The sequence below is a fragment of the Scleropages formosus genome, chromosome 25, assembly GCF_900964775.1.
Source record: "Scleropages formosus chromosome 25, fSclFor1.1, whole genome shotgun sequence".
NCBI classification, from domain to species: Eukaryota; Metazoa; Chordata; class Actinopteri; order Osteoglossiformes; family Osteoglossidae; genus Scleropages; species Scleropages formosus.
Window position 1 is genome coordinate 9,818,543 of NC_041830.1, and position 271,822 is coordinate 10,090,364.

Below are 271,822 nucleotides of genomic sequence, written 5' to 3' on the forward strand. Positions count from 1 at the left end.
GAACAATTTAGGGTAAATACTTTACTCAAGGGTACTACAGCTGGAAGTGAGATTCTAAACCTGTACATCTGCCTGACGCCTTTCTTCCAAGCGACTTACATGATACTTTACAATTATTTACCCATAGCTGAGTCATTTTTACTGGAACAATTTAGGGTAAATACTTTACTCAAGGGTACTACAGCTGGAAGTGAGATTCTAAACCTGCAACCTTTACCTAAACACTACCGGCTGTACCAAGGTTGCACATTTTCACATGTTCCAAACATGACCATGTGATTATGGCCAAAAGACAGTATTAAGAGACAGATTAAGTCTGAAAGTATCTAGAAGCAATAATTTGGTTTTGACCAGATTTATAATATTGGAGACACTTTTTGACTTACCCTTGTAAAACATGTTTAAGGCAGCCACTTGTTTTATTGATTATTGCAGTTATATAACGTTTGCTATGTTGCCAACGTTTCTGTTGTTGCTGTTTTCTCTTTAATAAAAGAATATTTCCCCAGGGACTATGGCACTTCTTGGCCTCAGTAGGAGACAACTGATAGCAGGACAGGATGTTTCGGTTGAGTATTTCAGGAGAGGAAGGCCACAGAGCTGTGGAAACTGTCTAAAGCAGTCTGGGACTGTGGTTACCATGGTGATAGGACTGCACCTCTAAAACTCTTAAGGCCACGAGATCCTAATATTTTACCTCATCCTGGACTAGTGGTGTCACGGTTGCATACGCTGGCTTCTAGCATCACGAATGGTCCAGTTTACATATTTTTTTCAGTCATTATGAAACCATTGATAAGCTTAATGTTGTTTGAAGTGTATAAAATATTATAATAAGCCTTAAAGAGTATTATTTAATGTTAATTACAGCTATATCCATCTAAATTGCACATGATCATTTTCTGTCTCTCTAAAGGGCTTTGTGTGTTGATTCACTTTTTACTGTTCACAAAAATATGACAGACACATACTGTAAATGTAAAACTGAGATTTATACAGACCCTATGCTGCAAATAAATGGACATCTGTATTATTAAAATTTATTGGCTGATTTAAATCACTTTACAGTTGTGAACAAAATGGTATGTGAACAGACCTCCAGTCCACTTGTATTTGTAACGTGAGCAGTGATTGATTACTGTGTATAGAGACAAGCCAGAATGCACAGGCTCAGGTGTACAGTCATCACCAAGGGTGAAAAGCAACGCCTCTCTCCGATAACTGCTGGGGACTGACTCAGACTCTATGATCCGTGATGTCATCAGCTGACACTTATCTCACGTACAAAGATGTTCCAACAGCAGCTCAGGAAACAGGGTGGATACAATGCTTAATCTTTGAAAAAAGGAAGTCATTAATGTGGTATCAGAAAGTGAGTATTACGTGCTTTCATAAAACCGATTTTGTCAAACAAAATATCCTATTAAAATGAGTGTCACTGTGATTTCTGAAACAAAAAAAAATCTGCCTATGCTGCCACAATTTTTTACAGATGTTTAGGCCACAAACAGAACTAATTTTACAAGGAGTGTCTTTCGGAATTCCTCAGTGACGTTAGGCATTTACACTTTCTTTATGGAGACAGTAAGTACCTTATGTTAACAACTTGCAACTAATGATTTGTCATAATCACTAATTTATTGACAGCCATTCACTGGCTCTGCCCCCTCCCTTTAAAAAAAATTAGCAGACAGTTAACCAATCACATGTAAGAAACAGCATTTAACTTTTATTTAATTTTTTCCCAACTTTGGAGGCGTTTCTAATCCAGTGTTTGTATGCATTTTTTTTAAAACATTTTCAGTGTAAAAAGACTATACTGCTTTAGAAAAAAAATTAACAAAACCCAAAATAATTATAATCTTTTTTTAAGACAAGAAAAAAAAAAATCAGCAAAATATTTTGCACTGTAATTTCACCAGCAATTTCAATTAAAATAGAAACTGCATTTTCTTCATTGTCCTAAAAGAAAAAAAAAAAAAAAAAAAAAAAACTCAGTCATTCTTCAAGGCAGTCAGCAGGCTGCTCCTGCAGTCTCCTCCTCTTCTTCATATTTTAATGTGTACAGCATCTATGAAACAGGCCGCAGATGGAAGAAAGAATGAAAGAAGCACAGCTGAGAAGCTCTGATTTGACTCCAGCAGGGCATGAGCAAACCAGTGATAACGGAGTCATTCGCAAAGGAGACGTTCGACATCATGGAATGACACACGTGTTGAAGGTTACACGTCATGGCAGGTGCAGCACAGTCACGCCAAGTGCACGAGTTCCCCGCCACCTCCCAACCCCAGGTTCTTCAACCCTCTGTTGTACAGTCTCGATTTTACTTTATTGCTCACATTTCCTTTTCTCTATTCTTCTCCAGCAGGGGTGCGGTGGTGAGCACCAGGAGGCAGTTGGGAGGCACGGGACATTCCTTGTGGAGAAGCGAAGCGGGGCCTGTGATTGGGAGCAGTCAGTGAGACTGCCCTGATGCTCATCCCTGAGGTTAAAACTATTGGCTGAGAGTTGATTCACCAGGAAGGTCCCTCAAGTAATTATTCATCCTGCCCACCACCCAAGGCCATCCAATCACCTTTCCCCTTCATCCAGGGGCAGTAACAAAATCACGCCTGTTTAGCTGCCACCCACACCCTATTTGGTTCAACTCCATGGTACGTGAAGTCCATTTTGTCTTAAGATGGGCAGTGGGTTGGAAGGAAGGCCCCCTGGGGCTACACATGTGAACCAGATCACCGTCATAGTTATGACATAAACTGTGATATTCCCTGACTGTTGACAGGCTTACTGAAGTAAGGAGGAATGAGACCCGGTACAGACCCGCTAAAGACAACAGAGAAGTCAGAGCTGGGGTAGGGGAGATAGGGGGTAAGGCAACAGTAGAAGGAGGTGAGGGAGGAGGGTCGGGAGCGGCATGTTGGGGACACGGCTATGGTCCTCAGTCTGGGCATGTAAGACAGCAAAGTGAAGCCAGAAGGACAGCTGGAGGAGTGGTCCCTCCTATGTGTGTGTGTATATATATGTGTATATGTGTATACACATATGTGTGTTTGTGTGTTGCAGTGCAGTAAGGGAGGGGGATGAGAAGCAGACAAGGGGAAGGGTGTCCCAGAACTATTCCTAAGAGAGGGTTATAACCCCTTTGGAAGCACCCAGTAATCCCCTGGCCTGCAGTACTTCGGTGGTCTCCATAAAACAGGACTACGAGGAGCCTCTCTTCTGCAGCTCCTGGATGAGGGCTGTAGGAGAAAAAGAAGTCAAGATGTCAACAAACTTAAATTGATGAAAGAGTGTGAATATTTACATTTGAGACCGGCGCTGGGTGTACGTTGGCGCCATAATCTATAAGCACAACTAGGACCAGAAGTCTATTTGTTTCTTGTTTTGTTTATATCTCCAAAGTCTCTTTGCCAGCTAAGTCACAAGAAATAAAATGTTAATAAGGTCCCTCCGTTTATCTCCTGTGTAAACAAATTCATATAAAAACTTTGTGAATGAAAAATACTTTTGACTTTTTTTTTTTTTTTTTAAATTTTGTATCTTGTTTTACATTAAGCTACTTTATCGGTAATTTACAATGAAAGTAAACAGAAATACGTTGTCTATGTGAACAACACATCTACATTCAGTGTTGGTTGTTGACTGATTCATCCCGTAAATATGTGCAACACTCCTCATATTGTTATTGATCACCAGAACTCAAGAACACCAGACACATACTGTAAACCCTGTAGAAGTGGGTTCAATTATGATGATTCCACACTCCAGTTCTGTCTGGAGGTTGTTTACTTCCATCCAGTAGCTCAGCATATAAAAAATAGGTGGCATTTGGGGTACTGAAGCAGAAATTTTAGAAAATAGATGCACGAACAAAACGCAACCAAACGTAAATTGGGAAAAATGTTCATATGTTCAAAAATTCACAATTTGACGTTTTGTAGGATGAGGAGCCAGTGTACCTAAGAAGGTCGGTCGGTGGTATAGTCGTAAGGGAACCGTTATGGGAATACTTTGAAAGCCGTGAACGGAGGCTTCAGTGTCGACAACAGGATTGGAAAATCTCTAGAGTGTGTGGGCTGGTGGGCCATCAGAGACCAGGGCTCACCTCCAATGATTTCTTCTTTGACCTTCTGAAGTTCTTTACGGACTTCCTCCAGGAGCTCCTGCGCAAACGCGAGCGCGCACGCACACACACACACAGACAGGTTTACAGGATGGCTCATTTTCTCCTCGTATGTTCTTTAAAAGCCTTACATGCTCTCCACCAGCTTACACACAAGTCCAGGAAAATAATAACACAAGTATTTAACCTTGACCAGTCTGTCTCCATACCTGTTTGATTCTCTCCATTTCAGACTCCTGGCTGCTGGATGCGTCATTGCTGCTGGATGCCTGCTTCACCCTGAGAGACAAGTCACAGAGACCAGAGCAAGAACGGAGGGAAGGTTAACATCTCCGAATCCAGTTAAGCTGGCAACATCCTGCTGCCGTGCTGCTGAGGCAACAGATTGCCATTGCCATGACGACCAAGCATCTGCCAGTAGAGAGGATGGGGCAAAGCTCCAAGAAGCACCCGTTCCCCCTGCTGCTGCTGGCTGTCCCTCAGCTGCCAAGGGTGGGGAAAACAAAGACATAAAGCTCAGCTTTTGCGTTTGACAATATTAATATGGATCAGATTAACGACGCATTAGTCGAACGCAACGGGACCATGCTGTCACGAGGCAGGTCGTATATCAGATCAGGCTCTGACCTCCTGTGCAGTCAGCTGGGCTTCAGCTGGCGGCTGCTGAAACATGGAGTAGCCATGAGCCGGCAGTACGCTACACGCCACACGCCACTCACAGCATCAGCTTGAATCCGGACAGGACACAGACGAGCGACAATGTGAGCTGCACAGCAGAACAGAGCCCTCTAAGGAGGAAAACGGCCCCGATTTCTCCAGCAAGGGTCACGCTTGATAGCAGCACATGGCCCTCTGTGGAGACTATGGGATAACAAAGCAACAGTGACACACTCAGGACAGGGGCAGTACTGCAGCTGCCCGGACAGAGCGTAGGCAGAGCGCTCTGGAGGGGGGCAGGTGGTGTGGAATACCTGGAACCTGAGCTGAAGGGAGGAGGGGCAGGAGTGGAGGGGGAGGCATCGGGATCCTTGGGGGTGGAGTTAGCCCTGTTTGAGACACACACACCTATCTTTAACCTCAGACAATACCGGTGGGAATTCCATTTAAGCATGATACACTACATTTACATTTATTCATTCGGCGGATGCTTTTCTCCAAAAGTGCCATATAACCCAGAGTAAACGAAAGTGTATCAAAAATACATGAAGAGCTTTAGCTACAGACACAGGATTGTCAAAGCACTACTTGTGTATCTGATACCACCATGTTGATGGATCATATCCCTTGGGGGATCTGCCTCTTGAAGTGACAATCAAATACCAAATACATAGATAATCATAGCAGATGTGCTGGACTATCTCTGTAGCTGTCATGAGATCAGGAGAGAAATGGGTCTGAAAGAGATGGATTTGAATTACTTCTTAAATACTGGGAGGGATTCAGCAGCTCTGAGGTACAGAGGGAGTTCACTCCAGCAGATCAGGGCCAAATTGAGAGCTAACAGGGTGACCACCAAACGGCCATAGGCATGAGGACTGATTAGGTCCAGTAGATACTGGGGTCTTGAGGGAAATGGGGACAAGAGAGAAAAGGAGGGAAGAAAACAAGTGGAAAAAGAAACAGTGAAGCAGCTGAGAGCCTCACACCTTGGCATGGTGGCGGCTTTTTCCCATGGTCTTCTGGTGGATTCTGGAGGAGCAGAAAAGGAGACACTCCATTAGAGGACAGAGCGTATATAGAAACCGTATAGGACAACTAAACACCACCTCTGAACTCACCGCTTTGGCTGACTGGCTTTGGGGTTGGGGGCTCCGCATCATCCTGTAAGCGTAAAGACAGACCCTCACATGAGCGGTGGATGTTATAATAAAACAATATATAAGTGTAAGGTGTTATTGAACGTGTCAACAAAAAAGTCAGTAAAATTCAGCACAATCAGGGCTCCTCAGACTGAGGACCACGATGCTCTGCGTTAAGGCGTACGTCACTAGAGGACGCGTTTCGGAGCCGCGCGTGTTGTAAACAGCAGGGCTGTTCTTTGCTTCAGTTCATCGGCGGGAATCGCACACGGGCTCACTAATAACCTCTCGATGTCCAGACTTTTCAGTTCGCTAAACTTGTGCGAGTTGCAGTGACGGTGATGATGGCTGGAGACTTACAGTACTGGACTCATCCTTCTTTGCAGCTGCTGGTGTATCTGCCGCCTTCCTTCTGCAGAGAGAACAGAGAAACAGCAGACATCTGGGTTACACACTGGGCCTTAACTCTATTATGCTCTCAAGTCTAAATTCATCATAAGGGGTTTGTAACAGATACAGATACGTTTTCACCTCAAGTGTAACATCTGGCCTATTTATTGATAATAGCCCTTTCTCCACTATTTGACAAAATTTCCTCTGTCGAAGAGTGAACGTGATCAGCGTTCACCTGCCATGCCAGTAAGTGGCAGTAAAGACAAGCCAAGAGTGGCTTTATCGTCATTTCAACCATATACAGCTGGTACAGTACACAGCGAAACGAAACGCCGTTCCTCCAGGACCGTGGTGCTACATAAATCAACGCAGCGTTACCGACACAGACTACACTTTATGTAGATATTTAGACATTTCAACCATTACTAAACATTTCAACGATACTAAACATTCTAAAAACGGATAATAAGAGCAGCAAAACGCAATGGGAGCAAAGAGGATCCAAACACAAGAGGGGTGTGGGACCACTCGGTTCAACTCACTTCCGTGGTGTGATGTTCCTGAAAGTCAGCGGTCAGTAACAGGAAGACGAGCACTGCTCATGCTTATGGGATGAATTGGTCAGCAACTAACTGATATTAGGAATAGGACTTTGTGGGGATGACATATTTTCTGTCATTTTAAATTTGTTTCAGTTTTAACTGTGGGACGCCAGGCATTCTCTGCCACTTGGCTGACCACTTGACTGTACGCTGGACCACAGTGGACATGAGTAGGACAAAGGGTCCAGCGTGATCCCACTGACCTTCGTGCGAGAATGGCACTCATCTCCCCCATCAGGCCACCACCGCCACCACCACCTCCTCCTCCTCCTCCTCCTCCTCCTCCTCCTCCTCCTCCTCCTCCCCCCGATGGTGCAGGAGCGCTGCCACGGTCTGCCTTGGCTGCTGGGGGTCCTGAACCACCCTCGTCCGGCTGGGAAGGTAACAATGGCCAAAAAAGTGCAATTACCGGCAGCTCCTTGTTCTACACTTAATTACGTTTCTTCAGTGATGGTCATTTCTAACAAGTTGTTTAAGAACAGCATTTTTTCAACCACTTTTTGAAGGCTTTTTCTACATAAACGGAGTTTGCATGTTCTCCCCGTGTCTAGGGGGTTTCCTCCAGGTGCTCTGGTTTCCTCCCACAGTCCAAAGACATGCTGTTCAGGTTCCACCATAGTGTGTGAGTGACAGAGAGTGTGTGTGTTCCACTGATGTATGGATGAGTGACCCAGTGTCAGTAGTGTATCTAGCAGTGTAAGTCACCGCGGTGAATAAGGTCTGTGGGCTCATAACACTACATTTTGGAGAAAATCATCTGCTAAATAAATCAATGTAAATGGATGTAATTGTAATCGAAAATCAAAAATCCTTAAAGTGCTAGTTGTTTTTATGAGTGCAACTTTACCTTGGCCACTTTGCGCAGTTTGGCTCCAGCGAGCGCCGCAGCCAGGCCTCCACCATCCCCACTTCCTCCACCTCCTCCTCCACCTCCAGATGACGGCGGGGGTGGGGCCGGAGGCGGGCCACCGCCAGGTGGCGGAGGGGGCCCCGGAGGAGGCGGAGGCCCAGAGGGAGGCGGGGGCCCTGGAGGTGGTGGGGGCCCCCCTGGGGCCGCGGGTGGCGCGGGTGGAGGTGGTGGTGCAGGTGGCGCCGGGGGTGCCGCCGCTGCCTGTCTCTCCTTCTCCAAGCGCTCCCTCTCCTGCTGCTCCTGTCTCTGCTGTTCGAGCCTGGAAAAACACACACACACACACACACACACACACACACACACACACACACACACACACACACACACACACACACACACACACACACACACACACACCATGTTAGTCGAGGTCCTCGAAAATCAGTGTGGATTTTATGTGCATATGAATGTGCCAATGAGTCACTGTTTGTGTGTGTGTTTTCTAGCAACAAGATTAGACTGTAGATAAACATCTCAAGCCAATTATACACTAATTCCACACACTTCAGGAAGCTTCCAGAAAGAGCAGAGGTCCCGAAGATGACGGCAACTGACCTGCTTAGCTTTTCTGAGGACTGATGCATCAAACTGCAATGTTCACATAGACTGGTACAAGAAACGATGACAGCGCAGCTCCTGCACCTCTGTGTATTTAGCACTTGCTGATTTTGAAACATGGTGAAAAGTAGGTGTGTGCAAATAATAAACTACACAAAGACACAGAGCTTCACTGAAACCCAGATCAGTACTGGATCAGTATTCATACTCAGTCAACGGGTAGCGATGCATCAATGGACAGTTCATTCTTAACACTGCTCACACACACGATCCCTGCCCCACACTGCCAAGTGTCCCACTACCTGGGCGCAGCAAGCAAGTGCCCTGGACTTACAGTACAATACCAGGATGCTGGGGAGGCTGAGGCAGCACCACCCTGAACAGAACGACCCCACACATCCTCTCTTCGTCCCCAGTCAATGGAGAGGAGCCCTTCCACTTCCAGTACAGGGTCCCCAGTTCAGGAAAAATGCATCTTCGGCAAATCAGATTACAGACTAAGGCCAATGAGTTCAGGAGAGCGAGGGGCCTAGCAGGGGTCAGCGGGTGGGGGAGGAGTCGCCAAGATGAGGAGGCTTTTAAAAGTCAAAGGTCATGATCTCCATGTTTTTCTTCCCACAGAAGCTGAGGCCGGTGATAAAACCTATGGATTGTAGTATCTCCTGTGCGCTCTCTGTGTGTGTGTGTGTGTGTGTGTGTGTGTGTGTGTGTGTGTGTGTGTGTGTGTGTGTGTGTCCGTCCATCCTCAGTACCTCCTCTGCTGCTCCAGTTCCTCCGGGGATGGCCCGTTTTGCACTGGACGGGATAAACCTGCAGATGAGGAGGCAGACAGGAGAATCAGAACAGCAAAACAGAGCGGGGAGGAGGAGAAGAAAAAAAAAAAAAAAAAAAAATCTTACTGTGCAGCTCCACATTGCTTATGTGTTCAATAAATGAAGGAATTATGGAGAGCAAAACATAATTTATGAATGCAAAAAAAATGAGCTGAAATTATTCTTTGAGTCACAGCTCAAAGTGTTCACTTTACTCAAAGGATATGATTTTAGATTTAGATATTTCTCTCTCTTTGCAGTGCCACCCTAAGCTTTCAGCTCATCTTGTTCATAACTCAAGAGTCACTTTGTACTGCAGTCAATTTCAAATAACTGAAAATATGTTGCCTTCACAAAGTCCTGTCCTAACAGTTGTCGTCCGATTCCTCCCATAAACATGCGTAACGCTCCTCATCAGCGTTCAGGAACATCAGACCCGAACTGCAAACACTGTGGAAGTGAGTTCAATGAAGATGTAATTGCTTGACTTGGCAAGTAAATACAAGTCACCCTGGGTCTCCTACAGATATACACACACACACACACACACACACACACACACACACACACACACACACACACACACACACACACACACACACACAGAGCCAGAAACCGCTTGTCCCAAGGCGGGTCGCGACGAACTGGAGCCTAACCCGGCAACACAGGGCACAAGACTGGAGGGCGAGGGGACACACCCAGGAGGGGACTCGGGTCCGTCGCAAAGCACGCCGAGCGGGACTCGAACCCCAGACCCACCAGAGAGCAGGCCCCGGCCAAACCCGCTGCGCCACCATGCCCCCCCCGCTTTGTAAAATTAAAAAAAAAAAATAAACTGTAAAGTGTCTGTAACTGAAAATTTGTAACACAGGAATCCAGCATATACTATATACTTACATCTAAAAGGTAACTGAAAGGTAGAGAAATTCCTCACATATCTGGTAGTAACTTTTTGCTTATAAGTGCCATCATTTCAGTTTGGTATCTTTCACACTCCTGCTCAGGGACATGTACGGAGAAGTGTAATTTCTGGCATGGGATGCAGAGTAACACCTAAGGGCGCGAAGGTACTGCGATTGCTTTGCATTCAGCCCGGGTTGCACCATTGTACCTGCATCTCCAATGGAGTTCAGCACTTCCAGGGCGTGTGCGATACCGTTGGCAAAGAGCGTAGCATCCTCTTTGCTACCAAAGTTCAGGCCCCACACCTGCCTGGAATCCCTCCACTGGTGGAAGCTGGGAGTAGCCTGGTTGTACTTGAGCCCCTTTATGATTGGACAGTTGATGACCACCTGTGGGAGAGATTTACGAACATTCAAGTTACTAATTTTCACAGCACAGTACAGGAGAGGTTTACAAAAATTTTCCAGTTTGTTTAATTTTCATTGACTTCACTTTTTTCTGAAATTTCCAACTGTCGTGGATCGAAACGGACAACGTCGTAACATGAAAACTCAACGATTATTTACGGGCACAAACAGCTGTTGCACGAAGAGCTGTTGCCTCTGGACCCAAAGGTCACGGGTTCAAATCCTTTCTTCAGCAGTAGAAGCCTTAAGCAAGGCGTTTATCCTGAAATTGCTCCAGTAAAAATTACCCAGCTGTATAAATGGGTAAATAATTTTAGGTACTTACAATATTGTAAATTGATTTGGAGAAAAGCGTTAGATAAATGAGCAACGAGTAAACGTTAACTTCACAAACTCTTAAGAACAACTCCCATGGGTCTAGCAGAATTGATGCAATGGCGATTTATGTCCACATGGAGGCGACAAATCTGTACTTCGAATAACAATTCATTTGTCCAACAAACTGCGTTAACCGCCACATCATGTTTTCTGCCTAACTCAGATTGCACAGACTGTCAGTCATGTCAACAGGCAAAAATAAAAATTTTATGTCATAACAACATAAAATAAGAGGGAAGGAATAGTGAAGCAAAATTGAGAAGCGAACGTGCGGGAGTGCAAAACGAAAGCATCCAACTGACTGATTCTCCACCTGCGTATGTGGGAGAGAGAAGAGGAGTCAGAGCGAAAGAAAGTGAACTTGTGACTGAGTGGGTGTGCGAGCGAATGGGGTCATGAGAGAAAAGGACTGAAAACGAAGAGAGAGAGAGAGAGAACATACCACTCATACTATTATGGGAACATGTTGAGTGCTCTCACTGTCTTACAGGCAACATAAGTCAGCGAGAGGGACTCTCTGAAGAGGTTTTCCCTTTAAAACATTGTTAATGAATCCAGTCTGCTTCATCCCAATCGATATTAACAGGAAAAAGAGCCACACAGGCTCCTTCATAGAACTCCCAGGGCCCTAATGAAATATCCCATTGCTGACTCGTATGGGTCTCGCAAAACGGATGCAATGTTGCTCTATGTCCACTGGGCGGCGACAAAGTTGCGCTTTTAATAACACGATTCAAATGTCAAACAAATGTGATGAATGACCGATGACCGAGCCCTGCGCTGCCCTGTAGTACACCAGCCATGCCAGGCGAGGGCGCCAAAGAAGCCCAATTCTGTGGCGGATGATGGCGAGACGGAGTGACCGCAATCTTGAGGAAGTAAGCATTTGGTGAGCGGATGCAGGCTCTCTCGGGTAGACCCCGCATGTGACTCAGAACCGCCTGCACCTCCCCCACACTCAGCAGAAGCTCAGGAGCTCAACAGAAACTGTGGAGGAGTCCGAGGAAAACGGGCGTCAAAATCTCTTTTCCCATTAGGCCATATGGACGAAACTTCCTCTCCCACATTCTCATTCACAACCAAACTTTTTTTTTTTTTTTTTTTTAAATACTAAAATAAATCTGAAAACAGCAGCAGTACTAGGCCTGCGCTTACAGTAAATCATTATCACATGGTAAGGTTTTGAAGGAAGGAAGTAGATCAAAATACTGCAGATAAAAACTAAGATAGACTAATTCATCTACAGAAGTGGGCTGGGATAAACGCTAGATGACACAAGGAAAGAATTGGTCCAGTCTAAACGTAATAAGACTCCATCACTTTCTTTTTCCTCCCATCCAGCCCATGACAACCTTTATTCTCTGCAAGTGATGTATCATCATGCATAACCACCTGCACCAAATCAGCCCTCCCTTTCCCCTTCCCCTCCACCCCTCCCCATCATTACCTGCTGGTCCGCCTGCATCTTGCGCCCCACTATTCGGAAGGTGTTGTTGCTGGGGTTGTGGAACACCTGCACTCGGCTGAAGGCCTGGCCGCCTGTGCCGGCTGCGACCCACTTCTTGTTGGCATCGTCGTAGATCATCACCGTGGCTCGAGCCTGGCAGATACTGGACTCACTGGGGAGGAGGTGGAAAAGGAGAAGGAAAAAACAAGTGAGACTCTAATGGGGGGTTGGGGGAGGAGGACATTATGCCTCATACCTGCCAGGTGGCACAACACGTGAAGAACTGGAGGTGTTACACGTGCACATTTCACAGGAAACTGCTGCTGTACCTCTGACTGCGCTGAGTCACCTCAGTAAACATTTCAGTTGTGTAAGTATACAAAAGGTTACCTATTTAGGTCACACCTGGCGAGTGTTTGGAAAAGGGGACTATTTTGATTGTCCAGCGATAGTGTCAGCTTCACCAGGCTCACACAGGTCTGGGGGGCACCAAAACTCTACACTCTCACCCAACATGGGTTGAAACCAAAATCTAGTCCCCTTCCTGCTGAAGTTATTTCGGTGTTTGTTGAATGCTTATGATACCCAGCCCTTCCTCTCCTTTCCACCAGGTGCGTCAGACATCTCCACACGCATCGCTGCCTGCCTGTCGGACATCTCTTCATGGGTGTCTGATCACCACCTTCAACTCAACCTCTCCAAAACAGAGATTCTTTACCTCCCAGCTGGCCCGTCCTCCTGTCACGATCTATCGATCAAACTGGACAACTCACTAATTTTTCCTACCTCTTCGGCTAAGAGTCTGGGAGTAACGATTGACTCAAGTTTCCTTCTCTCAGCACATCGAAGCCACAACCAGGTCCTGCAGATACAACCTGCATAATATTTGTAGGATCCGTCCCTACCTCACAACTGACTCTGCCCAACTACTTGTCTAGACCATGGTGACATCCCGTCTGGATACTGCAGCTCTCTCCCGTGTGGCCTTCCTGCTACTGCCATCAAACCTCTGCAGCTTCTGCAAAATGCTGCTGCACGAGTTGCGTTTGACTTGCCAAAGCGTTCCCACGTAGCTCCTCTTCTCATTTCTCTGCACTGGCTTCCTATAGCTGCCCGAATCAAATTCAAAACCCTGGCTACTGTGTACAAATGCATCAATAGAACTGCTCCTCGCTATTTACAGGTCTTGATTAACCGCTACACCCAAGCCAGACCCCTTCGCTCGTCTACTTCTGCTCGCTTGGCGGTCCCGCGCACAAAAGGTAAAGCGTGGAGATTCTCGGTTCTGGGTCCGTTGTGGTGGAATGACCTTCCCCTGTCACTCAGAACTGCGGAAAGTGTCTATATTCAAGAAGGGTCTGAAAACTCACCTTTTTCCAGACCCATTTCGCCCAGGATCTCTCCAGCTCATGTACAGTGTAAACGTTCATGCACCGTAACTTCATGAACATCACCAGATAAAGCCTTTTTTCAGCCACTACTCCGGCATTGTATTTGCTTGCGTATCTTAATACTATTTTTAAAAAAAAAAAAAAAAAAAAAAAAAACACCGTAGGAGGGTATCAGGATTTGTCCATCCTGTGTTTTATGCACCTACTTGATCGATGAACCTCGGTGCAGCAAGTGGTAGATAAACTAGGTTTACTTGAGTCACATGTCTGCAGCTATGTCTCTTTCTCGTAATGTAATGCATCAATTGTACTTTTGTTGAGATGCACGTCACTTTGGACAAAAGCGTTTGCTAAATGAATAAATGTAAATGTAAAACCAGTACTACTGTCCCATTTAGCAGAATGCGGATATCAGCTTTCTCGCAGTTCCTATAAGACTTTGCCACAACAGCACCGGCACAATGATGGGGCATAGCCACAACAGGAAGTTGCACATTCTTTCCGTGGTAATAGGATGGAGCGAGGGCTGTGCGGCAGCTTCACCGAGCACACTGCTGCATTGTGAGTCTATGGGTCACACCTACCTGGTGGACATGGCCTCTATAGGTGACTTCCACCTCCAAACCTGAAATCAGTTTGAGCACCACGTAGCAGGGGTAGAACATGCACCGGCCACACAACTGCTACTGTGACAGTCATGCAACCAGGGAGATATGTAGGACATGAAACAGATGCAGTCAACACAAAGGAAGAGGGTATGGAAGGCTGAGGCACCACTTGCCACTACTGGTGCATGTGTATGAGAATGTATCACTTCCTAGTTCACCTCGACTGGTTCAGCACAACGATATAATCTCAACAGAACTGTGAAGGAACGTCTCACCCGCAGCCACTTCCTGTTTGCTATGTGACCCGAACAGTAACTGAACTCCTTAGATGGGAGAAACAATGAATATGTGCAGAGGAGGAGGGACCATAAGGAGACGAGACATCAGTCAAGAGAGGTGAACTCATACTGTTGTACTTACAGAAAAATAAAGTGAAATGTGTACTTTCACCAAGAACACATTACATGTGGTGTCCCTCAGGGTCCCATTCTAGGTCCCATAAATTTCTCTTTTACCTGCTGGGCAAATAAAACTCTCTCAAAACCGCCTAATTTTTTCTTTATCCCTTTAAAAATATTGCAAAAACTGTCTTCTAAGTCCCAGCATCTATGAGTCTATGTGCCATACCTAATAACAGATAAAAAGCTTAATCTCTGCAACATGATGGCGTGTTGAGTTTTGCTGTCAGAAAAGTTATTTGCACTGCCTTTTCATTGCCCTCCCACTCCTCCTTTACATGGTCAGTGTTCTTCTCCTTTTCCAGACAACCCCTTAAAAAATCTGATGCGGTGCTTCATTATTTTTCTGCCTAATTTCCAACAGCAAGTTGCATAAAAGCAATATTCAGCAAGCAGCAGTCCAGTCAGACGGCAAAAAACAACAGACAGCTGACTGGTCAGCACTGAGAATGCTTGCTTGCGTGTGTGCGTGTGTCTCGATGTAATGCATTCGAATTTTCTCCGAGATGTACATTGCTTTGGAGAAAAGCATCTGCTAAATGAATAAATGTAAATTGGTGTGCGTGTGCGCGCAACACAGCCGACTTCAGTGGTTTCCACAACAACATTTCTGTTAATGATGCATTAGCATATTTATATTTGTGTTCATGTCCAAAAATGACACAGCAAGAGGCACTGAAAAGTGACAGACCACAGAGACCGTATATCTAATTTTGCGCGTATGTGCAACCGAAGCAGGCGAGCGGGTCAGCCAGCGAGGTGGGCGGCATGGGTGACGGGTCTATGCTTTTCAGTGTGTGCGACGCAGCTGGGGCCAATTCTGCAGCGTTACAGGGTCAAACACACTGCATTGTTAAGCGTCTTGCTTACACAACGCACAGACAGCATGGAAGATGCACACACCCACCGACTTTTCAAAGCACGGGGGGCAAGAACTCACGTGCATGCGGACGCCTCGTCTGTCACGGGTAGAAGGTTAAGAAACGATCGCTTATCTGCTGTAACTCTCCGGCCGCAGAGGGAGCGAATTGCCGAGCGCTTTGTGCCTGGGCCTCCTGCCGCACCTGTGAGCGCAGGTCCGAGGTGCGAAAAACACAATAGCTGGGATTACGGTCCAAAACTGGGTCGATGCAGCTTTTTGGGAACGGATTAGAGCTCATGTGTAAAAACCGTTTTAACTGCATATGGTTGGTTATGTCACCGCGCTGCAGTTCACCGTTTCCAGCCTGACCCCCCGTCCCCTGCTTAGACCTGCTGCAGCTGCAGTCAGACGCTGCGTCGCTGTTCAGCCATTACGACTCGTGAAAAAGAGGTAAAATCCATCCAGACATGACTGGACCTTCATCTGGATGTTTTAATGACCGAACGGAATTTAAATTTTTTAATTTTCCAGAATTTAAAAAAAAAAAAAAAAAAAAAAAAAAATCACTTTTTCTCAGTATTTGACGTGATCTCCAAGCAAACATGCACAACATAACATTTTATCAGTTTATCACAAGGTTACAGGTCTGTCAAAATCAATAACAACTTAAAAATGACACGTATGAACCATTGCAATGAGCGGTCAATCACATGACCAGAAAGACTCATCTCCACTCCTATCAGTCCAGTCTTGCAAGGATTAACTGTAACTGATAACTAAGTTGCTTAAGTGTACAAACAAGAAGTTGAGAAACGCATCAGCTAAATAGCTAAAAACGAGTTCAAAATGATAGTTTAAAGAAATCATAAGCCAAACCATGCTTTCCTGGCGCACTTGCGATAAACGCGTTAACGCTGATCTTGTGTCATACTTGTGTTGAGTCTCCAGGCACCATGGGGGATGAAAAGCTAACAGGGAGTGGCCAATGAGCTGGCCTGGTCACACAGCTGCTCCCCAAACACACACACAGGTGGAGAACATGAGTACCAACCGCCCCCACCCACCATCTGATCACTCATATCTCAAGGCCTCTCACTTGAGTGGTTCTGTTTCTGCCCATGTTTTCAGTCTAAAACCCCCCTTACCACACACACACACACACACACACACACACACACACACACAAGCATTTCTTTCAGTCCGTATGCATCAAACTGCCCCCTCTACTCCCCGCAGCACTGCTGCTCCTGTCCGCATTCCCTGTCCGCCCACTTCTTATCATTTCAAGGCGTGTCCTCTGCGTGGGTTTCCCTTCTCCCATGAGATCGCCCCGTGCCAAGCCTGCAGGACACACACACACACACGCGCATGATTGTGCCCAGTTTGAGCCTCGCACCTGGCACACGTGCCCGCACACAACCTCACACACCCACACACAAGCACCAGCCAACGCTGCTCAGCATCTGATGTATCCCTTCCACAGCTGCCCCCATTCAGGCCACTTTAATCCCTGGCAATGTCCGTGCAGCAGAGGGAGTTTACCAGCTTTACCGCAGCATCGGTCCCACAGGGCCCCTCAACTGCAGCACTCCATTTCTTGCTGGACAATGGAGGACAGGTGGTTGGGGCTTTTAACCCAGCTGTCTGCATTCCCGATGCCTGCGGATGGTCCCCCTTGGCCTGCTAACAGCCAGCGGGTGGTGCTCTGGTTAAGGGACCGAACTCATCGTGGTATGACACACTCGAGATACACACTACAACGGCACCCCCGATGTGTGAAAATCTGTTACCCAGGCAGACGATGGCAGTTTGTTTCGGGGTTCGGACACCTAGGCTGCAAGTGGCTAGACTGGGGTACACAGAACGCACTTCTGCGTAAAAGATAAATGCTGGTCTTGCCAGTGGCACCAATACACACAAACACCCGCACCAGTGCACCTCTGCGGATCAGCCAATCGTGCCACGTGACGGTCAGTGTGTGAAACTTCCGCTCCCAGGAGAGATGCTTCTGCATTTCCACACACGATGTATCTGACGACGGACTGGGCCGTACATCTGCACTTCCTCAAAGGCACCGGGGCTAAATGTAGACCCTTGCAAACCCGCGGGGGGCTTGGGTGTAGCTTCGTTTTTGCCTCCTCTTTCCTTCTGCTTGCAATCAAGACTGATGACCCCCTACCCTAAACTGCCCATTTCAAGAACACCTCAGACTTGAAGCCAAGACTTTCGTCTGACTTACACAATAACAGTATTAGTTTACTGATCTTTTCAACGGTGCTCTGGTGCCTTACCACTTCTGGGCAGCGGGTACGGAAATGGGTTCAAATCCTACTCAGTCTGCACGGAGTTTGCATGTCCTCTACGTGCTCAGGTAGGTTTCCTCCCTCAGTCCAAAGACAGTTGTTTTAGGTCGATTGTTGACTCTATGGTTACTGGACGTCCATGGTGCACCCTGCCTTCAGCCCCATGACTTCTATATGGACTCTGGACCCCTGTGGCCCTGTACTGGAAATGATCAGTTACTAGGATGGATGGATACATTTTTTTTCTATCAAACCTTTTTAAATTGCACCTGTCATTCATGCAAATGCTCAAGTGAAGCAGCTGAGATCAATATTTTAATAATGCGTAGAGGAGCAAAGGGGACCTGGACCCCCCCCCCCGCTATTTATCACCTCGCTTTGAGAGAGAACAGCAGGAGCAGCATCACTGGATATTAAGAGCAGATTCATAAAACAGGGCCTAGGTTGTGTTACTAGACAGTAACGCGGAACAGAAGGGTTACTTTTGGGTGCCAGTAAGGGTCATGAACAGACACACACACCCTAACACACAATACCCCCATCAGCTCAAGTTCAGCATACAGCCCGGCAGAGATCTCTCAGGAATGCTAAACATAGATGCTGTGTGTATCGCTGGCACCCTGGGCGCCCCTTCACACATACAGGTCCTGCGCGCTGCGGATTCCGTCACGCTTGTGAAAAGTACAGCAGAACCTGGTGGGTCAGAAAAAAAAAAAAAAGGCTGTGAAAAAAGAACCGACGAAGTGAGCACCAAAAAACTTGCTCGGCACCGACATAAATAGACGTCACATTTCGACCTCGCGCTCAAGCACCCGTGACATATTAGTAAGAGATTTGGAGAATAAGCTGGTGCTCTACTGATTTTTTTAAGGTGATTCTTTATTTCTCTTAAATCATGTTTCTCTGTTACTTTCACAGGCACCACGTGACCTCTGGTGGGTTGGAAACCACACTGAGCGATGGTGAGACTGGACCCCTCGAGTCCAGTGACCACTGCCCACTTCCGCCATGATGGTCACCATAGACGTTTCTGCAAATTATGCAGCCCCCTCATCTCTCACCATCGATGCTGCTCTCATGCATCTCCTGCTCTCCGTTTCCTGGAACACACCGGAAAGAACGGCCGGGTGTCACGTGAACTTTCTGTCAAGCTACACGCGTGGAGGTTACTAGGGCGGCGAGGGCCAGGACCGCTGACCTCGGATCTCAAACGAAGCGCAAACTGACCATTTCTCCAAGAGGCCATACAAAGCAGCTCTACATGCACATATGAACACAAGGGCGGGACCCTCAGTTACCATGACTACCTGTACACAACTCATTAAGTTTAATGGCTTGTTTGGAGGTTTGGACCCTGCAGCCTTTCGGAAATCAGATTTCCGGAATCAGGTGGCTAAATCATGGCCCTCGATGACATATATAAAGCTCCAATTTGCTGGAGTCAGAGAGTTTGCGAAATACGAATAAATGCAATTGGATGATTCCCCCAAACCGGAACGTTTCACGGAGAATCATTCGCGGCAGTGGCACCCTAAGCAGGTTTCCCCATGAAGGACAGCATCTCTACCACCAGCTCTGTGGATTCGCACTTCTCACCACAGCAGAGATGTTCTCAGAGCTTCAGGGTTTATTTACCATCTGCTTGCCGATCTGGGTCTTTCTCGCTGATGTTTATTTATTTACACGTGTAAATTATGTAAATCTGATGTGGGGTCTGGAACGCGGCCCTGGACACGCCGTGCCCAGTAATCTCCGGTCCGTTTCGTAGGGGCGGGAGGCGATACCTCTCGCTTCCAGCTCTCTGACAGTCCACTCCGTTCTGTTATTTTTAGACGTCGTTCATAGCAACGGGAGCCTTTTGCTATCATTATGATGGAAGTGTATGATTTTTTTTTTTTTTTTTTTTTAAAAGAAAAAAGTTAGAGAAGTCATCTAAATTTGATTTTGCGGTTCCTAGGCAGCGCTGTCATGGTGACTGGTGCGATTCCAGAGTGACTAAGAGAAATAAAACACAGGTAGGCCGTTGAGACTACCCTAGACTGCCGTCTCTTTGTCTCTGACTCACTTTCCTTGATTAAAAGAAACTCCATTAGTGGTGTTTTGCTTTACCATGGTTTAAATTGCACAGCTAGAAAGTACAGCGGAGAGAGCTGACCTTGAGACTAATGTACTGGTGGGCCTCCATATTCCCAACTTGGGATTCAGTCTTTACATCATGATTTTTTTTACAGGGGCCTATGCGTTCGGCACATTCCATTATGCTTTAATGGTGTGCTCTCAGGCGCCCGCACCCCAGCCTCGGGGACCACTAACTCACACGCTTTCTGAAACCAGAGCTGGGTGCGGATCGATCCAGCCTGCACGCTGCTCTGCCCGCAAGCTCCGACACACTGGTCCGCAGGCTACATTGTGGCAAGTCCCGGGGGCAGACCAGTTTGGGCATAATTCCCCGTGAGGGTTCCTTGGGGTCACTTTTACCAAAAACAGCACCCCCTGCAGGCCTGGAGGTCTGCAAATGACTCACTGATTTGCTGTGGCAGCGAAAGGGACCATTTTGTTCGGTACGGAGGAATGAGGACAGTTCTTTGGACAAAGTGCATTACCATGGTTGTGGTGGGGCCCCACAGAGGTCTGGAGACTCACGGTGTGGGCAGGCGCTAGTCGTCTCAGTGTCTAAGAGGGTGACCTCAGCCGCATCGATGACTCAGCACTCAGTCAGCTCCCGAGGATCGGTGCCTACCTTTCTGAACCTCATTCAGAAGCTTTTAATGAACATTATTTCAATAATTTACAGTTCTGTGATGCATCTGTCTCAACTTTAAACCAGAGCAGTTCAGGACACTTTGCTCAAGGGTACAGCTGTAGGTGGCAAGGTATTTACTGTAATTGATGCTGTAAAAATTACCGAGTTGTGTAAACCGTAAATCATTATAAAGTACCATAACACTGTATGTCAGTTTGGAGAAAAGCAAAAGTGAAATGAATAAAGACAAATGTTAATGTACAGCAGCAACCCAAACCTGCAGCCTGTCAGGCCCCGGTCATGGAGTTTGGCCGTTACGGCACTTTCTGCACTGATGGACCCAAGCGTCAAGTTAAGGTAAAAAGACTACAATACATGACACAAGGTGATAGGGTAGCACATGGTTTAGAGATCCAAGCTGCCATATCTTGAGAAACATAGCCACAATAAAATAATAATCTCCCAAAGTGCTCAGAATCCAAATCTGTACATTATTCTGGATAACAGCTTCTACCGAGTAAAGACATTATGAAATGTAGGATTGCGCTGGGTATTTCTAACACGCAGTTTGTGAAATTTGTTTCTTTTGCAATATGCTTCACTCCAGGATGAGCGTATAACAAAAAAATAAATCAAAAAACAAAAGTTCCCCTTTATCAGTTTTTTTTTAAACGCAAAACGGTGCAAGAGAAGTGACAGGAACACACACGCGCACACACCTCTAACAGGGCGTGCTGCCGCAGTCTCTCGGTACCCAGCTACACAGCACAGTAACGCTAAATGACAGCCACAGAGATCCTGAGTTCTCTACAGCCCACGGGGAATCCTGAAGATTTGTAGAATGTATAAAGGCAACACAACTGGTGTGTCTCAGTAGTAGCAGAGATGAGAAATTAAAACTTTGTTAATGCAGAAGGGAGCTGCGCAGACTCACAACAACTTTGCGACGGACAATAATATTTGAGTAAATCACATTTCGGACTGGAATAACACTGGAGTAAATAAATATTTATAGATAGGCTACACGAATAAACAAGAGAGGGAAGAACTAAATAAAAAGAAACAGAACAGAAAGAAAGGTAACGCAGACAAGAAGGGGATAACGGGCCCATTGCCCAGGAGTAAATAATAAAGTGAAAAAGTGGAGCCTCACAGGAACTGCAGAGCATGTTCAGATGTGTTTTGGTTTTAGTTATACTTCTCTGGTCTAAGCCCTGATGCTTAGACTATTTTCAGTAATTTTAAATCTGTGACTTTTTTTTTTTTTAAAAAAAAGCCCAAGACAAGTGTCTCTGCCAGAACCGAGTCCTGTGTCCACTGAGAACAACCTGATTTGGGTATCCAGGTGTCCACCAGGTGAGCCGTCGACCAGCTTGCAGCCTGGAGGAGCGCCGTGTGTCCCAGATGAGGTCTAGTCTCGGACCCGAGCGTGGGGGAGTAAAGCCAAGCAACTAGGGATAAATCACTTTTCCTCCCATCATCCCACCGTATAACTTAAATACAGTTTTCTTGTTCAGCTGAATAAACATGCTTTGTGCAGGCAAACCTGGGTAGGGTAATACTACAGTAAGTACTTCCCTAAATAATAAGGTAATACTGCATTAAATACTTCTATAAATAAGGTAATACTGCACTTCCAGAAGAGCTATAAAAAAGCAAAACTACATCAAGTACTTACACGTGCATTTTTTTCCATTTTGGACACTTCATTTACATAATATGTCCAAAGTGAGGTACAATTAATCAAGATGATCATACCGTTACCTTTTTTCTTTTTTTCTTTTTTTTTTTTTTGCAAGTAATAGGGGGAAAGTACATCTAGAAAGTCTGTTCATAAATTCCACTGATTTTCGGAAATGTAACACTAACAGGACAGACCACTACAAATTACGTGCCCCCAATCATAATATATTTTTTTAAGAAAAACAACAAGATAGCGTGAGAAAGCGACTTGTCACTTAACCTGTGGTTCGTCTTGGTTTCGATTTCGGAAAATCCGCAAATCAGCGGAAATCATAAGAAACAGGTAGGAAGCGGTGGGGAGAAACGGAGAACAAGCGGAGCACAGAGAACATTGTTTTAAACAGCTGCAAAGTAAAAAAACGGAGCTCTAATACAAGAGCAATAATAATAATAATAATAATAAGAAGAAGAATAATAGCAGCAACAGCGGCTCTGACCTACAGTCCGAAACGTGGTGTGTGTGTGTGTGTGTGTGTGTGTCAGGAGCTCGGCACACACACGGTTAACCGTTAAGTGGCGCTCCGGCTCCTCGAGTCGAGCCACCTCTCCGATAAACACACAAAGGGGACAAACAGGGATATGACGGGAGCGCGCAGGGGGAGCGCGCAGGGGAACGATAAATCCTTCAGCTTCTTTTACACTCTTGAGTTTTTTTTGTGGTTTTGTGTGTGTGTGTTCCACATCTGTCTCAGAAGTGCATTCCTGCTGATAAAATATATACAAGAATAAATATACAGTGTCACATTAGTGTGACCCCCCCCCCGGCCCGGGTTAAGAAGAAGTGCCTTTTTCTGGTCCACGCGCACACGGACTCGGGGATCGGGGTTCGAAGCTCGATACTCCATCTATCGATGATATGTATCCGAAATTATGTCAAAATGGCGAGATGGATACAAAGTAAGACGGAGCGCGTGAGCAGGCGCGCGGAATCACACAACGCACTCAGTCGGTGAAAACGGCGCAAACAAATACGCGGCGGTCCGACACACACCGGTGAGGGCAGAGAGCCCAGTGACACCCCCGGACACACGGGATCGACGACCGATCACAGCGGAGGAGGGAAGTTGAACCCGAGTCGAGTGTCAGTGTGACACTGACAGCTCTGGACGGACGCACGCACGCAAACCCGCGCGCCCCCGTAGCAGGGGTCAGACAGACAATCACAATGAATGTGATCCAGACTGGGACCCCCCGGGGCAGATCGGATCCCCCGGGGTAGGTTGGACCCCCCCCCCAACCAGATGCTTACCCCATTGTGAGATGGAGCTCGAGGTCCTCTTGATGATCTCTTCTTTAACTGCTCTGCGTGCAGCGAGAGCCGCGGGGACGAAGTGACGATGACCGTCGATGACTGATGATGATCGCTGATGACTGATGATGAATGGCGGTGAGGGCTCGATGCGCACATGTGTGTCACCGCCCCGGGTTATGGGTTCAAGAGCGGCAGGGAGAAGCTGAACCCGGTGGTTTCCTGGACCGGGTGGGAGGAGACGGAGGAGGAGATGATGGGAGGAGCCGCCACCGTTAACAGTTTACTCTCATTTACCTTCAGTCACGCGTATGGTGCTGGAGCGCCCTGTACACTCCAACCAGTGTAAATCAGTGTACACCAGCCTGTTTACTCCCAGAGGTCCTGCGTGAAAGAGTTCAGGGCTGGTCACACCTGGGCTCCCAAAGACGGGTTTATTTCTTTTCATTCTTCTTCCCAAAATAAACCGCACTCTGTCCCACGACCGCGATTTAAAGGGGCAACGCAGTGGGTGGGACCGCTTTTAAAAGGGCAACGCCGCAAGTTAGACTCCGAAGGGGCGAAGTTTGCTCTTTTACGCTTCTGGGTGCACAGTAATTAGGTATCGTTTCCTACACTGAACTTGTCTTCGCTCAAACAAAATAAAAACGTTCATTTAACTGACTGTTCTGTTCAGGGACGCAGTGTGTAAAGTGCGGAAGAGGCGAGAAGTCAGAGCTGAAGCGTGAAGTAAAACCGCGTCTTTTCCTGTCTCTCACCCCCTCACGTCACACACGCACGCGACTCCGGAGATGCTACTTTTAAGAACCACTGGGTTTTAGGTCAGCTTTTGATTCTCTTTGGTGAACAAGGTGCCTCGTCGTGGACCCTCAGCAGCAGCTACACTTCATTACGTCGACCAGTCCAGTGAGTGATAAGTCACTCACGGACGGTCTCGTATACGACCTTCTGACTAGTTATGAGCACGTATGCTACAGTTTAACTCTAAACACACGTCACAAGATGATACAGAGGCATACATTTTAAGCCAAAATTAACGTTCAAACAATATAATGTGGGTCACAGTACACGAACTAACACACTTGATTCCCACCCACCAAGTGAGAACGCGCTCCTTAAAGGGACAGTACGTCATCAAGGTCAAATAAGGGGAAAACAAGAACCCCCTCAGAATATCCAACACCCACTTTACAAAAATGGAGGGACTTAGTGAGATGGTTACAGATGCATACATTGTACAGTGCAACACTATTTGTTTTCTACAGCAATTAGAAGACTTTAGATGAGAGGAGTGATCGCTGGAATTGCTGAGACTTATCACTAATCACTCAGCTTGGTATTTGTGGCGCAGATGTTTCAGTACCAAACAATGCATATATATATATATAGTTTGTTGGTGCTTTCTGTTACCACTGTGTTTCATTTATTTACTGCTGTAATGTACAGACAGCAAACATGCTCAAGATGTTTCTGTTGCAGCCTCTCCTTATGAGATGCTGAAACATCCTAATTAAAAAAATAAAAGTTTTTAAAGAAATTATAAAACCCTAATTGGCAATTCTGAATTCTTTCAGGGAAAATCAGGCATGAGATTCATTTTTGGAGACCAAATATGAAGTCGATTTCATCAAGTACCATCCACAAGACGGCAGACCATATTAATGCCATTCTTAACGGTCCTTAATACAATAGTACTCACGGCCCCAATAAATGTTTAAATTAACAGCAATGCCTTAAATATTTAATAGAGCATAGATTACCTGTTAATTTAACCTTTAATATTAAGGTTAAATGATAATTCTCTTTTTGTTTTACAGGAGATATTGCATTACTGCTGGGAAAAAAAACTTTATGCCATTACTTTCACACAAAGATGGGAACTCAAACATTTAACAATCCAAATGTTGACAATAGGAAGACTACGTACAATGATATTTACACATTTTATTACAAAAACAAAGCAAATACAAATTACATCAACTAGTGAAGACATTCCAAGAGTGAATATTGAAAGGATAACTTCCATTCAATAAAAAAAGCAATCTGCTATATTTGCATGGCAAACTCCTGCAAATGTTTCACTGTTGCTTTTTACATCCTTTTCATTCATAAACTTGACAAAAATAAAATATGCAGAGACTTTAAAGAAAAAAAAAAGCCAGTAGTAAAGAACAGCCTAAAGAGGCAATTCCAGCCCTCTAGGGCTTTGAAAGTCCCTATCAGGAACTGACTGATACCTGAGATACCAGGTAAAATTCTATTAAAGTTCAAACTACTTAAATGAAAAAAAGGGAACAGGAGCTACCAATTTGGAAAGAAAAGCAGGAGAGAAGCATAGAGGCCAAAAGTTATTTCCCTGTGATGAGAGGGTTCCTCAGAACCACAATAACAGAGTCACCACGCAGGAACATCTTGGAGATGTATCGATCCTTGTTGACTGGCTTGGACTTCTTCTTGCCCTTACCACTTTTTGGGACCTCCGTCCACATCTCCTTCACATTCTCCAGCACCATGTTGCAGTGCCTGCACTCATTACAAGACAAAAGCAGCAACAACTCATTTTACACATAGAACCATTGCACTCAAAGTTGTGTAGAATTGAGCCCAAGTATGCAAAACAGGGCAGAGGCTTCATAACTTAAAATATTGGATCACCACTCCAAGACCAATAGTGTCTATTTTTTAGGTTGTCACTGTTATTTTTTCCCCCACCTGTCAAAGGCCTTGACCCGGCCCAACAGTTTCTTATTGTTCCTGCAGTTGATGAGGACCTGCGTGTTGTTCTTCACGGACTGGGTGAGCACCGACAGCGGCCCCGTGTTGAACTCCTCCTCCTCCCGCTTTTGCAGCTCCTCTGGGGTCATCTCCGACTTGGGCTTGTTCAGCAAACTCCTGTAAAAGACAATAGTGACATGTTAGACATGTCCTGGCAGGTGGTGTCGTTAAGTCATTATATACTTATCTAGGATTCAAATACCCTGCCTCAATATTTGCCCTCGATCAATGTTACCCAGTTATATAAATGCTTAATACCACTATTTGCTAAGGTTACAACCATAATATCGTAACATCTCAAGCTAAAATAACGAATGAGTAAACTGAATGTTCGACTCGGTGAAGCGACACCACCACGCACGGCCCGGCACGCTGGTGAGACTTCTCTGATGCTGAGTGAGACAAACAAAGCACCCACACGCCACGAACAGTACAAAAAGTGATATTTACATCAAGTTCACTTACATGTTTGTTCGGAAACGGTGCAAACAAGAAGACCACAAAAAAAAAAAAAAACTCAAGAGTGTAAAAGAAGCTGAAGGATTTCTCAAAGCAACGTTTTCCGTGCACAGGAAGCTATATAATATGTTCCGGGTTATCTGTAAGAGCCTAACGTACAATAACTTCCGGGTTATAACTCCCTTTGGTTTCATTTTTTTGTAACAGCGTCATCTAGCGGTTAATAATAAGGTTAAGATCGATTTAGGATTTGTGTTTTAGTGCCGTTAACGTAATTTTAATCGGTACATTTTTCTTCTTTATCATTTTTACACCAAACCTAACTTAGCGACTTCATTCCCTCACAGTGAACAAGTTCCCTAAGTTCTGGAAAACGAAGAATCTCGCCGCAATGACTCTTTAGCGAATCATGATTGGTCCCAAATTTTACCTTCAACTTGGCAACTTCCTGCAAATATTTAACTGTTGCTTTTTACATACGTTTTCATTAGAAACTCCACAAAAATAAATATGCGGAGACTTTAAAAAAAGAAAGCCAGTGGTGGTAATGATTACCGTAGCAAAAAAAGCTTGAAAATCAAGTGTAAAAAACCACATATGATATTCGTCTCGACAGGATCATGGTGCTGCATGTACCTGCAGTAACACAGAATATTTGTTTTACTTATTAAGTGGTCGCTTAGCTGGTGCTTTAACCAAAACACGACTGTTTTTCATCCGTTTATACAACTGGCTATATTTACTGCTCGCTGTGATGAACTTTCCAAGGATCCTGTAGCAGTAACAGAGTGGGACTTGAACCAGCGACCTTCAGGCTGCATCCACGACCCTAATTACAGGGACAGCTGTTAGCGTAGGGGTTAGAGGTACTGCCGTTGGACCCAAAGGTTGCAGGTTTTCTCTCTGGCTGTAGTACCCTTGAGTAAGGTACTTACCCTAAAATTGCTCCAGTAAAATTACCCATGGGTCAATAATTGTAAATACCTTAACACTGTATGTCGCTTTTGTGAAAAGTGTCAGAAAAATGAATGAATGTAACTTGCACACACATTGGATTTTGAAACATCTTTTAAATAAATCAACAGACATAAAACTGTGGAGCCAACTCAATTATAGGAGACCTACAGAGATACCTAGAGAGAGGAGTTATATTCATTAGAATGTCAAGGACTGGCATGTTTCCGTTGTAAAGAACACCTGACAGGTAGTGCTTTTTAAAACAGGTAAGTTTGTGAAAGAGACCAAGGGTATTTGATAGGACAAAAAGGAAAAACTGTGGCGCAGCAAGGACAGCAGCTGGAAACTGAAGCTCACAAGCAGTGACAGATGGAGGAGCTCCAAGGAAAAAGGCTGCAAAACTGAACGCGACTGAGTCTTTACGAACACGGTACACCGAGGGCGACTGAAATCCGGTGTTTATGGTAAAACCGCCGTTCTTAAGCTGTATCTGGGGCCAGCGGGCAAGAACACACAACTTGGAGTAATGAGTTCAAAACCTGGAGTTCTGAGCTGCAACGGAAATGATATAGTCTGACGAGTCGGATTTATTCATTCTGGCGTCATAATGAATTCACGCTACCATGATTACTGTATTCACTGTGCCTAACGATCACTCCGTGTGATCATACAACAGTCAACGATTATAAAGCCATTTTAAGTGTGCAGGTGAAACAAACACTATATTCATGAAATGTTCCCATATTCCAAGACAATAACACCCCATGCACACTTCTGAAAGGATTCAGGAGTGGAGCAATGAACCCCAAGATAAAATCAAAAGCCTTCCATGTCTTCCCTGGTCACCAGATCTAAAAGTACACACCTAATCAAAGCAAGTCTAGTTTTTTATTGACATTATTGTGTTTTTAAGGTGGTTTACCTTACCACTCAGCATCCCTCTCCCTCTAACGTGTGCCTGTCGGTACCAAAGAGGAGTTATTTAACAGTCAAAGGTGCACCCAGGCCGGTCAGTACACATCTAACTATGCAAATGGGCTTTGCGCAGTGTTTGCATTCAGGCCAGTCGTCTTCCTGCTCGCATGCAGCCCAGTGCGCTGGAAACCGCTCTTTCTCCCAGTCGCACTGCCCACAGGCAGATCCTAGGCTCCTCCTGGAGAAGGAAAAGAATACAGGCATTATTCTGCTCTAATATTCATACATCTTAACGCACACAAATGGCAGGATGAGAAAGTTGTGTTTTCTCCCTTTGTAATACACTTACACATATCTCAACTGAAACATTTACAGCATTATTGTATCTTGTATCATGTATGTTTCTATATAAATATATATTTATTGTCCTATTGTGTAGGAAGCTCTGAGTTGTTTCTATGTAGCACCATGGTCCTGGAGGAACATCGTTTCCATTCACTGCGTACTTTACCAGCTGTATATGGTTGAAATGACAATAAAGCCACTGACTTTATTGTACATGCAGGCTTCCCTCATGAGCTAAGAGCATATTCAAAGGAACAAATTATGCTTAAGGAAAATTCTTGGGAAAAAAGCACCCATTTTTCCACTAAAAACGCACAATTCCCGTATTTTTGTTTTTTTTTTTTAAAAATATGAAGAAAATCGAATCAAAACCAAGACGAATATCAGAACTGCTGAGGACACCTTCACATGCAGTTTGAAGACCCACACGTTCAAAATCACATACACCTACTCACACGTTCATGGTCTTTCCCCCCTTTCATCACTTGTCTTACTATTATCTGCTCTTCATTTTGTTGTTTCAGTCTATTGTTCTTTAATTTTAGTAATTTTTTAAATGCTAATGTTCATTGTAAACTGCTTGGCATCAAGGTTATAATTAATACATCTTTTTGAAGCACTTTGAGAAGCTCCTTCTATAAATAAAATTTGGGTCATTATTCGAACACTGCCTAACGAGTCAATTTTCATATCATTTGTGACAACTAACGAGTATATGAAATTATAAAGTCATTCATGACATTGCCTTTCAGAAAATTCTATGCATTTTATCACTTCAAATTTTGAACAGATATGCCTTTTCTTTACATTTTCAACCTCTTTATACACTTTATAACTTTAACTCATATTATTGATGATGGTTACAATTACATGCACAGGTCCAAATTGTCATGAGTGTTTATTTTGTATGGGAAGCCTGTATATACACATACTGTATATAAAAAAATGTGTGCGTGTACTGATGCTCTGATGTGCTTCATCAAGTGTGTAAGAAAAAACTACCCATTTGCTACAGCCGTGTCCTCAATGCTTCTCAGTGTTCTTGAGGCTCCATTGGAGCGTTATGGGATGCTGAGTGGATTTGACTGCTGAATGCACCAGGGTCTTTCCGGGCCTTCCCAGACTGCTGTTGTCCAACCATCCCCCACCCCCATGGGGCTGTGTGCCGCCGTGGGAGTTGACCAGGCAGGCAGATGCGCGTTTGCATACAGTTAGAGCCACGCCCAACGTCTGCAGCGGGACTATACTGTTCAACAGCCACCTGTCAACCCGAGGACTGGCCATTCTGCTCTCTCTCTAGACAACACCTCACCACTACGCCATACAGGGGAAAACACTCCAATAAACAACAATTTTTACTTAATATTCTGCATAGACACCAATTACTTAGCACTCGAGCACTTACTGGGACATTGCATCTCCTCCTTGCAGGTCTCGGAGGTTGTAAACAGAGATGGAGGAATGCAGGTGCATGCGCACTAATGCACGCATACAAACACACACACGCAGGTCTCAGCGCTGTCTGGCTTGTTCCGCACTTGACCTCTATATCATTTGCCTAATGTTGTCTTGGAGAGAAAGCGCTTGTCATGCAAGGAGCAGCACAGTTCAACAGGGCCATTGGTCATCGGTGATGCTGACAAGCCTGCACAGTGAGACAGAGAAAATCCTGTTATTATTATTATTATTATTATGTACCAGACTCTGGTTTCAGACCAGTGGTTCAGCACAGGAAAAACTGCTCAGGACGGACTACAGAAATCAAAAACCCAAGGTTTATTCTAATTAGAAGAGTATTTGACGATATTAATCAATGCATCTGCAACTGGGCCCATAGCCCTCCAGAATCCCCTGTACCAAGAGAACATTTTGGAAGAGTATGTCCCTTGTGCAGGTGCATTGTCTTGTGCCGCCCCAATCGAAACAGCTGCACAGGAAGTAAACTCACACCCTCTGTACTTAAAGACAGATTATTAAACAAATACGACAGGTGTACACCATATTTTTAATGAGGTTTATACTGCAAAAAACACGAAATAATGACTTGGCTACATTTATTCTTTATCTGGAAGTAACCTTTGTCCAGGGACGGCGTTCTCCCTCAGCAGTGTCCGAAGGCTGAACCTCGGAAAGAATTTTGTGAGCTGTGCGTAACAACACTGCTGGAGAGTCAGTGAGCAAGAGAAAGTAACGAGTTTTTAAATAATAGTCATGAACGCTTGTCTGAATGTCGAAAGCACCAGTACAAGTCTGAACTCATCACCTCGGGCCAACTGTTGTCTCTATGCTTCAACAAAGCAGCACAGCTCAATACTCACCATTTGCTTTAGGGTAAACCCAGAGTACAAAGCAGGAGTAAGGTGGAAAGTTTGTTCTCGCGTTGGGAGGATCTGTATATGCGAGCAACACAGGTGACTCACCATCAAAATGAATGAACATAAACACAAATTAACATTCAGTGTATGAAAATTTGCATAAAGATTTTTTCTTTTCAATCTATCCAAAACATTTCTCCAAGGTGTCTTACAATCTGAAGACTGTACACTAGAGATTTATCATTTTATACAGCAGGATAAGGTTTTTACTGTATCAATTCACTCCAAGTACCTTCCTTTAGCAACAGTACTAAAGCAGAAGTGGCGACTCGAACACTTCAATTACTTTACCCTGTGGCCTCGAAACATATACTGTAGAATTTAGAACTACAAATATATTCATATGTTGAAACACACAGACCCTTGACTATTGTATATGTATGACCATGCTTCCTTTCTACGTTGTGTAACTGTTGCCAGACGGCTGGTGACGGGGCACCTGCGTGTTTACAGATGACATGCCAGTGGTCTTGTGGCCTCAAAAGCAACAAGTGAAAGAAAACAGCTGCACAGGGGAGGCACACAAAGGAGCTCCAAGGTCGACGGAGGTTGCAGGTCGCCGTAGACGGTAGACCGTGTAAGATCACGGACCCCCGTCCCCATTTGAATAACCTTTATGTGTATCTGGGAGTGACCGAGGGCCCCCACACAATGGAGTGGGATGATTTTACTAGCAGTTCAGGTTGTGGGCTCTCCTGCAAGCTGCTGTTACTCGAACCGTGCCCTGCGCAATAGGAGCCGGCTGGGGGGTCCATTTGCATGCGAGGGCTGCCTGAATGAGGGGGCCAGATTCTCACTGCCTGGCATGCAAACCAGTGGGGGGGGAGCAGTTAAAGCAGCACACAGGTGCGCCCCAGAAGCCCCTCCCCCCGCAGCCTGGTGAGGGAAGAGAAGTGCTAGGGAAATGAGTGCAGTGATTTTTCTTTACCTGTATGGGTTCAGGGCTGGGCCGTGGGGCTGGGGGTGCACAGGTGATCCAGGTAAGATGACACCCCCTTCATGAGCCGCACACGCAGGAATAAACGGAGAGGCAACTGAATGCGAGGACAGTTCTGCGGGGGCAGCGGACACGTAAACACTTAAGAGAGCCGAACCGAAGGCCAGCAATGCCACGCTCCTTCCTGGTGAAGAAGAAGCAGGGCGTCTGCGGGGGATGGAGGTGGAGGGATCCTGAGGAGAGGGGCCCTGTTGCAGATCACCACACAGGTGAGGAGAGGCGGCATCATCCACTGCCTTCCCTGCTGAGGCCAAACTCATTTACAGACACAACTGCTTATTATCATCACTAATTCATGTAGCCAATGTTTTCCTCCAAAGAAACCTGCAATGCTAAGCTCACTTACAGCAATTTACCTATTAATACAGCTGGCTAATTTTTACTGTAACACTTCAGGACAAGCACCTTGATGAAAGGTGCTACTGCAGAAGCACTGATTGAAACCAGGAACCTTACAATTACAAATCGATGGTCCCTAACCACTAGGCCACCTGCTGCCCCACTTTGACAATCTTACTCTAAGTTAAGACAAACTGCACAGATTTATTGTTGTCTGTTCTCTAAAATGCATTTTTTGTCCTTGAACCCAAACTGTGGTACTCTAACAAGAAAATTACTTTTTTAAAGTTACTACTTGGTCTATGTACACTTCCACAATATACTGCATTTTTGTTATTTGATAACTTGATATACTATGACAGTAATGTATTATTGATGCAACAACCATATAGAGCCTCAGCACCAGTCCCTAGGATACTGACAGTTAAAACAAAGTAAATGCCTCACAAGTTAAATGCCTTAGAACACAACCACTTGTTTCTGTAGACGACCAATGACTAAATAATCACCCTCCTCTTGATGCCTGTATTTGAGTTATATTGTGCAGTTGTGGTGAAACATAGCTGCTGGACTATAAATTTTGAGACAAAGTCTTGGCTTTTCTTTTTCAGAGAATACTTCTGCCCCTCTGTCCTGTCCCACATCACCTACCCCCACCTCCCGCCTAGAGACCAGCGCGCTACCACAGCCAAGTGCCCGCACCCAAACAAAAGAGGCTGCCCAGGGCTGGTATCCCCATTTGCCACAACACCCCCTGCTGACCGCTCAGGGGCACTATTACCCACAGACAGCACTGACCATGGCCCCCCGTGCAAAGGCAAGTTTGACCTGCTGTTCTGCTTTTCTCATTCACACACCTATACTGACACTTAAGACAGTGAAATGAGACTGTGCTGCTGACAGACCACTGACTCCACCTCCTCTCACCGGCTCCTCCCCTTTTCTCAGCCACGCACTGCCCCCAGCTCGGGGGACTTCCTGTGTGCTGTGTGCCACAAGGTGTTCCCCCTGCAGCGCATGCTCACCCGCCACCTCAAGTGCCACAGCCTCGTGAAGAGACACCTGTGCAGGTACTGCGGCAAGGGCTTCAACGACACCTTCGATCTCAAGAGGCACATGCGCACACACACAGGTGAGAACTGCTCTGCCTCTTCACAAATGCATACACGCGCACAGCTGGTGACCATCCTCCTGCCTCCCCAGGCATCCGGCCGTACCGGTGCGACCTGTGCGAGAAAGCCTTCACGCAGCGCTGCTCGCTGGAGTCGCACCTGCGCAAGATCCATGGTGTGACGCAGCAGTATGCGTACCGCCAGCGTCGCTCCAAGATCTTCGTGTGTGAGGACTGCGGGTTCACCTCGGCGCGGCCCGACGACTACTTCCAGCATGTGCGCCAGCAGCATCCGGGCAGCCCTGCCCTGAGACGCTACTATCGCAAGCAGGCCCACGAGCAGGCATCCGCAGTGGTGACGGCAACCACAACCGCAGCCTCAACTGCAGCAGTACCCTCCACTATGGAGCACAAACTGAGTCCTCTGATGCTGTACCCCCAAGTGAGGTATTTTGTCTGACATCCAACTATCTGACAACGCCTCTGAACAGCACACAGAAATAAAACCCAAACAAAGAAAGGCCAAAGAAACTGCCTTGGTTCTCTCTTTTTTATTTCCAGCATGTCACTAAAAATAATAATGTGTACAATACAAAATATTAACAATTACCTTAAAATCCAAATTAAAAAAATATAGCAGGTGACAAGGCATATGCGTCTTTATTCCAGTCAGACGCAGGCCATCACAGGTTTTCCCCCACAACATCAACATAACGTTAGCAGGAGGTCGAAAGTCATAGTCTGTATATCAATGCAGCCCTTTGAACACTCGGGTCCAAATACGCACAAGACCGGAGGCGGCTGGATGACTGCAGTGCCGTATGGGTACATGCGTGGTGCCCCTTGTGCCGATCACTCTGTCCAGCGGTGGCCGCAGTGGGGAGCCGTGCACACGTAATACAGCCGCATGGCATCCTGTGCCACAAACACATGCTTTTCTTAAATACCTGACACAAGAATCACAGACATCTCAAAGTCCAGCCATAATCTAGAGTAAACTCAGGAAATTGTTCACTTAGAATACACAGAATATTCAATTTACAGCGACGATGTGAAACACGGAGAATACCACACCTCAGCTTTTATGCTGTGAGACTGGAAAAACACTGCTTCCTTGTGGCCACACCTGGGAACACAGAGGAACAGAGACCACATATGAATACCTAAGAAAGAACAACAAGAAAGGTGTATCCTGGTACCGGTGAGAGAAAGAGAGCTCAGCTCCTCAGCGGGACTTACTTTGGACACGGGTGGTCTTCTGTTCGAGGCAGTGTGGGATCCTGAGAGACGTCAGCTATGATCTGAGTCAGTTCACTAAGAGGAAGGAGGAAAAATTACAACACGGGTGAACACACGGACAGATGTAGTGCTCGAACCGGTGTGAAAGCAGCATCGGGGCAGGACCCCACTCACTCGACCTCGTGTGTGATCTTATTCACGTAGATGCAGCTGTTGTCCGCTTCCTGCTGATAGTCACAGTTTCTGCACTGAGGATAAGAAGAAAAGAGAACGTAAGCATTTTTCCTGAAGGCTGTTGGTCCAGGCTGGGGTCCCACTCCCTGTTAATGCTGCAGTTCCCTTAATCAAGGTGCTTACCATGAATTGGTACAGTAAAAACTACCGAGATGTACATTTACATTTATTCACTTAGCAGACGCTTTTGTCCAAAAGTGACTTACAACGGATACTATGTAGTGTTACTAGCCCACACACCTATTCACCAAGGCGACTTACTACACTGCTAGATACACTACTTACAAGGAGCTACTCATCCATGCATCAGTGAAACACACACACTCTGACACACACACTAGGGGAACCTGAACAGCATGTCTTTGGACTGTGGGAGGAAACCAGAGCACCCAAAGACTTACACCGCTAGATACACTACTTACAAGGAGCTACTCATCCGTACATCAGTGGAACACACTCTCCCTGTCACTCACACACTATGGGGGAACCTGAACAGCATGTCTTTAGAGTGTGGGAGGAAACCAGAGCACCTAGAGGAAACCCACGCAGACAAGGACATGCAAACTCCACACAGACTGAGCGGGGATCGAACCCACATTCTCTCGCACTACAGCAGCGCTACTCGCTGTGCCACCGTGCCGCGCCAGATCATAAATACAGTGATTTACCTATAAATTTACCAACAATGATTTACATGATCATGTAAATCACTGTTGTAAACTGCTAGTTAGTTAGTGTAAACACGAAATTAAATTGCCATGGAGGAAAGTACTAGTACTACCGGATAAAAATAAAATTAATAGTTCTAAACATTAAATTTTCTGAGATTCTATGGTATAATAAATAAAGTATAAATTGCTCGCGTTTGAGGAGCCGCACGAGTCCCCCGCTCACTCACCGCGTAAAGCAGGATGCGGTTCTCCTTGTCCTCCTTCGGGTACAACATGTTGTTGCTACAAAAAGAACACAGTCACTGTTTTACGGCACGATATTGTTGTTAGACTGGACTGGTAACGGATTTCAAATCAAATGCTAAGCGAGTTCTTCTTCCTCACCATTCCTGACAGAAGCGGATTCCCACAAAGCCGGGTTCGTAAGTGCCGCCCTCCAGGTCCATCGTTGCTGCACGAAATCGCAAAGAAGTCCGGGACAAAAATCTCAATCAATAATAAAATAAAACAAACTTAGTACGAGACGGAAAAGCAGCTGCTCGCTTTACTGCAGTACTAACTTCGCCAAAAGCGCAACTCGGACGTCTTCCGGTTAGCTCGAGCGAGACACTGCGTGGTGCTGCCCCCAGGCGGCCGGGAGGAACAAAGCACAGCAGATGATTTTTATTATTAAATTCTCAATAATAAAAATAAAACACACAAGGTTAGGGAAATCTCTTTCAGGATTGTACACAAATTCTATCCTGTCAAGCATTTTCTTAGCAGATTCAAGGATGGGATTGATGTAAATTGTCCTTTTTGTAGCCTTCGCGCAGAGACGGTGTGTTGGAGATTCTATTCAGTGTGCTCTCATGTTGGTGAAGTATCGATCACATGACCTTTGTTGTGCGTGATGTGTTCTGATGAAGCACGTACGTAAATAAATGTTCTCCCCTTCCGGTTTAAGCAAACCGATGGTGTGAACGTGTACTTTGCTACCTCCGTTAAGTATAATCTATTTACCACTTCTCAAACGCAGAGATGGCTGCGCCAACAGGTTATGGGCCCAGCGAGAAGTAGGTAATAGACTGAGTAGACTGTGTTTCGACGGAGACGAAAAGAATTACGAACTTTGGGAGACAAAGTTTTTGGGGCACCTGCGTTTGCTGGGACTAAAAGAGACCATATATATTATTGAAAGTCCCCACACCGAGCGATAGAGACAGCGCGGACGAAGATGAGATTGACGACACTGATAAAAATGAAGAAGCTTACGCGGAATTGATCCAGTTTTTGGATGATAAAAGTCTTTCCCTTATAATGAGAGAAGCCGCAGATGACGGAAGAAAGGCGCTGCAAATACTGAGGGGCTACTATGCAGGAAAAGGGAAGCCGCGAATTATTAACCTGTACACAGAATTAACATCCCTTCAGAAAACTGCAAAGGAAAGTATTACGGATTACATTATTCGGGCAGAAACAGCCATTACCGCTCTGAGGAATGCTGAGGAGACGCTCAGTGACGGACTGTTGATTGCAATGATTCTTAAAGGTTTGCCAGAATCGTTTAAACCATTCGCAGTTCATGTAACACAGAGTGATGAAACTATGACTTTTGCAGAATTTAAGACAAAGCTCAGAAGTTTTGAAAACACTGAAAAGTATGCTAGGTCAAATGACGACAACGTTATGAAAGCGAGTGGTGCAGCTCCTGTGAGAAGAGGAGAGAGAGAGAAAAACGCAGACCCTTATAATATTACATGTTATAATTGCGGTCAAAAAGGACATAAAGCCTGGAGATGTCCAAATGAACGTCGTAAAAGTCAAAAACAGTGGTGTAGCTATTGCAAAAGCTCAACACACAAAGACGCATCTTGCAGACGCAAAAGAAGAGACGACGCAAAACAAGCGACGCATGAAGAGGACGCAGATAAACATGCTGCATTTGTCTTCAAAACGTGTGATTATCAACTAGACGGGCTGAAACATAAAGGGCTAATGGTTGATACGGGAGCAACATCACACATAATTACCGACATCGGAAAGTTTAAGAAATTTGACGAGACTTTCCAAACGGGCAAACATTTCATTGAGCTTGCGGACGGGACAAGAGCGAGTGGCGTTGCGCTGAAGAGAGGTGACGCGGAGATATGCTTGATTGACAGTGAAGGAAAGCAAGTGAGTACAACGCTAAAGAAAGCACTGTACATTCCTTCATATCCACAAGACATATTCTCTGTTAAAGCAGCGACTGGCAACGGGGCTTCTGTTCGTTTTCGACAAGGACATAACGAGCTCATCCACAAGGATGGCACGAGATTTGAAATAAAAGAGTATAATAGACTGTACTATCTAAACACTATAGACATTCAAACTTGGCACGAAATCCTCGGCCACTGCAACTATGATGATGTTTCCAAGTTGCCAGATATTGTGGAAGGAATGGAAATCAAAGGAAAGATTGACAAGTCCAAACTGCACTGTGAAATCTGCACACAAGGCAAATTTGTGCAAAGCAGGAACAGAGAACCCGATGCACGTGCCAAAGTCCCACTTGAACTTGTGCACACAGACTTGGCTGGTCCTATTCAACCAGAGGCTAAAGATGGTCACAGGTATGCACTTGTATTTGTTGATGATTTCTCAGGCACAATATTTGTTTACTTCCTGAAAGCGAAAAGTGACACTGTAAAGGCTACGGAAAAATTCCTAGCAGACACTGCTCCTTATGGTACTGTAAAGTGCATTAGGTCAGATAATGGCACTGAATTCACAGCAACAAATTTTCGGTCATTGCTAAGCAAAAATCGCATTAAACATGAGACCTCTGCACCGTATTCACCCCACCAAAACGGTACTGCTGAAAGAAGTTGGCGAACATTGTTTGAAATGGCCAGATGCATGCTCATTGAGAGTAAATTACCAAAAGAGTTATGGACTTACGCTGTGATGACTGCTGCAGTAATTCGCAACAGATGCATTAATAACAGAGTAAAGCAGACTCCATACTACATGTTGACAGGAAGAAAACCAGATCTTTCAAAGATGAGAATTTTTGGATCCATGTGCTATGCATACAAACACGACAGAAAGAAGCTAGATTCACGTTGTGAGAAGGGAATATTTGTTGGGTATGACAAGAATAGCCCTTCATACCTAGTGTATTACACAGACACTGGAAGAGTCCTTAAACACAGGCTTGTCAAATTCTTCAAGAAATGTGCTGTCGAGCAGCAAACTCAAACTGACCCACAAATACCAGATGAGGATGTTTATGGGGGAAGTTATTTGCCATCTAAGATAACAATGAAACATATAAGGCTAGATATGTTGCTAAGGGTTATAGTCAAGTAATGGGAAGAGACTATAAGGAAACCTTTTCTCCAACAGCAAATATCACATCAGTTCGTGTCTTGATGCAAATGGCAGCACAGTATGACCTTGTTCTACATCAGATGGATGTGAAAACGGCTTACTTACATGCTCCAATTGATTGTGAGATCTATGTGGAACAGCCAGAAGGTTTTGAGGTAAAATCGAATACTGGTGAAAAACTTGTCTGTAAACTGAACAAGTCATTGTATGGTCTGAAACAGTCAGGTAGAAACTGGAATAAGTTACTGCATGATTACCTGAGTGAAAATGACTTTATGCAAAATCCTGCAGACTCTTGTGTCTACAGCAGACAAACTGGAAAAGAGAGAGTGATGCTAATAATCTGGGTTGATGATCTGATTATTGCTTCTAGTACCAACGAGTTACTAAATGATGTGAAAAGGATGCTGACAGCTAAATTCAAGATGAAAGACCTTGGTAAATTGAAACATTTCCTAGGCATTGATTTTGAGCAAATGGATGGAGTTGTGACAATGAATCAAAAGGGGTACATCTTAAAAATACTGGAAAGGTTCAACATGTCGAATAGTAAGTCCAGATCGACCCCATGTGAACAAAAGCTAGAGTATAACGGTGATGGAAACTCTGTAAACCACACAAAGTATCGTGAAGCAGTAGGTAGTTTGATCTATCTAATGACATGTACTAGACCAGATCTTAGTTGGGCTGTGAGTAAATTGTCTCAATCTATGTCAAAACCAAATGAGCAACACTGGTGTACAGTGAAACATGTGATGAGGTATCTGAAAGGTACAGTAAACCAAGAACTGACGTACAAGAAGAGTAACGAGAAGCTGAAACTTACGGCATACAGCGATGCTGACTGGGCATCAGATCCAAATGACAGACGAAGTACGACTGGATACTGTTTTAGTCTAACCAAAAATGGTCCCCTCATTTCCTGGAAGTCAAAGAAGCAGCCTACAGTTGCTTTGTCAACATGCGAAGCGGAATATATGGCACTGGCTGCGACCACACAAGAAAGTCTGTACCTTGTACAATTGATGAATGGACTGGAAAATGGATGTCAGTATGCACCGGTAAAAATCTTTGAGGATAACCAAGGTGCAATTGCTCTTTCCAAAAACCCTGTTTGTCGACAAAGATGTAAACACGTTGACGTTAGGTACCACTTCATTCGATCAGCAATTAGTGATGGTAAAATAACAATTGAGTACTGTCCAACAACAGAAATGGTTGCTGATGTGATGACTAAACCAATGACGAAGTATAAGAAAGAAAAGTTTGAAAGCTTTATGTTTGGGGCATAAATGTTGCTGATACATGAATGTAACTGTGTTGTATTGTAAATGGACCTGTAGAGAATGAGAGCAAGTGGGGGTGTTGGAGATTCTATTCAGTGTGCTCTCATGTTGGTGAAGTATCGATCACATGCCCTTTGTTGTGCGTGATGTGTTCTGATGAAGCACGTACGTAAATAAATGTTCTCCCCTTCCGGTTTAAGCAAACCGATGGTGTGAACGTGTACTTTGCTACCTCCGTTAAGTATAATCTATTTACCACTTCTCAAACGCAGAGATGGCTGCGCCAACACGGTGCCTCACCTCTTTTGGCACTGCCGTTATACCAAACAGCTATGGAGAGATGTCTCAAAATTTATTATTGATAAATTGTGTAAGGATTTTGCTTTGTATTATAAATGTGTACTCTTTGGGTTCTTCCGTTTTGATAAGCACACAGAGAAACAGATTAATTTATTAATCGTTTTGGCTAAATATCATACACACAGGTCAAAATTTGCTAATAAAAAGCCTGTATTTTCTGTTTTTCTTAAAGAAGTTAAGCAGTACATTGACACTATCAAGGAGTGTGATAATAAGAAGGATATTAAGACTGTTTCTTATTGTGATATTTTTAAGGTCTTGATGTAATGTTTGGTTATTGGAGTGTTTTATAATTTACGTTTTTTTTTTTTTTTTTTTTTTTTTTTTAATTACCCCTGGCTAGGTTGATTGTTCTGAATTAATGTTCTGGTATTGTGTGTGATTTTTTCAATAAAAAAAATATATATAAATACTTCCTGAATTATTTAAAAAAAAAATTAAAAAATAAATAAAAATAAAACACGGAAGGAAGCAGTAAACAAACTAAACAAGTAGAACAAACAAAACAAATTCCACTGTGGCAAAAAACAGACTGCACGAAAAGCTTGACGTAGCTCCCTTTTAGTCTTCGTACGGTAAACGAAGACTTGGTCCCTTGGAGTGAAGCGGGACAGAGGCGAGTGCTGCCCCCAGGCGGCCGGAGGAACGAAACTACATGCAGTCAATGGGGATGGGATGGGTGGCAGGAAGATGATGATGTATGTGGGTTATATTGTATGTTATTGTAAAATTCATCACCAGTATTACTCCGCAGTCATAATTAATCTATATTAATAAACACTAATGGGGCCAATATCAATTGTCACCTGAAAATATACAGAATGCCACAGTAAAATTCCTTGATATTTCATAAGCAAATGGTATGACCCTTACTGACTTGCTAATACAAGTAATGGGAAATAATGAGTTCATTCATTCTTGTAGCTCATGCTCTTCTTCATATATACATTACATTTATTCATTTATCTTATGTTTTTCCGAGCGAATCATAATGTTAAGCTGCCTACAGTTACTTACCCATTTATACAGCTGGGTCATTTTACTGGAGTAATTTAGGCTAAGTACCCTGCTCAAGGGTACTGCAGCTTGGGTGGGATTCACACCTGCCACTTTTGGGTACAAACGCAGTAGGTATAACCAATACACTACCAGCTGCCACTTGTTCAAAGGGACTTATGTTAAGCACCTTACCATAATTTATCAAACTCTAAAGCTGGGTAATTTTTACTATACCACTTTAGGGTAAAAACCTTCATCAACAGCACTATAGCAGGAGCAGGGACTCAAACCCAAGCCCTGTAAGTGAATGGTAGCTGCTCTAACCGTTATTCTCCCAGCTCTTTATAATCTATTACCTTTACCATGACTAATTAAAAATTTAATGCATTATAAAGTGTGGGGCGTGGTGGCGCAGTGGGTTGGAGTGGGTGCTGCTCTCTGGTGGGTCTAGGGTTTGAGTCCCGCTTGGGGTGCCTTGCGATGGACTGGCGTCCCGTCCTGGGTGTGTCCCCTCCTCCTCCAGCCTTATACCCTGTGTTGCTGGGTTAAGCTCCAGCTCCCTGCAACCCTATATGGGACAAGTGGTTTCAGATGGTGTGTGTGCATTATAATGTAACCCGTGTGTTCAATATGTGCAGTAAATCATCCCTAGTGTTGGATAAATTTTCTCTTTACAAATTATGTGGTGCACACTATTAACAATCAAAGTTACTGTGTTTTGTGGAATAAAAACTCTCACACACACACATCTGTTTGTCCCATACGGGGTCATGGTGAGCCAGAGCCTAACCTGGCAACACAGGGCATAAGGCTGGGGTGGAGGGGACACACCCAGGACAGGACACCAGTCTGTCGCAAGGTACCCCCAAGCGGGACTCGAACCCGAGACCCACTGGAGAGCAGGACCCAGTCAGACCCACTGCGCCACTGCGCCACCGCACCCCCCCTAAAAACTCCCCCAATTAGCAAATTTTCCATTATTACTGTCGCTCAGGCAAGACCAACTGTCACATTTTGGGAAAACAGTTTTGCTCATACCGCCCAGACAAAGTAGTCTTTAATACAACACAATGAACTCAAAGTACACGAGTGATTCACAAACTGGTTTATTTGTGTTAAAAGAATCGATTTCAAAAGTTTGGTGATCATGAGTGAGCAATAATAGAATCTTAAATATTTCTCTGTATTAAAATAAAATGCCTAGAAAATTTTTTTTTAAAAAAAGACAAACATTCTCAATATATTACTGACACCTGTAATTACCTGGTGAAGGTCATGCACTAACTGAAATATTGCACGCTTTTGTCAAACTCACTCACAAACATTACATACCACCCTCTGCCACATGCTCCTCTCGAACCCTGGCTCCGTGCCTGTGCATTGCTCGGTGAACGTCACGTGCACTCGTGAACTTGTGTTAATAGGAGACCGGGTTCGTCCCTTCGACCCCAGACTGGGGGTCCCATCTCCGAAGCGCCGCCCTCCAGCAGGGCCCGTTTCGCCTTTGCTGCCTGTCTCTGACCTCTGACCTCTGACACAGCAACGCCACTGGCTGTCCCCCTGAGCAACCAGCTCTATAAAGAGGTTATTATTACATATCACAGTGCCACTATTAACACACAGAGAGGAGAAAACAGAGCTCTGCATGTGAAGACATCAGAGTGGAAGTTTCAAACAGTGTAAACACTAATACTGCTTCATAAAAACACAAGGGATGAAGAAAGATGGTCGTGGGATGTGACCGACTGTCATACCGCAGCCCTCGCCCCTCGTTGGCCGCTTCTCCTCCTCGTCTTTCGCTTCCGATTTACAGTACAGCGCTAACCGAGAACCAGACAATTGGTCCTATAATTAAGACTTCATGAGAATCATTCACGATGTACACTGGCTCCTCGTGTCCCAGAAGGCTGAGTTCTGAATTTTTCAAGACTTGCTTTCCAGTTTATCTATTTTATTGCATTTCTTCACCTCTCTTTTTTGTAACACTTCTGTCCGGAGCGAACGTGGCCTGTGTTTGCCCTCTGAGCCGAAGGATCGGGGTAAATGGCACTCAGAGTAGGAGCGCGGGACCATCTGAATCCAACTCACTCCCCCAGTGTTTACAGGCCACGTCTGGTGTTCCTGGGTGTCGGTGATCAGTAGCAAGATGAGGATCGCTGCGCATTTATGGGATGAATCGGTCAAAATCAGCACGGAATAGAGGTTTATGGAGACGATGCATTTTCAATTAGTTTGCGGTTTCAGTTTCAAACGTGGCACAAAGTGAATAAAAATATTTTTAATGTATTTTTATGAGCTGTAGCAACATTTGAGGTTTTCATAGAACCTCACCAGCGAAATGATGGCACGGCATCTGTTTTATTACCTTTTTATTCATTGTAACCTAGTGGCTTTGGAGAAAATGAGCTGCGAAGAGACTTCTGGTCCAAACTGTGTTCAGAAATTGAGGAGCCAGTGTACACACACACACACACACACACACACACACACACACACACACACACACACACACACGTCTGGCTCTCTGTTCCAGGTGCCTTGCAGACTGTGTGTCAGTGCTCCAGTGTGCGGCACAGCAGACACTTCATCCTATGGTTCCTCAACAATTCGTAATATCAAAGAAATGAATGTAGTATAGGAATGTGTATTTGCTGCACAGCCGTCCCTTGTCAAGAGCTGGAGGGAGGCTGCGAGTCGTGCCGTTCTCCCTCCTTCAAGGACGCAGCCCCGCTGACCTGTCGGTGGATGTCGGGGGACGAAATGGGGCCCCCCAGTGGCTTCCACCTGTACTCGGAGTGACCCCATCCCTTTGAAGCCGGTTCCCCTGGAGGGGGCCCTTTTCCAGAAGAGAGCAACGCTCACAGGGCACGACGATTGGGACGTGTGTTGGACTGGCAGGGAAGGGTCAGTCTCTCCCCCGTCCCCTTTGTCACCGCATGTACGAGGGGGCTGGAGTTCCAGAGCAAAGCGAGTCCAGCTTCGTCCCTTACGGTGACCGCGCAGAACCTCGTATCCCAGCGGCCCCCGTGCGATGCGGCTCCTGCTCCGCGGCACCCTGTGGCATCCGCTGCGGTTTTGATCCCATCACCCCGGCGACACAGGTAGGAGGCAGCACTGTCTCAATACTGGATGTGGGGAAGGGGCAACAGGTCTCACCTGGAGGGGGGGGCACACCAGCAGGTAGCGCTCACAAGTCCCCCAGGGCCGGCGCACCTGTGACGGTCGAACATATGGTTAGAATCACAGTCTCACTGGAATCTTTGAATAATATTTTTAAATACTCAGAACCACACCTCTGATTTTCCTACGGCGTCTCAGAATCAGAGGTGAATAATATCAAATTACTTTTACTCTGTTACTTGTCTTCTAGTCTGTTACTTGTCTTTTGGAAGAAATTGTATTTCGTAACATTAAAAAAGCTTCATTTGAACCGAAATAACTTGAATAGGATTTTGGCCTGATACTTTTTTTTTTACTTTTATTCTCCTAAATTTTCGGATGAGTCCTTTCACTTTTACTTGAGTAACCATTTTTTAAAAGTAACAGTACTTTTTCCTGAGTGCTGTGGCTACTCGACCCACCTCTGCTAAGGACGGTAGGTGATATGACTGCAACTGTAATTTGGGATTTGGTCTTAGTATAATCTTTGGTTTGACATGAAACTCCAGTCGCCTGATATATTCATTTACTTTTGAAGCAAATTTTTTTTTTTTTTAAAATGTGTGAATGCACTAGTCTTTTAATTTTTAAAGTACAAATTATTATTTCTACCCTCTGGAACATCAGCTGGTGTTGACTTAGAGGAGTCACTAGCCAGTAATGTCAGACAGGGGGCGCCGCTCTCTTCTGTGGACAGAGAATGGACATGGACATCAGGAAAAAACTTAACTCAACAACCTCAGACACAACTCATCTGGCACAAAACATCCACTCAGTGAACATCAGTTTAATTTAATTCAGTTAATTAATTTCCTTTAACTTAAATGGGGAAAAATTACAATGCATTCCAAAATGCACACAAATTTAGCCCAAACTGAGTACAGTGACATTTATACACACGAGTCATTGCGTAATGACAGTGATTCCTAAGAAATATGTTTTTGTTTCTTGATAATTATAAAGAAAATGAAAATGATAAAGAACTGATAAGGATAAAATGATAAAGAACTGGAAAACCTGAACGAGTGACTTGCTGCTGGAAGACAAAGGCAGACGAGAGTTTAATACTTATTGAGGTGAGGAGCTCCTGCTCGGTATGAGTGTTATGGCACTGCTGACACAAAACTTTCATAAGACGTGTGACAGCAAGAGGCAGCTTGTGACAGGGAGTCCTGCTCACATTGGAGGAGCTCTGGTAGTTTGCCTACAGCAATAGAAAGCAAGCAGAGAGGGTGTCCATGTGGGGCCTTAGAACTATGGAATATGTGTGTGTGTGTGTGTGTGTGTATACGCGTGTGTGGTGTGACAGCAGCATGGATGTGAAGGTGCTGTGGATTACTGAGGGTGTGTGTTTCCTGATGTCTGAGGAACCTGAGTAGCCCTGTTGAAACTAAAGAATCTGTGGAGCCATGAGAAATCCTCAGCAGTGTGAGCCCTAGAGAAGCAGAGAAGCGTTGGGGAAGCTGGGGAACCATGAGGAAGCAAAGAAACCCGAAGGTATGTGAGGAGTCGTGAAGAATTGTGAGCAAGCTGAAGATCTCTGAGGAAGCTGAGGATCTCTGAGGATGCAGAGATATCCTGCGGAAGCTAAGAAACCCTCAGGAATCTGATAGAACCATGAGGAATTCTCAGCAAGCTGAGGATGATTCAGGATGCTCAGGAGTGCTGGGCAAGCTGAGAAACCATGAAGAAAGTTAGGAATAATGCAAAAGTTGAAGAATCACGAGGAACCCCGAGAAATGCTACGCAGCTCTGATGAAGCTGACGAGCCCTGGGGAAGTTGATGACTCATGAGCAAGCCGATGAACCGTGAGGAAGACAAGAAACCCAAAGGAGTCTGAAGAGCTATGAAAAATCCAACACAAGTGGAGGATCCCTGGAAGCTCAGAATCTCTGAGGATGCTGAAAATTCCTGGAGAAACCATGAGAATTACAAGGAACTCTGATGAAACTGAGGAACCATGAGGAAGGTGAGGAGCCATGAGGAAACTGAGGAAGCTGGAAAATTTAGAGGAGGCTTAGGAACCCTAGAATACTTTAATACAATGTCTGTCATGATTAAAAAACATTTAAGCGCAGTATGGAACCTTAACCACTTTAGTAACAAGTCAGGATGGCAGGTGAATCACTTGCAGACACTTACCCATCTCCTCTTCAGAGATGCAGAGGCTTTCTATCTCCCCACGAAGCCGCGCCATCTCCCTCTCCAGCTCTCCGTTTCTCCTCTCCGCCTCCTGGAGCCGCCTGTTGGAGGGTTGGGGATGGGCAAGAGCAAGGAGGCACCATTAAATTGAGAGCCAATTACCCCCTGGGCTGTAGACAACCAGCCATAAGGGAACCAAATATGAAAATTAATACAACACTCCTTTATATACAGAGAATTATTTACTCAAATACACCTGTGTCAACAATCTGAATCTGTAAACTTTATATACACTGGCTCCTCCACTTACAAACACCACGCTGACTCAGACTCACACTCGTACTCTGTGTGCTCTGTACTGTCATGCACAGCAACAAAGAGAGAAGAAAATGAAAATAAGCAGAAGAATGTTCACATCTTGGGAAATTCATAACCTGAGTGTTTGTAACATGGGGAGCCAGCGGAGATGATTCAAAGTGCAGTTACAAATTGTTTGGAAGATGTGATCTACATAGGAATGGTGTGTCAGAAACTGAGAAGTTTAGCTGTGACTTGAGACAGCTGTGGTGTGACAATCAATCCTGATGAGAGAGAATCCCTTCATTTACATTTATTTACTTAGCAGATGCTTTTTTCGAAAGCAACTTCCAATGAACTCCATGTAGTGGTATCAGCCCACACACCTTATTCACCAAGGTGACTTACACTGCTAGATACACTAATTACACTGGGTCACTCATCCATACATCAGTGGAACTCACTCTCTCTGTCACTCACACACTTTGGGGGAACCTGAAGAGCATGTCTTTGGACTGTGGGAGGAAACCAGAGCACCCAGAGGAAACCCACACAGACACAGGGAGAACATGCAAACTCCACAAAGGCTAAACAGGGATCGAACCCACGTCCTCTCGCACCACCCAGGTATTGCGAGACAGCAGCGCTACTCCCTGTGCCACCGTGCCTTCCAGAATGTTCTGTCCCTGCTGTCGGCCTCCCGCAGGCACCTGTGCAGGTCTTCGTTGCGTGTTGTGCTCGGCTCGGCCTTGGACGATGGCAGCTCTGCAGTTGCCTGCTTGGTCAGCTGGGGGGGCTGCGGTAGCGGCGAAACCTCAGCGGACGAGTCGTCCGTCGGCTCCCATGCTGGATTCTGAAACACACACACAGTTATTTGTAAAATAAGCAAATAATGCATGTATTCACGGTCATTCTTCCCCTACCACCCGCCTACCAGCTTCTCCTGAAACCTGAGGCTCTCGTAGTCTCTCACGGGCTGTCTGTCGATCTCCATCATGATGTCCTGACTTCTGTCTTGTGCCCCCGTCTCTCTGCAGCGCAGGACATTAAAAGAGCACCTTCATGAATTTAACTCCCCCGTAGACTGCATTTCTGCAATAAGGACAGGAGATGGGAACACAGCTCACCTGGTGGTTGTGTATGAGTAACCCACAAAGGCCAGGTGCACCCCCACCGGGGCCCTGTCCATTACGTCAGACAGCGTCTCCTGCCAGTCACAAAAATACCCGGGTTTAATGAACGCAAATGATGTCCTTTCCGGTTTAAAAGGTTATTAGCATACTGTTGGTTTGGTCAAGTTTCAGAAAATTGAGTATGCTTGCATAAATACACAATTTATGATTCGAAAAACGTGCAAGCACAGATCTCTACACAAACTAGAAACATAACATGTAGAGATCTAAGCAAAAAGATTTTTTTCTTTGCTCGAAACTGTGGTGAGCTGTATGTATATACATATTTATAGTCTTTGAACTACACTGGATCCACAGCTTACGAACACTACTGGGAACGGAAGTGTGTTCATAACTCATATTGTTTGTAACTCCGAAGTCATTTTGCCCCACCTAAAAATAAAAACTTAATACATATATCACTTTACTTGTTTGCTGGTTAGGTTATGTGAAACCGTCCTGGATATAGCTATAATAATTAAAAAAATATTTTTTATGACATTTTAATATTTCATGAACTTTGAGCTTCAGTAAAATTAAAATTGAAACTAATTTAAAATGACTGAAGAATATGTCTCCTCAAACTCCTGCTCAATGCTGATTACTGACTGATTCATCCCATGAACACATGTAATGTTCATCATCTTATTATTGATCGCTGACACTCAAGAACACCAGAGCTGTAAACACTGTGGAAAGGAGATGAATTAAGGCGGCTCCACATTCCTATTCTGCTTGTTTGCTCTTTACTGCCGTCTATTAGCTTACTGCAAAAACACAGGTCGTGTTGTTTCCTCATTCTGTATAGAATACACTGTTAAGAAAAAGCTATTGAGAATCTTTATATCTCTGAAACTTTGTAATTTGACTTCTTAACTGGAGAAGCCCGTAAGAAAACTGAAAAGACAAAGTGTAAAAATTGCCAGTTATTCACCATTTCGCTGAGGCAGTCGTCCAGAACGTCGAAGTTGGACGTGTCAGTGGCGTTGGAGACCTCGGGTCGAAAAGGCGCCGGGTGGAGGTGTAAGGAGTGCCAGTCCAGGTTGGAGAAAAAGGGGTGCTTCCGGAAGTCTCCGGAGCCATTGGACCCCAGTCGCACCTCCCTCTCGCATATGAGGCCCTCGATAAGCCCTCGCGCCTCTTCTGAAATCTCAGGTCCCGAGAGCGGGAACTCAAAGTACTCCTGCAGTGCATGGGGTCACGCCCCCAGAAGTCTTTTACAAGATTCAGCAGACCTGAGCTTTTATAACAAGGCCAAGAAATCCAAATCATCTAAATTGCACTGAAGCCGCTTTTGTCACATACACAAGCACACATGCAGTGTTTTCATAATCCATTTTGTATGTGTCTCTCAAAGGGCAGAGCCCACCTTAAAGTGGATGATCTTGGCGTAGGTCTCCGAGATGGACTCGGCATAGAAAGGCGTGGTTCCGAACAGCATCTCGTAGGCGCAGATTCCCACCGCCCACCAGTCGCACTCCAGTCCGTAGCCACCGCCCCCCTCCACTGCCCGCAGGATCTCTGGAGACAAGTAGTCCGGTGTGCCCACCGCCAGGGACGAGTGAACCTGGAAGCATCCGTGGAAAGCGAAGCATGTCAAGCTATTAGACATCAATCATTCAATCGATGTATCGATTGTGCAGCTACGAGGAATCAGTACTCGCCATGCCGTCGTCCTGCAGGCGCAGGCAGGAGCCGAAATCGCCGAGCCTCACGTGGCCCTCGGCGGTCAGCAGGATGTTGTCTGGCTTGATGTCCCTGTCCATAAGGGGCGCAATATGTAGGTACGTGGCATGTAGTGGTGGGCGGGGCTTCGCCAGCTCAATCTAGCTTACCTGTGCACGTAGCCCAGTCTGTGGACAGAGTCGATAGCCATCACCATCTCCGCCAGGTAGAACTGCGCCATGTCCTCGGGGAAGCGGTCCCCAAATTTGCTGAGCAGAGTCAGTAGGTCACCCCCTACGTAATAGTCCATCACCAGGTACTGCAGAGGGAGTGGGTAAAAATGCGGTGATGTGATAATGGGGGGGGGGGGGGGGGTCAAGCAGAAGAGCCAAGAGCAGAAGAAAAGACAACAGTTTATTCAAGTTGAGCCTGGAACCACTTGGTAAAAATAGCTTTAACCTTTTGAATTACAACTGCGTGCTACTCTGTCTGCTCGTATGTTGATATAAACGCCACAAATATGGCAAAAGACTTGCATCACCCAGCCGCCCGAGTCCACGGCAAAGGATACGGGCGGGAGGTAAAATAAAGTGGGGTGTATTGAAGCATGTCTCAGAGCTGGCGCTGAAATAAATTCTTGGTCACAATATTACCCTCTCTTGGAAAGAGGAATTAATTATAATGAAAACAATTAATACCAAGTAGTTGTCATCCTGGAAGGCGTAGTAAAGCTCAGTGATCCAGCGCCTGTCTCCTTTCACCAGCACCTCTCTCTCCTCCTGGTAGCATGCCGTCTGACCCGGGGGTGGGGGGGGATGGAAGGGGCCCACAAATAGCATTTATTTAAAAAAATGCAGACAATGCAAACATCAAACCGCATCAAAGAGCTCATTAAAGGCCTCTGGGAAGATAAGAAAACATAACCCAGTGTATTTAGATTTATCTGCACTTTCCTCACTTATCCATTTCCTAAAATTTCCGTCGGTATGGCAACAAGCATGACCTGCGTTTTCTCCCAGCTAATATTTGACAGTAAAGAGGACCCCAACAAAAGAGGAGTGCATGACCGCCTTAATTCAACTCACTTCCACAGTGTTTACAGTTTGTTCCTGGTGTTCCTGAATGCTGGTGAACAATATCAAGAGGAGGAAAGTTCCACCCGCTTATGGGATTTACCAGTGAACAACTAGAACTGAACAGGAGTTTATGGAGACAACACATTTTTATTTTCAGTTCGTTTCAATTTTATTTTTAATGTAGCTTTAAGTTAACGAAAAAGCAAGAAGAAAAAGCATTACATAATAATAATAAGTTTATAGTCACAGGGATATGTGAGATTTTTACAGAACCTTACCTGTAAATAATTTGAGAGCTGTAAATTATTTAATCTGTATGATTAACCTTTCATTAATTGCGATAAAAGCGACATCAGAATTCAAAATGAAATGAATCACAAACTTCTTGTCGAGGCTATGTTTGTAAGACGAGGGAATGATGCTATGAGTAGGCACCTTGGATGTCCAGTGAGAAGTTCTGTCTCACCTCTCCATGCTTTAACATGTCCCACTTGTTCATGATCTTCAAGGCGTATACCTGCTGCGTTCCACGCATACGTGCCAAGGCGACCTGCGGGGGGAGCACTCTGTTTTCTCTAATAAATAGAAAGACCCACCCCTTCGGTCAAAACTCTGCGGTAACTAAACTCAGCCTCCTCACCTCGCTGAACGTTCCTCGGCCGATGACTTTGAGGATGTCGAAGTCATCCCTCTGAATTCGAGTCTTCTTCACCTGCCTCACCAGGGGCTCAGCTGTGATTGGAGGAGAAGGGAGAGGGAGCGTTGTGATTGGCTATTCACACTTAAGAATAACAGCAGGCAAAATCTCAATGGGTTGGTTCTTTTCTCACAGGCTCATTGATATCGATTTGATCAGCAACTCTAACGCTGTTAATATGGATTTGTTTATACGGGACGTAGTTACTCCTTCCTTCGTGCACGGTGTTTACAATAAATTTCCTTGCTTTGTTGAGATGGCCCCCTTCATTTCCATCTACCTGTCAAACAAGCACTTGAGAGGATCGGCAAGGTCAAACCGCTCCTGGGAGACAGAGACAACAAATAAAGCTGAATGGTGGACGGTGCGAGGCGGCCCCCTGAGGAGTGTCCGTTTCTCCTTTAAGAAATCTCCAGTCAGAAATAGAACGCGGGGGCCTAAGAATAGCTGTCCCTGTTTAAGACTTTTTTAAGGCAAGTATTCCAGGCGTGTGGAGTTCCTTCCCTCGCTTGTTCGCTCTCTCGCTCGCTTTCTCTCCCGTGCACCCAGGAATGCAGGCGAGACCAAGGCAACAGTGTAAACTGTTTTAATGGAAAAGAGCGAGGAAGCTTCCAGAAACAGCCGGTCTTGGCCCATCCTTCAGCAACAGACATGCATGTATAGTTTTTCTGGGGGCAGCAGGTGGCGCAGTTGTTAGAGCCCATACAGACTACCAGCTCTGAATCCAATCCCACACTGTAGTACCCCTGATCTGTGTATTTTACTGTCCAGAAAAGCTTGAATAGTTAAATAAAAAAAAATAAACTAGCAACCTTGATCTTCAATGGAAAGATTAGACTAGGCGCTGACACCTTGGTCTCTTCCTCACGGTGGGACAACCCTCCGTCCACTAATGCTTCCTTAAGACTATCCAGCGAGAGGACACTTTCCATCACATCCGTCATACTGTGCCTTTACAGCGCCTCCTAGAGGATGCTGGAAGAGAGCGCCACACGCTAAACTTTACCAAATACAGCACACCAGTGCATTGTGGGAGATCAGTGCTCACAAACCATGCTTTGTTCAGCTCCAACTGTGGGGCCACACGGTTCACCGAGGAATACGTGGGTGGTAGCCAACGTCCCCTCCCAGAAGCCTGACAGGGGAGTGACGGAGAGCAGGGCCCCTGCGGCGTGGGTGTTACCGCGCTGTTTACCCTGTCCAGTGCGCCTGCCAGCCTCATAAATGGAAATCTCTTTGGTGGGGGACCTATGTAGAGACATAGAGGTATACTGCTCCATCTCCATTTTGTTCATGCCTCCAAGAGCCATCAGCCCCCACACAAATCCCCTCACCTGCCCCCTTGCACCCCCCCAGTGGGTGGGGGGCTAAGCACTCCACCAGCAGCTCCATAGTTTGGTCCCCGATGCCAAGACTAGCACAACCTCGACTCGCACCCTCACTCCCAGCTATCTGACCTCTGACCCCTCCAGGACAAACCTCGGACAGTCCTACATTAAGGAATCTAGGCCGAGACACAGGCCTTGGCTCCAGGTTCAAGCAGCCCAGCCATCCCAGACAATTTCTTTCTGTGCGCTTGGGCTGCTCGATGAGTTTTTATTTTTGAGAATGGAAAACAGACAGAAGGTCAGTTTGTTCCCGTGTGTGTTGACTCTGGCCGTGTCCCTGACTGCCCTCCATCATCTGGCCTTGAACGCCCATGTAGGGAGCAGTTAGCCTGGAACTGCTAGTATAGCCGCAGGGGAGAGGGAGAGGGGGAGAGAGAGAGAGAGAGAGAGAGAGAGAGAGAGAGAGAGAACGGCAGGACTGAAGGAGAAACAGAATATTCCTTGGTATGGAATGTTATTTTGAAATTATGTGGAAACCATGTTTATATTTTGAGACAGATGTTTAAAAATGACTATAAATGCTGCTTTGGTAAAATTATTAAGTCATATTAATAAATTACTTTGAAATTGGAATTTCATAACTGAGAGACAGAGTGGGCAGGCTGGAGAGAGAGCATGGCGGGGGGACAAAAGGGAGAAGGGTATGAGAGGGGTGAGAGGAGAGGCAGTGATTGGTTGAATGATTTTAGGGTGACAGTATAAGAGGGAATAAGGAATGAGAGCAGCAGGATAGGGAGCGGAGACACCTGATGACAGGAAGGACACCAGAATATTTGGTGATTAATCACCAAATATTAATTGTCAGGGTGCCAATTATTGAGACTCCTGTGTTTTGTAGAGAAAAAGTGCACTTCTCAGGAAAATTAGGTTTGATAAAATATTGTGTTAAAATAAAAGTATATGGCTTTCCAATATGTTTAAGCCCAAAAAAATGTATATATTGTTCATTTTATGTGCTAATTTTTGCTCATTTTCCTAAAGGGTGCCAGTACTTCTGGAATTTACTGTCTCCAAACCCAGAGCCCAGGAGCAGTTATCTGTGGACTGTACTGACCTCAGAATGGCAGACAAGAAAATACAGGTAATAGGTGAATATGCTAATGTGAAAAGTAAAAAAGATTCTTTATGAACTGCAAAGAGAAAAAGTGTCATCAAATAGACTGTTGACTACACAGATAGTCCCTCCAGGATGTGTGTCCACACCACTTGTGTCCATAGTGTTGAAAGAAGTGTGACCATTGTTACTGTAATTGAGTCCATCCATCTGATTGGTGCTCGTCTTCTTCTTCTTTTTCCTCCAGCTTCTCCCATCATCGCCGCTGTGTCGAGAGAATCCAACCTTCTCAGGAGTTACCCAAAGTATGATAACCTCAGCTTCCATCATTTGTGTTTCCAGTAAGACTCCCTGTTTCATCCAACATCCATCTGTTTTTGTTGCTGGCCACCCATGGTGTTCTTAAACGTCTCCTCCGGCACCACAGTTCACAAAAAGTCCATACTTCTCCTTTCCTGCTTCTTCAACCTCCAGCTTTCATGCTTTTTTACTGTGTTATTGAAAATATCACTGAATAATTCCTGTCTTTGTTCTTGTGGCTATATCAGCACGTTTGTGGACCTTTTCCGGATCTTTCTTTGCAGGTGTGCTGAGAGCTGGTCTTTTCTTGACTGCTGGATTCCTTGTTGTTGATCGCTGATCACTTTGTCTAAGTCTCCACCAACAGCACTGAGCTTTTCTGCTGTTCCAGAGACCACCGAACACACCGTGTGCAAACCAACACGTGTGTATGAGACCCTGGCGTAACGGAGACATGTAAAAGTAGCTGCGTACGAGAACAGCAGCTGGGAAAGGGCAGATGTGCTCTCTGTGAAACCAGACTGATTAACAACCCAGCAACTCTTTTAGAAACAATATTTATTCTTCTGCCTTCGGTCTCCTGGACCCGAAATGAAAAAATAAAGAAATGTACACATACTAACACACCCACGCTGTGAGACACACGTGCTAAAAGTTTGTTCTCGGACGTCCCGGCGCTGATGCTTTCCATGGCAAAACTCCGTCATCGGTCGTGTTCGGCGGTCAATGGCTTTGCTCAGTCGCTTCCATTATGGTCCTGTTGACATGCAACTGGATTCTGTATCAGAATACACAATCTGTCACTCACTACCCTTAACCGCTGGCTTGAGTCAGGGTCCTGGAGGTCCAGAGCCTATCCTGGAAGCTCAGGGAACAAGGATAAGTAGGGAAGACCCTGGATGGAATGCCAGTCCATTGCAGGATATCATAATACCACATTATAATACTGTAATAACGATGTACAATAGTATTCTGACTGGTGTGTACAGCGTAGCGCCATCTGCTGACTGCTCTGAGGTCGTCCCGAAGTGAGAATTGTGATGAAACGAGGAAAAGTAAAAGCTAAAAAGCTCTGAAGAAGGGATGGCTGTGTAGCGCGGGCGCGGCGAGGTTCGCAGGTGACACTCACCCCACTGCAGGAAGCCCGAGACGTACTTCTCCCGAGCGAAGGGCGAGGCGCGGAACTCCTGGAACACGCCTACCAGCAGGTCCAGCAGGGTCTGCAGGCCCACCGGACCGGGTGCGGTTGCTTCGCCTGCCACACTCACCTCCCGTGGCGTGGAGCCAGTCGACATGGTGCCAGAGGGGGGATTAGGGGCTCCGCCAGGCCATTGCTCCTCAAGAGGAGCCCCTCGCCAGGTTGCTCCCACCACCTCTGCTTCACCCTGGACCAGCTCCTCTCTGTCACTCTGAGGCCTTGCTTTCCCTCTGATTGGTCCTTGGTGGTCTTCCTTGCTCCCTTCCTCTTCGCCCTCCGTTTCGGTCCGTGGGTAATAACTGTCCGGCTTTCACCTCTCCCCCCTCTAAATGTCCTTCACCCCGTTGCTCACGACCAAGTCTCTGCCACCACTGAGAAACCCTTGGCAGTTCTAGCTCTGGCTTCAGCCCTTTTTTGGTGTGTCTCGCTCTCTCTCTCTCTCCCTCTCTCTCTCTCCTGCTCTCTCCTTTCCTTGAGTTCCGTCTCTTTTACCATGAAGTGACTTTTATGACCGACTTGGCTCCGCACTCTCACCTTGGCCTTCTCCCCACCTTGTTCCCCCTTCCGAGCCTCCCCGCACGTCCCTCGGATCCCTTCTCATCAAGCGGGATGTGAACGTCAGGACTTGCAGATCTCCTCCTGCTGATGCCCTCTCTCCAGGCCCTTCATAAACCTTCATCTAGAGGCCCACTCTTCCAATCCCCTCCGTTTTGTCCTCCTCTTGATGAAGCCCACGGTCCACCATCTCCCCTCTGTCTCCTCTCCTTTATCTCTCAGTGATTGTCCCCCTTTCCCTTCATCTCAGCGGACCTTAAACTGTTGAACTTCCTCTGTTTCCCTGGCGGCTTTTTCAGACCCAGCCTCCCCACTCGCCCCAATCCTGCCTCTCATTGTTTATCACTGACCCGCTCCCTCCCTCCTTCTCTTTCCACTTCTTTCTGTCCTCCAAAAGTCGCTCCGTTTTTTCCTTTTCCAGCCCCTCCACCCCTCTCCTTCTACTCGTCTTGTTTATAAATACTCTGCGGCTGCAGCCTTCTTCCACCCCTCCAAGCCTCATGTTCCTATGTTGCAAAGCGACTCGCGTAACCGATGGAGATCGGACAGCATGTGACAAGGACAGACCAGTCGTCTCTTGTCTTAGTCCCTTTACCCACCTTTATTTGTGGAGGACCACACCTGTATTACTTTGATTTATTGTGTCGCTATCCCTCCATATTGCATTCCAGTGCTCGGGTTTTCCGTGACAATATTTGGCAAGCAGGTCTTTACACAAAAAACACTTACATAGTTTAGTGCTGTTAGCCTTACCCAAGAAGGGTCTCGAACCCATCTCTTTGAGAACCATTTCTCCCAACAGCTACATAAATGAGTCCAACACCATTGGCCATGATTATCTATGTATTTTCTATTTAAATGTCACCTCTACAGACAGCTGCTTGAGGGATGTGAACCAGCAACATGGTGGTATCAGACAAGCTGGACTTTGATAATCCTGTGTCTGAAGCTCTTCATCTGTTCTTGATGCTCTTTTGTTTACTGAGCTGTATTTTGATTTCTAGAAAAAGATCTGATCAGTGCATAAGGGTACATGTAGGGGGGCACTTCCGCTGTCATGTGATGTCACTCTGGTTCAAGCATTGAGGAGCAGGTGTGGAGGAACCACCTGCGACCTGCGCTCTGCCACACACCTGTCTGCTACAGCGTGTTAATGGATCTAAGCATGGATCTACATTGCTGTGCAGTCTCGACACACCCATTCCCTCCTCTTTATCACATGTTTCTGACACACGGAGCTGACGTTCCAGCCAGAACACGTGATCTAAGAGTTCTTGGTGTGTTTGACCACACCGGAGCATCTGCAAGGATCTAAAAAGTCATAAGCAGCACAATGAGCAATTGCCTCAAATACCTCTGTGCCTAAGTAATCATGACAAAGGTGAAACAACTTCATAGACTCATGGACAGTTCATCCTCTGCCCACTGGCGCCCTCAAGTGGTTAGGAGAATAAAGGCGTTCCTATAAATCTGTCCTCACCTGTTTTATTACATTACATTATTTGGTGGTTTAGCTCATGTTATTTTTACAACCTCACTCTGGTAAGGTATACAACTGAATAAGGAGAAATGTTATATGTTAAAGCTATCAGAATGCATGCCTATTCTTAAGAAAAGAACCATTCTTGGATTAGAACCTAGAGCCTCCTGGTTGCTGAGCCGTTGTAGATTACTTCAGCTCCGTGCTGCTTATTACAGTTGTAGAGTTCTGCAGAAAAGCAGGAAAGTTATGAATTTTTGACATTGAGAATATTTTGCTATTTTATTTTAAAAGCATTTTCTGCCATGAATGAAATTTTTGATGGTGGTGGCATGAGTGTGACCTGTGTTTACCTGCACAGCTGATGATGGCTGTAAAGCACACCAAAAGAGAATAGAAGTGTGGGACCGCCTTACTCCAACTCACTTCCACAGCGTTCACAACTGTGTCTGGTATTCCAGTGTGTCAGTGCTAAACAACATGGTGATGATCGTTGTGCACTTATGGGATGAATCTTTCAAACAGAAATGTCTCTTATCTACATTTACATTTATTTATTTAGATGCTTTTCTCCAAAGCGACTTCCAATGAACTCCATGTAGTGGTATCAGCCCACACACCTTATTCACCAAGGTGACTTACACTGCTAGATACACTAATTACACTGGGTCACTCATCCATACATCAGCAGAACACACTCTCACTGTCAATCACACACCATGGGGGAACCTCAACAGCATGTCTTTGGACTGTGGGAGGAAACCAGAGCACCCGGTGGAAACCCACAGAGACATGGGCAGAACATGCAAACTCCACACAGACCGAGCAGGGATGGAACCCTTGTCCTCTCGCACCACCCAGACGCTGTGAGACAGCAGCGCTACTCGCTGTGCTACTGTGCTGCCATTTACTATTATTCTAAGACTATTTTAAGACACTGGTACATTTGTATACAAAGCTACTTACACTGATTTACCCATTGAAACAGCAGGGTAACATTTACTATATCAGTTCAGGCTCAGCGGGGAGGTGGTGGCGCAGCGGGTTTGGCCGGGTCCCGCTCTCTGGGCTCAGCTCTCTGGTGGGTCTGGAGTTTGAGTCCTGCTTGGGGTGCCTTGTGGCAGACTAGCGTGCCGTCCTGGGTGTGTCCCCTCCCCCTCCAGCCGTACGCCCTGCGTTGCCAGGTTAGGCTCCGGTTTGCCGCGACCCCGGTTGGGACAAGCAGCTTCAGACTGTGTGTGTGAGTTCAGGGTCAGTACCTTGATGAAGGGAAGTACAGCTGGAGTGGGATTCAAACCAGGAGCCTTAAACTTAATATACCTCACTTAGTAAATGCTACCATCCTCTGGTCCTCATTTACCTCCCCACACTGGTGAGAAATATGGTCTGAGGAGGACGGGGGCCCTTCTTGAAGCAGGAAAAGCCCCTAATGGTCTGCTGGGTTACAGTCAGGGTTAGTTACTGTCTTCAATTTTTGCCCCTGGGGAGCACGTTCACTCGAGACTGACTCCCCCCCAGCACTGTGACCCCATAGTGGACACAGGGACCCCAGCCTGCTTTGGCAGGGGGGTGCACCAGGACTGAGCCCTCAAAAGCATAGAGTCTTGGGGTACCCTGGAGTGCTGTTTTGGAGCCTCACACCACTACCGTGTGGACACCTCAAACAACACACACACACACACACACACACACACACACACACACACACACACACACACTTCCTGTCCACATCAACACTATGCAAACAGAGTGCAGACACAACTGCTTTGAAATACTATCTTTAAAAGAAATGACTGCATGAGGTTCTGTTTTCATTTTGAGGTGTGCTCTTATGGAACTGCTTTGTGGGGTTAAGACTTGAATACACGTACGACCGCTGTGATTTCTAGCTTTTAAATTAAAAAAAAAAAAAAATCTAGAAAAATCACACTGCCCATTAATTACACCGCTCTGTGTCTACAGCGACACTCATGTGATGTGATTTATTTAAAGGTGACTGAATCCTCAGTAGATCATCTCCTGGGTTTAATATCCCAGATTACACCCACATGTTTAATTTCCATTACAGTTTTAACATTTAACATTTTTTTATCCATTTGCCCTTTAAAAATGTTAACTGGGAAATGAACTGCCATCAGCAAACTATTAATTTTTTTTGAAAGAGGAAATCACTGTAAGCAGGTTAGCGTACAAGCATAACATTGTAAGTTGCTTTCGAAAATAGCAGTAATTAAAAAGAAATAAAAAAAATAATCCAACCATCCACCCATCAACAACCGCTTGTCCCAAGCGGGGTCACGGCGAGCCAGAGCATTACCTATCAACACAGGATGCAAGGCTGAAAAGGGAGAGGACACATCTTGCATGGTATGCCAGACCGTCGCAAGGCACCCCAAGCAGGGCTCGAACCCCAGACCTGCCATACAATGGGCAAGAATAATAATAATAATAACGTGGCACATCTTAGACCTATGTTCTACACTTTCGGTAGATGCATCTCGTTACTCTCCTGATGCCTTAAGAGGAAATTGTATAGGAGCAGGGGTGGGAGGGGGTGCAGTGGTTAGAGGCACCACAATTTGACTCAAAGGATCTATATTTGTACCCTGTGCAGTACTATTTAGTAAAGTATTTACTCTGAACTGATACAGTAAAAATCACTCAGCTGGATAAATAGGTAAATCATTGTAAGCAACTTAACTCTGTAACTCATTTTAATAAGAGGAAGTATCAGATAAATCAATGTAAATTTATTCAATATAAATTTAATGAAATAAAAATGATTCTTTTTCCAGCTGAAAAGGCTCTTCGATGTTAATGTTACAGAAACAGCAAAAAAAAAAGGTCAGCCTCCAAAAACATCACAAGGCATCTTTTCTTCTCCACGGAAACAAGAATTCGTTCACGTCTGTGGAATGCGCAGATGCTCTCGTCTTCCTCTAGTGTGGGATTTTTCTTGTGACGCATCGACTCTGTCTGAGCCCCTCTGCAAGTCATACGCAAAGTCGAGTCCCTCGCGTCGCACGCGCCATCCGGAGTCGCTGATATACAGACCTTTTGGATCAGCAGCCATACCCCACACACAGCTTGTTTTGACTGTTGTCGTGGAAGTGACATCATAAGTCCTCACATGGACCAAAAGTAATCATTCTGCTGAGAGACTGTATAAATAGTCCCCCCGAAGATCAACACAAGAAAAATTATATTTCAACTTCCGTCAGTTGTGGTTCTGCTCTGCTCATGTAAAAGAAATTTCTTTATTGCCACTTATTGTCTCAGTGGTTACAGTCTACAAGAGGGTCAAAAAATGTGCACCCTGATGACTAAAAGTGCTGTGCTCCTCCATCTCTGGCTGCTGTGGTGGTCCAAAATCAAATGTCCTGATGTGGTAGAATGAGCTCCCTCTGTCCCTCAGAGCTGCTGAATCCCTCCCATAATTCAAAAAGGGTCTCAAACCCATCTCTTTCAGAGCCTTTTCCCTCCTGATCTCCAGACAGCTGCATACAGTGCTGCTTGAAAGTACGGGAATCCTGTAGAGGTGATCTTTATTCTTGTGCAAAATAAACTTATAAAATCTGTTAAGTCTTAAACTTATAAAATTAATAAATAACTATAATTCACACATCCAGTGCTACTTGCCTACTTGGTCTAACCAGTGCAACCCTGGCTTCACTGATTTTTGCACCTGCACTACTTGCGTGTTTCTACTACACACAATTTCCTCTAAAGCAACATATGGAATTGGTCATTAGACACCTATTACATCACATGAGAAACACTGATTCTCATTAAATGACCATTTCGTGGTAAAAGCAAGGGACACAAATTCACATACTTTCAAGCAGCCCTGTATACGAGTCCAACACCATCTGCTTTGATTATCTATGTATTTACTATTTGAATGTCACTTGAGGGATGTGAACCAGCAACACGGCGGTATCAGACAAACAAGCTGTGCTTCCGCAATCCTGTTTAAAGCTTGTCATCGTTTGCCGAACGCACTTTCTTTGCTCCAAGTTGTACGTGCTTTTGGAATAAAAGTCAGCGAAATGAATGCACACATAAAGGTAAAATGCACTAAGAGAGTAAAGTAGCAGTAATCAGTGTGATAAACCTTCAGAACATATTCCATATTCCTAATGGTCCCATATGAACAATTCTGTTGGGTGTATCGCAGTATCTAAAAATCAACACTATCTGTACTCCAGAGTTCAGGAGTATCACCGACGTGTGAAAGTTGTGTTGCCTGCATTGCATCATATTCCCAGGGGCGAGTGGCACACGTCGCACATGAATATTCACGAGGCTATCGAGACTCTTCCGCAGCTATTGTCTTTAGGTCACGTCAAAGGGGGATATAAGGCGTGAAAATATATTCAAATTAAATTCTGCTTACAATGACACGACATTATTTTATTCATTGGTATTCCAGTTAGGCCCCCGGTGAGCATCTCCGAGGAAGCGAGAATGTCAGAGAAGAAAGGAGAAGTTTAATATGCCGAAGCAGTCGGCAGCCTGGAGAAAGCGCTCCATCTGCTCCAGTGTGCTACCGTCTCTACACATTTCCATAAACATCACAAAACCATACCCCTGTGCATAATGTAATTAATGGGAATTAAGGATTAAACTCGCTGTCCTGTCCTGCCAGCCTCAACACACTGTCAGTACTTCGTGAGCCGCAACTTTGACACCAGCAGCTGCAGAAAATGTCCATAAGGGGGCAGTCAAACCAGTCACTGCAGGCACAATGTTGATCTTGTTATGGAGTAATTATATTTTCAAGTCATTCAACTGTCTTAGCCATGAACAGATGTGTTATTATAGCACAAGGTCTTCTGCAGGGGTTTGCTTAAAGACCTCTGGAATTTGCATGACTTTCGTATCAGTACGATTAAAAAGCCCGCACCTGCAGTACAACACGGAGAAGAACTTTCTGGAATCCAGTAATCCGTGTGATTGAAGGGTCCCGATTAATTCTTGGCAACTTCTTTAAACGAATGAAGAACATGCGGACTGCGGATTGCGAGTTTTCCCACGGGGTCGGGGATGAGCCTTCGCCGTGTACCGTGTGTCACCATGGACCAGTTATGGCGAACACCACTGCTATGGGTCTTCCTTCCCACCCGACTCAGTTCGGAAGAACACTTTTCTTATGGATCGTCTTCACTATCTACCGGGATAACTAGGATTCTGAATCCAGTTTCAGGGCATCCCAGTCCTAGCCTTAATAGCAGCTCACGTTGAAACATACACAGAGAATAACTAAATAATTTGAATATATGGTACCTCTCTGTGCATATGGAGAATAGGGTACCATAGCGGTTAGAGCTGCTATCTTTGAATCCAAAAGTTGCAGGTTCGAATCCCACCTCCAGCTGTAGTACCCTTGAGCGAAGTATTTACCCTAAATTGCTCCAGTAAAATTATCCAGCTGTATAAATGGGCAAATTGTTGGTAGCTTACATTATAAGGTGCTTTGGAGAAAAACGTCAAATAAATGAAAGATGGTTTAATTATAGTGGAATATCTAAAGCAGTAAAATGAAACGGACCAGAACAATCCTTGACTACAGAAGTTTGCGCTGTTGTCTCGTAGGCCTGGTGCACATGAAAGATTTAAATTTTACATGAAAACTTATTTACCTTAAAGGACAAGGCATATTAATCAACTTTATAATGGATTTACCTATTTATACCACTAGGTATTTTTTTTACTGTATCAGTCCTGGAAAAGTACTTTGACCAAGGTACTGTAGCAGGAGGTGGGATTCAAACTGTGGACCTTCAGACAGCAGAGCAATACCCCTAATTCGCAACATCCTTTCCAAGACAAGAACTTAGGAAATATTTCCATGACTGATGTAATTTAGCGTTTCCTCTTAGTGATCGGGTCTGAAAATGGAAGAGACGCACACGGCGCGGCTTTCCAAGAACAGAACAGGGCGAAGAGTTCTGCACCGTCCCGTCCCGCAGCTCAGACGACCTGGCAGGGAAACGGGGGGGGGAAGAGCCGCTGAAGAATCTCTTCCGAGTACCTCGGCAGCTCCAGAGATCCTGATGTGCCGGAGAAAAAGACTAAATATACAAGCACGCCATGGCAACTGAGCCGAGAGGGAGGGCCATCATGTCGAGGCAGACAGCACGGTGCTGGAGCTGGGGCTGGGCGCTATTCTGCCTCATTCAGCTCCTCCCCTGCAAGTGTGTCTACAGAGATCATCTGGAAGATAATGCAGATATATTTGCACTGCTCCTCCATGGAAACCAAATTAAAACATAATGTGCTGAATCACGAAATTATCTTACAATTTGAGGGGATGCGCCACTGCTGCATCGTCATGGTGACCACCTGGCAACACCACGGTCTCCCAAGGTGAGTCCACTTGGGTGGCCTGTTACTTGAGCGTCAAGTCGACGCCCCGCTTTGGACCAGGCCTTGAGGACAGAGCCAGGGGCCACGTGCTGGTGGTTCTGAGAGCAGCTGCCCTTGGAATATGCGAGCGAGACCCTGCCCCCTCTCTGCTTACGCGGCTGGCCTGGCTCCCAGACTCAGGAATGTAGACTGAGACTCGGGTAGCGGCAGGCCGGAAACACAGCTCCAGTGTGCGAGAGGCTCCATGTGTCAGCGCTCCAGTGTGTGTGTGTGTGTGTGTGTGTGTGTGTGTGTGTGTGTGTGTGTGTGTGTGTGTGTGTGTGTGTGAGTGAGAGACTGAATATTAGAGCTAAGGGTCTGAAAAAGTGGGGGAGGGCAGGGAGAAAATGGAAATGCAAAAGTCATTTGAGAGACTGGAAGATGAAAGGTAATAGATGCTCTCCGGAGGTCTCGCCCGGCGCAGAGCCCTGACAGCTACAAGATAAAGAAAGTCATAAAGAAGAAAAAGAGGTCAGTCGACGCGTAGGAAAGCAAAACCGTGCCGGAGCGCTAAACCACATTCCACCCCCATCCCTGTGTCCTCATCCTCTCACCGCTCCCTCTCCCCTCTCCCCCCTCCCCCTAATGAAAGCCAGATGTGGCGAAGGCCTTGGCCGAGCTTCCCCTCCATTTCTTCTTACCCCGGGTGTCTCGAGTTCGCTGTGCCTCCTTAGCCTCGCCCCAGTCTGCCACCCCGTTCCCCACCCCCTGCCCCCTCCTTGCTGCCTTCCCTCCTGCTCCTTCACAGGAAGTGCTCCAGGTTGCTGGCCTGAAGACTGCATGCCTCTCTAACAACATCCAGATGGAGGGATGGAGAGAGGAAGCAGGAGAGGGAGATGGTGAGAGGAAAAGTGCAAGGAAGAGTTGGATTGTGAGAGCTTCAGAACGTCTTTGAAAGCCTGGTTTCCAGATGTGTCAGGAGCTCACTAAGCCTATCCTGTCAGCCCTTACCAGCAAAGCCCCGCAGCCCAGCACCGGAGCTCTCGCTGGGTGCCTCTCCTGCTGTTTCAGCACAGCTCTCCTCCTACCTGTACTTCTCCCTTGTCTTCTTCTCCAAACCCAACCAAAAATGCAAACGAGCCATCTGGGTTCTTCTCTCTGCCAACCCAGCCCACCTACTGGTATTTAGCGCAGGCCGAGTGCATCGATGGGTGTGTTTGACGGTACCCTGTGGTGTAGGTGCGTGCTCCGCCAGACACCCCATTGCCCTCGTCTCTCAGGCTGCGTGTGGGGAAAAGTGGCTGCACCTTGTGCCGAGCCAGATGTGGCTCATTATCCGGCTGGTTTCCCTCAAAGAGGGGCGCAATCTGATCAAGCGTTTACTCGAAAAGAGGATTCCTTGTGCTCCGAGACACACTGGTGGCACACCGGACGGGAAAGTTTGAAGGACGTGACCAACCACCCCACTTTTCATATCCAGCCTGGCCTGGGTGTCCATCACAGCACCGAATCTTACCCTATCAGATCACAGAGCTGGGCCAGGGCCACCAACCCTCCAACATCACCTAGACTGTACTCAAACAGGCCATCATAGCTGCTAGCATGCCAAACCGCTGGTTGCCAAATCCCGTGGGACCCCGGCGCAATGCCCTTGAGCAGAGCACTTAACTCAAATTCCTTCCTGTCTAAATCCACTTGTACAAACTGGAGACTCAGTCTGGTAAATGGACTCATAACTGTACTGCTCACACTTGATAAAGGTGGACATAGCAGGGAAAGATAAGACCACTGGCTTCCACTTATTTGTGAATGGGAAGGATCCATCTGTCCCTGACCTCCTGTGTGCCTTGATTTGTCTTAGCAATCTTCATGTACTGTAACCAGGGACAACTTACCAGCATGGATGTTTGCAGAATAAAGATGTTCTGCAGACATCTACAGTCTGAATCACGGTTAGGGAAGGGAAGATATGCGTCTAGAGTAAAATCGGAGGCAACTTCCTACCTTTCAAAGATAGCATCTTGCTCATTTCCTTCTGCAATTCTGTGAAATAAACAATAAAACTGATTCTCACGTGGTGCAAAGACCAAACCGCAATCAGATCAAGGAAAACCAATTGGTGACCAGCCCCAACTATGCCCATCGCTGGATTCCTACAATGGTGCACCAGCTGAGACTATGAAAGTGTCTTACTTGGATGTTTTTAAGAGCTGCGACTTATCGGTCTGTGACCAAGGTGCTCAAAGCGGTCCTCGGTCTGCGTCCACTTGGATGCTTCCTTCCTACCTGAAATGAAGACTGGTTCGGTCCACTCTGAGTCATAAGTCATAGCTTTTTATTTATACACTATGTTCATAAATACAAGGCCACACTTTGGTATGTACAGACGTTTACAGGTGCTCATTTGCAGGGCAGCCAAGTTTTGTTCACTGGTGAATTCCACCTGTCTTTGACTGAGCTGTCTGGTAATACTGATAGGGTATTGGTGAGATCGGTGCATTTAAACTGTGCATTTACTTGCTTCGTTTCCTCCAACCAAGAAGTTTTGGCCAGGGGCTCAAAGGCTGTGCAGGATTGCTCGATGCTGAGGGAAACAGTTGGTACATGGTAGTGTGCGCTGTCCCCTGAAAACAAACACCACGAACATGTGAGAAAGCCCACATAATGCTTGACTGGATCAGGGATTCCCTCGTCATTATCTTTCCCAGAGATAGAACTGTGGCACAAGGAAATGTCAGCGAAGGTTGATGCATTGAAGCGTTTGGAGTGAGAGGAAGACAATGAAACACGGGGTGCCCAGTGCACTTAGCAGCTGTACAGATTGCGAGGGGAAGCAGACGGTCTCACACAGTGGTCATAACCTTGAGGGAACCTGTGCGAAAACGCAGGATCTTCTTCTTGAGCGCGTGGGAAGCTTTAATCTTGACGAAGGCTTTTGGCTGAGCTGGCGCCCCGGGTGGCGCGGGAGGTGAGGCAGGAGCAAGCTGGGGTGGGAGCTGCTGGGGCCACACGAGACCACCGCTCTCATCAGAATCACTCGACAGGGATGTGGAACCTGGGGAGTCTGCCTCGCTCAGGCTCGACTCCGACTCTCCTGGGATGGGCTGTGCGTAGCCCTCATCTGGCCGGCACAGAAGGGTGTGATCCAGGTATTCCGCTGGGTGATGGACGTGGGACGGGCCCAGGGAATAAGGGTAGGGCAAAGCCGGAGGCCGGGCCTTTCGCGATCGTCGGGGTGCCTGGTCCCCCGGGTGCTCCCCTTCGTCTTGGCTGAGCTCTAAGGTGGAGCGCCAACGCCGGTAACCGGTGCTCCCTGGCTGTGGCCGTTTGGCTTTGGCCTGGCTCCCCCGACCACTGTCCCTTTCCACAGTGTTGTACTTGCGCTCAGGGACGCCTCTCTGGCCCAGAAGGCTGTTTTCTGACTGTGAGCGGCAGGCCCTTCGGCCAGGCTTCCTGGAGGCTGGACGGTCCTCGCTGAAGCGGCACTTCTTTGGTGTGGCTCGAGCCCTGGGCGGGGGTCGTTCTGGCGAGTAACCACTCCTGCTAGCCTTCGGGGCAGCTGAGGTCCTTTGCGTGGGAGCCCGAGTCGGGGTGCGGCAAGGCTGGGCGGGGATATACTGAGCGCTCACTAACTGGTCATATGAAGGCGGAGAGTCTGGAGCTGGATAGCTGGGGAAATGCTGAGGCGACTCGGGTTCGCTACTACTGGGATCCGGGGCCCCGCAGGGGTAGTCCAAAGAAGCTGATCGTGCACCAGAAAGGGTCATTGGTCTTTGGCGAGCATACAGAACAGGACGGTGGTTCTCTGGGGGCAAAGTCGTGCTGCCGTAGTGCTGCTCGTCAACGGTGTGGCAAGTCCAAGGTTGACCCTCCAGGCAAGGGGAAACATTGCGGACATCTGGAATAAAAGGCGTTTCCTTTCGACACAGGCTGCTCTGCCGGACAACGCCTCGAGAGTCAGGGCAGAGGCTGGTACGCGGTTTGCAGGGCCGCTGGGATAGAGCACGGCGCTGGATGAGCCCTAGGATGTAGGTCTCAATGCGACGTGCCTGCTTATAGTCCTCAGCTGTGGGTTCGCCCTCAGAATAGCTTGGGTCCCAGGGCCAGGACTCCTCCTCCCCAGGGCCTTCTGTGATGCCCTCCAGAGATGGGTAGGGAGCAGAGAAGGAGCGTGGCACCATGCTCCTGGGCCCTGAGTCCAGCAGTGCCTCCCGATTTGACACAAAAGCATCTCCTGCAAAGAGAGAACGCAGGCAGAAGTTGAGAACAGCATGAGCACACCTCCACACACCCTGCAGCCGGTGCCACACGCAAGGCTGCAAACAGTCCTTTGTTGTGCCAGCTGTTCATACCACTTATTTCTATTCTGTTTTATTTATCTCACATCCTTTACTAAATGTGAAATGTAGTATTTTAGACAGCTGGGTAATTTCTGGTGGAGCAATTCAGGGTAAGTTCCTGGATCAAGAGTACTACAGCAAGGAGTGGCATTCAATCCTCAGTTTTCTGACTCCAAAGGTGGCAACTCTAACCACTATGCCACCCGCAATCCCATCCTAGGGACCTCACACTACTTAGTATGGCCAGCTCTATGGAAGGTACCATTCATCATCCCTGTATTTGCATTTTGTATCAGTAATACATGCCTGTATTTATGTGTGCAAAATATTTTTTTTTTGTATATTGTGGACCAGGATTTATGTTACAGCTGAACTTGCACAAACCGCATTTCATCGTTCCTGTACACCAAATAAGTGCATAGCGAAATGACGACAAACAAAACCTGCAACTTGACCTTGTATGAATACTTTGTGCAATTTCCTTTGGGATCAATAATCTGATGGCGGTCAACTGACAGCAGCTGAAATAACGGATATAGGAGCACAGAACATACAATGAGATGGGAGTCAGGCTCAGCTGCAAAAACACACTCCGGCGGAGTGAAAGAAGCACTCTGTCTCAGATGAAAACATAAAACGCAACACACTTAACTCAGCTTAGGACGCGGCTGCAAAAACCACGCGTTTCAAAGAGCCACGACGGTTCAAAGAGCCAAAGCGAGGAGAACAGGGATCCTGCCAGTCCAAGCGAAACACGGTGGTGCAGGAACATCTGCAGATGTCTCTCCACGGTGACAAGAACTCAATATGTGCTCAGAGGTGCTGAGATTGGGATGAAACTGGGGCCCAAGAGAGGCTGATCCAACTCTACACTGCCATCAGAGTCCATCTTCACATGTCTGTCTGGTTCAGGAATCGCCACACAGAGGAAGGCCAGACTACTTTATACTACTTCACTATTTACACATTCCTCTGAGCATAGAGGATCATTAGCTACGAGATGCTAGACATCCAAGACCTCCAAAATTTCAGGATGAAAAAGTGTGAGGGAGAGATCATTGCCGACCCTTCTCACATGGGCCATCACGTGTCCTGGGGCCATCCTCCCGAGAACCTGATTCCTTGTACGTGCAGAAGTACTTGGCCCTTAAAAACGTATTATGAAGTAGTGATGAACAGGGTGTGGGGCTCACCTACGGACTTGGGCCTCTCGCAGGGGTAGGTAGCTTGCGCCCGGCTGCAGCCGTGGGAAGGGAGTTCCGCAAACGCCTGGGAATCGGAAAGGCCCGCCGAAGACTGGCCCTCACTCAGCTCGTAAAACCCTGGAGGACGGAGGAACAGCGCGAGTGAGCCTTGTTGTCCACCGGCTCCATTTCCGTTGTCAAGCAGCTGCGGCGTCAATCGGACCATTACGGTTTCGCTTTTGGATCAACCTTCAAATGCGAATCCAAGTACAATAAGGCCTGAAGTGTTTATTATAGATCATGTGTGGAAAATTATTACGTTGAACTCTTTCCTCTTGTTGGCATGTAAAACGTTTATAAAACTGATAAAATATTTTCCTTAAAGAAGCCATGACTGCTTTCACAGCTGATGGGTTCCAAGAGGTGGTTCTCCAAAGTTCGACCTGATGCCTCCTCAAGAATGATATGTGAATTAGGGATCCAGGATCCTTCACACTGGGCCAGTGGTGGGATCGGGAGGACCGGTGGTACCTGAACTCGGTCGGCTGTCCCCCACCTCCCCGGGGGAGTCCACGCTGGCGGCCTCTGCATCCACCCTCAGCTCTCCAACTTGCTGCTCCAGCGCTGCCATTAAACCCCATGGGTTGGACTGCAGACTGTTCTGTAACAAACACACACTTTTAGTTCAAAGCCGACGGGTTGGATTCCAAGGCGGTTCTGTAACAAACACTCAATTACACACATGAATACAAACACAAAAGGGGTCCAAAACTGAAAGTCTGTTCTTTCTCAGTTTCGTCCCTGGTGAAGTACAATGAGACCTCTGTCCTTCAGAGCTGCTGAGTCCTTCCCAGCATTCAAGAAGGGTCTCAAAACCAGTCTCTTTGAGACCCATTTCCTTCCGGATCTCCCGACAGCTACATAAATGAGTCCAACACCATCTGCTTTCATTATCTATGTATTTGCTATGTGAGTGTCACTTCGATAGGCAGTTACTTGAGAGATATGAACCAGCAATACGGTGAAATCAGACAAACAAGCTGCTCTTTAACATTCCTGGATCTGTATCTAACGCTCTCCGTCTGTCGTTGGTCCACTTTTGTTGTCTTCTGCAAAGACTGACTTTAGCCAGTCATTAGTTTGTACATGCCTTTGGAGGAAAGTGTCTGGTGAATAAATAAAAATCAATTCAGGGTGAGTACCTCGATCAAGGGTACTGCAGCTAAGGGCTGGATTCAAATCCAACGTGGCATACTACAAAAATGAGCGCGACCCAGCTGATCTAAAAGCAATCCGGCATCAACACAGTCCTTCCTTGGGAAGGCATACAACCTCAAGCACCCTACAGAGACGCCAACGCCGTCTGCTCGGGGAAGTCCACCAACGACAGAACGTAAATCCACATTAAGGACGCTATAAATACTCGACCCTCAACAGCAGGCCGCTTCATTTGTCGCATACCAGAACGTCAGCTGCTCGGCGAGCTTGTTGCGTAATGTGAAAGACCATTTGTGAGCATCTGTAAGTGCGAAAGCACTCTCACGCTGCGGAGAATGTTCACTCCATTTTCGCTCCGAATTCTTGGGCCTGTTGTCACACGTGGACCCCTGAGCCAGCAGAGCGATGAGTCTTTCAGCACCAAACCGACCCTTAACCACAGTAAAGTGAAGGTTTTTGCAGGCAGCACAGTGGTTAGGGCCACCGTCTCTGGACTCCAAGGATCTCGGTTTGAATTCTGGCTTTTGCTGTAGTACCCTTAAGAGCAAGGTACTTACCCTGAATGGATACGGTAAAAATTAGCCGGCGGTATAAATGGGTAAATCGGTGTAAGTAGCTTAGTGTACAAACCTAACAGTGTAAGACAATTTAGTGTCAGGGTAAAATAGCAAGTTATGGTACATAAACACGATTGGAACTGAGCTTCATCACAACGTTCACCGTTGTCCCGATGGAGACGCGACTCCTTCCACGACTTACGAAGGGACTCTAAGGACCCTTTTCTTCAGCCCCTGGGTGTCAGTCATGCTGATGAAGTGCCGTGCCGTGGAAGCGAGACACACCCCTCTGGGGGCCTGTGATGGACGGCCTGTCAGCCAAGGGGCGTTGTGCCTTTCTGAGTCTAGACAGGGGTCACCCCCCATGCTCTGTTGGGTGGGGGTTGGGAGGCTGTTTCTGCCATCCTGCCAACACTGGGCCTCTCGGCTGTCACCGTTACACCCCTCAGCCAAAGGCGGGATGGACTCGGTACCGCTGCCCCCCCCCCAACACCGGCAGGCTCTGAGGACGGGATCCTTATGTTGGATCACCAAGCAGAACAGTTAAGCCACTGCGCAAATGCAGGAAAGGCACAGCCGAGCAGCCGGAGAGCCTCACAAAGCCCCGACTGGGCTCCCGCCGACATCCAAGTGTGTTTCAAGTGACACAACAAGCCAACTGTTTACATTCCTCGCACAGTGAGACGTCCAGAACCTTCTAGAAAAACCACCCCGGGATGCAAGCAGTCAGCGCGGTCTGCGTGCCGAGCTCCACCAGCTCTCTGGAACCACATCAAATTATTTGGATGCCCTGCACATGTTGTTGGTTTCCCTCTCCTTTCTTAAGGTGCTAGATGGCTGAACACATTCAAATGGCAATTCAAATACCTGTCCTTACCATGATGTGCACTGATTTACCCATTTATACAGCAGGGTGATCATTACTGTGTCGCTTCAGGGGAAGTACCTTGATCAAGGGCACAAGAGCAAGAGGAGAAGATGGGTTTGAACCCAAGTCCTTCAGTTTCAAAGCAATCTGCTGCCCCCCCCCCACCCCCAGTTTGTGGCGACACCAACCCTTAGCCACTCAGGCAGCTCCTTAACCACTACGCCACCCACTGACAAGGACAGCACGATCTATCACCAGGAACAGCTGCTTACCGCAGAACTGTTATCGCTAAAGCTCCGGCCGACATGACTGCATGAAAGACAGGGGCCGTATCCATCGAGATCCTTCAGAGACCAATCAAACCGGAACAAATCCGCCGGCAGATGCAAACCGACCCTCAGATACTCAGCGTCACAGTGTGTTACCCTAGCTACGCAAAATTACCACGCTGAACAAATTAGAAGGCAGGCTCCACGCAGAGCCCGAGGAAGCTTGCATTGGAAGCAGTTACCCTCCGCGGTACTGTGCTTACCATGCTGGGATTACAGGCTGGATTTCCATCTGACATGTGTGATATTAAAATTATATAATACGCTGAAATTAATGTGTATGTGTAATATTGCACAGACGACAGAATCCCAGATGATTAAATAAGAAACGCAAGCATAATATTCCGTGGAAGCTGCGTGCGGTGCCTGCTCTCCAACATTTTACCTGTTCTGAATGGGCCACTGATTTGTCATTTATGCTATTTTTGCATCTTTCTGACTCTGTCCAACATCAATGACAGTGTTAGATGTGAACATTAACCTACACACAATGATTTACCAGTTAAAAGTAAGTACCGTGATCAAGTATACTGCAGCGGTAATAGAGATTCCAACCGAGGATCTTCTGACCGCAAGGCAGCGGTTCTAACCACCGCACCACCTGCTGGCCACTGCTTTCACCTCACTTCTGCTTGTAATTTTAGCCACCGGTGACCAACCCTGGTCATCACGAACACTCCTTGTACCTGAGAAGCGACTCCTCGGCACAGTCGCAGGGCGGAGAGTGAACTGCAGTGGCTATTGCTGTTACGCCGGCCATCCATGTGACTGTTGACATGGCAGTCGCCCATGGCAACCGCTGGGGTAACACGCAGTGATGAAGGCCGCTTGTCTCACTTTGGAAAGTCTACCTGCCCCATCAAGGACAGCGATGAGGGACACCTGCTGTGCACGAGTCAGCTGTGTTTTGTGGGTGGGGCTTGAGTATACAGGCCAACCAAAGGTTGTGACAGGTGGGCAGGGTTAGCAAGGGACCAACTACACAATGATAGAAAGGTAGGGCTTGGGAGGGGCTTATATGTGAGAGACAGCAGGCCAATCCATGCGATGGTGGACTAGGGGTGGACTCCCTACAGCCCTTCCCACAGCATCCTAGGGCACAACAATGGGAATAATGTTTCTTGCCCTTCAGTATCAATATTTATTATACTGCACATCCTGTCCATGATTTAATTTGTCAAGAACTTCAATCAACCAATCACAAGAGTAAGAACTTAACATGTTGGTAGGAGGTGAGGGCTGGTGTGTGAGCAGGCCTCACATCTACTGCGTATCGGTGGGTACAGAGGCTGGAGGTGACAGAGCAGCATGTTACACGCACACAGAGAAAAAAACGGCAGCGGATCAATGTTTCCTGATAACTGAGGCCCAGAACCTCAGCATGGCCGCGGAACAGAACCGGCGCAAATGCTTATCGCCACAGGCCGACGCAGTGGCCCATCGTCACTATGGCAACGCAGAGGTTTGGCTGCTGGTAAAGGGAGGTGGGGGGGGGGGGGGGGGTGTGTGTGTGTGTGTGTGCGCGCGATGGAGCACGAGTCGGACAGGACGCAGAGGACCACAGCGTCGCTCACAGTGTCGATTAGTGAGTCAGCTCGTTGTCCTGGCGCGTGGGCTTGCTCTCACACACACACACACACACACACACACAAACACACACACGGTGTTAAGTGCCGCGTGTGTTTCCAGGCAGAATTCCTGTGCAATTAAAGCTTTTGTTCTCATAAATCATTAACACGCGTGTCCCGGCTCCCCGCTTCTCCGAGCGGTGTAATTATCGGTGCCGCCACTTGCAGGCCTCGTTCTCTCCCTTGCTAGCCATCGCCAGGCTCGTGTGCCAAGAAGTTGTGGGTAATTACAGCACTCTACCGCCTGCTCTTTGACAGCCCTGTCATTTCTGACCCACCGGCAAAATGGGGGGGGGGGGGGGGGGGGCACGCCCCTCCCCCACCCGCTCCGCACACACCTCCTTCCGCTGGCAGCATGTGCCCGATGCTCTGGTGTGTTTATACAACACTGGGAGGGTGCACGCCCACACACACACACACACACACACACACACACCTCATTTCTTTACTTTCTGGGGAAACCACATTTATTGTAATTTCAGTGAAAATAGAGAATTTCTACCTCCAATCATACAACATGGAAACACTTGAAAGTTGTTTATATTTTGCTCTTTTCTTTAAAAATCCGACTTTTCAGAGGCCTTTTTTTCATGGACACATCCCTACAAGGTGTTTTCTTTTTTTTTTTTACAATGCGCTCTATCACACAAGCAGGCCTAGTGTTTAGAAAAAGAAAAAAAAAAAAAAAAAAAACCACACACACAGTTTGCTGGTGGTGGGTATGGAGGACGGGGGCACAGACTCGCAGCAAGCGGCTTCGGTGGTGCGGGGCACTGACACCTGGATTGACACAGTTGCTCATACAGACCGCAGGTCCAGGCGATGACTGGACCCGCCGCCCACACCACCACCCACAGGCTGCCTGGGGACACGCGGACAGCCGCCAATCAGTCGCCGTTACATAACTGATGTTGGATATGGGCATTTTGTGCAGGGAGCACGCATACTGGTGTTTGATACCTGGGAAGGAGAAACACAGACACGCACGCACACACACACACGCACGCACGCACGCTCAGTTACAGGGGTCCACGGGAGCGCTTTCCCAGCTGCCGTCTGCTGTCGGATGCCTGTCAACACCGCTGTGCTGGGAATAACCCGCCAGGACCCTGGTATTTACCAACACCCCTGGGCTCATGACATCCCCCCAGTGAGAATCTGCTGGCGCGGTGCTCTACCACAAACACACACCTCCGTGTTGAGTGTGACGCTCGAGAAACGTGCGCTGCAGGGATGTGCTAAAGCGTCACTGCTTGCGAGGAGCAGCACGACTAAGAGGGTACTGACGCCTCCCCCGCCGGCTGGTCCCGCCGACCTGAATGGGACCCCTGTCTGGGGTAAAAGTGGTTAACGTTGCGGTCGAAACACCGGTCAACCCCTCCCCCAAGAAGCACATGCCTCCTTAAATGATTTGCCAGGCATTACTAAGGTTGTACACATGCATCGACACAGAAAACGTGCTGCGTTCCTCATCGTATCCCAGACTGTTCTGGAAACATGGAGGTCCGCTGGGGACCACCCCTAAAAAGTCCGTCCTGAAATCACAGGGCTTGAGGTTGTCTCCATGTTACGGCCCCCCGCGGCAATTCGGGCCCACCCCTACCTGTCAGATTCTGTGTATTTACATGTTTGTATGTCCTCCAGTGGGTGATCTGCCATCCAGAACATCTCCTGATGGACACATAGGACCCTCTGTTTAGCTGGACGTGCCACTTGGTCTCTCCGATACCAGGTTCCGATCCGTTATGGGAATCCGGGTTCTGATCCATTGGCAGGGGAGCTCGCAGGGAGACGGTTTAATTTTTCATTTCTCCCCAAGGTTAAGGTGCCCCAACCCCCCCAAGTGGACGTAATTCAGGACTCTCTGGCCAAGGGATCCCAATTTAGGGTGACAGGAGCTCAACCCAAATGGGCTCTTCCCCCCTCCCCATCTACCACTGGGGCACCAGATAAGTGAACATTTAATGTTATTAAAAAGCAATTTTCTGGATCTTCTTAGAAAGGACTGTATATATAACACCCTACTGAGCAGTATAACCCTTTGCCTTTCAGTTTCATTATCTCCTTGTATACATTTCTATTTACTGAGAATATTGATTATGTCTCTATACTGATGTGGCCCAGTTCTGTTGCCAAAAAAAGTGACTATTAAGCCATGATTAAAACTGTGTGTGGTTCAGTTAATCACCCCAATGAGTCATAAGGACAAAAAAAATAAATAAATCACTGTAGTTAATTCTACCTCTTATAAAGGATTTTAAAGGTTTTATGCAAAACCTACAACACTAGCATCGATCAGTGTGGGGCAAAGACAGTGCATGAACCTGTTCTCGGTTCTCTCTCCAAGAGACAGACACACACACACACACACACACACACACACACACACACAGGGGATCGATGTGAGACGATGCATGAGAGACTCGGTTCAGCTGATACCGGCCTCCACAAAACACCTTTTCATCCACATCACCCAAAGGATTTATATACAAATACTGAGTGTTGGGCTTTAGGGTTGGCTTTCTACTGGGGGCGGTCAGTACTACCATGAGTATTACCCAAAATTAATCACACTGAAAAATTGGGGGCGGGGACTGATTATTGGGGGGACACGCCCCCCCCAACCTGTGATTCACAACCAGACTGGGTTTAAAGACAATTAAAAGTTAGTTTTTCCTTTTTAATGAAGGCGTGAAGATCAGCCTCCTGGGGTCCCGTATGAAATATGTTATTTTTTTATTGGACTGTCTAACTGCAGAAACGGAGCAGGCAGTGAAGGCGAGAGCTCAATAAATAAGCAACCGAAAGCGCACAATAAGAAAGACACTAACTAATAACACTGAAAGTGTATTAGGACATAAGGACCCTCGCCGCGACACTTTCCGCCGTGCGTGAAATGGGCACGAGCCGCCGCGCGTGCTCAGCTCACTGTCACCGGATTCGAACCGGCGGCCGGAGACGTCCGTTGGACACAAACAAAACGCACCAAGATCGATGTGCGCCGGCCGTTCAAAAAAAAAAGTTCCACCACCTCTTTAAACACGACATTCTTACCAGCTGTCGCCGGAGGGAGAGAGCGTCGGGCGCGCGCGGCGCGGGCTGGAGTGCGCAGCGCGCCGCCTGGGGGTCGGCCCGTGCCGCGTGCCCCGGAGTGCAGGGGGGGTCCCCGAGAGCGAGCGCGCCCAGGACCAGACTCTCCTGGCGCTGGCGCAGCAGCTCGAGCTCGCAGAGCCCCGCAAGACTGGCCTCGAGGCGCTCCTTGTGTCGGCTGCGCTCCGGCGCGCCCGGGAACGAGAACGCGCGGTGCATCGCCTCCCCTCCCGCCGCCCTCGATTTAAACGGGAGAAAACGCGCAAAACCCCAGCGAGGGCGCTTAAACTCCAGCCCGCACGCGCTGCGGGGCCGCGCTCTCACTCCACTCTACTTCGGGCAGAAGTGCGCGCGGAGATCCTGGTGCGCTGCTAGGCGCGTGCCCGGGCGCGCGGTGGGGACACGGCGCGACGGCGGCGCAAGAGCAGCATCTTGTCCTCTGGAGCGGAGCCCCTTCCGCGAGCTGCTGTCCTGTCCTTCTCTCGCGCTCTCGCTCTATCGCTCTATCAGCCGCTTATTACTGCACTCCCCTTCCATTGGCTCACTCATCCTGACACGTCATGAATATGTATAAGGTGTAATGAATATGTATCACACACGGTGAACGTGCATCAAAGACGATTAACGTACGAAACATTAATGTATATCAGTCGTCGTTAACACTTATCAGATTCAGTTAATATGTATTGTAGATTGTAAATATATATCCGACACAGTTCAGACGTGTGAGGCATGATTAATGCATCGCACATGGTAAATGTACATCAAATACAATTAACGTCTACATAAATAAAACATGGTTCGTGTATATTTAATATTAGTTGTGGCTATGTGAGATGACGTTTAATATGTATCATACATGGCTAATGTGTGTCATATGACTAATTTAAAACGTGGTGACAGAATTTCAGTCATGGTAAATGTGCATCATCATGATAAAATACATTGTAGTTAGTATGTATCATGCATGATTAAAGGGCATCACACATGGTAAATATACATCCAAAAAATGGATATCTATAAATCATGGTTAAAGTAAATCTGTTGTGGTTATATCAGATATGTTTAATATGGATCACAGATGTGGTACAGCTGGAAGTGCAGTGGTTAGAGCTCCTGCCTTTGGACCCGAACGTTAGAGATTCGATTCCCACCTCCAGCTGTAGTACCCTTGAGCAAGGTACTTACCCTAAACTGCTGCAGTAAAATTAAGGAGCAGTATAAATTGGTAAAAAAACTGTAAGTACCTTACCATTTTAAGTGACTTTTCAGAAAAGTATCAAGTAAATGAATAAATGTAAATGTGTATCAGATGGAGTTAATGCAGTACGTATTAGGCGTGATTAACATGCATCACAAACAACATGCATCAAACATGACTAAGATGTCATTTACGGTAAATACAGTATGTACCAAGTGTTATTAATACATAAATACCTGACATGTTGAATACATGAGTTTTTCTGCCACCTGAAACACATCCCTGTGTGTGTTTAGAAGGCTGGCTAGTGTTTGTATAGCACATCCTACTGAGGCCTGATGTGCCTTGACACACACTTCACGCTCCACTTTCCATATTCCTTGATGGAAAAAAGGGCTTCAGGGTGTCCTCGGTGCAGTCAGGTGGTGAAACCGGTGAAGAAGGTCCGACGTGTACAGGATCCGTTGGGTACAGTTCGGTTTAGTGCCAGCAGAACTGATGCAACAATTCAGAGTTGAGCCATCAGCCGGAATCATCCAGCTGAACATCAGGTGGAGATTACTTTTCCGTGTAACATAAATCTATTATGAACGAAAGGGAATCAAGGGGCCCCGATATGATGCAACGGTGAGTTTACTTCTGACATCTCGGTGCATCACCTACAGTCTAACGGAAAGAACCTGCAGAACCTGCTGCCCATACCTGCAAACTCTGGCAAACTCAATAAATTGTCCTCTGGTATGTGAACTTTGTTAGCAGGATCTCGGGATAAACAGTCATACTAAACATACTAAAATGAACACGTTTTGACCTGATTCTAGAACATTCTACATCACTTTCATCAGATCATCTCAGCAACCATCCATCACCACAAGGACACGTCCTTTTCCCCGCCTGTAGGCCCAAAGCCATAAACCTGATGAATACGTCCACGATGGCTCTTTGACAAGACGTCATCTGGTGTCTTGTTCCGAAAAAGCGACATAGGGATCGTCATACCACGGATTCCCACCCGGACCACCTCCTGCCTCGGTAACCACCAGCTCCACAGTGTCCACCTCCTCTGCTCCATGGTTAGGTGATCCAGCTGCGCTTTGCGGGACCTGCAACCAGAACCCTGCCATGATGTGCGGCTGTCGGAGCCTAACAGGTGCGTTAAGTAGGCTGGGGGCAGGGTTCAAGCACCATGGCAACACAGGGAGGACAGTTTGAGTTATTCCCAACACCTCTGCTGGTGGAGAAGAGCTCGTACTGCCAACGGAATTTATTAAGTTGGGGGGGTATCAGCGGAGATGATCTGTCACTCGTATTGATTAACAGCCCTGCCAGGACGCACAGAGGACTCCACTATCGATCAAGTGGCCTTCGCCGCTTCCTGCACTCTGGCCCTGTGCTCTGCACGGAAACTAGAGGAAAACACTGGAAACGGACGACTTATACTGAAACGCCGTACTCATTTTTTCTGTTTTTGTTTTTTTTTTGAAGGGGGGTGCTGCATTATTTTAAGGCCCCATATAAATCTCCCTGTAAAGTAAATCACATCAGAGCTGTATGTCTGGGGAATCAGATTATTAAAAGCACAATTGGGGAGTTTTCGGTACATCTCTGGGATAAAGGTTAAGCACTTAGGAAATTGAGTCAGCTGGAGCTCTGGGTGTGTGTAGGGAGGAGACCTTAAGTCATGGTTTGTCCATATCCACTGTGTTCACACACTCTTCCTCCCACTCACATGTCTCACTGACCTAAGAGGATGAGAACAGCTGGATCACTATACAGAGACAGAATAGCAACTCCTACATGAACACAGGTGGTCCTAGTTCTCCTGGTCAGGTCGGGTTAAGTGGTAGAGCACCAGTATGCCTACCCACTGACCAGCTGGTTTCGGACTGGTTAAAAGCCCAGCAACCTTAGATCTGCCGCTTGATGCGCTGAAGAGACTCGCTAATGAACTCCGACATCAATCTGTTCAGTAAACACACATGAATAATCAATAATCAATAAATCATATCCCCGTGATGCTGCGATGGGAACACACATCCTCCTTGTGGCCTTCTGGGAACCAGTCTGAACGTTTCAGCGACGTTTCGGTGATGCCAGCGTCTCCCTCGGGTCATAAATGAAACATTTTGCTCGGCACAATGGGGTGGGAATTTTTTAAAAAAAAATAACGCTCGGCTACTGCATTCGGAACAGATCAGATTCACACATTTTTTAATTGTGGCTGGAATACATTTACAAGCAACATGAGCAATCTCATAAAAGTGATTTAAAGCGCTTGTAGTTACTTTTCAGAAATAGCAGTGGCAAGAAACTCTGCACTGCCACCTTGAGAGAAGAAGCAGGCACTGCACACAGGAGGCCTTCTCTCTCTCTCACACACACACACACACACACACACACACTTTCTGAACCGCTTGTCCCATACAGGGTTGCGGGGAGCTGGAGCCTAACCCGGCGACACAGGGTGCAAGGCTGGAGGGGGAGGGGACACACCCAGGACGAGATGCCAGTCCATCACAAGGCACCCCAAGCAGAACTTGAACCCCAGACCCACCAGAGAGTAGGACCTGCTCCAACCCACTGCGCCACCGCGCCCCCCACAGGAGGCCTTCAATCACATCGAAATGATCAGCGCTGACATTTAGAAACCCATTTACAAAAAGTTAAAAAAATAAGAGCTCTGGATGCACCTGTGGAATTACTGCTTTTTGGCACAAAGTGCTACATTATGGGAAAGTCGGACCTTTATCTATCAGGGGAACACAGTAAACCACCAGCACTGGGAAAGCAGCATGGTGAGTCAAGCTGTCGCCTTCCACTTGAAGGACCTGGGTTCAAATCCCACCTCCTGCTGCAGGACCCCTGATCAATTACCTGCCTTGAATTGATGGAGTACAAATTACCTGGCTGTATAGACAAGTAAGTCAGTGTAAGTAGATTAAAATGGTAAATTGTTGTGGAGTAAAGCACTGGATTGATAATTAATAAGGTATCAGTCAGCACTGAAATATATAATCTGAAAATATAACAAAATTACACACACACTATCTGAACTGCTTGTCCCATATAGGGTCGTGGGGAGCTGGAGCCTAACCTGGCAACGCAAGGCTGGAGGGGGAGGGGACACACCCAGGATGGGATGCCAGTCTGTCACAAGGCACCCCAAGTGGGACTTGAACCCCAGACCCACCGGAGAGCAGGACCTGGTCCAACCCACTGTACCCCCCTTTATAACAAAATCCTCCTTGTGAAATGATGACACCAGACAAGTGTCTATTCAACACCTTTATTCGTCCTTCAGTCTCCGCCGCCCTGAAGTCACATAGCCACAGTCTCCATGAGCCCCATGGAAAGGAACCCGCGCACAGCGCAGATTGGAATTTTTTTTAATCTGTCCTAATATGTACAGCATATACATACAGTATATAATATAAATATATTATGTTTACAGATTGAAATGAAAACAGTCCTAAAAAACACCCCTCCCCCCCCCACACACACATAAGTTAATGCCACAACACTCGTGCGGAACTTCTCACATTTAATAATCATTTTCTGGTGAGATCATTTCATTCCATTGATGAATATCAATCTGTTGTTGTACTTTATATAAATATGTAAGGGAAATAAATTCAGCGTGTTGTCTGCTTGCTAGTGCACGTGTCTCTCTGCCTCGTTACGTTCAGCTCTGTGTTCGAAAGATGCAGCCGGAGTGAGACGATGGTTCTGGAAGGTGATGTCTGGACCCTGCAGTTACCATGGAAACAGGTCCAAAGAGGAAAGGCCTCGTGTGCAAACGCACCGACCGGGCCGAGGGGTTTCACGTCTTCCAGAAGGTACAGTACTTGAACCGTCTTGCTCCCCACGACCTCTGCGGACAAACGCTCCGGGATACTGGGTGGTTTTTTTCGGCCTTAAGTTTACAAACGTGTCGGATCAACTGCTCACCTTACGGGACACAGACCCTCCTGGTTGCGAGGGTTCGACTTCCATGACTTGGTCCAGCCATCCAGTATTGACGAGCAAGGAACCTAAATAGAAGGTGTGAAACCTGTTGGTTTTGGTACAAAGTGGCGCACGTCTGATCTTTGATCCTTTCGCAATGTTCATCATTTAAATAAAAATAAATATTACACACAAACACAGACAGACTGTTGAGGCGATGAGGGTTTTGACTGTGGACGCCTCACAGAGCTACATCCGCCGTCACGCCCCTCGGCCTGAAGCGGCACCATCGTCACGCAAAAGGTAGGAGATACAATCACAGTTTGGAGGAATAAATAATGAGGTTTCAGTCTTTTCTGGGATACTGGGATGCGGAACAGGATGAACGAGGGAGGCTGTGGGAATGGATTGGTGGAATTCAGACATACGAAACGCATCCTTTTGCACCGGTACGTCTCCGTCTCTGTCTCTCACAGATATTGGTGCACGGGCAGCCCGATCCCTGGCAGACCCCTGGGCACAGCATGGTCCCGTGAGGTCCTTTAACGCGGTACACCGCTGAGCAGCAACGACCCCTTCCCGGCCCGTGAGACTCTGGCTTTTTCTACGACTGAAGTATTTAAAAAAAAATTAATCGATTAACTATGGCAAAGTCCCCAAGGGTGACACCGGCAACACAAACCTGTTCCCCGCTCCGTGAGGGAAACGCTCATCTCATTGGCCGATCCACACTCAAGCCCCGCCCCCTCACTTCAAATTGATAATCATACCACGCATGGTGACCGTGTGCACGCAAACACGGGCTTGGGCTTTGGTTTTGGGTAACACAGTGCAATACGTTCACACGTGTCCCACACACAAGGGCTGCTGCTGGTGGACACATGCAACAGACAAAACACGCAGCACAAGGGATTGTGTCTCTACAACAGATGCTCACGATCATCAGAACTGCTCCATCATCACACGCGTCCGCAATCATCCGCAAAGCCTGCAGTCGGGCTGGACTCGGGGGGCACACATGGCACGTGTGGCGGTTGGCATGTCATTTCCATAACCCCGCAAGCCATCTTCTTCTTTTATGAATTACGGTAAGATGAAAGGTTTGACGTCCTATGCAAATCCACGCGCACGCTCAGAGTGGCATCGGCCCCACACCTGTCTAGGAGAACGTGTCAGGGGACGCACTCGCTGTCATTAGTCATCAGTTACACCGACACTGAGACACACTCCCGTCTCCATCCCACACGTGAAGGAGGTTCTCAGTCTCTCACGCCCGCCTGTGAGATGCTGCACCTTTACCTGCGGGGACACGCTCCTCCTTTCCAGCTGCACCAAGGCACCGGGACACACATTTACACAGAATACACGTGTGGCGGATTTGGATCTTCTAAAACTGTCCCAAAGATAGACCCCCTTCGCTGCAACACTTCTGCTTGCTCAGCAATAAACACAGGTTAGGGTAGTTCGGGTGTAAAACACCTTATTGCTACGGAAACACTGCGGTGATAACACACTCAATGCTGATTGTGTGTACGAATGACTGTTTGCATGTTAAAGCTCCTGCTGCCTGGAGAACTGTTCTCGGGGAGCGACACGCACGAAGGGCCCCGGGTTAGAGGGCGTGCAAGGTCACAGACTGGAGCCGACAGGAAGATGCACTTTAGGAACCTCTCTCTTTCGGGTCCGTGTGCATCTCTGCTAAGGGCCACGTACAAATTCCTGTCCATCACTTTCTGGGAGACCGGAGCTCTCAACGATTCATCTGATCCGGTGTCCAGATGAACGCAGACTCCCTAGAAAGAGGCTGTCATTCTTGTGTTTGTAAATCACAGGTGATTCAGTGCTCAACAAACATGATATGTGACAAAAAATCTCAAATTTAGTTCCCAGAAGGAGAAGCTGCTATACCCTCGAGTACGGGTTGACTGACATGAGAAAATGATGCGCTCATGCGATGACTGGATAAAAGCGTAACGTTAGAAATCCGAAACGTAACGTTTATCCAAAGGTTCACCTTGGCAGCTAAATTTAATACGAACGGTTCCAGTGTTGACTTTAAGGGTAATGAGGTCAGGCGGATGGATCCCACGATACTGACAAGAGGAGCTCTGATCCCCCGGGGTGCTGTGATGTGACCCACCGTGTCCTGATGTGCAAAAAAAGAGCATCTTTACAATGATTATGGGGGGGGAACACAAAAACCTAACAAAGAAATAAACCTGGGACAGTGGACACACCTCACACATATGCATGACACGAACACAGCATGTTGGAATGTCCATGTGACATGTGAAACAAACACCCCCCCCCCCCGTTTCACTTCTCCCACATGCCCTGAGCTCAGGGTGCTCTTGAAATAAAGTATAAATACTTAATAAATATCCTCCTCCTAATTATTAATATATCTATCCCAATTCCTCTCTTCCATCTTCAAGCATGTTTACTCACTCTTCACAGTTTTGTTTTTTTCTTATTAAATAAATTAAAGGCTCAGAGAAACGGTCACCATGCTCGGCCCGGCGGCGGCATCGCTTCCGTCTCCGAGACCGAGTCTGAAGTAACCACGGTTACCGTCCCCCCTGTTGAAACGTCATCAAGAAACTTCTGGATTTCGAGGACACCGTCAACCTGACGGGGATCCTGAAAGAGCGACTGGTTAAAAAAGCTCTTTCCGCGAGGCCAGTCGAAGCCGCTCCAGCCACCGTGGACCGTCATAGCTGGGTAAACCTAAAAAGAACCTTGTGTCCAAAGATGGAACAACAAAACTGGCGCCGCTTGTTCGTTCCCTATACATTTATATATTCGTTTCACAGCTGGAACGTGCTTGCGAGCGCATCGCGACCTCACGGCGGACCCGCGGTCCGATCCTCGCGCGACACCGGCGATCAGCCCTTTGCAGCAAAAACATTATTGCGTGCTCGTTAATATTAGCACAAAAACAAGTGAAAAATGAGAGCGAAGCTTCCGGAAACGCGGCCACGTAAACAAGGGCCGAAGCTAACTTTTTGCGTCAGCCGCGGATGACCCGTGACCGACGCCAACGCAACTTGGCCCAAAAAAAAAAAAAAAAAAAAAAGTGAAAGCAGACGCAACACTTTACGAATGAACCGCCCCTGTGAACGTTTCGTACGACGTCCTCGTGCGGAGCTGCATCTGGGACGACGGTCGCGGGTACGTTCGGCTCATCGCGGCTCGGGCGAGAGGGGGCGGTACGCTTCCGAACACGGAGGCGCGTTTCTGAACCTACGGGCCCCTGCACGTACCGAGGCCTTCTTTGCACCCCTCGCCTCCGATTACCCACGATTCACTGCTGCCGTAGACCAGACCGACTCGGAGGTTTCCGACTACTAGGGCGAAGCCGTTCGGATCAACTTTGACACTTCTGACAAGGACATTTTTTGCTACAAACGTGTAAATAGAACATGGCACGGGCTACAGTATCAGGGAAACCAGCCCTGATTTCTCCTGCCAGCAAAGACGCTTTCGATAGAAAACCTATATCTGTACGCTGATTTTTGTATCATATATACATAGATGCACTTTTGTTTTCTCCAGTCTGAGAAATGACGGACGACTGCGTCTGCGTACTGCTTTGATATTCTGTCGGTGGTCCCATGATCCGGAAACGCTAAAAATGTGGTACTGCGACTGTGACCAGCTGGGGGGGGCTGGGGGGTATGTGCTCTACCTAGAACAGTCAAAGAGCTCCTGGATGCCACAGAAACTAAAAAAATGTCCTCGTCCTATTCGCCCTTATTTGGGTTAAGCATTCTTTAAGAGGTGTTCTATGAATCTTCCTTGAGAAGAATCCTCGTGAAGGTAAAACTGCATGCTGTCTTTTGTTTTTTGTCGGCCGTTTCTTTCTCCGTAAGTGGTAAAAGCTAACAGCATAATACTCTTAAACGTGGGGGGGGGTAATTTAGGTCGAGGTTAGCAGCGTTGCTATTGGAGGAAGGGCCATTGTTCACAGCACTTCCACTCCTTGTCACTAGAGGGAGCACTTCCTCTCCAGGGGTCAGAGGTCAAACCGTTGTCGGTTAGGGGTAGCAGCAGCAACAGCAGACGGGTCCCCTTCGTTGCGATGGTCGCGTATCGGCCGTTCTTGCGTGTCCCACGGCTGAGTGCCACTTTCTAGCGGCGAGGGGGCACCGCTCAGTGATATCGACTTCTTTTCTCCTCTGTGTCGGAGCTGTAGTCCCGCAGGCCGATGCCCTTCTGCAGGTTTAGCAGGGAGTCCTTCATCTGTAAATACGAGAGAGGTGCGATCAGGCGAGCTGAAAGCAATCTGTGAACTCTAAGTCCTCCAGGCTAAATGGACTTTCTAAGCGCTGAATATTACTAATAATAGGATGTACATGCAAAACGCCACCTGCGACGTTGCTCCAGCTACAGCTATCGAGGTGTAAGTTCAACTCCACCCCTATAGGGGGCGCCGTGCGTACCTGATCCAGCAGCAGGACCGAGGACTTGATGATCTCCCTCCACTTTTGCAGCTCGTCGTCATGGTAGCGCTGCTGCGATTCCAGAAGCTGAGCCCACTCCACCTGCGACTCCGGCAACCTGGCGGGCCAGTCGGAACCGGTGAGCGCCACTTGGGACCGCCGGAATCCCCGTGCGAAAAACCGCTTCTCTGTGTGATGCCTTTCCATGGAACTTAATGCTCTCCAGGGTGGCAGCGTTACAGTGTGATGCGAAGTGTCTGCTGCCGTGATGCAAATGCGATATAATGCCTTTACTACAGCGATGTAGTGCGATATTACATTTTCACAGCTGCGACGCAGCGTGACATGACGTTCTCAATACTACGGCGCAGCGTGCGGTAATGTATTTGCTGCCTGATGCAGTCTGACATAACGTGTTCGCCGCTGCGAGTGTGATGCAACGTGTTTAATACTACGGCGCAGTGCGACAACGCGTTTGTCGCCATGACGCAGCGTGATGCAATTACGCACAGTACCTCTCCTGAGGCTGTAGGCCCGGCCAGGTAGCCAGGCTCTGGGTGGTGTGTTCCAGCATCCACAGTTTGTAGAACAGCATCATGTTAAGGAAGACCAGCAGCACCAGGCTGTGAAGGAGGGCAAACACACACTGAGCACCCAGATACATGCACTAGGGCTGGGAGGCTCACACATCGCTTGTGACCCTTGACCCCTAGAGCTCCACAATCCACAATCCCTAATCTATTGTCTCGGGTCCATGCTAACTGCAGTAGTTGTCGAGAGAGGCGTGTACCTTACACAGATCCTACAGGCAGCAGCGGGAACAAGGAGAAGAGGATTTAAACTCAGAATCAATGCAAAACATCAACCGCTAACATGTCTGCGTTTTATACGTTAATCATTAGGCCTCTTCTCCATTAACGCTCTTCTCCAACGCAATTTACCACGTTAAGCTACTGACAGCGATTTACCCATTTACGCAGCAAGTAATTTTTATTGCATCAATTCACCGTAAGTACCTTAATCAAGGAAGCTACAGCAGGAGGTGGGATTCGAACCTACAACCTCTGTGTCCGAAGGTACCAGTTTTGTGTCAGAGGGACAATGAGAAAGCAGCTTGTGGCTCTCAGTTCCAGAGCCCTGTTCATGGCTTTCCTGGGTGTTGAGGTGGGGGTCAGCAAAAATACCCCCCTCCCATGGGGACACTCACACGAAACTGACAATGACCAGGAGTCTGGAGACGCTATACAGAGCCAGGCCTCCAGAAATCTGCTCTGGGTTGTGTCTCGTCTGAGTGGAACCTGGGGAGAAAAGCGTCAGGGTGGAGACCTCAGCAACACAGACTTATGTTAAAACACACTCACACAACCCATATACACGCGCACACAAACTGCAGACACACATGTCTGAGAGAACGGGATGCAAGATTCTTGGTCGCAGCACTGAATATTCCAGTAGCTTTGGGTTTGGAATAGGAGAGGACCCAGGTGGAAGGATAGCTGGAGACACACACACACACACACACACACACACACACACACACACACACTGTGGGACCTGCTTTAGGCACCCTGAGCCACAGGCCAAAGGGTGGAGCGCAAATACTGATTTGTGTCAACAGTTTGTTGGGTGGAAATAAAGCACTTCTCAAAGTCCATCTCTGGTATTGCTACTATAAATGACAAGGGGGAAAAAAAAAAAAAAAAAAAAAACTTTTGCATTATCAGAATTTATTCACTTAGTTATTCTCCAAAGCTAGTTACAATGTTAGGTTTGTACGCTAAGCTACTCGCAGTTAATCATCCATGTATACAGATGGGTAATCCTACGTACCCTTCAGCAAGGGAAAGTACGCTTCATAAAGACTGAAAATAAATATACACATCCCCACAAACTTATACCGAATGCGATTCTTCCCCTAAACGTGTGAAAAGATGACCGTCTTCTTACTTCCCATCAAGCACAAGCCGTAAACACTGTGGAAGTGAGTTGAATTAAAGCGGACCCACGTCATACTCAGTTCGGGTGCTTTTAACTGCCATCTGTTGGCCCAGAGGGTAAAAACAGGCCACGTTTGGAAGAATACATGTGGAAACTTGAGAAAATAGGGCGAAGATGCAGCAATAAAAAATAAATTAATAAACAATTAAATCCCTGCAGAAATGTGTACAAAACTGTACAACCACCCCAGGTAAACGAGGCTCACCTGAGCGGGCTTCACATCTGACGACACAAGACGTGCGTCACAGCCCTCTCACCTGCCACATGTCTGACACGATGGAGGACCTCCTCGTCCTCAGGTGTGGTCACGGGGCTGAGGGCTTCGTCCAGGTGCTGGGTGCGGAGATGGGCCAGGGTGCGCTTCCGCCGGCGTCCTGCGGAAACCCGCACTGCCTTGGGCTTCGGTGACAGCTGAAGCGACTCTGTTAGAGAGGCCTCCATCCTGCTGAGCTCCAGCTCTGTGTGGAGACACGAAAGACAGCCTGGTTAAGCTCCGCGGTCAGCGATCAGAAACCAAACCGCCGCGGAGTACACAGGCGGAGCTGGACTGCCCACGTCTCACCTAAGTGCCTGAAGTACTCGTCCAGGCCGCTCCAGAAGTTCCTCTCAATGAATCCCTTCACAAGCCCCCAAGGCTGCTTCTTGTACCGGAGTTCCGTAGACACCCTGCAGCACAGGCTTGTGGTCACGCAAGCGTCACCTTACCTTACACCTTAGAGTGCCCCCTACTGGCCAGTGATGGGAACGCCCATTAGGACCTCACCTGAGACGACACCTGTTCTTGGCCACACGTGTCAGCATGTAGCGGTTGAGGGTGTAGAAGTAGTCGTGGTACGGGACGTCGTGCGCGATCACCTCCGCGTCGATCACGTAGCACTCTCCCTCCTGACTCGCCTTGTACAGCGTCTGTGAGCGGAGAGCAGAAAGACCACACGTTCACCTCCGCACCTGACCAGGACCCCACCCCTGTAGGTAATTTGATTCGTTTATACCTCTCGAGTCACAATAAACAAAATCTTAATAAAACAGACATCCCTCCAATTACGTGCCGGTTAGGTTCTTTAAAAATCTGAAATATAGCAAATATAAATACTGTGTAAGACTTTTTATATTATTATTTTAGCTAACCGAGTTACGCTAAAACTAATTTTAAATTGAAAATACACTCCACGCACTCCTGGTAAACGCAAGATGATTAATCCCATGAACATGTGCAGCATCCTTCATTTTATTATTGATCACCAGTATTGAGGAACACCAGACACAAGCTGTAAACACACTGGAAGTGAGTTGAACTAAGGCGGTCACACGCTCGTACTCCGTTTAGGTTCTTTACTAGAATTGGCTTGGAGGGTAAACGCAGGTGATGTTTGTTTTACAAACAGAAATTACAGTAGCTAAGTGGAAAAAATACAACTGAAAATAAATTTGTAATATGGAAAAATGTTTGGATCGTCAACAACGCATAACATGCATTAGCCATCAGTAAACATCAGTTCTGGCTGGTTCTCTGCTCTCACCTGTGTCTCGGTGACAGTTGCTGTCTTGGGCGCCAGGGGATTGGTCAGGGAGATGGTGTACCGGATCTCACGCATCTGGTTTCCCGCCTCCTCCTCCTTCTTCTTCCAGGGACTGTACATCACATCTGCGCAGGTATCACACACCAAACTGCGACTCACTGTTTTTACATCTTTGTACGTTGACTCTTTTGGATATTTTACTGGCGGTCAAAGGTACAACTCTGGCCCAAGTGACACACCATGGGGGAGTAACAGAGTGGGTGGAGCTTCTGTGAGGGGTGTGGTTTGCTATGGAGTAGGCGGGGCAAACCTGAAAAGCGTCGCTGCTCCAGGAAATCCTTCATGAACTGCGACTCGGTGAAGAGAATACCAAACATCTTGTCCACGCTGACCTTGTACACCTCGTTGATGTACTGCTTTCCGCTCAGGTCCTCATAGAAGGCCTGCACCTCACCTGTTAACAGGCCGCCAAACAAGGGGGGCGGGGAAATGAGTGCTCAGTGCTGCCCCCTGCTGGACTTGACCAGCTGGCAAAATTGACAGTCAGATGAACAAAGTTTTAAATTCGTCATATTCATCATGACTCCCCATTTTCGCCAATGATCTTAATGAGATGGAGGAGACTGGTGCAAAGAATGACCATTTCTTCCAATTTTGAATTCCAAAAAATATTTCTGTTTTGTATTCAAAGCCGTGGGGATTCAAATCACTTTAAATATTTCAGTTAAGGGATTTTTTTTTTTCTTATAATTTGGGTTTCATTTCTCTGTCTTACAATGTTGGAAGATGCTGCAATGGGTATGACAATTCCTAACCAAATCTCCATTGAAATGAAGTGATTTTATCAACAATTTTTGTTTTTCTCTGCTTATTTTTTCCTAAATAATTTTTTTTAATTCTGGAAAACTATATACACTTTAATGTTTTGACATGTTTTAACAGAGAAACCAGTGTCATATTAATTCTAAATCCACTAAATTGAGCCCTTTTAATGAAAAGTTCAACCGCTGTGGGGGCAGAGCTTTCATACCTTCGTCATGCGTCTCTGATGAGTCGCTGAGCTCCGTGGGGATGTCCTCATTGTCGTTCAAATCAAGTGACGGGGAAAGGACAGGGACGCTGTGTTCCTCTGTCTTACTGAGGGACAGTGGGACAGCCTGGATGTCCACATCTGGGACACAGCCTGAGTAATCGTCTGGCGGCTGGAGGTCAAACTGCGGGGGGTGGGATTGGGAGTGAGCTTTGTTAGATCAGGCTAATATGTGTCTACTAGCTGGTCACCTTGCACATGGTGTCCCACGTTTCACGGCGATACTCACAGAGACGGACAGCTCGTTGTTGCTGTGGGGGGGCTTGCGGGGCAGCTGCGGGCTAGGATCGGGCCGGGCCTCGGTGCTGTTCTTGGACGTGCTTTCGTTGACCTCGTTCTCCTCGGCTGGGATCTCTTCGCAGTACCTGCACCAGGGGGACGGACAGCAGCTGTAGGTCAAGATTACCAGCTCGGGGTTCGGTGCCGGCATGGCGAGGTACACGATGGTGGGGCATGATGGGACTGGGGGGGGGGGGGGGCAGGAGGAGAAGAAGAAAACCCACAACAATAGAAATCACACATTTCCACAGACAAGCTACCACCAACAAAGCATCTTGGGAATGCCGAAGGCAGCAAGTGAAAGGATTGACAGGGGATCCGTCCAGATCAGACAAGCTCAAGCATCCAATGAGGAAAGAGGAATCGGGACTCGGGACCAGAGGTGGGGAGGACAGAGGCTGCAGGGATGCGGCAACACTCACCCCATGGTGTTGAAGTCTTCGTCCGGTGGAACATAGTCCTCGTCATCGCTGGTCAGGCCCAGCTCGTTGCCGTAACACTGATGGACAAAGTGCCACAGCTCCTTGGGACACAGGGGCTGGGGGTGTTCAGTAAGCACAGGAGAAGTCACACACTGTCCATTTACCACAGTAACAGCCAGGTATACCTCTGCGTTTCATCAACGGTAGGATGGGAGGATGGGTTGGGGGGGGGGGGGGTTTGCCCACCTTATCGAGCAGGGCATTCTGCCACAACCTGAACATCATCATGTAGGTCCTGTCCCTGGCTCCGAATGAGGTGAAGAAGTGCTGTGGCAAGAGGGTCAACATTGCAACAACAACAACAACGCCTTCTTCACAACATACGTTCGGCACAGCAGACACCAATATCAGCAGATGCTTGGAAGACGTTACATAAGAGCACTTATAAGTGTTGCTCCTAGGGTCTTAATATTCCATTTGATTCTAACGTCTCAAGACGGTTCCAAACATAAAACTTGATCGGAAAATTATGGACTACGGATGTACAGGACACATATATATCCCACTTTATTTTATTATTTATTCTTTCCTGTTTTCATCATTATATATTTCTCGTATGCCTCCATCAGACCTTCACTCACCTTTTCGGAGTCAGTACACAGCTGGATAGCATTTGGGATGAGACGGGCGGTCTTCTCCTTCGTCATTGAGCAGACATCCTTGAGTCTCACCGTTAGCTAGGAGAACGAATCACAGAAATTGTACTAGAGTGTGCTGTTAAATACAGAGCATTTAAATACTGAACAGAAAAATTAAAATGGTCAAAACATTTATTAATGTAGCTTTTTTTGAACAGCAGCGAACCCCCCTCAGTACACTTCCCAGGGTGGGAATGTAAAACCTTTCTATGTGTGGTTGCCATCCATTTGCAGTGGACTCTCATGAATTATACTGCCTCCATCTACCAGGGGACGCTATTGTTTGACAGATCCACTGACTCCTCAAGTTAAGAATATTCCCGGAACTGGAAATGTTACTTGTTCCTTACCTGACCGTCACTTTTACCACTAAGCCACAATAATCGAAACATTAGTAATACAGATGTTGTAAAACGAAAACAAATCTAAAATAAAAATGTTTAATCTTCACGTGCTTCTCTTCAATGCAGACCCATCCTAAAAACATGTGCAAAGTTCCTAACCATCACGTGGGTTCCACACTCCCATTCTGCATGGGTGCTCTTTACCGGCATCTATTAGCTAGTAGGATAAACCCAGGTCGCATGTGAACCGTTAGATAGAAATTTTTGAAAATAGATGCAGTGAAAATGTGAAAGTGCAATGAAAAATAACCTGGACATGTCTGTATTTTTGAAAATTTCTGATTGTTCGCAACATGAAGCGCCAGCGTTCATGAGCACAGGGCTGTAGTGAGGCATGAGGGATGTGCAGCAGAGACTGGGGTAAAGGGAAGTGGGATCCAATGTGTGATCGTACCAGCGTTTCCCAGCGGAAGATGTTGCTGTAGAAACAGATCCAGTTTTCCGAGAGGTAGAGTCGGCCTTGCAGCAGTATGTCCCTCTGCAGGGCGCACGAGTAATCTGGCAGCAGAGGTCGAAGGTCAGTGGCTGGTACCCTCAAGTGAAATTAAGTACACCCCAGAGGTCACATCAGAGAGAAAACACAGGCACGGGTACAAGTGTCCTCACCCACGATGAGCCGCTCTGTGTCTGGGAGCTGCTTGAAAAGCTTCCGAAAGTCCTCATTGCGCTGCTTGTAGGTGGGACTCAAGACCTGCGGAGAGGGCAGACAGGTGGGTGTTGCGCAGCAGGGTGTGACAAACAGGTATGGAGGAGTGTACATACATGCACAGTCATACACACATCAGTGCCACACACTGACACATGCAGACATACACTGCAGTATGAAGTAATAAACTCCGCCGTGATAAAAGCACGATGACCACTGACCCTAACTGGGCTGGTTATTGCTCCTCCTCTTAGCAGATTTACGACAAGTCCAGCTGTCCATCAGACATCCTCGTCCACCAGACCACAAAAAGTTTACAGAAGAGTCCTGTACCACACTGACCTCTGGCACTAAACACATTACACACACACACTATGGTCCATTAGCAACTGTTACTAAAACATGTTTAAGCACTTTGTCAATAACCACCAGAACATGTGGAAGTCTCAACTAGGAAATTTTTACCGTATCAACGCAGGACTGGGTTAGGAAGGCGTCAAATGTTGGAATTGAGTGTCTGCTGGCTCAGCCTCTCTCTTTCTCCATGTGATGGTTCGGGACACAGCAGCTGTGAGGACCCTTTTTTATTTAATGCACTTTAATAACTTCAGCAGTACTTACAATATTGCTGCTATATCCCTACCGCATCCAGAATGTTATTACTATTATTAGTCATTAACAATGGGATGTTTGTACATGAACCTATTTACATTGATTTACACATTTATACAGAAAGTAAATTTTACTGCATCAATTCAGGTTAAGCACTCTGATCAAGGGGATGGAAATTCAGTCTTTGAGAGCAAGGTGACAACTTTAACTGCTGCACCCCCTGTTGCCCCCAAGTTACTCTTCAGTGTGGAATCAGCTCCTGAAGTCCACAACACTACGACGCATCGTGTTGAGACTCCTCTGATGATTTTTTTTTTGTGTGCTGCTCATACATACACGATAACTTTTTGTACACACTTCAGCCCCCCGAGCTCACCGCTGCCTCACCTGAGCCCAGGTAGACTCCAGACAAGCGCTTGCTATAAATAACAGCTGTTGCTCAGCCACAGATTGAGACCGCGATAAAAACCATGTTACACGGTCACCAAAGTTTGGTACATCTAAAGGACCTGTCAGTTCGAAACAGGAACATTTGGAGATCTCAAATAAAATCGCAAAGAGATATCTAGAACAGAATAGAAATAAAGGATCAAAATGATCATGTAAGGTAAGTCATGCTCACTTTCGTACTTAGAATAACAGAGAAAACAGAACAAATCGAGAACACTGAGTGGAGACTAAAAATAAGCAGAACGTGAGCCGAAAGCACAAAAACATGATCTCACACTTAACCAACCACCCCCCCCCCCCCCCCCCCCCCACACACACACACACAATACAACCGCGGTATTGATACAGCTTTTGAAAACGTACATGCGTCACAGAGTCCATCGTAATCCTCATCAAACACTCACTAACAACATCTTCCCTTCAATGAGCTGTACTGGTCAGAATACAGTTACAATAAATCATGCAGAATTACTAATTGTACCTATTTATCGTTTGTCGTACTACAGTATGGCTCCATAGAATGCTCTGCAAGGACATACGGTTGAACATAGAGGTAACCCAGAGAACCTGCACAGTACATTGTACATGAGTTTCCACATAACGGACTACAGAAATCATTACATTTGCAATTCTACTGAATGGACAGATTCATATTTTAACCTGAAAGAAAACTAGAAGTGTTTTAAAACCGGGGCTTCTCCTCTTGCCCATTTTACGAAGTCCAGAAGTAAAAATTCTCCACTACTGTGAAGGATATCACAGAACCACTGGATCTCAGACAGTGAATTCAGTTCAGGCTGAGGCTTCAGTTTAGACCTTAACCTGTGACTGAGGTCAGGATGTTAGACCTTTACTGCCTCATTTGACTAGTCCAATTCCAATCACAAAAAAAGCTCCAGTCATAATAAAATCCGATCAAAGTAGATGGGGATCAACAGTAATGACAGTCATCTCCGGTCATAGTCAACAGCAAGCAACAGTAATGACAACCATCTCCAGTAACAATCAACTCCAGCTGACAGCAATTCACAGTAATGACAGTCAACTCGTCACAGTTGACAGCAATTCACAGTAAAGAGTCAACCCCAGCCACAATCAACTTGTCACAGTCAACAGCAATCAACACTAACAGTTCAATCCAGTCACAGTCAACACCGATCAACTCCAATGACAGTCAACAGGAATGAAACTCAACAGCAATCACGATCAACAGCGATCCCAACGAAGACCAACGAAAAGTAACACCATTACAGACAACGCTGACAACAATCAACGATCAACGTCAACTCCGATTGTGATCAACACCGATGACGGTCAACAACCATCGCACCAACCACACACACACACACACACACACACAACACAGAGGTGAACGGCGGCTACTTACGTTGTACCAGCTCTGGCTTTTCTGCGATCCCCAGTGCAGCACAGAAGGGAGAACAGAGAGAAGAATAAAAGGTAAGTTTCAGACCCGAAGACTCACTTGACCAGACACTGAACACAGAGGTCATAAAGAAGCCATCTGAAACACTGAAGGGGAGGTTAAAGCAGAAGGGGGAGTGTGGTATTTGCTGAGCTCTTGCTCAGGACACACACAAGGAAGGAAAGGCAGAAATGCATTCTGGGTATCACAATGGCAAGCAGAATAAGCAGGCTTTTTCAGAACTTGATTATATGTATAAATCCGTAGACGAAACCTTTAATTACGACTATGCTAAGGCAGCAAAAGAAGCATACAGAACACAGCTGACAAAATTAACTCACCAACAGTAAAGAACAAAGAGAAGATATTTATAGAAGTTGCTGAAGAAAGTTGGAATTTCAGTTCCGACACAGTCCCCCAACACCGCTACTGTACTTGTTCACGGTCTATTTGTTTCTTTTCTACCTTCTCCACACTTCTGAGAAACGCAAGGCGGTGCTCCCTATTCGCGATCGCCATCTGACTGCGCTTTGGTGACGGGTCCATGCGCCTTTTCATTTGCTATTATAGCTCCCTTTTTATGAAGAAATAAAAACCAAACGCTTCCCAAAAAAGCTTGTAACGTACTGTAAATGACAGAAAACCTGATTTAACTAAAGTATCACAGTGATGTGGGAGGACAAACGCTGCAAAAATTCAAGACACATCCCCATCATACTTTATTAAAATCATTCTCATCACGGAAATGATAAAGATTATTCACTCATCCGCACAGACTTGTCTTTCTAAATTCACACAGTGAAAGACATCAGAGGTTAAAAGCTATTATAGATAACCACATTAAGAATAAAAACTTGGGACTTTAAAAGTGTTTGAAGAAAAACAGTAAAAACTTGTAACTGACCCATAAGTACTCAAGCATTATCTTAAAAATTAACAATCCAACATTAATATCTTCAATATTGTCAGACAATTACCTCTTTATGATAGCTTGCTATATTAAATGTATTTTTATTGACTGAATTATTGAGGCTCTGAAGTACAGTGAAAGGGTTCCTTAGTTGCACAATTTCCTTTCCCTTTTAAATCTCAAAAACCGTAGTCAATTTTTCAACCACGAGGGAGAAGCATGACTATCGCGCCCTTAATGTGACACATAGGAAAGTATGTCTTTTAGGTATGTTGCATTATCCTTTCGACATTTGTTAAAATATTCAGGATACCTTTCTCAACGGTAAAGATTCACGAATCAAAGCAGCAACCTCTTCTAACTTTAACTCCTTGGTCCACTTAAATTTCATCACTTATTTTTAACCTTTTCCAGTGCAGGGTCACAGTGGTCCAGAGCCTATCCCAGAAACACAGGACATGAGGTAGGGTAAACTCTAGATGGGACTCATCACAGGGCAACCACACGCACGCATGCACGCACAGCGATTCAACTGAAACACTGTGGGTTGAGGGAGGAAACCCACGCAAGCAAGGGAGAACCTCCCCATAGAGCTGGACTCAAACCCATGTCCTATCCCACAGACGAGGAGCTGCGAGGCACCAGTACTACGTAGTGTGCCATTTCTCCCTTTGACGTACGAACCGTCGAGATGCTCCCGGTCGCGTGCAGGCTGCAGGACAATCCGATCTGGAGGCGTGCAGAGAGTGGGGTGTGGCCAGGCAGGGAGCCCTTTAAGTGCCCAGTTAGAGTACCTGGATTACCTGGCTATTTAACACAGGCAGGCGGACCACAAGTCCTGTTGCGCTCTTGAATATAAAACTACTCCAGTAAATGTCCCACTTCAGAGATGTGTCAAAGTATAATGATGAGGACTGTTATACTGTAATCTGAAGGTTGCTGGATTGAATTCCACTTGTGCTGTAGTGCTCTTGATCAAGATACTTAGCCTAAATTGACACAGTAAGAATACCCTGCTATATAAACGTATAAATCATTGTAAAAAATTTGCATAAAGGCATCATCTTAAAGATATATAATAAATAACACTGCAGCAGGTGTCTTGAAGAAATGAGCTTTACAGCTCTCAGTGACAATTTGTGTGCAAAAATGCAATACACTACATATATTTGCATATTTGATCGACAGATTAATCTCTGGAGAAGGGTGCCCACTAAAATAAATAAATAAATAAAGCACCAGTTAAGCGATGCTGCAGACATAGATTGGCGTGGTTCTGCATCACAGCAGTGTACATAACAAGTTGCTGTGGTTTTTATAAAACAACTTAAGAGTTAAGCATATTAAAAAAAGAATATATATAAATAGCTCATCTATACAAATAAAAAATCTGAGTCATCTTTCGGCTCAAGCTCACAAAAGTGGCAGAATTAAAAAATAAGCAAATAAAAAATGTTTTGTTCATGTGCTACATTGCAAGGGCTGTACATGATTTTTTTTTTTGCACAGAACTATAAAGATAAGTTGCCCGTGTCACTGGGAGAGCAGAGAGGGACAAATAAAATAACTGCTTACTTTAACTGGGTTTTGCCTGTCATAATGAAAAGAAAATGAGAAACTGAAAAGAAAAAAAGTTAAAAACGCTGCAAAATAGGGAATGTAAGGTGCTTTGGATGAATGATAATGTTTAAAAAATACAAATAATTTGTAAAAGATCTGTAAAGATTTTCATGTGAAAATGGTACAGACACAGGATCAGCAGTCAGCTTTTTTGGTCTTACAGGAGATGAACAAATGTCTTAGATTTATCCGTCTATCCATCCTTTCTAGAATCAGAGTTATTGCAATTTTCATCCCAAGACACTTGCACTGTTTTTAAAGTACATAGCTTGAAATTCAGCAGCAGTTCAGGTTGAACCACATTCTCCAGGATCAATGGCACCAAGTGTGTGTCCACAAGGCCTGGTCCTTAACCACTAGGCTGGCCAACATTCCAGGCGTAGCTAATGCTCAGGACAGGGATGCAGCGGGATTTACTGTGCAGGGGGATACAAACAGAACTATATGTGTTGCCAGTCATATGAGGTGATTGGATAGCTGGTAACAGTCTTATCACTGCAGTTAGACCTAAAATTGTATAGTCAGACAGATCTGTTCAAAACGGCCCACAGGTTTGTGGCAAACAATAAAATACAATGTTTAAAAAAATAAAAAAAATAAACTAGAACATATTTTATAAATTTAGGCAATACTCCTTAATAAAATAAACAAGGAGCATAAAATAACAGACCTAAATGCGCGTTATTAAAAAATATGATTTAATTTCCATGAGACTATGAGCAAGCTCTAAACTGTTAGTAGCTGCAGGGTTTATTTGTCATAATTTGTATTTATGGGTCTGCACAGGAAAATCTCAGCAAACCAGAACCATTGTGTATCTTAACTGGACGTCCTGGGTGGGTGAGGGGGTGAAGTAAAAAGAAAAGGCCACTCTAGTGGGGATGGAGAAACACACTGCAAAGCAGCCAACAAAGGATGAGGTCAGTGGGTTACAGGAGGGAGAAGGATGCGGGCACGACGATGCACAGACACGTGGGAGGGGAAGCAGGGGTTTGGGAGCGGCGGGCTACGGAGGAGACATATGGCAACGTACTGAGCAGATGACGCATTATGAATAAAATAAAAATTTATGCTTACTTTGGACAGTCGCTTGTGAGACTAGCATGCATAAGAAGAAGAACAAAGTGATCAGAAAACAAAACCAGATACCGTGGAAACAGCTGAAGGAAGACATCTTAGTGATGGCACCAAAGCAAAAGGGGTTAAACAATCCATGTCAACGGTGACAAATGACACACGGAGCAAGAACGGTAGAGAAATGACAGGCGGCACCAGCCTCAAGAGGCACCTCTGAGGAAACATTGATGAACATATGAATGAAAGCACGCAAACATTCCGCCGAAGACCATGAATTTGAATATCGTGAGAAGCGGCACAATCGTGTGCACGCGAGCGATGACAAAGCAGACCTTCTTCACGTCTCCGACCACTGATACAAAAAATGAGGCATAGGCAAAACTGGGGATGACATAGCAAGTCTCAATTGCAAGGGCCGACATCTCCTTCCACCCAAATAGGAGGACTAATCTGAGCAGAATAGCAGCACAAAGAGTGCTAATGGGGCAGGTTTGTGGCCCAGGGGACTGCGATCTTACGATACAGCCTCAAATTTGCCATGAATTTAGTTTGGCTGGCTCGGCATGGAAGCTGCACGTGCACGCTACTTCAAGCACATCTGAAAGAGCTGCACAAGAACAGGAGAGTCACGATAAAGAGTTGCACAAGGTGTTCAAGAGCAGAAATGGTTGGAGATGCTGTGGAACTGAAAGATGCTCGTCAACAATAACAAAAGGTCACTGTAAGTTTCAGGACTCTTGTTATGCTCTACAAGGATCTTAACCCCAATACCTACAGGGTCTTATGAGGTACTGTACATCTCAGCAAAAGCACCGTGCTTCTCCACCTCTGGCCACTTGATGGTCCTACTCATAAAATCAAAAGTCCATAGGCTCTCAACTTTCACCCCAATGTTGCAGAATGAGCTCCCTTTGCACCTCAGAGCTGCTGAATCTCTTTCAATATTCAAGAAATATCTCAAAACGCATCTCTTTCAGACCTATTTTACTCCTGATGTTTTGATCTATAAACTTGTATTACATCATTTGTCATCACCTTTATAATTTCTTTCAACTTCTGTAAGCAGCTCCTTGTGTCAATGTGTGCTGTAAAAAAGATAGGGGTATCAGGAAAAAAAAAAAAAAAAAAAAGCTGTGTTTTGATAATTCTATGTCTGAATCTAAAGCTCTTCATCTTTTGTGAAATGCTCTTTGGTCCAAGTTGTAGATCACTTTGCCGAAAAGCGTCAGCTAAACAGATAAATGTAAATGTAATTATACCACTCTTTAAAGGTACAAGGTCAGATCTCAGTCTACTCGATGTATCTGTTACCTGATATGTCCTGGAATGTACTGGAGCAATTCCTTCCTGACCTGAACATTTAGTCCCTGCAGAGCTCCCTGCTTGTACTGCGCTTTTTAAACTGGAACTGAAACAATTGCGGAAAAAAGCAGGGTGATGACACTACACGTCTTCACCATGTTTCTCGGGCCTGACTGTTACGGTATCGATATGGACGAAGCTCTTGTTGTTCAGTCATTGTTGTATAGCATCGGTATTCCCTGTGCCACATGTGTGTCAGTTGTAACCCCTAACCAAACTTAAAATGGTTAGAAATGTTAAACGGTTAGAAATTTCCTACGTGCGGCACCGCTGTTGTTCAATTAGTATTGCTGGTGTTCATAATAGCTTCCAAAACATGCTTTCTGTGTTTTTGGAATTTGTATGCACTCATTAATTTCCATTTATTCATTTAGCTGAGCATTTTCTCCAAGTGACTGGCAATGTAAAGTTACAATTATTTACCCATTTATACAGCCGAGTAATTTTACTAGAGCAATTTAGGGTAAGTACCTTGCTCAAGTGTACTACAACTGGAGGTGGGATTCAAACCTGCAACCTTTGGGTCCAAAGGCAGCAGTTCTACCCACTACACCACCAGCTGATCTATTCAAAAATAAAAACCAAGTCAATCAGGAATAAGGAATTTCCACCATGCTGTATCATACCCGCAGAATAAGGAGGAATTTATTAAGCTCAAATTAAAGATGCAAGTACATAATCCACTACTGCAGTTCATTTTTAACTCTACAAAAAGTACAGTAATTTTATGGTAAACTGACAGAGCAGACCCTCAAGCCAAGACTCAATATTTCATTACACCTCATCTTGAGTGGCTCATTCAGTTTAGTTAATGGGAAATAATTTTATCTCACTGAGTCGGTATTAATAAAAATCTCTATATATAGCAGTTCTTAGATGCAGTTATTGGTTTATGACTCCCAGTGGAGTTGGGAAGTCTTGTCCAAGGTGACGTCAGAAGTGACTGACCGTGGCTTCACGGTGAGCACATGGAAGGTGTGTGTGGATGTGTATGTACGTGTGAGAGAAAGAGAGTTGAAGTATTTAATACTATGTTTTAACATGAAAACCCAAAGACGAGGTAGTGATATTATGAATGTGGCTTTAGGAAGCAGAGCTTATCCAAAATAACGGTATTTCTGACTCCCCTGGGTACCAAGAAAGGAGGCCCCCCCGGTGGCTGCGGGTGGAGCTCACCTTGGAGTTCTTGCCTCCGCTGCCGCTGCCAGTGCCTCCGGTGCGAGTGGTGTGGGGCAGCTGGCCGCAGGGTCGCTGGGAAGCCTGCTCCGGGGTGGAGGCAGAGCGGTCAGAGGAGTGGTCGGAACCCTTCTCCACCATGGTCTCGCCCTCCGGGCTCTGCGGTGTTGGTGAGCGGGAGCGCTTGCGGAGGATTGGCGAGCAGGCTGGGGTGCTCCGGTTTGAGTTACTGCCAGTGCTGGTGGGGAGAGCAAGGGAAACACACGCTGCCATTAATAAGACTTAAAATTAATGGCAAACTGTGGTTCACCAGTTAAGAGACAAAGTCAAAAACCATGGCGAACAGCCCCCGCAGTCCAACCACACTATCACACTGGCAGTCTGGTGGGCGGGGCCAAGGTGGGCGGGACGACCCAATTTACACATAGCCACGTTCATCACCTTTTTGTGAGAGATCTGGAAACACGAAAGGCTGATTTTTGAAGATACAAACTGAGAAGTAGTGGGACTTGGCAAAGTACCCTGCGGACCATGCATGGCCAGCTGTTAGTGAGTGTGTCGACATGGGCTCTGATTTTTATTTCCTGCATCTTCTGCTCCATAGAGACTGAAGGGGTGCAGCACCTGTGCATCATCTCCAGGGAACCCATCCTTCATGCAGTCTCTATTTTCTCTCTCTCAAAAATCTTAGTCCACTGCTCATCCTCTTTACTCTTTCTTTTCATGCTCACTTATTCCCTCTCCCCTCGCTAATACTTTTGGATGCAGGTTGCTGCCTTAATTAAATGATTTAATTTGTGCATGTGGGCGACAGAGGGAGATGAACTGAAACAACAGGGAGTTTAAAAAAAAAAAAAAAATTAAGAAAAAAAAGGCTTTTACAGCCATAAAAGTAGAACAAGCAGCACAAAGGCTCCCTTCCAAAGCCAACACTTCATAACACATATTTTAATATTAACTCAACTATTATTTATCTGAAAATTTGTGCGAATATGACTTACAATATGAGGCCTGTACTCTAAGCTACTTACACTGATTTACCTATTTATGGAGCTGGCAGTTTTTTACTGGAGTAATTCAGCGCAAGTACCTTGATCAAGAGCACTAGAATAGGAGTGGTGGTTTTAATCCATGTCCACTGAGTGCAATGAGATGGCTCTATCCATTATATCATCGGCTACCCACATGAATAGCATGTCATTGTCTTATAAACTCTCATTTGGTCAACCTCCCTGTGCATCCTAACATACTTACAGGCTGGAGGTCATAGCTCCATTTGGAAAACTTGCCCTTTCACCTTTGCAGCATCCACAGCAGACACTGATTGTCCAACATGGGCATGATCATGCTTAATGATATATAGAGGTACACGACACCTGGCTTGGAATCAAACAGCATTATGGGAGGTAGAGCAGCCTTGAGGAGGCCTGGTCAGTCTGACAAGTTATGCACCAAATAGCTGTAGACTAATAGCAGCTCCACCTGGTTGCCATTTACCACGTGAACTCATACTTGCTGTTGGGAAAGTAAACATCTCTGGATTTGAGGTTTGACATATCCCTACAATGGAGGATGATGACGATTCTGAGACACCACCATCTGCAGAGCAGACATCAAAAGCTGCACTTCTTTCAGACGGGCTGTTTTTCTGACCCTGCCGCATACACCAGTGACAGGCGATGGGAAGAAGAAAAAAAAAAAAAAAAAAAAAAAACATTGATTTACCTCAGACAGCTCAGAGACCACCATCCAACTCCCACTTCTGGCTCTCACTTGCTGTCTTGCTCTCCCTGTAGTTTCACTGCCGTTCACACTGACTGTATCAAAGCATCTGCCTTCCTCGCTTACTCACAGTCTATCCATCTTGCCTCATTGGCCCCTTTCATACTCGCTGCCCGTCCAGAGGAGCGTGAGACAGAGAGAGAGACATGAAGAAGGAAAGAGAGGAAGAAATGCCAAGGAAGAGCACATTCCTCCTTTGCCAAACCAAGTGATTCATGATCTAGCATATCACTATACGGCTAATATTGAAGGCTTCCATACTCCATTCCAAGTCACAAGCTTGTTTTCCACTGAACGCTGGCCACTTACAGAGGAACACCAGGTTGGGCTACTGTCATATGAAATTAATTGTAGATGAACATGATGTTAGAGTATTAACTAATAAGGAGAGGCAAGGACAAGAATGATGCTGGACCATCAACTAATGAGAAGAACCAAAGACAAAAAAGATGCTGGTCCATCAACTAATGAGAAGAACCAAAGACAAGAAAGATGCTGGTCCATCAACTAATGAGGAGAACCAAAGACAAGAAAGATGCTTGACCACTGACTAATCAAGACATTCAATTAGGAGAATAATGCTAGAACATCATCTCAGTGTCTTTAATCTGAATCTTCAGACTGCCCATTAGACAGAATTTTAAAACAAATTAAGTTTTTCCACATCCGCATTTAGATCATCTCAACTGGAAGGGAAAACATCTTTGTCTTTCTGTAGTATTTTGACCATCTTTCTCTGAATTTAAAAAAAACCTTATGCAGACAACACTAACAGACTATTAATCTGACCTATTACTTTGGCGTTCTGGTAGTGTTCAGAGGGAAGTACTTATTAGAGGCCTGGCAGTGAAAGACTTCATTACAAGGAGGAGGCTCCTCACTGAGGCTAAAAATAAGCGTAGAGGAAACTCAGAGAAGCGTGGAGCCCCAATTAAAAGGATTTCTGCAGTATGGGTTCAACAGCTCAAAGACTCAACAGAACCTCAACAGTTTATAAAAATCTCAACTGTCATTCTTCTATGTTAAAAAAAAATCTGCTGATCGCAGTTCCCGTAAACACATGCATTAAGCAATAAAGGCTAGAAAAATAAATCAATAAATATGAAATCAGTAAAGAATGCTGAGCAGGAAAGAGGTGGGCAATTTAATGCTGAAGATGGTGATGACTTCAGCAGATGGGTTTCCTTGTTGCACCACAATCCCACAAACAGTTGACACAGAGGATACTTCCATCAGAGACCAGCAATCGCATGGCCATTCACAAGATACCTTAATCTTGGACATTTATTGTGGACCACCGATCCAATGGCATTTCACAGAACTCCACCTTTGATCAGCCACTGCTTTTCACAAGATGTCCAGATTCTGACCCTCTGATTGGTGCCACCTGGCCAAGAAGTCTAGTTGTCTCATTTTGGACCCTCAGCTCAAGTTTTTTTTTTTTTTTCTTTCAGAAATAATACACTCAAGACAGTCTTTGTATTGAGTTTGCTAATTGCTTAAACAGACCCGGAAATGGCCCTCCAGGACAAAGAGTAAAGACCTGTGCTGTAAGAATTGGATCAAAAAGTAGTATTTTGAGTTGTGATTGTAGATGAATTTTGTATTTGGCCAGATAAACAATGTCCTGGTTTTTGAGCGTCAAGTCTGAGTCCTGTTACGACAACGCTACCTTGGCTGTCCATGTTATCCATCCCCCAGGGCACTGACCTCTGCCCCTGCACGTGAACTCAGCAGGCGCCTCCTATTAAGCCCTTAGAGGTTTAATCATCCGGCTTAACCCAGTTAGCCTCTGTGCAGCTCCTTCCTTCCTGTATCTGCTCCTCAGCCTTCATCTTTCTCTGAAGGTTTCAACTCCTCATCCTTCTTGGTACTGGTGGAAAATACCCATCCGTTCACTCAGTTCCATTTCCACACCCTAGTCCAGTTTCAGTCGGTCCTATATCATCACACAAAAGCGAATGTGTTTAAAAATAAATTTTAAAAAAAGTCCACTAGAACCTAAGTTTTAATTGAGATGCAGCGTCTGCCATGGGCAGTGAGAGCATCTCCTGTCTCAATCATGCTGTATCAGCTATACTAGTACTAACAACATGGACAATAAGGGCTGGATTCTGTGAGATAATGCTCCTTCCAAGGACAAAAACCTGGTCTTCTGCCCACGGGACCAGAGGGATGGTTGAGCTTCCATCTTCTGCCAGCACTTTATCTGAAGGTCTACAGACAGTGACACGCAGAAGAATCGCAAAAATGGCTCAAGCAAAGAACAGACAACACCAGTAGAGAGGGAGAACCGTTAGGGTCATGGTCAGATGAACCAGGCTCAGAGGACAGCACTGTAAATCCAATCACTGGGCGGAACAGGCAGCAGCACTGGGTTGGAAGAGATCTGTGAAAATATGAAGAGGTCTCATACTACGGAAGCTGCAAAGCAGAGGGAGCTCAGGAATGCTGAAGGCAGGGGATCTTACAGACTGACCCAAGACCAATTCTCTGTCCCTCAGACCTTCTGAATCCTTCCCAGCATTCAAGAAGGATTTTAAAAAAAACCCATCTCGTGGGACCCACTTTGCACTGATCTCCTGGAGCCTATGTTAAGTTATCTCTTCACCACCTGCTACTTCTTACCGACATGTTGTAGACACCAAATTATCTGTGTTCTTTAGGGCTGAGTTGTCACTGATCTGGAGCTACAAATGTCCCCACATCCCTCCATCAGTAAGATTGGGTTTCTTAGCCACTACTACACCTTTGTCACGTGACTACTGAACCCCCAGCTCATGGTCTTTGCTATGTGGCTGAATTTGCAGCAGTCCAAATTAGCACAGTGGGTGCGGGGTGGCTGTCAAAACGTGTCAATGGAGAATAAATAATACACAATGGGAATGATGAGTAATTCCAGGGAAATCCACAAAGTGTTGTTGTTCATAGGGCTCTGCGAAGCCTGCTTATTGGCTTAGAGGGAACGGGCTTTCTGCAGATATAAACACCCGACCTCGTGAAAACATCCTCTAGAAAGTTTTAACATTTCAATTTTATCATTTGCCACTTGACCCATAATGCTGCACATATGCTCCAAGTGACTTCAGTTTTTCCACTGGCACTGAGAACATGAGCTGAGTCGGCAGAGTCGAGTCTCCATCGTTTTCCAGAGTATTGTTATGACATCGATATTAACTAGCACGAATCATGTACTATGTTGCATATGTATAGGTACCAAGAGAATCAGGCAAAATTAAAATTTCATAAAAAGTTGATTATGGACCAGTTAATTCTACACTAAGTTCACAAGGCTGTTAACATGAGCACATTTCCCACGTACAGTTCCCATTATCAGCACTGTTCAAAAGGCCTTGAATGCAGAGGGACGGGTCTACGTGTGTAGAGATCAGCACCATCACTTTGCAGTTGAAAGGTCCTAGGTTTGAATCCCACCTCCTGCTCTAGTACCCTTGATCAAGGTACTGAGCCTGAACTGATATAATACAAATTACACAGCTGTACAGAACCACTCCAAAACCTCCAGAAGATCCTTCACGTCTCAGCTGGGCCATCTTCTTGTCGTAATCTATCAAATTGGACAACTCGCTCATTTTGCCTGCCTCCTTGGCTAAAAGTCTAGGAGTAACGATTGACTCAAATCTGTCCTTCTCTCAGCATATCGAAGGCAGAACCCGGACCCGAGGGTACTTCCTGCGTAACATCCGCAGGATCCATCTCTACCTCACAACAGATTCTACGCAACTCCTGGCCCAGAGCATGGTGATATCCCACCTGGACTACTGCAACTCTCTCCTGTCTGGCTTTCCAGACTCTGCCATCAGACCTCTACAGGTGATACAGAATGCTGCTGCACAAACTGAGTGTGACCTGCCGTAGTGCTCCCATGTATCCCTTCTCCTCACCTCTCTGCACTAAGACTTTGGTTATGGCCTACAAAACCATTAATGGATCTGCTCCCCAATATCTACAAACCCTGATCACTTGTTATAGCCCAGACTATTATGTTACACCTCTGTCTGCTTGGTAGACCCATGCATGGAAGGTCCAAAAATCAAAAGTGGAAAGGTTTTTATTTCTGGCTCCCCCTCTCACTCAGAACTGCTGAATCTCTCTCTGCATTTAAGAAGGGTCTCAAAACTCACCTTGTTCAGACTCACGTCTCTGCTGATCTCTTAAGTGCACGAAAAACGTGGAAAAGTTCATGCTTAATAATTTTGTGATTAAAAATTGTTGAATAATGTATAAACCTTGGACACAAAAAATAATTAAAAAAAAAAAAAAACAAACTGCACAGCCCTTAAATTCAAAAGGAAAGGTCGGATGCTCCATGGACACACATGCGCACAGAGACACACTTAAATGTCAATGGCAGACAACTTGTTGACTCTTACGCTTCTAATGTGATAAGTCATTTCAAACCAAAATTCAAAAAAATATTAAAGTTGATACAATTTGCACTTTTAATTCTTAAAAAGTGGTTTACATTAGGAGGATGCCCCCCTAGGTTTAGTATTCTTGTGGGGATTTAGGACTAGGGCTATGTTAACCCTTCTTTCCAAGGGTCCTCACAATGAAACAAGTACCCATTTTCAACATACAGTCGAAACTGGACATTTTGGAAATGGGGGGGGGGGGTGCAGTGGCACAGCAGGTTTGGCCTGCACTTGCTCTCCGGTGGGTCTGGGGTTCGAGTTCCGCTTGGGGTGCCTTGTGACGGACTGGCATCTCGTACTGGGTGCGTCCCCTCCCCCTCCAGCCTTGTGCCCTGTGTTGCTGAGTTAGGCTCCGGCTCCACACGCGGGATATTCCGTTTCAGTCAGCGTGTGCGTGTGTGCATTTTTGAAATTAATTTTGTGATTTTGTATTCATTGTGAAAGGCAAATCAAGAACCATTTCACTGCAGAGGCAGAAAAAAAACAGGAGTAAATAAATGTTGAGAGAGCTGTAATAATTTTACTAAATCCTAGGCACAACCATAAAGTACTATGTAACCTTAATTTGTATTTTAGATTTGAGTTTCTGAGCATCTAGGTACACGCACATATCAGTTGCAGTTTTAAAGTACACCAATGGCTTTTCATATTAGCATATGGTAAATTCCTTACAAATCTAACTGTTGGTTCAAATGACAAAAAATTTCTTTAAAAAAAAAAAAAAAAAAAAAATTCTGACCAATTTCTGTATGGCATTTACCAGCATTCCCAGAATTCCTGCCAGAATTTGGCATTTACACCACATTTACATGTTCATGTGTTTGGAAAAGCAGTGGTGGGAATGGAATGAAGAGGCACACAATCGCTACGGGGATCAAAATGAAAATATAAAAGACTAATTGCTTAATTTACTGAATCGCCAAATAATAGTAAAATTTTAACTTTCAGTCAAATTGATTGACGAACTGATCTCGAGTCCCTATCATATTCAGCTGAGGACTTCCTCATTTAAACGAACATTGTATTGGAGCCATTGAGGTCCAATAAGGGTATGAAGCAGAGGCCCTCCTTGGTACCGAGTTCTTTCACCACCAGCTTCATTTAAACTGCCAGTCTGGATCCTTAACCGCTACACCACATCCTTTATTTTGTCAGTTCAAATGCCCCCGTCTTCCACATGTATCAATGGAACTGGACTTGATCTGGGCCCTCAGTGGGTCACGAGCTCATGGCTGCTATAGGAACCCGATTCCCGCTGCTGTGTGGCAGGCTGCCATTCTAACTAGGACACGGGCACAGATTAAGAGTAACCGTGGTGTGATGTACCCAGGGCACTGTGAGAGTTCAGCCGTTAAACGAACATGAGACTGCAGCGAAAAGTCTATATTTACCTTTAAGCTGACAGTTTTCTCCAAAGTGACTTACCATTGTTTACTGATTTATACGGTTGGGTAATTTTTACTGGAGTAATTTAGGATAAGTACCTCGCTCAAGGGTACTACTGCTGGAGGTGGGATTTGAACCTGCGACTTCTGTGTCCGAAGGGAGCAGCTGTAACCACATCACCAGCTGCTCCCATTGTTAAGACCTCACAACAATCAGGTGTGAAACAGCAGTCGCATCCTCGCTGTTCAGAACCCATCTCCTTATTGATAAAAAGAAGGATCTATTTACACAGTTCTGGGAATATCTGGATCTGTATTTACTCTACTTTTAGCTATACATACATACATCGTCTGAACTGCATGTCCCATACGGGGTCGCGGGGAGCCGGAGCCTAACCTGGCAACACAGGGCGTAAGGCTGTAGGGGGAGGGGGACACACCCAGGGCGGGACGCCAGTCCACCACAAGGCACCCCAAGCGGGACTCGAACCCCAGACCCCAGAGCAAGATGAGGGCCAACCCACAGCACCACCGCACCCCCCTACTTTTAACTAGGCTTTGTTAATAAAGTATACAGTGCACAGCTCTACAAATAATTCATCAGTCATAACATTAATACCCATATATAAACTGCAAGTACAGCACAAAGCAAAAGTGTGGAAAGAACACGACTTTTATATGTATGATTTGGGGATAAAAGCAAAAACAATTGGAGGAAATTTCTATAAGAACAACGGTAGGGGCTGCAGGTGGTGTAGTAATGTAGAACTGTTGTATTATATTCCGAAGCCCTGGGTTCCAGTCCACCTCCTGCTGTTGCACCCTAGAGGAAGGTATGTAAGCTGAACTAATAGAGTAAACCCTGTTATTATCAATGCTGCATAAATGTGTAGATCTGCAGCTTTGGAGAAAAAACACTTCAGCTAAATTATTATTATTATTATTACTACTACAGCACTAACTACTTAACCACCCCTACTCACTAAAGAATGTGACAAATCTAAGGCCTCAATATTGCGCAATGTTGTTGGCGTAATGCCTCTTTCGATGCTGCCCCGATACCAGCTAGATGTCTTAAGAAGAAATACCGGAGTATAACAACTGGTCCAGCAGATGACATAGTTGAAAGACCCAGGTTTGAATCCCACCTCCTGTTACAGTATCATTGATCAATGCATTTACCCTGAATTATGCAGAAAAGGATCAGTAAATGAATGAATGTAATAAATGCAATTTTACGATCTACTAAAACTAGTGGGCAGAGTTAGACTACTTGAAACACTAGGGTAAAACAGGGTGAAAGTGCTTTTATGATCATCCCCCTTTGGCAGCTGGCTCCACCGAGTAGGGCTTTAGCTGTCCTGCCACCTGTTTTCACCAACCCAGGACAGACTTCTTGGTCTTTTAACTGCTGCATCTGTCTGCCAGGGTGGTCAGGAGTAGACACCGTCACGCTTCCTCCGTCTCACCAGATGGAAAAGAGGTCAGGCACTGGAATGACCCCAGCTTCTGCGTAGATCTAAACGTACCGGCTCAACTAATGGAGCTTTGTGCGCGTTTGTCTCGTTCCCTCCAGTTCGACTCTTCTCCGCATCCCCGACCCTTTGACCTTCTACCGAGGCCCACGAAGCTGACACACGATGACACCGAGGGCGGCTATACGACGACACGGCACATCGTTGCCAATGTCATAACGACGACAATTTCTGCTTGTGTGTGTGTGTGTGAGATTGAGAGATCACGACTGTCAAGACCAGATGTTCTACAAACACTCAGCTGTGGGTTTATCTGCAAACTTCACCACGTTGTCCAGGGTATCCCTTCTCTGCAGACTCCAAAATGTATGTGTGTGTGTGTGTGTGTGTGTGTTTACACCAATGTGGCTAAAACAAGCTTGATCATGGAGTAATTCATACTTCACTTCAGGTGCACACGGACCATCTCTACCTTCTACATTTACATCGTTACATTTATTCATCAACTTATTGCTTTTCTCCACAGTGACTTCCAGCGATTTACCCATTTATACACCCGGACAATTTTTACAGCATCGATACAATGCAAGTACCTTGATCAACGGGAGCTGGGATTCAAACCCGGATCCTTTGACTGGAAGGCAAAACCTCTCGTAACTACACCACCTGCTGCCACTTAGTAACTACAGACTGAAGAGTCGGAAGCGTTAACCAAGGGGCCATCTTGTGGTAAAAAAAAAAAAAGCCAGTTCACAGAAGCAACATCACCCTTCAATCATCCAAAACTGCTAAATGGTTATATAATAAATGGCGGAATAACACCCCGCTGTGCGATTACTCTGAGCCCCCTTGACGCCACCCTCTTTGGTGGCGTGACCCAGGTCCGGAGTGGGTAGCAGAGAGAGATGATGTGCGCGCACGCATGCACACACACACGCATGCACACACACACGCATGCACACACACACGCATGCACACACACACCTTGGGTGAGACAAAGCCCACTTTGCTGCATCGTCACAGCATTTTAAAGTCAAGAGTCAGTAGGGGGGGGGGGGGGGGGGGTCCTCTCGCAGTGCACTAATTTGCCCCTAAAAATATTGGCTGGAGATGCGGGAGCGTAAACAAACAAGGCCGGTCCCGCTCTGGCTCCCAGTTCTGCAGTCAGGGCGGGCAACCCCCCCACCATCTCCACCTCCCTGGCCAGGGCTGCACAATACCAAACATCAGGGAGCTGTACCACTAGATGGGAGGTGGAAGCATCTTGGGGAGGGGGGGTCTGTGATGACACAGGGTGGACTGTCCCACTGTTCCCCAACACATGCTTCCCTGCAATCCAAAAATGACACACACACACACACACACACACACACACACCTCTCCTCCATGGCAACCTTACCAGGCAAGCTTGAACCCTTTCATCGGTGCAACAAGCCGTGCGCGATTGCCATGCCTTCTTCTCCTTTCCCGGCCGCCTGCTCATCCCACGGCACGGCGGGGGCCAGCTGTCCCAGGTGGGTGGTAGGCGGCAGATCCTAGCCAGACCCCCTCCCCCCACCTCTTCGGTGACACGCGGCGGCACTCCGCTAAAACCTGGAGGCTTGTCCGTCTCCGCCAGGGTGCTAGCTGTAGCGTGCTGGGCTCTCACCGGCAGCCGCTCGGCCAGTCTCGCATCACACCGGGCTCACGAGTGCAGCCGTGTGAGCGCGTTCAAGCGCCTGTATGTGTGTGTCTCTGCGCAGTGGCGGGAGCTCGTCATGCACACACTCCCAGATGCTGCAGCCTCCCTCCCTCCCTCTCTCTCTCTCTCTCTCTCTCTCGGCCCTGCTGCAGATGACAGCACGAGCGGCACCCCCCCTACTGAGCATGCTCATCTCTACACGCGACAGCCTGATCTCTCTCTCTCCCCCCCCTCCCCCGGTGAGCCACGTTCTACTTAGAACACAGTGCCGCTGCCGCCGTTGGGATGGGAACTCACGGCTCCACCCCCCATGGCTTTGGCTGCTCTGGGCCCTGGAGGGGAAGGGGATTAGTAGGACCTGTTTGAGTCAAGTCCCCCGCCATGTCAGGCTCAATTGATGTCAGCAGCTGGGCTTCTAATCTCTTAATGCAGGGCAGACAATGTGGGCCGAGCGCGTGCGCGCCAGCGTGAGTGTGGGGAAACGCCCCCGTGAGGACAGCAAGATCTTAGAAATGGAACAAAACCCGTTCTTCCAGAATCGAGCAGCTTTCAAAAATGCAAAAATCTTACTGTTTTTTTAATCAGCTTTATATAGGTATATTTTAAGGTGGGGTTATAAATCAATTACAGCAGTGTTACATTTAGTGTAAAGGCACAATAAGAAAAAATTGTACCGGTGTTTTACTATGCAGTATGCCTGTTTTGATGAGAGTGTGTGAGTGTTTTTGTTTCGCAGCAGAATGTTGTTCTGCATCTGCGACACAATCAGCCTTGAATAAAGCCCAGTGTCCCGATTTTCCACTCCGCCCACTACAGGAGCATCCTGGGTAGCGAGGAAGCCCTCAAGATGTTGCACATGATGTTTTGGGGTAGATGTGCAAGTAAAGCCTTCTCCTTACACTGCAATACCTCCCTGGGTCCTGGACACCACCCTCAGGTCAAAGGTCAGCGTTGCTGTGCGTCTCCTCCGTCGCAATCCCATAATCCACATGGAAATGCTAACGTACATGCACTGCAGCTTTCGTGTACAAATTAAATGCTTAAGAATTAGATATGGAAATAAAATGAGTTTTCAAAATGTTTTTCAGTGAGGAGGATGTTTAATCCTTTGCTTAAGCTGGTTCAACCGCGACTGCGACCACCGTTGCCGCCCTCTCCGGCAGACGCAATTGGGCTGCGGTCACCGCCTTCTCGCTGCAGAAGCGGTGGAGCCCCTTTGCAGACAGCTCGCTCTCGCACGCCCGGCGGAGACTGCTGAGTCATGAATGCTGTGAAGCCGCGGGGACGGCGAGTCACGGGAGCGAGCGAGGAGGGGGTGGCGAGCGATCCGCTGCCAGCAAGGTCGCCTCATAATGGACCAAAGGGGTTTAGAAGGTGGAAAGGGAGGAGGGTATAAAAGCTGTAGTGTACTACATTACCCACAATCCTCAAAGGTTTTTAAAGAACCTGGACAGGACAAGCAACCTTGCTCTAGCCATTTGGTCCAAGTTATTAATATTATTTTTATTAATCAATAGATTATAAAATGTCTTTTCTGTCCAAAGCTAACTGGATATTTTGATGCAACATCTCTCTCACTTCTCCAGGTAGGTGCTGGACTGTGGCGGTTCAGGTCGAGTAGGTTCCCCAAGGTAACAGCAGGTACGAAGCTCCTGGATCAGAACCGCTAAGCTGCAGGATCAAAAGTCCACTTTTCTCTGGTGGGTCCAAGTTTAACACCTTTTTTTTATACCACTTCTTTTCCTTAAATGGCAACTCCTTAGCTCACATTTCATACACAAATTTACATAACATTTATATCAATTTATTTGACACTTTTCTCCAAAGTGACTTACAATGTTGATCCACTTAGTGACCCATTTATAAAGTTGAATAATTTTTACTGTATCGCTTCAGGGTGACTGGGGGGCGCAGTGGGTTTGACCGGGTCCTGCTCTCCGGTGGGTCTCGGGTTCGAGTCCCGCTTGGGGCGCCTTGCGATGGACTGGCGTCCCATCCCGGGTGTGTCCCCTCCCCCTCCAGCCTTGCGCCCTGTGTTGCCAGGTTAGGCTCTGGCTCCCCGCGACCCTGCATGGGAGAAGCGGTTTCAAACTGCGTGCGTGTGTGTGTGTGTGTGTGTCTCTTCGGGGTAAGATGGCCTCTACATATTGAACCTCAGTCACACCGAATGCCCTTACACTGAGTCACACTGGTCCTACTGTTCCAGAGAGGACAGTGGGCTGAGCGACGGTCCTCTGCTGTGCGGAGTATGCAGGGAATGTGGAAGGTACACACCTCAAGACCCCAGGAGATGGTGACACACTGAGACTGTGTTCCCTCAGATAGGTACATGGGCAGCAGTTCATCACCGGGGAGATGGAAACTTGTGGTGTCACCCCCTCTGACTTACTGCGTGACCCCATCTTTTCCCCACATTGCCAGAACTGCGGGAAGATCCCAGTGTTTTTCCAGGATCCATAATATGGGCAACAGAATCTGTGGCAGAATCTGTGGCTCTGACAAGGCAACAGTACTTCAGATATTGTGATTATTAACATAATACTATAGTCAGTACAATAATATAAAACTTGTTTCAGTTCCTCTCTTGCTGTAACACCCTTGATCAAGATACTTACTCTTATACAGCTAAGCATTACCTCCGTAAATGGGTGGCACGGTGGTGCAGTGGGAGTCCGTGTCCAGTTCGCACGTTCTCCCCGTGTGCGTGTTTCCTCCCTCACTCCAACGACATGCAGTTCAGGTGAAGTGATGATGTTAAATAACCCGTACTGTGCGAACGGATGAGTGACTGTGTATGTGTGTGTGTGGCTAGCCTGCGATGGACTGGCATTCCATCCATGTGCCCCCCCTCCAAGCCGTACTCCTAGTGCTTCCAGGATAGGCTCTGCTGCCACAACCCTGAGCAGGACAAGCACTTGTTAAACATATATGAATGAATAAATATATTATTATAATGATGAATGAATAAATATATTATTATAATTGTAAGCTGCTTTGGAGAAAAGTATCAGACAAATGAAGAAATGAAGCAAGACATGTAGTGTTACTTCAGCTTGGAGACTTTGAAAGTATCCTGCCCATAATAAGCAGCAGGTTCTGTATTGGTTACAGTGATTTCCTTGCCGTCACAAAGAGAGAGATGGATAGAAGGTTAATTATAATGTACTTACTCTAAATTGCTCCAGTAAAATCACCCAGCTGTATAAAAGGGTATATAATTCTAAGCAGCTGAACACTAAATCGGTTTGGGCAAAAGCATCAGCTAAATGAATAAATATAAATTTAAGTGTAATTACCATATAATTTAAGTTTCACCAGTTTAAAGGGACCCTTTCTGTCTTACTTGCATTTTAGTGGGTTTACCTTACAGCAGTAGAAATCACAATGACCGCAACTGAAAGGGAAGAAAGAAGAGAGGCTCCGTGGAAAATCTTAGCTACGATATGTATCAACGGTTCAGTTTGAGCCCTGTGACCTCTGAACCCGAAGGCTGCCCTACAGAACATCTCAGTCCATGTAACTGGAGCACACGTACATGCACGCATGCGTACACACACACACACACACACACACACACACACACACACACAGTTTGAACCGCTCGTCCCATAGGGGGTTGCGGGGAGCCGGAGCCTAACCCGGCAACACAGGGCGTAAGGCTGGGGGGGGCACACACACACCCAGGACGAGACACCAGTCGGCTGCAAGGCGTCCCACGCGCGACTTGAACCCGAGACCCACCGAAGAGCAGGACCCGGTCAAACCCACTGCGCCACTGCACCCCCTCCTCATGTCCATGCACTGCATGCTAAAAGATCCGTTTCCTGTGATCAATAAGGGCCGGATCTGCCGGGTCTCTGACATTCATTTTCGGTAAAACAACTCTGTGAAATACAAACCTCCAGCGAGACCCCACTGGCGTGCGCAAGAGGGTGCGTAACTGTGGCCGAGAGCAGAAATAGAGCGGCATCGACTGTCCTTGTCAATGTCGCCGAGTGTGGTGCGATAAAGCAAACGGCTAAATAGGATGTGACCCAATAATGTGCTGGCAACGCATTGCCCCACATGGCTAACAGCACAGCGATCTTCTCATCCTCTAGCTTTCCAAGGGCTTGCAAAACGCACGTTAACGTTGCTTCCTCTTTCATGTGGCACCTGTAATCCCACTTGTACCCCCTGCTGAGATTTTACCACGCAGGGTCTCCTATGAACGCGGGTCCTCATGACTGGTTGCACAGTAAACAGTAACGGCCCCCTGCTTCAAATCTCCAGACGGACACTTTAACGGGATCTTTACTGTGCTGGGAAGTTTCATTTTCGCTGAGCTGAGCGCATCTCCCATCTCCCACGTTCACTTCGCTCACATGCTGTCCATTTCCCTACAGGATGAATCGCAATTCAGTGAAATCGGTCGAGTTCAAAAAGTCAAAGCGGTTGAAAAATCGACCGTTTGTGCTGCACTTTAGAAGAAATACAGCTGCGATTAAGAGACATTACACAACAATTGCTGTTTAAAAATATACACATGTAAAAGTGTAATACACACACACACACACACACACACACACACACACTTTCTGAACCGCTTGTCCCATACGGGGTCACGGGGAGCCGGAGTCTAACCTGGCAACACAGGGCGTAAGGCCGGAGGGGGAGGGGACACACCCAGGACGGGACGCCAGTCCATCACAAGGCACCCCAAGCGGGACTTGAACCCCAGACCCACCGGAGAGGAGGAGGACCTGGTCCAACCCACTGCGCCACTGCACCACCGCGCCCCCTCGTCCAAGTGTAATACGCAACAGCTCATTTAAATACCCTATTTTAATGTGATCATAACTGCTGCTACATCTAACAGATCACTTGCAATGCTACAAACCTCTGTGACCTCTGAACTTCAAGGCTTCCCAGTGGAATATATGTCTGACAAACACTTCTACTCTTCGCATCACTGTTCCCTCCCCGTGACATCACACGCTAACCTCAGGGTAACCGTCACATCCTTGGGACATCGCCAGAAATGAGCCACAGTGAAGTTGTGCACACGAAGCAGGTACCATAAAACCAAAGCAACACTGGCACTGCTGACGGTACGAGCCCAGCGGGACCGGTGTGGAACGAAAACCTCTAACCATTAAAAACTGAAATGGTTCTGGTTTCTGGGGCTGAAACCCAGACAGAGAAAGGTTGACCAAATGCTGAGAGATGGTGCAGCATGGAATCGGGCACTTTGGTCATGATTTGGTGTCCAAATCTTTGTGGAAGGCACAGTTCACCTAGCCTTACAGCCTTTAACGCACAGAAACACTGCAAAGAACCTTCTCAACCTTCAGCACCTTCTAAACTTTCACCTACAACATTATTTTCCATCATTAACCGCTGCAGTACAGCCACACAGAACATAGCTATGGGGCCATAAGGAAGCACAACATGAAGAACAAACAGATGGATGCTACATGAAAATCAAATGAAAACATGGTTCTCACTGGAAGCGGAAATGATGAGTCTGAGGTCATCGTACTTTGGGCACATCATGATTAGCCTGGATTTCCCTCTAAAATTAGTAGCAAAGTTGAAGGAAGAAGAGGACGATCAGCAACCAGATGGATGAACTCAACCAATTTGACAACGGACACACCCGTTTTAGTACTAAAGACACAAATGGTGGACAGAACATTCTAGAGACTCCATTTATGTGGTCAACAAGAGGGATGATGACACTTCGTGACAACTGTAGGACACAACTGACCAATAAACCAACCTCCTGGAAAATCGACCATTATTGTATAACTATGTTATTAACCATGACAACTCCTACTGTCCAACTGGGTCAACCTATATTATATATAGGTCAACCATGGAAGTCTGAGAACCTCAACTGACTGTCCAAAGAGAAAAGGAGAAGCATAAAATTCAGAGGTTTTTTCTGGTGACACAAGAGCAGCCCATAACCAAAGTGTTTGAAGTGTTTAAAAAAAAAAAAAAAATAAATAAATAAAAATAAACCCCAACATCCTTCCAGCAAGAACATTCCAGCAAATTCAGCCATCATTCTGGGTGGACATCATGTCCTGCATGTCCACTAAACAACCTGGTCCTCTTCACTTAGTGCATTTCAGCATGGAACAATAAACTGAAAACAGGTTTACCTCAACTTGTCCCCTCCGCCGTCAGACCTGGAAAAAGAAACGGGGCGATTAGATGATCGGACACCGTTGTTAACGAACATCGTGCGAACGGTTAAAACATCCGGATGCTCAACAGAGCCAATCAAGTTCAGCTCCGTTACAAGTCCTTGCCATGGGACTCGAACCTGCAGCCTTCGTGGTTTTCTGTGCCTTTGATCTTATGGCACCTGCCTCCACATCATGACTCAAAGAATGGGTTTCAGGAAGTTCAGCCTGAAGCTCTGCCCACCTTCAGCATCCCCCCCCCCCGGCTGAGCGCAGGGTCCATCTACTCACTTAGCCCAGCGGGAAATGAGCTTCCTGCGCAGCGTGGACACTCCCAGGCGGCAGCCCTGCTTGACAGCCGAGGGGCGAGAGGCCGGCCCCACAGCGCCGCTCTGGACCATGTCCCCGCGTCCCGCCGATGCCGAGCCGACACCCTGCCGCCTCCCGTTCCACCCCGTCCCCGCTGCTCTATCCTCAATGTCACAACGCCCCGGATACCTAGCAGATCTAGCCGTGCGACTCAGCCTGGTGGGCAAGTTCCCCCCCCCGAGCGCACGGCGCTCCGCACCTGGCCGGCTGCAGTCGTCGCTCCCAGGGGACGAGGCGCGGAGGCTTCCCGCCACCCGATTGGCTCACGCCACAGGGAGTTAGCAAATGAATAAAAATGCCAAAGCACCCCCCGGAACGAGGTCCCTTGGGGCTCAAAGAAACACACACTTGAGATTCCCGGTCCAACCGTGACTCGAACCTGCACAACCACGTGTCAGAAGAATCACCCGAGTCCCTGGCTGAAGAGCCAATCGAACCCCTACGTCACCGGAGGGGTGTGGTCATCATCGCCGACGTGGCCTCTCATTGGCCTGCTGAGCGTTGCTGCATCAGCACCTTCCCCGCAGGGCGTAATAAAGCAACGGGCGCAGCGTCTAACGCGCTTCATCGGGACCGGCGCCCTACCCGCGCCCGACACGACGGCAGCTCACGTGAAACGCAGGTGCTGCGAGTTCAGCACATTCGTACACCAGTACAGCGCTACTTTTATGTTCTGACATATAAAACGCAGAGACTCAAAGATGCACCTTTTCAAAGCATTGCAGCATAAACCCTGCCAATCCTCAAATCTTTCAGCTGAAGCCTTGTGTCATTATTAAATATTCACAAACGCAGGCATTGTAAAGATGTTATGAAAGGAGTAACAGTAGAGAACTAGATAAAGTTAAAGCTGACATGAATGTCTGGTACTATTACTAATGTTACTGTTAACCATTATTTAGATGCCCCCTTTGTCCAATACTAGATTAAAAAATTAAAGTGTGAGACTTTTCTATTTATGCAGCAGGGCAATTTTTACCGTATGGGTTCAGTTTCTTGATTACGAGTATTAGAGCTGGAGTGGGATTCAGACGCAGCCCCTTAAGTTTGATTTTTTTTTAATACCCCTCTAATTCCTAGTTTTACATCTTCTGTTACCTTATTTTGGACACTTTTTCCCTTTTGGCACCTTTTACTACTTTACCAGTTCCACATAGTGCTGTTCTGTGTAATGCAACACAGCACTGTAGAAAACTCCGGAAAGTGCAGAACAATTCTTATTACTTGTCGTCATTTTCCATCAGTCAACTGTGACTACAATTAGAATGTCACCCGCTGCCCCCAGCAGAACCGTGCCACGCTGATCTTTCGCGCGACGCTGCTGCAGCTCGTCACTATCCGACATGTCACGGTGTGAAGAAATTGGCCCCAGGTGGATTCCAAGTGCAAACGCAAATGAGGCAGATGAGGCGTTGGGAGTGATGGTCCAGCACACCTGCACAGTCATCGTTTTGGGAGAAATATGCTGAAATGGGACAAGCAGCAGGACACTGGTACAGACCTTCCCATCGTAGCGATGATAATTAATCTTTCTCGTGTGGTCCCAGATTCCCCATCGTAAGCGTTATTCCAGCATCATGGGGGGGGGGGGTGCCATGGACTGACATAAGGTAAACTAGTTAGGAGGGGGTTTACAAGTGTCTGAATTAAATACTAAAGCCTTAACTACCTGCCCCCCCCGAGGAAGTGCGACGTTCTGCACCCCCAGGTACGAAACATTATAGCTGCTGTTCTATGAAAACGCGGACAGTAAAATGAACTACAAGTGAGACAAAGTGTCTACCTGAGCCTGACACCTGCCCCATAATGACCCCACCAAGCCCCACACTCCACCGCAGGGCGATATCCTTAAAGTAATATGCAATTGAGGAAACGGCAATTTATTGAACTTTAAAATGTGTACATCTCTAATATAATTGTGTATCGTACAGTAGCGCTGCAGGGGGCGTAGTGGTTACAGACAGAAACTTGCAATGTGAGGCCCTTGCTTCACATCCCCCTCCTGCTGTAACACCCTAGATTAAGGTACTTACCCTAAAGTGACACAGTAAGAACTACCCCGCTGTATGAAGCTGGTTTTATAAAGAGGAAAGAGAATCAGGGCAAAAAACTACTCATCTATCAACTTTGTTTCCAGTAGGCTTTTTAATGTTATAAACCGTTAGGAACTTAAATTGTTGTGAAAACAATATTAAATACAGATGCCATTTAGGTGAGATAACCCACTAAATACACTGCCGGTTCCAAGGGAATGCAGTGGTATGTCAAATGGAAGAAGAGGACTAAAGGGGAAATAAAACTAACCAGTCCAATTTATAATAATAATAATAATAAAAAAAAAAAAAAAAAAGTAACTTCAATGACTTAATACTTGAACATTTATTATAACCCTAACCCTGAGTGCAGATGGGAACAGACAATTCACCAAACTGGTGAATTATAAAGTTACGCTGCCACTTGCTGACCACCAAATTCTCTCCATCATGAGGTATATTCAAATTCCATACTGATCACTATCAACTGGCATTATATTTTTTTTTTTTTTTTTTTATTTCAAAACCTTATAGAACTCGGTTGTACAATCAGATGTTCACATGCGACTCTCCAGGACCAGCAAACTAAAGTACTTTGAATAAACAGTAATTGATTTAACATTTATACATTTTACAGCTACTTTTAAAATAAAAAAAATAAAAAAAAAACCCCAACTTCACCCAAAATTAACAACAGTAACATCAGAATTTTTATTTTCAATTCTTTACTGCAAAAACATATCTATGTAACTCTTTAAAAAAGAAAGAAAAAAAATTTAGGTTTGAACATATGGAGGGGGGGGGCGGAAATCAAAACACCTAAAAAGCCAGGTTTTTCTCTCCTGGGTTCACTTCTTTGCCTGTGAATGAACTAGACTGTCGGTCAAGGCAGGAAGAAGCTCAACACTAAACTCTGAACGGTCTTTTTGCACACTGAAATTTTTAACCCTTTTCAGCGTTAACACACTGGTATTAACAAGGGTTATTGATATGCTATGATCTAGTGACACATCATTGCTAAAGGTTCACGGTACAAGTGACTCACCGTCATCCGACAATAAGAAAAAAATTCATAACAGTGGTGTCAATAATATTTCACAGCGATACTGACTTAACAAAGTTATTTAAAAAATTCAAAAGTAATAGAAGAGGGTGATAAACATGTAAAAAAAGAAAGCATTAATGCCAAAAACAAACATACAAGTGACAAATGTAACTAGTACTACCCATCTTTCACTAAGTTGTCAGTGTGTAAAAGGTACACGGCACTTTAATTATAGTAATTACAATAATACATAAAAGGACATTTGGTCACACACCAGTAATTCTGCTCTTGATGCCCTGTTCAAATCAGAGCGTTTGATATTTCAGTGCCACTCTGAACGAGCGCGAGCGTGCGTGTGACCTGAGCACATCTCTACTGGCCCCTCATCCTTCTCATCTGCTTATAAAACACACTGCATCCTCAGCATCCAGGTGGACACCTGAGCCCGGAGCATCTGAGATCAGCATTTTTTTAAAAAAATTATTTATTTATTTTTTTTTTGCCATAGGCTGTGGCTGAAACTCACACTGCATTTCTGACTGAGCAGCGCCACCTACTGCCAATATTTGCGACCGTTTCCTCATGGCTTGATTTCTTTGCAAGTCACGGCTTGCGCTCTGCATAAAACGCAGCTGAAGATGCAAAAAGGGCAGATTAAGAGCTTGCAAACGGCTCCAATCGTTCTAGGAAAGCCATCCAACAGAATCGTAAACCTTGAGAAGTGAGACGCTGGAACGGTCTCCATGCCTACAGCTCTTCGTGGGGTGAAAGTGGAACTCTACTCTGCAATCCAAGCTTCAGAACTTCCCATAAAGAGTTACTGATGTTTACATCTCATGACTGTTGAGGCCATGGAAAGTATCTAACTTCATTCTGGTGCGTTCTGGTCAGAGCACTAACTGACCCCAGGGATGACCGTGACTTGACTCCCATTTCACTCCAGATCTACCCAGACACTGGGGGCTCATGGATCCTTTGGGTTCTTCCTGACGTGATGTTGGAACGGCTGTACGGTCCACTCATTAGGCTGCACCACTGTTTTGTTCACCCACTGACACATCGTACGGACCAGCCGTCTGGAGCTCACACTGTACCGCAGAGGTTGGATCGCAGAGGTTTCCATTCAACTCTGAGGGCACTTCTGAGACCGTTGAGGTTAAATGTCCCTCCATCCCTGTGGGAGAGCTCTTACTTGTGACCAGACACACACAAACACACACAATCATATAGCACAAACCTGTCGTCGCGGATGAAGGGACTCAGGAAGTGGGTTGTTTTCGGTGACGGGTGGGCGGAGTCGTCCTCATAGCTGCTCTGCACATTGTTCTGTTGGCTGCAGAAACACACAAAGCACATGCCTCTCAGTCGCTGGTATTAACACATTACGGAGGAAACGCAGCATCGGTCAGCGGACGGAATTCGAACCTGCGACCTTTGGTAATTGATGTAACATTTCCCCAAAAATTACCCATCAACCCAACACCCTTTACCCAAATATTTAACTTTAATCACTTTCAGAAAGACGTCTCCCTACTATGGTACCTAACAACCGGGGATTTTAAGCAGTTAACGTTAAGTGTGTGTCTCAGCCTGGTCGTCTTCCGCTTGCAAGCTCTGACTCATAACTACCGCGCCACCTGCTGTTCATCCCTTAGATATAGAGACTAGATGAAAAGACGCGTAGAGCAGGAGCACAGGAGGAGCCAGCAGGAAACTGGAAAACCAGCAGATGTATCGATATCGCCCATACTGACGCCATACGACATCTTAATTTAACAATGAACGTAAACGTTAGTACGCGTGTCTCTTTGTGCAACTGATACACGGCGCGGCTTCTGGAACGCAACAGCTCTTTTCCAAAGCAGACTCTGCATTCAATAATTTCCGACGCACACTTCTTCCTGCCTTGCGTCAATACGGCGTTTCATTTATTTATTGACTTTACTTGCTTGCATTTTTTTCCCCACTTGACCCTAAGAAGAGCAGCGGTCACAGAGGAGTTGAATAGACTTCTTGATGAACGAGTACTACATTTACATTTATTCATTCAGCTGATGCATTTCTCCAAAGCAACTTATAATGTTAAGCTACTTAATCATTTACCCATTAATACAGTTGGGGAATTTTTACTGGAGAAATTTAGGGTATGTGTACCGCAGCTGGGATTCGAACCTGCGACCTTTTGGTCCAAAGGCAACAGCTCCGAGCACTCCGGTACGAGCCGCCCCCGGGAGAAACACCACAATGTTATTACCCTCCTGAAGGCAGTTTGATGAAAGTACAGTACAGCTAAATTCCACTAGAGGGCACTTCCTCTAAAGACCCTAAACACAGCCCCCCCCCCCCGCAGTGAAGTCTCTGCTGTTCAAGGGCTGAAGTGGGCTCTACGCACTTGAAGACACATGCGCTTAACAGGTTTAATCAACGTTCCATTATTACAGTGAGCAATTGGTTTTTTTTGGTGCCATTGTTTCATCTTTTGCATAAATTATCCAGTACTTAAACCAGCGCAAAAATCGTGCGCCATACTGAGGAGGTCTATTCAATAGCCTCTGTTCCCTCTGCTTAAAATCCTTGTTTACAGCATGCATTTTGTTTTGGATTAAGAGTCCCAGAAGTAATAGTTTCCATATTGCCACAACTCTACTTGTCAATAATGATACGGAAGAGGGGATACCAACACATGCCGACACCTGCACCTGGTTACCATGGCAACTTACATTCACCCAGTTACAGTAAATAAACATCTAGTTGTCATGGCCACCCAATTTTCAAATATGAACCTTCACTCCACAGTAATAAGATGCTGTTTCTTTCCATTACTCACTTCGCACACATGGCTGGAAGTGTCTTCTTGGTCTTGACGTCACCTCAAACCCCTTCCTATCATCCCGCTCACAACACATGCTTTCAGGTGTAGCGATCAAGGCTTTTAGCGGGGCTGGCGATTGAGAATTTTCCACCTGGATCACAACAGCCCAGAAGTCCACCTTCACCTCTCCTATGTTTGCTCATCCAGGGGATCCCAGTGGGTGCGGGACAGGAAATAGGAATCGGTCACTGTGGAGCTGAAGGAAACGAGACAGGAACCAATGGAGGGAGGAGCTCTTCTGCACTCTGCCCTTCACACTCTGCTTTTTCTACTACTCTAGTTCCCCTGTGTGTGCGTGTGTGAGAGTGAAAAAATGAAGTGAATCTTGAGCTTTTGGGAGGAGCTCTGCTCACATGCATGATGAAAGACGCCACTTTTGTTTCCGAAAGGCTGAGCGGGAATGCTATGGTCCTCAGGGACCCCTCTCGACAGGAGGGTGCCGTGTGAGCGAGGCCGCCGAAAAGCTGCTAACCCAGAATGTACCTACCGTACCATCGATGGATGCAACACAAAATGACCACAGCAGAACATCCACACTGTAAACACACAGCACCCTATCAATAGCAACAGAGTAACCGCTGTCATGCGGTGAGAACTTCCTGCTTTGTTGCGTCTGCAAACCTCGGGACCTGGCTCACGTCCCTTTAACACTTGAAGAGAAGCACCACCTGGACTCACATTTACGTTTATTCATGTAGCAGATTCTTTTCTCCAAAGCGACATACATCTCAGAGAAAAAATACGAGCGCATTACATCAACCGAAGGAGCGATCTGGATGCGGACACACGACAGTACAGTTAATTTCTCACATTCCACCATACGAACCAGTATACATCACACGAGGAGCAGCAATAAGGTTTATCCGTTATTCAACAATTTCTAATCCTAAGATTATTAAATTATGATGCCTTAAATTGCCTGGGACCGAAGACTTTGGACACACATTCATACCGAGGTTCATCCTCCACGTCTATGAAACACAAGGACCTGGCAGAAATCCCGAAGAGGGCTGAACACGAAGGGTTAACAAACTGGAACATAAACACTGCCCCGAACATCCTGCACGCATGCGTTTGACACAAAACTCAAACTTCCCAAATCCCACCGCAACGAATCCAGATAAGTTGACAGGTACATCACCCAGCCAGTTGATATGGCGTTTTGTACTCAACCGTACAACGGCGATTCCCCTATGGAGCCGTCTTTTGGAGAGCTGGACAGAGGATACCTCGCTGGTTCAGAAGAAGCTGTACAGGTACTCACTGCGTTCGACAAAGATGCAATGGAGCTGCGCTCTTTCTCCATCTCGGCCACCTCCCGGGACGGTTCCACACACGTCCGACAGACCCCATCCAACTACCGTAACCCCGTTCGGGTTCGCATATTAACCTCTGGGAAGTGCAGCGACAGCAGTCCGACAATGAGGCACGAGGAAACTGAGAACGAAAACAGCAAATCGACAGCGACACAAGGAACCCAACCAACCGGTGGGGAAAACCTAAAAACTCCCAGAATGGAAGCTTATGAAAGCCAAACAACTGCAACAGGCAAATTATTAAAAATAAATAAATAGTAATAAAAAAAAAGGTCCAACTCCCTGACATTTTACATGCAGTCCAAAACCCTGAACCAGGAGTTCAACGCAGGTGAACCCTGCTACCAAGCAACAGTAGGTAGCGCAGTGGTTAGAGCTGTTGCCTTGCCATTGGAAGGTCCCAGCTTCAGTTGCCTCCCTCCCACTCTAATACCGGTAATCAAGGGACTTACCCTGAACTGAGACGGTAAACAACACCCTGATGTTTAAATGGTTACATATCACTAAACGTAGCTTAGCGTACAACCCTCACCGCTTCGCCCATATCCAACTACTTCTACAGACATCCGTGACAAGTGTTCAGGTGCCCAGAATGCTCTGCAGAACACAAGCGTACAGTTTTCTTGAATCCTGGTCATTTCCAGAAAGGAAGTCAGAAAAGTCCTGTACCGGTGAGAACCAGCGGGGTGGTGCCGCCGCGTTGGCTTCACAAACCGCACGGATATGAAGGTTAACACTAAGGGATCGCGTGAGGGGTACGGACGTGCCGGCACCGGGCTCGGGCACGCTTTGTAGGAGCTAGTCAACGGCTCAGTGCCACAAAGCTGGAGGTCAAGGGAACCGAAGCCCCGGGAAACCAGGGAGAGCTGCCGGTGGCGTAGAAGTTACGGTTGCCGCCTTTGGACCCAAAAGGTCGCAGGTTGGAGTCTCACCTCCAGCTGTAATACTCTTGAACAAGGTACTTACCCTAAAATTGCTCCAGTAAAAAAGTTACCCAGCTGTATAAAAAGAAATTGTAACTAACTAACTGAAGTAATGTAATGTAAAACTGGAGAACAGGAACCGTCAGCCTCAGAATGAGTTTTATCGTCACAACCGTGCGGGAATGAAAATGCGTAACCTGTGCGTTTGCACGAAACGGGACCATGAGCAGATTAAAAGGTGTGATGGTTAATATTGCGCAAACAGCAGTAGAGAAATAACACAACGGCTTTTATTTCAAAGTCATCGAGTCGTGTTGCGCACCCATTCAGATTTTTCGCACAGCTGCCATTTCCAGTGGATTCCTATCAAAACGCTGCATTTTACAACCCTTTCCTTCTCGGGATTTTAATGGAACATAAATATTCATATTCAAATTCATAACGGAACAGCTTGCAGGATTTTCATTTGGGTTCAACCGCTATGGTCGTGCGCTTCAAATATTACGGTCTTGTGCTTAATCTTGATGGAACATCCAGATGGTTTGCAGTTTTTATACTGAATGTTCTGGAATGAGGGTCGCTAACTTTGCACTTATTTTCTACGTATACTGGATATCTGATGTTAACGGACTGCCCAAATGGTGTGCAAAACCTTCAATGTTCAATACTGTAAATGTTTGGTTTCATTTTGTATATATTCTCTGTGCTAATAAATACTTGGGGAGGAAAAAAAAAAAAAAAAAAAAACAGATATGGAAGAACTTCTAATGGAATAAATGGTCAAGAACATTTTTTCCAGCACCACAAAAACCTGAGAACACACTGACTTTGACGGGCAGCATGTTGGTTTCATGCGGTCGTGGCAATAAGAGGCTGAATCAAGGCCAACTCCATCCGTCACCGCGTGCCAAACCTCCACCCCTCCTCCACCTAATTTATAGCCACCATCAAGCAGAGCTGACAGTAAAATTAATATGGAGCATCTTAACCGAATCTCATCGGCATTCAGTTCTTGATACTGAAACTTTCCCTACGTGAGCAAATTTTATAAGATGTTAATGTTTGCAAAATTCAGCAGGGCTGCACGCTCCTCTTATACTCTCAGGACTGTCTCGGTACCGCAAGTTACCAGGAATTACTGCCTCTTCCATTATACTTCATTATTTCCCCATCATTTAATGATTTTCACAGAATCTCCTCAAAGTCAGGATCTAGAAATCACAAGGACTGAGGTCAACAAAAACCTGAACCATTTCAAGCTGAATGTTTCACTCAACAGCAGGACCCCTTCTGAAGCTTAAACCAGGACCGAACCAAGCACCACCTGGTAAAAGCTTCCTGTCTGATGGCCACTATGTTCTCTAAGAAGGTGAGCAGGCCTTAGTCCTTTAGGCAGCGAGACGCCAACACAGTATCATAGACTGAAGGCGGAACATCTGAGCGTTAAAGCAAATAAAGCAGGAGGAGCGTGTAGAGGTGCAAGTCCAAGAATGATGCCGCACCGACCTGCTTTCACAATCACGGTTTTTCTTCTCGCGCACCTTCAGCCAGCGCCTGAGCAGGGAGCGCTTTCGAAGCGGTGAGGCGCTGGGCGTGGAGCAATTTGACCACGGTCCATCCTCGTCGCTCGAAGGCGTGATCTCGATGGAGGGAAGCTGCAGGTACTCCTTGAAAGTGGATCCCGAACGTTGCAGCCTGGTTTCCACTGCTGCAGGCTCCCACTCGCCCGGTGTATCCCTGGAACGACGCATTCGGAAACGCCTTTGCCGTGGCGTGCGGCTGGACGTGGGGAGAGGGGTGCGATTCGACGTACCAGGTGCTGCCGCCTTTGCCCCAGCCCGAAGCCCTGATCTTGCTTCCGCACCATGATCCCCTGGGACCTGAATCTGAACAACGGGGAGTTGGATCAGGGTGTCCGCCATGGTTCCGGTACCTTTGCAATGGTACTGAGCCTCAGAGAGGGAAGACGGGAGGAACCCAGCTGTCTGGATGGGCTGCAGCGATAGCAAATGCTCTCTTCGTGGCGGAAACAGATGGCTGAGCCGAAAAAACGGTTTGAGGAGAAAAGCTTAGTTTCACAGCTCGATTCCCCTGTTCTGCTTATCTAGCTTCTTCCAGGTGTTTCTGCTGCTCCTGAACCCGTGAGTTGGAGTTCACAGGAAAAGTAGAAGCCGTTTTGTCATGGGCTGCGGAATCTTGTGCTGCTGTTCTCAGGATCCTCCATTATCGGGCATTCCCACGGTCCTCTGAGCAGGAAAAGGGTCTGGATGATGAGGAAAATGGGACCATCCTGACTCTGGGGTTCCTTTCTCATGAAGACTAGATGAAAGCAGATGCCGTTAAGCATGCAGCATGGACGTCCGGTATCCCCTTGAGAACGGAATGCAGCTCCTCCTCGCACCCACAACGCCGTGCTCAGGATGACGATGCTTCTGGGGAAGCCTAAAGATCAGAGCACGATCACAAGAATCTGGCACGGGATCAAGGCAAGCGAGTGCATATTCAGAGAAAAATATACAGAGGCACAGACACATACGCAACACTCGCACACCACCACACTCTTCCCCTTGTTAAGGACCCAGTCTCGACAGCATGGTCTTAGGCGCCTAACAGCTAGCAGTTATATCCAGCCTACTCCAACCGGACTGAAGCACCTCGCTGTCGGCAACGAAGGGGAGTTTCCGTGTCACACAACAGTTCTGCTTTCTGTGCTTCCTAGTGACGACACATCTTCAGTGGAAAACCAGCATTTACTACTGGTGATCAGTCAACTTCGGCAGCACTGGTGAGAAACACTCCTGCGACTCACTTCTACGAACAAGCTGCGGTTGAACCTATCTCAAAAAAATATGTCCGGAGCCTGCACAGCACGAGTATGACCGGGTTGTCCAACTGCTGCTGCTCCCCACCTCGCTGTGTTGTGGGCACAACCATGGTGAGAATGCGACCTTTGCGCAAACCTTGGGGATTCGACGAGCCATGACCTACTTGGCACTACCTCTGGAAACTAACTCCACGCACTTCTGCAAACCACCCGGTTCTGGACACGCATGCTTGCTCGCTTTTGAGAGAAAACCTGCAATCTGCTGACCGGTGCAGATCGGTGAGGTTGGCGAGCGCATCACCAGTGAAACAATCTACAGATAGACGAGAGATTCTTCACTACTTCTAGTCAACCCAACTGGCGACAAACTCGCATTGTGACCAACACCTCTCAACTACTTCTATAAACATAACAGTCATGGTTGTGGTTTCCCCCAGCTCTGAAGTGAAATGAAATGCTTATTTAAATTCTTTCAGGACAGCATTGAAATGTTGACAAACATCAAGCGCTGTGAAAGTACTTCTTCACGCTTTCATTTTCAACGTGTACCTGACATCCAGGACACGAGAAGCTTTCTAGTTGGGTAAATCTGTCTCAGAAGTTCTCTCTATGAGGGAATGCACTTGGAGTGAGACCCACACTATCCAATTTCTGCAAATTATGTTCGTTTACATAAAAGCATAACAAGCACATTACCTTACTATACTTAATTGCTCACTATAGCTGACATTTTTCTTTAAAGCACCTTCCGACAACTTTAAGCTACTTACAATGCTTTACCCATTTATATAGCAGGGTAATATTTACTGCATCAGTTTCATGTAGGTACCTCTACCAAGTACACAACAGAAGAAGGTGGGATTTGACCCCAGTACTTCAACTCCAAAGGCAGTAGCTCTAACCATTACACCACCTGCTACCCCACAAAAAAAGTTGATGAAAACTAACTGCTGCAGAGCTCTTGTGAGTCACCAGGATAGTTATCTGAACCGGTGATGAAAATGCTGCCGTCACCCTTGAAAAGATAACTAGCAGAAAATCTTGCAGAGATTGGGAGTGTGCTAAGCAAGGAAAATAAATGTACATCTCTGGATCTAAGAGCCCACTAAACTTCCTTTCAAAGGTTCCGAAGTCCACCAAACCTGTGGAAGTTTAACGGTTTAAACTGGGGTAAAGATGAGGCTTTCAGACCTCCATATGGAGATGCTACTGGGTGCTTGATGAGCTTCCAATAAAGGCCACAAAAAAAAAAAAAAAAAAGCTTGGGAGTGCTGCACTCATATTTCAGATAGACATGGTCCCGTATGGCCACACTGACCAGCCTGGCATTCCATCAGGAAGGGAACACAGATGATCCATTGAGCCCCACCATTCACTTGGAGGCCCTGCTTCTCACAGCAATTCCTTTCCTTTCTTGAAGTACTTCCAAATCCAGCATGCTTTGGTTTGGACTTCAAGCAGACTGCACTGACTATACTTGGGTGCAGGTGCCCAGCTGTGGTCCACTCAAGTATGAGCATGCTCTATAGATGCTCATGGGAAAAGGAAGTGGCTTTTAAAAAAAAAAAATGAAAAGGGCATAACCACACAGCTGAAGTACTGCCCTTTACAGCAATTCTCATCTAACAGGTCTACGTCTTCCTCTTCCACAAGCACATCAATTTCAGTTGACAGAAGAGCGGGGTAAATATTAAAAAAAGTAGGTGTTGTAGTAATCTCAACATCAGTCTAAATCACCTTGGCCTGCCATAAACCCCAGTCAACATCAGCTACATCATCTGCACCTCGACCCCCGTGGACAAGACAAAGAAAGCGTGATGGAGAATTCCCCAAACGGAGAAGTGGAACCAGTCCCCGTTGTTTCAATTGCATTTCCGTATGGTTGTGCTCTTATCTAATCTTCCCAAGTCTTCTGGTCTTCTGTTTGTCATGTTCTTCTCTTCAGTGGCATCCCTCACTTCCTCCTGAGCTGAAACCCACTTGCCCAGGTGAACAGGTTTCAAAAGATGGAACTGTTTAGATTGTTAAGCCCTTTAGCTGTGCAGTGATTCTTTCTGCCCATAAAACAGCAGTGTTTCATAGGTTGGAGTTCAGCTGACATGACAAACAACACTCATGTCTGCAGCCAATCGCAGTACTGCTGTTGCAAAGGGTTGTCTATGCTATATCCAGCACAAAAGAAACCAAAACTAGATCACCTGGCTATTTTACTGCTCTGCTTCAGATTTCAGTACCTGAGACAGTGAAACATTGAAAATGAAAACGTCATCCCTTCAGTACATGCATTTGACGGACAAGACGGTCAAAGGATGTACGCCTCGATACCTGCAGGAGCCGATTACTCCCTACACTGAAGCAAGAGTGCTGCGCTCCTCTACCTCTGGAGGCTTTGTGGCCCCACTGACAAGGGGTCCTAAATCAACAGTTCCCAGTTCAGCACCCACGTAACAGAACAAACTCCCTCTGTTCCTCAAAGTTGCTGAATCCCACTTGACATTCAAAGGGGTCTCAAAGCAATGCCTTTGACACCCATTTCTCTCCTAATCTCCAGACATCTACATAAATGAGTCCAACACCATCTGCTATGACAATCTATTTGCTTTTTAATATCACTTCCCTGCTGCCACCACGACCCTACTAGGACAAGCAGGATGGAAGATGGATGGATGGATATCATTTCTATATGCACCTACTTGAGTAATGTGAACCACCAACAATCCTACAGAGATTTCAAGTGTCACACTTCAGGATTACACACTGCGTTAACAATGGAAGCTCAGGAGTTTAATAATGACTTGGAATGAATCTCTCAAAGTCTGCCGATTGGGAACTGAACCTGTTGTTACTCAGAGCGGAACAAGGAACTCAACTTGCCTTAAATAGCAAATCTTACAAACGGATAGAATTGTGAGTCTGCATATGATGACATGGCAAATGGGGGCTTGAGTAGGAACTAGAACAGCAATAACACTGCAGCATTATTATTATAGCTCAAGAAGAATGCTGTAAGTTTACCCTCCAAATGAAAGGCTCTAAAAGGCATCCAGGATGTCCTAACAAGTCTAATGGGTACAAACAAGGGCATGGAACACAAAATGAACTTGGTACCCTCCTTGGAAACCTCTAGGTGTCACAGTCCTTAAGGGCCTGGAGTTTTTTTATGCATTTTAGATTACCTTAATTTAAATTGGTAAATTCTGTACAAACCTATGTAACGGGATCATTTTTACCGCATCAGTTCACAGTAAGCAATCTTCAATGATAATCCCTGTCTGAAACCCAAAGGGGCTGAAGACCTTGAGAAAGATGGAAGAGCAAAATCTGTTTTGCAGCTTTGGACACTTTGATAGGAATCTATAGGGCATTAGTATGGGAAATTGATGTTTTTAAGCAGCACAGCATTGCCAAGCTTTCATGGCCAGGCAGGCAGTCAGTCAGGATGCAACATTGTGAGTAAGGAGAAATACCGCACTTTTAGAAGAATGTTGGGGGCTGATGGTAATGCACCCATTTCAATCGTACCCTTCGGGGCTCGAGATCGTGACTTCCCGCCGACTTCCTGTGCGGTACTCGCAGCTCGATGTTAAAAGGCACAACCATTTGAGATTTGCAGTAGAAGCGCAAACAACACGAGGTGGTAATGAGGTGAGAAGAGCGAGCGCAGCGTGAAAGGATCAGGCCTTACGGAGGACACATGGCGCGGCACATTGCGGATACAGAGCGGGGAAGCATTCCTCCTTCGTCTGTGTCATTTTACCAAAACACACCATTGGAAACAGGAGAGCGCTTTAAAAAAAAAATCTGGCCAAACTGGAGAAGAAACTGCAGATCTGATGAATCCAGGAAAGGAAGGTCAGTGGCGATAAGGAGGAAGTCATGCGGTTTCCACGGCTGGGGGAGCAGGGCGCTCTTCAGCGGAGATGTTACGGCCTGCTCACCTCTAGCTCGTCCAACTGGAAAAAAGTCAGAACTGAAAACGGACCCCTTCCCCCCTTTCCCACTGAAAACAGCACCAGTCCATTTACACCAGGGACGTCATCCTTCGCTACCGTTTCTCCTTTATTACAACTCATTCCGAGGTCTCCAGTCGTATCCATCCCTAGCATCCCACATCCTTAAGCTGAACCACAAAGTTCCACTGAAAACGTCCAAAGAATAAAAATACAGCAAAAAATCAGTGTTTCAACAGTGAAGACGCGCGCGCACGCGCACACACACACACACACACACACACACACACACACACACACACACGGGATATTTCATTGAGGCCTGGAGTAAAAACCTTAAGACTTAAGTATTTTTTTAAGTTAATTAAAGAAGATGTTGAGCAACAGGCTGCCTGGGAGCACAGAAATACAATCAAAACAAAAACAAAACAAAAAAAAAAAAAAAAAAAAAAAAAAATACCTGACTGGATTAAATAACAATGCTGGGGGGGAAATAAATAAATCAATCAATGCCGATGCAGAAATAAAGTGAAGTCAAGGCAGCCCTAGCTAAAACACACAAAAAAAAAGCATCGCATACTGCAAGAGAAACGGATCTCGGATCAGATTCTTTTTTTAAATGCAACAATATAAGGCACATTATGAAACCCACATCGTGCAGATGTTGCATAATCATTCGATGGGTGAACCGCGAGATCGTGAGAGAAGCGATACACTGTAGCCGGGCGGGAGGATGGATGAGCCCATCACGAACACCGGCCCGGTGGGACGGAGACCAAAACGAAACACACAGCCTACCTCCGCGGACCTCTTCTCAGCACCGAGGGCGACTTAACCGCCTAGGTTCTCACGCGTACCCGCCGTTAAACACATATCGCCATCAATCAGTTTAATTAACGGTATTTAAATTCACGTCGCCTTCGGTTTTCAGATTTCCTCTCCTCGCGGATCAAACCACTCTTCCAACAAGGGGGGGGGGAGTTAAAGTTACAATCAACAACATTTAAGGAATATAATTCACCATCAGTGTAAAACAAATTCTAAATAATAAGTCTACAGTATAAACAGGAGCTTTTTCAGATAAATAATTTAGATAGAAAAAAATTGGTGGGCGTTACAAAATATAATAAAAAGTTCACCCCATATTTTGAAATATGGGCCATACAAAAGCGGCTGAGCCGTCTTATTTATAGCGGAGCGGACTGACGCGGAAGCCGCCCAATAAATATGCTGCGTGTTCTAAGAAGGCGGGCTTTTCCCCACAAGAAGCCAATGATATGTAAGGGGGCGGAGCCAACAGGTTCCGCTACGTTTCTACAGATACGACTTCGGTTGGAGGTGGGTGTGCTGCGTGGAAATAAACGCAAAACGGTGGAAAGAACCTCGTTTCACAATTACACTTTACAGATACTCTCAGATTATTACCAAAACTTCCTAGTAATTTCCAATTGTGCATCTCCATAAGATAGAATTTATTCAAATAATTAAATGGTGAGCATTTTTAAAAAATTTCCACCTCAAACCTAAGCACACGGGTTGAAGGTCAATTATTCAGTAGCAAAACGATAATTATACAATTTATTTTTTTGTAAAATTTCAAGAATAATCAAACATTGGACTGACGCTGTCACAGTATTTTTCCGGGACCACGACAAATTCCATTAAGTGACTGAAAAACAAACCCATGTTTCATCTTAATATGTACTCAGACAAAAATCTGTATAGGGCCTACTATAATTTGTAGGCTGCCTAATAAAGATTTTTGTACTAAAGCATCCTCATAAATTTTGCAGTGTGCCTCCACTAGGAGGGCGCGGTGGCGCAGTGGGTTGGAACGGGTCCTGCTCTCCGGTGGGTCTGGGATTCGAGCCCCTCTTTGGGTGTCTTGCAACAGACTGGCGTCCCGTCCTGGGTGTGTCCCCTCCCCCTCCAGCCTTATGCCCTGTGTTGCCGGGTTAGGCTCTGGGACAAGCGGTTCAGACAATGTGTGTGTGTGTGCCTACACTAAAGGTTGAGAACAGCTGACCGCAAGATGTGGCAAAATGTACCTGTTGTTCTCAGTCTTTCTCCCTCCTGACTCACTGACTGTGGCGCCCGCGATTCCCCTGGTTCCACATGCATTATTCTGGGAGGCGACGTCATCCTCTTCAGATGCTAAACGTGACCTTTCAGCTGTGCCGTGTTGGTGCGGACCACAGGGGTCGGACAGCACCGCATGGGTATGTGTTGGCTGGCATGTGGGCCTCAGAGTGACCTTTGTGTGGTACCGTGCCCTCGGCCTGGATGGAGCAGGCTCCCGCCCCCCCACACGACTCAAATCCTTTGGTCCGTTTCTGCTAAGCGATAAAGAGAGAAAAGGACACAGTCGGACAGAGGCAAACCCGCATACACTCTGCATATGACAGCAAAGATACCATAATACTACCAAAGCACTGTGGAAATGAGAGAAATCTGCATGAGAGCAAGAACCATGGGGACACAAGTGGAGGACAAAATACTCGGGAGAGACTATGCGGTCAGCAAATGTCGACAACATCTATGCGGTTGAGTGCGACGAGATGCCTTCCGGAATCCATATATAATAGAGGACACCCAACATCATGCTGCAGCATCTATCTCTATATCCATCCGTCCATCCGTCCGCCTGCCATTCATCCATTGGAACTAGAATTCTGATCAGATGGACGCAGCTTTAAATATTACCCCGGTCCTGTAACTAGACTGTCCCTCTGACAAAGGGTTTACATCCCAAACTAGGTGTTGGTGCTGTACTGTAGTCCTGAGCAATATGAATTTTATAAGGCCCATTATGAAACGGGTTAATAATCATTCACAATGACGTATGCTGATCCGGATAAAAACAGCTGCAACGCAAGCAATTATAACTTCATTTAACCAGAAAGCTTAGAAAGATGATGGTATCTGATACCCTCACTCTGATCAGATGACATTTCTGTCCCCCCTAAATGGTGACACAGCAGAAAGCCCATTGATTACACGACGGCTGTAGAATTTGACCTCTGGCAGACATGGACGTCAACGAGACCATGTATATTGGATGTGAAAAATTAACGTCCATGAAGCCCAATGTAATGGTGACCATCTGGAAGAACTTGACCATCAATGGTGGGTCATGAACGGGGAGCTCAAAACGGACGAATCGTCAGCAGCGTGACCTGCGACTGGACTAAAACGACAAGAACCGGCTGACTGCCCAACGGAGCAGCGCAAGTTGGAGTTGTCAGTTACATTGGCTGTAGGAAACACGTCCACCATCCTGAGAAGAGCGCAGAAGAAGCTGGTGAATCCTGCGGCAGAACAAATCGGCTCCAACAACAGAAGGATGAGTCTTAGGTTAGGGGCTGGGGTTTGCACCTAAGGTATAGTAACCTCATGTCTCATTTACACCCCCAGTGGATCTCATTTCCCCTTGGATTAGCACTTTGGAGATTGCTTGGAAGATGCTTTCATCCTGCAACCAGTAAAAGGCCTAGAAGGGTCCTCCTGTTGTACCCTTCACCTAGGTACTAGACATGAATTACATCCACATTTACACATTTAGGAGATGCTTCCCTCATAAGCGACACATGACTCAGAGTAAATAACGGTGCGTGAACAACAGCGAAGAGCTTTAAAAACACTCATAAATTAGTCGAGTAACACACCTAGGAGTAAAAAGCGGCATAACGGTAAAAGTACCCAGTTACCAAAGCCGTTAGAAACGCACAAAGGATAAGAAGGATTATGAAGTCCAGCCTCATGTTTCTGATTCTTCTGCCTGGTTTACTGCTGAGATGATGAGGTGGATTCTATTCTGCCCAAGTGGTCCTTCGACAGGAACAGTAACGGTTGTGTTTCGAGCAGTGAAGTGTTCTGACTCATGCGCAGTGACTCACAAAGGACTGCAGTGGTTTGGGGGGTAAAAACCAGAAAAATATGATTCCCATGACGAGTGGCGCCTCGCTTCTCAGAAGTCTGTAATTTATCACCACAAAACAAGGATTTTTTTTTTTCCCCTCTTAAATTTGATTTAGTTTGTCTTAAACTTGCTTGCATGTCGGTGTTCTTGCATTTCTCACTATTTTCAGTGGAAACTGAGACAGAAGCAGTCAGAATCAACGATGGCCAACAAAATCTACACATGTGCGTAAGGAGGTGGCGCTACAGGATTCACGGTTTGTCTGGACAGCAGGTGGCGTAGCGGTTATAGCTACTGAGGACCCGGGTAGTGAAAAAAAATTACCCAGTAAAGTAAAAGTTACCCAGTTGTACAAATGGGTAAATAGGACACTTTAAAATAGTGTCAGAAAAATCAACAAATGTAAAAAGACCCCAAAGTTTTGACTGGTGTGTGGACACACACACACACACACACACACACACACACACACACACACACAGTTCATCACATAAGGCCACACGATGCACTCCTTGTCATTGCCAGATAACAATGGACACCCAACGACTGTGACCATTAGTCATCAGTCCAATTCAAGAGCTGCAGCAGCTTCCGTGGGGCCCCTGAAGAGGTTCCTGGGGAGAAGCGCTGCTCTGCTCCTCGGTCCCGTGCGGGTGGACCTTCCGTCTCTCTGACACGAGATGCCGAATGTCGGCCAGCATGGAAACCCGCAACGTGAGTGGGAGGACTTCAGTGCGTGTCCTGCTTCAAACACACAGATCACACACATTCCTTAGCTGACACAACCTCAGACATATAGCAAAGTATTAATGTACTTTTATACTTTTATGCAGTGCAATTCTTAAGGTAAACAGGGGTAAAACTGTATCACCCTGTGGCCCCAAAGGTGGATCTGCCCACCTTTACTTCTTCAACTTATCCAAAGGTTACATCCTTTCATATAAATGATGAGCAGCAGCCTTGGAATCAAACCCCCAATTGTCCTGTAGTTCCCTTCATCAAGGTATTTACGTTGAATGATACAGCAATAATAACCCTGCTGTATAAATTGTTGAAACATTGTAAGGATCTTAGTGTAAAAACCTTACAAAAAAAAAAGTAACCTTGGAGAAAGGTATAATAATAATAATAATAATAATAATAGTGACCATACATTGAACTTAAAGCACATGGGCTCTGGAGAGCTGCTGTGTCTCACACAAATGTGAGGGAGACGGATGCTGTGCAGGGTAGTAAAACCCGCTATTTTGGGTGTTTTTTTTTTTTTAAAATTACCCTCTATTTCTTTGTCATCCAGCACATATGTAGATCATATCCCATGTGTCCATTTTCACCATGGAGACCACAAGAGCTGAGACAGTAGTTAAACACACGCAACCCAAAAGGTTGTAGGTTCCACTCCTCTGAAGCACTCCAGTGACATAGAAAGTGAATATTAAGTGCTGTATATACTGCTTTTTTTTTTTTTTTTTTAATAAAAAACAAAATAACTGCTACCTAGGTACGTACGCACACTGCTAAACCAAATGACCCCTCTGAGCACATCATGGGATCAAAGCACACAGACACAAACAGAGCTAATTTTAACACGGTACTGTATGATCTGTCACCATGCATGACTTGTCACACCCTGAATTGCCTAATTTTTGCCTGCCTCTCTTGTTCCCTTTCTCCATCCCCGATTCTAGCATGTTCTATTGTTTATATTCTTGAATGAAGGTCCAACAGGGTGGCCAGAGCAGCTGAACCTGGGGCTGCCTTGTTGGAGGTGGTACTTCCGCTTTCAGACGCGAGCTGGCGGTGGTGAAGTTGTGCTTCGACACGCGTGGTGTGTGGCTGCGAGATTACCGCACTGGTTACTGCACTCACCACTGGACAATACTCAACCCCATAAAGCAGAAGCTGCTTAGCAGGGGGCGCTGTTGCGCCCCAAAACAGAACCTCCCTCACGGCATCCAGACACCGACCACACACCCAACATGGCCTTTCTAACCCGGATCGCCCTATATCACCTCTACGCCTACATGACCCTATACTCCAATGCTCAACTCAAACCCGCCCTGCTCGGTTTAGGGTCCATCTGTACTTCCCTGTGCAGCAAAATTCCACCCACCCACCCACCCACACACACACACACACACACACACACACACACACACACACAGTGTCAGAGTAAACAATAGAGAAAAATAAATCACACTTACCTGGGCTCCCAATTTGGAACAGGGTGAAAGGTAAGGATTAAGAGTCAAGTCTGCGGGTGCGAGAGCGAGAGGAGTGGCTTTCCGCAGGGACGACTTCACTCCAGGACCGGGGAGGGAGGCGTCGCTCATCCTGCCCGGCCCCCCCTCCCTCTCTCTCTCTCCCCTCCAATCGCTCTTTTGCTCACACGTCGAAGGTACCAGCAACCCCCATCGAACCCGCACCTCCCACGCTCGCCTCATTCCAACCTCTCCAGCCACAAATTACCCTGACGTGTACTCAAGTGGGTGCTGCCGCGAGTGGCCGCTGTCGACAGCATCCCTCCGAAGCGCCCTCGTAAATCACTTCCCAGAAATCATACGTGGAGTCGCGGGTTCGAGAACGGGAGCTACGACGAGGCCCTGCTTGGAGCCCCTCGAAATGATGCCTTCCACACTGCTCTAATTCTGAAATGCCAACAAAGCCCCCCAATGGGGCGCGGCTTCCGCCGGGTGAGCCGGAGAGAACACGCGGGCGACTTTGAGGTTGACGGGCTGCAGGAGAGTTCAAAGGAAATGTCAAAATCACGGAAGGCCCTTCACTGACCGCCCGCGCGGACCCTTCGAAATCAGGTGGAACCGAAGCGGACTCTCGCCATCTGGGGTTCAAAGGAACTTTAAGTGTGTTAAATACCTTTTCGCTAACTTGTTAAGAGCTCAGAGGCAAACTACTAACGGGTCAGGGGGCCTGCGACAGCTCCGCTGGAGGGTCCGGGAGCTGCACTGGTGCAGCTCTCGTACGGGTGAAGGAAGGAGGTGTGCAGAACTGCCGAGGGGCACGATTTCAGTAGTACAGGAAGGAGGGAACAGCAAGGCGGTGTGCGTCAGACACACACACACACACAGCTGAGCAAAGCAATCCATTAATTGCAGAGCGTGGTGGTGTAAGGACTTTCTATTTTTGTAAAAAGGTAAAAATGACAGTAATAATCCCCTGAGTCCTTACTGCATTAATAACACTGAAAAAGGCATTCAGAATCAGTTGCTCTTGTTCCAAAAATGCTCTTTAGATACGTTGAAGGATACAAAGCCCATAAAGCTTTGAGTCGCCCGTCCACGCAACTGAAAGATCACATTCCTTACAATTACATGACCATTTCTTCAGTTAGACAAGTCATTTATTCTATACAGTATATATATTTATTTTCTTACTGTATCACATCCAGGATACACAGGTGGGATTCCAGCCGCAGTCCCCCCGTGCATGGCATCAGCTCTAAATACTACATCCCCTGGTGTCTCCACATATTAATTACCCTAACAATACAGCCCTCTCAGAAAGGAAAACTCATTTAACTGGAAAAGTACTAATGAATTCACATCTCCATTTTTAATTTTACATTTTCACCTAAAAACAATTAGAAGTCACATATAACTAATGCGGTTATGAGTATGCATGATACCACAGTAAGCCTGACAAACCTCAAAAAAAAAAAAAAAAAAAAAAAAAAAGGCAGAACAAACAAAAGAAAAACCATATAGACCTAGAGGTTCAGGCTTTGCCAACCTCTGTACAGTGCAGTGATTTTCAGCACCACCTGTCCACTGTGGCCTCTTTAATTGTCAGTAACGACCCCCACAGGCCTCAAGCTCCAACTCAACCAGCTGACAGTTCCCTGAGCATGGCTCCATTGTACCGCGGTATTATATTTATCCTTCCGCACACTCCAAGGAGCAGGGCTGAGATGTCCGGAGTCAGCGGAGCTGAAAAAACTGCCAGGGTGGGTGGGTGCATGCATGCATGTGTCGGTGTGTACGAGTGTCAGTGTTGGGGTTGGAGACGTGTGCGTTTCGACAGACTGGACCTGGATGGAAACTGCTCTGAAGCACCACAGTGTGTAAATTCCCAACAGTACATCTAGAACAATGACTGTGTGTGTGTGTGTGTGTGTGTGTTTTTTGAAGTTGACAGCTGAATTATTCTGGAAAGCTCCATGGGAACACAGAGCCTCTGTCATTTTAATTAAAGCTCCTGAGAAAGTGCTTTTCCCACCGTTCATTCTGCCATAATCCAACGGCTACCGCTTTAATTATTTCTGGACAAACCTGGGATTTTGTCCACCTCCTACTTTGCCAATGTGCTCTGTCCTCAGACGAATGAGGATTACATAGAGAATATGTTTCACAACCAGCGTGACAGGGAACTGAGCTTCTCTGTTTATTTGTACAGCGACCCATTGACAATCTCAGCATTAGACTATGAGCCATCATGATATTGCACCATACCTCAAAGATCACTTCCTATTGACCTCTGTTGGTGGAATACTTCACACTCACTCCTTGTGCAATGAACCATCAAGTTACAAAACTCTCAACATTTTCCAACATCTGTTTTTAATAATGGAAAAATTTAAGTAACCTTAGCTTGACTGTATTAAAAATTAACATCAGATTTTTCTGCTGCGAATGATGCCGGCATTTACAGACACGACCAATAGATGGCAGTAAAGACAAACGAAGCACGAGTTCTGGAACTGCGCTAATTCAGCTTCATTCCACAGCTTTTACAGGTGGTGTCTGGTATTCAATGTCATCATCAGTGATGAGTAACCACACGATGAACAAGGCACGTATCAACAAAGAATCGACCTTGAATTGTTTTTATGGGGACTATATTTCTATACTCAAGTCGCTTTAATTTTAATTTTATAGCTCAAAGTTAATAAAAGGACTCAAAATAGTTTTTCAAAGTGGTGCAGTGATGGTGTAGCAGATTAATCAAAACGACAACCCATCACCATCCTGCGCCGGGAATCTTGTCCTCCAGAAGACGACAAACCACCGGAACCTTCCGGAAGATTAAGGACAACCGCAATGATGTGTCGTTCTAACGGCATCATTATTAGGCTTCATTATTTCAAGAAAAGAAAAGAAAGAAAAAAAAAAAAAAGACTCATAACAGCAATTAACAAGGTGCACAGAAGACATGATGGGTTAAATGGCGGTTCCTTTCGTTAATTTCAGCACCGGCTGCGGTTAATTACTACGTTTCAGCATCCGGCTCGAGAGACGACGCCCCGCACGCCCTGCGGTCTCGGCAGCCAAGCCGCCCGAAGCCAGCAGAGCTCTCAGCTGCCAGGTGTCTCCTCGGCCAGGCGCACGCAGTCTTGCCTGCGCGTGACACAAACGCAGCCCCGTATCTCCTGCTTCGAGGAATTTTCTGCAGCCTGTATTCACAACAAGGCCAACGGGGCTCTCTGAGCCACATGAGCTCAGTCCCCCCGAGGCACCGCGACCGTGCTGTACGTACCCCCCACCCACACCGTGGTACAGAGGCCTGTGGAAAAGGACAGAATCACACCACACATGTAAGATACCATTTTATTGGCCAGGTGTGTCTGCACGTACAATGAAGTCGACATGACGGAACAGTAATAACAGAGTAAGTACATACTAAATGTATAGGAATGTTTGAATAAATACCACGATATACTACACTGCTATCGATGCACTTTTGTTACTCTGCCCAGCGTTTTGTAGAAAACTGCCGAGTCCTGCGAGAAAAATCCGTTCTCGCGAGGTTTTTCGGCTGAGCCGAAGGGACAGAGCGAGTTGATCCAACTCTCCCACCAAGTGCGTGAACAACATTACAAAACAGGACTCCGGAGTGTTTCACAAGTCTGCAAATAATGGTCTCCATTATTTTTAGCTTGCACTGCACCAGCTGATAAGTTAGATACCCACCTCTTCCTCACATAATTGGGCTCATTTGTTCCATTATACCACCCCGCCAAGCAGATTCCCATTGGGAGGAGGTCAGATTTTTTTTTTTTTTAAATAATGCAATAATGGAAAAGTAAAATTAAAAAAAATATATATTTAGGCATAAGAATGATTACACAAACATAACCATACAGCTCGTTTTACTGTGCTGCTTTCGTTTTCAGCACTGACTTCTATTTTCTTCTACTTGAATTAAAAAACACGGTGCTAATAAAATGCTCTTTTTTTGCCGCAGCAGCAGGCGTGAAGCACAGTGTGCGTTTCCTCTGGGTTTTAAACACACCCTTTTTACTCATTTTAAGCAGAGTTTAAACAAAAGGAAGCTCTGAGAGTCAGTCTTTTACCCATTTCTAAAAACCACTTTTTTTTAGGTAGACCGGCAATGATGTGAGCCTGTGTGACCTTCAGCTAGTCCTCAGTTGTTCATTCCCACATGATGTAGCTGGCTGGACCGTTACCATCTCTGGTCAAAGTGTCCCTGAGAAAGACCTCAGTGTGCGTCCTCTCCATACACAGAAATGGCAGCGCTCTGTGTTCGGTTCCGGTCAGGTTAACACACTGGGTACCATTTAAGACAGCGATGGACGTTCTGTTGCTGAGAAATGGGATGAATCTGGATATTTAAAGTTTTACAAATCCTGAAATCCCGCAACCATGTAAAATTCCCAGGTTTGAAAAATCAGCCAGGACCGTGAAGCGCTGTAGCGTAGCGTTTGGTTAGCGATGCATCGGTGCTGCCGCCAAGCGCTGCTGGAGCTCTTCCAGCCTGATGGACCTCTCACGTGGTGCTCGTGTCTGGAACCAGATGATCTGTCTGTTGACACGGTGAGGGCAGCTGTGCAGTAAATATGAAAGGAACTGGTGCAAGAGCCACCTTCAGTGCTGCAGATGTGAAAGTGAAATGACCTCACCTGAACAGTGCTGCTGCACTCGAACCCTGAACACACACACACTTTCTGAGCCGCTTGTCCCAGACAGGGTCGTGGGGAACCGGAGCCTACCCAGCAACACAGGGCGCAAGGCCAGAGGGGGAGGGGACACACCCAGGACGGGATGCCAGTCCGCCGCAAGGCCCTCCAAGCGGGACTCGAACCCCAGACCCACTGGAGAGCAGGACCCGGTCCAACCCCCTGCGCCACCGCGCCCCCGCGCCCCCGAACCCTGAACAGTCCAGCGCAAATGAACACAGAGTAGTCATGGAAGTTAATTACTCTCGTCTGATGAGAGCACTGGCAAAACTGCCGGTATATGTGAAATAGCTGAGACTATAGAAAATATGTATACCCATAATGCATCTGGGCACCCATCATGCACTAGGTGGTCCGTACAGCGAGTCACAACTGTCCAAGAGTCCAAGCACAACCCCAGCCTCATTAGCTGAATGCTCCAACAGGACTTGACTCGACCCCCCCCCCCAGCCTCATTGGTTGGATGCTCTAGTATAAGGTGACCCCACCTACTCACTTTCCTGTCATTGATTGGATGCAGTAAGAAAAGGTGACACCTCCCCACTTTCCTCCCTCATTCATTGGATGCTGTGACCAAAGGTGACCTCATCTCTCCACACCATTAATTTGATTCCGTAATGACCGGGGAGTTTACCCCCTCTGGAAGCCGGCTTTATTGGTGAATGCTCAACACGCTCTCTTTGAGCTCTATGGTTACAGCGGGCAGCCGGAGCGCATCAATGAGGCAAACAGCAACGGCGGAGCAAGAACGCACACACCGGTGCCGTGAGCGGACTGGAAAATCGTGCGCCGGAAGAGATGCAAATGAATAGAGATGCATTAGAAATTCAGCAGCTGCCCACTAAGGAGAATGGAAGATGGCACCAAGCCACGAGGCGAAAGAAGCGGCAGAAGGGGAGACTACCGAGCATCATCTGTTGGCAGGTCTTTGGCACAGCCACAAAGGCAGACAGCCCGAGGACTGGATTTGCCCTTCGCAGCTGTTTTTCCAGCTGCCTTTGCAGTAGTCCAGCTTCAGTGTTGTGACTGCCATGCTTCTCACAGTGCAGTCACTGATGAAGCATCAGCATTGCCTGGAGGGGGCTTTTTCAGACATCCAGCCAAGTGCGCATGTTTGTCGGTACCAGGAAACGATGATCTGTACATCGATCGCTCGAATAATGATCTGTGTCCGGAACGCAGCTTTCGGCCGCCGGAGGCGCATGGGTCAGATATCGGAGGAATCAATCGCTATGCGGCCTAGAATGTCACGTGCCACATTGGGGACGGTTTGGAGTTACAACACGGCGAATGCCTGTCTGCACAGTAGGCTCACGATTGCGCATGTCCTCATCACATCTGTACATGCCAGCTGAGCCCCACCATAACCCCAGCTTTGAGACAGCGTTAGCCAATTTCGCCATGAATTTCCCAAGAGAAAGCACCAGCAAACAAACACTAGACTGAAATAAAAAAAAAATTATTTCAACAGGTTTGTGTGTGTTGGGGGAGATATATAGGGGACTTGATACTGGTGTCAGAGGTGGGATATCGCCACACATTGGACATTAACATAAATATGCTAATCTAAAGCAAACCTTTTTGAAAAAGCAGCTGGTCCGGATAGACATCTCATAATCTAGGCCGGACCAAATGCCCGTGACACTCACCTTGAGAGAGTGGTTCATTAACATGCTGCAACAGCCCCCACTAGGGATGACATCACCTACAATGACATCACTTCCACTATAAATCTCTGACTGGCAAGTACCCCACATATGGACTAATGAGGATCAAAGACTGAAATTTAATAGCTTTCTATTTCGGGGCAGTCTGTGAGGTGACAGAGTGAACAGACACGATGTCATAAAACCTATTTGCATCGCATAATCAAACACTTCCCAGTCTAAATGGGGGGGGGGGGGGGGGAAGGCACACACACATTGCTTGCCGGTGGGAACTACCAATTTCCGATGCATCCCCAACTTAAAATGCATGGGACGACTTTGATCTCAACCTTGCCTGCTCAGATACACAGAGAGATGAGAGATGGAAGATACACATCCGTTCACTTTGATTGGGATCTCATTAATTCATCACAACACTATCATATTCATTTCTGTTGAAAAAATTATGAGCACACTGAGGAGCTGAATTTCAATGGAAGAATATCAGTCTCAATATTATATGAGACCCTTGAACTGCTGAGAATTTTTTTTTTTTTTTTTTTTTTTTTTTAATAATGCAGCATGTAAAATCCATCCATCCATTGTCAACCGCTTGTCCTGAGCGGGGTCACACGAGCCGGAGCCTACCTGGCAACACACAGGGCGCAAGGCCAAAGGGAGAGGGGACACACTCTGGACAGGACACCAGCCTGTCGCAAGGCACTCCAAGCAGGGATCGAACCCCAGACCTGCCACCCAGCGGGCACCGGATGAACCTGCCGCTCCACTGTGCCCCACAATGTAAAATGCAATTATAAAAATAATAATCTGCACCCAGAGGGGTGTGGTGGTGCAGTGGGTTGGACCGTGTCCTGCTCTCCGGTGAGTCTGGAGTTCGAGTCCCGCTTGGGGTGCCTTGTGATGGACTGGCGTCCTGTCCTGGGTGTGCCCCCTTCCCCTCCAGCCTTGCGCCCTGAGTTGCCAGGTTAGGCTCCGGTTCCCCGTGACCACGTATGGGACAAGCGGTTCAGAAAATGTGTGTGTGTGTGTGTGTGTGTGTGTGTGTGTATGTAATCTGCAGCCACAAATAAACAGAAAAGTCAAAAACTCTGCGGAGACCAAATAAAAAAAAAAAAGTCAGGAGACAAACAAGAAAAATTGCAGATGTGAAAATATTAGTGGACCAGAAAGCAGGATGGAGAGATTAAGAGTTCAGGGTGGAAAACCATATTGTGAAAGCTAAATAAAACACATGTGGGATTTCAGTCACACATTCATACTACCATTATGTGTACTTTGACATTTTTGTCAAAAGTGACTTACAATGTGAGGTTTGTACACTAACATACAGTTAATTACCTATTTATTATACCTACCCATTTATCAAATCAGGGTTGGTACCTCGATCAAAAGGACTAAAGCTGGAGGTGGGATTCAAACCCAGGCCCTTCAACTGTAGGGCCACAGTTTTAACCCCTATGCCACCTGCTGGCCCCAAGAACACGCAGAGTGTTTTACAGTGGATTTTAATAAAAAAATAAAAAATAAAAAAAAAACCCACATTCACAGCTTTCCTTCTTGGACGAACGGATAATGTTTGGTCACAATTTCAAGCACTTATTGTGCAAGTTGTTTCCTAACATTCTCTAAAAATATATTCAGATTATTTGTTTCTGTGACCAAGCACCCTGCCAAGGATCGCATCCCTGATAATAAAAAAAAAAAAAAAAAAATAAATAATATCTTTTCAAAATAATAACACTCGAACTGTGCTACAGGAGAGCAGTTAGGACCAAAGGTGTTCGGCTGTAGTCCCTTAAGACACATTACTTTTCCAAGATGGATATGGAACCCTCCTGGGTTCATCTCAGAGTATTGGCATCTAAATGAACGCTCAGAGTGTGAGCCAGGAAACGCTGCAAAGAAGACAAAAGACCTGCTGTCAGCAGAATTCACCAGCCTGAAATGCCCCGTATTCTCATGCTAAATTTAATGTGGAAAAATAACGAAATAAGCTCAGTGGAAGTGGCAGCCGATCTGGGGAGAACCCAGAGGGGCAACAAACTTTAATGCATTTCTTAAATTACAGCATGAATCATGGATTTCTAAAAAGCTTCTGAAAGGTTCAGCCCACAATAAGCAGCTCAGAAAACAAGGCCTCCAGAAAAATCATGAATAAGACAAAATTCTTATCTTGTTTGCAAGTGCAGCGCAAGGAGCTTACGAGTCCGTTAACTGCATTTATTACATGGCAGCCTTTAAAAGGACGTACTACTGAAACAGTGGTTTACCGTAACTAAGGTACACATGCATCATGTAATTCAGCAGCAAAGTCAAAAATTGGCAGGTGAAGAATGAATGATGATTAAGACCACAGATTTGGGCAAACAAAGGGGTGGTGGGGGGGGGGGTCATGTCTAATACAGCCAATTGGTCTTTTTAAAGAAATTTCAGATGAACATACGACCCTCTGTGACACCGAGCACCGAAGAAGGTGGCCGCCCCTCCCTCACACACGGCGTGGCTTCTGCATATCTCAGTAGTCTCATAGCCACGTGCCTCTCGCAAGCATCTCTCAGAAACCTTGTGACTTTTTAAATCACAGCGTAAAACCACCATCTATCTCAAAGGTTCAAAGCACCAAAAGAAGGTGAAAAGGCAAAGGAAAGCCTTACGCATCAGTTTTAAACTGAAGTAAGAAAATGCACAGAATTATCTTGAAATGCAATATAATTATAAATGAATGATTAGATTTACTATTTGTTTATTGCGACGAAGAAATGGCTCAGCAGCGCTGGAACTCCAAAGGAATTTTCAATACATATCAGCATTTAAAAAATTCAACAGAAATACAACGATAAAAGAAAAAGAACAAAACTAAGTAAAACAAGGAAAAGAAATTGATATTAAAAAAGCATGCAAATATTTTCTATAAAACTTATTTTGACCATTAAACCTGGATTTAAAGGGGCCCAGAGCAGTTCTGATATACTGGACCTAGATTTAATCTTGATTTTTTTTTTTTTTTTTTCCTCCTCCCCCCAGGTTTAAAAGATAAAGCAGGAATTTTGCACATTTGGTAGAAAAACGGCTGAACCATTTGCGGCCAGGAATGATTCCGTCACGGGCTGAAGCAACACGAGAGCGAAGACCACTGGCACTGCTATCAACTGCTTTTCCACTCATTGCAGAAGTAAATGACCGTATAGTGAGCAAATATGCCATTATATTTAATCATAAGCCCACTGCTTCCAAAAGAGAGTATATTTTCATATAGTCTGGTGTGCGGTACATTATACAGCTCAGCCGTGGATGTTCCCGCATAACAGTAGGGGACACTGTCACCGGGCTCCAGGGTTCGGTTTGTCGTTCTTTTACACACAGCACTGTTTACAGCCCAGCCTCCTGTTTGTTTGCGGACAGAGATGTGGTCCACTGACAGGTGTGCCGTTGCAGACTGCTGTATCTGGCTGATCCGGTGCAAATCGGCATCAAGGCTTTTTGAAGGTGAGGCGGCCGGAGGATCGTTCCCAACCACCCCCACCCCCCACAAAGCTCCACTATACCCGAGGTGCCCTTCAAGATGCATGCCCTGCAGACTGAAAGCGCTGCCTCCGATTTCATCGCTGCTCCGGCATGCAAGGATATTCTCCTCCATCTGTGTGTCTCTCCAACTCTTTCACACACATACAAAAGCACAACTGCAGAAACAGAGTAGGTTCCCAGTCCTGTAACAGCACCAGGCTGCGATACTGCTCTTCAAGGACACTGCCCAGTCCCCCCGCCCCCCCCGGGACTACTGCAGACCAGATGCCAGCTCTGCCTCTCTCCTTGCTCACAGAGAGCAAGAAGCCTGAAACTTCTACACCCAATGCATCCCACCTAAAGTGACCAAAAGCCTGTGGGTCTCTCACTGCAAAGCAGCACTGCAGTGCGGTTTGGATGCATCCAGCGCGCAAACACTGCCAATGTATCCGAAATCTGGACCTGCCAAAGTTTACCTGAACACTGTGCAGGGATCCCACAAACTTTACAGTGGAAATATTTGATGATACTATGCAATTTCCATTTCTTTGACATTATGTTCAGTTTACTGCACCATCTGTATTTTACAATACTTCTAGCAATGTGTAGAATGTAAAGAACTCCAATTCCCAGCATGCACTGGCGGCCACAGGTGGCGTAGTGGTTAGAGTTGTTCCCTTTGGATTCAGAGGGGAGGGGGCATGGCGGCGCAGCGGGTATGGCCGGGTCCTGCCCTCAGGTGAGTCTGGAGTTCGAGTCCTGCTTGGGGTGCCTTGTGATGGACTGGCATCCCATCCTGGGTGTGTCCTTTCCCCCGCCAGCCCTACACCCTATGTTGCCGGGTCAGGCTCCGGTTCGCTGCGCCCCCATTCGGGACAGGCGGCTTCAGCACATGTGCGTGTGTGGGATTCAGAGGGCCCGGGTTTGAATTTCCACCTCCTGCTGTAGTACCCTTGATCAAGGTACTTACCGTGAATTGTTACAGTAAAAATTACCCAGCTGTATAAACAGAGTATGGAGCTGAACACTGTAAGCTGCTTTGGAGAAAAGCACCAGATAAATACAAAACTAAACTGGTCACACAAAAAAAAAAAAAAAAAAAAAAAAAAATGTAGAGTGTGAATATTTACAATAACCACACCTACAAAATCTATGAATCACAATGCAAAGGCCAATTCTGCTGGGTTTCAAGGACAATAGGTCCTACTGGTAATACTGCGGTACCCATTGCGCTCACTGTATGCATTTTCGTGAACCTTTGCACGACTCAGTTTTAGAAAAAAAAAAAAAAATATATATTCCAGCCTATTCAAATCAGTGATGAAAATCCTTCAAATTTTTGGTAAAAGGGACCTTAAAAGGTGCAGCAGGTGTAACGGGAGGTCTATGAAAGGTGACAGGGATTGGATGAGGGGGAGGGGCCACAGATGATGGGAAACCCACCAAAGTGTGGTAAAGATGAAAGACTGACCCCACTGTTTCTCAGAGGTCAGATAATTTAGCATCAGCTGATCGTGTATAATCGTCAATATCAGTCCTCCGTGGCGTGAACCTTCCGGAATGAACAAGCACTGCGTAAGCTCTGCATGTCCCGCAACAATAATAGCTTGTTCAAGGGTACTACAGCAAGGTGGGACCAGCAGTCCTTTGAGCACGTGCTCATTAACAGGAGCTTCGCTGCATGACCGCCCGAGAGGACACTTGTTTGGTCTGGCATGTCCAGAAAGAAAAACGGGACACACGCAGGGAGAAGAGAGCAGCAGAAGTTCAAGTGTAAAGTGGACGTGATGGACGTGATGTATCTGCATGCGTGTCACCCAGTCAGACATCAGTGACAAGTCTCCAGGGTTCATCCAACCTGTCCTGTTGAGGAGGTCTTTTAACCTCACAGGTCCTCATAAAGATTATTAATAATAACAATAATGTCATTCATTCATAAGAAATCCCTTGTCCAGCAGAGGGTCGCAGTGGTCCAGAGCCTATCCCAGAAACATGAAACACAAGGTAGGAGGCAGGGTGGACCATGGGTGGGACGCCAGTCCACTGCAGGGTAATCGCTCTCTTTCTCCCTGTATGTTTTATTGTGTATTTTGTTAATTATGTATCTGTCGCAATACTGAATAAGTTCAAACAAGGTCGCTTTCTGTTGCGCATCACCCTGAAGTTAAACGGTTCTATTTGACTTATGATGGTGGAAACTTTTGAGTGTTTCACTGACCGAACAGGGCAAAGAACCCTATGAATCTACCGGACGGACACACACACACACACACACACACACACACAGCTGTTTAATTGTCACACTGAGTGATAGTTCATACACGACACGAGTCTGTTGTGACATCGTTACACACAGTTACTATGAGACACACTTAACGCCACACCTGTCAACCTTGCGTGTCCTGTTAATCACGGTAAATGGGGGTAAAATGTCGTAAGAACAGGTAATTGCGCAGAGTATTTCGAAACACCCAGAATATTCATACAGAAGGTCGTGTCTGTGTCCCTCTCCATCCGCGCGCGCACATACACGCTACGCGAACGTCGGTTTACGCAGCACAGCGACATCGGACCCGGTTCGGTTCCGGGATCCCCATTGGGGGGGGGGGGGGGGGGGTCTCTCTCTCTCTCTCTCTCTCTCTCTCTCCTACCTGGGGGGTCTCCTCGGGCTCCCCGGGGCGCGCGGCTCAGCGTCGTCGTCCGCCGCCTCCTCCAGCCGCAGCTGCGGGATCACGAGTCCCGGGTTCGAGAAGGCCATCTCGGCGCGCGCCCGTGCGCGAGAGGACGCGGGACGAGCGGCAGGACGACGAACTTCGAGAAGGATGAGAAACGCGAACCGATGAGAGAGTGGCGCCGATCGCTAATATTCCAGCATGAGATGCGTCCGCCCCCCCCTCCTCCCAGAGCCAACCATCACCTCCCCTCCCGCTCCCCTCCCCTCAGTCAGAGACGCAGCGGAGCGGTGGACGGAGTGATGATCTGAGACAGTGGGCGGGGGAAGGGATAAGGGGATGAGAGTGATTGAGGAGGACGAAGTAACGAGGAGGTGGGGCTTTGGAGGAATGATGGAGTGGTGAAGGGGGTGGGGCGATGGGTGGGGTGGAAGGATGAGGGGTGATGGACGGGTGATGGACAGGTGGACTCAAAGGAGGGTGGGGAAAGGAGTGGGATGGAGCAGTGCACTAGACTAGTGCCTTTAGCGGTAACGGTCGTAGGTTCGAGTCCCCCCTGGGATTGTAGTACTCTTGAAGGTACTTACATTGAAATTACTCGAGTAGAATTATAGAAGTGGGTAAACCGTATAAGTCCCTTTGGTGAAAAGCATCAGCTCATGAATAAACGTAACTAAAAAAAGCTGTTAAATACTTTGTGTTATTAGCTATATTTATGTAGCGGGAATCCAGCAGGCCGTTCTCTTCTCCATTTGGTCTTCAAACTAAAAGCCAATTAGTATTTTCCTCCTTTGATTCTGTCCAAAATGTGACCACAGAAAAGTTTGAACAGTACAAATAATTCTCAGCATATTAATTCGTCATCATGTTTTTTTTTTTTTTTTTTTTTTTAATATTGCCTGGAGAAACTGAACTCACTGATCTGCCATCACATATTAAACCGATCAATATTCATCAGTCAAGTGAGATGAGGGTTCGAAACGCCGGAGGACCCGCGTGTCCACGGGGGGTCGGATGTCTGTTTCCGCCTTCATTGGGGGCGAAGTTTATTAAGGCTTTAATTAACATTTTAATTAGGTTTACTCCCCTCGCCCCACCTGTGTGGTGGACTGAAACCCCCGACCCCCGGAGCCTTTTATCTTTCTTTAATTAAAGGCATAAATTAATTGAGAATGAATAAGTTTGTTTAACCGCAGCTCTTTTAGTTGCTGTTCTAGTTCCTGGCCACAAGGTGGCGCTATGAGCCGCCACTGGGTCCCAGGGCAGTTCCTTCCATTGAAAGGGCTCTGCACGGAGCTCTGTCCCTGCCTTTAAATGGCTCGATTAGAATTACTTTATTGCTTCATTAGAATAAGACTTAACTTTATTAGAGTTTCCTGTATCACTTTTATTTTATTACTTTCTGCTGTTGCTTCATTTCATTAACAGGATTTTCAGTGTTACTTTAAAGTTTTCCATACCACTATTTATTAAAAATTCTGCGTTACTTTGTCTTTAATAGGATTTTCTGTACTACTTTATTAATTTATCAGCATTTTTCACAACACTTTATTGCTTTATTAGGATTTTCTGCCTCGCTATTACTTGGTTAGGATATCTACATAACTTACTTTAATCCAAATTTTACCTCTAGTTTTATGTGTTACTTTATTACTTAATTAGCCTTTTTCATATCACTCTCTCTTTATTATGATTTCTGGGTTACTTCATTACTTTTTTAGGGTTTCTGCAGTATTTTATCATTTTCTGTTTTGCTCTATTAATTTATTAGTTATTATTTTATTGCTAATGGGGTGCGGTGGCGCAGTGGGTTGGACCGCAGTCCTGCTGTCCGGTGGGTCTGGGGTTCGAGTCCCACTTGGGGTGCCTTGCGACGGACTGGCGTCCCGTCCTGGGTGTGTCCCCTCCCCCTCCGGCCTTACGCCCTGTGTTGCCGGGTAGGCTCTGGTTCCCCGTGACCCCGTAAGGGACAAGCGGTTCTGAATGTGTGTGTGTGTGTATTTTATTGCTTAATCAGGCTGTCATGTATGGCTTCATTATTTTGTGATTACCTGTCGTGCACATTTACATTGTGACGAAGACAAAAGCTTCATTTTCTCAGAGGCGAATGTGTGAGGCAGATTTTTGGCTCAACAAGGTGTGGGCTTTGAAAATCACGAATGGTATGAGGTTTGGAACTGTCCTTTCATTAGCGTCCAAACCCACATAAACGTCCGTGTCGCTGTGGAACAAGCAGTGTTTGCAGGAAAATACGACTCACCAATTTCCAGGTGGGACCTGCAGTCATCAGGGTTTATCCACAGTATGGCGACTGTAGGTCCAAACCCACAGGAAAGTGGACTTGAACCCACAACTCTCCAGGTGCAGCAGGTCAGCGATCCCAGTGGGCCGCTTCCAACAGGAGCTGGTTCTGTCTCCTTCCTGTGCGATAAAAAAAGAAGAAGAAGAAGAAGAAGAAATAATGGCGGAACAAAACGGCTGTCCTGGCTCTTTTGAAGAAATACTGCCCTCATTTCGCAAATGTGTGCTGAGGAGTTACCTCTCGAGAGGGAACTGCGTGGTCATCGGTTGCGGTGCAATCAATTAACCGTCGGCCAGGCATTGCTGCAGACGACCGAATATTAATCTCATTACACGGCTGTTTGGCTTCTCGGATGAAGCCAATCCGGATTCCGCCTCTATCAGCATTTCCTCCTCGCCTCTTTAAACGAACATCACCGAGAGCTATAGCTGTGATTTACCTTCACTGTGGCCTCATGTACACATGTTCTGAGCAAGAGATCAAACTCCTCTAATAAAAGCTAAATCTTAATTTTTGCACGATTGTCCGTTGACCCTGAATCGACGAACTCCTGAAACGACCCCTAAGGTCAACAGTCAACTAGTGTAGAAAGGGGTGTGTCCATCGTTACTGCGATTGAATCCCTCCAGCCGGTTGCCGCTCCTCTTCTTCTTTTTTCCTCCAACTTCTCCCATCATAACCGTCTTTTGAGGAGATTCCAATCTTCTCAGCATACATCCAAAGTACGATAACATCAGTCTCATCAGTTATGCTTCCAGTGAGAGTTTTCGTTTGAGCCAACATCCAGCTGTTTATTTCCCCGTGCTATCCATAGTGTCCTCCAGTCCCACAGTTTCCTCCTTCTTCCATGAGATGGAGACAAAGCAGAAACAATGTTTGTCAGGACGTCTACTGCACAGCGACACCGAATTCACCGCTCGTCCGGAATGATTTTGACATCCGAGCATCATTTCAGACCATCGTTAGCTCCGCTGCGCCGCTTTGAAATCGATGTGCATTTCAATTTGAAAAGCCCTAATTCCTTCTAATTTATTTCTGCCTGACGTTATTTCAAACAATTGCTGAGATACAGAGGAAACTTATTTATCTCGGCCATTTTTGTCTGCCACTCCTTATTGCTTCATGCAATTAGCTCCTTGGCAACTGTTGACTTGTATCCATAGCTGCCACATTAAATTCTTCCTCAGCCTTTGATCTGGAGCTAAAACAGATTTAGACCCAAGATGGAAAAACTTTCTTCAGACTGCTGTGAAGAATGCAAACCTTCACGGTAGCTGACAGTCAGAGAATGGAGGATTTTCAGTGATGCTGATGTTAGGAATCATGGGGCGGGATAGTGCGGAACAGCGGGTAGCGCTGGTGCCTCACAGTTTCTGAGCTGTGGATTTAGACGCAGAGTTCAGTGTGACCGTACGCCGTCCGCGTGTTCTCCAGGTATTTGCTCTGGTTTCCTCCCACAGTCCATAGATGAGTGTTTTAGGAGAACTGGTGACTCGGTTCAGCAATTGTTGTGTGTGTGAGTAAATGAGTGTGTGTGTGGTGGACTGGTATCCCCTACAGGCTCTACCCTGCCTCGTGCCTTATGCTTCCAGATTGTGGATCACCGCAGCCTCATTGGACTATAGGTTATTGAAGGATAGATGCAGGTACTAGAGAAGGTAATATAACAATATAATGCATTTTATGAGTACAGTATGTGGGATAACTGCTTTATCACACAGTGCACTTATCTTTTATGTGTGGACTTGAAAATATGCAGCTGCATTCAGAAGATGGATGGCAGGGACTATGTTACACATGTGTTATGTTTAGAGTCAGTGCCTTCTAATGTGATGCTCCTGGGTTCAAACCCCATCGCTGTAGTCTCCTTGATCCAAGTACCTCACCTGAATTTATACAGTAAATAAAATTACCCAGCTGTATAAATGGGTAAATCACTGTAGTGTAATAAGTTTAACCCCATAAGTGTCTTTGGAGAAAAAGCATTGGTAGCTTAATGTACAACTGTCACACTGGAAATTCCTTGGAGGAAAGTGTCATATGAATAAATATACATTTATATTTGCCTATAACACCAGCTGCACCCTCAATTTCCCCAAAAACACACAGCGTTCAGTAGATGGTATCAGAAAAAAAGTGATCTCTAAATTCAAACGAAAAGTGGTCAAGTTCAAGGAACTGTCAACACGAATATTTTTATGGAATATTTTATTAGAAAGGAAACAGTATATAGTATTTTACAAATGTACAGGTTCCCCTCTGAAGGATATATTTACAGGAGTGTTTCTCCTTCAGCCAACATCACAGCGAACAAAACGATGGGTGAAGAAATACTGGAAAAGAGGAGTGGTCATCGTCTCCCTTTGTTACACTGTGCTTGAGGACCTCTCTGATGACGCGTCTAAAAACCGTCTGCACGCACGCACGCACGCACGCACACACACACACATCCAGACGGACTCAGACGGGTCGAGCGCTGCAGGCAAACGTGGAAACCACCAAAAGAAAGGGGTAAAACCTGTGTTAAATGAAATAACGGCGCATATGAGAGACATTAACGTTTGATATTCAACATACAGTACGTAATTTTTCACGTATAATACAATGAAATAAAGTAACAATCTTCTCCAATGAAGACACTGAGATGCCACCCCTTTACTTTCTGTTTTAAAGTTATGTAGGACAGCAGGTGGCGCAACGGTTAGAGCCACCGCCTTCTGAACTTGGAGTACCGAGTAAGAGCTCCGCGAGGAGGACACTGAGATACGTTGCTGGTCATACTTTGGTACTTTGCTGGAACCCATCATTCCTGGTGAGCACTGGGAATTGTAAGGTTTGTGTGGTTCTGTACAATTGAATATGCGTTCGGAACGCAGAGAGAAACAAAGATTTGTGACCAGACAGCTTCTTCTCAAAACCGCAGAAAAAAAACAACCACCAGATAAAGTCACCTGTGAAGCGGCTGAAAGCAACGCATTCCAGCAATTTCTGTCTCCCACCTGTACACTAGTCTGCCATTGCAAGGACCTCTTCATCAACATTTACATCAATAAGTGTCAGTAGTGACTGGTCAATAGGCTAGAGTTTATTCTAATAAAAATGCATTTATTTCCAGAGTAACTGATGATATATACACTCATCCCCCGTTATTTGATCTCCCCATATCCAGGTTTTCATTTATGCGGTGTGTGATTTTTTTTTTTTAATACCACTTGTCATCAATCAGTCCAGATTTTCATTTATCTGGTCTGTAACACGAAGCCCGAGTCCACAACATTTGGTCCAGCATGATAACCTGAGACAGCGTTTGAAAACGCATTTGTCAAGCAGCTGTATGAGAGAGACTGTGAGACGCAGTGCATTGTGGGAACCGAGTACCCACGCTCTCAGTTGCAGTCTGGCACTCAATGGTTTTACTTGTGTAACTCGCGTGGTTGTGTTTGCATCCTCTGCTCTGCACCATTGTACTTCAATTTTCTAATACTTCATTTATCTCAAACGTGACAATCCACGCACGCTATTGCGGCAAGTTTACTTCCCGTTATTCACTATAAAAAAAATGTATATGTAATGTTACCGTCAGCTGCTATTCATTCTATTTGAAGACATTATCTGGTTTTCAATATTCCGTCCGTTTTGAGGAACAAGCTAAGACCGGATGGGGGAATAAGTGTATATCATTCCTAAATTTAATCCTGTGTACTGCCTAATTCCAAATTTAATCCTGTGTACTGCCTAATTCCACCCTTTTCTTGGGTTTAAATGTGTTTATTCATGTTTATTTTCTTATTTCTTCATGTTTTGTCACTTTATGTTATATACTGTTGCAACCTAGTGCAATTTCCCTCTGGAACCAATTAAGTTTTCATTCATTCATTCATTCATTCATTCAAAATGTCATCTCAGATTTTGGTGACTTGACAAAAAGGTCGCTCATTCCTTCACAATCACTCTAATTTCCCCTAACTTGTAGGTCAGTGAATACCGTTCCTCTGGAAGCACCTTCCCCAGCTGGGCGCGTGACATCCACAAAACTTCTACCCTAACAGTTTGCTCTGAAAAATGTGTGACATTCGAGACATTGTTATGCAGGGAGAACACGACCACCTGGCTGACAGGAGGCAGACAGATCGCACAATGCCCACGAGTCCCGGGGAGCAGTCGTGGCCTGCGAGAGCCGAGCCGGCGCGAGAGAAAAGCCACGAAGGATCCCATTGTCCTGAGCTCGTTCTCGTCTCGTAAAGGTCACACCGTGATCCTCCGTGCGTTGCTGTGATATATGTAAGATATCCTTTTTATGACATTCAATAAAATAGCTCGCTGAAAAATGTAAATCTCTACAACCTGCCTCGACTTACTAACATCAGAAAAACATCTATATACACTGGCTCCTCACGCTATGAACAGTCTAGTTACAAGTTCATTCATTTTAATTGCATTTTCTTCACTCATTCCCTAAAATTTAGCGCGGCGAATGCAACTTGTTCAACCCTCCGAGCTGATAAACGGTGGTAAAATGCACTCAGAGAGGAGTGTGGGACCACTTTCTTTCAACTCACTTCCACAGTGTTTACAGCTCATGTCTGGTTTTCCTGAGTGTTGGTGATCAATAACAAGAAAAAAGAAGGCTGCCCGTGTTTATGGCATAAATCAGTCAACAAGTGGAAGTGAATAGTGATTCGTGGACAGGAGGAACTTCTCGTTTTAAATCATGAGTTAGAATTTTAATGTAATAATGTAGACTTGTGGTCTCAATTCAGTCGGTGTTCATAATGTGAGGAGACAGCGTAGTGTAAATGCGCGTTGTCGGGAACGTCCAATTTGTTGCAAATGCGGATTTATTATCATTTTCCCCGTTTGCTTTTCCCTATAATGAATCGGCTTTCCACCTTTATCCTGCTCTGTCGGCGCCGACGACGACAGGTTTTTAAAGGCGCACGGAAGAGGCCCCACGACCGTGCGAGCGCAACCGCGTTTCAGGGGGGATGAATGTAAGGGAACAGTTTCCGTGTCGGGCTAGAGTGATCATACCGACATAATACCGAGAGAAAAATTCTATCAAAATATACTGTGACCGTGTCGCTCCGGTTCTGCTGGTCCACTTTCCAACACTTCACATTCATGGCTTTTGGTGATGCATTATGATTCCGGTGAAATTACTCGACAATAAAAACGAAGGCAAACGTCCACATGTCTTTAACCGACGTCTACATTTCGGCTTTGTCTTTTACAGCACCACTGTACAGACTTAACGTTTCTTAAAAAAATAAAATGAACAGGCCCTCTCCGGTGAAACACTTAGGATACATGTTGCGGTCAGGGTAACCCTTCCTACGCATTCGGGGTAAGCGTACGCACGCAGCTGCTAATCAGCGAGGGTGGGCGGGGCTTCGCTAATAGTGTCGATACATACTGGCAGCTGGGGGTCTCGGCGAAGCGGCGGCTCTCCGGGGCACATCGCTGCGTTCATGCTTAGGAGGAGTGCGAGAACGGTGTGGGACTCCGGTCCAAAGGGCGAAGCGCTGTGCTGGTTCCAGCCGGTTTGAGGCTTCGACCAGCAATGCAAGAGTCCGAGTCCAAATGAAGCTCCTCACTCATCCTGCAATATACCGCTATGCCCGTAACGCAATACTTAACATTCGCCTCTCAGTTTACTCAGGACAGAGTTCGTCGCCCTCACCTTTCGGTGAACAGGCCTCGAGGACGGGAGCCCCCTGCCTTTGTTTCTACTTCATCGCAAACCTATGAGATGGAGCGGGGTGGGACCCTATGGCCCGTCGTTTGCGATGCCAAACGCAAGATGACGATCGTTCCGTTTCCGTCCGCGGCGCCGGACAAACGGGGACGGATGATGCGGTCGGAGCGGTAAAATCGCCACTGGAAACACACAGGGGGTTTTGCCATTAAACGCCAGCTGAAATTTTGGGATGGAAGTGGGGGCGGAGCCTCGCAGCTTCCGATCGGCCCGATATGCAGCTCTTCGTGACCCTGAAGGCAAGGTGAGAGATGGTGGGGGGTTAGCGAGAGCGACATCTTCTCACAACTGGTGTGTTTAACAGCAAGGTGACGCCGGCATGTCACCCGGTTTGACCTTTGAGCCCTCCCCACTTCCACCGTCTGATGCTTTTCTCCGAAGTTATGTCACCTCCACGTTCCCATCCCCATCCCCTCCACGGGCCAAACTCTTCCTGCGCGTTCAGAAATGACCCAGAAAGATCTACCTCTGAGTTCATTTTCCTTTTCTGTTCATGAGGAACAAGTACTTTTATATTTTCCCTTAGTAGTATGCATTCATTTAAACGTTTGTTTCGATGTGAACTCCTTTAGCTATATCCGATATGATTTCCATTGTTCTCTTTGTTGCATTTTATCGTCTCGTTTCATATCGGGAAGCAGTTCCTGTCCGGGGCCACCGGGGGGCACCAGCCTACACAGTCTGGAAGGCCTTGGTCTGGGCGGGGATCATGACGGGGGTGGCGCCCATCCGCGCCAGGTTTCCAGGACTCAGCTTGGGGGGGCTGGCCTCGGGAGCCCTGGGCGGCGCCCTCGTGTAGGCCGGGGGGGACGGGGGCAGACTGGGCGTCCGTCCGTTTTCCCGCAGCGCCGCCACGGCAGGAAGACAGGGTCGGTGGGGGGCCGCGCGGGGGCCGCTGCTCGCCACCATGGACTGCGTGGAGGACGTCCCCGAGCGAGAGCTGCCTGACCGCGACGATGACAGCGAATTGGGCTTCACCAGCTTCGCTTTAGGGGCCTCGGCATCCTCCCTGGGGGGGGTTTGGGGGGGGACGGAGAGGAAGAACACACCTGTATGGTGTTATACTGTACACACCGGTATGGAAACATGCGGTACACATACATATCGTGGCAATTTGTAGAAGCCAGTAGTGTAGACATGTTATGCCAGTGATACACACACACACACAAACAAGTGGCCACGCATCAGTGCTGATGTTCACCGCCTGTGCTGGAGCTGCTACGGAGACACGGGCGACGTGGGAAGCGCCTCACCTGGCGCGTGCGGTCGGTTCACAGAACGCCGACTGCAGCCGCACCATCCGGAGAGCGCGGCACTACCACGTTCGACACTTCGGCGGAGGAAAAACACACCCTGGGGGTGTTGCATTTCACAAAGCTTCTCGTGTAAACAGGAAAAAAATCCATGTCACGCTTCTCGGCTCACCCCCCGCGGAGGTCTGCATTATGGATGCAGCGCGACCCTCTGGAAAAGCACAGCTCACTTCCTGCTATGGAGGATCCCTTGCGCTCCTTCCGTGTAAATGCAGAACGTCGCCTCGGTCATGAAGGACATGATGTCCATGGACTCGCGTTGCCCCCCTCCGCCCCCCCCGTCCGGTGCCCACCTGATCTCATTGGGGGTTTCCTCCTCCTCGTACTTCTTCTTCTCCTTCTTTCGGAAGACCATCCAGACGATGAGGACGATGAGGAGAACGCCGAAGGACACGCCCACCACGGCACCGGCCACCATACCGACGCCGCGCACATCTGGACGGAAGGGGGACAAGCAGGTCGGTCAGGGCTTCCCTGCAGCAGAGAGTCTGACTGTAGGTTCAAACGATGGAAGCGGGAGCGGACAGGTGCTCACACTGCATGGTGACCTCGATGAAGCAGTTCTCCTCGCCCACGTCGTTGCTGGCCGTGCAGCGGTAAACCCCAGCGCTCTCCTGGGTCAGGTTCTTCAGAGTGACGATCTCAGGGTTCTTCAGATCTGGCCGGAATAAACACGTGACGCATGTAAACGATGTGTAAAACAACGGCCAGCGAAATCCATGGAAGTCTGACAGTAAGGAGGTGTTACTGGATTCGTGGTAAAAGTGTGGCGAAACTTCGTTTGGGGCAGCAGGTGGCGTGGTGGTTACAGCTGCTGCCTTCCACTTGACGGACTCAGGTTCAAATCCCATCTGCTCTTGCAATACCCTCGATCGAGGTACTTACCCTGAATTGATCCACTAAAAATGACCCTGCTGTATAAATGGGTAAATCACTGTAAACAGGCTTAATATCAGAAGTCACTTTTGGGAAAAGTCTCGGCTAAATAAATAAATATACACGTAACCGGAGGTGTAAAGCCATCTCTTATGACATGTTTACAGCGCAGCACAAAGTATGAAATAAATCTGGCAGCGCGAGGAAAGTTTTAAGGAGATAAAATGGGCAAAAATGTTAAAAACGAATGAAAAAATGCACAAGAGCTCGATCGCAATTTTCCTTTATTCACTTACGGAAATACGGAATGCGGTTACGGGAAAAGTCGTGAGCAACGTTTCGGTAAATTCCACAGACCCAGGTGGCGGAGGACCGGGCTGCTTACCCACGAGCGCCAGGGGTGGCAGCTTGCCCACATTCTTGCCCTTGTCCAGGACGCGTTCCCATCGGTAGCGGATGGGGTCCGAGCCGTCGGCGGACCTGCAGCTCAGCTTCACATCGCTGCCCTGGAGCAGACGGCCCTCCATCCAGCACCGGGGTTTCGAGGGCTTGACTGTGGGAAGGAAACCTTTAATTCACCAGTTTCTCCAGCTATTTATCGATAACTGCTAATCAATTAATTCCGTTCATTCGGTTATGTATTCATTAGCATTAATTCACGGCTGTTAATTCATACCTGTTTACAGGAGTTTATTCGGCTCTTTACTCATAAGCATTAATTCTAATTTATAGATTCACAACCGTTAATTTGCAAGAGTTAATTCATGGGTGTTTATGTCGACATTTATTCGCAATTATGAATTCATGGCTGTCAGTCCGCGGGAGTTTATTCATCGGTTCGTTCGTAACGGTTGATTCATAAGGAATTTATTCATCAGTTTATTCATATGTGTTCATTCGTAAGGAGTTTATTAATCGGTTTATTTCTAACCGTTAATTCACAGGAGTTCATTCATCGGTTTGTTCATAACTGTTCATTTATTCAGCCAAAGTTCAGTCGTCCGTTTATTCACAGCCAATTATTCGCAGCCGTTCATTCGCTGCCGTTTCTCCAGCCATTCTCCAACGCTGCACTCATTCACAGAGCCCTACGAGTTCACCGAAGCGATCGGAGATAAGCAACCGGCTCAAGGGTACAACGGTACTCCTGGTAACCTTTGCGGCCAAGCTCTGTACCCGCAGTCGTGGCCCACGCTGCTGACGCGGTGACTCGGAAAGCTGGCCACCTTACGGGGGGGTGAGACCCGCCCGGCAACTGGCCCTCGAGGAACTGCAAAATCAACACAAGAAACATTGTTCCGTTGGACCCAAAGCGGCCCGGAAGCGCCGGAACACAAAGTGCCGACGACTCCCGTCCCCCTCGGCTGCTAAGCGTCTCTAATTTGCCGACGGATTTTCCGCAGAGCGGCGATTCCTCGTTCTGCGGCGGAAGCCGGAAGGGGCCCCGAGGGCTCGCGGACCCCAGAGTCCTGCAGCCCTGTCACGGGCGGTCGGGCCGCGCCGCCAAGCCGTCGTCTCCGCGTCGAGCAAGACGAACGCAAACGCTCGCCGCGCAACATCGAAAGCGTCGTCGAGAACCCGCGGGCCGTTTATACAAGTAGATCCGCAAATTTGCTGAGACATCTCTATGGGGCGGAAGAGAGAGGCGGGGGATTAGGGCGGCGCGGGACAACCTCCGAACACCTTGGCGTTGGAATTAATGGGCTGCTTTCTGTTACTCTTACAGCTTAGTGCAGCTGTGCAACTCTTTGCGACTTCGGCTTTGCATGGACATGATTTTACTAATGAATCAACTAGAAATATAGGAAAAATCTAGAGACGAGCCACATGCAAAACGGTCTGTTTCAGACACATATCCATGACGCAATGAGACAAATATCTGAAACTGCTTCAAGTAAATCAAATAAATCAAAGTAGATAAAATCATTCAAAGCAAAATTGTACATTGACTCTTCAGCTAATGAACACAGCTGGGACTGGATGGTGTTCATAATTCGTTTCGTTTCTAAACCCAAAGTCACTTTCACTAATTAATAATACAGACATAGCTTATGTATAAGTTCAGCAAAAATCTCAGATATAGCTATGATAAATCAAAAACACCCAGTAAGATTTTTTTATCTGACAAGGATCTTTTAGGAGCAGCTGGAGCGGCAGGTAAATGACACCTTAAGGGGCAGCTGATTTGAACCAAAAAGGGGCAGGTTCAAATCCCCCTCCAGCTGTGGCACCCTTAAACAAGGTACCTTACCCTAAATTGCTCCAGTAAAATTACCCAGCTGTATAAACGAGTAAATAATTGTAAGGAGCTTAACAATGTAAGTGGCTTCGGAGAAAAGCGTCAGCTGAACGTAATGTTATTTGAATATTTTTTCTCCGAGCTGCATTAAAAATTAAAATTATTTTGAAATGACCGGAAATAAAAATACACTGTCAAACACAATCTCGGTACCAGTTCGGTACCGACTGTTTCCATACAGTGATCCTCATTTGATCGTTGATCACGGACACGTGAGACTGAACACCAGACTGAAGCTGTAAACACCGTGGAAGGGAGTTGAATTAAGGTGGTCCCACAGTCTTACTCTGTTTCGGCGCTCTGTACTGACAGCAGCTGTCTCAGAGGGTAAATAGAGAACATATCATCTTAAATGATTAAAATCTTAGCAAACAGGTAAGCAAATGAAATTAAAAGATGTTTGCATGCTCTGAAAATTCATAACTATTTGCAACACTAAGAGCCACATATGCAAAGCTAAAGAGCACAAGTGAGGCCGAAATGTGACTGAAGAAACAAAAGGTCGACTGGCCGATCAGGTGGGGGGGACCTGCTGCGGACTCACCCAGCACCGTGAGGTGTACCGTGTTCCAGTGGTACTTCCCACCGCTCTTCACCTTGCAGAAGTACTCCCCGGAGTCGGTCAGCGCCAGGTCACTGATCAGAAGAGAGGCGTCCCCTTTCAGGTAGTCTCCGGCGAAGGAGAGACGGGACGGCTCCCCCTCGCGCACCTCGTACACCCTGCCCCCAAAATACGTGATCACCTGTGGAAGACAGGGAGCCGTGACGACAAGGGAAGCTCCTTCCTTTGGCTCCGCCCACACCGGCACCTGAGGCTGTTGGCTGCTTACCTTGGCTGGGAACCATGAGTGTGTCCCACCTCCCATCCTCCACAGAGGGATTTCACTGCCCTGAGGTGACAGGCGCCAATCCCCCCGGCCCTGCGTACCTTCCCCTTGGAGGTTTAGAGGCTAATCGCTAACAAGGCGCTGCCTTCCTCTGGGCACGAATCACCGGACAAAAGGACGATTTATTCCTCCCCCCACAGACGCCGTCTCCCTCCTTATCAAATTTTCAGATGTTTAATTTTAATTAACAGCATTGTGTCTGCCAGTTAAATATTAAAGGCGACGTGCTTATCGCATCGGTGGCATCAAAGCGCAACGGATCTTCCCCTCTTTGATCCGCTCCCCGGCCCTCGTGCAAAATTAAATCGGGAGATTAGCTCAGTTACGGGGCTGCGCTCGCTCCTTTGTCGGGGGGCGCCGGGTCTTCGCGACGCTGCGGTGTTTCTCGTGAGGGAAGGGCACGGCGGCCTGCGCAATAACCGATTACTGTACCCGCGAAACCCCTGAGAACACCGGGGCCGAGTACTGTAACGGAGGGGATTCGAACCCACGCCGGAACCCGCGAGGTGGAATCAACTCATTGCGCATCTGCCAGCATCAAAATCACACACCGGTTCAAAACGTCAGGTTCAATTTCAGATTAAAGACAACAGCTCTGAGGAAATGACAAATGTGGATTGTAACTGTAGCGGGAGTGTAATTTTAAGTTAGCTGCTTAGTGGATGTTTTTGATTTAATTTAGTCCTCAAGTTCATGGAACGAGAGAAGCTCTGCTGCTCTCTGTTGGGCCTCTAAATATGTACATGATGCCGTGCTTCATATAGCAGGCGGCCGGAGGCGGTTTCCTGCGGGTAAGGTGCCACCCCAGCCTGATATTCTAAACTCCTCTGTGTCCGAACACGGGCTTGAATCTGTCTCAGTCTGCGTGGAGTTTGCATGGATTGCCTAAAAGTGCTCTGGTTTCCTCCCACAGTCCACAGACATGTGCTACAACTGAACTAGTAACTCTGAAGTGCGATTGCCTTGTTATGGACTGTCATCTCATTCAGAGTGTACCCTCCCTCACGCCCTATGCTTTTCGGGATAGGCTCTGGACCACAGCCTCCCTGCAATGGACAAGTAGTCACCAATAATGGGTAGGTGGACATTTCTGTAAACAAAGTGCTTGTAGCAGGACTTTAAAAGAGCACAACACTGAAAATGATCCCCTGACCCTGTATAAGTTGGGGTGTGACCTCCTCACCACGTTCTGCTTGGAGCTGGGCTTCTGCAGGAGCCACTCGATGTCCAGCGTCTGAGCGTCAGCCTGCCAGAAGGAGTGGTGGCAGGGCAGGGTAGCGTTGTCCCCGACCACGCGCTTCATCTCCGTCTGCGTGTGCACCGGCACCAGGCTCAGAAGGACTGCGCAGGGGGGAAGCAGAAAGACGCCGTTCAGTCTCGCCTCCGTGAAACGTCTCCCTTTCCGTCATTGTACCCCCAAGTCACGTGAAGTCCCCTGCAGGTTAGCTGACACCAGTCCCAGCCTGGAGGGACCTGATTTCTGCCAAACCCCCCCCGAGGGACTTGCAGTCCAGTGATTCTCTCCCAGAGGTTTGCTGCTTATCTTCACACAGCAGAACCGACGGGACAGCGTCGGGCCGCAGACCCCTGCGAGCGTTGCTACGGCGCCCTGGAAGCCCTCGACCTGAAACCCTCAAGCAGCCGAGACCCTATAAACCAGAAAAACTGTGTGTGAGCATGATTCTTAATACCCACTCGCTGTGTCCTTCAAGAATCTCAAGAATGCCTAGGGCAGTAAGGCTGGCATGTGCTGTGTGGGCTCACGTGATTTGCGCGCGGGCCCACTACACATCATCCCTCAGGGCAGCGTCAACAAGAAGGCGTTCGCACACCGTGACTCCGGAACCCAACTGACAGCTGCTTGCTCTGCGGGTATTTATGAAATGGTCAATAAATCACAGCGAGAGGCAGACTGATAAGGCCACGCGAAAGCATGACCGTCATCGGGCTTTTAGAGACCTCCATAAAAAAGAAAAAACAGGCCATCGGCACCCCGTCACACGGTCACGGCAATGAGAGCGCCCCCGGTGAGAAGCGGTCGCCACCACATGACGTTGAACTTCAGCTCACCCCAGTAGACAAGTTCATCCAGGAGGCAAATGAGAAGGAAGGCGGCGATGGGAGTTATGAGCAGAACCTCGGGAGGCCAGGGTGAAAACTCCTCCTCGGATGCTTATTCTGTTCATTACATCGGGGCCCCCACTTGTGAGGGAAACTCATCGTCATCGCCGCACCCTGGGCTAAGAAGCAGACTTCCAGCTGGGTTCGTTTGATTTCCGGAACACGGTCGTGTGAAAAAATTGATGCAAACGCAGAAATGTTCCATCCTGAGCGGCCACATGCTGTGGCTCTTTGAGACCTACCGTTTTGCCTTTGTCGAGTTTATGAGCGGGTTGCTTGGGGTTAAAGAGACGTGAGGCTGGGGAGGGGTCTGTCCCCGGGACCTCCTGTGCTTTCTGAGCGTCTCGGAGGGCTTTAGAAGCTCCGACTCCATCGTGTGTGTGACGGTCTTTCAGAGAGTGTGAAGAAGCTTTTACCAGCTGACAGCAGCTCAGCCTCTGGGGTTTCGAACCTGCAAGCTTCCGGACAACGTGCTCTGCTTTAGCCTTCCCGGTTTCTCGATGGCACTTTGCTCTCATTTCACCTCTTTACCTGTATGTACCCAACCATCTCCTATAAACCCAAGCCTTGGTTTTAGTCTAAATGATATCAAGTCCACCTGGTGCACATCAGTTAGTATTTTTAAAATGATTTGTCACAATTATTCATTGTAATTATTTATCCATTTATACATCTGTGTACTTTTTACTGCATAGCATCAGGATAAGTTCCTGGATGCAGGGTACCAGAAGAGAAGTAGAACAGAAAATGGGATTTAAAGCTGAAACCTTCCAATGACAAGGTAAGAGCTCTAACTGCTACGCCACCCGGTGGCCCGTAACAAAAAAAAAAAAAGCCTTGATTTTAGCTTCCTTGACTGTCGTAACAATAAAACAACTTCTGAAAACGCCAAACCTTCATTAAAGTCAAGCCAAACTTTGCTGAGTAAACTTTTTTTTGGAGAATAAAGAGGGAGTGAGGCTGAAAACCCACTGATATCTCCCTTCGATCACATTTTCACTGGCGAGTGATATCCAGCTGCCTTATCTACAAATTGCTGTGACAAAGTGCGTCACGCCACTGACTCTCCATTGTGATACTTACTGATACTCAGTAATGACACTCCACGACTGAACTGATTCATTTGACTGAGACCTTCAACGTGTCTCTCGCTCCCACCACCAAATGTCTCCCCTCGTGTCCAGACTCCCTGAGGGAACTTCTTCAACATTCACGACTCTCACTCAAGATTCAAGAGTATTTACACGTGGTTCAAACTCTGGGGGATCAGTTTCCCGCCAAGCGGGCCTCTTTTTAGCCTTTGTCAAATGAAATTCTCCAATTTTCTGTTACCGTGGTGATCGTTTGGGCTTTCAGCAAATCAACACCCGGAGAAGCTGATCCTTCCCTCTTTGGGTCGTCCTTGTAAATAAGAAATAGGACGTCATTCACCAGAAGTGTGCAAACACCAGTAAATGCTTAACGTTACAGCTACTGAAGCTCTCAAGACAACTTATCACTGTACGTTCAATAGATGGACGCAACACCCAGTCTGTATTTGCGGAGCCTTGAGATACTTTGTTTTTTAAAACCTTAATCCTTCTCAGACTAGATTGCCTTTCTTGGTTATTTTGGCAAATTAAAGAGAAAAGCACATGGCTGCGCTTGATCTATTTCTGCTCCATCCTATGCTCCTCACCGAATGTGAGGCTGCCAAGAAGAAGCCGTCCTGCGCCACCACGTGTCCCTGAAGGTGGCGGAGGACGTCGCAAAGGAAGTCGATTCCAGACCTGAATCGCCAGCTTGCTCCAAAACCCCGAAAGGTGGCAGTTTCAGGCCAGAGCCCAAGTTGGAGGTGCGAGTGCTTGGCGTGAGTCGTGTAGATGGAGACAGGGAGAGGCAGGCATTTGAGTCTCGATGCTCACGAACCTTGGGCTAAACTTCCTGCCAGACTTCTTATGGGCTGAAATGGGGCGGGTGGTGCCTAAACACAACAGCCTTGTCCATATGTTAGGTACATGCAACCTGCGAGCCTATCCACTGACTATTTTAACTGTCAGGAATTTGGAGTAAATATATGATTAGTTGGAGTATTAAATATGATAACACCCTGCGCTCTGACTCCAAGAGTCTCCTGGAGGGTAAATGTGGAACACGTGGAAAAAGACCATAAATGTCGGCCCAGTCTGGCACTTTTTGATGTTCATGCTGACAGTGGTGCTCTCTCAGCTGATGGATGAGGTGGAAGATAAACCACCTTCTTCAAGGTCTCGTAGAGGTGGTGCTGACCAGGAGGCCAACAGCGTATTTGTACAGAAAACGCTCCTTTACTCCAAAGCACACCTGCAGTCCTTGGCCTGTTGCTGGAGCCTCTTGCTGTAAGTGATTGCAGAGAGAGTTTCTTTTGCAAAGCAAGTGATCCAAATATTAATATTCAAGGGAATGAAAAAAGGCTTCACTCTAATCAAGCTGTTCAAACAATTCTTCTTATTCCTTGGCTCTAGAAAATGATACCCTTAATGTCTTTTCTCCAACTGCAGTTAGGACGTTTCTCCTAATCCAGGTAGAGTGCTGTTGTACCGTGGCATTACGCTCAGCCACTTTTTTCTTTGGTGGGTGCAGATGAATATGAAAACAGCACATTTTTCACAGACAGCTTCTTGGAGGAAGCACGACGGAAGTAGACGGAGATGGTTAGGGGCAATGCCAGAGACGGGGCAAATTATTCACTGTCAAATCAACAGGCTCCTGAGGGGGCAGGGCGGATGGCCACCTGAATGCTAACTGTACTAACGCAGATATTGTGCAGGAGGCACTGGGCCCGTCGCTGGCGACTCATTAACTATAAGGCAGGCGATCCAACATCCTTTGCCTCCCAGGTCCTGGAGTCGCTTCTTGAGGTCAGCTGGACTGACACGGATAACTGTTCATAAAACCGCATAAAACTCAGCTTTTCCAAATCCGGCATTTTAATGAGGTTCTACCCAAACATCTGGATGAGATTTATAAACATATTCATACATATCCATAATCCTTTATGTTCCCGAAACCCCTCTCTCATGATACCTCACATCAACAAATTCAGTCATGAAGAGGAGAGTTACACCTAATAAAACAAGTCCCTGCTTCACACACCAGTTTGTGTTAAATTATTCTGAACCAAAATTTAAACCTTAAATTTCAAAATTATTTACTACTGTTTTATTTAATAAAAAGTAAACATTTATTACTACTGTTTCAATAAAGTCATTGCAACCTGGTTGAAGACAGAAACCTGAACAAGAACTATAAATGTAAAAACGGCAGAGCATCTTGAGCAGAGCCAATAAAAATCAAGATTCTGTCTTATGATTTCTCATCTCGGAAATATTTTACAGCTGACATCTGACCGTAACACTTTGAGACCACTTTTCTGCATTTGCCATTTGCATTTGCAATTTTTGCACTGGCATTTTCGATTTTTCGTGCACGTTTGACCTCTCACACATCTGTGTTTTCAAAAAGCCAGCAGCACACGGTTTCACCGCAGTCGATGGCACGGGTATGAAAAACAGCCCGATCCTTCTCTGTTAGTTTTTATTAAAGGTAATTTAATACTCATGAGCATCTCAAAACATGCCTCTGAGTACTCCCATGCAGCCTTTAAAAATATGAATAAAATTCTGAGCATTGCGGAGCGTAAAGCACAGCTAATTGAAAGTGCAACCCTTAAGCCTGTAATGCACTGGGCAATAAATTGGGCCGGTTCGCTCCATTAAAGGGCTGCGGCTTGGACCTCGCGGATACGGTCGGGGCTCCCAGCACATGGTAAGCATTAAGAAGCCTTTGAGTCGCTCTGCGGCTCTGCCTGGCTCTCTCCGCAGACTTTAATTTAATCGCAGCGGCCGTGCGGCAGATGTTCCGCAGCTGCCCCAGCACAGGGCAGCTCAAACAGTTTGCCACCCGAGCGGCCGGGCGCTTTCATTCAGAGGAGCTCTGAAGTTCATTGGAAACATGCAAGCATGCTGCCCCCACCCCTTTACCCAACCCAACCCAACCCAATTTCACTGCTGTTTACTCTACGGCACTGACTCAGAATGACAGATATGCTGTGTTCCTCCCAGTCAACTGCGATTGATCATTTTCCAAATAATCAAAATACACTTCTTGGTCTTTGAACCAGAGTTAAAAATGAATGACCCCTCCTACTTGAATCAGTGAGCACTTAGTCATAGGCTGAGTTCCTTAATGTCTAGGTCACTTGGTGCTCATTCTCAGATCTCTGGCAATCAGGTGAGCTTCCAAATGCTAACAAGTCTGTATAGTATCTACACTTAGACCCAGTTCGTGGCACCTGTGCCAGCAATGATCAATCAAGGAAATCCAACAAAACACCAAAAGCATCTTGGCATCTTATTAAGTCTACATTCTTAATGTCTGAAATCATTGTGGCTTTGGTGGTGGGGTGACTGGAAGAAATGAAAACCTTTAGAATTACGTAAAGGTCATAAAAACTAAAATTTTCAAATCAAATGACTAATCATAAACTATGGTGTGGCTGAAGTCAATTTGGAATGGAAAACAAACAAATCAAGTTTCAACCGTAGAAAATAAGAGCCTTCTGGGAGGTTGGGAGGTGAGGCAGTGAGCTTCACGGTGGCTGGATCAGGCAGTTGGAATAGAGCTGGATATTTTACCTTGGTTGGTGTAACTGGATAAAGGTTGGGTCATGGTTTGGTCTTGTGACTGAGGTATGAGTAGATGTCATAGCCAGAGCAACATATCCAGGCCAGTGATTGGCCTCTAGTGAAAGGTGGCCAACAAGCCCCCACCTCCACTGGCTCCCATGTACCAGCCTTCTTGTGTCTGTTGCGATTGCCCCCATTATTTGCATTTTCTTTGCTGTTGTTGAGGGGGCTGGCATGCAAAGGGAGTATCTAAAGGACTTTTTTCCATGCACCACTCCTGACGTCATACATATGATCAGGACCCCCCTGGGATGCACTGTGACGTTTTTCCAGTCAGGACCCCTCAACTCCCATACATATACAGACAACAGAGAGAACCAGATGTGTGGGTCTCGCCTGTGATTTTCTGTACGATTATTATATTCGTGAATTGAAAATGCCATAACGGTTCCTCTAATCGCATTTCTAATGTAAGCAACGACTTTGCTATGCCAGTTATGTTCACAGAGAAGCGTGTAATATACTTTTGCGCAGAAAATAATGAGCATGTCTTCATCAAGAAGATTACAGATGTGATACAGATGTTAGATGTGCGCAGAGTTCAGCATTGTGCAACATTTCGGCACAAATACGTATGCGTGCAATGCACAGAGGCTTGTAAAATGTACGAGCAGCTCAGTAGTCTTATAGGTGCCTTGCACTTTCATGGTGAACCTAGAGAAAGTTATTACAATATGCAAGATTCATACAGAGAAACTCCATGCCGTATAAATCCTGCGTGAATTGTGTCAACCAGGTCGTACCACCGAGTCCAACCTATGTCAATGAACTCTAAGAGCATGTTTCATTAGGTTCTTCTGGGTGGCTGTGTGCCTTCCCGTATGAAATAAGCCTAACGCCCACGTATCCCATGAGCCAGTCATATATTCTTCAGTACCTGGTTGGGGGCAGGGTGGGGATTGCAGTTATAAACTGAACTCTCCATATGGAATTACTTATTTGCAGAGGGAAAAGCTGGGGAAGTTCACAAAGAGAAGGTCATGTATGTTATGGGTGGAGTTAGCATGCAAATGACTATCCAAAGGGAGGAGCTTGCACAAAAAAAGGAGGGGTTTTGTTCACAGGGGAGGAGCTTGCACTGTATAGCAAGGAGGACAGATGTTTAAAGAGCGGGAGTTTGGCATCACAGTTGCTGTTCCTTAACCACACCGTGCCATGACAACGACATCAAAGGTGTCACAGCTAAGCAACTTCTTCCAGAGTTGGCAGGGCCCCACACAGAGTTGTGGGAGCAAAGAAAGAGTCATATTATACCGTGCTCCATTTCTAGCAGAAGCCCCATGTCCCCAGGGCCACCATGAATCGCGTACGCTCTCTCTCTTGCTCTGCCTTTCCGTACATTATGCAAATGCACTTCTGCTTCTCCTCCATTTCAATTTGGCCCCGAAGTCATACAGGGGCACTTAAGCCATTGTACAGTAACACATCAGCTGTAATCAATGCACAGCCCCCTTTCGGACAGAGGGAAACACGGAACGCTTGGCTACTAAACGAATAGATTTTCTTTCGGCAAAAGACGTAAAATCTTATTTACCGCTGGAGATGCCAAGTGCTTTGCCTGCAACAAATTCCACTTAAGTAAAGAGGAGGCCTTAAGAAACCAAAGCTATAACACAAAGGATGCTTTCAGGGCAGCACTCTTTACAACGTCCAGGCATCTGGTGTCACCCACAAAAGTCGCCTGCTTCATAGTGCCTCCTTTAATTTATTATATTCAGAAGTACGCGTGTAGATTTCACATGCGCAATCTTGGATTTTAAAAATTCTTCACAATTGTTTTTGCTGCTTTTGGATTTCATACAGATAAAACCATGAAACCAGTAATGAGCAAACTGATAAAAGCATGAATCCCTGCGTAATAAACATAGTTTTCGTGACTCTATGCAACAATACATACGTGAACCTTTAATGTTCACCTGGTTTGTTGCACGATATCTGTAAGACAACCGAAATCAACGTTAAGCTAATATACCCAAAAAGATGACTGATGGTTCAGTGGTTATTATGCAACTGAGCTTCTGCGTTGGTGTGGTGGCAACCAGAATGGCAGCAGCTCTCTGAGTTCTGTGATTGGCTGGAAGGGAGGCGAGCTGCACCAATCAGCAGAGAGGAGATAGCTTTACATGTCTCATGACCTCTTGGCGGGACAGAAACCACCCGCAGACCCCAGGCACCCTGCTTCGGACTGCGTTAGCCATCTCATTGACTCATGGAAGCCAACGCAGCACAAAGACAGAGAGCTGAAAATGCTGTTTCAGAAGAGCCCAGGGGAAACATGAGACTGTGCTGACTGGCCTCCGCTCGAGGACGAGATGAAATGTTGAAGAACTCTGTTGCATCCGAGGACCGTTTTTCAGGCCTGTGTTGAAGGCCCATGTCGGCAAGTTTGGTCTCCTCGCGTGGGTGTCGGAACTCCTGAGGAGGAGCACCAGTAGGACCGTGTTCTGCCTCCAACCTGGTGCTCTACAACCCTGAGGCTGGAGATAGCGTAGAACAGGTACGCCATGCTCAGATGGACCAATAATGACATTTCCCTTCCAACTTAATAAGGAGTGACTTGATCATCCTTGTCCACGAAACATCCAACAGTGGGAGCAGATCAGAAATCGGATCAGGATTGTAGGCTCAGGACCCATACCACACAGACTCTGCTCTAGGTTTGCTTATCGGGTCCTGGTGGGCCAGAGTGGAGGAATACAATGTATAACCCTATTCTTCCACGGGTCAGATGGATAAAACTGCTCAGCAAGGTCATCCTTATAAACTAATGCAAAGCTGACCTGTGGGAACTCCAACACCCTTATTATCTTGAAGTGGGAGGGACCCCAGACACACGGCGAGGTGTTAAGAATGATACACACACTCACACTCACATGCATGCACACATATCTATGCTCTGAATGAAGACTCATGATGATTTTGGCACTAACTATGGCATCGACTCAACCACACACCCTTCATCTCTCCCAGCCAATCTCTGGGTGACTAGGCTGTTAACAAGAGACGAATCTCAACCCTTCTTCCATCTTCCATCATATCTGACTGACCTGCTCCGAGTCAGTCATCTCCTGCAACTTTCCATTCGAAACCCTTTGGAGCTGTTATTTCACCTGCAAGGCTGAGACAAAATTAAACAAACAAAAAACGACGCTGAATAGATGTCACTTCCATCATGATCTCTTGACAAACCTGAGCCCAGGGGGACGCAGGAGTCTTTCCAAAGTTATTCATCTAAGGACACACCTGTGTCACCGTGCAGGAATGTCATCATTCCCATCATTACTTTTACCTTTCTTTGCAAATTCACCCTCGAACGGTTCATGCAACAGGGAAACATTACCCAACATCCCAAAGCCTTTGTTTAACAAGCGTAATAAATGACCACAGGTGGTTTAGTGGTTCACAAAGAAAGGATTTAGCACAAAAAAGTGCCATGTTATTGCTAATGTGATTTACTGTTAGAATGGCTTTGTGACCTTGAGTGAATCTTGGCTGGTGTTACTTGCCTAAATTGCTGCCATGTTTACACTCTACAACTGGATAGCATTTTGAGTGGTTAATGTCAATGTTCACCGAGGCACTTAGATCCATTTTCACAGTCAACGGGGGATTTAGTGTCTTTGTCTTTGTCACACGGCAGACATCCAGCATTCATTCAGCAATATTCACCATCCTGGCCATGGAAGCCAAGGGTTTCTTTTAGAACCAAAATTCACACGCATATTCCGTCTGACTCAGAACAATGAAATCCCTTTACAAACTATGCGGTTATAAACACACAATTGGATTACCTATTTCTTTACACACAGCTGTGGTTAAAACCCCCATTGTGAGAGCCTATATTCTCCGGAGCATCGGAGCTGCTTTGCAAGTCGTGCTCAAACTGAAAACATTGACAAAACCTTGCAATAATGAACCACTGAACCATGAACGGCTGTCTGCCGCGACCATTTACCGCTGTCAAACTGTTCGTTGAATCCTGACAGGTGTTGCACCTGGGGGTTGTGCTTAAGGTGGCATGACAGGAATCCAGAAGCATCAGATGAGCAATCCTGATGGATGCCCCAACCTACAGCGGCAGTTCTAGCACCAAGCACATGAATGACCGTGTGAACCCAAACCTGGCAGAATAACTGGGGTCATGAATGGGTCTCGAGGATAATTCAACCTTCATCTCTACTATGGTAACAGAAAGACAAAAGCGGACACCTGTAATGCCTGGTCCCAGTACTCGATCCTGTTGTCTTATCACCTGTACCTTTACGGATTTCTACACTTGTCATCTAACAACAGAGCTCCTCTTCCCTTGATGTCATATCTAATTACATGACCTTGCAGGGTGTCAGTAAAATCCAAGAAGATGCCATTATTAGGTCGTGGTTTGTCTTGCCGTTATCTTCAGCTTCAGCTATCTGATCTTCAAACTTCTTACTGTCAGCACCTCTGTCCAACTACATGGTTTTAGGCTTCTGTAGCAGTTCTCCTGCAAGTTTTTTTGTAAAAAAAACCCCCCAAATATACACCACTCATCCTTACTGAAAACAATTCAATTAAGAGAGTGGGGATTAGATAAGCTTTACAGTTTACCAAACATTAAACTCCAATCAGTGCTGGTTGAACTAAACCGAAAACCCTACTGTGTACCAACAGAATGAAATGAAGACACTCAGAAAACATCCCACTTTTAATGCTGCACACGAAAGCCTCTGTTATTCTGCATTTGTTACCGCAAACACTGAACCACAAGGTCACGGCTGCAACTGGGGACACAAAGAAAGGCTATGTCTGGCCAATCCTTCCAGACCTCAAAAAACATCTCACCATCTCTTCATTCTGCTGCAATATTCATCCTTTTCAGTCAAGTGTGCTCCTTTATGTGCCTTTGTCTTCCCTTTCCTACCTGTGGGTATTTTGGCCATTTTTAAAGGAATTTAGGGCCATTTGTTAAGTTGTCCTGCCACCCCCACCTTGTTTCAACAGACAGCGCTTTTAGCAGTAGGAGGTAAGTATTAGGTAAAAAGAGAGGAGCCAGAGGAATCTACTGTTTTTAAGAGAAATAAAAACAGAATAACAAATCCGTCCTTGATGGTTGGCTCCATGGCAAGGCCACCTGCTGCTTATCATCAGAGAGCCTCAGGCTTCTATCTCACGGAGGGATTATATTCATGCTAACTGGGAGACTGCCCTCACTGTTTCCCCATCTTGGAGGAGAACGTTACCTCTCAGGGATGCGTTGCCGCAACTCGGCAGTAAATAACCTCTCATTACCTTGACCTTCACTTAAAAACGAGAGGTGGCTGTTTCCATTTCATCATCTTAACAACCACTGTTCATCAAAGCAGTACTTGCTGTGATCCAGCCACCAAGATGGGGGCAGGATAAGATGGAGCAGGGAAGCTGGGTTTCCACCTGGTGTGTCAGGGGACCAAATAACGTATGGGCAACGCACCCTTTGTGAATAGGGTGTGTTAAAGCAAGGGAATACAGACATTTGTTCATTACATTTGTATATTTGTGCTTCTTCCTCCTGCTGCTAAAATTACAACATCCATCCAGGCACTGACCCCTAGTCAACAAGACGCCATTAGTCTGACTGGCTCCACCAGAGCACCGCTCGTCACCCCTGGGACGGGCAGCCAGAGTCGACCAGGGCCTGGAAGCAGAAGACGAGGTGTCTTCCTGTCTTCTGCTAGTCAGATGATGTATAGTGATCACTCTGGCAGCTGAAGGCCACCACGGATGTGCAAGGAGGACATGGTCTGACGCTGATGAAGGGATTCACAGGGTCAGACTATATCAACCGGAGTTATTATGTAACCAGACACAGCCCTGTCTTCCAAAATATGCAAGCATAGTGCATACGGACTTAAAGAACCCAGATCATTTATTTTCAAGATTTTGAAAGATTATGCGAAAATCTTATGTTAAATATATAATTTGTACAATCAAATCCCATTTGCTATTTTTGTACAGCTACTAACAACTGCTGCTCCAAAAGTTAATAATCTAAATATTTATCTAATAAATTAACTGCAGTGTAATTACAACACATTTATTTGCTATTATTTATAATTCATTTTTCAGTAATAATGATTTTCGATTTTGCTAAATTAGTAAAGCAAAAGTTACCATTTTGAATAAAAAAAAAAAAATAAACTTGAAAGAAAAAAAAACAACCACAAGAGCCAACTGCCAACTGGTTGGCATCCAAGCAGGGAGGGCTCTCACAACATGGTAGCAGCAGCAAACACCGGAAACACCACCTGAATCATGGGCAAACACTCAGTCCTGCAGTCATTGGGACCAGCAGGTCAGTCGCTTTGCCAGCCTCCGCAGTGCACGGGGAGCGGTCACGAGGAGAGGCCATGACAAGAGGCCACAGGGTAAGACCACACGGGGAGGCGTGGGTGTCCACCAGATTGTGCTGGGGTGTCCTTCAAGCCAAACGGGAGTAGTTTTGGACCACTGGACATATCACTCCCTTTCCTGGGCAGGCCAGATTGCACCGCCTGCTGACCTCGAGCCAAAAACGCAATCCCCCCTTTGGTGGTCCTCGTGCATAGAAGCTCTGCTCTAACACATGCTCCTGCTAACAGTCTGCTACCAAAGCAAGAGGGGAACTTAGATCTTCAAATTCTGGAATGGATGAAAGCCTCTTGCTTTTGTTCTTAGAGCTTCAACCTTCAAAGAGTGGAGGTTTGGATCTCTCAGTTGCACAACACCATCAGAAGGTAGAAAGAGCATCCTGTGCCCATGCCAGTCTAGTGATTAATACCAGTTTAGATTCTGCTACAAGAGACAAAGCCTGTGGGAAATGTCTCTTGTCTTTGTAAATAGTCTCAGTTCTGTTTTGACACTTTCATGTTAAAAACATTGCCTGCTATAATGCAGTCATATTTTTATTAATATTTCATCAGAACAGATCCTAGCATTAATCATAATATATTGCGGACAAGATTTCTACATCCGTTGAGTCATAATAAAAAACATCGCAGCAAATGAAAAAGAAAAACTTCACAGCTGAAAAGACTGCCATTTCTAAAATGCTGCAATAATATGTCTAACGTGTACTCCATTATTTTCAAATAAAGGCTGGACTTAATAGCGTTGAATTTGCTTGGTCAACCGTACAACGGCAAATGAAGCGAGGATTCTGAATTATGAAGAGCCCTTGAAAGTGAACTTCAAAGACCACGGCAGCGGCATGTGGGATCTCTTTTGGAGATGCTGCAGAAACATCCAGCTGACATTGAAATTCTGGCTTCTGATCAACCGAGGAGCAACGGATTTATTATCAAATTATTTTTTTTTAATTATTCATCTTTTTAGCAGCCACGACTATCCGAAGCAGCTTACGAAGCCTACGGTTTAGTTTGCTTGTATATAGTCGTGATTAATTTATTTCTACTGGACATTTCCAGGACGATTTGTGCTATAAACCATCCTCGAAAGGTACAAAGGTACAACAGAAGCCTGTCCTAAGGAGCTGAACCTGCTGTCATCAGGTCACGAGGCAATTTGTTTACCCACTACACCTGCTACTTTTCCAAATGTACGTTCAGATCTTAAACAAGCTGTATACTAATGGGGCGTCCCAGACAAATGAAAATAAAAATCCATTTCCTGCAGGGCAATAACAGCGTAATAAACGATGCAAATGTACTGTAAATGGCTGGTCGGCCTGATTTTTTAGCTGACGGGAAAGAAGCACAATTTTCAGTAGGCTCCACCGGCATGCTGGGCTGCGGACGTGATGACGTTTGGGAGGGGGACTGCTGCGGTGCAGGGGGTTGGGGGGGTGAGGGTGAGGAAGGAGATATGTTGAAGAAGCCGAAGCAGGCGGCCCCTCTGAGTGTCGGCCACCGGCCCCGCAGCGCCGGCCCGGCTGGAGCTCCATTACCGGGTCTACTTAAAAAGCCAGTCCAGGGGGCGCCAGGTGCTTTTAGTTGTAAATAAGCTCTGGTTTGTTATGATGGATGGAGTGGTACCTGGCACTAAGGGCCAAAAGACCACGAAACATCTGGGCAGCCTTATCTGCAGGGAGGGGGGTGTTGGAAAAGTGGGAGAGGAACAAAGTGAAAACATTCAGTTGGAATGATGGTGTAAGGCAGGGGCGAGGTGGTGCAGTGGGTTGGACCGGGTCCTACTCTCCGGTGGGTCTGGGGTTCGAGTCCCGCTTGGGGTGCCTTGCGACGGACTGGCGTCCCGTCCCGGGTGTGTCCCCTCCCCCTCCGGCTTTACGCCCTGGGTTGCCGGGTTGGCTCCGGTTCCCCGTGACCCCGTATGGGACAAGCGGTTCCGAAAATGTGTGTGTGTGTGAGTGAAGGTGTAAGGCTGAGGGGAGAGGGTGCTGCCGAGAGGAAACACAAAGCCTCCCGTTTCTTCGTTGCTGGAGCGCCAACGAGGACACGGGACTCAAATTGTGAATGTGGAATATCAGCGCTCTTGGTTTGCCTGGTCACCATGTGGGGCTCGGCGTTATTGAAAGAGGTGACAAGCTGTCGTGCACCATCCCTCTTGATGGAGGCCCCCTTGTGTCGCTGGAGCAGCTGCGTAAATTAGTGCGTAAACGCTGCCATTATTACGCTGCGCTTTCACATGCGTGCGCCTCCCCGTGCGCGAAAAGCTGACTCGCACACGTACGCGAGCCATTTTCTCAGCTTTATTAAGATGGTGAGCGTATAACCATTTTCTCCCTTCTACAATGTTTTCTGCTGCAGTATCAGGTAAAACGGAACCGCGAAACAAATGGATTAATTTAATCACCTCTCTGCAACCACAATGACCTTTGTTTTTCGAGCAAGAGGAGATTAGCTGCGGAAGAGACATATGCTGTGAATTAAAAAGATTACCGCTCCTCGGTGAAAGAGGCCACGGCAATGTGCTTTTGAGTTTCCGTTACGGGGAACGCTGCAACATAAGCAAACGTTAATGCAATAACCGAGAGACCGTGTGCAGCTCTCACCTGCAACGATCAAACGCTCAAAGAGGAAACGAAAAAAGGTTCGTCGTCGCATCGGCATTTTGAACTTGCACTAAATTCCAATAAACTGATTATCAGAGCTCCTGAAAAAGACAATCTTTGTCTTTTCCTCGCTAAAAAACCGATCTGAGCTGTTCCAAATCGTGAGAAGTGCATCATTCTCGTGTCATTGGCATCAGAAGAAGTGCGTGGAAATTGCGATGCACTGTAATTCTGGAGGGGGCGTGGCGGTGCAGCGGGTTTGGCCAGGTCCTGCTCTCTGGTGGGTCTGGGGTTCGAGTCCCGCTTGGGGTGCTTTGCAATGGACTGGCGTCCCGTGCTGGCTGTGTCCCCTCCCCCTCCAGCCTTGCATCCCGTGTTGCCGGGTTAGGCTCCGGCTCGCCGCGACCCCGCTTGGGACAAGCGGCTTCAGCAAATGCATGTATGTATGTAACTCTGGATGTCCACTGCATTTTGGTCTCAGATATTTGAAATGTTAACCACGGGATGTGTGTATCCTGTGTTTACCTTATCCAGGGTGGTCCAGGGTGTTTGACAGAATACACCCTGGACCACCCTGGATAGCTGTGCCCTTCCAGTGTACTGAGGTACAGGAGGAGGATAAGACTCCTCTGACTCCACTCCCACCGCAGCCTCAATAGAAGCGGACAGACAGCTACACATGGTTCATTCTAACCCTTTGTTCCTAAGGAAAGTGCTCTGGTCAAGAAGGTAAAATACAATAGACTAAGCTAAATCAACAAATACCATAGGAGCTGTAGCAAATTATATATAAATATATTATATAACCATTTGCTGAAATAAAATAGCAATGGTGATATAGGATATGTAGCAATGTCCAGTTCCTTAAGCAGTACCCCTCCAACAGAGTAAAATAATTATGATTGACATGAACAGAAAATTAAATGCAGAAAAGAAGGACGGTGATTTATGGTGCACCTGAAATCAAAAACCGGTATAAATCAGAGCGAGATACCTGACTGACACGTATTTTTTTTTTTTTTTTTACCTTATCACATTCTTTCAGTATCACACATCACAATAATACTACTACTTGCAATTTTCTTGCCCATCTTTCAGCTGATATCTCTTTTGCTCAATGCTGAATAATATTTTCACTTATTTAAACAAGTAGCCATGTATCTTCACTCATCAAAAAAAATCTGTCTTCTTTAATAACATCCTAAGACTGTTGTGTACGGCGGAGTGTTTTAAGGGCAGCTCAGCACATGGCTCAAAGATCAGATCAATTTAAGAATAATAAGCAGAAATCATCCACTCATAAAAGTGTTTGAAATCTGAACGAGATCCAGATTTAAAGATAGGTCTGCTTCACAAAACATCCAGGTTCACAGAGATAAGTTGGAAAACTTCACACATTACTGCCTTAAAAATCCGCAATAATGTACAATTCGGAACAGAGGTTAGTGGGGAAAAATGGGAAAAGTACATTATCTGTAGTTAACTGTTTGAGTGATGCTGGTGATTCACTTTAGAGCATAACTGGATTACAATTTAATAGGATAGGTTAGTATTGATTACTGAAAACACTTAAACACAACACCCCCCCTTAACGGTGTGGTAGAAAAAAATCCATGCCCCTTCACTTTTATCCTGTCATACGGGGCCGAGAGAACCGGGACGGCAGGACCCAAGTGCGGAGTCGTTCGTCTGGATTCAGGGGATAAGGCAAGTTCTCGGAGTCGGGGACAGGCGGTCGGAGTCAGAGCGAGGATCCATGGACGAGGTCGGGGGACGAAGCAAAAGGTCGGTCAGTCGCCGTTCGAACGAAGATCCGTGGACGTGGTCGGGAAACAAAGCAAAGCGGCGAAAACCGGAAGACGAGAACGAAGAACAAGTGTTGAGTGTGCACTGGACGTCACGAGGGAGGGCGGCCGTCTCTGACGAGATTCCGCAAAGGTATGGAAGCTGAGGAGGGTCTTTTAAAGGGTGAGCAGTTAGTCAGGTGCCGGACCGGAGTCAGGTGCTGTCGGTTGAGTTGTGGGCGTGGACTTGACATATCCTCACTTGGTGGGTAGCATTCCGGCATTGTGACCAAGTGTTTCAAGGTTCGGAGGGGCCAGACTGTTATACCCTTGAGCGAGAACCTGCTCTCAAATTGCTTCTGCAAAGTGCTTTGAAATCCAACTATATAAACAAGCTTAATGTGTACAATTGTACATAAAGTGTACAACTGCCGTGGAGGAAAGCTGTACTCCCCACGATCCTGAGATGGGGACATTCTGGGGAAGGAAAACACAGTGCAGGCATAAATGGAGCATAAGCAGGGAGATAAAACAAGCATAAATAACGGCGTATGCAGAGCAGAGGGGGGCCGAACAGATTGCAGAATCACACCCTTCCCTCCCACATTTTTATGTTAAATAAATCAAAATCACATACAAACATCAGGAATGAATGGCGGTGAGTGGGTGCTGGAGGGGGCTGGGATTATGTGTTGTGATCTTTATGTATCTTTGCCATTAGAACATGGGTACGTGACATTATGCGATAACTGACGGTGGGGTTGCGTCGACGAGGGCTGGGTGGATATGTCTCGTACTGTGGGGCCAGCTGTCCCAAAGAGAGGGGTTAGGGAGGGCGGGACAGTCCCTGTGTCCCAACGCCAGCTCTGCAGATGGGACCAGGCTGGGATGAGGGCCCTCTGCCTTGTGGGACACGCTGGTTAGCGGCACGTCTACGGTTCAGAGACTGGACAGCGATCCGATCGCTGCCGCCCCGCACCCCTCCCCGACTTCGCTTTCAGCGAGGGAAATACTGAGGTGGAAAAAATCCCTGATGCATACTGCATACTCAGTTTATACCCCTCGGCTAGGGCAGCTGACCTTGTCACCTATCACCTATTGCTTTCAGCAGCCTGGGAACACAGCTCTGGCTCAGTGTGATGCCTTGGCATACTCTTTTTCTCCCTCTCTTTTTTTTTTTTTTTTTTTGAACACACAGATGCACATGGCTACATGCACTCAGTAACCCCAAGGTGCATCAGAGACACTGCAAAGCTCTATGCGGCCCCCTCGGGCCAAGCACAGGCAGCCACGAACAGATCGATCTGCTGAGTCACGCAATGCGCCGCTGCGTTCGCCGACTGCGCAAAAAAGCCACCCCTCGGCATTCGATAAGCAGAAACGCAAAGGTGATTCTGCCAAGGATAAGCCATTGGAAAGACGATGAAGACTGGGGTCTCTGAGAACTCCTGGTATGCAGTCTGCTCAACCGGTCCAGGAGAGGGTTCAGTACAGTGTGCCATACATTGTGCCGAACGATTGGAAAGCAGTGCGAAACTGAAAGACAGACATGGCCGAGGTGCCTCTGCAGTACTGGCCCCTGCCAGGTGTCACTCTAGGAGCCTAGAAGGCAATGCCAGGCCTCTGAATATGACACATGGACTGCAGCGTCCGTGATTCACGAGCTTCATAGCAGGGGCGCGAGGGTTCTCTGAAAACTGGAACCTCGATGATGATGAGGGGTCTTTGATGGATGCCTATTTTGGAGGCCTCTTCTTCCTCTTGATCCCACTGTGACGTTTATTCTGTCTTCTCCTCTACAACAGCTACACAATATTGCAGTTTTACAGCAGCGATATGGAGAGTGTTCTCCCTGGCATGAGCACAGTAACTGTAGTGGTGTTATGAAGGAGATATATAGACTGCAATCTGTGAGCAAGAGACACAGTAAAGAGTAGGTATCCATCAACCCACACCCTAGCCTGGAGCCACTTAATGGAGAGAGCTGGTACCAACAAAGAGGCGCTGCACAGGCGGTCTTCTGTGTTTGAATCCTTTCCTGGAACAGGGAAATAAAGCTCACAAACTGGCAGAATATGTTTCCCGTCTACGACACAGAGCACATTCTCTTGGCTCTCAACACACTTGAGAAGCATGACCAGCTCTCATAGGGGCTGAGCATACTTCCTGAACAATCACCGTAGGACAAGGTGGATGTTATTTTACAGACAAGAGTTCCTAAACAGATGGCCACAGAGGTGTTCCCATTCTGTGTTGCCATAGATTGAACCATCTTCTGAGCATCATGGATGGAATATGGCACTCAAATTACACACTTCAGAGGATAGCGAACAAGGAAAAAAATTAGATTTATGCAAGCAATGCTGCCAAGAGGCAAAGATCAGAATTCTGAGGAATGAAGAGGCAGCAAAGTGAGTAATCGATGGAGAAACAACGGATGTTGTTGAGATGCACAAACATAGCCATGAGCTACAACACTAATATGCTAAAATGATAAGCCGCAGCGTGATAAATCAAAATATCCCACCGGATGACAGCGCAGGTCAAATATCTCCTCCTCTCGGAATTCTGAGAAATCAGTTTAATGAAAGGTAAAACAGTGCCAGGAAATAAAAACCGCTAAGAACGGAGTAGAACAGAGTAGAAAAGTCCCATGGAGGCCCTTGACCCAGTCGCTGGTTAACCAACCAGTAAATTAACCAAAGTGCAGACCTGTATGTTTCAAACACCCAAAGCAATTCAGATGTAGCCCATAAAGTCTTCTAAGATGGTTAGCTAGGCGAAATTTATTCTCTTTTACTTTGAAATTTATTGGTTGCGAGGTTTAAAGGGTTCAGACTCAGGGACAACGCCTTGAACGTGCCTTTTCCATAATTATGTTATTCTTGGGTGTACGTTAGCCGGCCTCTTCTAAGTACAACACCGCTGGCTATGCTTCCTCTAAAAATGAGAGGTGGCCGAAGAACTACGGGATCAGCGATGACACAAGCAGCCAGTTAAAGCTGCTTTTCTACAGCGTAAATGTTAAAAGGGATTTTCAACAATAATTTGAAGCATTCGTGTTCACATCCCCCAGCCCCCAGCACATCAGCTGAAAGGGAACTGGGCTTCTCATCTGTTTCCAGTCAGCTAGACGCGAGGCCACCGAATGTGGCGTAGTCACCAGCTCCGGAACAATTAGCAGAGCCGTCGGCCAGCCTGCGCTCCAAAGCCACGCCGACGTGGACTCGGCGCTAATGAGGGGCGATCCGTCACTACGGGTCGCGGTGCGAATCCCCCTCCGGCGATTTCCGCCAGTTCTTTCACACTTACAGAACAACAAACAGCGAAACGAACTAAAACGGGATGAGCAGTCTGCTGAACGAAGACGGAGACAATCGGTGATTCTTTTTTTCCTTGCCCGTTTCATCCTTTCCAAAGGTGCCGCTAAAGCCGGGATACGGACTGTTCTTGCGCATTCGAGACACATGAAGTCTTCCTCACGTCTGGGTGAAAACTTTTAGACTACGACCGCGTTCGACAAGTCTTTCTATTCCCGTTTTTACCTGCAAAAGAAGCAATTTACAACAGTCAAAGGCTAATCTGAGCCCACTTTAAAGTAATGCCTTCTACCGCTACCGAAATCCTTTGAAGAACACAATGGCAAATAAGAAAGGCGCGAGATCACAAAAAACAGGCTTTCTAAAGCAGCAGGATTATTTGGCAACAGAAACGAAGATCTATGATATGACATGTCATTTCTCTTAATTCTTCCAGAGTGCAGCAAAACTGAACTACACGCTTTGAAACGTTCATGTCTTAGCATTTAATAAATGCATTTTCCACAATCCTGTGCGTGTACGGTGGGTCACCATGAGTCAGCGCTCAGTCAGGTCCAAACCGTCTTCCTCAGTGACACTTTGCTCGAACCTGGTCCGAATGGGCCCCGCGAGCAGCGGTCGTCTATCTGGCACTGCTCAATGTCGAGAGTGCCTTACGAGATGCCATGAATGACATTACCAGTATTTTGTCAGTGCTTGTGAGCATCTTGGTAAATATGGGCTGAGGACCCTCGTTAAGTTTCATCAGACAAATCTTATTAAAACACAGTTATTATAAGGTAATGAATTGTTCAGTTAAGATGTTATAGTGGGCTGTCACTTCACCATCTTACACTTCTCATGTACAAGGTCACTGGGCTTGGGCTACTGAGCTGAGATTTGGCATGCAGCATCCCCCAGTACCTTCCTAAATGTAATTACTTAAAGAGCTCCTTCTTCCAGCTTTGTGGTGACCGCAGCAATTCTGTCACTCCAGTGACAAATCACTCCCACGCCTCAACAATCTGGACCTCCCCTCCAAAGTACTCACGAGGAACGCAATCACTTTTGGGCCAATTTTCTATATGAAGAGATGATGGAATGATTTCTCCCATTTGGCGAAAATGATCAGAATAACTAGGATGAACTGCACACTTCAGGCTCCATTCTGATAAGACACATCACCAGCATTGCCACATATTTTATTTTTCTTCTGATCTATATTGCAGTAAATCACATTTTAAAAGGCTTTGTAAACAGCATGTTTTTAATGCAGCACCTCAACGCACTGCAACGCTCACCCAGAAGAGTGAAGGGGAAACAGGAGAGACGGATTGGTATCGGCACACAAATATACTTTGGAGACAGGCATCACATGCAGACCTCTGGCTTTTTGTCTTTTCAGCAACAATGTGCATGCTGGCCAAGCTGTCAAACTGCATGAGGGCCGAGGTAAAGACGCCAGAAATAGACACGGGGTGGGGGAGAGTGAGCGGATGGAAAAACAGCGGCTAGGGGGTGAAGTAGCACCAGCCAAAAATAGGCTGCGTTCTAGGAGCTTCCGTCGCTCTAAAACCTGAAAAAGGACAGCAAGTCCTGGGAGAGACCCTGCTGTTGTACGCCTGAGAGAGACACTTAACCTCAATTGCTTAAATAAAAATATCCAGCTGTATAAAAATGGGTGAAGTGCAAAAAAAAAGAGTAAGTCAGGAGTGCCTGCTTAAAAATGTGAAATAAAGAAATCAACATATAAACGGGCATGTTAAAAATTCAATTTTTTGTCCCCCTCAGGCAAACGGGGGCAAAGAAAGAAAATTATGTTGCTAGTAAGTGTAGGGTAGAATTGCACATCGAACTTACAGGGCATAAACTTTTTTAAAGTTTGAAAAAAGGAATTTTACCCAATTTTACCTTGAAAAGTTTTTTTGCATTATACTACAAATGTCTTCCCACAGAGAGATCAGGAATGCCAAGGAACATTAAACCGTAAAGATGTACATCTGCATGTCTGCCGCAGAAGAGCTCAGTTTCACCCAGAAAATGTGGCTAATGAGTTGTGGAAAAAAAAAAACAAAGGTGGCAGAACCATCTGTTCACCAATGGGCATGAAAAAAATAATGAAAATACAGAGCAGCATACAATGTAACCTTGATGCCATGTGTAAAATGTGAAGAGAAAGTCTATTTTGGACAAGTAAATATGGTTGCATTTCATACCCAGGATAATAATTATCAAGAGACACTAAATTACACAGGTTTTAAAAAGATTTTCAGTTCATTGGTGGCAGAACTACAGGGGTACGGTGGCTCAGTGGGTTGGACCGCAGTCCTGCTCTCTGGTGGGTCTAGGGTTCGAGTCCCACTTGGGGTGCCTTGTGACGGACTGGCGTCCCGTCCTGGGTGTGTCCCCTCCCCCTCTGGCCTTACGCCCTGTGTTACCGGGTAGGCTCCGGTTCCCTGTGACCCCGTATGGGACAAGCGGTTCTGAAAATGTGTGTGTGTGTGTGTGTGTGTGGTGGCAGAACTGTGATTAACAAAATTCATGTAACTTGTCAACTGAGGGATCCAACAAAAATGTAAATCATCATATCATTAGGTAAAATGAAAAAATATGAGTCTGAGAATGAATAATCCAGACTGGTTTATGACAGCTAAAGTTTAAAATCATTGCTTTAAAAAAAAAAAAAAAACTATTTAATTGCTAGTGTGTACTCTGGTAACTTTATATGCTTAAAAGTTCATTTCGAACTGTTATTACGACAGTAATGACTACACACGCCCTAAAAAACAGACAGACCAAAATATAAAAATCCGAACTTCTACATATTTGCAGTTATAGCACCTCATTAATTTCCTAGGCACTGGGAGTCATACTGGTTTGAAATTGGACTGTGATCACAGCAGCTTCCATATCAGTCGATGTGGCAAGACAGATGGAGACCGCATGAGAATGAAGAGCCTGCAGCCCAAACTGGGTATGAAGGAAAGCAATATTCCACGCTGATACAAAAGAGGATCTGAAGAAGGTGGAGTGTAATATCTCCACCTGCCAAGGCATCAAAGGCTCCTATCGCACCTTTCATCTGTAACACACACTCGCATACGCAGAGCTGGTGTCATGTGCTACCGGTGACGGCTGCCTGAGAATCACTCCTCATGAAGAAAGAGAGACCAACAATTGACTCCTCAGGAGACTGTTCTTTTTGTCTTTTATATTTCATATATTTATTTTAGCTGATGTACTTAGCAATTAGTTAACGGTTCTACCAATTAGTTTAGCCATGTATTCAACTAGATACAGGTAAGTTTAGTAATTTACAATAAATGCAGGGTGTCATTTGAGAACTGAGATTGGCACCCTTTTGAGTCACTATTCCAGTAACTTGAACATTACGGTACCTGCTGATTGAGTTTTTGACAGAGTTCAGTAATTGGCTGCAAAAGAGTAATTATATGTATCAACTGGATATTCATAATAGTTTTGCATGAAAGGCGTGATGCTTATCTCTCTCCATCAGTGACCAAGGATATGGGGGCATGGTGGCGCAGTGGGTTGGGCCGGGTCCTGCTCTCCAGTGGGTCTGGGGTTCGAGTCCTACTTTGGGTGCCTTGCGGCGGACTGGTGTCCCGTCCTGGGTGTCCCCCCTCCCCCTCCAACCTTACACCCTGAGTTGCCGGGTAGGCTCCGGTTCCCCGCGACCCCGTATGGGACAAGCGGTTCTGAAAATGTGTGTGTAGTGACCAAGGTCACATTAATTAAAATATCTTTCTACTTCAAATGTCAATGCCAATTAACCTGGTAGTTCGTTGCCTTCATATTTCACAATATCTTAGTAAGAAATATCTGGTTTACTGAAACATCCCCACTTACTGGACAATACCTTCCATAACAATTTCATCTTGATTAACCCAGTCAAAAGTCAAAAGAGGGAGCAATCAGCAAGGATATGAGAGAAGTGCAAAAGTAGGGAGATGGTGTGTGAAACAATCATGACACCTATGTCTCAGAAGTCCAATAATACGCTTTTGGAGTCAACCATCAATGGGAGTAAAGCCTAGATGCAGAAAAGCAATCCTGCAGGATGCTGAGATGCAGAAGGGTCGTTGGGAAAGTCAGAAAGCCAAGAGGCTCCGTTCCCTGCTTTCCGCAGAGAGCTCCCCTGCAGCAGACACTAATAGTTACCCAGGCACTCCATTTCACTGCAGTGTTGACCAACAGGGAGCACAGGGCTAGCTGTGCTAATGACACACTTCCCTTTTGGGAAAGGAGGGAAAAATACAAGCTTATAAAAATGGCACAAAAAACCTGATGGCACACAGACCTGTGCCTGAGATGTAGCCTTTCATTAGATGCAAAAATCAACTTTTTGATGAATACTCTTGGGCTTCGACCGCTTGGTCTTGGGCCACAGGAGATGACCCAGGGGTCCTCCTGTGGACGACTGAACTCCAGCTTCATAGCAATGGGATTCTTTGCTGATTATGTTGTCACTCTATGTTGCGGGACAGAGTCTGAACAAGCAGTGGCTGCAGTGAACTGGAAGTGGGATTTTGGCTGCAGTTGAGAGGTACTGGAGGACCAGGGGACAGCAGTATGAATGTTGTAGAAGAGATGAGGTGGCCCCAACCCTCAGGGAGGACTGCTCCATACTGCGCTGTGTCTGGATAATTAGATTTTTTCTCTTCAGAAGGCTGTGGGTCTAGAGCAAACGGGCTCAGTTAAAGAGTTGTACTTCAGGGGTATCAGCTAGCCTGGAGGTCCCAGACCTGGTCATTCGCATAACAGGTCCAGATGAATCCCTTACTTCGCATTGTTGGGCGAGATATTCAACTGCTTCAGCAGAAAATCAAAATGTATAAATAGGCAACGTGTAAAATGGCACTATTTATTAAATGCTTTGGATAAACATCTGCTGCAGAGCTATTTAAAGAGAAGTAATGAAAATAATAAATCTAGTAGTACAGCCTAAAGAAATAACACACCCTAAAGGGTTCTTCAGCTGAACTCACAAGCGGTCTTTTTCCTCTTCTTTCTTTGACTGCTTTCATAGTTTTGCAAGGAGTTCACTGCGCCTTTTCTTCCCCCACTGCTTCAGATGCTGTTATATTTCCAACCTTCGTCCGAGCGTCTGGCAGAAGTCCCACATGTGAGACATCTGCAGGCATTGGCCTATGTTTCACACTCCTCGACCCATGGTGAGCTCGAGGCCTGCTGCAGTCTTCCCTGCCCTTCACACACCCTTACATCTGGTGTTTTCTTGAATCGCACTGCATGTTATTTGGAGATCAAGAGGCTTGAAAATGTCCTCACCCCGGACCACAGGAATGTGTCAAGTGCTGCCTAGACATCGGTGGCAAGGAAATAACACGTTGGACATTTTGTGCCGCCATTGTCATAGCAACAATGCTACAATACTGCAGAAGATTGAAACTGGCTTCTACATCATAAAGACCACATAAAAGCAAAAGAGCTACAAAGAGCATTACCCACCGTGAATATAAATAACAATTTAGCAATGAGTATTGACCTGGCAAACAAGCTCAATGATTACTGATCAATAAATAGATTTTTTTTCCTTTACTAGCCAACCCAAATATCTTTTGAATGAAGTTTAATGTCCCTAGAGAAATGCATCACCTTTCAAGGATAGCCAGTGTAATCATCATCTGAGGCAGGGCAAGCTGTAAGCACATACATTCCACAGCCGGTTCTAGGTAGTGAAGCAGCGTAGAAACCTGGCTGATGAGCAACAGGCCCTCTGCTCAATTCTAAGGCTCTGCTATTGTATCCAAGAGTACTTCGCATGAATTGCTTCAGTAAAACTACTGTAACTGATTTGCTTCACGTGAGGCCAGCTTGGAGTTCAAATGACGCTGCCTGGTAAGCTCTCCTGTGTCAATGACATTTTTGTTTCTTGGTGTCGACTTGCAGTAACCATCAGGACCCCTGTGCATCTTGACCTGGTGATCCAGGTCATATTGCATGGAAATGTTACTAAATAGCCTCTGGGTCCCACAAGCTTGTGCCATCTCGCAATATCACAGAGTTCTGTCTCTAGAGATTCCTATTCACAGAAGCCACAAAAAGACTTATTGTTTTAACATACCATTTGCCCTTCCGTGATCCAGCAAAGGCTTAAACATTTACACAGATAAACCTGGACATGTAGGCGTGCACTGCACATTTCCAAGCTGTGCGTGAAGGAGCAGAAATGCTGAAACAAAGGATGGACGCTACCTTTGTCTCGTTGCTTCCCTGACAAGACCTGAACGCATCTGTAATTAGTCGCTAAGTGCAAATTGAAACATTTTCGTATTAAACTGTCAATGGCTCAAGAAAGGAGAAGAAGGGAATTCATCATGAACTTCATTCACTGACGCCCTGGGTCCTTTTGTTACGAGATGTCCTCTGTGCTTCATTAGCACAACGAATGTGCGAAGACAGGGACGGCGTACGACGAGAAGTAACCGAAGCTCCGGCGTGATGTGAGTGATGATACGCAATTGCCATTGGGAGAGAAAACAATCGGTCCGAGGATGGTACCGAGGACCAGATAAATGTAGCAACAATGAGAAACGAATGACTTCCAAAATTCAGCACTCACTATAAGTGATGCATAACACCTACAGTGTCTTCAAATGAAGAGATTAACTGGCCCATCAGCAAAGTCCAGTAGAATTTATAACTGTACATACCCATCGAGTCCATTAATAACCCTGATTATACAGGCATGCAGTAGTAGGATACTCACTGTTTGCACAGTAAAGAAGACAGTAATTCTATTTATGTTTTCAAAAGTCATTTAGACTTCTGCATAACAAGATTGCTTTAATGGTGGCTATGGAATATAAGGGGTTGAAGGAGGGAAACATCTGAAGCTGAGCAGACTAAGAAGAACAAAAGCACAAAGGAAACAGGCTTGAAGCGATGGAGGGAAAGTAAAGGGTGTAAGGAGGGTTATTATATTTAATATGCATAAACTGGAAGTTGTGCGCAGTAGAAATGTGATGTCCGCGCAGACAAGACGCAGTTCGCTTTGTTTTACCACAGTCTCTTTGTCACAGTACAGTAACCGCGCATCTTAGTACTACAACCTTCCTAGCCGCGTCGAGCCCCGCCTCGCACTCCGCCTCTCGCGCCAGGACGCGCGCGACCTCCGGAGAGCGCGACGGCGGGACTACGTGTCCGACACGGTCCTTTACCGCAATTTACCACGACGAGAGAGGCCCGTTACTGTCGAGCAGAGGGAAGAGTCACCTTTAACAATAAACCAATAAAGGAGACGCAAAGCGAGACGTGACTGAGTGTGTGTGCTAGTGGAGTTGATCTTAACCGAGTACTTTTCCGGGTAGCTATAATTATTTAGCTACTTGCACGATTTGCTTTTGGAGAAGGTCTGCTGTGGAAAAGTTGAAAAATAAAGTATTGGAAAGAGCGGAGTGCGGGCTGGTAGACAGACACAGACAGAGACACAGACAGAGACACGCGACCGAGACGCTTAGTCACGGTTAGTTTACTAGTCATCGTTAATTAAGCAGTTAGTCAGGGTCCTCAAGACGAACGAACGGTAACGAACGCGGCAAACTCACTGACGGACACACACTCTTCGCGGTGGTGCGTTTTCCGTCCCTGGCAGCGCGACAGCAACATACGGGAGGAAACGCTTCATTGCGTGGTTTTATCTCCCCGCATTTCTCGTGCGTGGTAAAGCGGCGTCTCGGGGGCGCGCGCGCACGCGGAGGACACGCGACGTTTGAGCCCGAGGTCCGGCAGCGGGCGCCGCGTGTCCAGAGAAGAGTCCGGCACCTCGGGTGCAGTATGGGTTTTTTTTTGTTTTTTTTTTTTTTTTTCCTTAAAAAACGCACGCGGTTGTAGTTTTGTTGAGAATAAAGCGTCGATCACCCTCCTGTGGTACAGTGGGTACACAAAAGACAATGGACACAATGGGACATCATCATGCACGCGACTGAAGGACTTCAAATCAGTAATGTCACCTTTCTCACCGTGGAAGTAGCGGATCCGCGAAAGGTTCTAACTGAGTCTCTATGTCTGTTTGCGCTTCAGAAGTCTGATTGACACGGCGTGGCCCCCGAGGATGGTTAACAGTCAGACAAAGGGATGGGAATGGGAGTCTGGTTGGGAATTGAGGGTGTTTGCACGAGAAGTGGGGGGTTAGATGCGAGTGGGGGTTTCGGTGGTAATGAGACTGATGGGTGTTTGGGCAGAAATAGGTGCTTCTGAATTGATGGGTGCTGGACAGGAATGGAGGTTTCAGTAAGAATGGGGGTTTGGATGATAATGAAGGTTTCGATAAGAAAGGAGGATGGGGATGAGGTGCTTGGACATAAATAGGGGGTTGGGTGAGAATGGGAGGTTCCATTGTCACATTGTCCTTCGAACGCGGTCACCACGAGCCACCTTCGTCCCACTGATCCGCTCCGCAGTCCAACAGCAGACCTCCCCCCCCTCCCCCCTCCCCGAGCGCGTTTCTCACAGCGCTCGTTGAACACGCAACAGAAGCAGGATATACTGATATTTCACTTCATAACGAAAATGCCAACTTACCTATCAATGAGCAGAGCAGCGCAGACATGACGACCTCCGCTCCGCCGGTCCCACTTACAATCCCGCGGAAGAAGAAGGAGGAAAGCTGCTTTCTCCGGCGTCGCTGGGGCTCATCCGAGTCGCGGACGCGGACAGCGGGCTGGATTCACACACGGGCACTGCGCACATGTCACTGGGGCCACGCGCTGCATGTCTCACATACCCCCTATACGCCCTGGTCCTCGTCGCGCACACCGAGGCTGAGGATGCTGAGGGTCTCGGGGAAAGAGAGGAGCAGCTCCGATCCTCCGCCTCCCCCTCACTCACTGTACCGCTGGCACCGAGGGAGGGAGCAAGCGCAGCGCACGAGCGGGATGCTCAGGGATGCTGTGCGATGATGCTGATGCGAGGAGAGCGGCGGGGTGCGTGCCGCTCGCGTCTCCGCGTACTGCCTATCAGCACGTGAAAGCGGGCAGCCTTCCCCTCTCGCGCACGGGGTGTGTGTGTGTGTGTGTGTGTGTGTGTGTGTGTGTGTGTGTGTGTTGGGGGGGGGGGGTTGGTCGACAGGGGGGCGGTGCGAGGCTGCAGCGAGAGACACGTGCTGTACAGCGACAGAGAGTGACTGAAAGTGACAAAGTGACAGCGAGTCTCTCCTGAAGTTGGAAAGGAGGGACGGGAGCGAGCGGACGCGCACATTTCGCGAAGGCGACAAATACCCTGGGATTAGAAATGGTACCCTGGGACCAAAATTTCTCAAAAATATGTTTTCTTTACATTTGTAGCGTCCCCCATTGTTAACAGTGTCGAGATTGCTGGGATGGACACTTTCCGTGACTTGGATTCCTTCTGTGGATTATGAATTTTCCCAAGTGAACTGAATGTTCGTGAGTTAATGCATTTGGCTGAGAATGAACAACTGAAAAAAAGATGTGAAATCAGTTCGGTGAAGGAGGGGAGCATCTGCCTCATGTCTGTACTACACGTCACCATACTTATACTTAAATACACTTACTCCACTACATTACACTATACCATACTACACTATACTATACCCCACTACACTACAAAATACTCTCCCACACTCCCCTAAACTATGCCTGACTACACCACACCCCACTGCAATACAATCCTACACTACACAACATTACACTGCACTTCACTATACACTGCAGAATACCCCATTACACTTCACTATACTCCATTCCATTCCACTGTACTTCACTGTACTCCACTATACCGCAGTATGCTACACCATACCCCAGTCCCTCACACTACACTCCAGTACATTTATTATACTGAACTAAACTCCACCACTTCATACTAGACTACACTGCATTCAACCAAACTTTACTCAGGGGGAAACAAGTCATTAGGGGGTGGCACGGTGGTACAGCGAGTAACGCTGCTGTCTCACAGCACCTGGGTGGTGTGAGAGAATGTGGGTTTGATCCCAGCTCAGTCTGTGTGGAGTTTGCATGTTCTCTGGGTGCTCTGGTTTCCTCCCACACTCCAAAGACATGCTGTTCAGGTTCACCCAGAGTGTGTGAGTGACAGAGAGAGTGTGTTCCACTGATGTATGGATGAGTGACCCATTGTAGGTAGTGTATCTAGCACCATAAGTCACCTTGGTGAGTAAGGTGTGTGGGCTGGTAACACTACATAGTATCTGTTGTAAGTTGCTTTGGAGAAAAGCATCTGCTAAGTGAATAAATGTAAATGTCACATGATTATGTTACATGATTTTCTCTCTCTGCCTTGTAAAATAGTTTTTCAAACTCACCTTTTTTCTTTTGTATATTGCTATACAACACTATACTGCATTACATGCCATTTCACACAGCACCACTTAACACACTGTACTCCACCACTTGATACTATATTACACTCTACTTCATTACACCATACTCTGCTATGCTCAACCACACCACATGACACCCCACTTCATTATACTCTTATACCCCAGCACATCACACATACTACAGACCGCTGTACTCCAGCACATCACGTTTACTTAGCAGATGTTTTTCTCCAAAGCAGCTCCCAATGAACTCTATGTAGTGTTACCAGCCCACACAGCTTATTCACCAAGGTGACTTACACTGCTAGATAGACTATTACACTGGGTCACTCATCCATACATCAGTGGAACACACACTCTCTCTGTCACACACTATGTGGGAACCTGAACAGCATGTCTTTGGACTGTGGGAGGAAACCTGAGCACCCGGAGGAAACCCACACAGACATGGGGAAAACATGTAAACTGCACATAGACTGAACGGGGATCGAACCCACGTCCTCTCACACCACACAGGTGCTGTGCCACCATGCCGCCACATCGCACCATACTGCACTCTGTTATACTCCATGACTACATTCAAGGCACGAAATCAGACAGAAGGAAGGGCGGATGTCTGTGTATACATCCTTGCGAAGCTTTGTGTTATTTTTACCATTTCATTCGCTGAGCTCAAGTGCTTGCAGAGGTATTGAACACAACCAAGAACCTCTTTCATCTCGAAAAGAGAAGTAAAAATGAGCAGAAAATCAATACAGAGGCCCATTAGTTTCTTCCTTGTAGTTGAAAGCGTCTCAGAGGAAACTGCTGTACTTTTGTTGCGTTTATTCTAGACGATGAATTAAAAACCTGAGAGGTTGACTTTGTCTCTTCTTTCTTTCACTTGAAAAAACCACATTTGGGAGAAAACATATTTAGGTCAAGTCGGCATGCTGTCAGATTTCACAAGATGTAGACCCGTGTTGCAATAAATTTAATCCAAAGTACCTGAATTATAACTTACCGCATATTTCAATAAAACATGGAATTTTGTTTTGTTTTGCATTTTCCGTCCGTAGTTTATTCTTTTATTACCAAGATTTCGCATTATTCAATGGTTTTATTTTTACACTTGCGATAAACTACGTGTTAATGAAGGCCTTCCCATGAACTCCAGAAAATATAAATTTTAGAAGTCAGAATTTATTTTCCTGCAAACAAATAATATTTTTAACTTTTCATTGGCATGCGTTTTAGAGGAAATGCAAACGATACCAACATAGAAACTAAAGAGACCATTAGTAATTAATCAGAGAGAGATTCAAGCATGGAGGCGTTTTTCTTCAGAATTTAGCTGAGCTTTAGGTCACACGGCTTCTCATAATCCTTGCAACAGTTGCGAGAGATAATTATGTAAAAAACGCGATAAGCGCTCAGTTTCCTCTTTTAACCCGAGGCCAAGTTCACTGGAGTGCTTTGCGTGCATCCCCGGGTTCTCGGAGGAGTTCGGTGGCAATTGCGGGAAGCGTGCGGCCCGGGAACCCAACCGCGCTGACGGCACGAGACGCACGTCAAAACCCCGCTTCAACGTCAGCACTCCACTCCCGAGTTCCAAACGCAGCGGGCGCCCTTGGATGTGGGCAGCTGAGTCACGCGCCACGTGAGGGGACCACGGCAGAATCACGATGCCACCCGTGACAGCCTGGCACCGCACGTGGCAAAGCGAGGGAGCCCTCAGTGGACAGATTGGCAGATGGCGGAAATTCACACCCCTGCCTGGGAACTCCTTGGTGTAAACTGCTCTGCTTCACTGCTTAGTTCTCCAGCTCTTGCACCTTGGACCCGTGGTTTTAACTGCTGCCTCTCAACTTAACCTCGTTCTTGATGGAGGAACAGGGTCTTGCCTCCGGGACATTTCCCCTGGGTGAGTACCGTGCCAGACATTCCTCGTGGCTTTTGGAGCAAACTGCACATTTTGAAGCGGCACGATAGTGACCACCGACGGAACAGGGATGCTGGTAAAAATCACAACAGCGATGTGAAGGGTGTAAATGTAAATCCCCTGACAGCAAGACCTGGCCATATTTCAAGAGATGTGTGAAAACTCAGCTGTCGTTTTAAGCATTCCAGAGAAATCCATCTCTCCAAAACACTTGATTGAGCATGCATAGAAGGGACTGGAAAAGCTTCAGGTTCTGCAAAAAAAAAAAACATTCCATATTCAAAATTAATTCTCCAGCACGTCATGGTTTTGGAATGTACAGCCCAAGCAAAGCAATGTCTAAAATCACACAAATGCTGACTCTTGTCAGTTGTAGGTGTTTATTCGTGTTTTATCAGACTACATGAGATCCTCAACTGGGACCAGAAATCTGTTTGTAACTCGATTTGTTCATAACACGAGGAACCGGCGTCTATTCCACAACATTCTACTTTCAATACAACGGATGGAAGTTATCATTGCAGAAAAACGTGAAAAATGTCTGTTTTCAATCGCTCCATCATGGACCTGCTTAAGAAGGGAAAACAGCATCAGCAATGCGACAATGCAGTCTGTCGATCGAAATCACGTGTGTATGCGTGTGTGTTTTTATTTACAATTATAGTCTTTCAAAACAACCACCATCCTCAGAGTTTCCTGACCCTTTCTTCATAAATATGCTCTGTAAAATTATATCTGGACTTAAACTATTATTCTCCGGCAAAAGAGTTATTATGTTCTGCGTTATTGCTTGCTGAATTATTACTCACCCAATACTCTGGAGTTTAATGCGAGCGAAGCTGGAAGGAACGGGTGGAGATTAGATTTGTCTTCATTCCCTTGCCTGGCACTGTATTTTATTCCCTTTCCCATATTTGTTGAGGAAAAAGGATCCCGAAAGCGCGCGTGGCAGCCTGGTTCCATTAATTTACAAAGATTTCACCTTAAATAACACAATGAGAGGGAGCGGCACACAGCAATCGCTGTCTGATCGAAGAGAAAAGGGTAAGGAAAACTTCAGCAATCCCAAAAAAGAGTGAAAAAAGACCAGAAAAAAGTAATTGGAGTTTAAGTTAGGAAGAGCTGTTACTGTTGTCGTTTTGCAAACTTCCTCTAACATGTCAAAAGAAGATGTGAATAATAAATAGGAACAGCTGTAAATAGACTGTGATTTTTTTTTCTTTTTTGAGATTGTGCATTTAAACCACTCGTGCTTTGTGAAAAGATACGTTTTATTTGCTTCAGTCAAAACCGAGGAAAGCAGTTTAAACGGAAGAGGTCTGAAACGCCAGACTTTATTTGAGACAACATCAATTTTTCTTCAGTTGCATGCATATTAATACTTACATTTATGAATATACTAATACTACAGTTTATTTAACTGACCCTTTTGTGCACAACATTGCTAATCTGTTTATTTACGTTGTTTAAAATGTCATACTTCCCCAACCCTTATTTAGTTTATACTTTCATGTAAATCATAGCAACCTTTACTTATATAGTTTATTTAATATAGTTATACTAACATTTATTTAGCTGATACTCTTTTGTCTGAGGTGACTTACAATGTAAATCAGTATTGAAATGATTTTCCTGTTGAAACAACAGGGTAATTTTACTGTACCAATTACTGTGCCAAGCTATTACAGCAGAAAAAGGATTTGGAAGTGTGACCTCAGATTGCAAGGGGACATCTTTAACTACTACCCCCCCTGCTGTTTGGAAAGTGCTGCTGCTTGATGTTCTGCTCAAAAGAGAGTAGTATCCCATATGGACGTCATCTGGTCCACTTGTACCATTGGCCACACCGAAGGCGTATTGTCTCTTTACGTTAAAACATAAGATCATACAAAACACCGATATATTTAAAGCAATATATAAGTAAAATATATATATTTTTCCCATTTTTGTACTATTTATTTCCTTTTTTGCCTATACAATGCAGCCTTACACCTTCTGACAGCGAAGGTACAGGACAAAGCACTGTCATCTGGATGTGAAATGATGATTTATTTATTTAGCCCCCGGTTTCCACTCATTTGTGTTTGGAGTTTGTATTTAGGTCAGGCAGAGGAGAAAGCTGTCTGTGAAAGAGGCCACTCAAGTCACACTGCCCCGATAAAAGACCGATGGGCAGGGTGCCTTCGATACGGGCCGTCAGTCAAAAGTCAAAATGTCCCCATTAGCCTACATCCGCACGATTCATACGCATGCTTCATATTGTCCATCGCCACTAAAAACATTTTGATTTACTTTCTAATCTTCTTCCCCCCCTTTCAGTATTGTGACATTGCACACGGTCGCTTCATCCTAATGCAGGAAGAACTCTGCTGTCGAGTTTGTGTCAAAGTGCGGGTCTTACAGTCTGAGCGTCTTGTTCAGTAACAGGTGTAAATGTCAGGTACAAACAACAGGTGGGGGAAAAAAAAAAAAAAAGGGAACAGAAGAGCGCCCGTTTTCCTACCCCTGGGTTTCTCCAGCATCGCTCTTCATAATGATGTCCATATTAATGAGGGCTTGCTGCTGCTTCCGTAAACCTCAAGCTGTGGGATGAGGGTGCAATCTCATTAAGCAGAGGTGAACTGTGGGAGTCTGTGGTCAGTAGGTGCAGGCATCACTGACTGGTAGAGAATGATCCTTTCGTACAAGTGGTCAGAGCAATTTTTCTCAATATTAGGCGTTTGTGCACTTTAAATGCCGCTGGAAAGCTGTTTATCTGACGTTCGTCTTCAAAGTCATTTACGGTGTTAGATTTGTACATTAAGCTGCTTACAGTGATTGATCCATTTATACGGCAGGGTAATTTGTACCGTATTATTTCACGGTAGGTACTTCAATGAAGGGTAGTACACCAGGAGTGAGGATTTGAACCTGAGCCTTTCAATTGCAGTGGCTCTGACCACTATGCCACCTGGCGTGAAATGCTTTGTGTTAAAAACCTTTTTTGTAAAATTGCACTATAATATACTTTAAGGAAAGGTTGGCTAATTGAGCAAGAGGAAAAAGGATGGGAAGTGGTTAATAGGTGAAATTTTTTAAATTCAGTTTTAGTCCCCTCCCCATTCCTAGGTGCAGCCCACTATATCTTTTTTTTTTTCTTTGTTTTTAACCATAGTGGAAAGTGTCATGTGGGTGAAAGGTACTGAGTCCAGGTATAGACCCCTTCCTATTACCCTAAGTCCAGACCATTACCTCCCACTGTCCAACGGCAGAAAGTATTAGGTGTCTAAAAAGTACTCAGTCCGATTTTTGGCCCCTCCCCATTCTCTTAAGTCCCACCCACCAGCTCCAACTTGTCTATTGTAAATGTGACAGCCATGTGAAGTGTACAGTTTCAGGTCACTCCTCCTTAACACAGGCCCCAGCCATTACCTCCTATTGTCCAACAGCAGAAAGTGTCAGGTATGTAGGTAAAATGTGCTCAGTCCAATGTTTGGGTCCCACCCATCACTTCTCGCTTGCTTATAATGAAAGTAATCAGTGGGTAAAATGTATTGAGCGCAGTTTAGGCCACGCCCCATTCGCTTAAGTCCCACCCACTACCAACAACTTTCTGATGAGTGGAAGTGACAGGTGGATGAAATACGTTCAAGAGACGCTCTGCTGCTGCTGCTGACGGTAAATTTCCCGGCTGTACCGTGCCGCTTGAGAAGATCCCCGCTGCACTCCGGGAGCGACTATCAGTCAGCCGGCTGAAATTAACGCCGAATTAACAAACCCACTCCCCCACGATAACTGTGCAAAAAATTCGGACGATTTTGCCCCTGAAAGTGCGACGCTTTTCCCTGCTCTCACCGTGGTAATTACTCACATGTACAGGGCCATAAGCCACAGCCGCGAAGCAAACTGCAGACTAAGCAAATATGGCAGCACAGCGGTACTGCAGCTTTATGTAGAAATGTCAAACATAATGTCCTCTGAAATGTGATATTACAGTGATATATGGAGGTTTTTTTTAAGCTATTGATCATTTCAGTGTCAGTCTTTCCTTTAATTACTGCAGGCTCAGCTTTAAGACAATGTGGTTTGACCCAGAGGTCAAAGGTGAGGTTGCGCGTTGAGGACAGTTCCTTGGTCGTTTTTTCGCTCCAACGCTCCACATTATAGGAGGCTGATCAGTGACAGAGGAAGGAAAAAAAAAAAAAAAAGACTAAGGAATTTCATAGGGAGGTGTGCTTGAAGTCCCTTTGTGGCGGAACCTTCCGGAGCTTTTCTTTGGTGAAAGGATGGATGGGACATAAAAGTAAAGAGAGAGAAATATTCAGCATTCAGCGCTCGGAAATGCGCTTACGTACTTCACACTGAAGAAGCAAGACCAGTTATAACTGTGTCATAAGGTGCGTTTTAATTTTTTTCTGCCCATTGTTAACCCACCATCGTGCCCTTGGCGTAACCGGGACCGCGCGGCTGCGGACGGGAGTCATTGCGATGAACAGGCGTGTCGGGGCTTCGACGAAAGGGTGAAGACAGACAGCGTGGACAGGCAGACGGTCATTTGAATGTTAATGCAGAGAGAGCGAAAAGGAGGAAGCATTTCGCTCTGAATTGGTGGATAAACGGTTTCCTTTGGATGGAGGGGAGGCTCTTAGCCACGGCGTTAATTCCCAGCGTGGACGCTGGAGTCCTCCGGAGGGCGTCTCCGCACGGGCAAGGTCAGGGGGATGAGCGATGGGAGGGAGTCGAAGCAGATTAATTAGCTTGACAAGGTCCTGCGGGAAAAGGGGCCGCGGCACGTCGGGGAGCGGGTACGAGGAGGAGAAGCGCTGAGGGAACCCAGAACTGTGCTTGTGACCAGATGGATTGAGGTTCCAAACCCAGGAGGAGGATGGTTGTCGATGCAACTAGTACCACAGAGATCATCTAAAGTCTTCTTACAAAAATACAACACACCTTGCTGTTCGCTGGAAGATCACTTGCCAGATCAGTTCTTGAACAAAAATTAAAAAAAAAATCTTTTCAAAAGATAAGACTCAGTGCTGATCTTTATAACACATACACATTCAAATAAGGTCCTAAAGCACTTCTTTACCGCAGTATCTACTTGGCCTGTATTGGCAGCTACGCATCATTTGCCGAGGGTGTCGGTACAATTTCCTGAGTGGACGGCGGTGGTCGGTCTGCAAGCAACCACACCTTGGGCCAAGACCACATTTACACCATCATGTCACTGAGAGTGTTATTTCATCCATAAAAGAAGGTGACAGCAGAGGGCGCAGTAGTTGAGGAAACGTATAAGGAGTTTGCGTGAGCCCTGCTGGTCCATGCGTTCCTTAACTGTGATGAAGAGAGGTATTGTTAGAGGTGACTCTCAGAATGTCCCCCCCCCCCAAGCCCCCACCAGAAACAGTCCACTGTCGCTCTACTGACCTTTACAGATTCACACCCCATGTCTCTGCAGAGCCACTCAGGCTGATGTCGGCCCTTTTAGGGCTATAATTACTGAGAGAAGGACATGCTGGCGACCCCCTGTGCCCAGGGGTCCTTCTTTCCCCAAGGGAGGGGCCACGCTGTCTCAGCATACATTCATCTTGTGCAGGTAATGAATACGATAATGGGTATCGGGTTCGAGCGTGTGCGGCGCAGTGGTGTTGAAGAGGATTCCTCGGCGGTTCAGTTTAGCGGTGCCTTTCCTCTTTTTTTTTTTTTTAATAGGTAGGCTGCTTAATATATTCAACCTTAAAGTTTATAAATATTTATCAGATGTTTATTTTTCCTCATTGGTCGCTTACAGAGATCAAGGATCATTCATGCAGCTTGACTGATCTTCCTGGTGGAAATCCCACATGGCATACGACCCAAAAACGTACTGGGCAGAAGCCCTTTCCTTTAACTATTATGCTGTTGGCAGCTGAGTTGTAATCACAGAGGGGCGTCAAACCCCACCCTAAGGAGGGAGCACTGCTCTGGCAGCGACAGCGCCAGCGTGCTACCGGTGTCAATCCCCTGCAAAAGAGCTGAGCTGGATGTTCTCATATTGCTGCAGAGAGTGGCTCTCCAGCTGACCTGCTACACCTGCAAGAAAGTTCCTGTAGCAGACTGCCAACACTGCAACCCACCTCCCCCCCAGTGCTGCCAACCACATGTGGCACTAGAGGGTCACAGGTCAAACACTTGGCCTCTGACTCCTGCCCAACCTGATTCATGTGCTCAATATTCAGATCTATCTATTCATCTATCTATCCATCCATCCATCCATCCTTGATGAAAGTACTTACACTGAACTAAAAAATACCCTGCTGGGGGTAAATCACTATGTACTTAATGTACAAAAGTCACGCAATCTCTTCAGAGAAAAGGAATATCAATACAGGAAAATATATATAGTTAATCATAAATAAGTGAAAAATTTGCATGAGAAATTCGGCACCTTGTTCGCAAGAGCAAAGTCCATTGTGGATGTTGCCTTCAGGCCGCATGTCAATGTTTTACACGACCTGTCCACAATTAGCCACCGAAAGCACTTAAGTTAACGTATGACATACATAACTCCTTTGATCTGATGTGTCCTCTACCACAAAGCAGTGTCGTTGTTTGGTAACCTTGACGACAGAAATAAGAGCACAGTGGAGTAATGGCTATGAACTCTGGATAAACGAGATCTGAGTGACGCCATATGGCTGCCATAATCACAGCGCTCTTGCTGGATATAAAAAGTAACTCGGCAATCATCGCAGAGTTAACAGTCATCACCTGTGAAAGGTGAGCAGCGAGTCGAGGTTGGTTCGGTCCCGATGGGTGTCAGACAGATGCCGTACGTGACATTTCTGCTAACTACCTCCACTTTCGCCGGCTTGTGTGGTATTTTTGGAGTTTGATGACGGTTACCTGCATCGTGACTTGGTGCTCACTCTTGGAAATGTCTTTGCTGCGTATGGGGTCTCGTTCTGATGCAGCCGCAGGTCACCCTGAATTACAAACTGTTACCCAGGGAGCCATACGGGCGCCTTTATTGCACTGCTGCTCCATGTGCAGAGAGTCTCGGCTATGAAACGGATATCATCAAGTCAACGGTATCTGAGCTTTCAAGCTGTGAAGTCTTTTTCAGCTCCTGCTGAGTGTTCAACCACCATGAGTGGGGCGGGATCAGGAAATGGCCTGGTTCAAGGTTCCAGTGACACATTTGACAAAAGAGTTTGGATCCATTTTCACAACAACCAGAGGCTGGTCTCTACATTAGGATTCCGTTCAAATATTATTATTATTATTAGTTTAGCAAAGTGGCTTACAATATTAAGGTAGTTATTATTTACCCATTTATACCCTTGTGTATTTTTACTGTATTGATTCTGGGTAAGTACCCTTTATCAAGGATACTACTGGGGGAGTCTGGGTTTGAACCCGGGTCCTTTAAATCTAAGGTGCCTCCAGCATTGTGCCCCAGTGCAATTCAATTCTGTTTTGTCACTTTCGCTGACCACTCGCCCTGGTCAGGGTCACGTCGTTCCAGAGCTCATCCTGGGATCACTGGGGGGTACACGCTGGATGGAATGCCAGTTCATGGCAGGGTAACCACACACACGCTCATTCACAAACTCTGGACAATTTAGTGTCTCCAGCTCACCTGAACTGCATTTCTTTGGACTGTTGGAGAAAATCGGAGGACCTGGAGGAAACCTACGCAGACATGTGAAGAACATGAGTGAGCTGGACTTGAACCTAAACATGAACGGTCCAGGTGTTTATGGCTACCCTCTGTACCACTATGCCATGTGGTTCAATTCAATTCAGCTCAATACAAATCAACAAAATAACACAGTGCTGAACACTTCCACACATACACTGGACATGTACTGTGAGTGACAATGAAAGACAAAATAAAAAGAGAAAGCAGTTTGCTTACCTAACTTTTTGCCGTAAACTGTCTGGCAGCTGAGGAGATGAAAACAAAAAGCTCTCGGGCCGTTAGGAGAAAAATAAACCTCTGGAGGTCCGAGTTCCAGGGTTACCTGCCCCCCCCACCAGCTCCTGGGCATTCCGGTGCATTACAGATCTATGTGGGAGGGTTGTTAGTTTAGAAGTTCAAGATGATGAGCAGGGTTAACTACCTTCTGCGTGTGAGGAAGGTATAAAGTTTGTGGAGGGCAAAGAGGGCAAAGACAGAAGAGTACTGTGTGTACTGGGAAATGGACAAACTATATATTTGAGTTCTTGGCATCCGGAAAGTGGCAGATAAAGGACGGGGGAAGAGGGGTGGAAAGCTCGATAGACTTTGATATGGTAACCTCATTGTCCAGGTGTGGATCGGAGAAGGTGAAGGGAGAATCCAACCCCCACTGCTGCTCCACACCTGCAGCAAGCTGCTCCCTATCAGGTTACTCATGCTAGGAGTTAGAGTCTGGGGCAACGGGAGGTGAGATCCCTGCCAGGTTGGCTCGTGCAGACTCACAGCCTGCCTGCGGTGTGCATCTGGATCTCAGATCCCATCCTCGGCATTCGTCAGCACCGCCTCCATCCCCACCCCCACTCCAACGCCGGCTGGAGAGCCTGCAGTACCGCCGCAAAGTCGATGAGGACTATATATCATTGCCTGTGTCCCGGACTTTTTTTTGCATTTTGCTGGTAAGGAGCTATTTAAAGGTGGAACAGCTGTGCCCGAAGCCGCTTGGCTGAATGCAACAAATCGGGGAAATTCCTTAAAATAGTCACGGAAGCGTGGGAAGGAGGCATTCTCACTGTCCTTGCCCATCGTTGTGTGTCCCTCATTTGGACCGGTGGATGGACGTGCTCTCCTGATCCTGACTTGGGACGGTGCTGCCGGCAGGGTAGTTTTGATGCAGAGTGGTTGGTGGCACCAGGAGACTGAATGTCTCTCTCTCTCTCTCGCGCACACACACACACACACACACACACACACACACACACACACACACACACACACACGCAGGCTCACATACACGCATGTAAACAGTGGCCAGGGGCTGGAGGTGTGGTGAGAGACGGTGTGCTCTTCTGACAGCGCACGCCTCTGCAGGACATTGGCATGCACGGCTTGCGGTGGCGGCGGTGGGGGGTGGGTGGCGACAAAGGCCAGGTGCTAAAAATAGCTCCTCTCCCAACGTCGCTCCGCACCCTCCGGTCGTTTCCGTCAAAACAACGAACGCTCGGCTTGTCGATGCAGAAAGTGCTCTGCGCCAGCCAGCACGCGCTGCTTCCGTCAGGTGGGGGGCAAGGCGGTGCCCACCGGCTACCTGTCAAAGGACAGGACAATGCCTCCTAGAGGCCTCGGCAAGGCACACGCAGCTCACGAAAGCGTCTCTTTCCACCACAGTGATCGTTGAGTATCAGAAAGACGTTATGACTAATGATGTTTGAGCTGAAATTGTGCCCCCCTCCCCACCACACCCCCACCGACTCTCCAGGCACTGGGTTTTATTGGCCAACGGCACATCAGCCCCCAAAGGGGACCGGCGAAGCTGCATTTGAGGCAACAGGGGTGCACCCCAGTCTCTGGCCCTCATCTGCCCCAGATGTATGCAGGTTATTTAAATTCATTAAATTTTGGTCTGGTGCTGCTTTCTCAAACCATTAGACTTGCAGATCACTCTGGCTTTGAGGGGCCTGTCTGCTAATTCTTGGATATTTTACATATCTCACTCCCGGATTGGAATATCCCGTCGGATGCTTCTCGCAATCCGCGGGGTCGTGAATTGCAACGCTTTCATATGGAACATGAGGAAATAAATAATTGAAAAGTGTCCCTGGGAAAAAAAACACCCTTGAAAGAGAACCGCTTGTCTTCCTGATGCTGGGAAACGCTCACAGAGTCGAGGGTAGCGTTGTGTGCTGCAGCAGACACAAATAATTTAAATTTACAAAAAGAACTAACAAAGGAAGCGTGGATGTGTTTCGCCGGAATAAACAAGATTCCAGTTCTGAGCCGTGCCCTTTTTTCTGAAGAAGCACCAATTATGCTAATACACAGGCCATTAGATTCATTATTCATAGCTTCAAAATAACATCTCCTCAGTTAGAAAAACTAACGCAGAATCTAGTGCAATGTGACTTCATACTTCATCAGCTTCAAAAGAAATAAAGAGTGGATTTTCGTAACACAGATTGTGAAAGAAATACAATTAGAAAAGGCAATAGGATCAATGACGGCACAGCTGTCAGCTTCAGAAACCAGCGGAAGGGACACGATACATTTACATTCGCATTTATCTATTTAGCAGGCATTTTTTTCTAAAGTGAAGTACAACGAGGTGTGAATAAAAATGGATCGACAACAGAATACAGCAATAATACATGCAGGGGGGTGAAAAAATCATACAGTGTGCATTGTGATGAGACCGCTGGTTGCACTCAGTTTCCTGGCTTAATTTTGGCCTGTTCTGCAAGAACAGAGATGATGATGCTCTATTGATGATGCCTCCGCCCATGGTAGTCAGCAAAATAATGGTACTTTGATGATAAAGTCAGTTCCTTACTTTCATTGCACCCTTGCACAACCCTTTCAAGTCAAGTCAAGTTCAAAACCCTTATGTCTCATAGTACTCATCCATCTCTATCATTGGGCATAAAATGTGAATACCAGTAGGAAAAATTGCTCTGAGTTACATCTACACTGTTGATAATGAAGCAGTAAACCTTGGAGAAAAACTCCAAGGATGAGCAAGTCCTTCTCCTTTCATTCTTTATCTATTGAGTCATGGTTGCAGAAAAGGAAAGGTTTAGGAGTGTAGCATGCATGACTTCACTGAAAGGTATGAGTTTTTTTATCATCTTTATGTGCTGTTGAGTTGACATCTACTCTTGTTGACCACAAAGATAGAGTCCTGTTAGAATGTTCTGTCCTCCATTTGTGTCTTTAGTATTGAAAGGGGTGTACCCATCGTCAGGGTGATCGAGTCCATCCATCTAGTTGCTGCTCATCAGCATCTTCTTTTTCCTTCAACTTTTCCCATCATCACCATTTTTTCTGGATATTCCAATCTTCAAATTAAGCATCCAAAGTATGACATCAGCCTCATCATTTGTGCCTCTAGCAAGAGTTTCACTTTGATTAGATTCAACATCCATCTGTTTTCCTGGCTGTCCAAGATGTCCTTAAATGTCCTCCAGCATCACAGATCAAAGGAGTCCATGTTTTTTCTGATTTTTCACGTTTTCCCTCCATGCTACTTTTTCCAAACGAGACAAGCGCTCTGTAATGTGTATCCTGCCCACTGCTGATTTGACAGCTCCATCCTTGCGTTACCCCACTTTACCTTGCTTCAGCAAGTGAGGCTCTTTGGCCCAGTTATGACGGTTTGAGCTCATAAATTACTCAGTCCGCCCACTTGATTGGAATACCTGAGAAAAGGCGTTTAACACACAGCATGACAGCTTAATCGCGAATCGTGATTAATTCCCTCAGCTAGCGATGCATGTGCACAAGGCTGCTGTGACTCAGCTTCTCATTAGCGACGTGCGTCTTGTTAGCGAAACGATCTGCCCAAGAACACGCATCACACACCGTCCTGTAGCGTCAAGCAACATCGGTGTGCAAAGCTGCTGGTATTAAAGCGTCCAGACCGCTACACTTGCCACAAGTGGGGTCTAGCTACCTCATAATCCTCTCCATCGTGTGATGTCGAAGAACTAAAAACTATAAATATATTTATTTTCAGTCAATTGTAGTTGTTTTTAGCTGCAGAAGGGTGTCAAGCCATTCCAGAATTCCTATGAATAGTTTTGCAGATCAAATGTTTAATTTTATTCCACATGAAAAATTAACACTTTTGTTGTCTACATATTTTCAGAGGGAACCTCAGGTGTGGAACATACCAATTAAATCAATTTTCTTGCTAAGTAAGTAAGAGTAACTGGCCCCTGTTGAATAACTTCATTAAAAAAAGTAAGAATTTAGGGTATGGCTTAACAGCAGTAAGGAGGGGGACAAATTAATTTTTTACATTTATTCATTGAGCTGATCTATAAAGCAACTTACAATGTATAACTACTTACAATTATTTTCCCATTTATATAGCCGGGTAATTTTCCTGGAGCCATTAAGGGCAAGTACTTTACTGAAGGGTATTACAGGTGGAGGTGGGATTAAAACTTGCAACCTTTGTGGTGGTTTTAAATCAATATGATTTTTTTGCCTTTTCATTTTTGTTGCTTTAAATCTTTGACTGAGTAAACTTATTTCGTATCCATTGTTTAATAAGCATGAAGAGATTCAGTTGATTCTCTCAAAATAGAAATTCATCAGCCTCAGAAAAGGGATGATTGTGTTTCAGCCTCTTGACGGAGAACTGCTGAGCGATGTTTACATCCCCGCACTCTCACTCCGGACCCTTTTGCCAGATAGACTTGCTGTCTGTTGTGCAAGTGCTAAAAATAAAACACTCGTCGCAGGGGTGCTTTGCAGGTCTGCTTACACAGGCTTTTCTTCAAGGCAAGGAGGCCGCGTGCCTCTCTGCATCCTCGGGGAAAGGGACTCCATTCAAAAGTTCAGGCGATAGTAGGTGGCGGCGCCTCCTGTGAGCATCACATCTGAATATCTCATGTTGACCTTGTGCAAAATAAAACATCAGTGCTCTGGAACACGGGCTGTCCGTTTCAATAATTTCGTATTGCATTTAGCGCTGAAAACCATCCATTCGGTCAGCTGAAGTGTGAGAATCAGAGGACTGATGAAATATTGCTTGTTAATGAAAAATATATATATATATTTTTTTTTCAGGGTGAAAGTCAGGACCGTGGAGTAAAATAGAAAACACAACCTCAGCCCGATGACTGACATATAATGATTTCCAGTCGTGCATATCCATCTTACAGACCATTTCTCAGCTCACATATGAAACTAATCCTTGCATTTGAAGTCATACAAGGATTAGTTTCTTATGTAAGCTGTGTGTATACATTATATACTGTATATACACACACACACACACACACACACACACACACACACAGTATTTATTTGCTGAACACTCTTCAAACTGGAAAATTCATTCCGCATAATCAGACTGGGGAGACATATTTTGCAGCATCAGTCTTATGAATTTGTCAAAATCAGTAAATATTCATCAGCACAGTACAAGGTAGCAGGTGGAGTGATCGTTAGAGCTGCTGCCTTCTAGGTGAAGGACTCTGGTTCAGAGCCCCACTTTTACCATAGGACCCTTGGTCAAAGCGCTTACCCTGAATGATACAGTAAGAATTAACCAGCTGTACTAATGGGGAAATCGGTGCATGGAGCTTAGAAAATAAAGCCGACGTTGTAAATGGTCTTGGAGAAAAGTGCTGAATAAATTAATTAATAGTGCACTAAACTGTATTGTTTGCATAAGTTTTCTTTGGTATTACCATAGGTTTGGCATTATACTGTCAAAACAATACAATAATGACATGACTTCTGAAAAATACATGACCAGCCTGCCTTTTTAATTATAACTTGATAAAAGTCATCATAGCTCTGTCACTTTGTTCAGAAGAGCTCTTCATAACAATAAATTTAACAGAATTGAATTGACATATGATGTGGGTAAATAAGTAAGTATTGCAAAGTGGTGTAATCAATATATACAAGGCCTTAGCAGAATAACAGCATCGATTAGATTTATTAAAGAAGCATTATGGGACTGGGTAAAGATGACCTCTTCTTTGTCTTTTCCTGGCTGTGGGAATTCTGAAATGCTGTTAAACCTGGAGGAGGTCCAGTTGAGTGCAAGATTTGTGTATGCTCATTAATAACAACATCAGCTTTCCCTTTGAAGAGAAAGGCGTTTGCGATCAGTTCAGTTAATTCAACCAACTTTCACAGTGTTTACAGCTTCTGTCTTATGTTTATAACATAAATCAGTTAACCTACTTTAATTTTCTGTCATTTTAAATAAATTTTTACATAGCGCAGTTCAAAGTTAATGTAAACATTTTAAAAAAAGTGGGGATGTGGTGGCACGAAAGAGGCAGCACTGGCAACCCCCTTCTGTTCCTTCCTTGCCACGAAAACTATGCGGGTGGTCGCTACGGGTCAGGTTTGACTTGATAGCATCAACAAAAGTAAAAAGGTTTTTTAAATTTTATTTTAGGTCTATCCATTACTTTCATAGAACCAGATCCACAAATAGAGATGCTTCTACTAATAAGCTTTCATACACTGTGATCGGTAGTCAAAGTGACATTGAATTAACAAACAAAAATGTTTCGAACAGACTACCAGTCCCAAACATGTTCTTAAATTAAGGAACCACAATAACTGTAATTGCAATTGTAACCACTACAAAATTTGACTGATATTCCTACAGAATACATGGACTAATATTAGGAGTGTATCACCAAAAGGGATGTATTCTTGGGGTAATGTCACTAATTAAGGCTTCAAGATCATCATCATCAGTACTGGAATTCAAAAACATACACAGACAGAAGGAAAGAAAAAGGAAAAAAAAAAAAAAGAAAACAAATAATTCCACACAGTTTTAAGCAGGATTTTAAAGCTCACGTTAATTAGACTACAAAACACATGTTCATGCACATTCAACTGAAGGCTGGGCAAGAGATTCCTCAGAAGGGATTCATCAAACAAGCTATTTTAAAATGTACTTTACTTTTCTGTGCATCACATGAGCAAAAACACATTTTTCCACTCGTTGAATCGTTACTCAAAATCATTCATTTCAAAAGATGATTGCGAACCTGGGATGAATGCTGTTTGTATATTAGTATCATGGCTGAATGGCCAGTGGTCCAACAACTCCAGCTGAAGGAAACACAAGATCGCGGTGGTCCCACACTGGCATGCCAAGCACGTCCCAGCATGCCCTCTGCCTCCCTTTGTAAATTTTTGTGTGTCGGGAACAGCGACGGCCCAATCGCGTAACAGAAATCTACTTCAAGGTCCAGTCCTTTAACAACTAAATGCAATTAAGGAGAAATAATCATATTCATGCAGTGAATGAGCTTTAGAGACTCAACCTCTTTGGAGAGCTCGATTAATTATTCATTAATGAAATGAGGTATTATATGCTACGTTTCCAGACACAGGAACAAAGTGCTTCCAGTGTAAATGCTTGTGAGAAACTTCTGTGGGGTGGCTTCATAAATCTTCCAGTCACACTGCTCAGCGTTCATAACTTTCATGGTTTTGATTACACTTAATTTGATTTAAAAGTATGACTGATAAATTATATTGCATCAACCAGATCTGCAGAAGTGAAATAATAGTTAACACTAAATATTAAACAGGAATTGAAAAATGCGGCATGCTGACTTATGACAATTCAATCTATTTCCTATCAAAAATGTGGGATTATACTGCAAAAAAAAAGTGTATTTTGCTCTTTTGTATTACATTCTCATGTGATGGGCTGCATATCTATTCACTAATAAATTATGACAAATGCACATAAATCTCTCCTCTATTTCAAATAAGCTGAACTGCTAACTGTCTATTCAGCAGGTTTTTTTTTTTTTTTTAATAGAAGAAAAATCAATACTGGGCAGATATGACTTTCGGTTCTTTATGGATTGCAGTAGCAATACATCAGGTTATGTTATAGCCAAAGTGTTTTAAAAAAAAAAGAGTTTAAAAATCCCCCGTGCCTTTCATGACTGCCTCCTCAATGTTAAATTGAGGAATATAAAGCAACATGCAGATGCACATACTGACGGTGCACTATAACTGGCAGAGCATAACCTCAGTGAACAGGTGCAGCGCTCGACATTCTGTGCAGCGTCGTGTCAAAGATGCACATCGTATTAATCTTCTCCCAGGGACAGTCACGATTCTGAGCCACATGCAAAGTAGTAACCCAGCACGTCTAAATGAAGTCAAGAATTAAAATATGTAAATTATCATCATTAAAACACATTCCTAAATGTATTCTTAAGACTTCCCTCTGGAGATTAGCACTCTGTCAAGTAGAGTACAATGCCATGGCAACACAGCTTCTTTTTAGGGCATATATTTCATATGCAGTTTCCACTGTTGTCTCTGTAAATGGGAGGCTGCTGTTTGTGCCATATCAAGTGGTTAAAGATGCCATTTAAAAAAAGCCACTGAGGAAGGTAGAGGTTTGATGGATACCCTGGATTCCATGGGTGCCATGTAACCTTCAGCGTTTTCTCTTCGTAAAGTGCAGTAAGTCATCTTATCAATAAAATAGATGATTCTACAGATTGTACCCTTCGATTTTAAGTATTAAATGTAGGGTTTTAAGCAGTCTTAGCTTTACCATATATTAATCCTATCTTTTCTATTCTATGTCCCACGGCATGTGGTTTGGAGACATTAACCAGCAGCTTAAACTCAACCTACTTTAACAACTTGACTCAGAACAGAGTTTGCTGGCCATTAGCTGAATCGCTTATAAGGCAAGTAAGCGGGAACTTTCTAATAGTTAATGTCGCAAATGTCACGGAATAGCCGTTTTTTTTTTTTTTTTTTTATGTCCAGGGTGTACCTTGCTTGACATCCAAGTCTTCTGGTATTGGCTCTGGACCACCACGATCGTGAGCTATCGCCCGATATTGGATGGATGGATAGACGGATGATAAAATATGTTGAAGTGGTTGCATGGAATGTCTTTATTTTGGGTTTTTTATTGATTTTTTTTTTGGAACAATTTTGTGGATCTGTGAACTTAAAGGGGTGATATTTAAGAATTAGGGCCATTAAGATGGGAAACAATCTAAACTGTTTCTGCCCAGCTCTATAAACAGATCTGTAAACTGTAAATTATTGATTGTGCATGTGTAAAACTAAGTTATGAAAGTTCATTTGGATAAAAGCATTTAGTCAATAATTATCTTCCTGAAATTAGGAGATGGTGGGTTTCCAGCACGCAAAAAGCACAGAAAAGCAAAATCAATGAACCAGTAAAGAAACAGAGACATTTGCTTAATATGCCAAAATAATTTTCTGCTGAAAGCTTGATTTTCAGCTAAGTGTGATGGCAACAAACATAAAAATGATTTACAGATTTCTACAGATAATAGAAACTGTTTGCTGAGCAGCAGAACTGCACAACAAAATGAAAAAAAAAAAAAAAAAAAAAAAAAAAAAAACATCTATATGCACCTACTCAGAGGACAATTAAAGAGCAATAGCCACTGTCTCTCCGTATTATTAATGTTTGAGCCATCAATTTGAGATATTTTCCAGTTTACTTCAATTTTGTTCCCCCCCCCCCTCAGATCTTTCCTCAAATTTAGGAGTTCCTGTACTGGAATAAACACAACCTGTGTTTACCCTCCAATGAAACAGATGGTAGTAGAGTACTACAACAACATTGTGAGACTGCATTAGTGTCAACTCTCTTCCACAGCGTTTACACTTGTTAATGAGATGAGCTGCTCAATGATCTGCACGAAATTGTAGTTTTGAGACGTCCTCTTTATTTTTACTCACATTAACTGTAATTTTAACATAGCTCGATGTAAAACAAAAATATTAAAGACTTGCAAAGTTTTATTATTGTATCTAATGATTTTAAAGAACACTCACTGTCCACAGTCGCTCGTCCCAAGCAGGGTCGCAGTGAACCGGAGCATAAGCCGGCAACACAGGGCACAAGGCTAGAGAGGGAGGGGACATACACCAGGTGGGATGTGGGCTCACCCCAAGCAGGACTCGAGCCCCAGACCCACCACATAGCAGGCTCCAGCCAAACCCACGGCGCCCAACAGCGTCTGGTAAATAAACTGAGGAGAATCTCTTACTAACCTTTTAACTGCGACTTAGTACAAGTGGCTTTGGTTTTCAAACAAATTGAAATAGACTTGTTTCTAGTCATGTTCATAATTTGAAAAGTCAGTGTATTTATGTATGAGAAACTGTTTTAACAGCTCGAATTCAGTCTTGAGCGAAAACAAGGAAGTGCGAAGTCTGCCATATGGAAGCCAGACTTATAGCGAGCTTTTTCCCAGTCTGGAATGTTCTAGCATGTCACTGTTGAACTGCCTTAAAGTTTGCACATTAGAACCTACCTTACCGTAACTGTGGCCTTATGTGGATGATAAATTACTCTTGGCAACTGCAAGAGCTGAGTGAAAAACATTACGTGCAGGATCCAAGTTATTTCCTCCTTATTGGCGCAGCAGGTGATATAGTGGTTCGAGATGCCTCCTTCAGATCCCAGGGTCGCAGGTTTGGATCCCCCTACTGCTGTAGCGTCCTTGATCAAGACACTTACTGAGTTGACGCAACAAAAATGACGCAGGTGTGTGGAGATAAATCACTGTACAGAGCATTAAGATGCACTGCAGAAAAGCATCAACTCGATGATGAAATATATCAATAGTCTGATACTTGAAAACATCCCTGCTACGTAAGCCTCTTTGTATATTTTGCCCCTGCCGTAGCAGCCATTTGTGGGTATTTCTGCGGCACTTCTGCCGTGTGTGAATAAAAGACACCGTGCGACAGTCCTTACATTTAAATTTTAAAGGGGTTTCTTCACTAGCTGATATTACAATTTAAAGAACTGTTACGACCCTTCAGTACATGACTGAAATTTGATGCTGCTTCGTCTGTCTCAGATTTGATGCTTTACAGTCTGGTCCCTGGGTAGTGTGTGGGTGTAGGTGTGTGTGAGAGAGCATGGGGGTGACTTTGAGGGATGGCCCAGCATTATGTGGACCAAGGTTCACAGTGATGAAACCCATCAAGCATCCTGTGTAATTTGCCTCTCTGTAAGGTTACCTTGGGGTGGCATACATAAAGATTTCAGGGGGGTGCAGGAAATACCAAACTGGCCCCTGATGCAATTTGAACTCCTCATAGTAGAAGCGTGATGGCCAGTAGAAGCAGGAAACTCACAGCATACAAACATGAGAACCTGGGATTGAGCAAAAGTTAAGGTATGAAGACCACCTGGAAGATTCTGGATTTCCTGTAGATAACCAGCCCGTATGGCCAGATGTACAAATGATCTGTAAGAGATTCTGTGTCTGAGACCATCTACATTTATTTACTGAGCTGAGACTTTTCTCTGTGAGACATAATTTATACAGCAGGGTAATTTTAACTCCAATTGAGGGTCAATACCTTGATCAAGGGTACTAGGGCAGGAAATGGGATTTGAATCTGGGCACTGAGCCTAGAAGAACTAGAGATGGCTGTAGCTCACAACACATTACTGTATTGTTGAATTTGTTAGGATATTAATGTTGTAAATGCACCTTTTCATGTGCTATGGGAACTGAACTTTCTGGCTAGGAAGGAGGTACAGGGAGGTCATACACGTGCAATTAAATATCTATGATGCTGCTAACTACGTATTTAGTCTTATTTCATAACCTAAATCTGGGAAAATATGCATTCTTTTCCTGCGCTAAATAACCAGTCAAAATCTCATCCATCCATACTGGATTTAAAATTAATCACTAACAACAGTTTGCAAGGCACAATTTTAAGGCTAGTTGAGCATATAATACAGAGTGCACTGTGCTGTATTGCTGCATATGTAGTTAGCAATTTGACGGTGAATTTTTAATGTTTAATTACTAATTAAACAAAACATGTATATGAATAAACTTAAATGTTTATCATCCAGTTGTGTCCTGTAATTTAACAATTTTACACTGGCTAAGCATTTAGGTTATAATTTACATAAATACATAACCGACAATGCTTGAGGGGAAGATAAAACAACAAGGTGCAATTTCACACTTAGAGAAAAACAGAATGCATTCCATTATTTTTTGGATAGCCTTATCTCAAAAGTGCTTTACTATTTAATGCTTTTTTTGCGGGCATCAGACCATGAGGTCTGACTGGGCATGCCATAAATCAGTCCATCAGGACCCTCAAAACAAGTAAGCATGTTATGTAACACAGTTATAGAAGCAACAAAGCTCCACCAAGCTGTCCTGTGACACCTGGTAACACCTATTTTAATAAAATGACCTCAAAATAAAAAAGCTACGAATCTGTCTCTTCCTTACGAAAGCGTATTTAGTGCCGATTGCTGACTGATCCATCCCATTAACACATGGAACATTCCTTGCTTTTTTTTTTTTTACTGAGCACCGAATACCAGGCACAAGCTGTAAACACTGGAAGGGAGTTGCTTTAAGGGGGTTCCATGCTCCTGCTGCATTTCGGTGCTCTTTACCATCCGTCAGCTTGCCAGATTGTCTAAAACTATCACTGGCAAAATTATAGTTAAAAATAAACAGGAACATGCTTTTACCTTTAAAAGTTGGGAACTGGACCATTCCCAACATGATGGCACATTGTATTCAAACGAAATGCATGTGGAGTTCAACACCACATGCCCTGGAACTGCTGAGTTGTTAAGTGCTGAGACAGTAACCACCTTCAAGTGCGCAAGGTTGCACTGGAGTCATGTGACCGCCACACGTGTGCTGGAAAAGCAACCCACCCGCTCCCTTTCTGAAAGTCAAACCAGTGTCCCCAAAGGACCAGGCGCATGAAGCAGATGGCCATTGAAACTGCTGTGACACTGTGAAGGACGGTGGCATTTTCGAAGAGGATGGAGATGTGGGCCACTGCAGTAGAATTCCCACATGGTGCGCTGCATCCAGGATGCAGAGGACAAAACGCAGTGGACACTACTATCGCCGTGCCTCACACTTTCTGAACTGAAACTATGAAGCACACTCATACTGTGATATTTGGTCTCCCGAGTTTTTTCACCAGTCTGCTCCACGACTATTAATACCACTTATTAGGCGGTTAAGATATTCATTTGTTCTGTTTGCAACATCAGGTCCAGGTTAATGACAACAATCCAGTGTGATACACAGACTGCATTTGAAAACTGACTGACAGACTGAGACGCACTGCATTGCGGGAACTGTGTACCCACACCTTCAGTTACGTCTTCTGGCTCTCTGTGGTTCTGCTTGTATTCGAATCCTGTTTTGCACCACTGTGCTTTAATTTTGTAATTATTCATTCATGTCAATGAAAAATGTAGTATTCATCTTTCTCAAACCAGTCCACACACAATGTCACAGTAAATCTACATTTTAAAATGATTGTTTCTAAATTTTAATAGTGTTATTGTTCAAAAAATAAAAATGAAGAATTTTTTTCCTTCTGACAACAGACATGATTTAGCATAATTCTGGGACCATCTTAGAATTAACAAATTTTTCGACCATAAGAAAAAAAAAAAAAAAAAAAAAAAAAAAAAAAATAGAATGAGTAATTTCACTCCCTGGTTTTTCAATACTCAGTCTGCTTTTCATGAAGCAAGTAGGACTGGATAATGAGGCACAGATGTATCACTTTATTTTACCTTAAGACATAAAACCAAATCAAATAATGTGTAAAAGGCAAAGGTAAGTTCATGGACACGTTAAAGCAATGCCGTCCAGCACTTGGACCAAATTGGATATTCTCAACATACTTTTGTTCAAATACAGCACAACTGCACAAAATGGTATTAAAAACATATTGTGTAGAGAAATTAGATGGCAATAATGTAATTTTCTCAGCCCTTTATAAATAGCTGAATAAAGAAGACATGAAAAATACATGAAGGTGAAGTGAAAGGCGGCTCAATATTGATAAGGCAGGTCGGAGATATTAACCCTCGATTCGGACCGCCAGTATCCCACAAACAGCCCCTCAGGCAGCTCTAAAAATACCTGACATTTAATTTGGATCAAAATGGGAGGAGGGAGGATAAAAGTAATAATTAAAAATGCCGGATATAGAGTACGAGCACAGAAATCTCTGGTCGGCTACTTACAATGTGTTATTGATCGAGTGGAGCTGCTGGGGGGGGGAGGGGTCTTGCCTGCCGCACTTTCGGCATTCTGTTCGCAAATATCAGCAAAACCCATTAATAGGGAGCAGGAACCCCAGAGGCCTGGCGTCTTCTCTGATATTGTTTTATCAAACAGCAGGGTCCCAGCCCATGAAAATGGGTTTATGGCATCAAAGCATCTTATTAAAGGCCTAGGGGAAAGTGGAGAGGGACAGCCTTTGCAGTAGGAAGATGCAGCAGAGCATTCCAGGGGCAGGCAGCAGATTCCAGGGGACTATTCCAAAACAGCGAGCATCAAGGACAAAGAACTAACATTTGGACCATCGGCACTTTTCACTTTAATCTCCCTTTCATTTATTCATTCAACTCTTTTCGCCAAGGCAACTTACATTGTTTGATTTGTACACTAAACTATTAACGCTTATTTACCCATTTCTACAGCTGGATAATTTTTACTGCATCAAGTCAGGGTAATGACTTTGACCAAGGGTATCACAGCGGGAAGGAGATTCGAACCTAGAATTTGCAGAGAGAAACCCCTAACCAGCTGTCCTTATGCTAGAAAAACACACCAAAAAAAGTGGTAAAATAAGAGAATTATGAGGCTTGTTAAATTCTACAACTTCAATACGTACAAAAAGGTGGTAAACACATGACTGAGATTTTGGATTTGGATGGTGCAACTGGAGGGAGGAGGTGGACCTCCCCTGCTCACACACACTCACCCTGCTCTGAGCAAGAGGGATCCATGCTGGGATGCTGCCCAGTTACTCATGCTGACTTTGCTGGTTTGAGGGAAGGCTCCTTTATGACTTCATCACAGAGATTTCCTTGGGAGTAAAATTAAACCCCAGCACTCTCCTTCACTGCTCTATCTGAGTAGGGCATCAGGTGGCAGAGTAGTTACACCTGATAGCTTGCAACTGAAGAATCTGGGTTCAAATCCTCTTCCTGCTGTTTTACTCTTGATTCAGGTACTTATCTTGAATTGATACTGCCAAAGTTACCCTGCAGTATAAACTGGTAAATGGGTATAAGTAGCTTAGTGTACAAACTTAACATGATACAGGCAATGCTTGAATTTACAGGGTTGTGCTCTAATGACCTCATCATAAATCTCTAATTACTTCAATATTAGATTTAAGGATATATAAATTGTATATAATACAGAAGACAACTATAATTACATTTTTCTGATGCAGTATTAGTTTCACTTTCTAATCCTGCATTTAAGCAAAATTTTTTGCTCATTAACTTCTGCATCACCAGAACTCATGTTTTTTGCATGCTAGGCATTGTATGCAAAAGCAACTTGAACAGAATCACCAATGAAATATTCTATAAATAAAATTTTTTTGTAAATAAAAAAAAGTGTGCATCTGCTGACAGACAGACAAGCAGAATGAGGAAGACATAGGTTAAAAGGTTGGCCATCATAAATCCAAGCAGTTGTAAATTGCACATATTGCAAGTTGAGGACTGACTGTAAATCACATTGGAGAAAGTCAGTATATAAAATTAGAAAAAACTGCATACAGACATACTCCAAGTGAACAGGTTTTGAGAGGCTTAGTTTCATTTCCACATTGAACACAGGCATCCTCCGTTACACCTTGAACTCATTGACATGAGACTCAAACCTTTGGCCAGGTCTGGTGAGGACCTCCTTGTCGCTTTAGCTGGACTCTACTCCAAACAGCCTTAATGCTGATGTCTATTTCTCCAAAGGATTGCTATCTCCTTGTGTTCTGTGGAACTTGTTAGGGTGGAGCTTGGCAAATCAATGGCTTCCCCTTTAGGTCACATCCAATAATTATAGCAGCTCTGCAAGGCCAGACCGGCTTACATTTGCATTTATTCATTCTGCAGACACTTTTTCCCCAAAAATGTACGCAACTCAGCAAAAAGAAAAGTGCATTTCATTAGAAGGTGGAGTGACAGACCCAGACACGCAAGTAACTTCATAACAGAACATACAAAGATCTTGTTCAGCCTTCAGAAGCATACAATGAGCCACGATTGAGCAAAAAGTCCATTACAGCAGAGCATTAAAATAGCACGTTTCTCTTGCTTGCTCACTTGCAGCACCCTTGATGTTAACGGGAAAATTGGTAGCACAGTGCTGGAGAGAGCTGAACGACCTGATTTTAAAACCCTGCTTCTGCTGTGAACATGTTGATCAATGGGCGAGATGCACTGAGTCCTTGTCGGAGAACGACGTTGCATAAATTAACGACTGCTTGGTTGGTCGGTTCATAACAATCATTTAAAATAGTTTAATTTATCCAATTTTACTTCTGTTTCACTGGCATTTCTTGACCCATGAAGCTGAGGTTTGAATGCCTTCCTACAAGCAATGTAGAAGAGATCAATAACAGCAGCAAACTGCTCAGCCATCTACACTTGAAATAACTATTTAAAAGTACTTCAACGACACGTCCGAGTCCGCACAATAACGCTCACGCTGTATTCCCATAGTGCCTCACGACTGCGGTCAGGAGGGAGAACAGCTGAACGGTTGCTAACAGCTTTGGTCTGCTGTCGGACTTGTCTGGAGAGCAGCGGGGTGGCGGTGGCCTGCTGAGGTGTGTCCACCCTTGCAATGCTTCACGCTGAGAGGTTCCAGCAAATGACAGCCTGTCGCCCAGCCTGTCTCTGTCCAAATTATTTATAGATTCCAGTATCCACCGGAGGTGTGCCGCTCTTCTGATGGGCCCCGAGTCCAGCAGCAGCGTTCCTTGTGAAGGCGTCCCTTTTTAATGTCCTTACGGTTCTTTACAGACATGCGGACGTGTGAAGCAGATTTTAAAAATTCGAAATATAAAGTATGAAAAACTAGAACTCCAATAAATCATTTTTAAAGAGATGAGTAAATTGCATGAAAAGGGAAAGATGAAATCTGCAGCTTCGCTTTGTTCCATGACACCACCTTAGCGGCATCTGCCCTTCAGTGAGCTTAATGTCTTGGTCCTCCACCAGCAGGTATCCCAGTTGGGTCTTTCTGTTTGTAGCGCCACCCTCCATATACCTGACTGAGGGTGGTGCCCTGGGTTTTATTGTAAGAACTAAAAATGTTATAACCCAACTCAAATAGCTCAGTAACAGAACAAACTTTTTTTTTTAAATTCTCCAAAGGCTTGTAAATAAAATAGAAAACCCAAGTATTCAGACTGTTGTCCAATACACACACATAGCCCCAAATTCGTCAGAAAAATCAATCTGCATATAACCAGAACATGAAGAAAAAAAATAAACTGTACAAGTACTTATAAGAAAATAACATCACAGTTACACCTTCACACACTAGTCTAGAAGTTTCGAAGAGAACCTCCTTTGTGTCGCACAGTATCGCAGGCCTGACCTGATCGCAGCTTTATGTACGGGTGAGACCAAGAAATGGTCGCGTCACTCTGACTTTCGCGACTAAAGACAAAAAAATTTAAAATTTTTAGAAAAAAAAAAAAAAAAAAAAAAAAAAAAAAAAAAAAAAAACCGCAGTTTACCTCGTCAGCCGTCCACTCGCGTTCGGGAGCAGGTGAAAACTGCAGCGAGGCCCGAGGAACTTCGCGCGCGTTGCCGGTAGCACAGACGAAGCACTATCATACGACCCGGGGTCTCCGTCTCCTCCTCTTCCGCTCCGGCCGTGGCAGCTTGACGTGACGGGCCGAAACTCGCAGTTTCCTAACAAAATGTCTCGTTGGACATAAACGAGCACACCGCGGAAACTTATCTCCACACAATCAAAATTAAATGATAATTCTCTCTCTTTCTCCGGTTGTTTTTCGAGCAACAACAAAATACCACCTGCTCTCCCCTCACACACAAGAGAGCACTCTTTCTAGAACACCTCCTTCTCTCTCTCGCAATCCCGAACCTTCTAGAAGCGTCTTGAAACTTCTTCCGTCCGTTCTATCCCTTTTACCTCTAATTGGTTCCCCCAAACCAAACCCCAGTCAATTTGCAATAAATGTAAAACTAACATCGGTTTATGTTGCACCTGTTCCAACACGTTTTGGCACGGCTTCAACCAAACTATATATTGAAATCACGAAACTTTATTTAAACCTTCAAAAAGTGAACGAACAAACTAATAGCACTACGGGGTTACATGTCTATAACAGGGTCCTCCAGTAGGTGTGGCATCACTGTCTGGATCTTTCTTAATTTCAAGATCCCCCAGTAGGTATGACATCTCTGTTCGGGTCCTTCTCACTCAAGGTCCTCCAGTAAGTGTAGTATCTCTCATCGAGTTCTCTTTACCAGGTCCCACAGCAGGCGTAGCATTTCCATTTTGGTCCTTCTCTCAGCCAAGGTCCTCCAGGAGATTTTTATTTTTATTTTTCCCTCTTCGGATCAGAATGGATCACCAACCCACCCAAGGGTGTCTGGTTCCACACGCTGTCTTACTCGGCAGGAATAAAGTTCTCCATTCATCATTTCCGATAATTAAAATCTTTATTCAATAAATAAATTAATCCTAAAAACTGCCATGCAAACACACACACACACACACATTTTCAGAACCGCTTGTCCCATACGGGGTCACAGGGAACCGGAGCCTACCCGGTAACACAGGGCGTAAGGCCGGAGGGGGAAGGGGACACACCCAGGATGGGACGCCAGTCCGCCGCAAGGCACCCCAAGCGGGACTCGAACCCCAGACCCACCGAAGAGCAGGACTGTGGCCCAACCCACTGCGCCACTGCACCCCCCCGCCATGCAAACAATAAAATTTAAAATAAATACTAAAATCAATAAGACCAACTAACATAAGAACCACATGGCAGAACCTTTAAAACACTAAAGGATGTACCCCAAGGCTTAAAACCATACTTAATAAATAATTAAAGGAAAACTTACCTGGTAACATTTACCGCTCAAGATGGGCGGTCCCCTCGCCTGTTCCCAGGGTATTACCATACACCTTACCTACCGTTTTTGGGTGATTCCGTTTTTGCAACATGTCTCCCCTATTGTTGTTTTAGTAGAGGTCCTCCAGGAGATATGACATGTTTTTAGGTCCTTTTTTTCTACCAAAGTCTTCTACCAGGTGTGGCATCAACCTTTTTATCCTTCTCACTATTAAGGTCCACTAGTAGGTGTGTCATCTCTTGGTTATTCTCTCAGATATGTTATGCAGCAACTGTAGTTTGAACTCTCCAAATCTGCATAAGATTTATGTTTCTGAGACATCTATAAGCTACAGACTGAGAAAAGTCCCTACTTTCCTTTAGTTCTTTGCTACTAAGACCACTTAAAGCTAAGACCTTCTCCTACCAGTCTGTTATCAGGTCATACATGAACCTCTTTACAATAAACCACTACAAGAGTCCTGGAGACCAGAATAAGCAAGAGGAAGAAACCTATGAGCTGTTTCCTTTGAGTAATGCAAAGGTCACAGCTCTGCCTCAGTTGAAATGCTAGGGAGGTAGTGACCTATCGGTTGAAGTTGAATAAAGCTGTTGACCTCCTCAAACCCCCTTCTCCACCCTCCTCACCTGTGCATAATCTTTTCACATTTTGTCTTTCTGTTTCATTTTCAGGCATTAAGTTTACAAGTCTTACCTGCATTCTTGTGTCCAAAAAAAGTCTAATGCTTTCACTTTTTGCCTGTTCATTTGCTAAAATTTGAATATTAAAGTACCAGTAAGAAGTCTGAGTACACCAGATCAACGTGGGGAGTTCTTATATGGGATGAACTGGATCGACATGTGAAAGCAAAGCAACCCACAAGTGTCCTACATCACTGGGATTCAATGCAGAAGAAGTGTGAAAACATGTTGGCTCATTTCCAGCTCAAATTTGCTGAGTGAATGCCTTGTAAAAAAAATTATTTTCCAGCAAGTGGGCTCAGATTTTTTATTGTTACTGTACATCATCCATCCATCCATCCAGTTTCAATAATTGCTTGTCCTGAGGAGGCTTGCAGTGACCCGAAGTCTCTTCCAGAAGCATTGGCTGCAAAGCTGTTACTGTACATTAATGTAATAAATGTATGATATTTGGTGTCTTTTAGCTTGATTTTTTTTTTTTTTTTGGTCTGAGGACTTCTTGGTCTTTTGGCTCCTGCGAGCTGGACAGTAAAGCCTTGTTACTGGATACATCACACTCAGTTGGCCATATATGCCTTCAGCTCCTTGAAATGCTGGTCACATACCTCCTAATGAGGCTGTAACTGACCTTGGGTCAAAAGTCACTTCTCATAAGTAGAGCCAGAGGACTGACTCAGTTTCCTTGAAGACAGAGTCCTTCAGCAGGAGTCCGGTTCAACACAGCTCAGGCTTTAGGCACTGCATCACAAGTACCCATGTCCTTGGGCGTGACCAAAGCTTGGCTAAGGAGGTTGGTCTTGTAATGATCGCTTACCACCTATGCCCCCTAAACTCACTAAAGCTGGCAGACGTCTCTTCTTCTGCTGTAATTGAACATGCTGGAAACGCCCGCTGTGAGTTAATGGCTCTGTTCCCTGGGACAGTGTCTCCTCTCATTAGGCTACAGCTCGTGTACGTGTTTTTGCGCCAACGACTCGCACGTGGCAGAGCGAGAGACACGCGTGTATGTACCCATGCCTCTGACTCCCACCCCACATGACTCCAGAGCCAGCATTCTGGACTTTGTGCAACCATGACAACAGACCCAAACCCAAAAGCGCTGATGTGGAGTGTTTCCAACATGCTGTATTTAATCAAATACAGGCTGCTCTAGAGCACAAATCACACCCCCAAGATGAGAAACTATCCATCTGTCTGCCTGTCTATGGGAGAATTGGTACTATAGTGATTATACCAGCTTCCCTTGGATCCAAAGGTTCCTGGTTCAAAACCTGCCTACAGCTGTAGTACCCTTGAAAAAGGTACTTACCCTGAATTGCTCCGGTAAAAATTGCCCAGCTGAGTAAATGGGAAGATAATCCCAATTAGTATAATGTTATATGTCCCTTTGAAGAAAAGTGTCATTTGTTTTGTGCCCAGTTGGATTTAAATAAGGTGTTTTATTTGTTTTCAGCTTTGGAAATGTTACTCCTGCTGTTCCTTCCATGCTTGGTCAGTTTCCATCAATCACTTTGGTTTTTAGGACTTTTTTGTGGTTCTCAGGACTGATCCCCTGGCACCTCGAACCAGGGATCGTGTTGTTCTTTTTTGTTCCCCCTCGCTGCCCCGGTCCTCAGTACCTTGCTCTGTTTTTGCTTGCGCGGTTAAGGAATTCCCACAGGCAGCAAGATTATGTTTGTTGCCCTTCAAAGTTTTTTCCTTCCCCTCGGTGCTGCGAAAGGTTCAGACCTTCCACAGACAGCTTTGTTTTATTATTTGACACTTTTCTCCAACACAGTTAGCAAAACGATGCTTGTAGCCTAATTAAACATCAAGCTTCACCCCAATAAAACAACAGGATCATTCTTACAGTATGAATTTATAGTATGTATCTTGACCAGCTAGGAGGAGAATTCAAACCCTGGACCGACTCTAACCATGCCATGACCTACAGCTTTCCGTCTTACTTGCCACATTATATGCATAGACATATTGTGAAGACATTTAATATTTTCACCAGCTGACTACAGATTAATACAACCATCACCAAAAAAATATAATTTGAATTATACTGGAACAATAGTTAAAAATAAAGTTAATAGCACAACTTTAAAACGTGTTCCCTCTGATGATGCTTTACAAAATGTTAACATTAGAAAAAAACATTAAACAATATAATGGAAATGAACAAATTTTAAAAAATGCAGTAGAAAAACAAAAAAAAAGTCACAACCAGAAGTCATGGAAAGTTGAACATTAGAAGCAGTGAGTTCTGAAAATATGTTGCCTTTTTTAGAATATTCCACAATAACTGCATGAAATACGGGAGGAAAGGCCATGCATATGAGCTCATTAGCAAAAGTGTGTGTTTCGCTGCACTGCCCATAATAGAGATCCCCTCCCACGACATAAGTCCTCTGTTGTACCATGGCTTGCATCCCAAAATACACAAATTCTTTCTCATCTTTAAAGTCTGATGCTCCAGGCATCGTTCTATAATTACATCTCCACGGGTCTTTTTCACTAACAAGCGGAGATACAAACCAATAGAAGACGGAGACTGTGGCTTCACGTGGATCTTTTGTTCATTAGACAAAGGGGAAACGGGGACTCGATCGGCCCGGGTGGTGAGAGGCTCTATGAAATATGAATGGCTCTTCCTCTGTTATCGGTGCCTCTCCGCGAGCTCGTGATGTGATGTGACAGCTGGGTCCAGGGACGGCAGGGGAGCGAGGCGATGTGGTACATGGGGGCTGCTGCAGGAGGGAGGCTCGACGGTTCTTCTGGGGCACCCCTGTTGCTCCCCCACTGCGTAACACACCTGTATACTGACTGATCAAAACTAGTATGGAGAAAAGATGGAGCAAGACAACCTGCTGGCGCAAATTCACGTATGGCGGGGGTCGAAAAGAGAAGCAAGTAGAGGGCAAGCTTGTCAGGCTTGAGGATATTCACACATCCACCACCCCGGAGTCTTTAAGGCCGAGATGCCCTCTAGCTGGACCACTTAGTTTGTACAAGTCGACCCATGTGTCAAGCGAGCACAAGGGGCCATGGTAAAATACTGTAATATAAAATAGCCTTCTCTCCACCTCATGGGTTATTAATTCATCTGATGCTTTTCATCTTAGGTTTGTACACTAAGCACCTTATAATAAGTTATGCGACAGGGTAATTTTTACTGTACCAATTCAGCGTGAGAACCTTGATCAAGGGTATTGTAGTGCGAGAAGGGATTCAATCCCCAGACCTTTGATTTTAAGGAGATGGCTTTAACCACTACGCCACCTGTTGATTATAGTGTGTGAGCGCTCCTCACTGCTCCAAAACTAGGATACGACCCCAGACCAAGACCCGTGTTGACGGGAGCAGAGGAAAGAGCTGGGTGACTATTCTTCTCATTCTAGTGCCTTCAGAAAGATGGCAGCCCAAGTGTTTTTTTTTTTTTTTTTCCATATGGGTAAAAAAATTCTCTCCGTTAACCACTGCAGAGATGAGTAAAAATATGTTTGTCTTCCACAAATTTAAGCGCGGTATTTTTTTTTTTTTTTTTTTTTTACATTCATTGCCTGAGGTCTGTGTCTTAAGCTCTCAGTGTTTCTCTGCATTTGCTGACACTCGCTGTCAGTATCGACTAATCAATTTCTGGAGCTGAGATAGACTGCTTTTTCAGTGCCAGCATCATGCTCAACATTCGCAGTTCCTCACAAATAACCAAGTGAAAGAAATATTGAACACTCGCGAGCAGACGGCGAGGTTAGTTTGGAAACGTCTGCGGTGGAGTGTCGCCCTGCCTCGCCGCGCCGCAGCATTGGCCAAATCGCTTCCTGCCGCGATCACGTTTTTCGTGGCAAAACATATAATCGGGGATAAAAACTTCTATCGTAATAGGATGAGAGAGACTTAAAAAACGTCCGAACGAGAGACAGGAGGGGATCACTGTCGTTAGCGCTCGTTCGGCGGCGTAAGTGGATTCCGTGCTAAGCTTCTGCATTCTGTCTTGACTGAACGCAATCTTTCCCAGTGATTTATGCATCATTTCCATTTTCACTGCTGCAGAAGGATCGATCAGCAGCTCATATAAAAGTGTTTGCACAACAAAGGAGAGCTTAGTTCTCATTACCGAAAAGCTAATGCGGGGAAGCGGTCAGACTCGGGGCCAAGCAGAAAGCTTGTGTGACCACGTGGTTTTGGGATCTGGTCTATGGATGAAACCAGGAGCTCTTTGTTCAATATGGTATGGCCCAGATATGGTACACACACAAGAGCAGACAGCATGAATAAATCAGCTGCTTTGAAGTGCAGCCATGAGCGTGCCGGTGTTTCATTTCCTTGGACAGGGCTCCGTGTCTGCTGGCGGCGGGAGCGTAAATGAGCGGGGCTGCACTTGGGTTGGTGCCTTCAAATGGTGACGTGACCCGCGCAACCGACCACCGCGCCTCGCCAAGCTCTTCCTCCCGGGTATTTTGTCGTCTCAAAACATCGCTCCGTGTTGTCTGGCTGTCAAACGTTTGTCATGCGGAGCTTGGGCTGCTGTATGATGGGAACGTTGAAAAGGGAACAGCGTTTAAAGGAAAATTCCCTCGGCAAAATTACCTCGACGCATATTGCAATCTCTGTCCCAAATGACATCATCTGCTATGGCTGCAACGTAAACCATATTTCAAAAGTATTTTCTGTGCCTTATGTGTTACTGATATAACCGTTTCATAAAAGTGTCTACACTATATAGTTTTTTGAAACACATGCTTTAATTCTACAGGGCAATTGTTACTCTATTAACAATCACACATATTTTAATGACCCATTCCGTTTCGACTCTCGAACCACAGCACGGCCCATTAAATAAAGCAAATTTAGTTGATAGCAAATTCCCATTAAACAAGCTACTTCTGCCATGACTTGTAAATACCCCACATATCCACTTAAAAAACCAGTAATTACTTTATTCTTCACAAGCCACTGAATATGCAGCCTTGAAACCAATATGAATAAATTAAAAAATGGACAGTTCAGCCACAAGTGACTACAGAAATACACAAAATGAAGCTCATCTTAAAATGTAAAAGTTAGTCAACAAAAGGAAGCATAGTTAATGCAAAAATACTACTTATATTTACATTTCTGGTATTTAATTTCTTCTGGGATTCATAATGTCATATCTAACATTGATCATAATATGGACTAATCTTTAGCAGGAGGTTTAAAAATCGGATTCATGAACAGAAAGCAGGTGATTACAATCCTGTCGTAAGTATTGCTATAATAATAATAATAACACTGCTACTACTGTACTACTAATGATAATGATAATAATAATTAGAAGAAAAAAGAAACTACATAACAGCTTTAAGAAAAGTACTTTTCATTGGATCTGAGGTGTATTTTATGCAAACTAATTGTGAATATGGGTTGAATGCATGAATGCTGACTTTGAATTAGATGGGAGATGTGCACCTGCTCACAGCTGTGAGAGAAATATACAGTTGCATGGTGTCTGCTCCCATTCCAGCAGCCGAGCCACAGGAGAATATCTTCCCGGGTGCATTCTGGGTATGTAAACACCGGGCAATCTGTGCTTCGGCGGTCACGCCGCAAGACAAAAATACGCACATCCATTGGGATTCCATTTTTTGCTGGTCCGGGGATGACTCTTTTCGATTTTCCAATCCGTAGGGTTAATGTCCATTTTTTTTTCCACAAAGACAGTAGATTTACTTCCCAAATCTAAATATACCCCAAATGTAGTAAAGTTTATATTGTAGGACGAGGCTGCATTCCCAGTCAGTCTGATTTGTCTGGACAGGCCATCAATACACAGTGAAGGAAGGATTGATGAGTTGTGACGTCCTTGAGACGCATCATAAAAAATATACAGCATGGTATGAAGGCAGCACTCGTTTCCCTGGTCAGCTTCTTCTTGACGGCACAGAGGGACAGGACACGACACACTTTCCTTCCAGCTTTCCAGAAAAAAAAACATCTCTTCTTGCGTGGGAACCACGGTGCACATGATATTATATTGGCAGTGAACAACTGGCTCATAGTTTATCCCTGTTTTCACCCAAAGTGCACCGGGACCTGAACCAATAACCTTCCCTATGTCCAAGATGATCTTGAATGTAATTTTTCCTGACATGTTAATATTGTGCTCATACACCCCCCCATAGATCAAGATCCAGTGTTATAAATAGTTGATATAGTGGTATATTATGACAAGTATCCTCTGACTCCCATAACAGCACTTTATACACAATAAGGGTCCATACAGTAGGGCTTGGCCAGCTTTTACCACTGTAAAGAATTATACTACAAGGTTTGACAGAGTAAACACCAGCTGCACTGGTTGCAACTGCAAATAAGTGCATCCTGTGCAGTAATTGTTATTACAAATATAAATACGCTGTCATGGTCATTTCATCGCTTGAAATGACTTTATTTAGGTGTTTTAGTGCAGATTTTGTGGTTCCAGGGGCACATTAAATTGACTCATTTAGCTGACACTTTTCTCCAAAGCAACTTACAATGTTACTCTATCTACAACTATTTACCCATTTATACAGCTGGGAAATTTGACTGGAGCAGTTGAGGATAAAGACCTCACTCAAGGGTACTACAGCCAGAGGTGGGCATCAAACCCATGACCTTTGCATCCAAATGCAGCAGCTCTATCATTACACTACCAGCTACACTTCTTTCCCTATAAATAGCACCGCTACTATGATCCACATACAACAGTTCCTACCGAACAGTGTACTTTCACACAACTTAGACTGTACTTTGATTTGTTGCGGTTTTGCATTATTTGTTTTGTAAAAATTGTGCAGCGTGTATGAAGGTCCTTGCTTTGTTCATTTATAACACGTGTCATTTCTCATTTCCCAGCAGCGCTTTCATGTTTACATTCTATTTCGAGTGATAAATAAAGGAGGATAACCTAAAATCACGGCAGAAAATTGTGTTGCGGAATAAAGGAGTTTGTTGTTCTGCGGCTGTCAGCCGTGATGTACTTTGTTCAGGTTCGATTCATCTTTGATGAATTTATGTATTTTCTCCTCATCTGCCTAACGTAGTTATATAATATCACCACCCACGTGAAGAACCAAGCATCACCTTACACTGATACTCAGAAAACACTCAATGCAATGTTTACATTTTCTTTACAACCACCTCATTCAATTACCATCATTAGCCTCAATATGTCATCTGTATGAAATGCATGTCCATAGCAAAATTATGTAAAACATTATATAATGGCCTACAATATGAAATTGGAACACTAAGCTACTTACAGTGGTAATTTTTTACTGTATCTATTCAGGGTGAGTACCCTGATTAAGGGTACTCAAGTGGGAACAGGAATTTGATCCAATGTCTTCCAGGCTTTAACCGCTACACCACCTGCTGGTGCTGCACTAATAAATCAGTGATTTACATGGTAATTTTCAGAACGTTACAACGGTTTTGTGGCCCTTTAGTGAGAGACACAGACACGGGGTTTACTTTTAAACCTTATTCTACTGAATACACTGAAAATAGGAGTAATGAAAATAGAGGAATAAGTAAGAAAGAAGTAGTAGGGAATAAGCAGCAAAGTTGTGTGTAAGCAAAACAATATATTAATCCCTCAAAACTGCACCACTGTTCAAAGGAGCTGCAGAACACAAAAGAAAAAATAAAAAAGACAGAAAAAAAGGTGTCCTGATTCGTGAAGACGTGATCATCTTCACATTATAATCGCCGCTCTCGCCGAGAGAACTATTTCGTTGAAGTGTGATTAAAATTATCAGATATTCCAAATGAAAGTCTCACGGATGAAAATCGTGAGAAAATTATAAACATTCATAGTCCTGAAAATGAATTCACAGATAATTGAGTCATTTCAGAGAAGTCTCTTACTGAAAAGAAATTAATTGTATTCACAGTGAACGGGTGTGATTTTACACTTATTCAGGAAGTGTACTGAAGGGCAGGGATTTTATGCAGACTAATAATGGAAATATGCATATTGCTGAACAAATCTGTTACAGCATGAGCAGCAAAGTAAATATGAAACACATAAATCTATTACTGCTTTAACATTTAAATTCAGTGGCACTTTAAAGCAGTTAGTGCTGTCTCAGTACACCGATTATCAGTTTGCACAAATTTACTTGATTTATGATACACGGTTTCTGCCATGTGACTTACCTAATTATTATTATACTGATGATCTGTTTTAGACTGATCTACCCATTTGTACAATATTGGCATAATATCTACCATGCTAGTTCAAAGGGACTACAGCTGGAGGGGGATTGGAACCTGAATCTTTCAGACTGTAGCGTTACATCTCTAACTAAACCCGCACGTAGCTCAGTAATTTTAAAAAAAACAAACCAAAAAAATTGTGCAAAAATCTGACAGTTGTGTGTTGGGTTAAATCCGTTGACCGTGATACAAGCAAATAGTGGTAAACAAGAAATGAGTTGTGATTTAAATTAAAATGACAAGAGAGTAGCTAATTGATCATCAGAGCAAATAGTGACAGAAGTGGCGCACTGTGCTCTGTCGCCCTCTGGTGAAGGAGTTCAGAAATGCTGATGGATGATGGACTCCCAGTGATGTCACATAAGCGCGTGTCCACAGGGGGTCCTAAAACAAAGCTGGGTCGCGAACTGCAGCTCTGCGGGAATACATTCCACCCCCAAGCCGTTTGTTTAAAAAAAAAACATGCAACCGTTTGTCTGTCTCTGAATGCTGGACGTTAAAGGAGCCAAGCAAAAACGAGACTCCTTTGGACTGTGGTGCTGGAGGAGACTTTTACTGTGAGGACAGCACGGGCGCGGAGGAAAACAAACAGATGGACGATGGATCAAAAAAAGCACTCCTACCCGAGGAAAAAATTATGAGACTGAGGTTACCACACTTTGGGTGCACCATGAGAAGACTGGATTGTACGAATAAGATGGTGATGACTAGAAAAGTTGGAAGAAGAAAAGGAGGACGTGCAGCAAACCGATGGATAGACTCAAATCGCAGTGACGACGGACACACCCCTTTGAACACCAAGTGAAGGACAGAACTTTCTGGAATGACTCCATGCATGCGGTCAATAAGGACACCCCTCATCAGCTCCCGACTCCAAGGCACAGCAGCACTTTATACCGCGAAGACGCGACGCGTTTCATTTGTCCGTGCGATGGAGTCGTCAAGCAGTAGGCGCTTATTTGCCGAGCGGCAGGGAAATGTGCTGATGCTGACGCCACGCTCCTTGCCGTGCTGTGGAACAGAGGACCTCCGCTTCAGCGGGACAGCTCAAGAGGTGCAGCTAGGGGAGTTCACTGGAGCGATTTAGAAGGAGCGCTCGATGTCCAACATCAGCACAGCGAGATTCGAACCCGCAGTCACATTTCATAGTCCGTCACTCCAGCAGCTCCAACACTGGCCTGGAGGCTTGCAGCTTTTGCGTGGTGAACTCAATGCACCCTTGTCCCCGGCGGGGTGGAGGCGGTGTTTTCTCGCACAGCGTCGCCCGGGGGCGAAGAGCCTGGTTTTCACAGAGCTCAGCTGGAGCACAGATCTGTGCGGGAGAAACATAACCGCACCAAACGTGTCGGTCTTCTTCAGCACGGGGCCGTGAGACCGCGAGGGACGTGGACTGCAGTTGGGGGGGTCAACAACTCCACACCTCAAAACCTAGAGGTGATTCAGGAGCGAAGGCTGCAAATTAAAAGTCATAATTGTAAGATGAGCGAACGTATGCTGTAGACCGGAGATGGTCGATAATTTCTGGCCCTACATCTACTGTGATTAATAAATGTAAACTTATTTAGCTGACACTTCTCTCCCAAGCAACTTATGGTGTTAAAGTTCTTACAATTATTTATCCATCTGGGTAATTTTACTGGAGCAGTTTAGGGTAAGTACCTTACTCAAGGGTACTAGAGCTGGCGGTGGGAGTCGAACCAGCAACACTTGTGTACAAAGGCAGCAGATCTAACCACTACGCTACGAGATGCTCAACTAAAGGGTCTAAATGAGGAATTACTGGTCCAGTACAGGACTACAGTGATCCAGAGCCCAGACAGGACACCAGTCCATCACAGGACAGTGACACACACTCCTTCAGACACTAAGTACAGTTTAGTGTTTCATAAGCCACCTCACATACATTGTTGGATTGTAAAGAGCAAATGAAGCACAGATGGAATTAAGGGCACTAGCGGTCTAATGAATATTTCACAAATTGAGATAAAACTATTCAAAATCAATATAATACACAGTGGTACATTTTAAAGGGCTCGTTACTGCCTGCATATGGAGAAGCTAACATCTGAAAAGGTGGATTTGAACACGGCATATAATAATTACACATCCCCATACAATTAAGAAAAACTCCATGTAACATTTAATGCCCTTTATTGGTAGGATTTCACAGTATTCAATGCAAACTTAAATGTAATATTTTTTTCCTAAATACATTAATGGCTAAGTCGCTCAAACATGTCTGTGCTAAAAACAGCTCACACTTTCCACGTCAGCCTCGAAAGATCAACTTCGGGAACGAAAAAAGAAAATTTAAAGAAAACACAGCCAAAGCCACAAGGAGTCTCTGCCGGGTCGCCGGAAAGAGAAAATGTGCTTAGAATAGAGATAATATTGTTTTATTTACTTTTAATTCATGACAGAAATCAAAAGAAAAGCATGCGTGCTCCATGCTGAAGAACAGTCCAGCTCGACTGCTGACGGTGTTCCTCTTGGTCATTTCAAGGAGAACCCCCCGAAGAAACAAAAACGTTCGAAAACAAGGACACTACCATCGCCACGGAAGCGATGAAGGAATGGGTCCCGGACACTGATTGGCGTTCCCTTGGCTGTTGAACTGACTATCCGTATTTGCGGTCTCTCTCTTTCACTGACACACACACACACACTTATCTCACACATTTGCCGTTCTCCCCATTTTCCACAATTTTACGTTTCTTTTCCTCCGCCTGAGCTTTGAAGACGTTGGTCTTGTAGAACTGCAGCTCTTTAATGCTTTCCCTGATGTCGTCCAGCGCTCTGGAGGAGGACACAGAATGTTAAAAGCTGGACTGCTTTAAATGCTCTAAGCACTTTTTAAAATAATGAGAACATGATAAAAAACTGCTTCTGAGATCCTGGTTTCACTCTGAAAGTCTGTTGCTTTCATCTTGTCCCTGATGCAGTGGAATAAACCCCCTCGGTCCCTCAGAGCTGCTGAATCCCTTCCAGCATTCAAGAAGGGTCTCAAACCCATGTCTTTTAGACTCTTTTCCCTCCTGTTTTTCTGACAGCTACATAAATAAGTTCAACACCATCTGCCATGATTAAGTATTTTCTGTTTGAAAGCAACTCCTTGAGGGATGTGAAGCGGCAACATGGTGGTATCAGACGAACAAGCTGCGCTTTGATACTCCCGTTTCTGCGCGTAAAGCTCCTTGTCAGTAGTTTTATACTCCTTGATTCGTTCCAGCTTGTATGTCACTTTGCAGGAAAGTGTCTGATAAATAAATTCCAAGATAAATGTGCGTGTACTTGCTGCCGCCTTGTGGTTGAAACTGCGCACAACAAATCCGCAAAGACGCCTTCGAAGAAGCCGGTGGTAAAGATGAGACGCAAAGCAGGACGGGACTGAAACCCACTGAAACACGTTCACCCGATTCATGTTTTACTGCACATTCATAGTTAAGGTAGTGTCTTTACAGCGTCTACAGACTTACCTGTGCGATGCTTTTTTCTGAGGAGCCAGCTTGTACTCTTCTGGAAACCAGCGTCTGGGGCGGAGACGGGTGGCAGAGAGCAGATAAGACACTCAAAGGGACTCCATAAGTTGGTATGAAGATCATATCCTAACCAAGGAGGAGATGGGGAGGACACCGTCGCCTGTACCTGCACAGCTCCTTCACGGTGCTCACGTCGATGATGCGGTAGTGCAGGTGACGCATCAGCTGGGGCATATACTTGTCCAAGAACTTCTTGTCAGCGTGTACAGAGTTACCTGTGGGATGGGGGGTCAGTTCCCGCAGGTTCGACCGTCACAGTGTCCTCTGAGCACACAGCATCATGGCGTTTGACTACGAAGGACCCTGGACCATAAAGCTACACTTTACATTTCCCAACAGCAAACTAAATACTATACATTCAATATATTCAGCTTATTTATAATATTGCATTCACCTGCCATGCGATTTTTCTGCGAACATCTGACAGAGGATGAAGAGAACTATAGCGGCAGAGATGTAAAGGATGCAGCCCATTGGCTCAGACGATCGCATCCTCCGTCCAATCACAGAACACCGGAGCTCGGGTGGGGGGTGGCACTCACCTGCTAGCGGACAGTGTCCCGGCGGGGTGTGCTGTCTGACGAAGGACAGGAACTCGTACTCAGCCTGCTGTAGACTGATCCTGCTGTCTCGCACCGCCTGCGTCAGGCCCGACTGCAACAGGAAGTGACATCATTGCAGGCACGTTTCAACCAAGCGGAGGGGGGTGCGGAGGTGAGCACGTCTCCGGCAACTCTCGATCGGCGTTGCTGCGGTTACCTTCCCGTGATGCTCCTTGCACCACTCGGACATCCCATCCAGGAGCTCGTCCGATTGGTTGACTATGAGGTTGGGACCCTGTTGGACGAACCGCAGGCGAAACGTGAACAAAAACACTCCGCCGGGGCGTATCGAACCGTGCCGAGTCACACCGGGTCCCTACCTCTGCCACGATGTTGAGGTCCGGGTCTGTGATGATGCAGGCCATCTCGATGATCTGGTCCTTCTCTATGTTGAGCCCAGTCATCTAAAGAGAGCGTAAACAAACCAACTGCAGATGAGTAAGCAGATGAGATGGGATCCCCCTGCATAGTCACCCAAATCTTACAGCACAAACGTCCCCCACACCCACAGGGTAAAGTACAGTGTACAGTGCACGCGCACACACGGCGACGCTCCTGCCCCCATGATAACGAACGTGTCCATATGATAAAGCCTTTCAAAAAGCTCCGCAAAACCTCTCTACCCGATAACTAGAAGGGCTCACAGCTGCTACGTCACGAGTTGAACATCATCTGCGCCACGCGGGGGCCGTCAGAGTCCCGTCCCGAGCTATTCAGTGAATTAATTCACCCGGCGGGCCGGTCAACAGCGACTAACTACCCACGGCCACGACGGGTTTGGGCGGGCAGGCAAGCGAGCGCACGTGCCCCCCTGTCACTGTGTGCAGCGGAAAAGAGCACGCGCTGGAACCGTGGAACGTCGTGGCAGCGCGAGCGAGAGGCTTCAAGTTCAAGCTACACACACGGTAACGGGGCAGGCGCCGCCCGGCTCGCGCTCTTGCCGGCTCTGCCCCCCGTACCTCCAGGTCGACCCACACCATCCTCTGGGTCATGTCTTCGCTCGCGTTGGCCGACGCAGACGTCATGTCGCAGGCGTGGAGGGCGCGCGAGGGTCTCGGGCCGCACGGAGCGAGAGGAGCCACCAAAGCCGCCGACAACGCGGGGAACTTCCAGCTGCAGCGCCGCTCACCGGCCGTCAGGGGGCGCGTTCGGTCCGCGGGCAGTGCCGACGCTCTAGGTGGACGCACGCACGGAACGGTGGCCGCGCGCCGGAGTACGCTCCTCGTGAGCCACGCCGCTGCTGCTGTGCGCGCCGGCATCCCTGGCCGTATTTTGACGGACACTGTCGCAAAAACTAAACGGCAGACCGGAAACACTGCGTTATACGGCAACACGTTGCCGCGGTTACAAATGACTCGTGAAACGCTTAAAATAAATGAATAAATAAATGAAACGAGTTAAAAATGTGTTGTTTGTACACTTAGGTGCCCATTATCTAATGCTAGAGTTTGGCTGAAGACCATTCAGTGCTAAAGATAGTATTAAGTGCGAAAAATATTCAATAAATCAATATGGAAATTAATACTTTTTCTACTACTAGGCAATGTTTTCGGTAATAGCTTATTTTCTTTAATATCTTTCATTTTATTTGTTCTCTTTTATAATTGTTTTATATAATATTTTGCCCTCAGTCTGTTCTTTTACAAATAATAACAAAACCTGCAGCTGTCAGTGTCACTGCAGGGAAACTGAATATATGATATAACGTTAAATGTATATATTGGTATGGTGACATGACCTCAGGGACAACTGAAAGCCAGCCTCTCTTTCTGTTTTTAGAACAATTAATACAATCATTTTATTTGTATTTGTATCTGAATGCATTTGTTTAGAACATACCTGTACATACATATAATGTCTAATGACTATTTTTGTATATTGTGTACTTTATATTTTTTTATCCTTTATTCACATATTCTGTCTTCTCATCTGTGTCTTCTCACTGTCACTCTGTCTGTGCTGTGGAATTTTCTGTCACCAAGACATTCCTTGTATGTGTGAACATACTTGGCAATAAAGCTCGTTCTGATTCTGATTCTGATTTAGTAAAGAGTACGGAAGCTAGAGTAGGCCACTTTACTTTGTCCATCATGCCTTATGAGTATTGTACTTAAGGTCATGGGCATTGAGTAAAACTAAAGAACAAGCAAATGGAAAATGTGACATACTACTATTGTAGAAAATATGTAATAATATGCATATATATTTATAGAAATTCTGACGAAATCAGCAGTTACAAAATGTACAGCATCTACAGAACAAAGGAACAAGACATAACAATATTACAACATTGCCAGCAGTGTTACAACAGAGAAAAAAGAAACCAATAATGAACACAAACAGAAAAATGAGTACATAAATAAGCAAAGACAAAGAAAAAAAAATTGAAATTTGGTAACATGTCAACAGAAGCATATTTCTAGCAACTTTCAGGTTTTTAAAAGTTATAATAGTATTCCTTTAAACTTTTAATTTCTTTTGCAAACGGGGGGGGAAGAAAGGTATTGTACTGGCAAATTTACACTTATGTAATATTTTTTTCAGTAGAAAGTAAGGTTTATTGAAGAACCTACTTTTATTGCCTAACAATGCACGCTTGTAAGTAGACGCTTGTAGTATATATTGTAAACACAATAAAGCAGTGATGGTGTTACATTACTTGCTGCATGTCCACGTGTTATTTACGCTTATCTGACATTGTCATCTATGTAAATCGTTATGCACATTCCTTCGCATCATGCTTTCACTTTCATTTAGCTGGTTTCCTGTACCCCCCCCCCCCCCCCCCCACACACACACACCCACACCCAGAGAGATATTCATATTCATAAGATATATGATGAATGTGTAATGAGATGTGTATATGACACTCGTGCAGCTGACAGCTCGGCTCATTCAGCTTATTGTGCTGAACAGGTGTTACCTCGACGCTGTGGAAACACCTTGGGGGGCACGCGCGCTTCTCATGTCATGGCTTTCAAGTAACCCCCCCCCGCAAAAAAAAAAATAAGTTAAAAAAAAAAAAAAAAAAAAAACTTTTTCCATCTTTGCATTACACCCAGGTGTTCCGACTGCGAGCCGGGTGAGCGCACAGGTGGTCACGCAGCTGACGCATCAGGTGGCCGCGCGGACGGGCGCGCGCTCGGCTGGGGGTCGTCACACGCCTCATCATCATGCAGGTGACCGCGCGTTGCCACGCGGAGTTCAGGCGCTACAAGACATTCATGATCGACGAGATCCTTTCGGACTTAAGTCCAGAGAAGGGCGTCAGGACCTCCCGCGGAGACCCCGCGTGGCCACACGGGGCAGCGCTCACGTGGCACCCAGGTAAGTAAGGGGACTTTTGCGCTTAACCCCGTTTACTCTCTCTTCGAGTTGGGGCTTTAAGAATAATAGTAAAATATGAAACGCGCAGTACAGTTGTTCGCGTGAGTGACATGATGATGATTACCTGCAGCAAAGTGATTCCAAGTGTTTGACACCTTTTGTTCAAAATCCACTAAGGTTGCAATATAATGACATTATAATTTTACATCTGGTCAATGTTTCTTCTTCAAAAGTCGCCTCCCCACGTGCCATAAAATCTATTACACTGATCAGCTTATAATTACATTTAATCATGTAGTAAATCCTTTCCTTACCTACCTTATACGTATCAAACACATATGATCTGGAAATGCCACATACTGCGATAATAATTCTAGACAAATAAATTAATGCACACGAAGTTCAATCAGTCAATCAATCGATTGCACATAACAAACCAGAAACCTTGCACATATCCCGATATTGAGGACAAAATGAATATTAATATCAAACCGAACTCCTGTTAGTCTGTGGAAACTGTTTTTATATTGATTTATTCTGTCATTGCTGAAGCAAAAGTGAATGGATTATTACTGAACCTCATTTGCATAAATTAATTTCTTGGTTCCTGGGGACAATTATGAACAGGCCAAGAGCAACTGAATGCATAGCCATCAGAATAACACTTAATTGAAATAATGACCACTGCATTATTCATATGAAGGGAAAATTTTGGAAGCATGTTTTTCTGTACTTATTAAGCAACACAAATTCTGTTTATCCATCTAAACATGTAGAAGAAGACCTCAGGTAGACACAGCACATATAGGGGTCTGCGCTCTACCAGGACCAGGGTATATAAATGATGAGTTTTCAATTCTGAGAACTTCTTAGCAGCTTCTTACCTTAAAGACATTTCAGTGTGTCAATATTCAGTCTAACAGCTTGTCCGCTTTGGGTAAAAGGTGGGTACAGCTGCAGACTTCGGGCAGGCACTTCATTCATCTGCTCAGTCAGTCATCGATCCATTATCAATAAATTCTTGCAGAATGTACAGTCCCAGGGTGTGAGGCAGGGTACACCCTGGATAGGACACACAATCACACACACGCTAAAGGCAATTTAGAGTCAGCAGGTAACTTGAAACACTTTTCTTTGGACTGTGGGAGGAAAGCCACATGAACACGGGGAGAACATGCAAACTTTACACAGACTGAGGAGGACCCGAACCTCCCCAACAACTCAAGGGGAACTTGTAAGGAACAGCTACTTCCAAAAGACAAAGTAGAATTACTTCAATACATTTATCCCCATTTTAATTTTGGTCTGTTTGAAGCATGAAGCAGTAATGAATCCCAGCGGTTCAGTCTGCTACGGGGTCGAGTCTCAATGCTCGGTCTGCAGCTTCCTCTCCACGAGGTGTCACTCTTGGGCAGCTGTGTGGGAACGGACAGGAAAGTGAGGGAGCAGAACAGATGATGACTCAAGAAATATAAAAGAAAATACAGGTGTAGACCACCACAAAATCTGCATTCCTGTCAGAAAAGCTATAGGATCCAGTTCTAGATGCGGGGATTGGAGATGTACCCTGTTGAAAAATGTCAGTCTCTATCTTGGTGTTATCAAGTTTTGCAAAAAAAAAACCACGCCGGGTAATGAGTAGGATATTAAGCATCACTTTGCCTTTCTCAGGATCCACCCCCTGCTCCCTCTTCTCCAACATTGCCCTTCTGCCCTACCCCTTGGGCTGCCAGCCCCGAGACGACCAGAATAAGACCCCCGTGGGAGGCAGCAGTGAATCCAAAGTGGAGCGGGCCGGTCCCAAGTGGAAGAAGGTCCGGAGAGCTCGTACCATCTTCTCCCAGCTCCAGCTTGTTGGCCTGGAGAACAAGTTCCAGAGACAGAAGTACCTGTCCACACCTGACAGGTGAGCTTCTGCAGATAGTATTGATGTACAGAAGTTACAAAAGAAAGTGATTTCCCCACCTAATGCATCTGTGCACCTCTATGAAAAGGTTCACCATGGGGAATCAGGACACCTTAGCTGGTGAAAGCATCCAATCGTCATGTGTAATGTACTGTGATACAGTAATTAATCATTCTCAACCAGCCTGATTGCACTGATTCAAACACTGACGGGAAGCAAAAGTTGCATTTCAACACAGCTTTACGTTTTGTGCACATGCCATGATAAATAAAACTTTTTGATGTTTGGAATAGTGTGATGTTTTTCCATAATGAGATGAAGTTATGGGCCTCATATACAAACCAGTTACAGCTCAAGTTGTTGGGAAGCTTGAGGCAGGATTGAGGGTCACAGTACTAATTTAAGTGTATAAAAACATCTTATTTAATTTCTTGACTTTTAAAATGACAAAGCACATTTCATCCATATTTGTAATGTGTAATATTGTTTAGGCAATAAAGTTTTTGTGCATTCACAACTGCTTGTTCAATGCCAGATTTCTGTGGTCCAGAGCCTATCCCAAATTGGTATGGGACAGGGTGCACTCTGGATGGGGCAGCAACCTATCAAAGGGCACGCACGCATGCACGCACGCACGCACGCACGCACTCAGTAAGAGCAATTTAGAGGCACTAGTTCACCTGAAACATGCTTTTGAAGTGTGGAAGGAAACCAGAGCACCTGGAAGAAACTTAGAAGAACACAGTGATAATATGCAACCTTCACATGGACTGAGTTGCGGAATTTTGACGCACCAGCACTTCCTGCTTAAGACCTCATGCTGCCTGAAGTAATTGTTAATGTGGATTATGTTTGAAGAATGGCCCAGGTGTTTGTTAATTCTGTCAATAATTAATTATTTAATTGACTAATGATGCCACTTTGTCATGTTCCTGCCAGGTTGGATGTGGCCCGATCACTGGGTCTCACTCAGCTGCAGGTCAAGACCTGGTACCAAAATCGCCGGATGAAGTGGAAGAAAATGGTGAGTGCACTCCTGCAGGGGTGTGTGTGTGTGTGAGTTGGGCCTCCAATGATCGAACTCTTGCTGTACTGCTGAGTAAAGAGCTCCTACTGAGATAATTAGGCCACGGGATAAATGGATAAGCGTCCACATTAGTAAGCTATTTTGGTCACTTTGGTGGGAAATAACCTGCAGAGAAAATGAACCAAGTGATGTAAAAACACAGTAAAACTGAACCCAAGCAGTGCCATTTAAATCTGACCACAGGTTTTCTCCCCAGGTGCTGGAAACGGGGCGAGTGGCCCCAACCAAGCCCAAAGGCCGCCCGAGGAAGAACTCCATTCCCACCATGCAGGAGATCGAAGCAGCCGAACAGCTGGCAGGACTCGCAGAGGCTCAGAAAGGCCAGTCGGGGGCGCCGGACCTAAATCCCCCAGGGATGGGAGTTGTTTTCGCACCATGTGGTCCATCCGTGTTGGAGACCCAGGGTGTGGAACATCTTCCTGGCTCACCTTTAACCATACAACAGACCAGCATGGGCGTGACTGGCTAAAGACGCCTCCTTCAGACAAAGCGAGGACTTAAAATGGGAAACCGATGCTTGAAGGCTGCAGGAAACACAGGCCCAATTTTTGGGGAAACATCTGGTGAAGCTGCACAGGAGGTGGAAAATGAGGACCCATGGAGCGATGCGTGAAAAGACAGCGAGTGTAATAGCATGCTTCCCACACCGGAAGGACCCTAACCCTCAGCCTCCCACCACTGGGGTCACTGAGATATACATTAGTGCAGATGCCTTGTGACTTGTGCTCTGATGCATTGTATTTAATTAGAAGAAGCTGGAAAATATTTTGACAGGTGAAAAAAACTGTTACACAAATGTACTGAAAAAAACTTCCATTTATTTTGTTATTGTTTTCATACTTCTGCTGCATTGTTTGCAACAGGTTGCGTCCAGTTATTTTTATACTTGTTGCAGTGCGAAACTTTGCAAGTGAATCTGTAGAGGTTTTGTGCAACTTTTTAATTCCATGTTCGAAAAACCAAAGATCTGTTGTTTATTCAGTTTGAGTGCTACATCATGTTATAGTGTAGTGGTTACAGCTGCTGCCTTTGGATTGAAAGGTTGCAGGTTGAAATCTCACCTTTGCCTGTAGTACCCTTAAGCAAGATGCTTACCTTGAATTGCTCCAGTGAAATTACTCAATTGTATAAATAACCTTACATTTATTTAGCAGATGCTTTCCTCCAAAGCAACTGCCAATGAACTCCATGTGGTGTTATGAGCCCACACACCATATTCATCACAGTGACTTACACTGCTAGATACACTACTTACACTCGGTCACTCAACCCTACATCAGTGGAACACACACACACTCTCTGGGGGAACCTGAACAGCAGGTCTTTGGACTGTGGGTGGAAACCAGAGCACCTGGCAGAAACCCACACAGACACAAGGAGAACATGCAAACTCCACACAGACTGAGCTGGGATTGAACCCATGTCCTCTTATACCACCCAGGTGCTGTGAGACAGCAACACTACTTGCTGTGCCACCATGGTGCCCCAGCTAGGTTTCTAAAGTAGCTTAACATTATAAGCTGCTTTGGAGAAAAGCATCAGCGAAATGAATAAATGAAAATGGCAAACATGTGCTCTGTAGAACAGTGCCATTATTTGAATCAAGTCTTGCTAAAAATTAAGGTAAATATCATGGGATTTGTTATATTTTCTGTTTTTGGACAGAAATAGAGGGTGTGTAAATAGTGTAAGTGAATAAAAATTTCACAAACCTAGGAAACGTGCTGACAGTCTCATATTCCTTCTGTCAAAATGAGGTGTCCATGTGCGTTTTTTTAACTTCATTGTAATCCATTGCAGTGCTTGTACAGAACTTTTGAAAAATAAAGTATATTTTTGTTTCAAATGAACTTACTAATTGTTATTTGATGTTAAAACTGATAGTTTGTATTTCCAACATCCATTCCAGTATCTCCAGGTTACTTTTCTGTAAGGTACCTGAAAAAAAAGTGGTATCAAATGAAAGTGAGGATTGAAGAGCTGAGCCAAACTTTGCACAAAATTCCTCTAACTTTGATAGCCTTCACTGGTAAAATTAAGGGAAAATCTTGCCCAGCTTGGTCAGAAGGATCCAGAAACCAGAAAACGACACATGATACTCAGAACAGGTTAACCATGGGAAATTCTCACGAGAAATTCTCAAGAATAAGAAGCCTTGACAGTAACTGATTTACAACGGTGGGGAAACATTGCATAAAATCAAAGAATAAATCAAAATGTCACGAGGTAAAGGAGCTGTCACCAAAAAGGAGGTACGGGAAACCTCGAGGCAAACCTGAGCACCTGACGTACTTAGCAGTACAGTATCATCCTCAGGTCAGAAAGCAAAAAATAGATTTCCCTTAGGATATAACCCACACGTCCACACTGGTGCACAAAACCACAAAATAGAACAGAATTCATCAGGAAGGCTTTCATCTGCATGACTAGTAGAGTTTTAATTTTACATGATGTTTATCTCTCACCAGCGCAATTCATTCCTGACAACGTTCTCATGAAGTGATAAATAACCATAATCGATTAAAAAAAATGGTCTGTTGAGCCACACACGATTCACCATTTTTTCCATGAAACGTGCAAAATTCTTGCCCTAACTTTTAAACTTGAAAGAATATGGTTCATAACCAAATCCGGAACATCAGAACTACTCTGGACACCATTAAATCCAGGCTTAAGGCCTCAGTGTTGAAAATAGCTTATGCATATATGCATATCCTGATCGCTCCTTATACCCTGGCAAGAGTGCCATGCCTCTCTACCATTGGTCCCAGTCCCAGAGGCCGAAAATGGAATGTCTGTAGGTTCTAAGTTTTGGCTCTGACGTGCTGAAATGAGCCCCTTCTGTTCTTCAGATCTGCTGAATCCCTTTCAGCATTCATGAATGTGAGCTTTCCTATATTTTTCATAATGTGCTCATTGTCATCAACCGTAAGAGGTTACAAGAGTTACGGCTGATGACAATGAACACATTATGAGCTATATGAATATCGTTTGTGATAAATAGTAAATCACAGAAACAGATCATGAAATTACTTTCAAGAGAATTCTAGGCATTTTATTACTTCAGGTTTTAAACTCATTGGCTTTTGTACCATTTCTGCACTTTTCTTAAAACTTTCTTTGCTTTAGGGCCCATTATTATGAGAGATTATGGTTTTACACAACGATAAAAAAATCACAAGGCACGTGACATTTACTTGCCAGACAACGAGAGGACAGACATGCGCTGGAGGAGCACTGCCACACACAGGGGGAGGCAGCTCATTTTATGCGGTGCCCAACATTGCCAAGGCTCATCTTTTATACTGAAGTGTGTTTTCTCACGAGAAATTTCTCCAAGTGTAACTTTACGCTTCATTATGTGAATTTAAGGGTGTAGATTACACGCGTTCTATGTATCATGAAAGGAGCATTCACAGTATGACACAAACCGGTGGTGAGGGTGCAGGTGATGTTTTGCTGAAGCTGTTGCCTTGACATCAAAATAACAAATTCATCTTGTGCCTTCAGTACCCTCGATTAAGGTACTTGCCTTGGACACAGTAAAAAATACCACGCTTTAGTGATGGCTGAGTAGTTTTAAGTGTACTTTCCAAACATTACAAGTCACTTTAGGGGACCTGCAAAAAAATCAAAATAATATAAAAGGTGTCAAAAATACATAATAATTTCAGCACATTTTTCCTCAGTTTTATTACATGTGAAACTATACATTTTGAAGTGTTGGATAAACCATTTGCGAAGGGACTAGATGCAATTCTGAGTTGGCTATCCTACATTCCCAGGGTTTACCTGAGTTTGCTTCAGTAATCCATTCTTCTTGTCCATTTTGCACGAGCGACTCTCTCACCGGACCAGGAATCTGCCTCCTCGTGCCAACAAGCTCGGCTCTCGGTGCCAGAAACGTCCGAGGGAAATTATGAGCGCTGCAGTGGCTCGAGGGAAGTCCAAGGGACTTCATGACAGTAAATAATGGCATGGAAGCATTTTTGTGAGCTAACAATATGTCGTTACGCTTAAGAGACGTGCTTTTATTTGTAATCGGGTGTTTATTTTTGCCACGCACGCCTTTATGCCTTTGTTACGGTGACAGCTGTGAAAATGCTTCTGAGTACACCTGTGCGGTGTTGGATGAAGAATGAATCAGAGGGCTGGGAGTGTAAAGCCCACGTTCTCTGCAGGAGCTAGCGTGGACTTGAATGAGCACGATGGCGGTAGCTATGCTAACAAAGGCCGAGCCCGGTGTGGGGTCCGAGAGGCCGGTCGCCCTCCTCCCGCATGCGACTTCCAGCGAATTTGCGATGAGACGGAGGGCACCTGTTAGCAAAGCAGCCAGGTCTATCGAGCACCTGTCATGTGTTTTGGAAATAGTTGCTAAAAACACACTTGGTACAGAGCTCGCCCGCGCGCTAAATGACACGCGTTGCGTTTTCTCCACATTGCGTCATGACAGTCCCGTGTTAACTGTGCAATTCAGTGGCACACGTGGGAACACAATTTTTGCGTAAACACGGGGATCTTTTGGTTCGACGCCACAGGGGGTACTACCGCGTGGACTAGAACTGACAGACATCAGCAAGAGGAAAAACTTTAGCCAGTTCTGCTGGATCATGACTCTCGCATACGGCCTGGCATGAGCGCGTGCAATTAATAAATTAATATTATGTGTATTACAGTAGAGCTCCTATTACCAATTATATTGTTAGCAGTTCTATTTGTCACAGGCTGGCGCTCGCGGAAAATTATCGCCCGCGCATTTGATAGCAATCTTGCAAAACAATAATCATCAGTCCATTTCCCTAAGTGCGGCAAGCACTGGTGTTTTTTTTTCTTTTTAATTATGCGCAAGCTTTTCATTTAGAGTATGCTTGTTTAAGCCCCTGATAGTCGTAGCACGAGGACGCCGATGGCGAGTCCCCAACCCTGCCAGTCAACGGAACGCTCGCGGCCCCGATGATGCTCCCCGTGTCTGTCATTTGCCGATCAATTGCGCTAAGCTCGCGTTAATGCCGCAGTGTGTGTCGCCGAAGCGGCGTGACCAAACAGGTCTCTCGCCTCAAAGGGCTCATTGTTCCCCGTGATGAGTCAGGCGACAAGGAGGTGGGCACACGTTCATTTTGTTTTTACTTTAGAACAGAGTTGCTCTTTTTATCTTTTTTGTTGCAGTGGCAGGTTTCAGGATATCAATTAGTTAATTTAGAGTCGTTTACTTAAGGCTTTATGTGGGGAGAAAGGGGAAAGTCTTGCCACGCTGGCACCAATGCACAGCAGGTTACGTTTTGCAGAAGCGAATCGACTGGAACAACATTTCCACTCGGTGCCTTGATTACTCTTGAGTCAGAAGTGCCTTATGTAAGAAACTCACGCTTTAGCCCAGTTGAATTTTTCATACCACACGTTCTTGGGTCTTGAGCAGCAACAGGGCCCTTTCTGGGCCTTGAACCCATCACCTTACTGGTTACACCGCTTCTTCGCTAACCACAGCACTACCATCATCACCCTATTTCATCTGACAGCACATGGCCTGATCCCAGACTATGAAAGACAAATAGTGGGTCTCTGCTGACTTCTTCAGAAAGTGTGAAGATGACCGTGTTTGTAGGCTTCTCCTTTATGATTGTTTTATCTTTCATTCATTTCATTCCTTTGGTTTACACAGTTAGGTTTGTATACTGAATCACTGATTTACCTCTTTGCACGGCGGGATTTTACATGTTTTTACTGTATCGATTCAGGGTAAGTACTTCAAGCTTGGGGGGCGTGGTGGCGCAGTGGCGCAGTGGGTTGGACTACAGTCCTGCTCTCTGGTGGGTCTGGGGTTCAAGTCCTGCTTGGGGTGCCTTGTGATGGACTGGTGTCCCGTCCTGGGTGTGTCCCCTCCCCCTCTGGCCTTATGCCCTGTGTTACCGGGTAGGCTCCCGTGACCCCGTATGGGACAAGTGGTTCTGAAAATGTGTGTGTGTGTACTTCAAGCTCCTACACCAACAAGGGGATTCAAACCAGGAACCTTCAGATCGTAGGGCAACAGCTCTATTCACAACGCCACCTGTGTGACGCTTAGCTGAAGGGATAGTGGCTTAAAATGCTATGAGTTGTACTTTAGTGAACCCGGAATGCAGGGTTTCAGTCTGGGTGTTTCTTCATTTTTAAATGGTTATTAACTGATGTGAATAATTTGCATCATCTTCACTTACAACTTAAAATTACTCTTAAGCCTTATTTAGCCAGCAGCTTTTTTTCAAAGCAAGGTTTTTACTGTCACGTCCACGCCCACAACACAAGCAACAACACCTGACTCCGCACTAGCTCATGAGTAATCGTTCACCCTATAAAGACCCTCTTCAGCTCCCGTACCGTTGCGGAATCTCGTTTGGGACAACCGCCCTTCCTCGTGTTACTACTCTCTTGCTCTGTCCACGATCTCCGGTTTTTTGACTCCTTGCTTCGTTCTCCGACCACGTCCACGGATCCTCGTTCCTGTCCTGTTCGTCGATCGACCGACCCTTCCCCTGTCCCTGGTTTTGAGACCTTGCCTCTTCCCTCAACGTCTTGCGAACAACGCTGCACTTGGGTTCAGCTGTCTCGGCTCCCTGTGTTCCGTGTGACATTTACAGGACTTAAAATGATTCAGCTACTGTACAGCTGGGTCATTTTTACTGTATCGGTGCAGGCTGTGGTACCTTGATCAAGTGTAGTACAGCAGGAGGTGGCATTAGAACTCAGCTTCGACTACAAAGTGAGACCTCTAACTGCTGTGCCACCTGCTGCCAACATCAACAAGAACATTAATAATAGTAATAATAATAATAATAATAATAATAATAATAATAATAATAATAATGCAGTAACACTCAAGGTCTTGTAGTTCTGAGTCAGTAGCGTGCAGCGCAATGGTTAACTAATCACTAAAGGCAAACTAATGGCTTCTTTTAAAGGCATATCTGGATGCAGTTCAAAAATTTAACAAGGCCGTGTTTGATGAGCCCTGTAAAAATAGCAGTGCCTCCGACAAAGCCAACACTGTTCACCATGAGTGGCAAAGCACACATTCCTGCAGAAAAAATAGATTTATGTAGAGCTGATAGCTCATGGGAGGCGACCTGTCACTGAATGCGAATATGACGGGAATGCACCTTTTGCCCAATGAAGGGCAGGCCTGCAGAAAGGCAAGAAGGTGCTGCGATTAGCGACATTCCGGCCCTGTGCTCGTGTGATTCTGGGGTATCGATCCCAGTGCAACTTGATGCTGGCTTACTCCTAACACCTCAGAAAGAGCGAAAGTGTGTTTCTCGTCTCTTTTTAAAATATTAACAGCCTCAACATTGAGAAAGAGGCCTTCATTAATTCATTATGCCATTAATTCTATTACAGAAATCTTAAAATCAGCTAAGGAATGGGTATACTGCACAACTTCCAGTGCAAAAACGGCCAAAAAAATCATTGAAACAAGAAGTGGCTGGTGTTATCACTCATTTAAAGTTCTTCTGCTCTTCACTTTTACTGATACTGCTGTAATCAATGTTTTAATGGATAAAACATTTACAATAGTGACTGGTAATTGTCACAATGAAAAAGTCTGATCTGTATATTTCCATCTGTCCAACAACAACAACGACGACAACGACAACAGCAGCAACAACAACAATTTAGTTACAAATCCATTTGACAAAGGAGGCAGATAAAACCTCATTGAAGACCTTGAAATGAATGAATGAAAACCTGGTTGATAAATACTTCTCAAAAGTAGTATTTCTGTGCAATGAAAATTAAAACTAATGAGATTCATGCAAGAAAGTATCAGCCACATTTTGTGTGTGTATTTTTTTTAATTTATTTATATATTTTAATTAGCAACAGAACAGAGCTGGGTCACAACAACATATAAACATGATGACCAGTATCGTTGGAAAATACATACATGTACCAGTACATAGTGGCAACGACAACAGCGAACAGTGTTTTTTCCTAAAGATTTTTTGTAACTATAGACAATTTTCTCAAAAGATACTATGATATCCGCCACTTCAGTAGCAATGCTTTTCATACAAAGCACTTTGCCGTGCCAGACAAGCCCACTCCTGGGACAATCTCAGCAGCTCACCTTCACCGAGAGCGATACCTGTAGCACTTAACAGCGATTAAAGGTCTGAAAGATGGAAACACCTTGAGTACCTTAGTCACTCTGGGACAGTTTAGCCCCTCCTTCGCATGTGGCCCTTCTTGCCGTGAGCTCCATTGTTTTTTGAACCTCAAGAGAATTATACCGTTGACAAACTGATATGACGGCCCAACATGAAGTACTTGGAGGCTTTGACATGCAGACTGTGACCTGCATATTTATATATGTTTATAAATACGAATCCAGAGAGAGAAAGTGCAGCGTGCGCTATGTGTAATAAGGTCGAGATGATCGGAATCTCAGCTACACATTCAGATCCGTACGATCATAATAAGTGCTGTTTATATACAGTGAGAGGATGTTCTGAGCTACATGAATGGGCACAAAAATAAATGAGTAAAATCCATTTTGGAGATTAAATAAGGCTCTGAGCAGTTGGATTTAAAATAAATATTTGTTTTTCATGCAGTATGTGGTTGGTTCCACTGTGATATGCTGCTCTGTACAGCTGAGGTTTTTCCAGTAACTGACATATAAAATAACTGTAGTTACCCTGTGTTACTGGAAGAATAAAATCATAATCTAAAATGTTATTAATGAACAGCCTTCAAATTAAATTTTTTTTCCTTCAAGAAGCATCTATTATTATTTCTGTATTTTTGGTTGTATTCCACATTCAGATTTTATCATAGCCTTCCTTGTTATCATTATATTCCACATGATAACCCAATAACAAACATTGAGGTAAACATGTATTTGGGAGTAAAATTACATACATACATACATACATGATGTTAACATTGACTAGTGGATGACATGTTGCTGCACCTAGTAACACTGCCACCTCCCAGCATGTGCATGTTGTGAGCAAATGTGGGTTTGATCCCTGTTCAGTTGGTGAGAGTTTCCACTGGGTGCTCTGGTTTCCTCCCAAAGACATACAGCTCAGGTGAATTGGTGATGCTAAATTGCCTGTTATGGGTGAGTGGCTACCCTGCGCTGGACTGGCATCTCAGCCAAGATATACTCCCCCAGCCTTTTGGGATAGGCTCCGGTTCACCACGACCCTGCTAAGGATAGGCGATTACTGAAACTAAACGTACAAACATTGATTAGTTATATAAAGTTTACTGCATTCCGTTTAAGTTATTTGTTGAGAACATGGAAACTCCACACAAACTGAGTTGAACTCCAACCCGCTGCACAAGTGCCCATCCCTGCCCTGGTCAAAGCTCAGTCTATTTGATCAAAATCTACATTGTCAGACCTTGCAGCAATGAATCAGCAGTAAAACATACTGTATATTGTGATATTTGAAAGATACTTTTACTGGAAATAATTCCAAAAGGTCCTACAGCAGCACCCCATCGAGCATTTGGCCCACCTCCTATCTGTTGAGCAACCAAGTGAAAGTTTTTTTTTTTTTTTTTTTATAAACCATTTCTGCTTTTTCGTTGTTCCATGCTGTCATGCAGAGAGAAGTAAAATGTGATGCAGTCAGTCAGTAAGCAGTGACACAATGTCTGATTGTCCCTGTTAATTATTGTCCCTGAGAAGCAAAACAAACACTGGGTAAGAGGACAGGAAAACAGCTGCTGTTGCTAGGCAACAGGCAGCCAAACAGAACGGGGATATGGGGAAAGGTAGGGAGGGACAGTTGTGTTGCGAGCGCCCAGGGCACGGGGCCCAGGCATTGCGGCCAGGGTGCCGGGTGCACATGGTCGCAGCCAAGCGGCGTCCGCGGCGCAGCTCGAGCACCTAATTACTTTTCTGTTCGTTCTGCCTCATTGCTTCCACGAGAAGGTAGAATCTGCGAAACCCGCCAGCAACAGGATAGCATGGGGGCTGACATCATGCTGGGGGTTGTTGTGAAAACACAAAGAGAGCTCAAAACACAAACAAACCAGACATGCACCATTGTACACGCGCTGGCAAAATTCCGCAGAATCTTAACAGGGCCCCAGTAGTTTGGTTTCTGCTGGAGAAAGTAAACCGAGGACAAGATTTCACATACTGAAGAAACACACATCCATGCAGTCATCAAAATCCATACTTTTAGTCTGAAATCTCGATAGCTGGTAGTGTAGTGTTCAGAGCTGCTGCCTTTGAACCCAACGGTTGCTGGTCTGAACCCCACCTCCAGCTGTAGTACCCTTGAGCAAGGTACTTACTCTCAATTGCTGCAGTAAAATTACCCATCTGTATAAATGGGTAAATAATTCTAAGTTGCTTAATGCTGTAAGTTGCTTTGGAGAAGCACATTAGGCGAAGGAGTATTGCAAATACACTGGCTCTTTGTAGTTGGAATGGCCAAGTTATGAATTTTTAAAAAAAATATTTTCTAGTTTATTTTTTAATGGCATTTTCTTCACACGTATTTTCTGAACAGAAGCAGTGTCAGACCATCTTTATTCAACTCTCTTTCACATTGTCTGTAGTTCGTGTGTGGTGTTTCTCAGGGTTGGTCATCAACAACATGAGGAATGATGCATATGTTCAGGGGATGAACTGGTCAACAACAGGCACCGAGTAGGAGTTTGTGCAGATGACATTTTATTTTTACTCACCTAGTTTTGTTAATTGTTTGTCTTTGTCGAGGTCACAGAAGTCTGGAGCCTGAAGTCTCTGGGTGCTAGGCAAGGAGGGGTATACCCTGGACAGGGTAGCAGTCCATCACAGGTTAACCACACACACACTACACTCAGTTTTGAGTCACCAGTTCAACAGAAATGCATGTCTGTGGACTGTGGGAGGAAACAGGAGCGCCTGGAGGAAACCCATGCGGACACTGGAAGAATGTACGAAGCACACATACTGAGCTAGATTCGAACCTACACCCAAACAGCCCAGGCAGTATGAGGTAGCAGAACTAATCACTGTACCACTGCAACTATATGCCACTGCTTTGTTTTCAGTCATTTAAAATGAATTTAAATTGCAATGTGACTTGAAGTTAATAAAAATGTTAATAAGCATACCTGGTCCACCAATCCTAACCCTATCCCTAACTGTAGTTTGTATACAAATTATAGCTATGTACAGTAAAGGTAATCTGTATTAAGATTTTACTTGTTGTGATTTAGTGGTGAAACTGAGTTTGGGGTTGCAACAAAATGAGTTACAAACTGACCTTCGATGCTGGTCGTGTCCAGCACGTGAGCAATCTGTACCATGTTAATTATACATCATGACTGCGGCATCCCAGGATACGCAAGGCAGAAAATTATCACCCATCTACTAATTGAACCATAATTATTCTGATGAAGTGTTCCTGCAAGACTTGAATTCAACAATTAAGATGACAGCATTGTGTCTTTAGTGAAGCTGCCAACTGGCCCACACCTCACAGAGAACAGTAGCTCAATAAACCAGTCAGTGCCTGCTAATGTGTCCAATAAACCCTTCTTATTGTGCTGGATTATTGCAATATGTTTATGTCTACATTACATGTTTGTGGAATTGCCAGGGTTCTGCTTTTGCTCCTTCCCTTGGTCGGACACATTGCCATTATTTGAGTGGCACATTACGAGCGTTCATGGCTCCATTCAGTGCACTTCTACAGCTCTCTCTCTCACACACACACACACACACACACAAAATCATTATAATTGTCAACCACCATAATCAGAATTCCAGTCACAACCATAATTTGCATGCACATTACCGTGGGCATCTTGATGTTAAAACAGATAATTCCTTTGAAAACATGAATGGTTCTGAAACAAAAACTAAGGAGCATCAAGAGAAGCAGATGAGGGTCCACGTGATCTGTTTACATAGATGCGTGCATTTGACATGGTAAAATGAGTAACATCCTTCCCTGAGGCTGAATGTTGCCTACAGCAGGTTGTGTGGCACCACTCCACATGTCACACGGTACCGGTTCTGCAGTTTCGATGTGCCCTTCCTCACCGTGCCGGACGGGGGACATTCCAGTGGCCTACCTGTTAGCAAGAGTTGGCACGCGGTTGCGTTCATGACCTTCGAGAAGATGGAACTGTCTTCCTGCTGAGAAATGTTTTGCACGTACATGTATACAGACTTGGGGTGCGATGAGAGATTTCATCCACTTATTTAGCTGATGCTTTTCTCCAAAGCAGCTTAGATGTTAAGCCACATACAATTACTCACCCATTTATATAGCTGAGTAACTGTACTCGAGTAATTTAGGGTGTCTTGCTCAAGGGCACTACAGCAAGAAGTGGGTCCAAAGGCAGCAGCTCTTACCACTATACCCACAGCTGCCTCAAATGTCTTGACCCCCTCTTTTGAAAGTTCTAATTAAAAGGTCATCATAGACACTTCCCACCCGCACCATCACATGTTCCAATCCCTCCCTTCTGGGAAGTGATACAGGGCAATAAGGATCCCAACAACAAGGCCCCCAATACATTTTTCTCCTGCATGGGGTGTCTCTTATCAGCCTCTGAAGTACACGTCATAACCCACCCACCCACGGTTCCACTATTGGCATCCAGCTGCAAACTAATTTAATGCAGCTACACCTATGTTTAATTCTGCTACTCTGCTCCTGTTTCATTTAGAAATGTTCACACACATGCCTGCAAACAATCATATTGTTAATATACTTATTAGTCCTTGCAACCTCTTCATAATTTCTCTATATGTGGTACCTACCATTTTTTTTTTTTTTTTATGTTGTTCTGTGTTTTGATACATGTCAAATGTGTCTGAGCAAACATCCACCGTGTCAAATTAGTTGTCAGACTCATCATAAAATACAGCCCATGTGTAAAAAGTTACAATATTTAGGAGAAGTGGTCATGGAGCATCTTAAGAGTTCCAAAAAAGGTGAGCAGATCTTCTACAATTCGTTAGAATTATGAGACCGGTCACACGTTGACATGTACAGTGGAAGGAAGTTTGTGAAAAATGAAACATCTTGAGGGACTATTAGACCAAGGCCCTGGCCATGCCCAGCTGTCCATCACATGCAGGCTGTATAAGTGCTCAGTAAGCTTAATGCTCCCACATCTGATGCCTTCAACAAACCCACCTCCACCTCTTTTGTCCAGAAGTGTCCCATCAAAGGGCCCCATAACAGCACTTGACAACAGGTGCAAGGCCTCCGATGGACTCTAGGCCAAGGTTGAAAATACACTGCCTTTGCATTTTTTCCATTTAGCAGATGCTTTTCTCCAAAGTGACCTACAGCTCAGGGTAAACAAAAGTGCATTTTGCACAACAGACAGACACGGATGAAGACACACAACTGTCGGAGTGAAGTCAACTAGTCCAATAGCACTTTTTTCCCCAGCACACAGTACGCGTAGCATTATAAATAGCTGTGTACACAACTGATAGGGAGATTTTTACAGATATTGTTGCGAATTTTTACGGAGGAGATAGGGAGTCTGAAACAGATGTGTTGAGACCTTTCTTCAATTCTGAGAGGGATTCAGCAGTTCTATGGGACAGAGGCAGCTGGTTCCAGAGCCGAGGACTTTGGGCTTCTGATTTTGGACCTCTTGTGCATAAGACCATCAGGTAGTCAGAGGTGAAGGAGTGTAGCAGTCTGTCAGGGTATAAGGAGTGACAGGTCCTATAGGTATGGGAGTGCTGATCCTTTGATCATTTTGTAGGACATAACTAGAGTCTTGATCTTGAAACAGGCTCCTACAGCAAGCCAACGGAGAGCGACAAGCAGGAAAACGTCTTGCTTAATGTCTCACCAAGAAACTATACTCAAAGACGAGGACAAGACGAGATGATCTTTTGTCATATCTTAAACGTCTTCCTTTTCCCAGAAAAAACCCTACACGCTGGGCTCTCATTAGTGTAACAGGATTTTGTTGAAAATTTTAAGGGCGTTAAGATAAATAAGTAATCGTCAGAAAAAAAGGCCTAAGAGGATTGTAACAATTATTTGCAAAATTGCAGAGGACTTCTCACTGCTGCAAGAAACAGCTTTCCCTGTTTGGTTTACATTGATTTATTTGGCAGATGCTTTTCTCCAAAGCAACTTACAATTAGGAATTTATACTACCGGGTAATTTTTTGCTGGAGCAATTTCAGGTAAGTAATTTGCACAAGGTTACTGCAGACAAAGGCGAGACTCAAAGTTACATGCAACCTTTGGGTTCAAAGGCAGCAGCTCGAACCACTATACTACCAGCTGCCCCAGCTTTAGAAGTGTTTTGATTTAAAATTCATGACACTGTCCCAGAGTCCAGTTCACGGAGGTGCAGGACGACAAATGTGTTGCATGTAGATGCGTTTCAGGGTATGCTCAATGAGTAACTTTACATTACTCTACCGACTAACTCTCAGGAATGGTTTCCGGAAAGGCTTAAATAGGCCCCATATTTTTCATAAAGCAGACATTGTGATGGTGCCTGCATATTTGAGCCCATGGAGGAGAACGGCCCCTTTTGCACTCAGCAGAACTTGAGAGAACTTCCTTATCTGCAAATTACACCTATAAAGTGGTGCAGCTCCTTCAAATGCAGATCCATTAAACATCAGGAATCACAAAGAGCGGCTCATTACGACTCCTTGTCGCATCGAGAAAGGCCAAGCATGGAGCCTCAGCCGTCGAAAGCGGGGCTGCTCGTGAACAATAGAAGCCTCCGGAAAGTGAAGCCTCACCCTATTCTCGCAAGGAGGAGGAAATTGCTTTCAGCAGCACTAAATGCTCCGTTTAATGACGACTTCTGACACCCGACTTCTTCCTGTAAGATTGCAAGTTGCTCAATAGACAATACATTAGCGATCAGTCAACACAGGATGGGAACGAGTCATCTGCATAATAATTTAGTTCATTTTGCCTCGAGGACTTCCTTGTAATCGCTTTAAAAGTAACTATTAGAAGTAACTATGAGTTAGAGAGCAGGAAGAAAGAAAAGTGAATTAATGAGAATTTAGGTAGTAAACTGTGCAGAATCACACTGGTGTGGACATTTTGTTCCAGTAATTCATGGTCCAGGTGCTTGTAATGACTGCTCAATGTTTGCAGTGTGGAAGATCATTCAGTGACATTGATTAGTCATTTATTAATGCACCTTTCATGAGTTATCCTCATTGCCCTCTGGGAAATTAATACTTGTATAATCACTTTTGTTGAGCTCTTTGAACAAGGATGTGGGTTTCCTCCAAGGCTGCTGGACTTTGGAGTTCTGTACCCAAGGAAAGTGTTTTACATAAATTGCAAGTTATGATCCAGCTGAGCTAATGAGCAAAATGTTTAGAAACTTGTTTCGATTGCGAGATGACCAAAAAAAAAGTATGGATTGACTGACCGTCAGACCTCGACCATGATTGTTTGTTTACTTTACAGGACAGCTGGTTGCAGAAATGCACCTTAATTTTAGGATTTGTAGAAGGTGTGCTGCACAGAACCTTCCTCTCCATGAACTAAGGCGCTGCGAAAGTTCGGAATATAGCACCCATTCATCAACACCTAGGACACGGCTCATTGGCCGTCAAAACCCATCATTCTCTCGATGCTTCTTCCTGGGTAGCCACCGATCCTTCCCCAAATGTGAGAATTGGCCCGGGTGCAATTTTGTCATAGTTTGCACAGCGGTTTAGCAACAAAATAAAAAAAAAAAAAGTACGTTTCTGAACGTGTTGCCTAGCAACGAGACAAACAAACAGATGAGTTCCTTTGGGTTTCGGAAGTGGTGCCAGCAAACAATTGGATGAAACAATGTCGGCTAATGACAGCTGTGCAGGCGGGGGGAGGGGGGGGGTACCGGTAATACGTGCACCTGCAATTAACAATTGCAGTGTGTCTGTCATGTCTTATCTGGCTGATCTCGAAACACGTCCTCGAGTGTGACCGCCCAAACTGCTGGACCCGCAGGGCGAGGCTGACATCAGTTCTTTGGGAAGCAGCCAAAGCATGCATGAGGAGTGCTGTGAAGGCAAGCTTTGCAACAGTGATTAATGACTGATGGGCCGTGCAGGTTTCCGCCGGGCTGCCTCTACGTGCCACCCGATTCCACCTGATTCAACTTGTCTGGATGAACCAAACTTTGGCAGAAGGGCCTCTGAGTCACTACCCCACTACTTGTCCTCCTCGACATCGGGGTGCGAAGAACCAATCGTGTGCCCAAGCTGAAGATGCCTAAAATCGTCAGTGGGGACATCCCTTTGAATAACCTCTTGTTTAAGGACCTGAAGGAAATGCTGTTGCGGTGAACAGGCTGCCGAGGTCAATGTCTTCGTTTGACAAACGCACGGAGCACATCAAAACAAAAAGACATGTCTGAGAGCTTGTCGAGATGTCAAAAATCACTTCCTGCCATAACTAAATCTGACAGTTCCTGCAAGCAACAATTACCTGATACAGAGAATTAACCAAGTTCCGTCACTATTTGAAATCAGCCCTGAGTTGGACATGCAGCGCCAGGTATATGAACATAAATCTGACAACGTGTAATCAAATGTCATGGCGTTCCTAATTTGCATAAGACGTGCCAAAACTGGGTAGATTTTGTGCCAGGCCCGGAAATGTTATGCAAAATACTTACGTACGTGCTTCGGACAAAGGAAGGAATTGAAGGAACAAGAATGCTTACCAAAACTTCTTGCAAATGTACATTGCTTTGGAGGAAAGCGCTTGGCTGAATGATTAAACGTAAATGTAGAAACGTGCAAGAGGTCCGTTCACAACTCATTTTGGCCAATTCCAAAGTCACTTTAGCCCCAAGCAATAAAGGCTTAATCAAAATGCTCTTTTATCAACACACTTTTTTTGGTTCTGCAAAAATCTCAGGTATAGCTGTATTAAATTAAACAAACATAGCAAAAAGTTTAATATTGTTAACTTTAAACTGCATCAAAACTAAAACTATTTAAAAAGCAGGCACAGAGGTGGCATCACTTATACACAAATCAACGGCAGAGGATCTGAATTTAGGAATTGTGTGTAAATGGAGGGGGTGCGGTGGCGCAGTGGGTTGGACCACAGTCCTGCTCTCCGGTGGGTCTGGGGTTCGAGTCCCGCTTGGGGTGCCTTGCGACGGACTGGCGTCCCGTCCTGGGTGTGTCCCCTCCCCCTCTGGCCTTACGCCCTGTGTTACCGGGTAGGCTCCGGTTCCCCGTGACCCCGAATGGGACAAGCGGTTCTGAAAATGTGTGTGTGTGTGTAAATGGATCTTCTGGCTTCCCTGCCGGACCAAAATGAATTGCCCAGATCAGTCACCATGCACTGCGTTCATGTTAGATTACTGAATACAGACAGATACTAAACATCTACAAGAGCCCTTTTTCAGTCAGACACGGAATGTGCCGGAAGTGTCCCAGGCTGCTACTGCCCACAACTACTCTTCACTGGCATTATATTAAACTGCATTAAGATTCATGTTTCAAGAGGTACCCTATTTCACATCATCGTAATACTGTAAATGTAATTAAATTTATGTGTTCAAATATATAATCCATTAAAGGATAGACTGATGTTAAAGATTTATCAGTGCTAAAGTTAATACCTTAATTCTCAGGGACATGAAGAATGAAACTGTGGAAGAGAAATGCATTTTAGAACACACACAATTTTCTGAACCGCTTGTCCCATATGGGGTCACGGGGAACTGGAGCCTACCCGGTAACACGGGGCGTAAGGCCGGAGGGGGAGGGGACACACCCAGGACGGGACACCAGTCCGTCGCGAGGCACTCCACGCAGGACTCGAACCCCAGACCCACTGGAGAGGAGGACTGTGGTCCAACCCACTGCGCCACCGCACCCCCTACCATTTCAGAATACATTTAACATTAAAATATCTGAAACTGATCCAAAATACATATTGCATGCACTTGTAATACACACACTTTCTGAACCGCTTGTCCCATGTGGGGTCACACGGAGGGGAGGAAAAAAAAAAAAAAAAAAATGCAGCTATAGCCCATATAGTCAGACTTATGTAAGGCATAATATTTGGCAATGTACACTGAAGGCTCTATAATCTCAAGGCACTTTCATTTAAATATTCATAAACATTTTTCTGTGCAAGAGGGATCTTGGGTGGTGTCTGTCCTGGGTAGCAGGGCTGTGGAAGACAGTAAAACAGAAGGTGATGGTAGAGGAGGGTCAGGGGTGCGAAAGTGTCTGTCTGATTGCAGTTCACCGAACAATGTTTCACCGCGGTAAGGTGACCCAGCCATGACCTCAGCTTAGTGTAATAGCTTAATGGCTCGCGGTTCAACAAAGATCACATCCAGTGGTCTCCCTGCATAGTGTTCTACAAAGCTGCCACAAAAAGGGGAATTCAGAGGGAATAAAATGTTAAAGTCTTCAGCCCGTTGTGGAAATGTTTGTGAAAATTATTCCCCGAAACATTTCCGGAAGGCGAAGGGGCATTTCTCCTGGAAAATAACTACATGCAAATTCAGTGGCGTAATGAAATATTCACGCTGATGCAAGGTGGGGGTCTGAGTGGGACGGCGCTTAGGAACGCAGAAATGTATGTAATACGAAATCTTGGCTGGATCAAAGCGGCACAGTAACAGTAAAATATTCTCCGTTTCAGGTTATAACTAGAACACAGGCCCACGCCCCCCAGCAAAACCTAGAAAAATGATTTTTCTAAAAAAAAAAAAAAAATTACTGCTGTCTATTTTCACTAAAGTGGAATGATGCATTTTGTTTTCTGTTGGAATTTTGGAAGTAATTTATTATTTACAACTGCAACTGTAGTAGAGGGTCACAGCTGTCCAGAGCCTATCCCGGAAGCAGTGGGTGTGACATGGTTACATCTCACACACACACACACACCCCTGAAACACATCCTTTTAGTGCATAAATGCAATATTTAGATCATTTTTATCCTCCTTCTGGAGGCTCCTCTTTGCTGAAGATCTGGTTCAGAGGAAAGAGGCTGTGGTGGTCAGTTTATACAAGAGCACAGGTGTGCATGTGGTGGAGACAGACTGTCCCGCAAGACATGTCCATCAGAAACACAAAGAACCTGAATGAACCGCAAATGTGCCGTTTAGTTATGAAAAATTTTGTCCAAAAATAGATATTGTGCATAAGTTGCAGAAATTGCATTAATGAGACGGAGGACAATGGCTCCTTTCTGCAACTATATATGCAGTCACACCTGTTGGCCGATGAACTCGCTAGGCGTAGAGCCGCAGCCCCACCGCTGCCATTGCGCAGGGTGGCAAACAAAGGCCCTCTCATAGGACCAGAAAAACGAGAAAGCGGGACGGACCCAACCACTGCAACGGGATCAAAACCTCCCCGCGGAGATTATATGACTCATTGTAATATAATAACATGCCGTTGCAAGTGTTTATGCCGTGCATTAGCAGGGGCTGCGCGTACGGAATGCATAAAAATAACAAATGTAATCGCCTATTTCACAATTGTGCCATTTCCCGTGGTGTGTTTTCACTAAAATAACAGTCAAAACCCCTGAGATGCTGGACAACGATACAGTTCGGTGAACAGTGAATGTTGTACTCGGAGCAGTAGGGGGCGTAGCGCTTAGAGCTGCTGCTCTGCGATCGAGGGATCTAAACCTGGATTTTACCTCTCACCATAGTACCCTCCATCGAGGTACTTACCCAAAACTGATGTAGTATGTTACCCTGCTGTACAAATGTTTGAGTCACTGTGCTTGTGGAGAAAGGTGTCATTAATGTAAATGCATCATCCTGATTAAATCTGATCATCAAGAATTGGTGACCAATAGAGTCCATTTGTGCTCAAGCCTGGGATCAACAGTTTAAAAGCAGTTTTTTTTTTTTTTTTTTTTTTTAAGACAGAGGATTTCTGTGATCATCTGCTGTGTATTTTACTGTGCTGACATTTCTGTTTATTTACTGTCATTAGAATGCATTTTTATGGTATTTGTATTGCAATGCAGCAATTGCTGCGAAGGGGAGTGGGGCGGGAGCGCTGTGAGCGCGAATGGCGCTACACAAACATAAATTGAAAGCTGCAGGAGCATGAAGTTGACATAAAGCAGGGCAAACTCAATCTACACGCTGTTTAATAACCCATCGCGTTGCGTTTATGCGTGCGATGGGGCCTTTTGATGGCTGCTGCCCCCCCCACCACCTCTGAAAACAAGGGCCTCTAAAAAAGCCCTTTGACTGCGCTTGTGATATTAAGCCTGCCATCGCTGGCAAACCCCAAGGAAGTGGCAGAATGTTGAGTAAAAAAACCAAACATGCATGCAAAGGATGCTCAAGGAGGGTCTGCAGTCTTGGAAATCATTAGTGCTGTTTTGCACTGTGTGGAAGCAAAGCATGCTGGGATATGTTCAGTAATGTCCCATAATCACAGGGAATGAGGTGGGGGTGGTAGCTCCTGTATTGTTTGAGGAAATTTCATATTTAACAGCAGGGCTTTATAGGGGAAGAGGTAGAGCAGGCAAAACCCCATGTGTGCCCTTTGCAGTTGTGATGAGATGTGGTCCCCATAACCAGGCAGAGCCTACAGATGGCCATGTCGGTACAGGAATAGCTCCCAGGGTGGCAGGTTGGGCACCATGGAGTATTTACAATGGGCTAACATGCTTGAACTTAGAGCAGAAATGAAAAACTCTGGAGACCACAGTTCAACCGACAGAGCAGGTGTCAATCCATCAAACATGCTCCACCCACTGGACAAAGATGGAACTGCAGTTTGCATGACAGACAGGACTTTCCAAAAGACTTACCAGGAGCTTCATGAGGCATGAAAACAGAAATAACATTCATTCAAGATGTACAGGGAAAGATGTTATACCCCATGCGTATTTTTCAACAGCTCTACACAAGGACCCAGTCCAACCACCAACCCGAAGCCATAGGACACCCAGCATAGCCAAACACATCTTCAGGACCTGAGACCAAGAAGCTTAACTGACTTCTCCAACCCACCAAACCCAAACTAATCCCAACCCAACCAAACCAAGCCTAACCCACCAACACAAAGCCATCAAACCACACCTAAACCAAGCCCAACAAGACACCAGCCATCACGCTAACACACTATACCAAGTCTCAACCACCAAGAAACCAACTAAGCCTACTCCCAACACAAAAAACCAAAACAAATTAAGTCTAACATCAACAAAACCAAGCATCAAACCAATAAGCCAAGCCTAACCCACTAACACAAGAAACCCAACCATCAAATCAACACCACCAACAAGAAACCAACTCTAACACAAAAACCATCAAACCAAGTATAACCCACCAACACATTTAAAAAAAAAAAAAAAAAAAAAAAAAAAAAAAAAAAAAAAAAAAAACCCAACAAAGCCAAACCAACAGACCAAGCCTAACTCAACCAAACCAACAAACCACACCAACCAAGTACCAACATAAATATTTCATTGAGGTTATCAAGTGGGCACCTCCCTTCACTGATGTTTAGTGGAATTTGGCCCACAACACCTCCAGAAGACTCCACAGTGCAGTCCGGTGTTGCAGACACACCCTTCTCTACACACATGTTCAATAACCTTGACCCTCAACAACTACAGCAACCCCACTAACTCGCCCAGTTAAACCACAGCTCCATACATGCCTTCTAACCTTCGCTCCATACATGCCACCAAACCAACTGCAAATGCACAAATTTAAACTATCCTACTTAACAAGGCCACACCTCCTTAATTAACACCAGTTGCCTCCCATTACTCACCACCTGCCACCAATTTTCCACCACTACACACCTCCCTCCAACCTGTAACCCCAACTAGCCTGCTGTCTTTTCAGCCATAACCACTGACTTGCCTTCTCAGTTACCTCATACAGCTCCTTCACCGTTGCCTTTAACGAGCGGCCTCTAATATCGACCCCCCCCCCAACAATGCCGTAGCTGATTTAGCCATAAACCCTCTAACACCTACCTCTAGAGCCCACCATCCACGGTCCCTTGCCTCTGCTACCAGATCTGTATACTTTAAGAGTTTCCGCTCGTATTCCCCCCCCATGGCATCCTCGAACGGCACTGTTAACTCTACAAAGTACACAATACACTCACCCTCCGAATATAACGCCATGTCTGGACGCAGCGAAGTAACGGCAATGACCAACTGAACCAAACCCAAAATCGAAACGTTTTTCTTTTAAAATGTTTTTGACATTTTCATTTTATTGACCTGTCACCTTTCTCCAAAGGAACTGACAGCACACTCAGCCCATATGTACTAGGGAGCAACCAACAACTGTTACAGTGCCTTATAAAAATATATACCCTATTTTTGTACAATCGGTTTAGTAATTTAGCGCAATGGCAATTTCGATTGCCTTACAGCCGTTCTGCTTCCATATATGTAACTGGTTTCAGCATAACCGCTCACACATGGTCAACCCCTCACAGGTGATTCCTGGCAACACAATCAGTGCACATCAGTCATTCACCACAGTAGCAAAAAAGTAAACATGGGACAAATATTCACTGGGACACGAGAGAAAATTACAGAACGCAATAAATTCATTTAAATGTGTTCAGAAAGTTAATTAGCATCAGGCGGCATGGGAGAACGGCTGGTTACGGTAAATCTAAAATCACAGCTAAAACAGCAGCTTCGGTACAATTATTTATTCGTTGGTCACTTTTCTCCAAAGCAAATTTTAGCGTTAAGCTCCTTACACTGATTTACCCATTTATATAGCTGGGCAAATTTTACGGTACCAATTGAGAGTGAGCATAAGGTAGGATTCGAATCCAGGACCTCCCAGCAACGAGATGAGGGCGCTAACCAGCACACCACTGAATCCTCAGAGATAAGTATAAAATATTGATGGCACTATGGTAAATTTCCTCCAGGCTCTAATGTGACATCCATGGAGCCGCACCCATCCGTACACACTACTCTCACTTACTTCTGTGCTCCAGGTGAACATGCTCTGTATCTCGCGAACTCTTTCTCTCAAGAATTTGCAGCAGTTAAGGACCTGGACCTTGGCTGCTGGTTCAAGTGTTTGGTGTTTTAGGTGTGCAGTTGGACGAAATGCTCAGCTGGACACGCGCTACTTATTTATTTACACCTGCGGGAGGGATCGGAGAAAATTAAAGGCTGTTTACTGGCCGCGCCGCTCCTCTTTAACCAGTGTTTTATGTTCATTTTAACGGCTCGCGGGGAGAAAAAGGCCGAACCCTGAATGCGAACTCTGCAAAAGGGACCTCGATGTCCTCTAATAGAGGAAGTCCATTTCATTACAGATGGGGCGAGTGACTATTAATACCCTCCTCAGGGTCAAGCTGAGGTTATTTGGGGAAAAGGCTGTAAAAAAAGGTGCGATGTTATTCGCGGCCGGTGTCGGTACACTGATTTACCTTGGTGGCGGGGACGGCTGCTTTTGTTGCGGTGTGAAAGTGCTGCATTCACCTTGATCGCGGTGACAGTGAGGACAGGATGGAGGACGGGAAGGCGCGGTCCCACACCCCAGGTAGGATGGGCACACTGGCTTTGTGCTGAATATTGAACCCAGTCTGACACCGTGCACCATGCTACGGTTAACCACGGTGAAGAAGACACCTCTGTGTGGTTCTAAGAGGACCGGGCGGCACAGTCTCACTTCTGTTTCACTGCAGTCAACAGGTGGCGTCGTGGCTAGAGGGACCATCTAAGTGCCCAGGTTCGAATCCCCACTCCTGTCTCGTACCCTGCTTGCCCTAAATAGATAGAATAAAAAGTACCCAGCTGTATAAATGAGTAAATCAGTGTAAGTAGCTGTGTGAAAACCTCATGTTGTAAGTCACCTTGGAAGAAGAAGGTAAATTTAAATGTAGCCTATTTTTCTGTCGAAGCACAGTGATGCCTGGGGGGGTGGGGAGAGGAGGGATGCCAGCTGGTCTAGATCAGCCTCATTCGTGTGCCGGATGACTACGGCCCCCAGAGGTGTATTTACTCCAGTCTCGCATCGTTATGGAGCTTTTGTTTTCCTCTCCTCTGTTGCCAATCATTGTTTCGCCATCATTAAGGAGATTGTTAATGACTTTTTGATCTTACCTTTATTGAAGCGCTTGTTCACATTTTATTTGTCATTTCCCTCCTGTTATTGTAGTTGTCCTTATTACTCTAGAATAATATGTCTCCTACAGATATAAGTTATATGTGTTTTTATTGCCATTCACTTTATCTGTAACCTTGCAAAACACCTGTCTGTGTTCAGGGTGTGTGACCATAACATGTACTCTGCTGTTTTGTATTCCACTGTTCAGAAGCCATGTAACTGAGGGTCTAAAGCCATCAGTTGATGTGTTTATTTGGGGAATTAGGGAAGAGCCTGCGCTGTGTGATGGAGAGCAGCATTCTTTATTTACCCATGGGCTCTCATAGATAAGTGGGGGATGAGCCTCCTGATCTTTGTAAGTAAACAGTAAGATCTTCACGTCTGTGCAGACGTCACTTCTCCGCTCTGGCCAATAGATGACGGCAGAGGGCTCCAGATGTCCATGTGTTCGTTGTTTCCCACAATAAAAATGCAGGAGCAGGAGACGTCCAGCATGGCAGCGAAATGTGATGTCTCATACGTTGCTGCTGGGGCGATGCAATTCTAGGGATCCCTACGTGTGAGACGCGTCCCCCGTCTCCGTGTCACATCACCGAGGAATGGACACGTCTTTGTCGCTCAGCGATGCGGCGGCGCCAGGCCGGCACACACGTCCACCGATGAGCACCTCCAGCTGCCGCTTTAACTCCCGAGCCAAGCGGCACACAGCTGTCAGTCATTTCGATCGCAGAGATTATGAAGCATCAGTTAAAACCTCCTTGATGTCGCCTTTCATGCCATCGCCAAGGTGATGGTACAGTGTGATGAAAGGCATCGCGGGTTCGAGCAGCAGCAGGACCCAGATACCAATACGACCGAGCCATTGATCCATTCATTTTGATTAAGTACTTACAGGGGGTCCAGAGCCTATCTCAGAGTCGCTGAGGACAAGACCTGGACAGGATGAAATACAAACTAGCTACATTTCTGAACTGCTTCTCCCATACGGGGTCGCGGGGAACCGGAGCGATAGCATGTAATTTTATAATAGAGAAATAATTTATGACTGTAATTGCAATTAATAAATACAATTATTGCACATTACCTGAACTGCTTGTCCCGTACGGGGTCGCAGGGAGCCGGAGCCTAACCCGGCAACACAGGGCGTAAGGCTGGAAGGGGAGAGG

At 45.7% G+C, this 271,822-nt stretch overlaps 10 protein-coding genes across 16 annotated transcripts; 2 read left to right on the forward strand and 8 right to left on the reverse strand.

Moving 5' to 3' along the window:
• Positions 1-1,982: 1,982 nt before the first annotated feature.
• On the reverse strand, positions 1,983-24,742 carry LOC108921491 (vasodilator-stimulated phosphoprotein-like). Of its 3 annotated transcripts, XM_029249330.1 has the most exons (13): positions 23,690-24,664; positions 12,333-12,504; positions 10,309-10,489; positions 9,138-9,195; positions 7,765-8,086; positions 7,121-7,290; positions 6,283-6,334; positions 5,902-5,944; positions 5,770-5,812; positions 5,095-5,169; positions 4,333-4,402; positions 4,106-4,163; positions 1,983-3,239 (listed from the first exon to the last, which is right to left on the reverse strand). In XM_029249330.1, the coding sequence occupies exons 1-13, from the start codon at positions 23,692-23,694 to the stop codon at positions 3,202-3,204; spliced, it is 1,287 nt and encodes a 428-aa protein (XP_029105163.1). In that variant the 5' UTR covers positions 23,695-24,664; the 3' UTR covers positions 1,983-3,201. The 3 variants fall into 3 exon arrangements, with proteins under 3 accessions (XP_029105163.1, XP_029105164.1, XP_029105162.1); XM_029249331.1 differs by lacking the exon at positions 5,095-5,169 and having other exon boundaries at positions 23,690-24,669; XM_029249329.1 differs by lacking the exons at positions 1,983-3,239; positions 4,106-4,163; positions 4,333-4,402 and having other exon boundaries at positions 4,426-5,169; positions 23,690-24,742.
• Positions 24,743-25,618: 876 nt separating this feature from the next.
• LOC108921560 (small nuclear ribonucleoprotein Sm D2-like) lies at positions 25,619-27,052 on the reverse strand. Its single transcript, XM_018731057.2, has 3 exons — positions 26,930-27,052; positions 26,402-26,581; positions 25,619-26,212 (listed from the first exon to the last, which is right to left on the reverse strand). Coding segments are annotated over exons 1-3 (357 nt in total). The 5' UTR covers positions 26,932-27,052; the 3' UTR covers positions 25,619-26,037.
• Positions 27,053-32,031: 4,979 nt separating this feature from the next.
• LOC108921490 (putative transcription factor ovo-like protein 3) lies at positions 32,032-34,422 on the forward strand. Its single transcript, XM_018730962.2, has 4 exons — positions 32,032-32,761; positions 33,463-33,580; positions 33,800-33,983; positions 34,055-34,422. The coding sequence occupies exons 1-4, from the start codon at positions 32,622-32,624 to the stop codon at positions 34,420-34,422; spliced, it is 810 nt and encodes a 269-aa protein (XP_018586478.2). The 5' UTR covers positions 32,032-32,621.
• A 74-nt stretch (positions 34,423-34,496) lies between these two features.
• Positions 34,497-36,687, reverse strand: polr2i (RNA polymerase II subunit I). The gene is made up of 6 exons (XM_018731040.2): positions 36,491-36,687; positions 36,334-36,388; positions 35,376-35,449; positions 35,202-35,276; positions 35,037-35,088; positions 34,497-34,877 (listed from the first exon to the last, which is right to left on the reverse strand). The coding sequence occupies exons 1-6, from the start codon at positions 36,550-36,552 to the stop codon at positions 34,815-34,817; spliced, it is 381 nt and encodes a 126-aa protein (XP_018586556.1). The 5' UTR covers positions 36,553-36,687; the 3' UTR covers positions 34,497-34,814.
• Positions 36,688-44,807: 8,120 nt separating this feature from the next.
• Positions 44,808-57,625, reverse strand: dmpk (DM1 protein kinase). The gene is made up of 14 exons (XM_018731010.1): positions 56,186-57,625; positions 52,258-52,349; positions 52,084-52,167; positions 51,240-51,335; positions 50,712-50,860; positions 50,541-50,634; positions 50,246-50,443; positions 49,811-50,059; positions 48,832-48,911; positions 48,639-48,735; positions 48,415-48,557; positions 47,408-47,508; positions 45,877-45,951; positions 44,808-45,318 (listed from the first exon to the last, which is right to left on the reverse strand). Exons 1-14 carry the CDS (start codon positions 56,349-56,351, stop codon positions 45,293-45,295), a joined length of 1,650 nt encoding a protein of 549 aa, XP_018586526.1. The 5' UTR covers positions 56,352-57,625; the 3' UTR covers positions 44,808-45,292.
• A 9,335-nt stretch (positions 57,626-66,960) lies between these two features.
• Positions 66,961-78,349, reverse strand: dact3a (dishevelled-binding antagonist of beta-catenin 3a). Its single transcript, XM_029249339.1, has 4 exons — positions 77,816-78,349; positions 70,693-70,822; positions 70,171-70,299; positions 66,961-68,871 (listed from the first exon to the last, which is right to left on the reverse strand). Exons 1-4 carry the CDS (start codon positions 78,068-78,070, stop codon positions 67,481-67,483), a joined length of 1,905 nt encoding a protein of 634 aa, XP_029105172.1. The 5' UTR covers positions 78,071-78,349; the 3' UTR covers positions 66,961-67,480.
• Positions 78,350-83,464: 5,115 nt separating this feature from the next.
• On the reverse strand, positions 83,465-154,266 carry gramd1ba (GRAM domain containing 1Ba). 4 transcript variants are annotated; one of them, XM_029249230.1, is made up of 23 exons: positions 154,063-154,266; positions 124,743-124,838; positions 120,035-120,061; positions 103,127-103,364; positions 100,589-100,609; positions 96,946-96,966; positions 94,457-94,541; positions 94,245-94,348; positions 93,390-93,485; positions 92,995-93,075; positions 92,749-92,864; positions 92,277-92,436; positions 91,988-92,171; positions 91,268-91,411; positions 90,958-91,082; positions 90,201-90,343; positions 90,000-90,103; positions 89,695-89,895; positions 88,647-88,737; positions 88,230-88,241; positions 87,955-88,062; positions 87,440-87,557; positions 83,465-87,239 (listed from the first exon to the last, which is right to left on the reverse strand). In XM_029249230.1, the coding sequence occupies exons 1-23, from the start codon at positions 154,167-154,169 to the stop codon at positions 87,150-87,152; spliced, it is 2,472 nt and encodes an 823-aa protein (XP_029105063.1). In that variant the 5' UTR covers positions 154,170-154,266; the 3' UTR covers positions 83,465-87,149. The 4 variants fall into 4 exon arrangements, with proteins under 4 accessions (XP_029105063.1, XP_018586821.1, XP_018586820.1 ...); XM_018731305.2 differs by lacking the exon at positions 154,063-154,266 and adding an exon at positions 130,123-131,039 and having other exon boundaries at positions 92,277-92,412; XM_018731304.2 differs by lacking the exons at positions 88,230-88,241; positions 154,063-154,266 and adding an exon at positions 130,123-131,041.
• Positions 154,267-160,978: 6,712 nt separating this feature from the next.
• On the reverse strand, positions 160,979-197,420 carry clmpa (CXADR like membrane protein a). 2 transcript variants are annotated; one of them, XM_029249114.1, is made up of 7 exons: positions 196,956-197,420; positions 168,699-168,856; positions 167,173-167,371; positions 164,715-164,882; positions 163,989-164,111; positions 163,747-163,888; positions 160,979-163,149 (listed from the first exon to the last, which is right to left on the reverse strand). In XM_029249114.1, exons 1-7 carry the CDS (start codon positions 196,981-196,983, stop codon positions 162,813-162,815), a joined length of 1,155 nt encoding a protein of 384 aa, XP_029104947.1. In that variant the 5' UTR covers positions 196,984-197,420; the 3' UTR covers positions 160,979-162,812. The 2 variants fall into 2 exon arrangements, with proteins under 2 accessions (XP_029104947.1, XP_029104946.1); XM_029249113.1 differs by having other exon boundaries at positions 195,980-197,420.
• Positions 197,421-238,298: 40,878 nt separating this feature from the next.
• Positions 238,299-241,559, reverse strand: smfn (small fragment nuclease). The gene is made up of 7 exons (XM_029249356.1): positions 241,248-241,559; positions 240,609-240,692; positions 240,446-240,523; positions 240,229-240,340; positions 239,793-239,901; positions 239,624-239,677; positions 238,299-238,943 (listed from the first exon to the last, which is right to left on the reverse strand). The coding sequence occupies exons 1-7, from the start codon at positions 241,545-241,547 to the stop codon at positions 238,814-238,816; spliced, it is 867 nt and encodes a 288-aa protein (XP_029105189.1). The 5' UTR covers positions 241,548-241,559; the 3' UTR covers positions 238,299-238,813.
• A 1,608-nt stretch (positions 241,560-243,167) lies between these two features.
• LOC108921561 (homeobox protein BarH-like 2) lies at positions 243,168-247,362 on the forward strand. Its single transcript, XM_018731058.2, has 4 exons — positions 243,168-243,615; positions 245,287-245,521; positions 246,461-246,545; positions 246,805-247,362. The coding sequence occupies exons 1-4, from the start codon at positions 243,462-243,464 to the stop codon at positions 247,075-247,077; spliced, it is 747 nt and encodes a 248-aa protein (XP_018586574.1). The 5' UTR covers positions 243,168-243,461; the 3' UTR covers positions 247,078-247,362.
• Positions 247,363-271,822: the final 24,460 nt, after the last annotated feature.

What these genes read in the sequence shown, in the direction of transcription:
- LOC108921491 (XM_029249329.1), bottom strand. An exon ending in AGATGCAGGCGGACCAGCAG is followed by an intron (nt 10,490 to 12,332) that starts GTAATGATGGGG and finishes TCTCTCCCACAG; the next exon opens with GTGGTCATCAACTGTCCAAT. An exon ending in AAAGCCGCCACCATGCCAAG is followed by an intron (nt 5,170 to 5,769) that starts GTGTGAGGCTCT and finishes TGTCTCAAACAG; the next exon opens with GGCTAACTCCACCCCCAAGG.
- LOC108921560 (XM_018731057.2), bottom strand. An exon ending in CGGGTCAAGGCCTTTGACAG is followed by an intron (nt 26,213 to 26,401) that starts GTGGGGGAAAAA and finishes TAATGAGTGCAG; the next exon opens with GCACTGCAACATGGTGCTGG.
- LOC108921490 (XM_018730962.2), top strand. Translation starts at nt 32,622, where the DNA reads ATGCCACGCTCCTTCCTGGTGAAGAAGAAGCAGGGCGTCTGCGGGGGA. An exon ending in AAAGAGGCTGCCCAGGGCTG is followed by an intron (nt 33,581 to 33,799) that starts GTATCCCCATTT and finishes CCCTTTTCTCAG; the next exon opens with CCACGCACTGCCCCCAGCTC. An exon ending in GCACATGCGCACACACACAG is followed by an intron (nt 33,984 to 34,054) that starts GTGAGAACTGCT and finishes CTGCCTCCCCAG; the next exon opens with GCATCCGGCCGTACCGGTGC.
- polr2i (XM_018731040.2), bottom strand. Translation starts at nt 36,552, where the DNA reads ATGGACCTGGAGGGCGGCACTTACGAACCCGGCTTTGTGGGAATCCGC. An exon ending in AAGATCACACACGAGGTCGA is followed by an intron (nt 35,277 to 35,375) that starts GTGAGTGGGGTC and finishes CCTTCCTCTTAG; the next exon opens with TGAACTGACTCAGATCATAG. An exon ending in GAAGACCACCCGTGTCCAAA is followed by an intron (nt 35,089 to 35,201) that starts GTAAGTCCCGCT and finishes CTGTGTTCCCAG; the next exon opens with GTGTGGCCACAAGGAAGCAG.
- dmpk (XM_018731010.1), bottom strand. Translation starts at nt 56,351, where the DNA reads ATGTCGACTGGCTCCACGCCACGGGAGGTGAGTGTGGCAGGCGAAGCA. An exon ending in AGACTGGGCTACGTGCACAG is followed by an intron (nt 50,635 to 50,711) that starts GTAAGCTAGATT and finishes CCTTATGGACAG; the next exon opens with GGACATCAAGCCAGACAACA. An exon ending in GCCTGCAGGACGACGGCATG is followed by an intron (nt 50,444 to 50,540) that starts GCGAGTACTGAT and finishes GGATGCTTCCAG; the next exon opens with GTTCACTCGTCCCTGGCGGT.
- dact3a (XM_029249339.1), bottom strand. Translation starts at nt 78,070, where the DNA reads ATGCACCGCGCGTTCTCGTTCCCGGGCGCGCCGGAGCGCAGCCGACAC. An exon ending in TCTCCCTCCGGCGACAGCTG is followed by an intron (nt 70,823 to 77,815) that starts GTAAGAATGTCG and finishes TGTTTGTTACAG; the next exon opens with AACAGTCTGCAGTCCAACCC. An exon ending in GGACAGCCGACCGAGTTCAG is followed by an intron (nt 70,300 to 70,692) that starts GTACCACCGGTC and finishes TCCGTCCTCCAG; the next exon opens with GGTTTTACGAGCTGAGTGAG.
- gramd1ba (XM_018731304.2), bottom strand. Translation starts at nt 130,538, where the DNA reads ATGGCGGACACCCTGATCCAACTCCCCGTTGTTCAGATTCAGGTCCCA. An exon ending in AACCGTGATTGTGAAAGCAG is followed by an intron (nt 124,839 to 130,122) that starts GTCGGTGCGGCA and finishes GTGTTTCTGCAG; the next exon opens with CCAACAGAACAATGTGCAGA. An exon ending in CACAGAGCGGCTCATCGTGG is followed by an intron (nt 94,349 to 94,456) that starts GTGAGGACACTT and finishes CTCTGCTGCCAG; the next exon opens with ATTACTCGTGCGCCCTGCAG.
- clmpa (XM_029249113.1), bottom strand. Translation starts at nt 196,040, where the DNA reads ATGTTGCTGTCGCGCTGCCAGGGACGGAAAACGCACCACCGCGAAGAG. An exon ending in CGAAGAGTGTGTGTCCGTCA is followed by an intron (nt 168,857 to 195,979) that starts GTGAGTTTGCCG and finishes CCCCCTGCGCAG; the next exon opens with TCCTTCTGAGCCTGGTGCCG. An exon ending in CCAGCTCCAAGCAGAACGTG is followed by an intron (nt 167,372 to 168,698) that starts GTGAGGAGGTCA and finishes TGTCTTCCACAG; the next exon opens with GTGATCACGTATTTTGGGGG.
- smfn (XM_029249356.1), bottom strand. Translation starts at nt 241,547, where the DNA reads ATGCCGGCGCGCACAGCAGCAGCGGCGTGGCTCACGAGGAGCGTACTC. An exon ending in GGGACACTGTCCGCTAGCAG is followed by an intron (nt 239,902 to 240,228) that starts GTGAGTGCCACC and finishes CCCATCCCACAG; the next exon opens with GTAACTCTGTACACGCTGAC. An exon ending in CAGAAAAAAGCATCGCACAG is followed by an intron (nt 238,944 to 239,623) that starts GTAAGTCTGTAG and finishes GTCCTCCTCCAG; the next exon opens with AGCGCTGGACGACATCAGGG.
- LOC108921561 (XM_018731058.2), top strand. Translation starts at nt 243,462, where the DNA reads ATGCAGGTGACCGCGCGTTGCCACGCGGAGTTCAGGCGCTACAAGACA. An exon ending in TACCTGTCCACACCTGACAG is followed by an intron (nt 245,522 to 246,460) that starts GTGAGCTTCTGC and finishes TGTTCCTGCCAG; the next exon opens with GTTGGATGTGGCCCGATCAC. An exon ending in GGATGAAGTGGAAGAAAATG is followed by an intron (nt 246,546 to 246,804) that starts GTGAGTGCACTC and finishes TTTTCTCCCCAG; the next exon opens with GTGCTGGAAACGGGGCGAGT.